General features: G+C 55.3%; 5 protein-coding genes across 15 annotated transcripts; 4 read left to right on the top strand and 1 right to left on the bottom strand.

The window, feature by feature from the left end:
• Window positions 1-10,121: 10,121 nt before the first annotated feature.
• On the bottom strand, window positions 10,122-21,949 carry NSMCE4A (NSE4 homolog A, SMC5-SMC6 complex component). Its single transcript, XM_081158354.1, has 11 exons — window positions 21,606-21,949; window positions 21,215-21,292; window positions 19,228-19,358; window positions 17,566-17,717; window positions 15,453-15,552; window positions 14,629-14,719; window positions 13,428-13,522; window positions 12,129-12,177; window positions 11,335-11,429; window positions 11,127-11,236; window positions 10,122-10,285 (listed from the first exon to the last, which is right to left on the bottom strand). Exons 1-10 carry the CDS (start codon window positions 21,889-21,891, stop codon window positions 11,153-11,155), a joined length of 1,161 nt encoding a protein of 386 aa, XP_081014480.1. The 5' UTR covers window positions 21,892-21,949; the 3' UTR covers window positions 10,122-10,285; window positions 11,127-11,152.
• Window positions 21,950-29,559: 7,610 nt separating this feature from the next.
• TACC2 (transforming acidic coiled-coil containing protein 2) lies at window positions 29,560-136,994 on the top strand. Of its 9 annotated transcripts, XM_081158304.1 has the most exons (24): window positions 29,590-29,665; window positions 38,997-39,074; window positions 44,908-44,967; window positions 50,327-50,439; window positions 56,856-61,448; window positions 61,993-62,106; window positions 88,266-88,400; window positions 105,898-106,040; window positions 109,667-110,686; window positions 110,876-110,972; window positions 115,387-115,447; window positions 116,560-116,761; window positions 119,180-119,241; window positions 120,279-120,394; window positions 121,568-121,739; window positions 122,923-123,063; window positions 123,906-123,995; window positions 129,434-129,577; window positions 129,728-129,804; window positions 131,476-131,519; window positions 135,191-135,351; window positions 135,547-135,653; window positions 135,986-136,106; window positions 136,448-136,994. In XM_081158304.1, exons 2-24 carry the CDS (start codon window positions 39,042-39,044, stop codon window positions 136,511-136,513), a joined length of 7,872 nt encoding a protein of 2,623 aa, XP_081014430.1. In that variant the 5' UTR covers window positions 29,590-29,665; window positions 38,997-39,041; the 3' UTR covers window positions 136,514-136,994. The 9 variants fall into 9 exon arrangements, with proteins under 9 accessions (XP_081014428.1, XP_081014427.1, XP_081014430.1 ...); XM_081158300.1 differs by having other exon boundaries at window positions 109,667-110,972; XM_081158302.1 differs by lacking the exon at window positions 44,908-44,967 and having other exon boundaries at window positions 29,560-29,665; window positions 109,667-110,972.
• A 4,107-nt stretch (window positions 136,995-141,101) lies between these two features.
• BTBD16 (BTB domain containing 16) lies at window positions 141,102-163,693 on the top strand (the record flags this gene model as incomplete). Its single annotated transcript, XM_081157917.1, has 15 exons — window positions 141,102-141,281; window positions 142,274-142,425; window positions 145,849-145,922; window positions 147,408-147,551; window positions 148,466-148,555; window positions 149,487-149,601; window positions 150,472-150,541; window positions 151,932-152,062; window positions 155,978-156,097; window positions 156,912-157,003; window positions 157,824-157,906; window positions 159,695-159,772; window positions 160,847-160,945; window positions 162,418-162,606; window positions 163,625-163,693. 15 exons carry the CDS (start codon window positions 141,102-141,104, stop codon window positions 163,691-163,693), a joined length of 1,686 nt encoding a protein of 561 aa, XP_081014043.1.
• A 16,898-nt stretch (window positions 163,694-180,591) lies between these two features.
• Window positions 180,592-214,687, top strand: PLEKHA1 (pleckstrin homology domain containing A1). 2 transcript variants are annotated; one of them, XM_081158353.1, is made up of 13 exons: window positions 180,592-180,792; window positions 189,461-189,621; window positions 193,557-193,613; window positions 195,878-195,923; window positions 197,535-197,632; window positions 201,524-201,649; window positions 202,670-202,813; window positions 204,177-204,245; window positions 208,135-208,199; window positions 208,793-208,856; window positions 210,238-210,327; window positions 211,415-211,455; window positions 212,601-214,687. In XM_081158353.1, exons 2-13 carry the CDS (start codon window positions 189,481-189,483, stop codon window positions 212,800-212,802), a joined length of 1,143 nt encoding a protein of 380 aa, XP_081014479.1. In that variant the 5' UTR covers window positions 180,592-180,792; window positions 189,461-189,480; the 3' UTR covers window positions 212,803-214,687. The 2 variants fall into 2 exon arrangements, with proteins under 2 accessions (XP_081014479.1, XP_081014478.1); XM_081158352.1 differs by lacking the exon at window positions 211,415-211,455.
• A 9,803-nt stretch (window positions 214,688-224,490) lies between these two features.
• HTRA1 (HtrA serine peptidase 1) lies at window positions 224,491-268,201 on the top strand (the record flags this gene model as incomplete). 2 transcript variants are annotated; one of them, XM_081158330.1, is made up of 9 exons in its annotated part: window positions 224,491-224,968; window positions 243,055-243,154; window positions 243,821-244,025; window positions 260,739-260,933; window positions 261,857-261,889; window positions 263,165-263,279; window positions 264,468-264,525; window positions 266,175-266,270; window positions 267,507-268,201. In XM_081158330.1, the coding sequence occupies 9 exons, from the start codon at window positions 224,491-224,493 to the stop codon at window positions 267,673-267,675; spliced, it is 1,449 nt and encodes a 482-aa protein (XP_081014456.1). In that variant the 3' UTR covers window positions 267,676-268,201. The 2 variants fall into 2 exon arrangements, with proteins under 2 accessions (XP_081014456.1, XP_081014455.1); XM_081158329.1 differs by having other exon boundaries at window positions 266,172-266,270.
• Between the last annotated feature and the right edge of the window lie 1,942 nt (window positions 268,202-270,143).

Below are 270,143 nucleotides of genomic sequence, written 5' to 3'. Positions count from 1 at the left end.
GATCCATGTTCATTGACAGGAAGATGAATATTGTTAAGATGTCATTTCTTCCCAACTGGATCTGTAGAGTCAATATAATTCTAATCAAAATCTCAGCAAGTTCTTTGTGGGTCTCAACAAATGGATCCTAAAGTTTATCTGGAGAGGCAAAAGACCCAATGACCAGAACCGTGTTAGAGGAGAACAGACCAAAGGACTGACTACAGACTTAACTTACTGTAAAGCTAGAGTAGTCAAACTGGGGAAAGAGCACACAGATCAAGGGGACAGCAGAAAACCCAGAAGTAGGTCTGTACAAATAAGTCAAACGATCTTGGACAAAAGAGCAAAAGCAATTCACTGGAGAAAGGGTAGTCTTCAACACATGATGCAGAAACAACTGGGCATCCACATGCAAAATAAATCCAGAGTTAATACGTTTCACAAAAATTAACTCAAAATAGATCATAAGCAAAAAATAAAATTCTCAACAATAACACAAAAATGGGCAAAAGATCTGTGTAATTATAATAACCAACTTGTCATAAATTTGTCAAATCTCATGGAATGTACAACACAGAGTGAATCTTAATGTAAACTATAGACTTTGGTGAATAATGTATTAATATTGGTTCTTCAGTTACAACAAATGTACCACACTAATGCAAGATACAAATAATAGGGGAACTTGGAGGGAAAGTACTTTTTGGTCTATATTTCTGTAAACCTGTAGCTGCTCTAAGAAGTAAAAAGTTTATTAATACAGAAAAAGAACAGTGATTTAAAATTTTTTAATTACATGTTAAAGTAATATTTTGTATATCCTGGATATATTTTTAAATTAATATCCCCTGTGTTTTTCCTTTTGCAAATGTAGCTTCTAGAAGAACTTAAGTTATGTCTGTGACCCACATTCTCTGTGGAACAGTGCTAGTCTAGAGCCCAGTTCTTGCAGCTCCACTGGGCCTACTCATTCTCTATTTGTGCTTCTAGCCCTACAGTCTCAGTGTCTTTCCTGTAGTGCCACTTCTTTTAATCACTTTCCATTAACATTCATAGTTCCCTCTTTGTTTTGGGACATCATCAGGACTCCTCTACATCATGCTCTGGTTCCAGTGTCCCTCCCCACACTGCATTCCAGCCTCCAGCATCCCTTCCCCCCAGACAGTACTTGGCTTGTGCTCCTTCCTCTAGTTAACAGCCACCTAGATTGAGGCACGTCTTGCTTGGTGGGTCTCGGGAGTTACTCCCACATTCCTGCCTCTCTGCTCAGAATGTGCTCCCCCAGAAGTCCCTGTTCAGTCCCGCCTCACAGACTCCTGCCTTTGCTCCCCCTCTGTGTTTAAGCATCCCCTTTGCACCGCTCTCGCAGGTGTGCACTTGCATGCATTTGTTTCCTGCCGTCTGCAAAGGTAAGGACTATTCCCACTTCTCCAGTACGCCAAGTTTGGTGGATGGCATGTGCTTAACATCACAGCTTTGCTGGTTTGATATCCGTGTTCAGGTTTCAGTCTCACTTGGCAGGTGTGTGGCCTTGAACACATCGCGTACCTCTCTAAGCTGCCATTTCCTCACAGGGACAAGGGGGAGAATGTTGCCATGTCGGGTGGCTGGAGCGTCAGTGTTTCATGTTCAGATTCTGTCTGAGGCACTTTCATGTTTTAATTTTGTTTTTAAACTCTTGCAAAAAGGAGACAGCAGGCAAGGTGCTGTTTCCAATGCCAGAAATTAATCTGCAGTTACACTGTGAAATTTATTTCAAGTTCTGTGACATAAGAAGTGGTTAACAATCATTTCAGTTCAGGAACCATCACCTTCCCCAGGCAGGACTTATCATAACTAAACATGCTTCATGATTTTCGACAAAGGATTAAAATTTAGGTATATAATAGGATGCTGTTAGCAGTCTTTTTCTTTCATATTCATCATAGAATAACATAACTCAGGCCGTCTTTTCCTCACATTAGGGCAGAGTCTAGTCTTGCTCATAGTTTGTTTCAGCCTCACTTGCTTATCAAAAGTGTTCTTTGTTTATCTCCCTGGCTTATAAACATTCTTTACCCTCCCAGTGTCTCTTATCGGGAAAGAGAAACAACTTACAACATAGTACTTAAATTACAAGTACTTTTAGATCCATGTGATTCTCTTTACATAACTTTTATTTTAACTAAGCTGATTCCGTAAAGAGGGGCTCACATTAAGAATTGCCTGTTTTTTTGCCCAGCCGGGCATGTCTCAGCAGTTGAGCATCGACCTAGGACCCAGGAGATCAAGGTTCAATTCCAGCCAGGGAACATGCCCGGGTTGCGGGCTCGATCCCCAATAGTGACTCATCATTGATGTTTCTGTCTTTCTCTCTCCTTCACTCTCTGAAATCAATAAAGATATTAAAAAAAACACCTATTTTTCTTTACAAACAAGACCTATTCTGTTTTCACAGGAGGGTAAATGAGGTATTGCCTTTTAGCACTTCCCACAGTGCCTGGCTCATAGTCCATGAACACAGGCAGACATACCTTGGACACATGGCAGGTTAGGTTCCAGACAACCACAATAAAGCAAGTTGTAATCTTTTGCTAGTGGAAGGTCTTGCTTTCAATTTGTTTAAAAAAAATCTGAAGTGCAATAAAACGAGGTATGCCTATGTTGGGAACTTGTTACCGGCTATGGTGCCGCCACATCTCAGGCATTTTGACTGAATATCATGAGTTTGACATCTGAGTGGCATGACTCAAAGTGATATCTTGTTTGGTGTAGGAGACAATTAAAATGTAAATTGAAATTTTAATTCAGTGCTTTCTATGAAATAGAAACCATTATCATGATGATGTTTGAAATTCATTTAAGCATAAAGTACTCATACTACTGTTTTTTATTTCTTTAAATTTTTAATTGATTTTTTTTCTAGAGAGAGAGGAAGGAAGAGGGGGAGAGAGAAACATTAACCTGAGAGCGAAACATAGATCAGCTGCCTCCTGCACAAGCCCTAACTGGGGACCAAACCTGCAACCCGGGCATGTACCCTGGCCAGGAATTGAACCGGCGACTTTCCGGTGCACGGGATGACACCGAACTGAGCCACACCGACCAAGCTAACTTTTATTTGCGAATATGAGCTGGGGCTTCAGTGTCAGGCGTGTTTAGGGCAGTATGGCCATACACACTGGGACTGGGGCTACAGTTTCAAGTATTGTGTACAAATAGTCCATCTTGGAAGGCATAGGTTTTAGTCCTAATAAATGAGAAGCCAGGTTGTGATTAATTACTAGTCTCCTTTTCACATTTTTTAAAGAACTAGAGAGAACTTAATGAGCTGCATGAAGACTGGACAGTGGCAGCTTCCACGTAGGATGGAGTATCGTGCGACTGCAGGATCATTTTCATTCACTTGTACTTCAGTGCTGGTGTATTTTCTGCTTTGTTTTCAATGAGTGACCAGTTATGAACATAATTAAATAATGTAACTAAAAGTGTATTAAATAATATGAAAGCTGGAAACCAAAGCAGCAGCTAAGTGAAGATGAGACCATGTGACGGGCCATCCGCACACTCGTCTGACTTCCAACTACTCTTGTGTGCACAGGAGCCGCTCCAGGGTTTCCCAGTGACCCCATCGCCATTGGACATAGACAGTATATCCAAAAAGGAAGGAAAGGATGCTTTCGCTGCCTTGAAAGGCGCTTCCCTAACTGCACGAGGGGGGATGCCCGTGTCTGAAACAGCCCAGCTCACACTGAAACGCTCCTGGACAACTAGGCGATGTCTTCACCTGCCAGCTCAGTAGTCTCAACCTAGGGCAGCGGCGACGTGTAAGAAAGCTTGTGGCTGCCCCTGAAATCAGCCCAAAGCATCCCGTAGATGCCTGAAAGTCTGACGGGCAGAAACTTTAATGGCTGAAAAGAAAATGAGAGATTAGAGTGGGGCCAGCAGTTTAGGAGAACAGATGCTGAGGGGGACACAGTGAGAGGCAAAGACGCTCCTAAAGCTGGTGGTCACTAGGGCAATGGCTGAAACAAAAGGCCCCCGAGGAAACGGCAGGAGGCTGCAAGGACAGAGAGTGACCAGCAGTCTGGGAGGACGGTGCAGTGGGGGGCCCAGCAGCATGCAGACCCCACCCTCGCACCCTCTCTGGCGGCAGGCCCGGTGGTGGGATCCGAGTGCAGAAGGGCAGCAGGCACTTGCCTTCCGTTCTGAGCACAGGCAGGAGGAGGCTCGTCTGGGAGCGCGTGTCGTGCAGGCACAGTTCTGCTTCTGAAGCCAACCCTGGGGCCCCTCGGCCTCAGTCCGCTTTGCCGCGACCGGGGTAACGAGCACCTGCCCCACCTGGTGGTTTGAAAGATTCGGTAAAAGAATCCGTTGAAGTTCTTAGCGCAGTGCCTAGTGTGCAGTCAGCTCCACAGGTGCTGCTTGGGAAACAGCCTCTTAGGAAAGCAGAATGTGAAAGCGAAATGAGCTTCACTTAAAAGGCAAATGCGGTTTTGGTTTTTTCCCAGTTCTGCGTTGTAAAATCCTCTCTGCTGCTGAGAAGTCAGAGAAGCAAAGTTTATAGCCCAGATTGGTAAAGCCGGTTAGGAATACCAGGTCTGGAGGACGTGTGAGAGGCCCGTGCTCGCACTCGTGACTTTTTCTGCATTCGATTTTAAAAAATCACTTTCTTGCTGTGAAATTGTTTTATTAACTAAAATGTAAACCTTTGACAAGAATCCTAAAGCCTTTATCGTTGGGTAGTTGTTGGTGGGAATTACTGATAGCTTATAAATTATATTTATTGTTAATAACTTAATGCCTGACAACTTAAAGTGTGGACTTAACCAACTTTGACCACTTATTTTCCCATCCAAGGCAAGTTCTTTGTTCTGCCAACAATTACAAACAGTGGTTTGTGGAATTTGAAATAGTAACCTGGCCTCCCCTCTCCAGGGTTAAAACAAAGGTCCTTCTGACAGTCTCGAGCGCAAACGAGGTGGCTCTTTGCTTACTCTATTGGACAGCAGTCCGTCCTTGCTCCCAGGAAAAAGACATTGAACGTATCGCACCGTCCTGCCGACTGGCACAGAAAAGTGCCTTTCACTACATAATGAACAGTCCGTCCCAAATCGACTCCCAAGCACTTCCTACTCGCGCGTGTTTCCTGAGACCCTTTCCAGATCCCAGCATAATTTCTCTCTTTGATCTTCTAGATTGGCCTGGGCCAAAAACACTCAAGACCCTCGAATTGCAGTAGGTTCCCAGGCCCCACTAGAAAAGAAGATTAAGGTGAGGAAATATTTACCATGAATTTTGGAGCCAGCAATACAATACGTTTATCACCAGGATGGAGAGGGCCTGAGGGCTCTGCCTGTCGTGTTTGGTTCACTGAATCCCAGTGCCAGCTGGACAGCACTGACCACAGTGCACAGCCTGGGTCCTCACTGGGCTGTCCGGTGAGGGACGGTGACCTTGAGCTGATTGCTACCACAGGTTGTGCCACTGTGATGAAAGGGTGGGGTCTTACTTGAGCACGGGGAAGGTCTGAGGAAGTGACATTTAAGCTGAAGCCTGCGAGTTGCAAGTGCCCTGGCCAGAGCTGTGGAGGACCCGTGAAGCTGCTGGGGGACAGAACACGGCCTCTGAGGCGCCGGAAGCCGAGGCTGCGGCAGGTGAGCGAGCAGTCTGGCCGAGAGGCTTGGAGAGGCGGTCAGGAGCCAGATCAGGAGGCCACACTGGGCTGTCCGGCAGGAACGGGATGGGATTGATCTGTGGGGCGCAGCGGGCACTGCCGCCGTGTGCCGGGGCTGGGGGCAGAGGGAGAGGAGTGGGTTCAGGGAAGCCAGTCGGGCTACAACCCCAGGGAGGGTGCGTTTTGAAGTTAGATGTGACGGGGTTGAGGGGGAAACCGACGAACACGCTGCAGGGAGTCGAGGAAACAGCATCTGGGCCTGACGCTGAGAGGCAGGCACAGGGCAGCCCTGTCCACCCTTCCCCCTAGAGCAGTGGGTCACCTGGCTGAGTGACTGAGACTGTCCCTGTCCAAGGAGGCCTAAATGTGACTGTGCTCTATCAAGTGACAATTTTGCTGTCCTTTCCTGCATTACATTTAAATGACAGGAGCAGCAAAGCAGGTGAAAGGAGTGGCCTGGAGGAGGCGAGGAGGGCTTGTCAGTCCCTGGAGGACATTCAGCCCACGGCTGGACAGCCCAGGGGTCCGAGCTAGCCTGTCACAGGCCCTTGTCCACAGGGCCTGGAAGCCCAAAGGAAATAAATATTTCAAGGAGTGCAGTGGTCACCTCCCCTCCACAGAAGGCTGCCGAGAGGTCAGGTGTGACGGGGACAGAGGTGGGAGCACCGGCGGGCAACGTGGCGATGCCTCAGGACCGAGGTGGGCGCATCTTGGAGAAGGGCGAGGACAGGAGCCCAGTGGAAGGAGGGGGGAGCGCGGGGTGAGAGAGTAGAGGGGCTCTTCAGGTGACGCCGTGACGTGGGCAAGAGGCAGCAGAAGCTGGGAGGGCCCCGCGTCTGCCTGAGGACACGGTGGAGCAGCTCTGTGCTGAAGGGGCTCCAGGAGCGGGGAAGGGGACCTGGACACGGCGCATGCAGGCCTGGGAGCTCAGTGGGCACAGGGGGGGACTGGCTCCTGACGAAGGGGCGGTGTTTCCGCTGGGAAGGCAGGTCCCGGAGGGACGCGTGGGGTGGTCCCGATGGGGGGGCTCCCGAGGGACTGCTTGTTTCCTCGAAGTCTGAGGCCAAGTCCTCAGCGAGGAGGGGACCCTCGGAGGGGAGCGAAGAGAGCGTGGGGCAGTGAAGGGACGCCGGCTGGGACATGGTGCGGCACTGGCAGGGCCGGGCGGGCTGACGGCCGCCCGAGGCCGCACCATGGGCTAGCGCAGCAGGTTCCGACGCCGCCCTCTGACGAGCGGCTGGGTCCGTTCTGCAGAGGTGAGGAAGCTGAGTCTCCAAGTTCCGGCAGGAGAACAGGACGCTGGGTAAGCCTAAGGCCCTGTCCTCTGACTTCTGGTTTGCCAGAGCAGAGCGCTGCGGTCAGGGAGACCGAGGCGCTGGAAGGGGCACGGAAACACGATGGTTCCAGAAGGGGAAGCCAGCGTGACGGAGGAGGAGAGACCGCGGAGCGCAAAGACGGGCAGTGCCGAACAGTGGGCCTACCTAGTGTCGGCGAGGGAGCTGAGCCAGATCAAGAAACACGTCTTCCGAGCGGAGCGCGCCAGAGGCCTCAGAGACCACAAGTACCGGCTCTTTCCTCAGAGGATCCCCAGTGAGAAACTGCCCCCCAGAACGCTCACCCCGCAGAAGGACGAGAGGGCTCGCAATGTCCAGAAAACACCCAGAGCCACGCCCCAGAAGCACCAGGCAGCATGGGCGCAGGAGCAGATGCAGAAACACCAAGACCGCATGGCTCGGGGGCGGGAGCGTGCGGAGCAAAGGCGCCCTAAGCCGGGGGCCCAGAAGCCCCCCGCCCAGCCGCCTCCCCTCCTGAAGGCTCGGGGGAGGCCCCAGGGAGTGAGAGACCTGGAGCGGGTCACGGCCTACCCCATTGCCCAGCCTCGCCGGGAAGCACCCATGGAAGTGACTGTTCTGATGGAAAAGCCTACAGGAGAGCGTGAGGTTGAAAAACCACTGGGAAGAGAGCTCCTGGCTGTACCACCGTTTCTGAAAAGTCGACTAGAAAATAAAGTTAAAATTTCCTAGATGATTGTATTTCTTTTTTAGGCTAGCGTACTTTCATAGTGCAGGAAAATCCCACGCCCTAATTTTGTTTCTAAGTGCATCAAACGGGGGTAAACTATAAACACAAAACTTAGACTTAAAACCACCGTTTTATTATAGCTCATAATTCTGTATTAAGAATTCAGGCAGAGCTCAGCTGGGCACGTTTCTGCCCCATGGGGCACCACTGGAGCCACTTGGGGACACTCGGGACAGCTGCTCTGGTCTGGAGGGTCCAAGACGGCTTCCCCTACGTGCCCTTGGCCGGAACAGCTAGAGGCTGGGCTTAGCTTGGCCGTTTCCTCCCCTCTCCCCACGTAGTTTCACTCGGGCTCTGCGAGGCCTGTCAGGCCCCCCAAGGCTGCTTACGGCCTGGCCTCAGGAACCCAGAACGTCACTCCTGCCATATTCTAGAGCTCGAACGAGTCCCCGAGGCTGCCCCACTTCACGCAGAGAGGAGACAGACTCTTCCTCTCAAAAAAGTTTGCAGCCATTTTTCAATCTCCCCCTGAACTCTGAAGCGTCTATCACACCACAGAAGAAACAAAGCAGAGCAGGTCCTTCTGTAGAACAAGCCCTGTGGTGAGGGTGCGGCCTGGGAATGCCCCGGGGGGTCCGCAGGCAGGCAGGCAGGCAGTGGGGAGGAAAGCAGGCCTGCCTGCAGCACCCAACGCCCGCCCCCAGCCAGCACCATCCGCCGAGTCAGGCGCAACCCTGGCCCCAGGGGACCCCATGGGAAGGGTTTGCAAAGAAGGCCAGGGGCACAAGCAGGGTGACTGAGCAAGAACGGGCTCCTCAAACTCAGGTGCGGGAGGAAGGGCTTTGTGGGTACTACACAAACTTGATTTTACAAGAATAATTTCCATCAGCTGTGTTTCTGATTCAGAAGCTGAAAACAAGTGGCCCCTACTCAGCCCATCTGGGTAACTCCCACAGATTTTTAAAAACAATGAAAATGTACACGGTTAGGAAACGGTAGTTTCAGAACGTACAGGATGCAAAGTGCCGGCTTCTCCACCTGGGTTTGGAAAAAGTAACCACGCAGGTTTCTTAGCGAGGACTGTCTGAAACACGCAGAAAGCCAGCGAAGGAGCGAGGAAGCCCAGGCCACACACGTGCTTGAAAAATCACAGCATGAAACGTCCAGCACAGGCCACTATTTGGAGACAGAAAAGGGGCATTTCTAGACGGGAAGCCGGTCAGCAGTTGGTAGGCTTCCCGTCGGGTGAGCAGGGTGGGGAGAAGGCCGGGTGACTGCTGATGGGTGTGGGTGGGGGGCAAGTATGTCCTGCACCGGACTGTGGTGACGCTGGGGTGACTCCCCCGTGAACAGACTGTTGATGTTACATGTTAACGGTGCGGCACGTGAATTCATCTCAACGAGGCCGTTTAACACAAATCAAAGAGCCGGCTCGAGTCTGGAGCCTGGCAGCGTAGGCAGAGGGCCCGACGGGGCGAGGCTTGGAGCTCCGCTGGGCTCAGCTGTCTCAACCCTGCAGGCGGTGGGGAGCCCTGAGAAACTGACATGTGGCTTTAAAGGGGGAGGAATCTGAAGGACAGACAGGAAGCAGGAGACAATGGCCACGGTTTACCGACTGGAGCGGTTCTCACTTCAAGAGGAGATAGGACAGTAACTTAGGGGTCACGACAGCTTTGTGGAGATGAGCATGGCTGAAGGGAAGGCACCAGACACGGAGTGGGGATGACGCGGAGTGGGGATGACACGGAGTGGGGATGACGCGGAGTGGGGATGACACGGAGTGGGGATGACGCGGAGTGGGGATGACACGGAGTGGGGATGACACGGAGTGGGGATGAGGCCGGGTGGGGATGAGGCCGGGTGGGGATGAGGCCGGGTGGGGATGAGGCCGGGTGGGGATGACGCGGAGTGGGGATGATGCCGGGTGGGGATGAGGCCGGGTGGGGATGACGCGGAGTGGGGATGAGGCCGGGTGGGGATGACGCGGAGTGGGGATGATGCCGGGTGGGGATGATGCCGGGTGGGGACCTGCGGGCGCAGGAGGAGCTAGAATCCAGAGCCTCCCAGAGACACCTCTACCTCTGACATGAGCGGGGGGAGGAAAGGGGGGGGTGCAGAGAGCCGAGGACAAGGAACCCACCAGGGACCGAGAACACCAAGGGCAGACCCCAAGGCCCAGCAGAGATCAGATGTGTGGCTTCCCTCTGGCGGCCAAGGACGGAGGAGCTTCTTGTGTGTAAATCACAGGCTGAGCCACGTGACACTGCTGATACTTGACCATGTTTTAACTATAAAAACTATCTCATATGGTACAACCTAACGTGTTGACGTGATAGCCAGCTTTACAGCTAAAGGATACAAAGAGAACCCAACAATGTGTAGGCCATTAACAACCTATCTCAAACTGTCAGGACAGGACAGCCTCCCGATAACAGGAAATGAAGAGTAACTACAATTATTGTGAATATGGCAGTGAATTTCCTTTAATCAAAGACAACCATGACAAATTCATAAACTATCAAAAGCTACATTTTACTAAAAACAATCTGTCTTTAAAAATGTTCAATCATACAATATATACAATACATGCTGCTTTCCTTTTGGATTTCACTTTCCACCTGAGTCCTAAAAAAGGGAGGGGAAACAGCTGGTTAACAGTTTATAAATCAGAAGCTGACTTAACGTGCATCAGTGAAACCCAAGAGCCAGCCCCTCAGTAAGTGGGGCCCAGGCTAACCCTTACACTACATCTGCGCCAACACTCCCCTCCCCGCAGTCATCCCAGAACAAAAGGAGCTCAATTGACTGAGGCTCGTACAAAGAGTTTACAGTAAGTACTAAAAGGCTAATTTTAACTCAAAATCATAAAAAATTTGAGCTGGGGGGGGAAAAACAGACCACCTTAGCAATTATCAAATTCAAAACCCTCCGCATTTTATAGCTGAGTGAGCTGAGGAAAGTGACGCTGAGCGAGAGAGTGACCAGCCCAACGCTCCAAAGGGCAGAGCCAGCAGAGCCCAGCTCCTGACGCCCGCAGCAGCGGGCAGTGCACAATGCCAGGTCCTCACCGAGCTTTCCCTCCGCAACGGTCCCCGTCGTGAACGTGGGGAACCGCTTCACAGCCGCTCAGGTCTGAGAAACGGCCCTTACTCACCTTCCCAGGGAACCCTCCTTTGCTGCCTTGTACCCACAAAGTGAGCAAATCTAACGGGACACTGAGCAAAACTGATGGGAGGATTCAATATTCACTCATCTCACTGACCAGCTTGTTAGGGGTTAAAAAAGCCAAACCAAAAACAAACTCCCGCTCTGCCTCCGCTGCCGGCACCCACCAGGTCCCGCCAGCTGGCCTTCGTCACCAGCACACAGCTCTAACCACGGGGCACTAGAGGGAGGCAGGACCCAAGCTTCCCCAGACTGTGACAGAACAGGGTGGTCCGGAGGCCAGGGGCAGTTTAACGATCACCTGCAGTCGTCCCACAAGAAGGCGCCTCAGCTGGCGTCAGCACTCAGGCTCTGCCGGCTCTGGCCAGAAACGATCACGGGCTCAGAGATCTCAAAGGTCTTCACGATCTCCTGCGGGAAACACAGAGCACGTGGGCACCGAGGACAAGGCACCCAGGGGCCACCGAGGTCGGGGACAGGACCACCTGGGGTGCCGAGCGGAGCTTTACCTCCCAGTCACGGTAACTCAGGGCTATAATCCCCTGATTCCTGATCTGGGTGTTGTGGTCAATGCCTTCACTCTCCTCATTAATATTAACAGGCTCTGTGTGAAAAACAAGTTTCCAAAGGTTATCAAATCAGAAGAGGTCATCTAAACAGAAGCTGACCAACAACGGGAATGAAACCTGTGCTGAGAGGACTGGAGCATCACATACGTATGAGGCTTTGTGCATCGCTGAGCGGTAATATTATTACAGCAGCAGGGAGTCCACTGCTTCCATTAAAAAAAGTAATCGAGTGACCCACTCCCACCGCTTGAAAACCTCTTCATACCCACGTACCAGCCGCAGAGCTGAGCCCAAGTGGGTCCACCGTGAACTGATACGTACAAATGCAATGGAAGTGCTTCCTTTCCTACTGGAGATCTTAGCGTGAAGGAGGGTGTGGCATTATCCGACTAAGAATTAAAGGTTCTCTCGGGGAGAAGGGACTGGCACACCAGGGAAATAGAGAAAGGGAAACTACAAAAATAACTGCAATTACAAACTCTCTAAATTAAAATTTGAGGGAAATTGTATCATTTCTTGTCAATCTTGACAACAGATGTTGAATCAATGACACAGGAATCCATCAGTTTTAAACTATGGCTGTGTTTTCAGTATTTTCAGTTAGTTGAGCAAGATCTAGCATAAAAGTGTGTTATCTAAAATGAGACTTTTACGTTTAGTAAAATACATTTCATAAACTCTAGTACTAAATATTTTTCTCTAAAACTAATTTTTCTGAACATAGGATCATTTACCTATTATTGGCAATCGGTCTTGGTCAAGTTTTATTCTTGCAAAACCATCCTAAAACACAAAAAATTGTTTTAGAAGACTAAAATTTAAATCCAAAACCTACAACCATTGGATAAAAAATTACTCCATTAGAAAGTCTGTATCTCAGACAGTGAAAACATAACGAGGCGATTCCACGGGCAAGACTTGAGCACCTTTCCTTACACTCCACAGGCTCCACCCTGAGGACCTGAAACAAAACTGTCCTGCTCCTCAGCTGATGCACACGTACTTTTGCGTATTCACACTTTCTTACGCATACTTCCGTCATTTACCACAGTCAGATACGCCTTCATTGTTCTGGGGAAACATGGGTCAATACGAGATTCTTGTCTCAGGTTAAGATCAAGTTCCTCTTACGTGTGCAGGAAAGCAACCTGACGGGACTGAAGAGTCTAAAGCACATTGCCACAGCACTTTTTTTTTTACCTACTTTGAAGCAATTTCAAACATAAAGAGGTACAAGATCCTCCGTATCCTTTACTCAGCCTCACGGTTTGCGTTGCCCACACTGGCCCTCCCTATGCAGGGAGGCAGAGGAGGCTTACAGCCGTTCGCATGGAAAACAATACGACAAACAACGTATGAGAACAGGCGGTTTCGAGTACTCACAGCTGTAAACCTACGTCTGCCCACCCGTCACTACCAACTTTTGTGAGCGTGATGGACAACCTGACCCCTCCCCTAACGCTCCGGTGTGCGCTGCTTCAGAAGGACATTCCCTGACACGACGTGACTACATCACATTTGGGGAACTTAACACTGACACCAGAGTGTTAGCTAAGCTACAGTTCCGTGTTCGAGTCTTCCCAATTCTTCCACTAAATAATTTTTTTTTTCTATTCTCACCTGAGGATATTTTTTCCATTGCTTTTCAGAGAGTGGAGGGGGGAGAGAGAGACATCGATTGGTTGCCTCCCGAATGTGCCCCGACCAGGGCTGGGGATCAAGCCTACAACCCATGTATGTGCCCTTGGCCAGAATCGAACCCGGGACCCTTCAATCCATGGACAACGCTCTAACAACTGAGCCAAACCGGCCAGGGCTTTCACTAAATAATTTCTAAACAGAAAAGCAAGCACCCAAACTTAGAACTTGTTTCTTGTTTTAACCAGTTTTCCCGCTTCCAGGTCAGTTAGTATTTTGCTACAATTGGTCTAACCCATACTGGTTAGTACAACACCTCTGCTGGCTCCCATCTACCACTGTTATTAGTTACCTCGTTAAAAGCACATAAAAACAACCGAAGGAATGAATCTTACCCTCACAATGAAGGAAACGTGAAAGATGTTCTCCACCGTGCGAGGGAAAGAACGTGGGTCGATCACAAAGTCAAAGAAGGACATAGGAGTGTCAGCTACGGACAAGAGGGAAGCAGTTCTTCAGGAAAACAGCTGTTATGCAGCAGTAAGCCAATACTCTAGCGTCAGCCCCGGGAAGGGATGGGCACCCTGCTGTGGCGACCCTTCTGAGGGTCACTTGGCACATCTGTTAAAACCTGGTATGGCCCCTGGACCTGACATCGACCTCCCCACCAAAAGGCTGTCCTTCAGAAATAGCTCACATGCACAATCAGGCCAGATTCCATCAGAAATATCAGCTCACGTGAACAATCAGGCCAGATTCCTACAGAAATATCAGCTCACGTGCAAAATCAGGCCAGATACCTACAGAAATATCAGCTCACGTGCATAGTCAGGCCAGATTCCTACAGAAATATCAGTTCACGTGCATAGTCAGGCCAGATTCCTACAGAAATATCAGCTCACATGCACAATCAGGCCAGATTCCATCAGAAATATCAGCTCACGTGAACAATCAGGCCAGATTCCTACAGAAATATCAGCTCACGTGCACAGTCAGGCCGGATCCTGCACTTCCAAGGTTTATAAGGGAGTAAAGTGCTACTAGGAACGCGCTCGTCCGCTAGCAGAGGGACTAGTAAGTGCATTTATGCCACAGCCACACAATGGGAACCGCTGAGAGAATGAGGGAAGCTACAAGCACCAGGAAGGAAAACGTCCACAGGGAAAAGTCACGTGCAGAACGTGTGTATTACGATCAGCTTTGGGGGAAAAACAAAAAACAAAATCCTAACTGCTCGTGTGCATATTTATACGACTGACATAAACATAATCTGAAAACCTCCCACCACGTTTTACAGGCGGCTACCTCGGGAGAGGAGAGGTGGAACAGGTACTTTTTACTTTGCTCACCTCTACATGATGTTTATTTTTTTAACAAAAAAACACCCCATTGTTTAAAAATAAAAGGTACTTCCCCAACCTTCCCCCATGGGAGCTCTAAAGGGGAGAGGCCGCATTAAGTACGTGGGCCAAAGGAATCAGATGACTCGAGCATCACACGTAACTGAAAATGCCACTGAATAAAAACAGCTTCTCCTGAAAGTGACATGTCTAAAGAATGCAGATCGCTCCATCTGGAACTTGGTGTCATACTTACGATCTTCTCGAAAGTATGTTTGCAACAATCCTAAGATTCTTTCTACTTCCTTTTCTGTGGCTTCCTGCTGAGATTCTTCCATTCTTTTTAACTGAAAATACAAAGTCGTCAGCAAGCCGCCTGGCCTCCTGCCTGTCAGGCTCCTCTGCCCTTACCATCCACACTAATGCCTTTCACTGGGGGTTGCCAGCAGTGTTTATCCCGTCTTAAAACTTTGTGAAAAGAAAACATTTCAGTAGCATTTCTATATTAACTTTTTCAATAGAGGAGTAACATTACCAAACCAACAGTTTTCAGGTTGAACATAACAGCAAAATACAAAGGGTACTTTATAACAGCAGTTCTCAACTGCGAGTGATCTGGGCCCCGGGGACACGGCCAGTATTTGGCTGTCACAGCTGCAGTGGGAAGGAAAGATGCTACTGGCATCTAGCAGGAAGAGGCCAAGGATGCTGCTAAACATCCTACAGGGCATCAGACAGACCCTCAAAACAAAGAATGATCCAGCCCCAAATGCTGGCAGTGCTGAGGTTGAGAAACCCTGGTTTAGGAGAACTGACCTGAAGTACAGAAATGAGTTAACACTAAAACAAGTGGTCAATTCAATAAAAAGTTTAGAGGCTCAAATAAAATGATTACTTAAATGAGTTAAAACTAAAACAGTCAACCCAATAAAAAAATGTAAAGGCTTAATTAAATACAATGATTATTTAAGTGACTCTAGACCCTACAGCTTAGAAAAGATAGCCATCAATAGAATGTGCATGCAATCTGGCCATTTTCATTTTAGGTGTTTTTAAAATGCAAGACGTAGAAAAACAAACCTGGACAGGCATCTCCCGCTCCTTTTCTGTGGTACAAATTCTCCTTGGACGTTCGGGTCGTGGCTTCGGCACAGGGCATTCTCCTTGTATTGAACCCAACCTAGTGAAAAATACGAGCTCATGTGTTTTGGTTGTTTTCTAAACACACTAACTTCACTCACCGAAGCAGCTCCCACGTGGTCAAGTTCAGACCAGGCATTAAGGACACACGAGCTGACACGACACTGGACTTGTCAGGCCTCTGACCCCCTTCTGCTTCCTTGTTTCTAAACGAGCTCCCAGGAGTTTACCTGACCTTGGAAACCACCTCAAACACCTCCACGCTTTGCTCTGAGCAGCAATCAGGGAACAAGCCTCTTGCAGATGGCTGCTGTCTGTTTTGCAGCCAACTTCAGAGGTCGGGAAGGGTGGGCATGTGGGGAAGGGGGCAAACAGCTCCTGCTGTTGAAAGCCTTAGAACCAGGGTGGAGGCTCACAGCCCGACTCCAGAACACACCTATCTTAGGATAACAGGAGTCCACCTGAACTCCTCCACCTCCCAAAAAGGGCCTAATGCAGGCTTAAGGTACAGCAATAGATGTACCATGTAGAGGCCAAGGCCTCAAGACTTTAGACCCATGTGGCCCCTACACCCGAAGAGATCTAGGTATAGTGTAGACAAACGTGTCCTCGTGCACAGACTTCAACATAACCTGGCAGAGCCCCCAGTGCTGCACTGGAGCACTGCTCAGGTGCTCCAACAGCGTCGGGCAGAGCCGCCCACCCAGAGCAGGAGAAACCTGAAACCTGTCGGGAAGTCTGACCCTGTGCTCACAGCTCTGCTGGAGGAGTTGCTGGAGGTTCCCAAGTTGGGGCCTGCGGGGTAAGCAAACCTCAGCAGTTGGAAAGGCCCAGGGAAGAGCAAGTGCAGGGCACAGAGTTGTAGGTAACTCACTGTAGCTGGAAGCTGGGCGACCCAGGTGATGAACAAAGTGTCAGTGACACCACAGAGGGCCAGCCCTGCACCCTAGGGTTTGTGACAGACCCGAGCTCAGCAGCAAAACAAAGACCTGGATTTTATCCTATGATAAAGAGGTCTGACCTTTATGCTATAATATAGAAAGTGCTCTGGGCACCTGAGTTCCCCAAAGGCTTGTTAAAAACACGCCTGTCCCCACAACACAGGCCTAGTACATACTCATCCCCAAAGCCTTCTACCTGAGACACCACCAGTCTCAAGAGGTCCTGAGAGTGAATGAGAACAGACAAAGGCCCAGGAGCTACACTCCTTATGGAAGAAAACGTGGGTGGTGACCCTAGAGAAAGTGTCTACTGGGGGACAAGATCTGCATATTTGAAGGCTGACTCAGAAAAGAACCATGAAGAGCTGTGCTGCCCGGCCGAGAGGCTCAGCGGCTGAGCGTCGACCTAGGATCCAGGAAATAGCGGTTCGATTCCCGGTCAGGGCACAGGCCCGGGTTGCAGGCTGGATCCCCAGTCGGGGCTGAGCAGGAGGCAGCCGATCAATGACTCTCATCACTGATGTTTCTCTCTCTCTCCCTCTCCCTTCCTCTCTCTGAAATCAATGAAAACATATATATTTTTTTAAAAGGCTGTGCTTAGTTTCCCCAGAGGGCTAAGCTAGGAAATTAAGACAGGAACGAATTTCATTTGGGTATAAAGGAAACTTTTCAAAACTAGAGTTGCATCCAAAAATGAACTGGGCAGTTCACATGACAATGCTCAGTAGTCTTCAAACACAGGCTAGTAGCCACCCAGCTGGGAAGCGTGATGAACACACTTTACAGTGTCAGAGTCGGCGAGGCCCTTTAGAGGGTCCGCCTGCACCACAAGGAGCTGAAAGGTGGTAAAACAAAGCCAGACATGACACCAGGCACCCAAAGGCTCCCACGCCCTCGTCAGGAGGCTCTGGCCCTCAGCTCTTCCTGCTTCAATTAAACAGGATGAGTTTCCACCCACATCAAGATCTTATGGGGTTTTAAACCAGTTTATTGTCTCTAGACAATGGCATCATGACCGTCACGTCTACAGTATCAGGTAACTTGTCCCTACAATCAAAAACAATTTAAGGTTTTACAATGGCTGGTCTGTTGGATTTTTAAAAGAATCTTACAGGAAATGGAATGTGTGGGTTTTGTTAAAGGTGTTTTCTGCTGTTTTCCCCGATATCCTCCAGGAGTCATAGACTATGAATTCAAAATCAGGACCGTCTTCATCACGGACGAGTTCTTCGGCTTCTAGCGGATTTACACCCATGTGTGTCAGCTACAAAAATGAAGGGAAACAAAAACCCCAGTTCAGCCACGAGCAGTCACTCACCACATCCAACTACCTGGCCTAGACCAGGGAGAGGACCGTCCATCTGAAAACTGCCCCCCTGGGAAGAGTTGGCAGAAGTCTAACAATCCTCTTATCTCAGACTATCTTACAGAAAGTCATTACGTTAAATTTGCCTTTAGGGAAGTGCACTGTTATAACATTATGTAAGATTATAAAATGTCTAGACGTTATCAAATTAAAACGGTAGCATCCCACAGAAACAATAGCCAAAGCCCCCGCGAGCTGAACCCTGTGAAGGAAAGAGCTTCGGAATCGGGCAGGGAGCTGCGGTCAGCCCCTCCGTCTCCTGCCCCCTCCGTCTCCTGCCCCCGCCCACCGCCGCCCAGTGGTAGGCGGATGTTTCCACTCCTGTCTGGTCAAATCCACCCATCTCTTCTTTGTCGTCTCTGTATCTGTGTCAAATCTGGAAAGTCTTCCCCTCGCGGACACCAGGCAGCTAGTGACTTAGGGCTCTGGATGGAACGCTTTACGACTTCTGGAATTTACTGATAGGTTGTTTGAAGTACAGAGCTTATCCTGATAAGTAAAAGTAACTTAAAAAAGATGACCCAACATCAGGTCACTTTACTGAGCTGTACATGTGCACTTTAAAAAATGCTGTATACTTCAAATAAAAAGGGTTTTAAACGGACAGAAATGTAAGGTTTAAAATTTAAGTTAAATTCAAATTTAAAAAAAATTAAGGTTTTAAAAGCAACAAACTCCTCATACCTTTACAAAATGATAATGAATTTATCTGGTCAGCTCTCATGGTACTAAGTCACTTAATAATATTTGACAGACATCCAGTGGGAAGGTCAACGTCCCAGCAGAAACGTTGGGAGGTGGCTCAGAGCAGAACCAGGAAAAAACAACAGATTGAGAGGAAAGGTCAGTCTCACTGTGCGTCTGGGGGTTAATTGATGGAGGGAAAGTTTCAAAATTCCAGGTTAACCACCATTCAAACTTATTAAGAGGCAAAGAAAAATAAAACAGGAAAAACCACCAAAAAAACCCCCAGTCACATTCCTACGGTTCTGAAATATCCTCAGACAGACTACAAGCAGCCCGTCCACCAGACTGGACTCGTTCCAGCTGAGCCTGCCATCTGCAGTGTGGGCTCTGGCCACCCCTGGGCAAAGGTCCCAGGTCACTAAGAATAAACTAGAGCACGTAATGAGCTGATAGGTGACTGAGGAGAAAACACGACCACTTGTCATTAAACACAGCACCCAGAGTCCCAGGAACCTGGTGATTTTAAAACCGCTCTAAGCTCCGACCCAGAGCCCACCACGCAGCTCTTCTGTCCTCTATTCAGTTTGGTGAGGCGTCTGTGAAGAAATCTGAGACCCCCCAAAAGGAACACTGAAGAGAAAGCTATTGGCATGTGGATATAAGCAAAGTCGGTAATTACACAAACCAAATATTTTTTTAAAGTCTGTAGTTTTGAACTTACTAGAGTTTCAACGTATCTTAACATATCGAACGAGTTCAGATCAGAACGCAGCTGCTTGGCTTTCTCTTTGCCCAAATCCGAAGCCAAAACAAGAAAGTGGGCGTCCAGGACCGCTTCTCTGGCTCGGGACACTGTTCGAGAGAGAAGAAAAACACATTGTCCACAGGTGTTTCCCATGCATTTCCCACTGGACCAAATATAAATCTCAAACGTACCTATCTCACTCTATACAGCGGCCCCCCACCCAGCCCACCAAAATCTGGACCCGGACTTGAAGCTGAGCAGTCTCCCTGAAAGCCAGCTGCCCCCGTTCCTACTCCTGGGGACTGAACCACGATCTCTTCACAACCAGGGTTTGACTGAACCCCACCATCCCTATCACAGGGCTCGACCCTGGACTCCAATGACCAGCCTGGTCACCCTCATCACGTGGGCTGGGGTAACTGCACGCCCACCGTGTGTTGACCGGCCATCGGCAGTTGTCAAGGAGCCTCAGCTGAAAAGTGTCAGAGCCGGGCGGGCACTGGGAGGCTCCCAGCCTCACCTGGCATCCGAGGCACCACCCCACAGGCGGCCAGGAGGCGACCTCTGAGGATGGATGACCCAAAAGGATGGGACAGAGGACATGGGGTTTAAGATAAGCTAGAGCGAGAAAAGACATAAGAGGAGACAAGAAGGGAATGGGCGGGGGACGGCGGATGAAGGCTGGGCGATGAGGGGAGGGTCTGCCTGAGGGGCCAGCAGGGCTGAGCGGCTGGGTTCCTTGGACCCTACAGGGAACAGGAAGCGTGAAAGGTGCCCTGGGAGCCCCCGCGAGATGCACACGGCCAGGTTCAAACACAGACGCCCGCCTGGCCCGCTCCTCAAGGCCGTGACCTTTGAATCACCCAATTTGTGGACACTCCTCAGGCTGGCAGCTCACTGACCCCAGCTTTTGCTTTTGTAAGTCACTTTCTGGTCGCATTTCAATGCAAAGGGGACCTGAGCGAGACGCGGGAGATGGGGCCCGGGCCCGGGCCTGCCCCTCGGCTCGGGAAGCGCCAAGCTCTGCCCTGGGGGCCGCTGGGGCTCCACGGGGCTGAGACTGAGACCCTCACGTCCACCAGCGAGGACCACAGTTCCTGTGGCTGACCCACCCCGTGGGCCGGCTGAGGGGGCTATTCTGCCGAAAAGAGGGGACCCAGTGAGCAGAGGGGACGCGGCTGAGGGGCGGTGACCCCTGGACCCAGGACAAGGTGCCAGCAGCCTCGCGGCCCGCCGGGTGCAGGCCTGGGGGGCAAAGGGGCAGCGCGAGGGGCTGGTCTGACCAGCGGGCACGGAGGCGGGTCCCGGCCGTGGTCCTGGTTCCCGAGGGGCAGCGCCCCGGGGTCCCCCCCTTCCCGCTCCCCAGGGTGTCGGGGGCCTGTCCTCGGGCGGTGACCGTGCCCACGGCGGGGCTGCGGGCGGCGGCGCTTCTCCCTCCGCCACGGTCGTATTTTAAAGGCCCTCGCCCCGCGGCCCAGAGCTGGGCGCTGGCATCTGTCAGTCTGTCTGTCTGTCTGTCTGTCTCACAGCCACGCACACGCCCCGAGTGGAGACGCGGCCACCGCGCCGGGTCGCAGGTGGACCGACAGCCGGAGCCGGGGGCTGGGGCCGGGCCGGGAGCAGAACCGGCGCCGCTCCTGCGGCCCCGCGGACACGGCGGACACGCGGCAGCGGCGGGAAACGGGCGGCGCGAAGGCGACCGCGGGCCCCGCACGGGCCGCGCCGCACAAACGCGGGGTCGCCGCCCGACCCGGAAAGCGCCGCCGCAGGTGCGGGCCTCAGGTGCGGGCCCCACGCAGGGGGCTCAGGTGCGGGCCCCACGCAGGGGGCTCAGGTGCGGGCCCCACGCAGGGGCCACAGGTGCGGGCCTCAGGTGCGGGCCACAGGTAGGGGCCCCACGCAGGGGCCACAGGTAGGGGCCCGCGAGCCGCCCGCCCTCCCGCCGACGCCCCGACGCCCGCACCTCCGTTGAAGAGCGAGTTGGCCTCCTCCAGCACCTCCGTCAGCCGGTCGCTGGCGTTCAGGATGTCCTCCCGGTTCTCTGCGCGCAACACACGGGCCTCGGGACCGCGCTCCCGGGGCCAGGCCCCCCCGACCCCCGGGGCCCACCTTCCCGACGGGGCGCCGCGTCCCCCTCCGAGGGGCCCACAGGCTGCCCCCAAACTTCCCGGCCACGCGAGTCCCGGCCCACGGCGGACGGGCCGCCGAGCCCGGGCGGGGCCGCGTCCAGCCTCCCTCCCGGCGGGTCCCTCCCGGCGCCGCCCCGCCCGAGGGGACCCGCGCCCCGCCCAGGTCGCGCGGCCCCGGGACCGGGGGGGCGGGAGCCCCGGAGCCGCGCCCGCCGCCCGCCTTACGCTGCACCGAGTTGATGAGCGCCCGGTACTGGTGGCGGATCTGGCGGCACAGGCCGTGGTCCGTCTCCGCCTCCAGGCTCGCGGGGTCCACCATCTCGTCCCCCGAGTCCGACGGCTCCCCCTCCTCCAGGCTCGGGCGCTCCGGGGCCTCCCTGCGCTCGGGCGCGGCGCCGCGGCGGGACGACAGCGGGGAGCGCGAGCGGGAGCGGGAGCGGGTGCGTTCCCGGTGCGGCTCGCGGGCCCGGCCCCGGCCCTCGGGCCGCCGGCCGCTGCTGTCCCCCGACATCGCGCCGGGCCGCCCGCAACTTCGGGCGGCGGAAGTTCGCGCCAGAAACTGAAACCCCGCGCGGCGCGAGCGCCCGTCCCCGCGGCGCGCGGCTCGGGAGCTTCTCAGCACAGCGCCGCCTGTGGCCGGAGGTCGGAGACGCAGGGCCCGCGGCGCGCGGCGCGGGAGCCGCTCAGCACAGCGCCGCCTGTGGCCGGAGGCCGCGCGCTCAGGGCCCACAGCGCCGGGGCCACAGCGGCGCGCGGCTCAGGAACCGCTCAGCATAGCGCCGCCTGTGGCCGGAGGCCGGGCGCGCAGGGCCCACGGCGCCCGGGCCACCGCGGCCCCCCGCGGCGCTGCAGGAACCCCGGGTCCCGCGAAGCCCTCCACCCCGTTCGCTCACGCTGTGGGGTAGAATCCCGCGGACAGCCCCATGCCCGCCCCACCAGACCTTGGTCTCCCCGGGTCTCCGGCGCCCCGGCACAGCCGCGGCGCGCAGCGCAGCTGAACTCCGATCGCCGTCCCTTCTACCTACCTGTCTGCACCGCTGCAGTTTACGTTCGTGATGGGCTCTCAAACTAAAAAATTCAAAAATACCTTCAAACGAGTCCAGGAGAATGGGGTTACATTTAGTATAGTTTTAAAGGTAAAGGTATGAATTCAGTTCCCTGTATTTTGGCTTTTATTGCAAATGCTGTTTTCCCAAAGCTCTGTGGTGCTGAGGACACGTTTCCTCACCTCCTGCATTATGTATTCTCTTCACTGCTGCCAGCGGCATACCTGCTCCACCCCACTCACCTGGGTCTCAGGAAGGTTATACTCCAGCGCCTGCTTCCATTGGCCCAAATGAGTCGTGGTGATGTCATCCCCTTCCCCAGTGACCCTGCCAGGGGCAGGCATGCGACTGGTCCCAGGCAGTGAGGTGTGGGGGCGCTTCCCATCTGGATGAGACACAATCCTCCGGAAAAGAAAGTCTCTGTCCCCACCCCTACTCCTTTGACACGCTGTCCTGAGGACATGGTGCTGGGCATGGCCGCGCCTACACTGAGGCAGTGACACGCAGGAGGAAAGACCAGCGTGCCAGGGACAGCAAAGGCCGCAGTGGAAGAACTGAGTGAACTGCCTCCCTCAGACTCCTCCCCCTAAGTAAGCCATAAACATCCTGTGCCTGAAGCCACTTAGTTGCTCTGTAGTTGCCACTTGCAGCTCAAGGCATTGGAACTGAAACAAATCCTTAGCACCCATCCAGGTTCACCTGGTGCAGCTACTCAGCTGTCTTTCTCTTTCATCTCCTTCACCTGGAACAGTTTCCCAGTTTCTCCTCATCGTTCGTGACCTTGACAGTTGTAAAGGGTACATTTTGTAGGTTCTCCCTCAACCTGGGCCTGTCCCGTGTTTTCTCAGGTGCGGACCCAGGCCGAGCATCCCTGGGAGGAATATCGTTGAAATGAGGCGACGTTCTCGGTGCTTCACACAGGGGCCCGTGACGTCCGCCCGCCCCACTCGTGATGTGAATCCTGATCACCTGGTCATGCTGGCGTCTGCCAGTTTCTCTGCCATAAAGAATCCTCGTGTCCTTTGTTGGTGGTAAGGAGCAGAGGAAGACACTCAGGGACCAAGCCAATATCGTCTGCTTTCTAGAGTTGTCACTCACCAGCCTTAGCGTTTATGATTGATTCTCACCTGGATTAACAGCCACTATGAGGTTTGCTGAGTGGTGTTTTCTATTTCCATTTTCAGCCATTCTCCATACACTTACTGTTTCACATTGTGCTGTCAAAAAAAAGCTTTTCCTTATTCATTCATGTCTTCACGTAAGTATGGTCTGGGCTGTATCTGTTACCATCACTATTTGCTTTGATGCTTAAGTTGTCCCAGACTTGGAAACTGGGAGCCCTGTGTACTCTGCCCTGTGACACACACTTTTCATTCTTTGAACACTTCCTGACTTTTCTGGCACAGCAAGACCTGCAGGCTCACCTTCTACTTTTCTTGAATCAGTCATTGTTCCAAGGAGTGCAGGTCATTTTTCGAGGACAGTGGTATTTAGAAACCAAGATCTGGTGCCCGGTATGCTCATTGCTGCTGGGGCATCATTGCTTCTAGACCCTCTCAGGAAGCAGAGCTATGAAATATATGTATGTATTTACATACTTACATATAACAAATACATCCATCCATATTTTTCTTATATCTTTATCTAAACCTAGATAGATAGATGATAGATAGATGATAGATAGATGATAGATAGATATAGATAGATAGATGATAGATAGATAGATAGATAGATAGATAGATGATAGATGATAGAGATAGATGATAGATAGATGGAGAGACAAAGACCTGAGTTCACACCAATACCTGTCATCTCAATGCAGCACCTCTGGGGTTTTTTCTAGCTTTCCCTCTTTCCATCTTTATAATTCCCTCAACAGTGAGAAACCTGGTTACCATTATTGTGAATATATTTCCTTACTTGCCTATCCTGTTGGAAACCAAGCCCTGGACATGCTGGCTGCAGGCCTGCGCCTCTGGCTTTCACACCTAGCTGTCATTGCTGGTGAATAGCTCCTGCCTGTTTGTTATGTTTATCCAGAGCGGCCATCAAGCTTAGCCCATAGTTCCTATTTCTTTCATGTCCCTAATACCTGATACATTGCACCAGCAAATACATTTCCTTCACTCAGCTACCACCTGAGCTCACCACCAGCAAAAATTTTAACAATAGCACTGCCACCCTAACCCTGTGCCAGGGACAACCTGTGTGCTACCTGCCACCAGTGATGGTGTGCTCCTCCTTGTCAGCCAGGTGGCAGGTGACCCAGCTCCAAAATCCCATCCTGATCCTGCCTGGTTTTTTGGACCACCCCACTTCTGGTACCAACTGTCACAGGCTGGCTTCTCCAGGAAGCAGGCGATGAGACAGACCAGCACCCAGGAGCACTGTGGGGGGAATGCTGTTGCAAAAGGGAAGGCCGCAGATTGGGCAGAGGGAGAACTGAATTTCCCATCGTGCATCTCTTCAGCTGCAGCCATGTCCACAGGGACAGACAGCCATGCCCACAGAGACAGACGGCCAGGCCAGTCTGTCAGCAGCACTTCGCAGCAGGGGGTAAACACATTCTTCTTCCTGGAGGACATGCATGGTGCAGCATGGGGTTCACCACAGCATCGTCACGGCTGCTCTAGTACCTCAAGGGAACCCCCTGTGCTTCCTCCGTAGGTCAGCTCTCAAATGTGAAAACCAATGTTTTCATTATTGGATTTCCGTGAATATAGTTTAATGCAGAGCTAATGATTAATGTGATTGCTGATTACATTTTCTTTATACGTTCCCCCCCCCCCCCCTCCAGTTTCTGATGGCTTTGATCGCACTATTTGAAGAAATACCTTGTTGACTCTTCCCAGCCCCTTCATCAACTATCCTATTGAGATTCCCCTTGAGTTCTGGAAATCTCCATTCTGAGGTCCCCGTCTGCCGATGTCAATTTGAAGGAGCTGTAATTCCACAGGGCTCCCCCCTGTTAAATCCATTGCTCTCTGGGTTCCAGGTTTAAAGCCTCTCTTAGCTTATGCCCTGGCTTTGTGGACGCACTTTCTTAGAAGAGAGACACAAAGGAGGCAAGTTTTATGAGCCTCAAAATGTCCATTTTGTACCTTGCCATTTGGTTGATGATTTGGCCAAATATAGAATTTTAAGCAGAAAATAATTTTTCCATCAGGAATTTAAAAGCGTTGTTCCATTGTCTGCTTGAAATGGATTCAGGTTCAACACTCAGCCAACGTTGCAGGTACTGCTGTGCCTGGAAACACAACACAGAACAAGGCAAAGTCCCCGCTGTCTCAGGGGAGGCAGGTAATAAACTAAAACAAACACGAGGGTGAGACTTGGTTACCATAAGTGCTGTGAAGACGTAAGTAAGGCCAAGGGTAGACACGCTGACTGGGGGCTGCTGTTTCAGATGTGATGGGCAGGGACACCTCTGAGGAGGTGACATTTGAGACGAGACTTGGATCCTGAGAAGTAAGAGCCACGCTAGGAGACGGGGAAACCGTATTCTGGGCAGAGGCAAGGGCACAGGAAAGTCCTGAGGATAGAATGAGTCTGGCGCGTCCAGGAAACCTCAGGCAGGCACCTGCATACTTTGCAAGTGACCCGTTTTGTCATTGAGGATTGGTGGCGGACCGAAGATGACCGTGAATTCTGTGACACTCCTCCTGCTGAAAGGGTGGGGGGGGGGTTCTGTGTCCCCTCCCTTTAATCTCGGCCCGGTGACTGTCTGACCCTTAGAACACAGCAGACGGCATACTGTCAGTTTCCGGACCCAGGCCTGGAGACACTGGCGTATTCCGCTTCCAGTCTGATGAGCATTCGCTCTTAGAACCCATCCCCTGTGCTGCCAGGAGCTCCGAGCCACGCGGAGAGGCCAGGTGTTGGCCACAGGTGAGCTCCCCGCCAAGCCTGTGTCACCTGCCAGCCATTGTGAGCCCAGCCCCCCTGAGGCTTCAGAGGACTCGGGTTCTAGCTGGTCTGACCGCGGCCCTTCCCCCAACACGAGAACCGCCCAGCCGAGCCCAGCCACCCACAGAGCTGTGAGTGACACTAAGTGACTGTGCAGGGTGCAGCCTGGGCCCTTTGGGCCTGGAGATTCACCTCCTTCAACTCCGGGAAACATCCTCATGTTGCTTCTCCAATCATTTCTTTCCTCCACTGTTCTGTGACAGGCCTGTGTCTCCTGTTAACCAGGGGTGGGACCTCACGGATTGAGTTTCTAAGCCTCTAACGTTTTTCCACATTTTAAATCCTTTAATTCTATTTTTTTTGAGACATTTTATTGTTAGCCTTCAACCTTCTATTGAATTTTTAATTTCAAACTATACAGGAGGTTTGGTGTTTGTGATTTTTGCGTTGGTCTGGTTGGTAGCGCCAGGAGCAGGTGAGACAAGGCGAAGGGGCAGGCTCCGCCGACACCTGTGTTTACTCTTCACCCCAGTTCGGCTCTTGGTGTTTCAGAGCCCCTCCCGGGTCTGCAGGGCAGGCGGGGTGTGGTCTGTGCTGGAGCCCCTCCGCCCCTGCCACCCCGGCTGGAGGCCGGGGCTCCTGGGCCTTGAGTCCTCTGCTGTTTCACTTCCACCCACAAGCCTGGAGCGACCTTCTGTCGACTCATGTGCCCTCCGAGTTTGCTTTGTTATTGTCACAACAAACCTAAAAGATTTTTCTTTGCCGTCATTTCAATGACGTCTGTGGAAGGAAAGGAGTTGAATTTGCGTGTTCTTTTGGCTTCATTAACAGGATCTCTTTCTCACTGTGTCTGGAGATCACGGGCCGTGAACGTTACCGTTTTACTTTTACAAATCTCCCTGTCGACTGTCATACGAAACATCACTTTGAATTTATTTCCCTCTCGGAACTTGTAAATAACCATCAGGTCTAAGTGTGCCCTGGGAAATGATCGGTTTTCGTGTGTTCTCTGCCACGTGCTGGTAATTTTCAGCAAGGCTGCGTTTATGCGAACGTGACCTGGGAAAATATGAAATAAAGATACTAATAAAATCTCACACGAGCAAATTTTGAAATGTTTCAAATCTCCCCAAGTAAAAAAAAAAAAAACTTGCTTCTGTTAATTAATGAATTCGCGTTTTGGTCAAGAATCATCTCCAGGCTGACGAATGATGAAACTACACTTACGGCTGCCACACGGTGGCGCCACCTCAGCTGGTCAGCAGACGCCGGACTGTGGGGACCACGCTGCTCAGAAGCACCGAGACTCTGACCTGCGATTTTAGTGTGAAAAGAAAGATTTTTATATCTCAAGGCAATTGCACCCAAGCCTTATGCGTTGGAACTAATATTTTAGTGGCACTAAAAATATGCTTCTGGGTTAATAAACTGGGAACAGGCGTCGGATGTGACAGGAAACCATGAGGGAGGCCAGGCGAGCCTGCCGTGATGTGCCCGGTGGTTATTTAGAAGTAGACGCTCTGCATAATATGCGAGGGGATGCTGAGAAAACAGAAAGCAGCACTAGGGCAGAAATAAGCCACAATGACTGTAGATCCGGGCCCCTGAAAGCACCCCCTCGATGCCTGTTCCTGCGGGGCAACTGGACTTGCATTGTCCCAGTGTCGAATGACACAGGACCTTCAGGAAAACATCATAACATGTGATCGCCTTGCACAATTCTATACTTGCATAAGGGCTTTCTGTTTTTAAAGGGTTTTTATGTACATCGCCTTGTCCCAGCCCGGCTGGGCCTGTGGAGAAGGTGGGGCTGGGGCCACTTTACACCTGATGAAATCGAGGCGGTGACCCGATAGAGTCGCTTCTAGAGAGGAGACGAATCACGACGTAAAACCCAGGCTCGCTCCTTTGAAACTCGCTGGGGTTTTAGTTATTGCAGACTTCTGTCCTTTTTAAAGAAAATTTTATTTTATTTTTTGTTTTTTAAGTCTATTTTTTATTGTTAATAGTGTTACAAATGTCCCCTATTTTAAAACTCTGTCTTCTTAAGGAACCTTCTCCCAACCCAACCACAAATTTTAACTGCATGAAAAGATGAGTTATGGTCAATTGAATTCAGTGCTCTCAATAGGAATTTTGAAAATTAAACATTTCTAGTGAAAATTAGAATTTTTTTGAAAAATTACTATTCACATGAGATAAAATTCCTAGGACAGAAAAGGAAATATGTGAGAAGACAATCTTCCTTTTTCCCAACCCCCACTCACCACCCCTCTGTGGAGGTGGCCACCGTCACTCATTTATTGTGCGAATTTCCAGAAAGAGTAATTTACATATTATAATATAGTATGATTTTTATTTTTTAAAAAACTTTATTGACTGATTTGAGAGAGAAACATCAATGTGTCGTTCCACTTACTTACGCATTCATCAGTTGATTCTTGTATGCGCCCTGCCTGGGGATCGAACCCACAGCCTTGGCGTATCAGGAGGACTCTCTAACCAACCGAGCTACCGGCCAGGGCTCACCTCGCAGGGCTTTTTAGAGCATAGGATTTACCTATTACACACAACGTACTACACACATTTGTAGCATATTATATACTGTTCTGCACCTTAGTTTTTTTCACTTAATGATGCATCTGGGAGAGTTTTCGGTGTTGCTGCATAGAGACCTCCCCATCCTTCCAAACAGCTGGGAGTTTTCCATCCTGTGGCTGCCCATATAATTCACTGAACGCCGGTGGAATTCTAGGCAGCGCTGCCGTTCAGAATCGGCCTCGCAGTCATTGCTCGCTCTCCCCCTCTCAAGGGAGCATATTGACATTTTCAAAACGGACGACTTGATTTCGTGAGGTTGGGAGAAGCCGACAATGATCTGTCCCTGTTCACCAGAAGTACTTCTAATTTTATAGTCTTTTTTTTTTTTTTTAAATAAGGCTGCTTTGTTTTGAAAAGTGGCCAGCCCTAGCCAAAATTCAGTACTGCCCCGAGCAAATTAAATTGCAACTGAAGGCAGTTGAAACTGGCTTCGGTTCCCAAATAAACTTAGAAACAGGGCCGCAGGCTCTCCCGTACCTGCGAGCTCCCTGCCCCCTGGAACCCTCCCTCCGGGTGCAGAGTCTTCTGGAAAGCAGCCGCCAGGCCGGGGTCAGGTTGCTCACACGCGGCTGCCTCCCAGGCCAGCGTTCCCGACCTTAAGCCAACGCACATTTATAGCGCACGTCCATGTGATCCTGGGGAAGAAGGCCGGCGGAGGGCAGTGCCGAGAGGTCCGGGCGTCAGGAAAGGGGCCTCTCCCCCTCTCTGCTCCTCATGCTGAGAGGATACTGGGTAAGTCAGGCTCAGAGGGACGGCTTTTTCCCTTCGAGCAGCGTGTGGCTTTAACCTGGTTTGGCTACTGAGATTAGAGGGATAAATGCCTTTCTGTCTGTCTGTCTTTCTTTCTCTGTATGAAGGGGAATTAAAGGCACCTCTGAGCTTCTTAAGCTCCCCCCACCTTCTGATTGTCTTCTAAACACATAAACTGTATTTTTTTCTCTCCAATAAGGTAGGAAATGACCCCACTGATCTAGACCTCAGTCTCTGCATTTGTAAAATAGGGTTGAGCGGTTTCTCTGGCCTCTGTTAGGGATCTGCCCACTGCAAATACAATTTTCAGGCACCGTGACTATGGACTGATGAGTTAAGGGAGCCCCTAAGGCCCTGATACACCAGGACTTTGTGGCAAACAGTTATTTTTAGATCCTGAGGGTGTTGACTTTGGCAGTTTGCACAGTGTCTCTTCAGACTCACACAAGGACCTCTCCCGACCCGATGCTGACGCCGGGGCTGCCGACCGGAGCTCCCGTGTGATCGCAGCAGAAACTGTTTCTGAGCCTGACCTGGTGTCAGTTATGACTGAGTCACGGGCTCGCAGTGAGGCAGGGCCGGGCCCTGAGCCTCGGAGAATCCTGAGGCCGGTGCAGTTCAACACAGGGGAGTGCAGAGTGAGTGAGTGTGTGTGTGTGAGTGTGAGAGTGTGAGTGTGTGTGTCAGTGTGTGAGTGTGAGAGTGTCTGTGTGAGTGTGTCAGTGTGAGTGTGTGTGTGTGAGAGTGAGTGTGTCAGTGTGTGAGTGTGTCAGTGTGTGTGTGAGTGTGTCAGTGTGAGTGTGTCAGTGTGAGTGTGTGTGAGTGAGTGTGTCAGTGTGTGTGTGACTATGTGTGAGTGTGTGTGTGAATGTGTCAGTGTGTGTGTGTCAGTGTGTGTCAGTGTGAGTGTCAGTGTGTGAGTGTGAGAGTGAGTGTGTGTCAGTGTGTGACTGTCAGTGTGAGTGTGTGTGGGAGTGTCTGTGAGAGTGTGTGAGTGTGTCAGTGTGAGTGTGTGAGTGTGTGTGAGAGTGAGTGTGTCAGTGTGTGTGTGAGTGACTATGTGAGAGTGAGTGTGTGTGAATGTGTCAGTGTGTGAGTGTGTCAGTGTGTGTGTCTGTGAGTGTGTGTGTGTGTGAGAGTGAGTGTGTGTGTGAGTGTTAGTGTGTGAGTGTGAGAGTGAGTGTGTGTGTCAGTGTGTGACTGTGTCAGTGTGAGTGTGTGTGTGAGTGTGTGTGAGTGTGAGTGTCAGTGTGTGAGTGTGTGTGTGAGTGTGTGGGTGTGTGTGTGCAGGCCGTTTTGCAGCGGGCTCCACGAAACAGAAATGCAGGCTGGGATTCCTGATCCCACGCGCAGCCCTCACCGCCCAGCGTGACATCTGCATACGTGTGTGCAAGGGGCACAGCTCCACCCAGTTTTCGCGGCTGCCTCCCAGCGGCCCCGCGTCCTTCCTGCGGACATCTGGCGGCTACTTGGGGTTTTCCTGCCCTCGGGCCGCCGGGCAGGGCCTGGCTGCTTCCCTCTGCTTCCTCCTGCACCAGGTGGATTTCGTGGCTGTCGGTGGCTGAGGTTCAGGGAAACCTTATCACAGGACATTTATTTTGCTGTAAATGGGCTTGGGCTTTTGTGGTGCTGTTTTTTAAATTTTGTTGTTCCTGTTTATAGGAGGGGATTTGGGCGGATGAGAGAGCTCTGCTGTCGTTTCCCAGAAGTCCGCGTGTCGGGTTTTTAATTTCGGTCGGGAAACCGGCTTGATGTGCCGCAGCTTCCGTGGGTGGTGATCAGGGTCCGAGTGTGTTGGACGGACAAGAGGAGTGGGACAGAGAGAAATGTAAGGTGGCCCGTCCGTCAGTCCTTCGTTCACTGCAGCAGACTTTGAGTGTCCGTGTACCAGACCCTGGGGGCGAGGTCACAGTTCACCACACTCACCAATCCAGGCCCTCGGGGAGCTTCTGGGCCAGTGGGGAGGCAGATGCTGACCGGGCAGGGGCCGTGGGGCGCAGAGTTACCACGAGGGGTCCGGGGGTGCGGCTGAACCAACACGCTCCTCGGTGGAACCGGGCAAGTCCGGAGAAGGGCTGGCTGGAGGGAAAAAGAGCAGATTCCAGTCTAGAGGGTGGGTGACTGTGAGTCACCCGAGTGGAGATAAGCATCGGGCGTAACGTGCAGGTGGGGAGAGGTCAGGGCTGGCGTCCGGACCTGGAGCCTCGTGCCCGACTCCATAGGGGACGCTCTGGGCACCGATGGAATCTTCCGGGGACAGGACCAGGCTGAAGACCGAACCCGGGTCTCATGACGCGGCTGCAGGGAGGGGGCGGGAGGAGCGGCCGCAGGAGGACAGCGGGGTCTGGTTTAGCGCCTTGTGAAGGGAGAGAGGCTGGCACGACCAGGGGACTGAGGAAAGGCCAGAGCCCAGGGCAACTCTGGAGGGTGTTTCCAATCAGGAGGCGTTTGCTTCCAGGAGACGGAAACCCACTCAAGACGGGGAGTCAGTGGAGGAGACACAGCTCTGGCTGCGGCCACTCCCCACGCCTGGTCCTGCGCCGCCTCCTGCCCCGATCTGGTCTGAGGGTGGGCCGTCCCGTCCCGTCCCCCCTGCTGGGCTCCGGGTGCTGGTCCTCCCTGGGGTGGGTGCACAGGCCCCGGCCCTCGTTCCCCTTCGCCTTGTGACTTGTGGCCTTGGAGTGACTCCTGGGGCCCCTATCAGATGTCCAGAGAGAGAATCTGATGGGCCCGGCTTAAGCCAGAATCAACCCCTCGTCCACTTCACCGTGTCCAGGAGGTGGGCTGGTGCGCTGAGCCGGGACGGCTCCTGGGGGGGAGTAAAGTGAGCCGTTTTCACAGCAAAGGACAAAGGCTGGTCCCCGAAAGCTACCTGCTCGAGGGTGTGGTTTCACGGGATCGGGAAGCGAAAGCTGGTGGCAACCACAGGTGCTACCAGCCGCCTGCAGGGTGTGTGTTTAATGAGCCACTGGCGTCCTGGGGGGTGGGGGACACACCGGGTGGCTCACCGGGAAGGGGGAGCCAGGACGAGCGCAAGGGACCGGACTGTGGCCTGGCCAGCAGGAAACCGTGATGCCGACCTGGCCAATGCTCTGATTTCCTTTTTAACATGTTTTTATTGATTTTAGAGAGTGAGGAGGGGAGAGGGAGAGATAAAAACATCAATGGAGCAACAGCGATCGGCTGCCTCCTGCACGCCCCCTACTGGGGATCGAGCCCAAAACCCGGGGATGTGCCCTGACCGGGAATCGAACCTGAGACCTCTTGGTGCACCAGGCAGTGCCCAACCTTGAGCCACACCGGCTGGGCAATGCCCTGGTTTTCAAGGAGACCACAAGCCCAGGTGAGATTTGTCCGTCTCACCACAGGAGGTCCCAGCCCAGCCCCAGGTGCTGGGAAAAGACGGTGTCGGTCGGATTCCCACTCTTTGGTGAGGTCTGCACATCCCAACAGACCAACACGGGGGGACCGGCATTTGCTGGACTGTCTGTAGCCTTTGACAGTCACTGGATCATCCCCAGCCCCTGGCCCAGGGCTCTTCCTTCGGCTGCGTTGGAAGAGGAGCGTTTGGGAGTTTTATAGCCCTGGCCTGCTGCGGCAGGCTGGCGCGTGTTTCAGTCTTGGGGCGCTCCGTGCAGGGCAGGGGCCGCGGAAGAGAGCGGCCACCTTGCCAAGGTTTCGTGGATGTTGTTAGTGGGGGCGTTTGAAATTACACGGCGAGAGTCACTGTGAGGAGTGAGCGCTCCGAGTCTGTGACCTAAAAAGGGGAAATTTTGCTCCACATGCAGTCGGGGAGCGGCCTCAGCAGAGCCCGTGTCAGAGTCGGTGCCAAAGAATTATAAAGAGATTAGACCCAGCGACACGGCCGATGCTGTTCCAGCAGAGAGAGCCGGCGGGCTGTGCGGCCACACGCCTACGTCCCAGCGAGCTCGGGGGTGGCGAGACCTGGTTGTGTCCCAGCGTTCGGGGCTCCAGGGGGGTGTCCACGTCCTACCAAAGACGGGCCCTCCTCAGAGCAGCAGCTGCCGGTGATGGCTGGCAAGCCCTGAGCTGCAGGACGTAGCTCAGGACAGAGCCTTTCTTTCTGGCTCTGCTCATTGTGAGAGGACCCCGAAGGGAGTGGGTGTGGGTGACGCTGGAGTGACCATTGCTAAGTGGGGCCAAGTTTTTCATTTAGAGAGGACTTAATTTTGTAGGCAACTCTGTGAGATTAAAATCATGGTCCCGCATCACCCTGGCTGGTGGTTGGAGCACCATCCCGTGCACCTAAAGGTCATGGGTCGGGTTCCCACTCAGGGCACATGCCTACGTTGTGGGTTTGATCCCGAGCACATATGGGTGGCAACCTCTCTCTCTCTCCCCCCACCCCAGCTCTAAAATTTAAAAAAATATATCCTCTAGTGAGAATTAAAACAAAAGCAAAAACGGCACATGGTTCTGTATTTCCTCCTGGTCATGCAGAGTCCAATTCCTGTGAATATCCTTCTGCGAGACCGATAAAGGTACAAGTCAGGATCTGTCAAAGCTATTTTGCGTCTCGTGTTTCATAGCAAACAGATGAGACAACCAGCCCTTGAATCCAGGTCAGTCACAAGACCATCCACTGCTGATCCAGTTCTCTCAGGAGCGTTTGGCGATGCCGTTTGCTTTGCCTGGTGGGCATCTCACTTCCGGCCTTGGTTGGGTATACGTCCCTCTCGGCCAACACCAGCCTGCTCTCCTGCCCCAGGACTGTTGATATTTTTTTTGCCAATGACTCCTCCTCTTCGTTTAGCATAAAGAAAAAGATTCAGGTTGGCATGTTGGTCAACAGGGGCGGAGGGAAGCGATCCAGCTACAGACTCCAACCTTGGAGAAGCAACGAGGCAGAGAAGGAACAATGCCCACGGGCAACCGGTCATTAGTACCAGAGCTTCTCGTCGGGGCAGATCCTAGAAGTAGGGAGCTCATGAGGTTATCCTTCGGGAGATGTCTTCATACCTGGTGAGACAAGTCCTCAGGCCCACTTTCTGGAAGCCAGGTAGTAGGAGCCAGACACTCAGTATTAGGAATGAAAACCGACATGGGTGGGAGAGAAGACTGAACTGGGACTTGGGAAGCAACCCTTGCCCTTAGAGGTCTACTGGAGGCACTGGTTTCCCCACCTGAAGTTCAAGAATGAAGTTTGGTTTGGCAAATGCAGATCAAAAGTAGCTGAAATACTGGCAGGCCACTTGCTTGGGAAGGGAAGACCTAATTCCAAAACTCACCCTTGACGGGCAGAGAGTGGCTCAGCCAGGATTGGCTCAGGAACTGGAGAGGACCCGAGTGAGAAACAAAAAAGGAAGCATTTCTTTCTCTCCTTCCCACCCAACCTCTTTTTCTTTCTTAATTTTTTATTACGGGCTTTTCAAGCATTCACAGAGGTAGGGAGACTCTTATAAGAATCCTCATATACCCATCGCTGGTTTCAATCATTATCTACATACAGTCAATCTAATTTCATCTATTACTCCACTTTCCATTAATGTCTGTCCCTTCCCCCACCTTCCATATTGTTTTAAAGCAAATCATCCCATCATTCAATCGGTAATATCGAAGTATATGTATCTCTAAAACATGAGGGCTCTTTTTCTGTATGTGTATAATCATAATATTACGATCACACCTTTAAAAACCACAATAATCCCTTAATAGTAAAAATTCTCTTAGTGTTCAAATAGATCCCTGATTGTCTCATTTGTTTTGTTTCGCTTTTACAGTTGGTTTATTTCAATCGGGATCCAAGCAAGAACCACAAAAGGCCTTGCCCACCACCCTCCCTCAAGTTCCCACATCTCCCCTGTCATCTCCATCACATACATCCTCCAGGAGTTCCCTACATCTTCCCCCATCATAGCCATCTTTTCCTGTGAATTCTTTTGTCATGGTTATAAGAGTAACTTTTAAGTCCTTGTTTGCTGATTCAAACTTCTGGGCTATCTGGGCGCCTGCTTATGTTGATGGTTCTCGCTCTTGATTATGGGTCATGTTTTCCTGCTTCTTCACCTGCTGGTTACAGTATCTTGGCTATTGCAGTGATACATTGTAGATGTGGGTTCTGTTCTCGACCTCTGAATACTATTGTGTTTTCTTCTACCAGGTAGTTAAGTGACTGGCAACTGTGGAAGCTTAGTTTCAGGCCTTGTTGAGGTAGGTCTGTTTTGACTGAGCTCTATTTCTAGGGCATACTCCTTAGTCCTGGGATATAGTCCTTATTCCTAAAGCTTGGTTCTTCAGCAATTTCAAACATCTTATGCAGAACCCAAGTTGTGAAAATCACACACATAAAAATTGAGACAGAATTCATATAACATAAAATTAATTATTTTAACATGAGCAATTCAGTGACATTTTAAAAATTCACAGTGTGGTGCAGCCGCCACTTCTGTCTGGTTCCAAAATCTTCCTCATGCCAGAGTAAAAGCCCAAGCCCATCCAGAAGTTTGCTCCCCATTTCCCAGCCCTTGGTGACCGTCGCTCTGGCTTCTGTCTCCCTGGACCTGCCTGTCCTGACATTTCACATCAGCGAAATCACACGATATGTGACCTCTGTGTATGGTTTGCTTCACTTAGCATAACGTTCTTGAGGTTCTTTGGAGCTGTAGCCTGTGTCAGCGCTTCATTCCTTTTTAGGGATGCATAATATTCCATTGTGCGGTGAGACCACAATCTGCTTAACCATTCATCTGCAGACACATACACACTTCTGCTCTGCTTGACCCAGAAGTGGGCGCTGAGCTCCCCTCCACATCCAGGCTTCTCCTTCGAGGAGCTCCTGACACTCGGAGCCGTTGATGAAATGCTGGTTTATTCCCTGGGGGGGGGGGGGTCGTACCTGTGGCAAGGGCGGGCTTCTGCAGAAGCTCCCGTTCGAAGGAAATGCTCTACCTCTACAGAAACAAACCTAGGCCAGCTGCATTCACGCAAGAGTGCCTGGTTGGTAACGAGTGGAGCAATCCTGGGAGGTGGGAGGCTGCCGGGCAAAGGGTCTTTGGGTGGCTGCCCTTGGGTCCTGCCCGAGGGTGCCGGGGCCTCCTCCCACCAGGGTGGCAGGTCTGACGAGCAGCCATCCGGGCAAGCCTGCTGCTTTCGTGAGTTCACTCGTTAAACTCTGGCCACGCCTGGTAAGTACATTCTGCACACCCCACACCTGAGCAGGTGCCAGGCTGCAGGCACCACCCTTTCCACAGGTTTCCTTTGTCTTTCCACACTATTTATGGAATTTTCCCAGATGCACACAGGCGCCCAGTGAGCATTTCCTCCTTTCTAGAAAGAAAGATTTGTCCCCCGCTCCACTGTGCCCCGTGCCCAGTGGGGGACAGTCCTGCTCCCTTAGGTGCAGCCAGTTGGTCACGGGGCCAGTTTTAGTTTGGGTCTGAGAGGAGCCCCCTCAGCAACAGTGTCCCCTGTGTGAGAGGCCCCGGCGCAGTGCCCGCGGCAGGTTTGCGCAATCTCAGTGGCCCACGTGGCGGCCGCCCAGGTATGAGGCACAGCTGGGCGGTGTCCGTGTGGAGGTGGAGGTGGAGACGGGCTGTTTGCCCAGCTGGCAGGGGTGGGTCTGCTTAGACCTCGCTCGCCTCTGGTGGAGAGAAAGTCCGGTTGCTGAAGCGCGGACTTCCCAAAGCTCAGACCTTCCCGAAGGTAAGTAGCTGGCAGGGCCGCGCTCTGCTCTCCGACAGCCTGAGGGTGGCGGCCCTGGAGGGGCCGACACAGCGGGGCCCCCCGGTGGCAGCTCCGGAATCTACACGGAGCTGACGTTTTGCCATTTTCTTTAGCCTACGGACGCATTTCGAAAAGCTCGTTCGGATGTTCTGATTTTTAGTACAAAGGTTGGAATTAATTTGGTGAAGGAGGAGTTTCAGAAATCAGTGCTACCTTGGACCGCGTGAAATTCCAGCTGGTTGGTACAAGAAAGGTGCAGTAATTGGCAGGGGCGTGATGATTGTGACGACCGGAACACGACCTTATTTTCTAACGAGGCATCACTTTCCAACTGAGCGTAAAAAATAACCTGACGTGATCAATTTTAAATAAAGGAACATTTTTACATTCTATAGGCGAGCATATGATTTTGGGGGGGGTTCATTTTATAAACAGCAAATGGCAGGAAGGGATTAGGGAATTGTACCCTTTTAATTCAAGGGGTAGTAGGAGCGAGAGAATCGATCGCTACAGTGACGTCACTCACGATTTTCTCAGTTTGGAGCATTTTAATTGCTCAAAATACTTAAGTTGTATTTTCCCGGGACTGTTCACATAGGGGAGAGAGCGCCCGGTAGCTGCCCGGTCAGCGCCCAGTGGATAAGCAAACCCATGGACAGACTGTAAGCGAGCCCGTCCCAAGGTCCCCTGAGGGAGGCTGTGGGGTCAGCTGCACTGCCCAGGTGGAGACCTTGAACCCGAAGGAAGGAGACTGAGCTCTAGTTCAGCTTGGTCTCCCCAAAACCGGGACCGGGCCGGCCCCTGCCTTCTGCAGCCGGCTTCCCCCGACAAGGCTGTGAGCCCCGAAGGTCTGAGAGCCTGTGGTTCGCGAAGTTCTCCGTAACTTGTGTGGTGGGGTCTCCTGAAAGTTGGCGGACCCGTGTCCGCAGAGGTCCCATGCGTCTTGTGGGCTGGGCAGGGAGCACCCTCGTGGGGACGCTGATTAATAAACAGCGTCACCGAGCAACCCCTCACGGCCCCCGAAGCACCCCCCCCCCGTGGCATCTTCATCGTCTGGCCCCGGGAGACCCATTTTCCTCAGCAAGGAAACCACTCTGCCCTCACAAAAACGTGCAGAAGTGACACGGATTCGATGACACAAGTGTTTAGAGAGAAAAATGCAAGAGCCGGGCGCTGTTGGGGAGCCGAGGGTTTCACGCCTCCGGGCGCTCCACCCAAGCTCGCTGTCACCGACCGGGGAAGCCGCGCTCCGGTCCCAAACGCCCACGATCAGAAACACGCCCCACAGCGCACTCCTCGGGCTCCCCCTGGCAACAGGCCCCTGTCACAACGTTTGCACGTAGACAGATGTGTGTGCGCACTGGCGGTAACTCAGAGACGCGGCCGCAAACCCGTTTTTCAGAAGTGTCTGCCAACCCCGGGGTGGGGAGTCAAAACACCATCCCGTCCTGGGAAAGAGCCTGGGTGGCACGGCGCTGAAGAAAACCCTCCTGAAAGCAAGTTTCCGCGCTGGGGCTGCAGAGATAAACATTCCCAGCGTCGGACTTCGGAGTCTGGGAGACAAGCAGACAGAAAACGCCTCCCGTCGTGTTCGGTTTTACGGACGCGAATGTCCTTCTGTCTTTTCCAGGAGCCTCTGATTAAGTCCTGAGGGACGCTGGGCACCCGACTGGCCATGGGCAACGAGCACAGCACCTCGGAGAACCAGGTGGGTGGCGGGGAGCCTCTCCCCGGCCTGCGCCTCTCCGCTGCCCCGGGCTTTCCTCTCCAGCATCTTCTCTCTGCCAGGAAGGAGCGAGCTAAAGCCCGGGCTGTGTGCGGATTCGGGCACGTACGGATCCGCGGAGGCGTTGTTCTCATTTCACTTTCAGAATTCCCGTTTTGAGGCTACCCTAATTTATAAGCCATAAAAACTAGTGTTTCTTTTGTTTCTTTTTTATTCTGCACTTTTATTGTGAGAGTTTGGCACATTTTTTTCCTGGGTTGTGCCCCACGCCCATCAACCTACATGGGTGGGGCAGAGGAGTTTAAAATAAAACTTTCTGCACAGCACACTCCTCCCCCAAACTAAGTTATGGCCCTAAAACAGTGATTTAAAACCTGCCAATGGCGAGCAGATTAAACGTGAGCTATTGTTTGCAGGTTAGGCAAGGTGTTCGTGATAGCGGAGTGGACTCTAACTGCTTAAGTGTGCATATGGCCGGGGTATTAAAATATATTCGGATTTCATAGTTATCCATGTTAAGTTTTACATTTTTAATTCAATGCCCCGGTGAACAAAATCAAGGAGACACTTTCCGTGTGTCTCTCACACAGTGGAAACTTTGGATTAATGGGACTGAGCTTTTTGAATTAGAAAACTGGGTGTAAGAGCCAGCACAAGAGAATGTTTTCCCTCTTTCACATAATCTTCTTAATCGGGAAAACAAGGGCTGTTCAGAGAAGAAGGACAGTCACCAGGCGTTAGGGGCAGGACAGGAACAGTAACCGTGTTAAATGACCGGGTGTGAGACAATAGGGAGAGGTGGGGACCATGGCTAACAGGGGGTTCCTGCCCTGTTGTCTACAGGAGACGGCCGCCACCCTCTCAGCTGTGGGAATGGGGGCCCCTGTGCCAAGACCTTCCCAGCTCTTCAAGGGAAGTCAGGAACCCACATTTTTCTCTATGAAATCTTTAAGTTTTTACAGTTAAACTTTTTATTTTGAGGTAATAGTAGAGGTATGTGCTGTTGTAAGAAATGACGCTGAGAAATTTCATGGGCCCTCTACCGACTTTCCTTTTAAACCCGCTTCACCTCGAAACATTGGAGGGTAACATCTTGTAAAACTGCAGGATCACAACCCAGACACTGGCATCGATAAAGTCCAGCTATAGAGCATTCCCGTCAGCCGAGGGTTCCCGCTGTTGCCCTGAGACCCCCCGCCCTTGTGCCCCATTTCTAACCCCCGGCCACTTCTCGTTTGTCCACCGTCTCTTCCATTTTAACGTTCTGAGAATAACGCTGTGCAGGTGGACGGGATCGTATGGGACCTTGGGGAACCGGCTGTGTTCCCTCCACGTCACCTCCTCGAGTCCGGCAGGTTGTTGCGCGCGTCCATAGCCCGTCGCCGTTTACTGCCGCGTGGTGTTCAGGGCACAGAGGGAGGGCAGCCCACTCACCGGAGGACATCCGGGTTGTCTCCGGTTTGGGGCTGTTGCAAATAAAGCTGCCATGAAAATTTGTGCACAGGGTATTTTGTGAACATATGTTTTCATTTCTCGGAGATGAATGCCCAAGGGCGCAGTCACTGGGCCTTAAGGTGGTCACGTGCTTAGCGCCGGAGCAGCTGCCACAATGTTGCATTCCCGCCAGCAGGGCCGAGCGATGCAGTCGATACAGTTTCTCCGCATCCCTCGGGGATGTTACTATTTGGCGTTGCCATTCTGACAAGTGCGTGTTGGGATAGCTCCTCGTGTGCGGTTTTAATTTGCGTTTCCCTGGGAGGCGATGATGTCGAACGTCTTTAAGGTGCTCGTTGCCATCTGTATGTTCTCTGTGGTGAAATGTCTGTTCGTGTTTTTGCCCATTTTCTAGCTGAACATTTTTTTTTCTACTGCTGAGAGTTCTTTCTATAGTCTAGATACCACCCTCCGTCAGACTGTGGTTCGCAAATATTTCTCCCACTCTTGCTTGTCTTTTCACCCTTTTGACCTGGTCTCTTACAGAACGGCAGCTTTTCTGAGGTGCAGTTGACCAGTTTTTCCTTCTGTGGACAGTGCTTTTGGTTTCAAACCTAAGAATTCATTGTCGAGCTCCCCATCCCGAAAATTCTCTTTTATGTTTTATTCTAAAATTTTTATAGTTTTACATTTTATATTTAAACCCATGATGCATTTTGAGCTAATTTGTGTAAGGTGTGAGATTTAGGTTGAGGTTCATTTTTTGTGTTTCTGTTTTGTTTTGCTTATGAATGTCCACCTCTCAAGTACCATGTGTTGAAAATACTCTCCTTTCTCTGTTGAAAATACTCTTTTTTCTCCATTGAACTTTCATCAAAAAATTAGTTGGTTCACCCGGACGGCGTGGCTCAGCGGTTGAGCGTCGACCTATGAACCTGGAGATCTTGGTTTCATTCCCGGTCAGGGCACATGCCTGGGTTGTGGGCTCCATCCCCAGTGGGGCGTGTGCAGGAGGCAGCGGATAAATGACTCTCATCATCAATGTTTCTATCTCTCTCTTTCCCTCTCCCTTCCTCTCTCTGAAATCAATAAAAGCATAATTTTAAAAAAATTAGTTGGTATATTTGTGTGGGTCTATTTCTGTGTTCTCTCTTTTATTTCATTGACCTGGTGCCTCCCCTTCTTGCAGCCTTCATTCTGCTGATGTGTGGTCTTAAAATCAGGCCGAGTGATTCCCTCCACTTAATTATTTTTCGGAATTGCTTGAGCCATCCTAAGACCTATGGCTGTTCATATAAATTTTAGGATAAGCTTGTCTACGTCTATGAAATTCTTTGCTGGGATCCTGATAGGAATGACATTAAACCTGTAGATCAGTCTGGGGAGAACTGACATCTTCACTGTGTTCAGTCTTCTGGCCCACGGACACATAGTATCTCTGTATTTATTTGGGTCGTCTTTGATTTATTTCATCACCACTGCATAATTGTCAGCATAGAGATTCTGCATATGTTTTAAGTTTGTGCCTAAGTATTTTATTTTCTCTGCAGTGACTGTAAATGGTATCGTGTGTTTTCAATGTTGGTTCCCACATGGTCATCGTCAGGATGCTGATTGTTGTGTGTTGATCTTGTATCCTGTGACTTTGCCAAACTCGCTCGTTAGGACTAAAAAGTTTTTTTATAGATTCCTTGGGATTCTCTTCGTAGACAAATACGGTATTTGCAAATAGGGAGAGTGGTATTTCTTCTTTTCAATTCTGTGTACTTTTTTTTTTCTTGCCTAATGACAATGGCTAGGAATTCTAAAACTGTGTTAATTAAGAAGAGTCGGAGTGGATATCCCTGCCCTGTTTCCGGTCTCGGGGGTAAGGATTCAGCCTTTCACTGTTAATGAGATATTGGCTGTGGGTTTCTTGTAAATTCTCTTTATCGAGTTAAGGAAATTCCCTTCCAGCCCTAGTTTGCTGAGGATTTTTATTGTGCCTGGGTGTCGGGTATTTCCTTTTCTCGATCGGTTGACGTCACCATCTGCTTTTTCTTCTGGCCTGTTGGCGTGTTAGACTCACTGGTTAATTCCTGAGTGTCGAACCAGCCTTGCACGCCTGGAAGAAACCCACTTGGTCGTGGTGTATAATTATTTTTAAACATTGTTTGATGTGACTTGGTAACATTTTGTTGAGAATTTTCGCATTTAAATTCACGAGGAACGTTGCTCTGTAGTTTTCTTTTATTGCCTGGTTTAGTATCCGGGGGGTACTTGTCTCATGCAATGAGTTGGGAAATGCTTCCCTTCTTCTGTTAAACCCTCTGTGTGTTGGGGGGGGTGGGGAATAATGTTCCTCTGGCTGGATTAGGTTCACGTCCTGGTCTTTGTCATCTCTACTTAAAGAAGGTCCCGCCCTGTGTTTTAGGGCGGAGATGGCATTCCCGTGGGTTGAATGCTGTCCGTGTGCAGACACAGTCCAGGGCACTAGACCTATATTCTGGCTTCAGTCCTGCCCACTAACCAACCAAGCCGCTCAAGGTCAACACTCCATAAGGTCGTCTAGATCTGCTTGGGCCCCAAACCCTCTGCAGGCCCCACCCAAACCCGTGGGCGGCACCCAGGATGGAGCAGAGAGTCTCACGGGGGGATTCTCCCCACCAGGGGACATTGTCTGCAGACATCTCTGGTGTCTCAGCTCCAGGGTGGAGATGCTGCTGGTACCTAGCAGGTAGAGACCAGGGATGCTGCTGAATGTTCTCACACCACAGGCAGCCCCTGCAACAAAGAATGACCCACCCCAAAATGTCAAAGGTGCCCTGGCTGGTTGGCTCAGTGTTTAGAGCACCAGCCGTGGACTGGAGGGTCCCAGGTTCAATTCTGGCCAAGGGCACACAGCTCGATTGCAGGTTCGATTCCCGGGCCTGGTCCGAGCATGTGCAGGAGACAACCAATCGATGTCGCTCTCCCTCTCTCTCCCTCTCTCCCTTCCACTCCCTCTGAAAAGCAATGGAAAAAATATCCTCGAGTGAGAATTAAAAAAAACGTCAAAGGTGCTGAGGTCAAGAAACCCTAGACTAGAGGGCGCTTGGCCTACCTGTTTTAGGAGACTTCCCAGGGGCAGGGGGCAGACCCTCTAACCGAAGCTGACCTTCTGCCTGAAAGCAGACAAGGCTCAAACCAGCTCCCGTTTTGCTCCCTGTTATCTGTACGAAATCTCGCCGTCCAGGACCGAAGGCCGGTTTGTTTGGGGTGGACTCGTAGGAATGGAATTGCTGCGTCATGTGAAGGATAGTATGTCTCGCTCTCCGTCTCCACCTGTGTCTCTGTCTCTGTTTCTACGTCTCAGTCCACATCAGCAGCCGAATGCTTTTCGGGAAGGCCACCCTGATTTATGCCTCTCTCATCGGGGCGCGAGGGCCCCCTCACTATCTCCGTGCAAACGATGGATATCTTAGCCTTTGGGGATTAGAAAGACGCTGGGCAGTTTGAGAACTCTCACCCCTCTGAAGTCCAGAGAGGGGCTGGGCTGCCATAGCCGCCGACTCCGAGGTTCAGAGGGTGACGCTGGACCTGTCTCCCCCTGGGTCTTGTCCTGCTTAGTGCTCGGAGAGGAGCCCTCAGCCCCCGGCCGCTCCCGGTCTCATGCTTCCTCCAGCAGGTGGCCCAGCCTCCCGACCAGCCCTCTAAGGAACCCGAGTGGCTGGGACTGGCATGTGCCTCCTCTGGGCTCCCTCACTGTGCCCTTGAACATGGGCCACAGAGTGAACCAGGCCGAGTCAGGGCCCACCCGGCCGGGAGAGGGGGGCCCAGGTTGATGATGGCCCCTCGATATCGCCTACAACAGACTCTCGAAAGACAAAACTGTGGCCATTCATTACGCTGTTTCCTAGCAGTCTTCCCCTCTCCATCCCCACACAACCCTGTCACCTCACACCTGGGTCACTGCGAACACTCCAAACCAGTTTCTCTGCCTCCACACCTCTCCTCCCACCCCGCCCCGTCCCGTCCTTGCCCCAGCCCTCTCTCTGAGGCTCTCTCTGTGACGACGCCCTGGGGCTCCCTGCACGCTGCTCCCACGGGAACTCCTGGGAGGAGGGATGGGGTCTGGAGGAACCTTCTGTTCACAGACTAAGGCCCAGGCACTGAGGACCAGCCCCGTCACCAGGGCAAAAGATGAGAACAGGCCTGCCCAGTCCTGGCTCTGGCCTCCTCATGCCCCTCAGGCTGCAGGCTCCTCTCCTGCGGTTGTCTGGTTTCCCCAGTCGCCGTGGGCAGGGTGGGAGCTCACCCAGCAGGTGAGACCTGGGAACAGAAACCGGCAAGGTTGTCACTCGGGTCCTGCGGGGATGCTGTTCATGTGCCCATCCTAACGGCGAGACCCCTTTGCTTTCAGAGAGAGGACCCCAGCCTGCACCACGCTGTCCTGTGGCCTCCAAACCCTGGGCCTCCGCAGGTACTGGGACGTGTGCTCTGCATGGACTGCTGCTCAGCCCTCCTAACAGCTAGATGGCGCTTTGCGTTTTTTAAAAATAAGCTTTTATTGATTTTTTTAGAGAGAGAGGAAAGGAGAGGGAGAGAGAGAAACATGGATGAGAGAGTCATTGGTCTGCTGCCTCCTGCAGGCCCCCTCCTGGGGTTTGAGCCCACAACCCGGGCATGTGCCCTGACCTCCTGGTGCACAGATGACGCTCAGCCTCTGAGCCACGCCAGCCGGGCTAGACCGTGTTTTGAGGTTTCCTCCTCTCCTTTCCTCCGCCCACCCACCTTAAATAACTTATAAAACACAGTCAGACCTGCAATATTCGTTTAGGTTTTTAAAGATAACACTGTAAGTATCTACCCAAGAGCTGGCTCAGTGGATTTGCTGTGGATGCTGAGTGAGGCCCATGTTCTCACCATAACGCAGACGCCGGGAGCCAACACTAACCCTTCCAACCCTTCTACTTGGATTCCTCGGTCCAGGGGTGAGGCTGGGGGTGGGGTGGTGGCCCCATTGTTGCTGTGGGCAGGAGGGTGTGTCGTCAAAAAGACTGAGGTCCTGATCAGTGTCTGTGTCCTGCAATCATGGGCTGGTTGAGCCCGTAGTTCAGCTGCCCCAGGTGTTTGCTGTTGACGGGGGAGGAGGTGACCCTGGGAGCCATGCGTCCATTTCGCCCAGGAGAGGGTGTCGAGGTCAGGGTGCACCTGTGGGTGGTCAGGTGCAGCCTCCTGCCCTGAAATCCTGTCACACTCAGGGGCCTGAGCATTAGTCCCCCGGGTGACGTGTTCTTCTCTTTAAGAAAAGTGCCGCTTCACCCCAGGGTGGCTGCCAGGCGGGTCTGCCAGGTGCTGTGTCTCTGCGTGTCCCACGGAGCAGACACATGGGAGGCGGTGAGATGACTGTCGTGCAGAGCCTGGCGAAACCGTTTGCACGTGTGATCTCACCTGATTCTGGTCACGCTCCCGGGAGGTGGGCAGGCCCACAGGCATGGCTCCTGTTTTCTAGAGGAGACTCAGGCTCAGAAAGCGAGTCACCCTGTCGTCTGGGCAAGTGGAGGAGGGAGCAGGAGACCCCTGGTCTCCAGAGGGCCTCAGGGGTGGCGGGGCCGGGTTTTTGTCCGGCTGGGGGCTCCCACAGCACTTAGCCACAGAACTCAGGGTCTCAGTGACAGACTTGCGTGTCCGGAGGGGGGTGCAGTTTGTCACTCCCTTGGAGCCCTCGGGGGCAGCAGGCACTGGCTTGGGTGCTGTGGGCCCAGAACAGGACCAACAGCCCAGGGTCCTGTTGTGTGGGCCTCACATCCCAGGGGAGTGGGAAAGCGAACGAGTGAGCAGCCGGCCATCAGTGCGCTACAGGCGTTCACTGGGCTGGAAACGCTCTCTGGGTACCAGCCCTATCCTGGCACTTGTGAGGCCCAGCAGCCGATAATTCAGCCACAATCTGCTCGAGGCAGCTTCCCTCCCATTTGGAGGAGCGGACAGTGAGCTGGGGACAAATACTCGCAGGCTGCCATCTCCAGCAGTAACGGGGACGATTTTTTCTTTTATTGTAATAAAATAAACACAACATAAAATCTCCTTATCTTGACCATTTCTAAGTGCACAGCAGCATTAAGCACATTCACACTGTAGAATCAGCAGTGATTCCCTCTGGGACATTTCATCACCCAGCCTGAGACCCAGTACCCGCCAAAAACAGGTCCCCATCGTCCCATCTCCCCAGCCCCTGGCGACCACCGTTCCGCTCCCTGACCCTGCGAGTTTGGCTGCTGTGGGTGCCTCACGTAAGTGGACGCACAGTAGAGCATTTGCCCGTTGTGGGGAATCGTGAATGATGCTGCTACGAACCTTGGTGCATACACACCTCTTCATATCTCTGCTTTTAATTCTTTGGGGCATATTCCTAGAGATGGAATTGCCGGATCGCATGGTAATTCAAGTTTAAGTTATATATATGATCTTAAAAATAACTTTTTAAAAGCAATTCCATTGTCAAGATATTTGTAGATAGAGTCCAGAAAACAAAACAAAACAAAAAACCAACAATTCTCAGCTAAAAAAACCGTGGCCAATGCTCTAAAGCAACAAGACAGGTGCCGAGACACCTGACCGGCCCTGGGCTCCCCAGGAGTTTCTGTTTGAGCTCCGAGCGGAAGGATGAGTGAGAAGTGGGACCGGGGTGGGGTGGGGTGGAGAACAGGCGGCTGTGCACCCCCACCCAGGCCTCACGGGGCAGATCTCCCTGATCCTGGCTCCGTGTCCGCGAGGCAGCCTGGGCCTGAGGTTCAGTCCTGAAGGCGCCCTCGGCACAGCGGCCTCGGGTCATGGGATTCACGGACATCCAAGGACCAGAGGGCCAGGAGGACAGGGGCACAGGCTTGTGAGCCGTCCTGGGACCCGGATCACCCAGAAGCGTGACTGAGCACGTCTCTGCAGGCCGAGGCTCGGGCGCCACGTGATCATGATTTTGCTTGGGAATATTTTCGGATTTACAGAAAAGCCGCTGAGGTAGCACAGAAAGCTCCCACTTACTCTAACCCGGGCACCCTCCACCAGGTCTTTTAAAATCTCCATCGTCTGCCTAGAACCTGGAACCAGCCCTTCCCAGGGTGGCAGGATGAACGAATCTCACTGAAACGCGGCTCTGTTAGCGTCTCCACCCTGAAGGGAGCAGTGGGGACTCGAACCCGCTCTCTCTGGCTCCAAAGTGCGTTCATCTTTCCACCACATCCTGTGAGAAAATATTCCGCTGGGGGAAGCCTAAAATTCCGCCCTGGGGGCCTCCTCCGTCTGGGCGGGACACTCGAGGCTGGGTGGCCCCCGCCGCCGCGGCGGGTGAGCTGCGGGATCTCTCTCCACCTGGGAGGTGAGGACATGTTGGGCCCACCCAGCGGGACGGTCTGAACGTTTGCCTTCCGACGGGACGAGGGGCCCCCACAGAGCCGTGTCCCTGCTCCCTGCTCCCGTCGGGTGGCCGCAGCTGCGCCTGAAACCTGATTCCCGCGCCACGGGGATGCCCTTTGCCCCACTTCCCAGCGTTCACCTGAAGCCGCGAGAAGCTCAGCGGAGGGCGGCCGGCGGGGAGACACGGCCCTGATCAACCGCGTCCACGAGCCCTCTGCGGGGACCACAGTGAGCAGGGTCTAGGGAGATGGCCGCTCTCAAGGGGCAAGGTCAGGAACCACCTCGGCTCTTGGGAAAGTGTTTTTCAGGCCTGGAAGGTCGCCGTGGCTGCCGGAGGGCTGCCGGGACGTAGACGCAGGGCTGGGAGTGCTCCGGAGCCAGAGGGAGGCCGCGTTTACTGAGCAACGGCAGCGAAGGGGGGAGCTGCAGACCCAGCCTGGCCGGTCCCTGCTCACAGGGGCCGTTGCCAAGATTTCCCGGCCTGCTGCTGGGAAGTGTAAGGGGAGACGTCAGGAACGCACGTGGTTTTGCAGAGCCGCCTGTTGACACAACAGATCCCTTGGAATCCTCTTAGCAACAGGGCCGGTGCTGTTGCTAGGGATGGGAAAGTGGATGGGGGGACGCAAGGACGCCGGCCGGTGTGGCAGAAGCCAGGGCTCCGAGGGCCGCGTGCTTCTCCCGACCTGCAGAAGTGTCCACCGGACGGAAAGGGAATAATCTACTTTTCATACATTTGACAAATATTTATGAAGCGCCTCTCTGTGCCAGGTGCTATTCTGGGCATGGACTCTGGGCCCCAGGACCACATTACTCATAAACGTCCGGTTGTTTTAGCTCCTTGGCGTGTGGCAGGAAGGTGGCAGGGGCCACGGGCAGCTGCTTCCACTGTCTGGTGAGGCCGCATAAGGGAGGGGTCAGAGCACAGGCTCCGGACCCAAACCATCTGGGTTCAAGTCCTGGCTCTGCCACTTCCAAGCTGTGTGACCCTGGACAAGTGGCTTAACCTCTCTGTGCTAAGTGACCTTGCCTGTGAAATAGGGTTGTTGTAAGATTGAGTTTAAAGCGGAAAGCACTGTAAAGAAGAGTACTTGGCACAAGGAAATGGTTTATAGTTACAAGTTTGCCATTATTGTTACAGCGGAAACAGTGCTATGCGGTGTTGGGTGTAACTATTACTGTGGAGAGAGCACTGGCTTCAGGGCAGAAGACCTGGCCAAGCAACTTTACAACTTTGTTTCTCATTTGGAAAATGGAAAACATGATTTTACGCCAGTTTAGCCCACAGCGATTTTGTTCTAAACTGAAAAGTGCAATGTGCCATTCCCTTGGATAATACTATTGCTTTCTTTCTTTTTTAAAAAAAATGTCTTCATTGAGTTCAGAGAGAGGAAGGGAGAGGGAGAGAGAGGTAGAAACATCAATGACGAGAGAGTCATTGATCGGCCGCCTCCTGCACGCCCCCCACTGGGGATCGAGCCTGAAACCCGGGCCTGTGCCCTGACCGGGAATCGAACCCTGACCTCCTGGTTCATAGGTCGGTGCTCAAACGCTGGTTCGCACCAGCGGCCTATTGCTCTCTTCTAACGCACCCAGATAGGCTTGTGCTGGGGGAGCTGCTGTTTTTGCAGATCAGCTTTCTATTGGGAGGCGGGTGGGGCTGAAAAGGGAGAGAGGCCCACCCTTTTTCTTCTTCAAAGACAAATCTGAGCCCATGTACCTCCTTTGACAAGGAAATTTGGTGTGTGGTCCCTTCCCCCCCTTTAGAGCAAAAAGATCTTTCTCTGTTATTGGCATCTGTCTGGGCTGTGAGACATGTCAGTGTCTTTTCGGAATTACTTTAAAGTCACCTCGATCATGGAATAGAGGGCAGGAGATTTATCTGTTAAATTATTTGCAGAATAATCCACTGCAGGTAATGTGACGGGAAGGGAGGCCTGGCTGCAGAAGTGTTCGGAGCCGAGGCCTGCATGACATTTGCCACGTAGGAACGGGGCTACGAGTCTAAAAATCCAGGGCCCTGATGCAAAAATGCCGCTCACTCTGAGCTGTGGTTCTTGGGTTACGATAGTGAACATTTTCAATCATGCATCCAAGGAGTAGATTTTATAGATGAAGAGCCTTCAGCAGAAGAGTCGGGAACACCCGGGAGTTTGAATTCATGGTGATTTAAAGTGTGTGCCGTCTCACCCTGGCCAGTGTGGCTCACTGGTTGGGGCACTGGCCCGACCACCGAAGTGTCGCAAGTTCGATTCCCGGTTGGGAGCGTGTGCCTGGGTTTCAGGTTCGATCCTGCTGCGTGCAGGAGGCGGCCGGTCGAACCAACAGACTGGCCCTTGAACGTTGTGGTCAGTGGCCCGTTGAGAAATGTTTTTGTGTTTTCAGAGATTCCTGTTTGATTTCCTCTCCAATCTCTCTCTCTCCTGGCTCAGAGGACTTCGTCAGCTCCGAGTCCGGGATCCCTACAACCACCAGGGAACAGTCAGAACGTAAAGAGGAAGCCGGAGGAGAAGCCGAGAAGCTCCGGCCTCGGAGATTCGCCCAGGTAGGAGCCAGGCTCAGGGGACTGACTCGGCCCGCGCAAGGCCAGCTTGCTGCCTGCTCAGTGTTTGCTTTGAAAATTTACCCTAAAACCCAGGGCATGTCCCTTGTGGTAAGACGTCCGACACAGGGGTTCACAGGCCTTTTGTGACAGCCCAGACCTGCGTGATTGGAAAATTAGTACTTTTCTGCCCAGAGATGAAATGAGTCATTACAGGCTCCATTCCAGCAACGCTCTAGGGTGCTATGTTCATTGTCGGACTTAAAATTAAAAAGAGGGAGGCCACCGAGGAACTGATCGGGGGCATCTGGTCTGGGGCTAAGCCGGGGTCTGTGTGGGGGAGGAAACTTTCCTCCACCCTCCTAAGGTTCTCCCGGCTGGTCTCACATCTAAGTCAACATGAGACAGACTCACAGAGAAAGTAACCGAATTTAATTACACACATACCTATGGGAATGCCCCCCACACGAGAGAGTCAGAGACACCCCCCCCCATACATGAGAGGTTCGCGCCCTGAGCTGAGGAAGCGGTGAGAGCCCTGGGGCTTCGGGGAGGAAGGCCCTTTGCAGGATGGAAGAGCAGGAGCTCAGTAATTACATTTACCGTCCATGCAGAAAGGCTACAAATGTCATCTCTGGCAATAACTCTTATCATGGGTAAAGCCCTTAATTTAAATTCTTCTAGGTTGTTACGCCAGGTGAGGGGGCAGAAGTTTCTCCGGAGCCTGCAGGGTCTTGATTGCCTTTAGCTCAAAAAATCCGGATGCCGAGTGGCTCGTCTTGGGGAGGCTGCTCTGAGCCCCTCGCTGTGGGCACCAGCGGGTGACACGGGGTTCACAGAGGGTTCGCTGAGGTGACTGGTGCCCTCATCCCAGGGAGGCTGGAGAATTCCAGAAATCACCACGGCCGCCCAGTTGCAGTGGGACGTGGCCAGTGAAGGGGTGGCCCATCGGTCAGCGGCTCTTCACGGACCCACAGTCGGGTCCTGGTTTCCCTGCCCAGGGCTGTTGGGAAAAAGTCCAATGGACGGTGCCCATGCCGTGTCCAGCACCCACAGCTTCGGGGCCTTCAGACAGGGCCAGCAGACAGGAACACTCAGTCCCCAGAAGGGACAGGGACAGGGACACTGGAGGCAATTAATAACTACCAGTGGGCTGAGCACATGATCTGATTAGAAAAACCCTCCTGAACAACTGAACCCAGCTTCCGGAGGCTACAATTACAGGCCTCGGAGGAACAACTGAACGGGACCCCCCCCCGAAGGAACAAAAGTGAAAAACCAACTGACAGGTCCCCGCCCTCGTTATAAATATCAGACAGTGAAACTTGGGGCCTGAGAACCTTGTGTAGCTTTTTACCTTAAGACTGAGCGCCGCTTGCTGCTTGGGCTTTAAACGTGACGGTCGCGGGTGAGTGAGAGTGACCCCTGGTGGCAGGATCTTGGGGCCCGGCTCGCATTTTCTGGGTGGTGTTTCCAGAGCAGGCGCTTGGAGCCTGTTGGTGAGAACGTTTGATTTCTTTAGGGGACTGGCGGTCAGGTGGGGCCGAATCACGGAATATGCCTCACACAGCACCTGTTCCATGTTCACCAACTTTTTGTCGGGGTAACTGGACAGAGGTTTTAATATTTGGTTCTAAGGAGACCAGACAGCTGGTCCAAATGGGCTCTGGTGATCATGAAACTAATGGACGGCTTCATCTTTCCTGGAATTCTGCATGAGGGGAGTCGCCACTGGCCGTCTCTGTGAGGCTCCGGGGCCTCTTCAGAGGCGTGGAAACCGTTTGGGCCTGTGTCGCAGCTGGACTGAGACTACGGGCAGCTCAGGGTCCTTTGTTTCCTGTTACTTGGCTTTAGTCAATTGTTTTTCCTTGAAGAATTGCCTCCCACTGGTGTCCAAGTTGAGCATAAAAGAGGTGCCTTCTAAGAGCAAACCCGAAGAAGCGGCCTCCTGTCCACAATTAAAAACACAATGCTCCTCCATAAATGGGAGAATGTCTGTCGCGCAGGCCCTGGGCTCACTCGCTCAGAGACTATGAAGAGGTGACCGGCTCCGGGTCCCCAGGTTCTAGGTTCGCTGGGAGTCAGGATGTTTATAGAAAGAGAGAATGACCAGCGCCCCTGGGTGCTGTTTAAGTGGGCCGGCCACCCAGCATCCACAGCAATGATCAAAATAGCACCTGACCTTCATTTCCCAGATGGGCACCAGATATGATGCCAAATGGTCTATACGCACAAAATAAAAACCTCTGTTCATTGAATCAATTCCTCTCTGATGAGTCCTGACTCAGCCAGGCGGGTGGGAATGCCCTGCTAGCTGTCCTGAGACTCCCTCTCCTGCCCTGGTGAACTGGGGCCATCACTTGTCTCCTCCGCACCCCACCACCCCTGAGATGCCCACTGGTCCAGGCCACACTGTCTGTTGGGCCCACGGCTGTGCTGCTTTTGTGCGGCATTTGGCACGTGGGACTCTGGCGAGGCTGGGAGCCCCATGGCCACTCCCTGCCCGTGGCGATTCCTCAGGCCCTCGGTGCTCATCCACCCCTCACCCCCGTGAGCCTGCAGACTCGGCCAGACGCCCGCTTCTGAGACCTTTTCCCTGCTCTCTCCTCACTGTGCTCAGATGGGTTCGCTCATCCCTTTGCCTCATCAGACAACCAGCGTTTTCTCTCCAAAGGATATACAGGGTGTCCCAAAAAAGTGCACACACACTTTGAATAATTATTCATTCCAAAGGGTTAAATCTGAAATGAAAGAAACATCAACTGAGCTATCGGCTGTTGAGTGTGCATTCATTTTTGGGAGGGACACCCTGTATTATCAGTTTTAACGAAAGACGGGAGGAGCCATTGAACTCAAACTGTTTCTGTTTCCTACTTGTAAAAACTTCAGAGAGAAAATGCAGAAAGGCCTGCGGTGGCTCCTGCTGGGCTGGAGCCGAGGAAAGAATATAGGGAGAAAGGCGCATGTCGATATTGCCAAGGACGGTCCCTCTGCCCAGGTGTGATCTCCCCTCTGAGGATGGAGCACTGAGGCCTGGGGCCCTGTCACCTGTGCCTGCGGCAGACAGTCCAGTTTCCCCCGGAGGTTCCGTGTCCCTCTGAACTACGCAGGAGCCTTATGCACCCCCCAACGGGGTAAATTCTCCATCTGATTAGGGAGTCCCACCCGGTCAGCTGTCTTGCCTCCTAGTTGCCACGTGGTGTCGCTGTTGTGACTCAGCCCTGCGTTGGCCAAACCCCAGCAGGGGCTGGGCGGTGCCTCCCTGATGCCCATCCTTCCAAGGATGACCCCGCCCTCCCAGGACGAGGCTTAACCCCAGGTTGCACCTCCTGGTGCTCAGCAGCGTCCACCCCTGAGCATAGCAGCCCTGGGTACCTGCGTCCAGGCTGGTTCCGGGTCCACCGCCCACCGTCCCATGGAGACTCCCTTTCCCTCCAAGGTTACCACCAACCAGGGATGGGCAGCCCTTTCCTCTTAACCCCTCAAAACACAGCGGGCCTCACCATGCAGCCTTTCCCCGGATAACAGAGCCGTTAGGCGGCCCCGGAGGAAATTAAGTAAAGAGTTGTGGGCTCGTAGCCATTCCTGCCCTTCAACACTGTGCCCGCTCATTCGTCCGAGGAAAGCCCCAGCTGTTATCTCAGAGACGGTGGACTCTGAATTCCTGGCACCCTTGTCAGGGGAGGAGGAGTGGAGCCTCAGCAGCCTAGAGTCTTCGCTGTCGTCCCCGGTTCTCAAGAGTGAGCCAGCACCAGGGTCACCTGCCAGGCTGGTTAAAGCACAGACTGCGGGCCCCTCCTCCAGAGATTCTGCTTCTGTGGGTCTGGGCGAGGCCTGAGAACCGGCATTTCTAACAAGGTCTCAGGGACACAGGTGCCCCTGACCCAGGGACCAGGCTCGAGAACAGCTGCACTGTGTCCTTCGGCTGCGTGAGGGACACAGGGACATCGGTGGTCAGCAGAAGGAGGCTTCTGCGAGGGCTGGGCTGGACCAGGAGAGTCTCGTGGCGGGTGTGGGGGAGCCTGAACAGAAGGGGGCGGCCCCAGGGGCCAGCGCAGGCAGGGGCAGGATTCCTGGACTGGAGCTCTGTGTGGGCGGGAGGCCAGCCGACCACAGTGCTGGGTGTTTCCTTACCTCACACACAGTGGGAGAAGCGAGCCAGGTGGAGGAGCACCTGGCGGGCGGCTGGGAGGCTGAGGTGCATCCTGCCGGCAACGGGAAGCGGGGCAGCGCTTTGGGGTGGCTGGTTTGTGCTTAAACGAGGGGTCCAGCATGCCAGGGGAGCATTCAGGAGATGGATTTAGGGCCTGCAGTTGGGGCCCTGAAGGGGAGGCTGGGAGGGCAGTGAGGATGGTGGCCGGGAGACATCCCCAGGTACCCACAGAACCCGCAGACAGTCCCCAGGTAGAACCCTCAGGGCTTCAGGGACAGCTCAGTTCCTGCCCACACCCAGCACCCTCAGCGCCCGACCAGGCCTCATCCTCTCGGTGGGGGGCAGGTTTCTTAGTCCATGTAACAAACACGGACCCACGGCCCAGCACCGGCCGAGGTCTGGGCCCGAGGCCAGAGGCGCGGAGATGAGCAGGACGTGTGGTCCAGTTGTGGAGAGAGGCGTATAAACCAATAATTCTGGAATAAGCGGGATGCTATGGGCCGTCCGTGGGGGCTCCGGGGCCGGAGAGGGGCTGGCTCTGCCGAGGGAGGAAAGTTCGGAACTGAGCGGAGTCAGGGCCTGCGGGGGAAAGAGACAGTTCCCGGCAGGGGCGGCAGCTCTGATCGTTACCCGTCCGCAGGAAACAGAGCAGGAAGGACTAGATGTCCTGGCCTCTCGAGCAGGACACCTCAGAGCTTTATATTTGGGAAACAGGTGATGTAGCGTATTTATTAAGCTCAACCTGTTGGCTTTTTTTTTAAACCCTCAGCCGAGGATATGTTTATTGATTTTAGAGACAGAGGAAGGGAGGGAAAAAGAGAGAGAAACCTTGATCGGTTGCCTCCTGTACCCGTCCGGACCGGGGACTGAACTTATAACCTGGGTATGTGCCCTGACTGGGAATCGAACCCGAAGCCTCCTGGTGTAGGGACGACACTGCAGCCAACCGAGCCACCCGGCCAGGGCAACCTCTTGGTCTTTTTAAAGATATGAATTCAGGACAAAAAATCCACAGTGTAGCAGCAGATTGGGGAAGGAAGAAAGATGGTTTGAAAAAAATAAAAAGTGGGCTGCCTACCCCCCACCCCCAGTCATCTGTGGACGAAATCTGCCCAATGCTGGGTACCGACCCAGGGCTGAAGCCCGCCACCTCACCCAGCAGCTGGTGTCGATGAACGTAGATGACCGGAGGGGCTATATGAGGAAACTCAGGATCAGGGAGGTTGAGGAACCTGCCGCAGGTCACACAGCCTAGAATCAGCTTGGTTGGAGGCCACTCAAAGCCCAGGCTGTGGCCATCCTGCTGCTCAGGTATCTGAAAATACTTGTGTTGTGGTCTCATCATGAGAAAGCCAACCCCAGTCTGTCCTTAACATTTAATTTCCCTCTAAACAAGGTCAGTTCTCAGGCCCAGAAAAAAGAAAAATTGAAAAGATGTGATGTGTTTCATGAGCAGCGGTGGCCCAGCTCCGAGTGACCGAGCCATGCGTGTCCTAAGCCGCAGCATCGGTTCCTTCCAGAGAAACCTCTGGGAAGTTTCTATTCACAGGCTCTGCCCAGGCCGGTGTGTCCGGCGGAGCCGGGTCCCGCTCCCGCCTCCGGCCGGCTTCTGACTCACTGTTCCCCTGGCAGGAAGTAAACACCAGGAGAGGGAGGCGAGGACTCCGGACAGGGGCAGAAAAGCAGGTCAGGGGCTGAACTGGGTGCGAGTCCGCTCTCCGCTCCTCCGGTTTCAACAGCGTTGAAGAAGAGGGAGTAGTCTTCCTCTCCGAGATAATGCCCATTTATTGTAACAGAATCGACCTTGGACGGTGCCTCTCACAGCAACACCTGCTGAATGAGAGGAATGAAGTTAACTTACCTTTATTCCGAAGCACAGCTGGGCCCACTTGTGCCTTTTCCCAAGCATCTCAGGGTCCCAGGAGCGTTTGGAACCTACAGTGTTAGCAAACCAGGCAGAACTGCTTCGAACCCTCTACCATTATATCAAACTTATTTTAAAACTTACTGAGCTTCCCTCATTTTGAGCTATCGTGAGTTAGTTTCCATGCTCCCCGGCTCGGCATGGACCAGACTGTTTGCGATTCCCCGTGTTGATTTTCGGGGAAAGTGGTGCCGTGTGTAATGGTCATGGGAGGGATGGGGGGGGTCTCTTCATGGGAGGAATGAGCTGCATGGGGTTTAGTGGGGTGACTCTGCCTGTGACCTGTCTGCCCTTGGCATCCGTGGGATCTGATGAAACATGAAATGTTTTCCTTGTTGACAGCGTCGCGCCCGGAGGCTCTGGCACCACGTCTGAGGGTGCTACCGGCCTGGACCCATGCATGGCGTCCCCAGAAGTGACCAAGCCGAGGAAGCAGACACGTAAAGCCGGGGGCCCGAAAGGTTCTGCACTGCCCAGCCCGCCAGCGTCCTGGGAGCCGGAGAGCCCCTTGGGCTCCCTGCCCTTTGCTGAGGGCCCCCCCGAAGCTTACTCCACAAGCCCAGCAGCGGCACCTGAAGACTGGCCCCTCATTCAGCCCCTCGCTCAGCGCCCCAGGAGGGACCCTTCTCTGAATGCTCAGGAAGACCCCAGGGCAGCGTTGGCCCCTCCAGGGGACAGACCTGCTCAGCACAGTGTGGCTGCCACTGTCCCCAGGGCTGGGAAAGAGAAAGGCCTAAAGGAAGGAGGGAGGGAGTCAGCTTCCTTCAGATCCATGGACCAGCTGCCAGGAGTCTCACCAGTGCCTCCCAGAGAGTTGACAGAGGAACAGCAGGGCGAAGAGGATGGCCGGCCCGGTGGCTCCGAGTCCCAGGGGAAAGAGGCTTCAGGTGGCCTCCCTCCACCAGGGTCCAAGCAGGGCGAGGCTCCTGTGCAGGTGGTCCCCACGAGCCCCCCTGCAGCCCCATCAGGCGAGAGCTCGGCTGGCCTGCAGGAGAGCCCCCCGATGCCCGAGCCCCTGGGCCCACAGGAGCCAGCCCCCCAAGCCTCAGACAGAGGGAACTGCCAAGCGGAAATGCCACTTCAGGATTTGGTCGCCGACTCGGGCGTCTGTCATCCCTCTGGGAGCAATCCCGGGGCTGCCCCAGAAGCTAAGGTGATTGCTGCTCCCCAGGAAAGCTGCCAGGATCTGCCGTGTCCTGCCCAGGCCCTGGGGGCCGGGGGTTCTCGGACAGAGACTCTGGATGCCAGTAATGCTCAACACCCCCTGAAGACTCAGGTGCAAGGAGCTGAGCCCAGGAAGGCTGTCTGCATGGCAGCAGGTGACCAGCCCAAGGGGGCTCAGCTTGTGGGTACCCAGGACCCACATCTGGCTTCAAACCTTGCTGCTCAGACCACAGAAGAACCCAGCTGGGGGCCCAGGGAGTTGGTGTCCAGCCCCAAGATGCCCCTTCTTACAGCTCCTGCCGAACAGCTGGCAGGTGCAGGGTTGGCGGGACAGGAGAAGCAGGCCTCAGACCTCGGGTCCCGCCAGGATCCCACCAGGCCCCCCGAGCCGGACGGAGCCAGTGAGCATGCTGCTCCCCCAGGAGCTGCCCGGGAGGGGCCAGGGTTGCAGCCCGACCATCCTGACCTCCTGCAGGACATGGGGGGCCGGGGGAGAATGGACTCTCTTCCTGCTTTAGAATCTGAGAAATCAGGCTTCCTGTCGACTTCTGCTGCCGAGGTTGTCCCGGAGGCCCCGGAGGTGGAGAGCTCATCTGCAATAAAGACCAGGAGCCCCCCGTCGGCGCCGGAGCCTGGCAGCCAGGATGGGGAGGGCTCACTGACGTCCTTCCAACCCCCTGGGCTGGGGCATGATGCAGCTGGACAGGAAGTCCAAGCCGATGGGCCACATCCCCCCAATGGGGAGGGCTGGGCAGGGGGCTGTGGGCTCACGACGCTCATTCAGGAGCCAGATCAGCAGGGAAACCCGTCCTGTCCGGGGCACCAAATACAAGCAGCTGCCCCTGAGAGACCCTCGGGGTCTCCTGAGGACCATCTCCAGCCATCCCAGCCGGACCCAGAAGCTTCGGTCTCTGATGTGCTTGTGGAGAAGGCTCAGCCGTGTGACAGTGAGCGCAAGACTTCGCCAGGTGATCCAGGCCCTCGGAACCCACTTGTGGAGTCTCCCCAAATCCTTGTACCCGGGGAGCCTCGGGAGGAGGTGAGCTTGTCCCCTCGCGGAGGCGGGGAGCAGACTTCCAGACCAGAACTTCAAGGTGAGCTTCCCAGAGGCAGCCTGCCCCATGCTCCAAGTTCAGCTCCTGGTGCCACCATCGCGGAGAGCCCTGTGACCGCACGGCCGGAGCCGCCCGCACTTGGGGAGAGTGGGCGAGAGCCAGTACCAAGTGAGCGCCAGCCCTCTGGGGTCCTGCTGCCTGCAGCTGACACCTCAGGAGACTCTCCCCTCCCAGGCAGCCTGAGCACAAAGGACAGCTGTGCTGGGCAGGGGCCGAGCGAGTCCCAGCAGGAGCTGGTTGGTGCACTGACAGCCAGCAGCCAGTGGGAAGCAGCAAGTCTCGGGAACACAGGTGTGTCTGAAGCAGCTGGCGCCTGGCCCCCGGTCCCGGGCGTGGGCAGGACAGAGATGGCAGGTGGGAACACAGCAGGGGCCCCGCCCTGTCCATCTGACTCAGGAGCTCTCCGGGATGCAGCTCACGGCCTGCCCGCCCCAGCGCCTGCCAGCCCCAGCCTCACCCTCACTCAGGGTACTCAGGGTGCCCAGGAGAGGGAGGCCTGTGATGACACCCAGGAAGGCGAGCAGCAGCCAGTGCCGGCCCTGCAGGAGATGGAGCACCCGGCTGCCTCGGACGCAGAGGCCCAGGAGCTCCTTGGAAGTCTCCCATCCACCCAGGAGCCAGGTGTGGAAGGTGGGGCTGCTGAGGCCTGTGGGGACATTGACAGAGGAGACCTGGGGGTGCATCGGGCTCCAGAGGAGCCGGCAGGAGGTACTCTGAGTGGTAGCTTCCTTCAGACAGAGCAGTGCCCTGCCCTTGGGAAGCAGGCTTCCGCCCCTGCCCCAGGTGAGGCCGGCCACGCCGAGCAGCCCTCGGCCGGCTGCCAGGATGCCTCGCTGTCAGCGGGAGATCCGGGTGGGATCCCCAGGAGCGCAGTGGGCATTCCTGCAGCCCTGACTCTCCCTGACCCAGAGAGGCTCCTGCCACCTGGGCCACCGGGAGAGGCTGCTCCTGACACTCCTTACCTGCACATTGATAGTGCTGCCAGGAGAGGGGCAGAAGAGGGGCCCAGAGGCCTCGGTGAAAACTCTGGTCCCATAGGGGAGCCCCCACTCTCCTTGGAAAATGTTGCCTCTGGGAAGCTGGCTGCTGGCCCCCTCGCCTCCTTCTTGCAACCAGGAGCCGCAGGGGGGGACACCTCTGTGGTGCCAACCAGCAGCGGAAGCCCCAAAGCCAGGACCTCTGAAGGGCCTGTGGACTCTGTGCCCTACCTGGACAGGACGCCGCTTCCGGCCAGCGGCAAGCAGACTACAGGGGAGAAGAGAGCAGCCAAGGCTCCTGGAGCCGGCCCCCAGCCCCTCGAGAGTCCTGAACCCCCTTCTGGTGCGAGGGGCACAGGCAGCAATGGGGAGAGGATGGTGGAGCCTCCCCAGGACCCGCGGAAGGGCGCATCGGGCGGTGCGGACACGGGCCCCAAGCAGTCAGGCATCGTCGCCGGGTTCCCCGACTTCAGGGAGCACATCACCAAGATCTTCGAGAAGTCGGCGCTCGGAGCCCTGGCCGCTGACCGGCCCCAGCGAGCACCTGGAGAAAAGGCAGGAGCCGGCAGGAGTGGGGGGGGCAAGGACCCCGAGGCGCCACTGAGCCCAGAGAAGCTTCCAGATGGGACTCAAGCAGTGGGAGTAGCCCCTGTCCCCGCCCCTCCTGCTGGACTCCGGGTGGATTCAGAGAAGGAGCAGGTGGTGGCTGTTGAGGCTGAGACATCCCACCCGGTTCCCCGGGATCCAGGACCGGAGACGCTGCTGGGGCCAGCAGGGCCGAGGGTGGAGCAGGACCCACCAAGTGCCAGTGAGGGGAAGGAAGTGGCTGGTGACCTACAGGCGCTGAAGGAAAGCGAGAAGCCAGCGGGGGCCAGAGAGGCCAGGCAGGGGCTTGGCAGCCAGGCCCCCTCAGGGCGGGGAAGCGGCCTGCAGGAGTCAGCTTCCCCTCCTTCCTCACAGGCCGCGTCTCCTGTGGGCAAAGCTGCTGACGGGCAGGTGGCCACCCAGAGCCACAGGGAAGGGGACTCTGCTCAAGATGAGAGACTTCCTCCCGGAGAGCCGCATGGGGAAGCACCCACCGGTGACAGTCAGCCCGAAGGTGCCCGGGGCTCTGCCCACCCAGGAGCATCCACCTCTGCCCTGGAGGCACCTTCTCTCCGCGGGGATGCGCCTACTGTGGCCGAGGCCGTCCCTGAGCCCTGGACCCCCGGCACAGCGGGTGAGAGGAGGCCTGGAGGTGCTGCGGGGATCTCAGAGAAACAAAGTGCCCTGGGCCACCCGAGCGCCCATGAGCCAGCAGCAGTGGCAGACACTCCCCCGGAGCCGGGCTTGGTGGCAGGAGTTGCTGGGGAAGATGAGGGTGACGTCAGCCTGAGCACAGCTGAGACCCAGGCACGTGGGCCTGGTGACCTGCTGGGAACAGGAGCTCCGAGGATGTTCTCAGGAGTGGCTCCTGCCTCCGAACCACCAGGGGGCTTTGGGGACCCCGGCTGCTCCGAGGGGGCCCGGGGGACTGAGACTCCAGCCGCCCTGTGTGGGGACAGCCCAGCTGGGCACCAGCAGTCCCTGCCCGAGGTTCCCACTCCTGTAGGAGATGGGAAGGCAGGTGCATCTTCACCTCCAGAACCTGAAGAAGCTGGGGACCCTAAGCTGGCCCCAGAGGCAGCCCACGCAGAGAGGTACGTAACCGAACGAGTTGCTGGGGAGGCAGGGTCAGCTCCCAGAGTGGTCCTCTCCCGCTTCCTGTGATCGAATAGATGGGGGGTATTAAGAAGCTAAGCTTTCCGTGTCCAGTTGCTTATGTTTACCTGCTCCAGTCCCAGGATGTGCTGAGGCTGGGAAACGTGGGCACTGGGCGGAGGCCCGGGCGCCGGTCCACGTGCCCGGGCCTTTGCTTGAACTTGCACTCATCCGACTTAACCTGTTTCACAAGCATGAGCTGCTGGCAGCCGGCGGCTGGTGGCGCACACTGGGGTCAGAGGTTATGGTCAATCATGCTTTTCTGGAGCCCAGGTACCTCTGCTTTGGAACCTAGATTTGTTCTTGCAGAGAGGCCTCAGTGATCCCAACGCCTCTCAGACCATTGACGGCCTGAGGCTATTTCCCCCCCAGGAATTTTTGCGTCGCAGTCACTGAAAGCTTTACATGGGATGCGGGCTTTTCGCTAGGGCCTGAAGAGAGGTGCCCGTCTCACCATCTATCACTTTCTTAACATTGTCCCAGCAAGAGCCCGGGGCCTGGCCTGGCACCCTCACCTTCGGTTCCTGAGAAGGACGCTGCAGAGGTCACGGGCGGGGTCATTTCCTGTGAGGCCAGACCTGCAGGAGGAGAGCAAAGGTGGGTGAGAGGTACCAGCCTCGGGGGAGCCGGGGACGCCCAGGTGCTGCGTGTCTTGTAAGGGAGGGTTCTGCTCACACTTGTCCCTGTACCCCTTACACACCACACCTCAACTCTCCGCCCCTGAGCCCTGGACAACACTAACCTAGTCTATTACCTTGAGGCAAATGGGCTCAACAGTGATCTAGTCTCTGAAGCAGGAATCTCTGATCACCCATAGCTGTCACACTCCACAGAGGCCTGGAGAGTGAGGGTCACAAATGACAGACGTAACAGAGCCCCAGACCTCCCGCTTGCAGGGCGCCTGCCGCTTCTTTCCGCGCAGAGCGAATCGCCGCCTCTGTGCGGGCAAATGCTGCCCCTCGACGTTTCATCCTTAGAGGGAAATGGAGACGCTGTGGACAGACACTGTGAACAGGCTTTACGGTGTCCTTAGAACTCTGGCGCCGTGTGTGTGTGCGTGCGCACATGTGTGCGTGTCTGTGCATGTGTGCACTCGAGCATGTGTGAGCACATGTGTATACGTGTGTGCATGTGGCGTGTGTGGGTGTCTGTGTGCATGTCTGTGTGTGCATGCGCGCACATGTGTGCCTGTGTGCGAACATGTGTGTGCAAGCGTGTCCATGCACGTGGTGTGTGCACAGGCAGGGCGGGGTTGGACTTTAATAGTACCTGCGGCTGCCAGCCTGTCCTCCGAAGCAGCTGCGGGCATTTCACAAGTGGTTCGGCTCAGGTTTCGCACAGGCCTGGAGAGCGCACGGTCACCTGCTTCTCACATCTGAGCACTTCCACCAACACCAGCTGCCTTTGCTGCCACAGGGCAGCTCTTGTCACAGCTCTGGGCCGAGACAGATGCAGGTCTGATCTGCGTCGCACACTCGACTCTGCGGCTGCCGTGGCCCGTCGTCCCTGCAGCCCTTGCTGGCTGGCTCTTGACATCCTAGTTAAGGTGCAGGAAACCATCTAACCAGGAGAGCCCCTCTCCCCAAAAACGACACATTAGGTCCTTCTTCCATGTCCCTGGGTGTCTATCACCTTCCTGGAGACCACTCTAACCACCGAGCAACCCAGCCAGGGCCTGGCCACCTTTCTTGTCCAGCACAGAGTTCTGCATCTGCTGAAACAGCTGACTGGCTGAGGGGAGTGAATTCTTTCGTCCTGTGTAGCCCACAGGGACCTACTTCAAGTTCAAAGGTTTAGAGATTGTGTTTTATGGTGAAACCTTACGTATGTCTTTTATTGTGTGCCGTAGTGGACGGAATTTCAACAGAAAAATAATACTTGAGTTGCCATGCGGGGAGCAGAGCAAGTCAAAAGCAGATTTTCCCTCTTGCTGGTTATCGGGGGACATGCTCCTGTTGGCTCTGGGATTCTGAAGTTTCTGCAGACTCGACCAGAACTGACACCATAGAGCAGACTCAGAATCTAGCCCATGTGTTTTCTGTCTCAGTGATGGGGTCGTTTGGTAACTTGGTCTCACACACGTGTGGGTGCAGGGAGCACAGACATGTTTACTGTTTATTTCCCAACGTCGGACGTGAAATTGGCCCAGCTGGGGGATGGGCCATGGGTGTTCCGTGGCTTTGCTCACCTCAAGCCGCCACCCCACACGTGAGGGGCACGTGGGCACCAGCTCTGGGAAGCAGGATGTGGATTTCTGCACACGGTGGAAGCCTGGGGCCCACCGACAGCCTCGCTTGGTTTTTAAGACTCTTCTACAGAAGGTGCTTGGATGGTTTTTGACTTAGGTCCGCATGACTCTTCCATGTAGATGGAAAGTTTAGGATTTGGCATTTTGTTCCCACCCCACTGATGGTCAGATGTGTAGTTCTCGATCCACCTTGGGCATCGCCAAGCTGTTTTTTGCTGAATATTTTAAAAGGGGTTTTTCTTTCCCACTTGGGAAAATGGTTGGAAAAGTATCCTTTTCTATTATCAGTGCATTTTTGAGAAGACGGAATGATTCCCAGATGCGTAGGGTCTTTGTGTGGACCTGGGCTGGCTCGTGTGGGGCAGTGGGTTGAAAAGTTGACGGAGGGGAGGGAGGGGGAGCAGGGAGCGGCCGCTGGCGCCCCGCCGAGGGGGCCGAGCGGGACCTGAGGCCACCCGCCTGCTCTAGCCCTTCCGTCCCGCTCCGTCTCTGCTGCTTGTCATTCCTCCTCCTCCTAAAATTACCGGCTGTGACGCCACGTTTTCAGGTTTAGGGACAAGGTTTTGAGGATGGCTGCAGCTGCATAGATTAAAGAAAATAAAAAAAAGCAGCAGGTAAAGCCCGGACAGCAGATGCCCCGCCTCCTCGAGGGCCCTCGGGGTTTGATTTTATGTTACGTAGCTTCTATTATTTTAAACTTCCTTTTGAGAAATCTCGGGCTGTCACAGGGCAGCGGCTCTGACGCCCTTTTCACCTGGAGCGGTTTCTCCCCACACGGGAGGCAGTGGAGCCGGGACAGGCCTGTCCATATCCCAGAGGCTTCTTGCTGGCTGTGCTACCCTGGGCGAGCCAGTTTACCTTCCAGTCCTCAGTTTCCATGCCTGTAAAATGGGAAAACAACTAGGGCTGGAGTCAGAATAAAATCGGAAAGTTTCCGAAGCATCTAGTCTAATCCCTGGTGTATGGTACGTGCATAATAAAAACAGTAACTACTATTATTTTAAATGCATTGAATCACCCTGGCCAGTTTGGCTCAGTGGTTAGAGCATCGGCCGGCAGACTGTAGGGTCTGGGATTGGATTCCAGCCAAGGACACGCTCAATCCCTTGCCCCAGTCCGGTCATGTGTGGGAAGCAACCAGTCAATGTCAATGTGTTTCTCACATTGATGTTTCTCTCCCTCTCCCCCCCCCCCATCTCTCTCCCCACCTCCCTCTCTTCCTTCCACTCTCTCTGAAAAGCAATGGGGGAAAAAATATCCTCAGTGAGGATTTAAAAATAAATAAGTGTATTGAATCAAAATCACCCTGGCAATTAAGCAAAGGAGGAGATGCCAAGGCCCCAAAGAAAGCGGTCACAGACCCTGTGGGAACAGGGAGACTCGAGCCTGGCTCAGAGCCATTTCCAGGGCTCGGCCTCTCTGTGCGGGTTTGTCCGTCGCTGGGGTTTTCCTAACACCCCTGGGCTCCCGAGGAGCTTGTGACGTGACTCAAAAGTGCCTTGGAACTAAGACTCTGCACATGACTCAGGTGTGCCTTATTATCAACAGCTCCAGGCACGATGAACCATAAAGGTCAGAGGAGCTTTGTAAACGAAGCTTTTATGCTTGGAAGCTTTGTGCTCCATCATGAAACCAGTTTCCCAGAGGTGAACCCGGGCTTTGGGAAAGTGCCCGGCCGCGTCAGAGAGTGGCCAAGGTGGCACCCACACCGACAGGGCAGCGCCCCCGAGGGAGGCAGGGCTGATCCTCTGCACCCTGCGCCCGCGGCGGGAGGAAATGGCCTTGGCTCCAGCTCTTCTGGGCTTCTGAGCGCTCTGCCCATGGCCTCTGTCCTGTTGCATCTGGACCCAAGGGTCAGCTCCGGGGCAAGGTGGTGATTTTCCAAATGAGTGTGTCCGAACTGACCAGGCCTCTCTCCCTGGACCCTCTCATTACTGCCACTGCGGGAGCCGCCGTGCGAGACCTGGCTCCAGGTTGGTTTCAGGGGCAACGTTTGAGAAATGGAGATTTCCGACCTGAGCTGAAGGAAATGGCATTCTTGTTGAGGCTCAGAACAGGGATGAGACGGGGGAACTGACAGGCCCCTGCTGACTGCACTGAGGACCCCGTCAACAGGTAGGGGGCTGTTCTTCCAGCAACGTCAGCCACCCCAAACCCCCCTCTAGGCCTTTGAGAGAAGACCACAGACTTCTGAGTTCTACTGAGGGGCAAGCACGGGCCTCACAGTTGACAGACCTCAAGTTCCAGCTCTGTGACCTTCTGCACCTGCTGACTCGCCTGTAAATGGTACCTGGGATTGAAGGAGCACTTTCTTTTGAGCGCCGGACACAGAATAAGGACTCGTCCTTCGCCCCCATCTACTTGCTCCTTCTGGGCCCAGCGTCTCAGGTCCTTCTCATCTCTTAGGAGGTGCTGTTTGCAGGGAGGGAGACAGGGGCTCGGACAGGAGATGTGTCTCCCTCAAGGTCAGAGCACTAACAAGAGTGAGTGCTGGCACTAGAACCGTCCGCAACGTTTTCCAGACATCAGCTCCATGTTTAGATCCCTGATAATTAACTGATTAGTGGGAGGTTACTCACTAAGACAACACTGCTCACCAGAACTTTCTACAGTGATGGAACGAGCCTGTTTCCCTGCAGCCACGAGCCACAGGTGGCTACTGAGCACCTGGAATGAGGCACCTGAAAAGCCACGGTCAGTTTCAGGGCCATTGAGGAGCTGAACTGTGAATTTTACTTAACTTTGATTAATTGCAATTGAAATGGCCACGTGGGGCTAGTGGCTTCTGCATGGGACAGCCCAACTGGAGGACAGTTTCCTGAGAAACAAGCACTGTGGGAAGGGGAGTCCCATGGGGTGTGCGGTGTCAGTGGGCCCCAGCTCACTGCACCTCGGTCTCCCTTCTTCTCAGGGTCTGGTAAGTCCTTGGGCAGTAAATATTTTAGCAGCCTTCTGATTCAGGTTAGACTGTGAGAGTGTCTGTTTCCAGGGAAGGCGCTGGGACAGGTCTGGTTACTGATACCTGTAACGCCCTCTCTTTCTGCAAGGCGTCCAGAGAGACTCTCAGGGGAGCCAGCAGGGTGGGCAGTGCAGCAGTGAGAGGCGACAGGGGTCAGCGCTGAATTCTCAGCTGCCCAGGTGAGAGAGGAGCGGGAAGAGGAGGGGCGGGAGGAGAGGCTGGAATCCAGCTGGAGGGAGAGGCTTGTTAGGAGTTCTAATTCCGACCCGGCTCCCGGGGCAGGGCAGGTGGTCATCCAGCTGCTCCCAGCTGCAGCTTCTTTGCAGATAAATGGGGCCACTAGTGTCTCCTGGGCTTTAAAGGGAGATGAGAGGAGGCGACACACAGCGTCCTCCATGGAAAGCCCGCGTCTAGTAGCCGGAGCTGTGACCATTACAGAGCCAGGCCTGTCAGCTCTTAGCCCAGGGACAGGTTCTCCAGCTGCAACACCTCCCAGCAGTCACCCAGCAAATGTCCACCAGGCTGGGCGCTGAGGAGGGAAGCCAAGGTGTCTCCCTTTAGAGAGGGGCCGAGATGGGCATTTGGGGCACTCTGAGCACAGACTTTTCCACTGGAAGGAGGGCAGGGTAAATTGGTAGGTGGGTAGGCAGGTGGGTTGACACCCTGCAGGAGTAAGGAAGGTGGTTAATTGACCCCCAGCCCGGTGCTCACACACTCCCGAGGGACCAGGTGGCTCACTGGTTTTGTCCACGCACTACAGGGTATCCCCCAAAAATGCATACACACTTTGAATGATTATAAAGTCAGTGGTTATTAACATACAGTTCATTTTCAAAATTGAGTAATCAGCTGTTAAAATGTGTATACATTTGGGGAAGCACCCTATATATGTCTTCTCCAAGGGTTGGACTTCCCTCCCTCCCTGGACCACAGCGTCCTTAAGCTCAGGACCAGGAGTTGGGTGTCATGATTCTAATTCTCTGTTTAGAAACGTTTGCTCAGACGTGTGTTGGTGGTCATTTCAACAGAGGGTGGGTCTCGCTGGGCCTCTGGCTAAGAGAACTCCACGATCCTGTTCCTTCGGGAGCATTAGGCTTGCAGACAGGGCACCCGATACCCCGCGTGGCGCCCAGTGGGCCCTCCATACTCGCTCGCTGAATAATTCAGCCCACCTCGCTCTCAGGTGAACGGGAGGCTTCCTGTCCTGGAAAACCAGGTCAGACAGGACTTTGAAGCAGGTGGCCTGGTCTAATTTCTGGTTCTGCCATGACTCTCGAGAGGAGAGCTCCAGCCTCAGTTTCCTTGCCTGTGTAATGCTAGGGTCCACGTGGAGTTATTATGGAGAGTACAGAAAAATAATACCCGTGACCCTGGCTGGTGGGCTCAGTGGTTAGAGCATCGGCCCATGCACCGAGGGGTCGTGGGTTCGATTTCAGGTCAAGGGCACGTGCCTCCGTTGCAGGTTCGATCCCCGGCCCTGGTTGGGGCTCGTGCGGGAGGCCACCAATCAATGGATCTCTCTCACATCCATGTTTCTCTCTCTTGGTCTCTCTCTCCCTCTCTCCCTCTCTCTCCCCCTTCCCTTCTACTCTCTCTAAAAAATCAATGGAAAAAATATCCTCAGGCAAGGATTAAAAATGATAATAAAATACCTGTAGAAGCTCAGTTTCCTGTCTACCTGGCACGCAGTAAGCACTTAAATGCCAGGAGTCACTGTTTTACTATTGCTGTTTTCATCATCGCCGGAAGGGTGCTCGGCCGGTCACTGGTACACGCTGTGCTCGGCAGGGCCTGCTGAGGTCGCTGCGGTTCCCTCGCGTCTGCCCGGCCGGCTCTGGCCTGAGTCACTGCCCTCCAGGCTGCCTCCCGCCCTGGCCACCAGCCCCGGGTGGCTCAGTGTTGCAACATTGTATCTGATGCGAGGCCGAGCGCTCGGGGAGAAACCAGGGCTTTGGGGTTAACCTCTTGCCGAGAGTGGCCACAGAGAGGCTGAAACCAAGCATTTGTGGGAGAAGGAACGACCCTGTGGGTGAGCCCAGCCAGTGTGGGTGAGCCCAGCCCGGCCGCACCAGTGGAAGGCAGGCTCTGAGCGCATCTTGTGGGACAAATTGCCCCGAGTGTCTTGGCATGACGTTCTGAGCTGCGAGGCCATCCCGAAACTCGACCCTAGAGGGAGGGGCCGTGTTGGAAGTCATCTGTCCCCGGCCGGCGGCCAGACACCACAGCACAGCAGCCGGAGGAGGGGACCCTTCCTGGCAAGTGACTGGGCAGCTGGTATCTAATCGTGCCTGGCCAGAGCTGGCCGAAGGAGAGAAGAATCTTGGGGAGAGGAGAGCGCAGGGCCTGGGCTGGACGGCTCAGCGTAGGCCAGACGGCCTTTCTGGGCCACCTATGAGGGACGTCTGGGGCAGCGGCCCCTCTGGCTCCCGAGGCCTGGTAACGGGTGCCTACCCTTCGAGGAGGTGCCCCACCTCCTCCCTGGCTCATGAAATATCAGAATGAGAAGGACCACGAGGATCGCCAGCATTCCCATTTTACAGACGAGAAACCTGAGACCAAAGAGGATGTTCAGCTTCCTTAAGGCCACACGGCTCGTGGGGGGACACTGGTCTGAGTCACACTGAATGCATTTCTTCTGGCCTGGAGGCCGGTGTCCTTTCCAGCAAACCCGCCGGCACCCCCGTGAGTGAACGAGCCTCACCTTGGCTGTGCCCAGCGAGCACCCAGGTAAGCCTGGCGGAAACCGATGCTGCAGGTCGTTTTCGGGGGTGCTGGCCCTGGTTTAAGTAACCTGGTCCTCGGGTCGTGTCTGAGGAAGCTGCCCGCGCAGGCCGCTCCCGCTGGTTTCGAAAAGCGAGTTAAACTGCAGCCTCTGGGCCTGCAGGCCCCGCTCTCCTCTGCTTGTGGCTCAGATTCCCCACGATTTGGGGAGTGTGTGGATGCTGACGGGGAGGGTGGGGGTGCTGACGGGGGAGGGCAGTCTCAGATGAGAGTCAAGGCCAGAGAAAGTTCCTGAAACTTGAGTTTCAGCATCTGGCTGAGGGAGTCTGTGAGCGATTTATTGGGGAAACTCTCAGAGGAGACAACAGCCCGCGTTGAGTTTCTCTTCCAACAGCTGGGCCACGAATAAGGGAGATAAAATGCCCTTAATGATCATCGCAGGGCTTAGTTTTGGTGTTTTGGGTTTTTTTTTCCTTGAATATGGGAAGTTCATCTGTTAGAAACCACAGGCCCCCTGTTGAATGGATGCTTTTGGTTCATATTTTATCTTCAGTGGAGAGTAATTTTTCTGTAGAAATGGCCCCACACTGGCGCGGGAGGTCTTTTCTTTTCAGAAGCTCCACTTGCACTTGCGTTTGGGGACCATGACTGGCCGGAGCAGGCGGGTGGTTACGCTTCCCGGCTCCTTCCCGTTGTCCTGAGAATCCAGGGACTCTCCGTGTCTAATAAAGGTCATTCTGCGGCTTCACCTCCAAGTCCCTCCCTTTGATGTAAAAGGTGGAGACAGTGTGAGAGCAGAGCCAGGGCCAGGCTCTGAAGGCATCAGAGGCAGAAGCTTCGGTGTGACCGAGATGCCGCCACTCCCACGCTCTGCTCCCTGGCTGAACCTCCACCGTCCCCTCCTCACATTTGTGGGCCCCTCAGGGACCACATTCTAGTTCAAGAGACCGAACAGCCTCAGGCAAATGTGCGCCTGTGAAGCCCTCTCAACCCCGCACCCCCCAAGCAGCCAGTGTCCCTTCAGTAAACTGTCCACCACGTTAAGACAGAGGCTGGTGTGTTACTGTTTGTCATGCAGGGCGGCTTCATCTTCCGCTGAAGAGTTTGGGTGTTTTGAGCTGGATAAATCTGGGTTCACGTCCGTTCACATTCGCTGTGGGTCCTCCATCAAGTTACTTAATTGCTTGGGGCCTCAGTTTCCTCATCTGTAAAATGGGTATAAAATTAGTGCCTACCTGGTGAGGATTCAGTGCGATCGTGTGGGGGATGTGCCTGCCCAGGGCTGGCAGGGCAAGTGCTCAAAGCCTGCCTGTCACCGTTGGAGAGGGAGCCCTCTGTGGGCAGCACAATGGGCTGCACATAGTAGGGCCTCAACAAGTGTCTGCAGAATGATTGTGTCTCGTCCTGTGGATATAGGGTGTGTCTGTTTGGTATATGCCTCAAAAGAGAAATAGGAGTCTGTTGTGCAGGTTAGTTCCACACACAACAAAACCATTCTGGTTACGAATCATTCGTCCACTCCCTCCCTCGTGCTGAGGGTGTAGCATCCAAAGGTTGAGTTTTTGTTTATCTGCTTCTGCGTCCCTTAGACCAGTGGTTCTCAAACTTTGCTACAGGGGAAGGCAGGCAGAACTTTGCTTCCGATAGAGCCAGAGACTTCCTCAGAAGTAGGATTCAGGCCCTGGCCCGTCAGCCCCAGGGACTGAAGTTCAGTTATGGCCAAGGGCACGCACCTCAGTTGTAGGCTCGATCCCCAGCCCTGGTTGGGGTGTGTGCAGGAGGTGACCGATCGTAGGACTGGGCCAAGTTCAAATGCAGCCCAGCAGAGCCCAGGTTCGAGGGATGCGGGCCTTGGGTGAAGTGGGCCTGCGTGCACTCAGGGACGATCCAAGGCCACATCGGGGAATCCTGGGTGAGGCTGCGCAGTCGTGTGAAAGCTGCCCCCACACATTTCCTGCGTGTATTTTGGGTTCAAGCTGACATTTGATTTGAGCAAGGGCGGAGGTGATGGCTGGATTTTTTGGAGTCCTGAATCCCGCCTACACATTTCTCTCTGCCCTTACAACTGAGTTGTAGCTCAGGAATGCACCTCGAAGCATGGACAACCCTCCATGGAATGTGACTCGGAAGCCCAAAGCGGATTCCTTCTAGAAAAAAACAACAACTCTCTCAGACTTCACTCGTGAGGTGTGTCTTGTGTTGTTAGTGTGAGGGCTGAACTCACCGGTGGGGGCGGGCGCCCATCCTGGGCTCCCTGTGGTACCTTTTTCACTGATATGTTCACAGTAAATAAAAACGCCCCGAAGTTCAGCCCCTGGCCACGCGCACTGGTCAGGAGTGTGGCTCGCAGACGCAGCCTGTGTGTGAACCCGGCTCCCCATAGTGTGACCCTGGATAAAAGACACCATCTTCCAAGTCGGTTCCCTCCTCTGTCAGCTGAGGACAATGCCGTGCCCAGCACACAGGCTCAGGTGGTGATCAGGTGAGAGAGGAGGCGGGAGCCGCTCAGCAGAGTGCCCGCTGGGTGTGAGTGCTCACAGGTGTTCACTGTTAGAGCCGTCATTTAAAAATGTTTTTCTTTTTTTAAAAATATGTTCTTATTGACTTTGAGAGAGAGGGAGGGGAAGAGAGAGGGACAGAGATAAAAGCATGGTTCAGCTGCCCCCTGAACACCCTCTGTCCTTCCGCATCAACACAGCCTTGCGTGTTCCCGGTCCTGGCCTTGTTCCCCGGATTTCTCCATGTATCACATTGTGGCGTTGGCCGTCCAGGGACGGGCCCTCGGTCCACTGGGGCGGAGAAGGTCAAATAGGCAGAATGGATAGAATTGGATAGAACGGGGCTTCCTTTCAGTCTCCTGAGATAACTTCTAACACACATGCCCTACTCTCCGCTTGTTTTTGCTGCAAACGCCGACTGCGCCTGGCGTCTGCTGTGTCCTTGGTTCTGTCTTCCTGCCTCTTGCCTCTCCAGCATGGGTCCGTCTTTCCAGGCAGGGTCCTGTCCTACACATTTTCATACCCCCACGGGCACCTGGAATAGTGCCCGCAGGTGCTGTGTGTGCCTCCACGGCAGCCTCGAAGAGGACTTTGGAAACCCTAGGACCCTGGAGAAGACAGTTTAACAGCTACTGCCCTGGGGCGTTGCTGAAAACACTCACCTAGACTCCATTTCTGCAGAGACCCTGGCCTTCCTTGTACTCAGACCCGAGAAATCCTTAACACGTCACGATGCAGCCACGGATGCAACTGCCGAGGTGCATCCTTCCTGCCTGTGATTCAATCATTTTCTCGGTGGGTTCTAGGTATCCCCAGAGGGAGTGCACGCGTGTGCATCTGATGTCTTCCTCTCTGCCAGCATTCTGTCGTTACCTGGACCTGGAGCTGGAGAGAAGGGCAGTGCGAGTTTACGGGAGCTTCAGGGTTACTGTCTGGGCAGCACTTCTGGCTCTGGCTGGGACCAGGGCCCTGTGGGTTGCCTAGGAGTTTCCAGGGTGGATGCATCTCTGTCCTATTGTGAGATTTGAGAGGTCTGGACTTGGTCTATCTTCTTTTAAAGAATGTGCCCGTATTGATCTCAGAGAGGAAGGGAGAGGGAGAGAGAGCAACATCAAGGATGAGAGAGTCACTGATGGGCTGCCTCCTGCACGCCCCCGCTGGGGATGGATGTGCCCTGGCGGGGAATCAACCACAACCTCCTGGTACATAGGTCGATGCTCAACCACTGAGCCACACCCCCAGGCAGAAGCATGGTGTTTTTAAAAAATAACACTTTGCTGGAAGGCAGTAAGGGCCTACTTCTTTATTCCGCAGGGAATTCCTTCGCGTGGGGCTCGGCCATCTGTTTCTTTAAGGGCGGAAAGGAAGCGCTGAGTCATCCTGCGCCTCCCGCCCTTTGGCCCCCAAGTGTATAAAATGTAGCAAAGTTTTCTAGACGCAGCAGAAGAAGGAAGCGGCCCAGGAGCCGCGGCCCCTCCCAGGGGCCCAGCCGCCCGCACAGGCCCCGAGGAAGGTGCAGTCGCAGGGTGCGGGGAGGGCGGCGTGGCTCTGGGAGTGCGGTCTGTCTGTCAGCAGAGGAGTCGGTCCGGGGCCGCGTGAGGGAAAAAGCAAAACCCACAACTCACAGCAGAAACACGCGGCCCAGGTGGTTTGCCTTCAGCTCCGCCCACTTCGGAGGGTGCGGCAGCCGGGAAGGCGCGTCAACAGGTTGGGGGACCAGCGCACAGTGCGCTCCAAGCATCTGCGGTTAAGCAGCATTAAGTCTCCGCAGGTGAACAGTTTGGTTCCAGGAACATGCGAGGCATCAGTTTCATCCCCACCTTCTTTACGGGAGCCAGCCCCCCCCCCGACCCCCTCCCGTGGTCCGCAGAGTTGGGGCGCCCGGCCTCCTGGGGATTTCCCACGCCTGCACCTTCCCCGCGCTGCCATGCGTAGTGGGAAGCGCCGTGGAAAAAGTGGGGACGGTGACAAGTGGTCGTGACTCAGAGGCTCCTGGAAGGAGTCCGCGGCCCGTCCGCCCGCCCGCCCGCCCGCGCCCCGCTCGCTCCGCGCCGCGCGGGCCCCTGGGTGCGCCCGGAGCCCGGCCGAGCGCGCATTCCTGGGCCGGGAGGAGCGCGGCGCCCGCGGGAGCAGCTGGCTGCGGGCGAGGACCGGCGGGGGGAGGAGCCTGGCGGCCGCGCTCCCACTCGCCGGCCTTTGTGCTGCGACTTTGCCCGCGCCCGTCGGGGCGCCGCTCCCCCGGCCGCCGCCCCGCGCCGCGCCTTCGCCCCGGGAAAGTTTGCCGCCCGCTTCTGCCGCCGTGGGGACGGCGTGCGCCGCGGCCCCGCTCGGAAAACTCGGTCTCTCCGGACTCGTCGGCAGCCGCGTCCTGCAGCCAGGCGGCTCCGTGCCGGCCATGCCCGGTCGCCCCGGGCCGGTGAGTGCGTTGCGGCCGCGCGCGGGAGGGGGCCGGGCACCCAGGGCTGGGGGGGGCGGGGGAACCAGCGCCCCGGGACCTTGGCCGTCAGAGGCGTGCTAGAGGTGGAAGCCAGAGCTCGTCTCGCCTTTTCCGCAACTGGGGCTAGTTGAGGGGAGGAAAGTGGCTGGACGCGCAGCGGTGTCTCCTGCTGGCGGAAGCGGGAGTCTGCGGGGAGTCTGCGGGGAGCCGGCGGCCCGCCTTCTGCGCGGGACGCTCCTTCTGTCGCGCGCTGTCTGTGGTCAGGGTCCGCGCCCTTGGTCTTGGCGCCCGCCCGCGGCTGAGGTCCCCGCACGTGGTGGGGGTGCGTGCGGTGGCCGGGGTCCCCGCCCGTGATTGGGGTACGTGTCCGTGGACTCGCCCCGCTGGGCTCCTTCCGAGTCCGTGTGGTCCCACCCGACACCCCGGGTGGGCCACGGCGGCGCGTGGGTTGGCCGTAAAACTGCGCTGGATTTCCTCCGAGTTTGGGACTTTTAAATTCTCGAGTAGTTACGTCATGGGCCGGGCGCACTTCAGGGCGCAGCACGTGACCGGCGGCCGAGCTCCCCGGGCTCCGGGGCTCCCTCTGCCTTCGGACCTCCTGGAAATGGGGCGCGCGCTCGGCCCGAGCCGGCTGCAGAGGCCGCCCCGGGGCTCCTGGGCGACTGCGTCCCTCAGAGGGCATCGCCCTCACGCTTCTGCCGTCCGCCGCCTCTGTCCAGTGTTAGGACAGAAAAATGCGCAGCAGGTTAAATACGGCCGAAAAGGGAAACTGTCTTCCAGGCCCCGGGGCGACTGGGAAGGGCAGCCAGGGCCCAGCTAGTGCGTGCACCCCTACATCCAGCCGGCAGGTGTACCCAGGCCTGCTCAAGCCCCCGGTCAGAGTGCCTGGGAAGTAGAGGGTCCCGGTGCAGTTCCCTGTCTGTTCAATGCCAGAGGAAGGTGAGCTCTGTTCGAAGGCGGAGCTCTGTTCCAGTTTCCCTGGGATTCCCTGTTGAGGCCACATTTTGAAAGCTGTTTTCATTGTACTTGGAAATGACTTTGGAAGTGTCTGGGCCTATGTCCTGAGGGCGGGTTTTGTCAGCGGGTTACATCCAATCAGGTCCTCTGTGTATTTCAAAGGGGCCGTTTTGACAGTTGAGGAACTTGGAGGAAGGACTTGTGGGCATCATGGAATGAGTTGCCTCCCAGAGCTCTTGGCTTTCCCACTCCCAGGTCAGGCTGGCTGCTCCTGCAGAGAATGGGGCCAGTTGTGCTGGGCAGGTGAGTGGAAGGGAGTGGAGTCCCACGGGGCTCCTTCTCACAGGCTGTGCCTGGGCGTGGGCAGCCTGGGAGCGCGAAATAGGTCAGGGGCGGGCCTCCAGTGCGGACACCACAGCCACCTCTCAGCTCCTCAGGGCCTCTGCCCCTTCATTGTCGCTAGTCACTCATCAGAGTTACCTGCATGCGAGCTGCAGGTAGGCCAGGCACCGTGGGGCCCACACATACCAGGGCCTTCCTGCCTGTAATCCATGGAGCAAATGTGCCCCCTCTGAAAACCCCATCAGAATTAGCCTCTGGGCCCTCTGTTCCCTCCATCCCTTCGTCCCCTAGGCTGGAGTGCTTGGAATGTTTTAGTGGAAAGGAAACTTGAAGATCAGGGCTTTGAGACTCAGGAGTCCAGGGCTTGGCCAGGGTCACACATGAAGGTGGGACTCCAGCCCAGGACCCAGACACCTGGCCCGTGTGCTCTCAGCTAAGTCCTGAGACTAGGGGGCCTCTTTGGTTCCATCCTGCTTTGTATGAGTATTTATGTTTGTCGTTTCTATGGAGACAGACACTGGAGGACTTGTCTGGTTTTCAGTACTACTCACAGGAGTGACCTGGGGGCTGGTGATTGAAGTAAATAAGACACAGCTCCTGCTTTCAAGGGGGTGTGAGTGTGTGTATGTATATGTGTGTGAGTGTGTAAGAGTGTGTGTGTGTGTGAGCGTGTGTATGTGTGCACATGTGTATATGTGAGTGTGAATGTGAGAGTGTGTATGTGAGGGTTGTGTGACTGTGAGTGTGTGACTGTGAATGTGTGTGTGAGTGTGATACAACTGGGCATGCACACCTTGGGCAGTCTTCATGGTGAGGACAACGCCCCCAGAGGGGACATCTGGAATGTTCGAGGGTGTTTGGTTGTCCCAGGGACTGGAGAGAGCACCACTGACATCTAGCTGGAGAGACCCAGGAGTGCTGAGTAAGGGACAGTCCTGCACAACCAAGAATTGCCTCACCCCAAATACAATAGCGATCCCTATAGAGGACACTGCGAGGGTTTGACCAGTTCTAACTGGAAGATGAGAGACGGGGTCTATGGGCTTGCTGGTTCCAGGCTGCAGCGGGTGTAGGTGAGGCTGGGGAAGACGGAGCTGGGTCAAAAGCCAGTGCGTGTGTACCTGTATGTGTGTGCGTGTGTTTGTTCTGCTGGGACTCAGTTGTCTAGCCAATAGCAAACAGTCTCGGTTAACTGTGGCTTGGGTTTGGCAGACCCTGGCACCTTTTGCACAGTCAATCAGGAGGACGTTTAGGAAGCTGGTGATGGAGTCTCCGTGAGTCCCGATGAGGGGAGCAAACCTAGGAAGGAGAGGCCCGGTGCCCTGCTGTCTCCTGCCGTGACCTGTGACCGAGACGTGTGGAATCCGTCCTGGTGCCTGGGTTTTGTCTGCCTCTCCCTCACTGAAGACACAGTCCTTTGTTTATAACCTCAGCATTTCCACAGCAACTCCCTGTGATGGCAGAACAGCTCAGGGATTATGAAATCATGTGGGGGAAACGCAAGGCATGGTGGGAAAGAAGACCCTGGAAACACGATTTCGTAGGGAAGTGCCTGCAAGTAGAGGGCAGAGGAGTTCCCCAGGGACGGCCCAGCACTTATCTGTAATGGAGCTTTCATCTCAGATACCCGAGCATCGGCTGCACCCCCCCCTTCCCTCTGGTCCACTCTGGTCCGTGGTTCCAGCCTGTCCTTTAGCAAATGTTGCCAATTAAGAGCAAGCTCGGTTCCTCAGGGAGAAGCAGTATAGAAGCTCTGGATTTAGAGACGGAGATCCTGTATTAGCATCCCTGCCCCGCCCTTCCCACCCGTGTAACCCGGAGCAAGTCACGAACCATCTCTGAGTCAGGACTTACCGCTCGTTCAAGGTGGGGACACCTATCCCTGCCGCCTGGCTCGCCAAGCTTCGGGGGGGGGGGTGAGCATGTGATGGAAACACTTGGCAAACTGTGCGAATGGGAAATCGTGTCAATTTTGTCTCCACGTTATGATTAAAGGGATGTATTTACTGGAGGTAGATTTCCTAACACCCCCTAGAGCTTATTCCTAATTTTTGTTATTTTTAACTGGAAATGAGGTGTGCTGGTCAACTTCTCTCTTATTTAGAAGTGGCCACTTGGGCTCACTTTATGGCCATCCCTTCTTGTTTTATCGCCTCCCTTTTCATTGGTCATTTACACTTTCCCCAGAAAACAAGTAAACACTGAAAAATGGGACACTTGTGGCAGTTCTGCTCACCGAGAACAGATCTGGGGCAAAATGGGACGAGAGAGCGTTTCTGGGCCGGCTCCTGTACAACCTCGGTGCTCACAGCCCCTCTCATCCCGCTCACTGCGGGGCTGTGTCCGTGAGGGTCCTCCGAGGCCCGGGGGCTGCCTGGGGCCAGGGCACTTCTAGAGTATACGGCTCCTGGCCAGCGTCCTCGGTTGAGCTCCCGAGGGCACAGTGTTGGTTTCACAGTTACGGGGGCGGAAGAAGCTGGGTCATGTTGAGTCCAGCATGACCTCCAACTCTGGGGCTGCCCACGGCTGCCTGCTCCACACCAAACAGGGAAGGGTCCCGTGTTCTCTTACACACCTTGACCGAAGCCCGTTCATCTGTGAGGCACCCGGCCTGGAACCTGCATCCGACAGCTCCGGGGTCATCTGTGGTCGGCCACGTGCCAGGTCCTATCCTTGGGGGCCGACGAGACTCTATCCTTTCTCCCTGCGTCCTCATGCCCAGTGCCAGGCCTGGCCAGACACGTTTCCAGCTGCCCTTTCCAGGGTCAGTAACTGACCGTCTACACTGGCTCCCTCTGGAACTGGGTTGGAGCCTTTGCTCCTTGTGTGAGGTCTAAAGAATGTGGCTCCAGACAGGCTGGTGTGGCTGAGTGGTTGGACACCGACCCACGCACCAAGAAGTCACCGGTTCGATTCCCGGTCAGGGCATGTGCCTGAGCTGCAGGCTCGATCCCCAGTAGGAGGCGTGCAGGAAGCAGCCAATCATGTTTCTCTCTCATCGATATTTCTCTCCCTCTCTCTCTCTAAAAATCAATTTTAAAAAACATTTTTTAAAAAAGAATTTCACCTGCAAATATGAACAGCATAGCTCATAATTGAAAGAGACAAACTTTCCATTTTAAGTGTCTATGAAACATGACATGCCAACCTCCTTGTTGGAACTTGGCCACCTCGCTGACGCCTGCAGCTTGCTTCCCTGTGGCTTTACCCCCTCTAGGCCATCCGTCCCTGTAAGTGTTTGCCTCGCTGACTGCAAGCTGGGACTGTATCAGGGAACAGGTGGAGGGTTCTCCTTGTGGGGGTCACAGTTCCCCGCTGGCCCTGTGTCTCTTCCTGCCCCCCACCCCAGGGCCTCTTCTACCTCCATGCCCCTCAGGGCTGACCCGGGGATATTTCAGCTGAAAGAAAGGCTCCGGGGGGTTGAGGGGGAGTGTGGGCTCCTGTAATGAAGACGAGGTCTGTGGCTGAGGTCTGGTTCTTGCCGCTGTGTTTCTTTGCCAAGTTTCTTAATTCCTCGAGTCTCAGTCTCCTGTTTCATAGAATCGGTTGTCTGCTGTCTACGTGGGGTGACGGAGAACCTTAAAAGGCAGCATTTGGCAAAGCTCTAAGATATTGTACAAATATAAGTAGTTATATATTTCTCACTACTTTTTTTTTTTTTAACTGAAGACTAAATCTTTAAGCTGTGGGCTTTTTAATCTAGGAGTGGAAAATCTCTCTGTTCTCCAACACGGATCTCTCAGACAAGCTGCTTTCCCTGGTCCTGAGGGAGCCGTCTTCCCACGCTTAGCTCGAGCCAGGCCCGGGGCACACACACCATGGGATTGTCTGGAGCCCGTGCTCTTGGATCTAAATTAAAATTCCACCACCCTTCCCCCCTCTGTAGGGTACGCAAAGCTCTCCACGGTGCCTGGCAGACGCGAGCACCCAGCGATGTTATCTGCTCTTGTACCATCACCAATAAAGCCTGCATGCAAGCCCCTCCACACGCTGTGTGGTTTTCCTGCTAATCTCCCTGTAGGTAATGATTTCCGTAAGACACCGCCTCTTTGGTGCCACTGCGTCCCTGTCCCTTCTCCTGTGCTCCTTCCTGCCATGTGGGAGGGAAGGAGGAGGCAGCCTAGTAGGCTTCCCACCCGAACCACTGGGGACAGAGGGAGGGAGAGGCTGCTTTTCTTTCTGGAAGGCCCTGGCACACATCTGTCCACTGCAGCACTTGGCTTGCTCCCGTCCCCCTGGGGCCTTCCCAGCTCCCCCCAGCCTTAAAGAAGCCGCTTTCCTTCGGTTCTTCTATTACCACCCTTCACAGTCTCCTCGCTTTAGACTTTGAAGTTGCCTTGCTTTCAGTCAGCTCTGGAATGTGAGATCCTTTTTTTTTAAAATCTCATTGAGGTATGATTGACATATAAAAAGTTGTACATATTTAATTTTTATAACTTAATGACTGAGGGTAAGTGTATACCTGTGAAACTATTACCACCATTAAGGCCGTAATATATCCATCACCTCCCGAAGTTTCCTCCTGCCCATTTATTATTATTATTATTATTGTTATTATTACTTTCGATCCCATTTGATTCATCCTGGTGCTGGCTAGGAGCTCTTCCTATGGTCCAGGTCCCTTATGTAGAACTGGAGGTGTTGGCTTTTTAGACTAGAGTGTGAATGACTTCCTCTTAGAGACAGAACCCTCTCTGCCTCCCTCCCTCAGGGGTGACTCATGGCCTTTGGGGAAGCACTTGTTGATACAAGCTTCCCACCTTGACATTCCAGTGGAAAATCAATCCTTCGCTGGCCTGCCGAAATTTATAGTGGGCCGGCCCAGCAGCTGGCGGCAGCAGCTGGTGGCTAAAATCTCTGGCAGATTTTTTTTCCCCTCTGAAAAGCATTTCAGCCCCTCTTGTCCCAGCACCACCACTGGTAGCATTTAGAAGCCATTTACGGCCTCTTTCAGTTGGTCCGAGGAGAGCAGTTTCGTGAATCCCTCCATGTAACAGAAGTCGGCTCCCTCTAGTCTTCACCCAGGAGCAAAACCAGATCTCTGGGAAGTAAGAGGGAAAGGCCCCGCTCTGACAGTGCAGTGTGCATTTCACACTGTTTTCTTAGCAATTTCATGCGGTTTGATACAATGTATCTGTGTATACACATACATACTGTGTTTACTTCAAAGTGAATGTAGCTGTGCTGTATGGGAGGTTTATAAACTTTATCAGAGCTCATTAATTCTCGACTTACACGTGTTCTGACACCCTCGGCCCTGCTAGTCTGCAGCACATTAGCAGCAGAGAACTGGAAACATGGTCACAGACAGACGGGCTGGTGAGCAGAAGCGCTGGCTGGCCGCCCACGTGGAGGGACGAGCCTGATTCTGGAGAGTCCTCGACGATCACAAGCCCAGTGCCCCCACTTGTACAGATGGCAGAGCTAGCGCTGGGGAAGTCACCTGGCCAGATCCCACGCCGGAGCCCCGGCCTTTTGACTTTACATGTGATTGATGTTTAGGGCCACAGGGGACTTATATCACAGTCACTCAGGATGCTGGCCACATGCCACTGAGAACATTTTAATTATGTTCAAAGATTCTCTTTTCAGAAAATCAAGGCAATGTCTAATATGCTTAGAAAAATAACTCCATCCCAAAGAGTTAAAATAAAAATGCCGTCCTGTGGAATATGCGGGCAGATATCTGTCACCAGAAAATTCTCCCTGGGACCATCACGGTCCCCGGGGGTGCCTGGTGAATGAGGGGGGCTACGTCTCTGAGGCCGACGAGCCTAGGTCCCCACAGCAGAAAGTCGAAACACAGAAGTGGGGGGCAGATGGCATTTCTCTTGGCTGTCCTCTCTTAAAGTTCACTCAGTTATGAACGGAAGTTGTCCCTGACACTCAGATTTTCCTTAAATATGTTTTCTTATTTATTTTGCTCATAAAACAGTATGTGTTCAGCATAGAACTAGAAAATAGAGGTAAATTCAACGAAGAAGAAAAAACACTTGTCATTTCGCTCCCTGGACACCTTGGCGTGTGTCCTTCCGTGTTGCTCGGGGGTCTTCCCGCTGTTGCCCTCCTCAGCGGAGAGTCCTGAACCCGAACTCACGTTAGGTGGTTGAGCTCCTGTTTTGCTTTTGTCATCCGCAGATGGCACAGAAAGCCAGGCCAGACCCTCTAGAACATTCCACAGACGACACATCGCCCATGGGCACTTGTACTCACATCTGTTCAATATTTTCAGTTTTTTTTTAAAGCCTCAGAATTGTTTTCCAAGTGAAGCCTTCCAGCTATATCGCCATTTATGAAACCAAAACAGGGCACACTGGTTACATCCTGAGCTGCCTCTGCTCTCCCACAGTTGGGGATCCAAACAGAGGGGTGTCTTTAGAGCTGGGGGACTTCCGTGGACTCGCCTGACTCCTGTCTGTGGGGGTCAGACTGGAACAAACATCAGAATAACTGGGTTACAGCTCAGATGGCTGCCCCGTCCCCCGTGTCTGCTCCGGGACTGCTGGGGAGGGACCGAGACTGCATCTCTAACTAGTTCCCTGCTGCCGCCTGGGGCCCCGTCAGAACCGCTGGGCGAGGCAGTCGTCGACGCTTTTCTCCTCGCCTGCCTGGCCCGGCCTGGCCCGGCCGATACAGCTCCTCGGGACCGGGGACACTGTGCCGGCAGCCGGGGCTGAGTTACTGATCTCTGCCAGCAGACGGGTGGCTCCTGCTCAGCGTCACAGTCTCGCCAGAGAGTTTCAGAAAGCTCCAGAGTCGAAAGCACAGCTTCTGTCCCCCGTCGTCCAGATCATGTGGTTTCCTCTGGCTTCCTGTGTGTTCACCGAGGATTTTTCTGTCTTTCAGCTGTGGGTACTTGTGGTGCGTCCAGCTGCCTCACAGAGGTCAGCCGGGCCTTTATTTGAGCAAGTGCCTGTTAAAAATGCATCATAATGTGGATGTATTATTTCCTTAACTTAGAAAGTGGTCACCCCCAACTCCTCTCCAAAGAACAGAATTCCTTCGAGCCTTTTAAAAGACGGATTTATGTACCCGGCACCCAGTGCGCTGAGCAAGTCGGGTGCCCCTACGAGTTTGCTCAGAGCCCCTGCGTGTCCGGTGCCCGGCTGCCTGCTGTCGGCTTGAGGAGCAAGGCTCACCGTGTTGGCAGTTGTCCAGCAGCGACAATGTCACGTGGTTCACAGGGACACAGGACTTCGTTGTTGTTTTTCATGGTTCTTGAACTACTTTATCTGTGAAGGTAGATTTTGACTGTCTGAGTTAATACAGGGTGTCCAAAAAATATATATACACACTTTGAATGGTTATAAAGTCAGTGTTTATGAACATACAGTTCATTTTCAAAACTTAAAGCCATCTACAGAAATGAATAAATTTTTTGTCAACGCCAGTTTTCAAACTGATGACAGTTCTGGTCCAGGCGCTGCTGGTGCCGCGAAGCAATGGGACCTCCAACATCAAGGATCATTTCGTGTGGCGTCTGTGCGCCCTTGATGCGTCAACTGTTGCCAAGTTTTGTACCCTAAACTTTATCTTTTATGTGTCCCCATAAAAAAAGTCTAGTGGCGCTTTAGGGTAAATTTTCTCTGTTCAGAGCTTAGTCTGGCTTCACCCATTATTTCAAATCAGTTAAACCTGAAAAGGAGTGAAGATTAAGTGAGTCATCGGTCGCTGAAGTGCGTACACATTTTTTGGAACACTCTGTAGTTCAATCTTGTCTGTCTGAGACCAGTGTCCTTGCTCACCTGTCTCCCCGTCTCCACATTTCCTATAATCGGGGCACGTCGGGACGCACAAGGAGTCTTGCCCCTGGAAGGAGGACCCGGGGTGCTGCCGGTGGTGGGAGTGAGCGACCTGGATCGCCCGACCTGGATCGGAACCTCTCGGACAGTGTGGAATGGCGTTCGTGACTTTTCCTTTAGTCCCTGTTTTCCTTCCTGATTACGTTTCCCTGGAGCCAAGCCTCGAAGTATTTCCTGTCTCCTGAGCACAGACGGGCTCTGGGAGGGGCAAGAGGACAAGAGACGTGGGAAGGAACCGCCGGGCCAGTGCAGGGTTAACCGTGCGGGGCCGCCCCCGGCTGGCCGTCTGAGGGTCAGCGGTGTTTGGGGGCTGGTCACGTTCTCAGGTCAGCTGGTTTATGTCACTGACGACTCGAAATAGCCCGATGAGTCCGCCTTGGAGTTTCCAGCCAATTTGCGGGCCTCTCTGGGCACCTTCTGGTTTTGGCTTTGTTGCTGGTCGGCGGCCCTGTCCGGGCGGCTTGGGCTCTATCTGCCATCACTAGACCGGCTTTATCCAACCCCGGGCCTCGGCTGGGCTGGCTGTCCAGGGCTCCGATCCACCAGGCTCCGCTAACCAACAATGTCAAAGCCCTTTCCTTTCTGTAGCCCGCATCTCACTCTCCACCCGAGCTGTCCCTGGCCTCAGCTCTCGCCCCATTACGTGATCGTGTGCACTTGGGAAATTCAAGACGAAAAAATCAAGAGGCCTGCGGGGGAGGCCGTTGCGCTAATATCTTCCAGATGGTGATGTGAAATGGGAGATAAGACTGTCGCCCATCTGGCCGACAGGACTGATCTGCTCGGCCTCCATCTCGGGGGCCATTATCACCCTTCCCTGACAGCCGGGGTCACTTCGGTGCTTGTCCTCGGACAAGGGCTTCATTTGGCAGCTCTAGCCGATCTCTGAGATGAAATTCGCCGTCAGTTCAGTGGGGGATCTGCCAAGAAGGACTTGAAGCTCTGAACAGGGAATCGGAAGACAGCGGTTGCTGACAGCAGCAGCTGGACCTGGCTGTCGGGCTGACTGCTGGCCAAGGGGACAGTCCCTGAGGTCCCCAGGTCCCGTGTGGGTGGACACTGCACCCGAACGGTTGGTGGGACCAGCTGTTTGCGAGGACCTGGCGAGGTCCTGCATCGGGATGGCAATGACGACCCGTTAGAAGTGGTCCCCCAGGGATCTGTGTTGAGAAGGATTCTGGGGTCTCATCCAGCTGGGCCCAGCCAGAAAGAACGCCTGATCCAGAATCCTGTGTGTCTGCGCAGTGCGGTGGCTCATGTGCCTTCTTCGTCAACTCTTAAAAAAATAACAGGTTTAAATTAAATCATCTCCTTCATCTTCCAGAAAATACGGGTACCCTACGTGAATTTGAATTCAGCTCTTTGTTGTTCCAATAAGACGTGGGAAACACTGATTAACTCCTTAAATGGGAAGGGGATCTGGACTTTTACAGCTGGAAAGTCACGCTGAGCAGACGGGCTCTGGGAGCCCTACCCTGGCCCACTTCCCTGAGGTCCAGGGAGAGAACAGAAGTGCCTTGAGGGGTCCAGGGCGGGAAGGTGCACAGGCCCCGTCTCGGAGCTGCTCCTGCCTCTGGGGGGGTTGGCAGCTGCCGGGAGCTGGGGGCGGGGGCTGGGTGTTGGAAAGGGCCCGACTCCCTCCCTGAAAATAACGTCTTTAAGACGAGCCACTGCTGCTCACGGGAGGCTTGGGTGGAGACGGGTGTTGCAAAGAGAAGCTGAACTGTCCCTCCCCGAGTCTCATCTCTGCTCCAGCAGCACTGCCCTCTGGCAGCTCAGGGGCTTTAGAGGGACCTGCGTCAGCTCCTCCTCGGGGTCTGAACCAGGGCTGGGCTGGCTTCCTGGGTGTGGGACCCCGGGACCCTGAGCTCAGTCCAGTGCCCTGATGTGGCTGTTTTGAGCCTGAACCCTTTCGGAGTGGGGAGCTCTGCGTTTTCACTCGAATGCACTAGCGTTGATTTGCCTCCCGGTTATGTTGTTGGCCCTGCCTCAGAGGGTTGGACTCTGGGATTCCAAAAGGACAGGACAGCTGTCCCACTGTCGGCGGCCTGTTGGTGGCATGTTTGGGAAGCCAGGGGTGGGCGGGAGGGGCTGCCGTGGGCTGAGCACTTTCCCTGTGCTGGGCTCTGTGCTGGGGGCTGGAGGGACCACGATGGCGGAGGCTTCAATAGGAGAAAGGACACGTTAGCGGAAAATGGGATGCTCAGGTCCTGCCCAAGCCCCACCTGGCCGTGGAGGGTGGGCATGGTTACCTGCACTGGGTGGGGGCCTCCTTGTTTGGGTGACACCTCAGGACGATTATGGGGTGGGCTAGGAGGGGGTCTGAGAGAGGTAGATGGCCGTTCAGGGAAAGGTCTGCTTGAGCAAAGATACAGGCAGGAAACTGCCAGGAGCACTGGGGGGGCTGGCTCGGTGGGTTAGAACAGGGAGAGGAGGGAGAGGACAAACCCAGGAGGGGACAGAGGTGGGTTGTGGGGCCCGGAGGCTGGGGAGTTTCACCTGCATTCTGAAGGCAGGGAGGTTCGGGGGGGGGGGGGGAGGCAAGGAAAGGGCCTGATCAGAACTTGAGTTGGGTCATTCTGGTGTCTGGGGGGGATGTGTGGGGACATAAGGGGAGGCAGGGTGTGTGGGAGTCCTGCTCTGAGGGGTTCAGGCCTGGACCCGCAGAGGTGGCTGGAACAGAGAGTGTTCCAGGGAAGGGAGGTGACTCAGCAGAAAGAGGAGCTGAGGATGGGGCGCAAGGGCGAGAGAACCGGCGGAGTCAGGACAATCCTGCCTTCGGGTGCCAGGGTCTGGCTGGCAGGTGGTGCCCCTAACTACGCTGGGGAGTCCCAGGCAGGAGGAGGGTCAGGAGGGCAGAGAAGGAGTCCAGTGGGACTAGAAGGTGTCGGGGGGAGGGGGGAAGGACCTGTGTGTCAGAGCTTTGGGGTGAGTCACTGAGTGTTTCCCTGTTGGTGCCTGACCTCCTGGGCCAGCAGCCGGCTGGAGGCCAGGGGGGGAGGGAAGATGCCATTCTTACAAGAGAGGTTGAGTCATTTGTTTGGTGCCTTTGGCTGATGGGAGTGGGAAGGGTGTGTGGCCCTGGTGGTCCGGCCAGCAGAGGGAGGGGAAGGGGGCAGGCTCCAGGATCTGCAGGCTGGAAGGGGCTGCAGAGCTCAGGGGAGCCCCAGGGCATCTGCTAGATGTTGGGGTGCTGGGATGAACGGAACAGATGCAACCCTGTCCTCATGGAGCTCACGGTCCCGGCCCCCCTAGTGGTCTTCAAGTCCTCTGTGATCTGAGTCACCAGGAGGATTGGGGGCCTCCAGATGTACGTCAAAGGAGCCTGTTAGAAAGTGGACTTGGAGGTGAAGGATGGGTGCCTGGATTCATTTCTGGACTCCACCACCTGCCAGCTGCATGACCTTGGCTACATGACCTCACCTCTCAGAGCCTCAGCTCCCTCTGTTAAGGAGATGACAGCTGCCTCCGAGCATTGTCTTGAGGGTTACCTGAGGTCACCTCTGTGAAGCACTTAGTGCAGGACTGGGCACCCAGCATACAGGACAAGGCTCCCAGGACAGGGCATACAGGACTGGGCACCCAGGGCAACGCCCCCAGTGAGGATGAGCTGCTGTTTTTGTAGCTGTTGACTAGTCATGCCCAAGCTGAGGTGCGGAAGCTGAAGGAGGCCCAGCCAGTTGGGGCAGAGCAGGGGAGGGAAGGGGCGGTGGAACCCGGGCCCTGCAAAGCTAGGCTGTGTCAGGGGCTTGGGGCAAGACTGAGAATTCTTTTAGTGTGCTGGGTGTGGGGTGCCCTTGGCAGCTGTCCTCCAGGCCAGGAAGCCAGCCAACCGAGTAGGTGGAGATGGAAATTAGCAGGACATTGTTGGCCCAGAAACCCAGGTCTTGCAGTTCTGCAATTTGGGGGCCTCCTGCAGGTGCTCACGCCCGGAGGGAAGGAATGAGCCTCTACCACCAGGGCTGTGAAGCCTCCAGCTCTGGCTCTGACCTCAGGCTGGGCTTCAGGCCTCAGTGCTGAGTCATGTAATTCCAGCTTGGCCACTGCAGCCTTGCAGCTCCTCTGTGACACTGGACTATGGGAGAGAAGCTGGAGGCCAACCCTCCCCCCCACCCCCCCGAAAATTGCTCCTAGGAGTTAGTCTGTGGCTGGTATTGCTGGCCTTGCTTTTTGCCAAAGCGGAAAATCAACCTGTTGTGAGCTCTCAGTCTTGTGCCTTTGGGCTTCTGAGGGTGTGTTTGCAGGTGGCTGTCCTTCCACCTTCTGTCCCCAGGGTGTCTTCCTGCACTGCGGGCGGTTCCCTGGCGGCCCAGCAGGGGGCACTCACCCACTGAACGAGGGACAGGCTCTGCTATAGAAATCGTGCACCAGAGAGGAGGTTCCATCGGCCTTTTGGCCTCTGCTTTTCTTACCCTTGGATTTGGGGGCAAGTCTCCGGGAGTTTACCAAGTTGTATTTTAGTTCCCAATGCAAAGTTTCATTACATATAAAAGAAATATTAGAAATGATCATATAAAAGTCCCCTCCCCAAACAAAAAATCAGACAAGACAACTCACAGAGCATGTCCCGAGCAGCCACCGAGCTGCCTCTGTCCAAGAAGCCCCAGGCTCTGCCGGAGCCTCAGGAGAGAGGAATTCACCCCGGGCCTGGGGGCTGCTGCACTGCAGGGTGTGCCCTTGGGTCTGTAAATAGCCCATCCCTGTGGGTGGGGAGGGTGGGGTGTGGAGCCTGATGAATGTGCCATTAAGGAGCTGAGTTTCATTGGGAATAATTCTCCCTTTGTGTGCCTAGCACCCCCCCAGCTGCTGCGCCTGTGGATCTCCCTCCCCCGGCCTCAGAACCCTCGCCTCTGCCTTCCGCCTCGGCCTGTGATGGAGCCGAAGCTTCCACTGCCTCCTGCCAGGGCGCGGCCCAGGGCGTGAGCAGGTATGGTACAGAGCGCTCTCCCGGCACAGCCCCGCCCGTGGTGGTCTCCCCCAGGCCTGGGGTGAGCTGAACTGGGGGTGGCGCCCACAAGGTGTGGTCAGCTGGGACCATGATGCCGTTCGTGTCTGTGACTGTGGGCTGTAGCTGATCTGAAGTTTCCCTTGATAGCGAGCTTTCCATGTGACAGTGGCAGGCAGGAGTGGTTTCAGCCCTAACCAGGGCTGCCCTGAAGCTCTGTGGCCTGGCCTGGTGGCAGGGGACAGGACAGGGATGAGACAGGGACAGGGACAGCTGTGGTTCCATCATCTCAAGTACACCCCCCCCCCCCTGCACCTCCCAGTGTTGCCAACTCCACTCTCTTCATGGCCTGGATCCAGGGATCCAAATAAGCCTCGTCTTTTCCCCTCTGGTGTCTCCCTGGAGGTTTTCAGAGCAAGTTTCAAACAGGCACAGATGACAGTTTCATTTTGCTGAGATGGAATTCCTGTCACCAGGCCTGGGCCGCACCTGAGGTCCCTGCTGGTCTCGGGATTTGGAGACACATCCTCCGTCCGTCCCCATCTGCAGCCACGTGTCTGTCGTTGGGGCTGGCGCCCCTTCCGTGTGTGTCCGCCATGCACATGCGGCTTAGTCCCCCGTATCTGGGGCCTTGTCATCCCCTCTGTCCTGGGAGGGAAGCAGCAGGGCAGTGGGGTGGGGTGTCCTGATAGAGAAGCCAGGGCAGCGTCTCCTTAGGGTGGACAGATGTTCTGCTCTTGCAACAAGCTGGCCGGCTTCCTGCCGCCTCCTGCTCTAGTGGCCACTGTGACACAGTCCCCGTTTCCCAGGCAAATTGCTTTTCTCCTGGAGATTTCCCGCCCACCCCTCCCCCAGGCCCCTCGGTAGGCATCAGCCGTGGGGAGAACAGATGTGGCTGGGGGAGGCCATGGGGAGCAGGGAGAGCTTCCTTTCCCTGCTTCCCAACCCTGCCCAGAGCAGAGAGCTGCTCCCAGGAGGGACACTGTCCACCACAGCGGCCAAGCTTCCCACAGGCCTCCATCCCTGCGGCCCCCAGCTCCTCCCTGGCCTGCTGGAGCCGAAGCATCGTGCAGGGATTAACTGGGCTCAGATGCTGAAGCAGGCAAGGGATCTGATGAGAAAGAATTTCCAGGAACTCAAGCCCAAAGCCCTCGCTCAGGCCAAGGCAGCCATAGCTGACCACGGGGTTTGGATGGTGGGCGGAAGGGGGGGGTGTGCGTTGTGGCAAAGAGCCTGGTGTGGTGGCCCGAGGGCCAGGTAGGGTGTGGACCTGAGCTGACATGTCCCTGTTCGGAGCCCACCTCCCACTCTGCCTGTTGAGGACGGTGTCCCTGAGGAACTGGTAACCTGGAAACTGGGCCAAGGGCTGCCTGGACAGATGGGAAAAAGTGAGACGGAGAAGATGCAGCCGAGTTTCTGCCGGGAGAATGCTGGTTCCATGGCGCTGATGCAGGAGGCCGGGGACAGCCCCCCTCACCCCTCGAAATGTGCCTTGAACTGCACCCTGGGGGGTGGAGGCAGGTGGCCTTGGCTCCCCAGGGGTTCTGGTGAGCGTCCCAGCCCCTCCCGCTGTGGGCAGCCCAGGAGGTGGGGGGAGGGGCCTTAGGTCAGAAAGTGCTGGCTCAGGCCCCTCCCTGCCCAGGGCCGATGCCATTGTTGTGAGTCAGTTTCTATGATGTTTGTTGAGCTCATGGGGTGAAATCACAGGCCCAACGCTGTCAGCAGCAGGAGGTGAGTGGGTCGTGCAGTGAGGTCTTCTGCTTGTATAATCAGTCCGTCCATCCATTCAGCCATCTGTCTGTTTGCTCGGCAGACACGTCCCGGGTCGGTTCTGTACCACATCCCATGTGTGATGTGGTGCAGGGGAAGGAACATAAAGCTGGAGAGACATGCCCTGGCCCATTCACAAGCTGTGTGACTTTGGACAGGTTGCTTGACCACTCTGAGCCATCTGGTTCACTGACCATCTTTAAAATGAGGCTGGTAGGTGACTGAAGGAAACTGAGGTGTGGGTTAAGTAGATGAACGTAGCTCAGGCACTTGATCAGCAGAGCATTTAGTTGATACTGGCTCCCCCTAATGGCCAGCAGCCCTGAGGGTGCAGGGGGAATGGAAACAGCGTAATAGGACATCACAGACTTCCCAGAGGGGCTGAGAGCAGAAGACCCAGGAGGAGAGAGCGTGTAAGTCTGCCTAGACAAGTTGGGGGGCTTCCTGGGGGACATAGTGTTTCCACTGAGTTTCCCAGCATGAGCAGGTGTTTGCTGAGGCTGAAGAAGGCAAAGGCACTTCCGGGAGGGGCTGCAGGGGCCCAGCAGGTGCAGATAGCAGGCGAGAGAGGCCAGGCGGGAGGACCCGGGCACTCTTGGGCTGAGCGGTGGTGTTGGCAGCCAGAGTGGCAGGTGGTGGTCAGGTTGGGAGGGGCCTGAAGCCAGACTGTGGAGTTGCTGGCACCCACACAGTGAAAGCAAGCTCTCCTTTTCAGCAGGGAGAGTCAGGACTCAGCTGAGTTTTGGAGAATATCTCTGGTGGCCAAGGGGAGGGTAGATGGAGAGGGAGGCCGAGGGTCAGGGGCCATTGGAGGTTGTTGCTGTGGTCCAGGTGGAAGGCGGTGGCGGCCTGAACTAGGGCAGAGGCTGTGGGGATGGAACAGATCCAAGTTTGTCTTTCTGGCTGGCATTCATTTGCTCATGACGTTTGTTGAGCTTGGGCTTGGGGCAGTCTTGAAATGTTCTGGGGGTACAGTGATGACCCCCACAGATGTGGGCCACGCTCTTCTGAGGGGATTTTACACATGCATGTGCATCCGCACACACCTACACATGCACATACACATGCCTACACATACACACGCACACACACACACTCATTCACTGCTTCTGTGCGGGGCTATGAGTCTGGGCAGGGGCTCCTGGGACAAGTCACCCAGGACCTCGGGCTCAGGGTGAAAGGGATGAGGCAGGAACTGAGTCAGTCTGTTGTCATGAAAGATTGTCTTCATGGGACAAATCAATTCCTAAAAGTCCCTTTTCCTCAGACACAGTTATGAGCTCAGTGCACCCAGTATGAGAAGGCAAGGAGCAGAGGGAATCCAGAGACTGGCCCTGGGGATGGTCATGAAAAGGCAATATTTTTAGGGCTTGGTGCACACACACGCCTACACACACACACATGCCTACACATACACATGCACACTCATTCACTCCCTCTGCCCTCCCCTTATGCTAATTACACCCTCAGTAGATGCTCAGGGACGCTGTTTCTGACCCAGCCATTCCGGATTTCCGTTCGGTCCCGGAGCCTTGAGTCAGCAGTCTGGTCCTCAGCTCCCAGTTCTCACTGCTCCTGGTTCTCACTGCCCTGCTCGCAAGTAGGGCAGCCAGGTGTCAGGCTCCATGTCCCTGCTAATTAAGCATGGGAAGTAATTCACTCCAGACAGCTGACAACCGGCCTGCCTGGAACAGGCTGCTGCTCCCGGGCACCCCCTCTCTCTGCCTAGGATGCAGGAACGACCTAGAGGTTTGGAGCTTCTGAGGGAGCTTGTTAGCGTTTTCTTCTTGGACGCAGTTCCACCCTGAACAGCCTCTGGGCCGAGGGGAACCCTCTTCCACTCCAGGTGGGCGGGTCCTACATTCCCAACCTGTTTCTCCAGAAACCAGCTTCCCAGTCAGTTTTGGCAGCTGGGAGACCTCATCTCTGTTTACAGCTGAGTGTTTTCCTTGAGAGGCCTCTTACTCCTCCTGCAAAGTAGCCTCCAAAACCAGTCAGCCTAAGCTCCAGAGGAACTCGACAGATTAACACATCACCATTCAGACCACATACAATACTTACGTGCTTTTCACAGAGACGGCAGCATTTTTATGGTGTCTGGGATTTTCTCTTCTTCTTGGAAATTGTTTTCCAGGAAGAAAGCTGAATAACATTGGGTATGTGTTTGAGCCCAAACAGAAGCGGTCACCTGGCCCAGGCAGGCCAGTCAGTTCCCTCCTCCCGGTTTTGAGGGAAACTTGACTTTATTCCTAGGTACGAGCTTCAGCTTTAGAGGTCAGAGTTTCATTTGGCCACACGCCTACCTTGGGCCCCCTGTTTGTTTTTACCTATGATCTTAAACCCAGTTTATAAGGGTAGTTACAGGAGAGGGTCTGGCTTATCTAAAGAAATTTGTTACACATGAGAAAGGCCATTTAAAATGAATCCACTTAATGGATCAAAATTTTGTGGCCATAGTGGGGGAAATGTTTAACTGGAACTTTACCTTAAAAAAAAAAAAAAAAAAGAAAATTGCCAGGCCCGTGTGGCTCAGTGGTTGAGCATCGACCTAGGATCCAGAAGATCGCGGTTGGATCCCCGGTCAGGGCACATGCTGGGGTTGTGCGCTCGATCCCCAGCAGGGGGCGTGCGGGAGGCAGCCGCTCAGTGACTCTCATCATTGATGTTTCTCTCACTCCCCCCCTTTCTCTCTATGAAATCAATAAAAAATATTTTTTAAAATAAAAATTATGAAGAGGAGTTGCTTTCTATTTAACGAAACGTAGACTTTAACGATAACCATATGTTAATGTTTCGAAGGAGCAAAGAATTCCGGCTGCCTTTTTCTGCCAGATTCTCGGTTGCATATTTATCGCTTCACATTTGACCCTTGTGGCCCGAATAGCCCCTCTGTGGCGCGTCCCGGAGCCGCCTGTCCCGTGCGCCTTCCTCCTAGCACTGGGGCCTGACCTGGGCTCTGGGGCCTGACCTGGGCACTGGGGCCTGACCTGGGCTCTGGGGCCTGACCTGGGCTCTGGAGTCTGACCTGGGCTCTGGGGCCTGACCTGGGCTCTGGGGCCTGACCTGGGCACTGGGGCCTGACCTGGGCTCTGGGGCCTGACCTGGGCACTGGGGCCTGACCTGGGCTCTGGGGCCTGACCTGGGCTCTGGAGTCTGACCTGGGCACTGGGGCCTGACCTGGGCTCTGGGGCCTGACCTGGGCACTGGGGCCTGACCTGGGCTCTGGGGCCTGACCTGGGCTCTGGGCCCCCCCCCTCTGCGTGGAGAACTCACCTGGTGCCCAGGGCCGGGCTGCAGACCCTGAATGGCGCCCGGTGCCCCTTTCTCCCCCTTGCCAGCCCCCCGCCCCCCCACTGTGTGGGCCCAGGTGTCCCTGGAGGCCCGCGGGGAGGGGAGCCCGGCGCTGGCCTGGGTCTGGTTCAGGCCTCAGCGGCCGGCCTGGCCCAGCAGGGAAGGGGCAGCGGCCGCCTGTTTACCTGCCCGCCAGCCGCCCTCCAGCCGGCGGGAGAGTCCATTTCCTCGCTCCTGGAGGGACGAGCCGGCCGGCGGACGCCCGCGCCGCGCCGTGGTCAGCGCTGCTGACCACCACGCCCCCGCCCGGGCCGGCTCGGGCCTGCGCGGCGTTTGCATTTCAAAGCCACACAATGGGGGCGCCGGGTGGGGGGGTAGGTGCCGGGGGAGGGTCTTCGCCCCGCCCTCCGCTGGCCCCGTTTCCGGAGGAGCCCGCGATGGAGCTTTGTGAAGATGCTGGAGTCGGGGCGGCTGGGGGCTGATGACATCACCGTGTCACACGCGGGAGCCCGGCCGCCGGGGGCTGTAGAGCAGAGCCGCCCGGACCGCACGCGCTCGCGCCGCCCCGGCCCCGGCCCCGGACCCGCTCCGCGGGGCAGAGCCGCGCGCCCGGCCCCGCGCACCCCGGCGCGCCCGCCCCGCGCCCTCCGCGGGGTCGCCCCAGGCTCCGGCCGGCCGAGCCCCGCTCCCGCCGCCTCCGGATGCCCGCGGCCGCGCCCCTCTGCAGTGCAGCAGCCCCGGCCCCGGCCGGCCCGCCCCGGGCTCCCGGCTGCAGGACGCGCGCCAGGACGCTGGCCCTGCTCGCCGCTAGCCTGCTCGCCCGGGCGCAGCGAGGATGGGAGGGTCGCAGTCCCTGCAGCCAGTCCCAGCCTGCGACCTGAACCTGGAGGCTTCCGAGGCGATGTAAGTGCTTCCCCCGGCCGCCCGGAGCCCCCTCCCCCGGGAGCGGCTGCCTGGCTTTGTTACCGTGGCCTCTCCGGATGCCCCTGCAGCCCGAGCTGGGGCTGGCCCTCCGTTCTCGGCGGCCCTGCATGGCTTTACCTGGTGGCTGCTCCTAGCGTTTTGGTGCCTGCTCTGGAATGAGCATTGGGCAGCTCCAGGATACTGCCCCCGGGTGCAGAAGTGACCCCTGGAATTCAGTTTTTGTTATTCAGCCGCAGGGTGGGGGCTCCTCCTGCCATCGGCATCTTAACTCTGCACCCCCAGCACAGTGGTATTTCCTGCAGGGGAGCAGCCGGGATCAGCAGGAGCTTGTGTGGCCGCTCGGTGCCCACAAGTCAAACCAGTTTAGGGGCATCCACCCGCATGGCCAGGCAGATGGTGGGGGCATCTCCATGGACATGTGGTCAGGTAGCCTGAGTGTCCACATGCTCTCTGTGGTGGACACTGTCGAGGACAAGGCCTCTTGCTATTCTTAGGAAAGCCAGCGAACAGTCTTGTCATTGGTCCACAGGTTGAGGCAGGGTTTGACTAGATCCGTCCAGGAATCCGATCTTTTCTCCAAACCACAGAGCAAATGTGCTGTGAAGTGGCCTTTATCCGGAATGGGTGTTTATGGGAATTGCCGTTGCTATACGGTCGTCTCCATTACCTACCCGGGCTTGCATGGAGGTTGGGGCTGCTTGAATGGATCGATCTGGCTTCCCGGGCGTATTTCAGCAGGTCAGACCTGTGTGCACAGCGAGCCTCAGCTTTCCAGCCCTACCGGCTCTCCCTTCCCAAAGAGAAGAATGAGCTTAAGAGAAGAGAATTTCCTGGGGGTTCAGGGTGGGGAGGTAAAGTGATTGTTTCTCGAGAGCTCTTGTGTGGATGAAACGATAGCGGGATGGGGCCGTGGGCTGTAGGAGTGACAGGCTGCCATGTGGGGCTGCCTCACTGGTCCCCACGCTTGGGCTGCCGTGGGGAGCTGGCTCAGCGCAGTGATGTCACACTGAGCTGGGCCTCATGGATCTCAGCGAGCCGCACTTCGGAGCAGGTGTGCGCTGGTCGTTTGTCTTCATCCCTGTATCTCGAGAGAGCATCATCTTACAATGGAGGCAGATCGTGTTGGAGGATTTTTCTTTTTTCTTTTTTTTAGTGCTGTGAGCCTATCCTTGCCCTGGTTTTGTCCACGTGTAGTATTGTTAGATGCATGGAAATACGGACTACCATGGAGGATTTGAGCCTGTGCAGAAAAGGACAATTTCAACCTATTTTTTAAAGTCTCTAAACTGGAAATCAGTTAATTAGGCACTAGTTAGCTATCAGGGCTCAGACCAAAGAGCATAAGAGACTTGGGAAAAACTGATTATTGGTTTGAGAAAATAGGCTTCTCAACCATTAGAAATTCATCTCACCGGACCCCAACCTTCCTGCCCTCTTTCCCAGTTGAGTTAATAACTAACCAATATTCTGTTGGGTGGGTTCTGAATTTGGGGAGATTCTGTTAGATACACTGCCTTTTTGGATAAAGCCCCCTAAGGTTCTGCCTCTTGGGGATAGTGTTATTTAAATAAAACCGCAGGTTGATTGTTTAAATAAAACTGCAGGTTGGTTGGCTACATTGTAATAGAAGGTGCTAAGCAAATGTTACAATGTTGCCTGGCTGAGTTGGTCCTTATGCACCAGGCTGAGGCTTCTCTCCCCAGAGCTGCTACTTTGTCTCTAAACACAGATGTCTACTTAGTACATTTACTCATTGACAAAGTCCACCTTCTCTCCCCTAACCTTTTCTGTTTTTTAAATGGAGAGAAAGGAAATGTTTGGGGCTGGCACCCTTCCTAGCAACCATTCTTCTCTAAATTTTTGTCCCCTGCTCTCTGAATGACCGGGGCTTGCTATTCTACTACAGACTTGCTCATTTCCAGGCTAGAGGTTTAAAACGTATTGAGAGAGGACCCCTTTCTGCACAGGCTCAAGCCTTCCGTCGTGTGTGTTTCCATGCGCGTGAATAATACACCAGGCAGCGTAGCACGTGGTCTGCGGCCGGGAAGAAGCTCCCACTATAAGATGATGCTGTCAGGGTAGCAGGGATGGAGACGAACTTGGGGCGCACACCTGCTGTGAGGCACAACTGGAATCTAGAGTGAATGTTTCTCTTTTTTGGGGGTGGCTGCCTGTAAATGATTGGCTTACGCATCATGCCTTAGAGAGAAACCAAAGGAAGATGTCAGTGATTTGGCAATGCCTACAGGACTTGGTGGTTGTTCTAGGATTTCTGTTCTATGGCTTTCAGGTTTGGGGTACCTTTGGGGCAGCTTCGCATCCTGCGTAGTAGGATAAGGAGAGTGGGCAGTTGGGAGTCCAGTGTCTCTCCTTTGGGGAGGAGCAGCAGGAAGGCTGTGGGATGGGAGTTGGGCAGGGGCTTGGAGGTTCAAGCATTTTGGTCAGTCCCTGCAACTCCCAGGGTGGTCCTTGGCTTTCCCTGGGTGCTAGTTAGAAATGCAGAATCTCAGGCCCCAACCCAGACCAGCTGATATGTAAAGATGCCCATGTGACTCATAGGCAAGAAAGTTTGAGAAGCCCTGAGCTAGGTAAGTCTCTCTGTCTTGGTCCATGAGAAACCTGTGGCCACTTCTCTAGCTGCTCTTTCCCGCCTGGGAGGGACGTTCTGGTAGCCACAGTCCCCCTTATTTCCACATAGAAGGGGGGCAGCGGGCAAGGAGAATCCGCTGCAGAAACACTGCTTGGCCTGGGCGGGTGGGAGACACAGGAAAGGGACAGTAAGTACTCAAGCGAACGTGGTCCGAGCCTATCGATTACACCCGCTGCTCGAGCCTTCCTTCCGCCGAGGCCCCTTGTGGCTCAGCTTCTGCTGAGAGAAGCAGCGTTGGGTACTTTGTCCTTTGTGGAGCTGGAGACCCTCGTTCCAGGGGCTCCCTCAGCTTTCTGCAAATTCTCACACCTTGTCCTCAGAGTACTAGGGGTTGTTTTTGTTTTTAAATATGTTTTTATTGATCTTAGAGAGAGAAGAAGGGAGAGGGAGTGAGAGATAGAAACATCGATGAGAGAGAAACATCAATTGGTTGCCTCCTGCACGCCCCCTACTGGGGATTGAGCCTGCAACCCGGGCATGTGCCCTGGTCAGGAATCAAACCATCGACCTCCTGGTGCACGGGAGGATGCTCAGCCACTGAGCCACACTGGCTGGACCCCTGTTCTTTTAACAAGCTCAGCCTGCTTCGACTGTGATACCACTTATGTCCTGGTCTCTGCAAAACCCATCGCAGATAGGAAACCCATGGCTATGAGGATCGAGATGGAAGGGCCAGGATGGAGGGAGGGATGTGAGGAAGGTTAAAGGCAGTGGTTTTACCCTCAGATGACTAAGACCAGGATGTGGCGTTTGCCAAGACGAGAAAGCTGGATTGGAGCATGTCTGGGGGAAGTTGATGAGTTTGGGCTGGGATCCAAGAAGCAGGTGAGTCAGGATTGTCGCTGAGAGACCAGCCAGGACCAGGGAGAGATCTTGGGTCCCACCTCACTAGGCTGGAGCTCCGCCCATCTGTGGTCACCTACGAGAAAGTAGAGATTTGGTCCCTGTCATCCTGCTGTGGCTCCTGACCCATTGCTCAGCCTGGGAGCTACAGAGAGGCTCCAGCGACTGATCTTGTTCCACTCGCCTCCTGGGGTTTCTCAGAGGTGGGGTGGCACATCTGTGAAGACTGAGAAGACCTAAGTTCCAGACAGCAGCGAAAGTGGGGACACTCTGGGCCGGAAAACTGCCAGTATTTAAGTAACTGAGAGGCCAGAAGTGGCCGCCGGGGCTCCTGGCAGGAATCTGTCTTTGTGCCTCATTGGATCTCTTTCGAAGCTTCTTTCTGGAGGTGACCCCTGGCTGAGTCATTTGGCTTGAATGGCAGCGGTCCCAGTGTGGTCTGTGGACAGCGGCCCTGTGCCTGAGGCAGAGTCCACTCCGGACATTATCATTGGACAACATTAGTGGGATTTTCCCCCTAAAGCTGAATACGCTGCACAGCTGTCTGTGGACCGGGAGGGGGCTGAGACCCAGAGGACCCTCCAGGGGCCGTATTAGTTCAAGTTGCTGTTACACAAAGTCCGGAGCTTCAATGTGGCTTAAACGGCAGACATTTATTTCTCGTAGTTCTGGAGGCCGGGAGACCCTAGATCAGTGTGTCAGGGGTTGGTGTCTGGGGAGGGCCACCGCCTGGCTTACGGATGACCCTTTTCTTACATCTGCACAAGTCAGAGAAGGGGGAGGGGAGGGAGAGCAAACTCTCCGGGGTCTCTTCTTGTTAGGGCACTAATCCCATCATAGGGGCTCCACCCTCATGGTCTAATTACTCGGGGGTTAGAGTTTCAATAGGCAGATTTCAGGGGACACAAGCATTGAGTTCGTAGCAGGTGCTTTTCCTTGGCTTTCATTCCTAGATATGTCAGCACGACCCCCGTGGCCAGGTGCCCGTGGGTGGGGGTTCCCAGCCCTGCACCCCCTTCTCTGTGGGACTTACCTGCAGGTTTTCTATAAAATCTGATGGCAAGAACATTCCGAGGCCCTCAAGGCGGCTGTCATTGGCCCAAGGAATCCCGCCATCGCTCTCTGCTGGGCGCTGAGATGGGGCACCTGCTGATTGTGGGGCAGGCAGCTAGGACAGGGTGCTGATTGAGTGACTGGACAAGTGGGACATCCAGGTCGTTGGATTCTGGGCCAGTCTCCCCCCATGGACCCTTCTGCCCCCATCCCCATGTTTCTTTGTCTAGGGCCTATTTCTGTGGCTATCGTTCTGGTTGCCTAGGAACCACTTTAGCTTGAAATATGATGGGCTGTTCTTGACAGATGGATTGCCTGAGCTGGGGCAGTGTACCGGGCAGGGTAAGCAAAAACCGTGGAACAATTCCGTCCTGTCCCCCTCAGATTAACAATGAGGACTTGGGCACTGTAAACAGTTGTTCCGGGAAAACCGATTGTTCGTGGACTGGTGCTCCTGTTTTGGGCCGGACGGAGTCTGGGGACGACGGCAGGGCCACAAAGAACCCAGTCAGCCAGAACTGCTCAGACACATCCACCCGTGTTGGAAGCAGTAGCTGGATGACACTGGTCCTGTTTATATTTACACGTTCACGTTGGCAGCTGTTTCTGGAGAGCGGCGTGTGATTTGCATCCCCAAACCTGGCAGCAGCCGGATGCTGCTGAGCGCAGAGCTCTGCCTCTCAGCCTTGCTGAGTCGGCTCAGGTGTTTTCCATTACAGACACCGTCCCCATCCATCCTGTGAAGCAGGCACTTCTGCGCCCATTTTATAGATGGAAACTGAGGCCTCTGGGTGGCTTAAATCAAGAGGTCAGCAGACTTTTCTGTAAAGGGCTTGGCAGGAAATATTTTAGACTCTGGAGGCCGTGTAGTCTTGGTCACAACAATTTAACTGCTGTCAGAGGGCGAAAGCAGCCACAGACGTTAGTAAACCGACGTTCCCGGAAAACTTTATTCACAGAAACGGGAGGTGGGCTGTCGTCTGCTGAGCCCTGGTCCTACAGCTGGCTGGTGCGGACCCGTGTCCCTTCCCTCATGACCTCATGGCTGTTTGTCTGTACACAGGTCCTCAGTCTTCGCCCTGGGCCACCTTCTTTGTCTGTCTGTCCTGTTCCTCTGAGACCTCTCACCTGTGCTCGTGGACTTTACGCTGTTGTGTACCATGCACAGCATCCCCGCCAGTACCCATCCCTTTCGCCCGAGCGGTGTGCTTAACTCAGCTGCTCACTTCCTCTCCTTGGGTTTCTAATGGGAGCTCGGGCTTCACGCGTCCAGAATAGAACCAGCGGCCTCCCTCCTCTCAAAAACAAAACCACATACGTACAAATCAAGTCAGTTCCCACCTCAGCACACGGCGCTTCATCCAGCCAGCTGCTCCGATCAGAAACCTGGTCGTCAAGTCTCCTCCTTTTCCCTCGCCTCCCTTCTTCCCAAAATCATGCTCCTTCCCCATATCTGCTTCCGCTGCTGCGAGTGTAAAATCCATCCCCTAGGGCCCCACCCGCCCCTTGCGTGCTCTTGGCCGCACTGGCCGCTTGTCCGCGCTTTGAATGGGCATCGGGCGGCCTAAACACCTTGTGAGTGCCGGAGCCTGAATCTCACAGCTGGACCCGCCGGGGCCTCAGGCAGCGCAGAGGGTGTTGTTTCCTTACATCCCACAAGCACTCAGCCTTTCCCTCGGGTCCTTCCTCAGAGTGAGTCAGGTCGTTGTTTTATCTTGCTTGAACTTCCAATTTGCTAAAAAGTTTATTTTTAGACGGACTGTGCCATTAGGTAAGCTAAAAATCAAGAAATAGCTTAGACTGCAGATTCTCTCTCTCCTGAGGAGACGTAATGGACAGTCCATTTGAAGAAAAAAGTGACCCGCGTGGGTCCTCGGTCCAGGCCTCCCCTGAGTCAGAGGCCGGGGGAGGCGCCCAACCTGTTGTGGCCGCCCGCCCCAGGGGACCGTGCAGTCTGCAGCTCTCCCTGCAGGCTCCGGCTTCCCTGGGGTCAGACCTGGAGCTCTCTGGGACTTCAGAGGCAGTCAGCCCCACTTTTGCTTAGTTACCCAGGGTCCCTTCCTGTTTCTTGCAGTCACAGTGTGCACCTGGCTGTCACCTGGTCCTTAGCACCTCGATCGGTGTGTCTTTCACCTTCACCTCCCTGCCTCTCTCACTGGGTCGCAGCCTGACCTAGCGGCGGCCAGTGGCCCCGTGGCCATGGTCCCTCTGCGCCCTGCTGACGTTTCCCCGTAGCCACCAGGTGACAGCTTCTGAATCTGAAAGTGGGACCTGCCTCGTAAACCTGACAGATGCGAGGAACCTTGTGACAGTGTGACATCATCTGCTTGGATTGTCCCTAGGGTGTCGGCCTGGAAAATTCTAGCAGCCCAGCCTGCCAGGGCTAGCGTGATGTTTATGGAAGACGGCGCCTGACCCAGGGCTTCGCAGTCGCCTGACGGTCCAGGGAGGCGCTCGGCCTTTGGTGGTGTTGAGTTCACGCTCTCTCTTCGCCTCAATACTGAGGAGCAATATTGCAGAGGAAAGTCCTTGTCTTTGTGCAGGACAGGCAAGAGAAAGCGAGACCCTTTGCAGTGAGCCCGGAAAATTTACCTGTCTGATCAGTTTTTGATTTAGGCAGGAGGTGCGTGTCTGTGTGTGTGCATGTCTGCGTGTCTGTGCGTGTGCATGTCTGCGTGTCTGTGTGTGTGTGTCTGTACATGTGCGCGCAGTTTTTGATTTAGGCAGGAGGTGCGTGTCTGTGTGTGCGTGTCTGTGTGTGTGTGCGTGTCTGTGCATGTGCGTGTCTGCGTGTGTGTCTGTGCGTGTGCATGTCTGCGTGTCTCTGTGTGTGTCTGCATGTGCGTGCATGTCTGCGTGTGTGTGCACGTGTGTGCGTGTGTGCGCGTGTCTGCATGTGTCTGCATGTGTGTGCATTGTGTGTGCGTGTCTGTGCATGTGTATGTGCATGTCTGTGCGTGTGGGTGGGGGCAGCAAGGACAGGTTTGTTTGACGGGGCTTTCTGAGGTGCACTGTTTTGATGAATAGAATTCAGTGCACAGCAGTTTCAAAAATATCTGCTCCCTCGCAAACCCATCGAACCCTTTCTCACGTGAGCTGGAGGGACACACGCGACAGTGTGATTCTCTGAGAGCTCAGCTCCCTTTCTGGACAGTCTCCTTCTCTCTCCAGGGACAGCGGGTGGTCTTGGGCCTGACGCAGGGCTCTGGGTCAGCACCCTCACCTTTCCCTTGGCTGCATCCTGGGGGAGGGAGGCGGAAGGAGGCCTCCATTCTGATTGGCAGCTCGCTTGCTCTTCTCGCTCGGGCGGTACCCTCCCCCTGGAGGAGCTCGGAGGGTGGGGCTTATGTCATGGGAAGCCCCCCCCCAAGAGGGTCTGCGCTGTGTCTTCCCTCTTGGTGGGTGGTCTCGAGACCCTCCATCCCCAGACCACTCTCGCGCTGGGAGCTGCCAACTGCAGTTCTGAGGAGTGGATGTAGAAATAGATACACATGTGAAAATATCCCCACCCTTTTTAAAAATAGGTGTGTTTTTATTTTAGAGAGATAGGAAGGGAGAGGGAGGGAGAGAGAGAGAAACATTGATGAGAAACGTTGATCGGCTGCCTCCTGCACACCCCCTACTGGGGATCGAACCCATAACCTGGGCATGTACCCTGACTGGGAATCGAACCGTGACCTCCTGGTGCAGGGGACACCGCTCAACCACTGAGCCATGCCGGCCAGGCGGGCAGGATATGTTTGAAGCTCATAGAGAAGTGGACAAATAGGCCTAACCCAGTGTCAGCACATAATAGCTACTATAATGCTTGTCAGCTGGGAATTGAAGTCATTCAATTCGTGTCTGGCCATTAAGAGCAGTCTCTTTACACTGTATTTATATACAGGTATCCCCCAAAAAAGTATGCACACTTCCACAGCTGAGAGCTCAATTTTGAAAATGAAATGTATTTTAATAAACACTGCCTTTATAGTTATCCAAAGTGTGTGTATACATTTTTTGGGACACCCTATATATATTTACACATCTATCTCATTGTATTTGTATATTTACTTACACAGAGAACGTAGTGTATGCATATGGTGGTAAATATATTTTCTTATAATTCAGAAACATCTTAGCAGGCTGCAGTGGCACGTTTCTCTGTCTGATGCATCTTCATGGCAAATTAATTTCCTTTCATTTTGAAAGCGTGTGAAGCCGTAACAGAATAATTTCTGGTACCTTAGTTTTCCGTCGTAGAAAAACAATCGGGCAGCTGCTGGAAACTGCCTTTATACTTCGGGACTGTGAAATGCTGCCTTATTTTTATGTACCGGCTCTTTGTGGGTGGACTGCAGAAATCCCTGCTCCTGGAAATGTTTCTGAGCCCCCTGGGAAACTGGGGAGGGAAAACGGAGCTAATTAAAAAAGCTGCCACCCGCCTCCTCTCATTAACTTGCCCTCCGCTCCTGGGAGAGGGTGTGGAAATACGAAAACGCGGGCAGTGTCGGAGGCGAATGCCGCCCTAGGGGTCCACGGTGGCCCCTCGTGTTTGGATGCAGAATAAATAGTTCATAGCAAAGAGGCAACGAGCCACAGGGGCGCTGGTGTGCCCGCTCCCGCCTCCCCTCTGCCTCCCACGCAGGGCGGGGCGAATGGTGGTCCCTTCGAGCAGGTGCGTGGCCGGGCAGCTGCAGCCGGGGACCTCATTGGAATTCAGCAGCTTGAACCCCAGAGCATCCGGCCCTCCCTGCCGCTTGGTCTGCTGCTGGGAAAGAGCAGGGCCCCTTTGTGTTCGAAAGCCACGCGTCGCCAGGGCCCGGGGATGCAGGGGCACGGGAGTCTCCCTCGGACCTCTGCTGGACGCCGGAGAAGCTCACGGCATCCTCACAGCGGACTTCTCGTGACATCTTGAGGAGGTTTAGATCCTGGAGATCCCAGCTGGGGAATTCAGAGGGCAGTTTGGGGAGCAGAGATGGCTGTGTCCTTCTGGAGGCTGTGGCCCCCCGTGGAGTGGGCCCGGTGCGTGTGGATGGCGGTGACCAGCAGTGGGGACTCCCGGCTGCTGGTCCTTCAAGAAAGCCCTGGAAGGAGGCAAGTTACTCTGTGCACTTTGTCAGCGTTTCCCCTGATGATTGCAGTGCTCCCCAGGGGCCAGGGCGACACCCAGGGCCCACCGGGCAGGTTCGGACGCTTGATCTCTTAGATGCTCGGTTCTGTAACTTTCTCATGGTTTTCATACCTGTAAGTGGACTCTGCAAACCTTGGGCACCTGGATCTGTGGTTGTCGAGTGTGGATTTAAATTCTGCCTGAGACGGAAGCTGAGCCCTTTCATGTTCATGTCCGTCTGTAAGAAGCCAATGTGGCCCCTGTGGGGTTTACATGAATCAGGTCTTTGCTTGTGAAATTGGATAGTTCGCAGGCTTTGGCTCTTGGGACCCCATCAGAAGCAGCTGTGATGTTTCTCTTCATCTTTGGGGTCCCTGGAGGGGTTTGTGGCTAGTTGGAGGAGCCAGGGTCCTTGGAGGGGAGGGGTGGGGGGGCCTTTGGCATCGATAAAGTGTAAAAACAACACTGATGTAGAGTTTCTGAAGGCGACCTCACCAGATGGCCCCTTTTTTCAGGCCCGGCTGATGCGGAGATGGCTGGGCTGGTTCCTAGTCTCTGTGCAGCTGGCAGGTGGTCTTTAGAAGATGCTGACCTCGGCCCAGGTCACTGGCCCTTTGACCCTGCTAGGAGCTGGGCAGCCTGAGCAGTTCATGCCCAGGCTCACCTGACGTGTCACCCTGATTACCCATCTTCACCAGGATTGCCCTCCGGGCCACCTGTGCCAGCAGCAGTCCTAAGTGCCCGCCCTCTTGATAATTGCGTCCCTTGCTGCCAATGAGTAAATGGCATTTTGGTTTATTTAAAGTATCCTGAGAGGTGGGAATCAGCCAGGTGGTGCTTCTCGTGCTCTGGCGTCCTCAGAGCGAGGTGGGGCCAGGACCATGGACGCTGGGGCTCTTCGGCGAGTGAGGAGCTGCCTTTAGCCGGAGGACACTCGCCTGGCATGGCGATTGGGGAGGCATTCATCTGGCTTAAAATTGAGTCCCCGGCAGAGGGAGGGTGATGGAGAAGGGCGGCCTGCTCTAGGTTTTCTTGAGTCCAGGACAAGGCTTTAGTTTGGATTCGTGGCTTCCCCATGTCACCAGGCGGGGCGTCCTCTGGGTGGAATTTTGGTCCATTTTTCTAAGTGAAGGATTTTCTTGGAGAGCAGACTTTCCTGCAGAGCAGCGAGGGCCGTTCCACATGGTGGGGTCACTGCCTCGGGTCTCGGTGGGGCTCGTCCTCCAGCTGACTGGCTGCGGGCTCCATTTGTTCACTCGCTCGCTCACACGTTTATTCTCTGCCTCCTGGCTCAGTCTTGGCGATGCTGCGATTCCCAGCTGCCCTCCTGACCTTTCAGCTCAGTGGAGAAGAAAGATCATAAATGCGATGAGAGAGAATAAGTCCGTAGTAAACGAGGCTGAGAAGCACTGGGGGGGGGGGGGGGAGGGCTGAGTGACAGGGAGTCGGGGTCCTGGGGTGTTCTGGAGCCACAGCATCGAACGTGTTCCTGGGACCCCTCCTTATCAGTGTGGACCAACCCCAGGCAACACATGCCAACAGGGATCGAAAGATGCCACTGCGTTTGGATTTGCCACGAAGGCCAGAAATGTGTATTTCGAGTAGAGCTGAATTCAGAGAACGTTTCACTTGGGCACAAAGCAAATGATAGTGAGATTCGCGCCCTTGGGACTCATGCTGTGCAATGACGTTCCTCAGGCCTGTCCTCAAACAGTGTAGTTGGGCAGTGAGCCTAGTTCCCCCTGGGGGTCAGGAGGCCAAGTGCAGCTCAGCAGCTCTGGCCCCTGGCCCCTGGCCCCCGGGAGCAAGCGCAGCCCTGGCTCTGCCTAACCTGTGTCTCTTCCTCTCTCCATCAGGAGTTCTGACTCTGAAGAAGCATTTGAGACCCCAGAGTCGACGACCCCTGTCAAAGCCCCACCGGCCCCACCCCCGCCACCCCCGGAGGTCACTCCAGAGCCTGAGGTCAGCGTGCCAGTGCCACCTTCCCCGGAAAAAACAGGTAACCAAGGGCCAGTGCCCTCTGGGGAGACAAAGCGACTGCTGCTCCTGGGGCGGGGCTGGAGGAGGGCACCCACCCCCGGGGCTGTCGCTGGGGCCTCTCTCTGAGCTGTGTTTTTGGGAGTGAAGCTGAGGGAGAGCTGGTACAGCAGGTGGGTCTGTGTTTACTTTGCAGGTGTTTGGGGGAGGCTTCTGGGAAGACCGCTCCTTTAGCCCTGGATGCCTCCACCTGCACCCAGATTGGGTCTGAGTGGGGCAGGTGGGTCTTGGGCGTTTTTGGCGCCACCTTGGGGTCCACTCTCTGGCCCTTTGCTCCCGTGAGAACACTGGTCTGGGCGGCCCATAGAATCTGCAGTTTTATTAGAGGACACGGCCCCATGGACGTGGGGAAGGAAGATGTTTAGTAAACAGGCGAGAAGAGAAAGGGATAGGTCTCCGCATCCACGCAGGGATGGCCCGTTTATTTCTCATTAGCCTCGAGTTACCTGGTTTCCTACCCCTTTCCCACATTCTTTCTCCCCTCGTGTGGCTTAAAATACAGGCGTTTCTAAAGTAGCTTTGAGATGGGTGGTCTCGAGGGGATGGGACGGATCTCATTTCCCGGCCGCCACCTGCCCGCCTGGCTGGTGCTCTCTGCCCTTGCCCTGCAGGTGCCCAGCAGGGACGGGCCCGCCTCTGGCCTGGAAGGAGATGGGACTGTGAGAAATGGCCCCGCAGGCGGGTCAGGGCCCGGGCGGTACCATCCTTAGACCCGGCCAGCCTGGGCCCCGCACCGTAGAGGGCCCCCCTTCCTCAGGACACAGCCCCCACTGTGGGAGGAGTCTGGGGGCTGCACCCCTTCCGGACATGCTGTGATACCCAGGAGCGGCCCCGTCCTGGGCCCACCCAGCCCCCTTCTCCTGGCCCATCCCCCCAGGGCTGACTGTGCCCATGTTTGCACCCCTCAGCCAAGGAATAACCAAGGGTGGGGCTGGGCCCTACGGCCTCCACACACCTGTGCTCGAGGCCGCCCCAGGTGAGGGATGGAGCTTGGGCGGGAGAAGGAACGGGCTGAGGGCGGGGCCTGCGCTTGTGATCCCGCCCTGTTGGGGAGCCAGGGGGGTCTGTAAAATAAAATAACATTTTGACTTTAATGTTGGTTCTGGAAAGAAATGGGTACAATTCTTTTTTCCTGCCCTGGGTCCAAGCAGGCTGTTGTTGCAGAAAGGGTGGAGACGCCTGGGCTTGTTGCTGGGGAAGGAGGGCGAGGACCGTTGTCAGGGAGACAGGTGTCTGTGCTGGCGTCCGATGAGCGCAGTTGTCCCATCTCCCCCTTTAGACAGCCCGTTAGCAGGGCGTCTGACCCTGCATGGCCAGTCGCGGCTGAGCTCGGAGGGCGCAGTTATTGGAATTATTTGATTCTTCTGGGAAAGAAACCAGGAGGGCAGCTTACATTTCCCAGAGCATTTTATATACTAAAGTGTATAAAACATTAATTTTCTTTTTTTTTTCTTTTTAAATATATCTTTATTGATTTCAGAGAGAGGAAAGGAGAGGGAGAGAGAGAGATAGAAACGTCAGTGATGAGAGAGTCACTGATCGGCTGCAGCCCGCAACCCGGGCATGTGCCCTGACCGGGAATCGAACCCTGATCGCCTGGATCCTAGGTTGACGCTTAACCACTGAGCCACGCCCGGCCGGGCACATTCATTTTCTATGATATTATTTAAAAACTCACCCTTAAGTGTAGTGGACAGAGAATGACAGATGGTAACCGCCAGGTTAAATGTGTGATTGAGAATAAACTGTCCTCTTTGGCAGGTGTCGCAGTGCAGGGGTGCTTTAGAAAAGAATTAGAATTAGAAGAAAAAGGGAAACGGCGGTGTGTTGTGGCGTGTGGTCCATCCCCAAGCGCCGGGGCACGTGCAGAGGGAGGCCACTGCCGTGAGCGCGAGTGGCCGCTGGGGTCTCCAGCCGCGCACCCTGGCCGCCTCCCGGGATGCTCGGCCCCTCTGCTCCGTCCTCCGGCCCGTCCTCGCTCCCTCCGCCTCGCTTCCTTTTCGACAAAGCAAAACAATGCCCATTCTTAGAAAGAAACACTCGCAGGACACCCGCCTCTTTCTTGGATGGCAGTTTCCGAAAGAGTAAGCGTTACCGAGGCCCCCCGGAAGGGGTGGGAGCCCTTAATCCCTCGGAACTTTTTACTGGAACTTTAATTACACCGGTTGGAGTCTGACCACGGACCTGACGCTTCTCCTTGGGAAACTGCAGCGAGGCGAGATGTCTGCAGGTTATTTGGCGAGAACGCTTCGGCCGGGACTGTGTCTGCTAAAGCCCCCGGCTCGGGCTGTACGAAGATCCGTGTGATGTGCAGAAAAGTCCGCTGGTCCTTCTGTGGGCAGCGTGGGGCGTCGCCCGGGCGTGAGGAGTGGCGTCTGCTTGCCAGGGGCTGGAGGAGGCAGCGTCCTGAGAACCTGGGGAAGAAAGGGCCAGGGAGGAGAGGCTGCTGTTCGGTCTCCTCCGCAGAGTGCCCAGGACGTTGCCAAAGGGACCAAAACACCACGTGAAACAATAGGCGAGACCTTTGGCGCTGAATAAAGACCCGACTTTTCCTCCTGGAAACTTACATTTTACAGAACCAATCACCTTATCTTGGGTCTTGCCGGCACGTTTGTGCTTCACCGGACAAGGACGGGAGTCGCTGGGCTCACCTTGCATCTCTCCGCCCTGGTCGGGGCCGGGCCAGGGTGCAGCTCATCCCAGCCGTTTTCTTTTCTTATCTGTGAAATGAAGAGGCCAACCGGCGAGTCCCCTGAGGTCCTCCCCCTCGGACGTCCATGGTCCCGGGGATGGAGCACTTCGCCGCCGCACAGCCCCCGTGTAGTTAGAGCCCAGCCTGGGCACCGAGGGATGTAATTAAATGTCCCACAATTAAATAATAGCTCCCATTTAGCACCCGCCGCATGCTGGGTCTGTCCTAGGTCTCTCCTGCTGCATCTCCCGCTCGGATAAAGGGATAAACATCACGAATTACAGTAGTTACTGTTGATGCACTTGGGTGAACGCTGTGCGCCCTGCATAGGAGACCAGTTACCTTTGATACATGCCCCCGGTGCCCCCTGGTTCATGCCTTTACCTGGTTTCCCATCTTTGTTTAAACGTCTCCCCCTTGGAGGGCTCTGCCCAGCGACCTTATTTTGACATTGCGGGGCCCCTCCCCGGCTTCGTTGTCTCCACGGCGCGTGTCTGAGGGTCCATGTGTTTTCCTGGCTTATTTGTTCCTTGACTGTCTTCTCCCTGAAGAACATGACTCCCCAGAGCACAAGGATTTTGTTGGTTTTGTTCATTGTTGGGTCCCCGGCACCCAGAACGGTGCCTGGTCCCAGTCAGGCGCTTGGTAAATGTTTCTGACGACAGAATGATCTGGGCTGTTCTGTAAACGGCCCTGTCGCTCCTGCTTACAGAGGAGGGGCCTGCGGGTAAGCCTGTCCCGGCCGGGAGCTGATATGGGTGAGGGCGGGACTGATGCCCGCGGGATGGGCCGGGTTGGCCGGGGGCTCTGCTGAGAGGGTGATAGTCTGGCACGAGATGAGAAATGCTCCCAAGTGTCCTGTGTCCTTACGTGACTGCCTTGTCTGGTGTCCTCAGGATGCGGCGCTGAGACGGTCCCGGTCCCCGATGGCCCGCGCTGCACGTCGGCGGAAGGCAGTCCTTTCCGGCCCCCCGCCCACCCCTTCTCCACCGTCTTCGACGAAGACAAGCCGATAGCCAGCAGTGGGACCTACAACCTGGACTTTGACAACATCGAGCTGGTCGATCATTTCCAGACCTCGGAGCCCCGCCCCCCAGACTCTAAGAATCAGGAATGCAAAGCAAGCACGCGGAGGAAGTCCACGGACTCCGTCCCCCCCTCCAAGTCCACGCTGTCCCGCTCTCTCAGCCTGCAGGCCAGCGACTTTGACGGTGCTTCCTGCTCAGGCAACACCGAGGCCCCGGCGCCGGAGGCCAACAGCACAGGCCCGGGCAGCGATTCCAGCACCCTTAAGAGAACTAAGAAACCGAGGCCTCCTTCCTTAAAGAAGAAACCGGCCGCGAAGAAACCCTCGGAGACACCCCCAGTGAGAGAGACCCAGCAAGAGCCAGCTGAGGAGAGTCCCGTCCCCAGTGAGGAGAGTCACGCACCCGAGACAAAGACAGAACCGGCCCCGCCGGAAGGTTCTGGACCCGCCCTCACCGAGGAGGCACCCCTGGAACCTGCCGCTGTGCCCAAGGCCGCCTGCCCTCTGGACTCGGAGGGCGCAGAAGGGGCTGTCCCCCCAGCTCCCGGAGGCGGCAGAGTGCAGAACTCGCCCCCCGTCGGAAGGAAAACGGTGCCTCCTGCCTCGGCCCCGGAGGCAGAGGAGGTGACCCCGGCAGACGGCCTGGGGCAGGAGGGCTCCCCCGCCAAAGGGCTCCCGGTGAGGCTGGAGTTTGACTATTCCGAGGACAAGGGTAGTTGGGACAGCCAGCAGGAAAACCCCCCTCCTACCAAAAAGACAGGCAAAAAGCCAGTTGCCAAAATGCCCCTAAGGAGGCCAAAGATGAAAAAAGCCCCCGAGAAACTGGACAGCACTCCTGCCTCGCCCACCAGGTCCCCCGCGGACCCCAGTGACATCCCGATTGCCAAAGGTACCTACACCTTTGATATTGACAAGTGGGATGACCCCAATTTTGACCCCTTTTCTTCCACCTCAAAAATGCAGGAGTCTCCCACCCTGCCCCAGCCGTCGTATGGCTCTGACCCGGGCGCCTGTGGCGAGTCCGTCGGCCCCTGTAAGGCCTCCTCTAAGACCCCCAGCTCACCCTCTAAATCCCCAGCCTCCTTCGAGATCCCGGCCAGTGCCACGGAGGCCAACGGAGTAGACGGAGACGGGCTGAGCAAACCCGCCAAGAAAAAGAAGACTCCGCTGAAGACGTAAGTCCAGGGGGCCCGGCGGGGCCGGGCGGCGGCTGGACGCTTGGTCACCTGCCTGGGTAAACTGGAGCCGCCCGCACCCCCCCCACGTCGGCCATGGTGGCGCCACGTTTGGGGCGGGACACCACCGTGGCATTTCCCGACCCACGTGTCCCTTTGGGTCTCGAGTCCTTGACCTTTTGCCTTAGTGAGTCTGTGGTCTGCTGAGCCCTGACCTCCGACCCCAGGGGAGTGCTGGGGAGCCCGCAGAAAGGGAACAGTCCAGCAGAGACCTGCTCAGCCTCCCTGTGGTCTTTCCCATTTAGCCTGTGAATTATATTTTTTTGGAGCTCCTCCTAGCAGCTTGGGAGATAGGCTGTTTAAAATGTTGTTTAAATGTATAGTATTTATTTCTGCCCATTAATGAGATGAGTCCAGGAGGCAAATGCAGTTGGCTCCGGGCAGCCTGGGCGTCTCCCTGTCCCCCAGCCAGCCCGTGAGAAATACCCGCTGGTCTCCATTCCTCTCTGTAGCATCTTTTGCAGATGAGTCCACAGGCCCTATAGACCCAGAAGAGGTCAGTGGGGCCTGAAAGGGAAAAGCCATCCCCTCAGTCCCGGAGGCCGTTAATAACTGGGCCATTGTTCACAAACACTCCCCAGGTAGATTACCTTACGTCCCTGCCTCCAGAACTCGTCCCGGGCCCCAGCCCTAACTCGGGTGGCTGCAGGTCCATTCTCAGGACTTTGGTCCAAGCGTGGTGTGGCTTGGTAGCAGGGGCCTTTCTCCTTGCTCTCGTGTGAAGCATTGTCAATAATTTAACAAGGCTGCAGAGACCAGCAGAACAGCCCACAGCTGCTGGCCCTGTGAATCCCGCTGAGCCTGCCTGGCGCTAACCGATCGAGGCGGGTGCCCTGTTTACCTCCATCCTGGGCTCTCTCGAGCGAGCATCTCACATTTGAGAAGAGCCCGGGGCTTCCTGAACAGAGGTTCCCTAAGCGGGCTTTGGCCTTGGGTGACCCTGCAGCTGTCTGGTGGGAGGTGGGAGGCACTCCTGGCCAAAAATGTGGACTTTTCTTAGATCAGTTACCCAAACAGTCTTCTGTGAGAGGCTCCATAGATCTGTGTTAGAAGCTTTATTTTAAGCCTCAAGCGAGAGAAGTTGGAAATGCTCAGACTGCAAAGTCATGTTCTGTCATCTTGAACTAGAGCCAGCTTGTGGGCACCGCCTTCTGCTTGGGCTCCTCAGGCCCCCCCGCCCCCCCATAGCTGGCCTGGCTACCCTGTTCTAGCCTCAGAGCCGCCAGAGGTCTGGGAAGCCAGCCCACCTTGCACTCTCACCTCTGGGGCAGATGGCTTGGGATCCTACGCTGGGACAAGGCTCTTTTGAATTGAATTTAATTTTTTTCATTAATCGTAACCCGAGGATATTTTTTCCATTGGATTTTTTTTTTTTTTTAGAGAGAGTGGAAGGGAAGGGGAGAGACAGAGAGAGAGGAACGTCCGTGTAAGAGAGAAACATTGACAGGTTGCCTCCCACACATGCCCCGACCGGGGATGGAGCCCGCACCTGAGGTACGTGCCCTTGATCGGGAATCGAACCCGAGACCCTTCAGTGCTCGGGCCGACGCTCTAACCACGGAGCCACACCGGCCAGCGCTGGGGACGAGGCTCGTAGGCACCGGGGCTTTATGGGATCCCTGGAACCATCACAGGAGGCATCTCCCAGGAGGCCCTCTCCAGAAAGTGTCCACGCTCCCCGGCGGACCGTAGCGGGCGGCTGCTGTGTCCTGACCGGTTAATAACCAGCCAGCTGCAGATCTATCTTTTTGTCAGTTCCTTCTGTCTGTCTCTCTCTCTCTTTGTCTTCTTGTCTCAGGATGGTTGAAGATGTGATGTCTGTGTGTTCTCTGTTGTAAGTAAATTTAACGGAACCCGCCTCCTTCGCTGAATGTGCTTTGTCCTGCCTTGTCTTCGCCACCAAGCCCTTTTCCATTCCACGCCGCGGCTGCTCCCTGCACATCCCTGGGGCGGGCTGGGGATGGCGGGCGCGGGCTTCCCGGGGGCAGGGGTCATTTTCTGTCTCATAGTGATTCGCGTCGGTGAAGCTGCTTGGCTGTGAAAACATGATCATCCAGCGTCTGCTTGCTTGTCGGGAATGGAACTTTCCCCCTTGCACATCGGATAAGACATGTTCATCTGAAACCCATGCTTTTTTTTTTTTAAACTCTCATTTCTTTCATTTTAAGTCGATCTAGGCCAGGGGTGGGAACCTCTTTTCTGCCCAGGGCTATTTGGATACTTGTAACATCCTTCGAGGGCGATACAAAATGACCGGCTTAAAAATTAGCCTGCTCTATGTGGTCAAACATTTAATTAACTCATCAAATGGGCCAGACAGAATCATTTCACAGGCCTTATACGGCCTGCGGGCCGGACGTTCCCCACCCCTGATCTAGGCGGGCGATCGCTTTCAAAGTACCTTGGCTTCATGGGAGCATGGCCATCCTGCCCGGCCACGGGTGGCAAGTGACAGCTGTGGCTTGTTCTCGCTGACACGTGAAGCAGAAACGCTCGGGCTGTTTCCAAATTGAGACCCGTGGAAGCCCCTGAAGTCGGGGTTGGCTCTGAGCGGGGCTCACGGCTGTGAGAACCATCGCCCAACAGCTCGGGGCCTGCGTCCTCAGTCACCCAGGACCAGGCTGGGCATCGGCGTGCCACCTGTGGGGTGTGGTCCTGCTGGGCATCGGGGAAACAGAGCAGACCACCCCTGTGTCTCTGCTGCTTTGCCTCCCGGCCAGGAGGGGTCTGTGGGCAGCTCCCAGGGGCCCAAGGACAAGCACCCTCTCTGCCACCCTGTTCTCCAGGGGAAGCTGGCCTGGTCCCAGGCGTCCCACAGCCCCGGCAGAGGGTTGAGTCTCTCAGGTTCTCTTCTGCCCAAGGGAGTTTAGTATTTGAGAGCCATTAAGCTACTTAAAAAACACACAGCCGATATATTTATATGCATGGATAAATATATGCTTCGAGCTACGATTGCACTGTTCGTATGGCAGATGCCGCAAGTGCTGTAAATAACCGTTCGTAGTATTTTTCGTGAGTGAGTGCCATGGCTGGAGCGTTTATTTGAGAGAACACAGGAAGGAACTTGGTCACCAAGTTGCCCGACCACCAGTTGACGTGTGGAGCAGGGGAGGGGGAGGGATCTGAGGATAAGGGGCTCCCCCGCCCCAGACCCTTGTTTTGCTGGGGGCAGGACGTGACCATGAGACCAGGGGGTGGGGGCCAGTCTGCAGGTGGAGAAGCCTCCATTCTGACCACGGAAATGGTCCCTGACCTCCCAGTGGACTTAGTGGAACCATCTAGGCTGCAAGTCCCTTCCTCTGGCCCCTTCGGGAGTCTTTGTCTGATGTTTCCTTGGCCTCACACCCTCGCTGCCTCCAGTTATTTTTATGAAGGAGAAAGAAAGGAAAAAAAGACCAGAATCTTGTCTGTTCACTATGGTTAGGAAAAGTCATTTAAAAAAAATCATTTATCCCTGAAAAGAGTTCCAGGGATTGATGGTCAACGGTGTGAATGTGCTTAACGCTACTGAACTGTACAGTTAAAAATACTTAAGATGGTAAATGTTATGTTCTGTGTATTTTTTACCAAAGTTTAAAAGAATGATCCCACCTCCAGCCCTGCCTGTAGTCAGACACCCCCCCCAGGGCACTTCCTGGGAGTAGGCAGGAGTCTGCCGGGTCTCCCCGAGCACCCGGACCTTCTCCCCGTCTCTTCAGCCCCAGCGTCGTCCATTAAGTGACGTGTCGACCTCTCGGCTGTGAATCTGATCCTGTCCGTTGGTGTCAGGAACCTGTATCCCTCCCTCCACAGTCGTGGGTTCAGACATTCCTAGATGAATCCCAGGATATGTTATTAATCTGCTCACTCAAAATTTGCTTTTTAAAATATATATATTATTGATTTTAGAGAGAGGAAGGGAGAGGGAGAGAGAGAAACATCCATGAGAGATAAACATCCATCAAGCAATTGCCTCCTCCAGGCCCCCTACTGGGGATCGAGCCTGCAACCCGGGCATGTGCCCTGACCGGGAATCGAACCTGGGACCTCTTGGTTCCTGGGCCGACGCTGAGCCACACTGGCCAGGCCGAAATTTGCTTTGTAAAATAAGGGAAGTAAGCACATCGGGTTAAACTTGGCTTGATGTTCCGGGTCAGCCCTCCAACATGGCATCTCTGTAAAGATTCCCAGCTCTACGAACCTTTCCTCGGGGCAGCAGTGACACCTGTTACAGGCTCAGAAGGAGCCGGCGGGTGGGCGCGGCCGGCAGGGTGGCCTGGGCAGATGCGCAGCAGAGGCGGTGGCTTCGGTCTGCTCTGTGTGCTCTGGAATGTTCTGTGCCTGTTTGTGCTCACATTTCCCATTTTGTTTCCAGTGACACGTTTAGGGTGAAAAAGTCGCCAAAACGGTCTCCCCTCTCTGATCCACCCTCTCAGGTACGATGTTGCCTTGGTGTTTACGACTCTACTGCTCGCTGGGGGTTAAGGCGGGTGATTTTTATTCCCCACCGGTCAGCAGAGCTTCTGCTCACCCGGCCATGTTCCCAGCGCCCTCTCCTTGCCTCCTACGTGGAGCGTTTCTCAGTGTTCGCGAGACACCGTTCTGGTCCCTTCACTTTGAGGGGAGGTCAGGGTGTGTCCTGGGAGTAGAAAGATATTCAGGAGAATGTCGGTGGGACTTTTTAGAGGAACCTGTAGGAATCGTGCCGGTCCACTCGGACCAGTTAATTGCTGAAAATGTATATGAATAAATATGAGGTTGGGGAAGTCTGTTGAGATAAGTGAATATAAAGTGAGAAAAAAATGAACGTAAGAAGAGCACCGGACTTTGTAACCAGAGCGGGGAGATAAAGGAGCCCGTCTCTCCTCATGCGAGTCCCAGCCCCTGCCAGATGTGAACCATGTCTTCTCCGGGGTCACAGACCAAGGAAGGTTATCCTGTGGCGAGTGTCCAGGCCACTCGAGGTCCAAACACACTCCCACTCCCAGTCTGAGCCAGCGAAGCCCCAGCAGCCAACCCCGGGCAGGGCAGGAGCTGCGGGGAGAGGCCCTCGGTCCCAGCACAGGGGTCTCAGGTCCCAGTCCCATCCCAGCTCTGCTCTGACATCCCTGGGCCCCCGCCCTGCCCTGCCCGCCCCCTGTGGGGATGGAGACGAGCCCCCTTTCTCTGTCCCCAATGGCGGGTGAGGCTGTCAGGTGCTAGTGAGCGAGTGACATGTGGGCACAGCACCGTGGCCGCAGTGATAAAATCGCCGGAAGTAAAAACTTCCTGGTCTTTCTCGACATGAAAAAGCCAGAACATCTTAAGTAACCAAGACCCCAAATCCCAGTTCTTTTTAAACCCGTGGTCACCCCCTGAAACGAGCCACCAGAAAAGGAAATTCGTAGAGTACAGAACTGATGTCCTCGGGACCACTTTGAGCAGAGCCCAGGGACACGGGGCATTTCGACAGGGACCTGTCCTAGTGCGCGGGCCCTGGACGCCTGGGTGGGGGGTTTCGGACACAGAGGCGGGACCAGAGGAGAGACTGCTCCCCTTTTCCTCGCAGGAGCCCACTCCGGCGGCGACCCCCGAAGCGCCGCCGGTGATCTCCGCGGTGGTCCACGCGACCGACGAGGAGAAGCTGGCGGTCACCAACCAGAAGTGGACGTGCATGACTGTGGACCTGGAGGCAGACAAACAGGACTACCCGCAGCCCTCGGACCTGTCCACCTTCGTCAACGAGACCAAGTTCAGTTCACCCACAGAGGGTAAGCAGCTTGGCGGCCGGCCGGACCCCCACCCCGCCTTGGAGACCACTGCCCCCAGGGAACAGAAGGCCGGGAAAGGACCTTCTAAGCCGGGTAACTGCCGTGGCTGCAGCGCCCAGTGCACGCCGGGCTGAGGCTGCGTTTCAACTAGCCCGAGGCCCGAAACCGGCCGTGTGTGACCCAGGACCCCCTCAGGGCCCGCACGCTCCCCTCTAACTCCCCACCCTGAGCGCCCAGGCTTTGTTCCTCCTCGGCTGTGTCACATGTCGCCTGGCGGAGCATCACTCGAGGCAAAGGGTCAGTGTAGGTCAGCTTTCCCGAGCCTTCTTGGTGCCAGGACTGTGCATCGGCCGCACGGATGCCCCCCACGTGGCCACGCCTTCTACCCACACCCCAAACCAGAGGTCCCCCCGGGCTGGCCAGCCGAGGAGGGTCCTCCGAGCCGGCCCGGGCGCCTGCGTGCCTGACTCGTCTCCCTCTCGCTTCCGTGTGAGTTCACGTTCAGCCTCCTGCCTGATTCTTTGGCTTGAAAATTCATAGATCTTAAGTCAGCGCAAAGTGACTGGGTGAACCTTTTTTTTTTTAATTACTTTTTCCACTAACACTGATTTTCCTGAAAAAGTATATTGGCTCCCACAGTTCCTTTCTTTTTTTATAATGCTCACCCAAGGAAAGTTTTTTCCATTTTTTTTTTTTTTTTTTTTTAGTGTAAGGGAGGGATGGAGAGAGAGAGACAGTGACATGAGAGAAACACATCGATTGGCTGCCTCCCCCACATGTCCCAGCTGGGACCCGGGATCGAACCTGCAACCAAGGTACATGCCCTGGACCAGAAACAGAACCCGAGACCCTTCAGTCTGCAGGCCGATGCTCTAACCAAAGGGACACACTTTCTTTCTTGTTAGGAAAGCGGATGGGGGATCAACTAGAGCCTTTCACCCGGGGGTTAATCGTCTCCCGATTTGGTGGTGTCCTGGTCCCAGTCCTCCGCCCCCTACTGTGTGAGCCTGCGGGCCGGTCCTGGGCCCTCCTTCCAGCCCTGAGCCGTCGTGGTAGCTCCGAGTTTCCCTTTCCGAGATGTTGATTCTAACAAGTTTAAAAAACTGAGTAGACGTCTATATGAGGATGAACCAAACACGAAAACCTTACCTCTGCTTCTTAGCTGCTAACCAGGAGCCGGGGGGGTGCAGGTGAATTTAACTGTAACGCGGACGCCTCCTCGAGACTCTCCCGCGCTCAGGCCTCTCGGTGGTTGGCTTTGTGCCTGTGAGGTCTCCAGATGGTACCAGGGAGATGCCTGTCTTCTCCCTGCACTGCCTTTCTACAGATGAAAGGATGATCCAGTTAGGTGTCCTCACCTTGTTTGGCCCTGTGTTTTCTGCAGACTGGGGCCTTTTGGTTGGCGACCTGATTGGCCCTCTGGCTTAGGGCTTGGGAGGCTTAACAGTGACCACGTCACTCTGACCTGACCCCAGAGACTGGGGCGCAGGGCAGCTGACTCCACCTCTCTTCAGTCCTGGTTTTCCTCTGCACACACACCGGAGCCATGAGCCCCAATACTTTCCCCAGGGACACCCCTGTCAGCTGCCTGTGGCCTGTGCCGTTGGCCCCCTTCCCTGTGTCCCACGCTTGTCCGGCCCCCTCCCAGCTTCTCCCTGGACACCTCCTCTGCTCTGCCTGCCCGAGTGTGGCATGAGCACCCTGGGGTCCCTTAACACCATGCTGCTGCTGCGGGCGCCTCCCCTGCCTCCTGACCGGACTGCCTGTCTCCCGAAGGCAGGTGCCCCGTCTGATCGTTTTTGCAGCCTGAAGTCTCGTCAACTTGAAATAGGTCATCTCTCTACCAAATTGGACTGTAAAAGTCTCTGGACCTGAACACTTGATCTGGACCAGCCCTGCAGGCACCGGCAGGACTTGGGGAGATGGTCTAGGTGACTTGCAGAGCTTCTCTCACAAGCAGCACCGAAGGGACAGTATCTGTCTCCCCCCCTTGCTCCAGGGCCTGGCTGGAGCTGACTTCTCAGGGAGGGACGACCAGGGGGTCCAGGTCCAGAGTGTCACTGGGATGTGGGAACAGCCCACGTGTTGCATATGAGACTTTCGGAGAAAACCAGCACCCAAACGGTGTGCACCCTCTGATGGAAAACTGGGTGCTCAGTGCTCGGATCCGTCCCCATCAAACCTGTGTGGTCGTGACGTTTAATTCCCCAGGATGCTCTCAGGCTCCTACGTGGCAGGGGCCCTGTAGCCAGAGGTTGACCAGTTGTCTGAAATCAGCCGAGCCGAGTCTCCAGCTGCTTTGGGCGTCTCTGGCCTGAGGACCTCAGAAAGCTTAGACTCTCGCTCCCACCCAGCCCAGCCCAGCCCCTCCCGTGTTTTCCTCTGGCACTGACACCTCTCCTTTTGTTTGCTCTGCAGAGCTGGATTACAGACACTCCTATGAAATTGAATATATGGAGAAAATTGGCTGCTCCTTACCTGTAAGTCTTCCTCCCTCCCCCAGCCGGTCAGGGCACTTGCTTTCCCAGCCTGTCCTTTGTCGGGACAACACAGCAAAGCATCCGGGGAACTCGGATCTCAAATCAAGGCCCTGGGTGTCCACAGCGCCCTGGGTGCCCGGGAAGGGTGAGCCGGGCTCGGGTCTGAGGCGTGTACTCCATCCGCTTCAGGTGGCCTTTATTTTTTTAAATTCTTGCCCGAGGATAGTCTTTCCATTGCTTTTTTAGCGAGAGTGGAAGGGGGAGAGAGAGAGAAACATCGATGCAAGAGAGACCCATCGATTGGTCGCCTCCCACACGCGCCCCGACTGGGCCTGGGGATCGAACCTGCAGCCGAGGTACGTGCCCTTGACGGGAACCGAACCCGGGACCCTTCAGTCTACGGGCTGATGCTCTCTCCTTGAGCCAGACCAGCCAGTGACTTCCCCGGGCTGAGGGGGAACTAGTCAGGTTTCCTTTAAAAAGCGGGGGAGCGGTTTTGTTGTTTCTCGGGGGCACTGTTTTCTGTCGTCTTTAGACCAGCTGCCCCGTCACTGAAGAGTGTCGCCCCCACGCGTTGAGGGGTTACGACGGGCAGCTGTCTCCGTGGCTGCCTATCTGTGGCCTCGGAGCACCTGGCCCTGGGCGCTGGCGTCCAGCGGGGCCCTGAGCCCAGTGGCCGGCGCCGGGCACTCCCATCGCCGCCTTTCTCCGCGTTGCTGCTTCTCCGCGGCGGCTTTAAGCCAGCCGGTCTCGACAGGGCTGCGCAGTGTGCTGGGTCCTCATGCGCGTCCCCCGTTTGGCTGCGGGCAGCACCCCGAGTGGGCTCCTCTCTGCCCCTGCGTATCCCCAGTGGCCGGCACCGCTGCCCACCGGCGCTCGGGCCGACGATGCAGCTGGGCCCCCCCCCCCGTCCACCCCCCTCTGTCCTGACGGCGCCCGTCCGCTCCTCTGCTGGTGGCCTGAGAACAGGGAGGCTCCTCCCGGTGACGGTGCTCTCGTGTCTGCGGCCGGGCTGACGTGCGGCTTTGCTCCCACAGCCGGACGACGCCGCCCCGAAGAAGCAGGCCCTGTACCTGATGTTCGACACGTCTCAGGAGAGCCCGGTCAAGTCTCCCCCCGTCCGGATGTCGGAGTCCCCGACGCCGTGTTCCGGGTACGAGTTCCGCCACGAGAGGCTCACAGAGCAGGCCAGAGGGTTACGGGGCCCCCGCGCGGGTTGGCGCCCCCGTCCCGGCTCCGTTCGTTTGTGACTATTCAGGCGGCTGACGTTTCCGTCTCTCGGTGCCCACGCGGACGCGTGCGGGGGGTTCGTCACCGGCTGCCCTCAGGGCGGAGGCGAAAGCCCGTAACAGCTGCACGGGAGCCTCCCAGTCGCCCCAGTGCTCACACAGCTTTGTAATTTGTCCCCCGGGAAGGCAGCGTGCTCAGGACTCCTGTCCCGCGCCCGACCTCTCTGGCTGTGTTCCCTCGTGCAAGTCCCTTCACCCCCGGTGCTGTCCTTTCCTCGTGTGTCACGCGAGAGTGACAATGACACTGACCCTGTAGGGGTTTGAGGGAGATAAAACGGGGCTCTCGGTCTTGCAGGCGTCCCCAGCTGTGCCATGGGGGTGGGGTGCTGTCCTCCAAGCCTTCGGGAGGAGTGAACAGATGCCCCGAAGAAGCACTGTCACGGGCCGGCAGGCGTGGAGTGCCCGGCCAGCGTTTATTACGCCCGTCGGTGCGAATGTCAGCCTCCGTCAGGGCTGTGTGCTGAGCTGGGTGCTGCTGTATTGGGCAGGTGGGGGCCTCACCCTAAGACTGGGACCTTCCTGTCATCTCCTGCCTGCCCCTTCCAGTGGGCGGGAGTGAAAGCTCAGCTTTGACCTCAAAACTCGGGAACCTTCTGCGAGCGAAAGAAGGGTAATAATGGTGATGTCATTCCCGCAATGATGGTGCCAGGTGACAGGCCCTGTGTCAGGTGTTTTACCTGCAGGAGGCCCCTCCCTGGACCTTCACAGAGACATACACTGTCTCTGTCTTGCAGAACAGGAGACACGGGACCCAGTCACCTCCCCTGGGGTACACAGCCAGGCGACTGGCGGTCAGCCCACCTCCACAGCATGCCTCTTAGCCAGTGGATCTGTGCTTCCAACCCTCGCGTCAGCAGGCCCTGGCTTGGGGCTGAACCACCCTTTCCTGAGGCTGCCCAGCCTGCAGGCCCCGTGGCCGCCCTCTGGGAACACAGCCCTACAGGTCCAGGATCCCTCAGAATGTTGACTGAGGAGGGCGTCCAGGCCAATTTCAGTGGCATTTCCAATGAGACTAAAGGTGCCCTTTGCGTCCTCAGGTCAAGTTTTGAGGAGACCGAAGCCCTTGTGAATGCCGGGGCGAAGATCCTCCATCCGGTCGCAAGAGGGCTGGCCCCCAACCAAGAGCCACACTTGCAGATGCCAGAGAAATCCACCCAGAAAGAGCTGGAGGCCATGGCCTTGGGCGCCACCTCAGATGCGATTGAAATTGTAAGTGGGGTCAGAGGGGCCTGAGGTCACTGGGGCTGAGGTCACTGCCAACTGGGTCCCATCACCAAGGGGGCCAGGCCTTCAGAGCAACACTCACCTGGCACCTGGTGTAGGCCCCACCCATCGCCCCAACCACAGAAACCCGCCGAGGAGACCCCACCGGAAGTTGTGGAATCACCTACAGGCTTTATTTGCCTTCAGGGTTACTTACTTCCCACCTTTAGCCCCTTCGGGCTGGGCAGTTGCTTTGGGATTGTCATCCGTGGGTACCTGCTTCTCAGGGGACACTCTCCTTGGTGGGACAGTGGCTTTCCTGGTGGTGGGAAGTCCCTCCTGTCTATAGACCAGGACATAGCTCTTTCCTCAGGGCACATGGACCTGGGCTGAAGGCCTCACACACACACATACACACACACCCTGCCTCAACCCCTGTACACTTAAAATAGACCATCCTTCTAGGTGAATTTTATTTTTATTTCTTTTACCTCCCTCCTAGCAACCCCCAGAGGGGTTTAAGGCCATTGATTTAGTTTATTTTTTGTTCCATAATAGTAAACCATGTATCGCATGCATTGAATATTTACTGAGCACCTACTATGTGTCTTGCGGTTGGCTACTGGGAAAATAAGATCAAACAAAAAGAGAGTCTGGACGTGATTCAGACAATCTCGCAAAAATATCCTGACGCCTGGTTTGCCTTCTACAAAGCTGGCTTCTGATTGTGAAGTCTTTCTGATCCATCAGGAGACGCTTTCTCCTTTGAAATCATCTTTCTATGACCTTTGCCAAAACCTTATTTTCTTTGATATCTATCCTGGGAAGAATTTTCTTGATGAGTTATGTTATGTTTGGAAAACCCATCAAATGGCTTATCTCCCACCCACCGAGATATTCAAATAAATAATTTCCCTCCCACCGACTGGTTAGGGAATGAGGGTGGCTTGGGGGTGGGGAGGGTGCCTAAGGCTGCTTTTGGGGTGGGGACTGGGCCTGCCACTCTCGAGACTCCGATTGTCAGCACGTGGGACTCAGCCCAGAGGAACGGGACAGCGTCAGCCCCCGGCTGACACTCTCTTTAGCCTTAAGGCAGAAATGTCCCCAGATGGATGTGCGGTTCTTGCTTGGAATCGATGTCACTCTGCTCTGCTCTGTTTTTCCTCTGTCCCCCGCTGCCGGCCTGCAGACAGCTCCCGAGGGCTCCTTCGCCTCTGCCGATGCCCTGCTCAGCAGGCTGGCTCACCCGGCCTCCCTCTGTGGCGCACTTGACTACCTGGAACCCGACTTAGCAGAAAAGAACCCCCCAGTGTTTGCTCAGAAACTGCAGGTTTGTAGCCCACGTGTGACCTTTGGGGAGTTTGTCAAAACCTCAGTAGCGAATGAACCTCTGAACCCCAGACGCAGTGAGGAAAGGTTTAATAAAGAGTTGTGGAGAATGTTCCAAACAAAACATCTGCCCCTCAGGGACTGATGTATGTGGCGTCCTTTACCCAAGTCGCCCAAATGGTCAAGATTGTGCGATTGCGTAGGGAGCAGACCATTTGTACTGCAATTTAGAAACCGGGCCCGGTTGCTTTTCAGACGTTTTGAAAGCCCCCGGTGCAGCGCCTGTGATTCATTCACAGAACCACGGGTATTAGATCACCGTGGAACCCGGCTATTTATATGCACGAGGCTCTTAGACTCCCATCGAGATAACATCTGGACTCGGTCTTGCATCTGGAGCCGAGACAATGACCTCGTCTGTGCTTTAAATTTGACGACTTAATTTGATATCCTCTCGAACCCGGCCATTCAGAGCAAACCTAGAGAGACTGTTAACAGTCGTCTGGGAGATACAAATCCAGCTGAGGGAATTGTTAGCCGACTTTACATTAAACGAACAGAAGGAAAGAAACCAAAGAAACAGTGCAGTAGAATTTTTTATTTTGTTTTTTCATATTCTAATGCATAATATTCCTGATAGACATCCCAAAGGGCGATTTTAAAAAAAAAGGAAATTAAACACTTATTTCATGATCTGCTGAGGTGTTAACTGTGACAGAGATCTGAGCGTGTTTCCCCGAGTGCCTGTCGTGACACGTCCCCTGGCGCTTTCCTTCCTCCGTTGCGCGCACGTTTACACCCCGTGGGGTGCGCTCCCCTGGCTCACGCCCGCCCCTCTGGCAGGAGGAGCTAGAGTTTGCCGTCATGCGGATAGAAGCCCTGAAGCTGGCCAGGCAGATCGCCCTGGCTTCCCGCAGCCGCCAGGACGCCAAGGTACTGGTTTGCCGCTGCCTCTTGAGAGTGGTGTGTGGTCCCGACGCTTCTTTGCTAACCATCGGCCAGGCGGGCATTGCTGATGTTCCACAAAGTATAATTTTCCAGAAGGCTACAGCGTAACTCGTGTGGATCCACACTGAGCACTGTCTGAGGCCTGACTCGGTAGCGAGGGCGGAGCCGGCTGAGAGGAGGAAGTTGGGAGAAACAATGTATCAGGAGGGCTGGGCTGCAGTGGCGTCAGGTGTCAGGCGCTTGATACTAGCTAACCAGTCATCGCCTTGGAGGTGTTTCATTGTTTCTAAAATTTGCTTCTCTGCTGAACAAAAATAATTGGCAGCTTTTTTGTTTTCTACAAGTTCGTATCTGTGCTGAGACTGGACCCTAATCAATGGTAAAAATAATAAGCAAAACTGAGACCTTCCTGAGACGCCCGGTGACCCCTAGACCAGGGTCACAGGATCACAGAAAAGCAACCCTTTTCTGTAAAGGGCGGACAATAAATATTTCAGGCTGTAGGGGCCATCTGGTCTCTGTAAGTGCCGCTCAGTTCTGCCACCTTCTCTCAGAAGCAGCCACGGACAATAAATACATTGATGAATGGGTGTGGCCGTGTCCCAGTAAAACCCTTTGTACAAAGAAGGGCAGCCAGCCGTTGGCCCGCACTCTGCAGTTTGCCAAGCCCTGCTCTGGAGTGGTGCATGATACTGGCAGGACATGCAGGAATCTTTGCCTGGCTTCTAAGTTTGGCATATTTTTTTCTAACACTTCGAATGAGTTGCTGATGACACGTGAAAGGGTGTGTGGCCCTGTGAGGTGCAGCCCACCCTGAGCTGGGCAGCCCCATAAACCTTGTGTGTGAGACCAGGGTTGGACCCCAGAGTGCTCAGTGGCCCTGAACAACTGGGTGAGCCTCTCTGAGCCTCAGTTTCTCCACCTGTGAGATGAGGCTAACAACAGTGAGTTTGCAGATTGCTGTGAGGACTGCAGAGGACATGTGGAGAGAGCACTGTGCCCGCACACAGTAGGTGTGTAGTAAATGAATGTTGCTGTTAGCTAACCTTCACTGTGCTTCTGCTACCTTGTGAGACGCCCATAGCATCTCCTCGGTAGGCGGGTCCAGGCCCCATGTTACAGATGGGGAGATGGGGCCACGGAACCAGCCAAGGCCTGACTGGCTCATTGGCCTGGTGGGACCTAGAGCTTGAATCTCCAGGTGGAGCCCTGGCACATCCGGCTCCAGTAACAGCTCCCCTGGCAGAGGAGCCAGTGGGCCAGGGGTTTTTCCTGCCCCTCATCCTTGGCACAGGATCAGGAGTTCATCTGCTGCTCCTGCCCTGAGCCCCCACACGTGGTTTCCCTGGATCTAGGGTAAGGGGGCACAGAGACGCCTCAGTGAATGAAGGTGGTCACACAAGGGGTCCCAGACTGGGCACGTTGGGATGTAGGGCAGAGGCAAGAATATAAATATAGATTGCTGATGTTCTTTTTCTTACTGGCAACCCATAAACTTGGTTGGTTTCCATGACAATGCAATCTTTAGAAAGCAGTAAGGATTTTTTCCCCATTAGGTTTATTTCCTGATATCCTCGGGTAGCGGCTTACAGGCAGGATGAATGTTTCAAGTCTGCCCACTGCAAATATGGTATATTCTTATCCCAAAGTTTGAGGCAGAGTTGGGATGTTCTAATAAGTAGTTCAGATTGAGCGACAAATGTTCAGGGTGCCTGGTATCCCCCTCCTTCCTCTGAGACCACATCAGAGATGGCGGCCGACAAACCTTAGCCAGCAGCTGACTTCCATCCATCAGAGCCTGTTCTCAGACTGTGTTATCATGTGAATGTCGTGCTTGTGGGTGGGCGGGGCAGCCCAGCTGCCTCCTGTTTCAGAGGCACACGCCGAGAGACGCAGCCACGGGTGGGATGTCTGGAGGGGAAGGAACGTTTTTTCTGCCGTAGTAACTGGTACCGCTTTTGTAGGATGTGTATTATCTAGGGACCTTGCCCAGGTGCCACTCCCTATAGCTGACCCACCCACTGGTGCTCCCTTTGTCTTCATGCACGTACATTCCCGGGGGTTGCTGTTCGTGGATGCTCCGTGGCCCTTCTGCATGGGGAGCTGCTGACGTGGGAAGAGAATGGTGGCCGTGGGTCTAGTTTGCTCTTTCCTCTGCCTGAGTATTTCAGCTGCAGGTGGCCTCACCCATCTTTTTGGCAGGATGGCCTTAGACTGTGGCTACCATAAAGATGAAACCACTTGGAATGAAAAAGATCCTATTGAGGGGACGACAGGCAACAGGGTGGGGTCTTTTCTGGGAGCGCCTTCCTCATGTTTGCCATTTAGAGTTCGACAGCTGCCCATTATCAGATTCAGATGGGGCAGCACTGGGTGAGGCCACTCTCCCACCCAGTCTGGTGCCATGTGGCCAGGACAGTGCCCAGCCTGTGTCCACACTCCACACCCTTGGCCTAGCTCATGCGGTCTCCCTATCTGATCTGGACTCCTGGTCCCCACCCCAGTGCTCCACCCAGCCCGGCTCCTGGGGACAGAGCTTCTGCCCTGGTCCCAGAGTGGCAGCTTCCCCTGAGGCTTGGTGCCCGGGAATTGGCCACAGGAGGACCTCAAGTTCCAGTGAGTGACAGGCCCCCAGCCCCCAACTCCCAGCTGCAAGGCCCAAAGGGCCCCAGGCATGAGGTCTGCAGGTCTGACCAGGTGACAGGGCCCCAGGGACTGAGACTTGAGAGCATGACTGAGGGGTTTGGACATCGGTTCTGCAGGCTCAGGCCCTCGGAGTCGTGGTCATTTCACGTTTTAATTTGTGATTCTAGCAGCTTTTTGGCTCCTGTGAAGCAGGAAGTGGAGGGTTATGTAAGAGAAACAAAGTTTTCTCTAACTGGGATCTTAAAACATCAGTGAGACAAACCTATTAATTTCAAACAGTTCTCGGTTGTAAGAGGAAAGTGGGGGGTGTGCCTTGGATTTCATTACCCTGCAGACACTCTGGTGGTAACCCAAGTGCGATTCTGAGCTCATCTGTCCTTCATTGAAAACACCAGGCGGCCGAGACGAAAAGTGATACTGAGTCGCTGTAGATGTGGAAACCTTGTGCGTTTACTTAGAAAGCTCATTTTATGCATTTTTCATTCCCTCTTTTGTTTCACAAAGGACTTTAGACAGCTCCCAGATCATTAATTCCTGCGATGGTCTTACTCAGTTTCCGCCCAGTGTGATAGAGTGAGTTTTAATTCATTTTCTCTTGCACCACAGAGAGCTGGTTTATTTGGGGTCAGAATTGAATCCCAGTCTGGGAAACCTTTGCCAAGTGGCTCAGCTCCCCAATGTCTTTCATCTCTAGAAGGACCAGGATGAGTTACATGGTCTCTAATGTTCCTTCCATTTTGAAATTTCATTGTTTTATTTTTTCAAAGAATACATTCTTTTACTTAAAAAGTGATAGGAACAGTTTAAAAAAATTTTTTTTTTTTTTAATTTTAATTTTAGAGGGAGAGGGAGAGAGAGAGAGAGAGAAACATCGATGGGAAACATCATCGATCGGCTGCCTCCTGCATGCCCCCTCCTGGGGACTGAGCTGCAGCCCCGGCATGTGCCCTGACCGGAGTCGAACCAGTGACCTTTCAGTGTCCCTGATGACGCCCAACCACCTGAGCCACGCCAGCCAGGCAGAAACCGTTTTAACCCTCTTCAGAATTTTGTGCTTGTGAACTTTTTGTGTCTATAAACACAGACACTGTGTCTGGGTATAATTTCCCATTTGGTTCCTGAGAAGTTTCTCTTATAACAAGTAGAACCTTGAGAACAAACAGCAGAGATTAACCCACTGGGGGAAGCTCTGTCCGTGTCCGGCGGCTCTTTCCCGAGAGGTCAGCCTGCTCCTGGGGGCTGTTAACTTGTATTCTGGCCAGACATCCTATGTCAGCTTCTCTAGGGCCGGAGGCTGCAAAGCTCAGGGCGCCCATCTGAGACGGGAGCGCGTCTCTAGGGTCTGGTGGACGGGCCGTGGGCTCCCCATTCTGACCAGCAGTTGTCATTTGCGTCCCAGATGCTCAAGGCCGGGCAGGGGCAGTGAGACCCAAGCAGCAGAAGCTTGCTTCTGGGACAGCCTGAACCGTTTGGTTCCTCGTGCATGTGTACAACTAACAGGCCCTCACTCGGGGACCTCCAGTCCTATCCATTAAACTCCGCCCGAGTTTTCCCGGCTCTCAAGTTCATTTTCCAGGAGACTGTGGCAGGGTAAGCAAGCCCATTCTGGTGACTGAGAGAAATTCTGCTCAGGGACCTTCAAGGGCACCCCTTCCCGGTGACTGCTGGCTCTTGACCCCATCCGCTGCCATTTGCGGATGAGCCCTGGTCATTCCTTTCCCAGATCTCTGTCTTTCCGCCGCACCGTGGTGGCCTGTTCACTGCTCAGTTTCTTCTCATAAATTTCCTGAGGAAGGGGCAGCCCACGTGCCTGCCAGACTGCAGGGAATGAGACTCTGGTAACCACGGTGGAGGTCGGCCTGGCGACCGCGGCGGCGCCAGGAGGTTGATGAATAGGCCTGAGAGCAATGGGTTGGGGTTCCTCGGGCAGTGGAGCTAGACTGACACCCTGGCTGCGCTGGTTGGATGTGCTCCTAACACCGCATTTCACGTGTGTTGGAAATCGCTGAGCATCTTGTGCACAGGGGGGGAGAGGAACCCCAGACCGCTCCTCCCTCTGTCGCAGGAGGCTAGCGACTGTCATCTACAGTCAAACCGGGGTCCGTGTGGCGGTTTGGGAACCACACCACTTGCTGAGGGTCTATCAGCAAATGCGGATACTATCACTGATCCTGTTTTCAGTTTTCTCGTTGACACAAGGGACTGATGGCAGCAAACTCCAACGTGACTCTTACCTCCAACTAGCTTGTGGCCGGTGACGTGGTTTCACAGCCATAGCACCACAGTAGACCTTAAGCTTGGTGTGAATTGTGTCCTTGCAAACGGAGCTAAAAAAAAAAAAAAAAAAAAGCCCCCCGCAGACTGAAGTGGGGACAGTCTTACAGACATGCTCAGATCCACCCTGACCCTGGACCAGGCTGGGACTCAGCACCGTTCCCGCTGGATTTATTGGATGTGGGGCCGGCTGGAGAAGGACCGATGTGCACACGCTGCACCCAGGTGCCCTGGCGTCTGATGAATGGCCGTGACGGCCCCACGCCGCAGGCCGGGAGTGGGGAAGGCCTCCGCCACTCGCCCCTTTGTCTGCCAGTACCCTGCAACGTGATCGATTTCCATAGATTGTGTCCGCCATCCCCCACTCACCCGCCTTAGCGTTTTCTCAAGCTCTGGACGTTCTCTGTTTCAAAACTACACAACCCATTCACGAGAGAACGAATGCTTTCCTCTGTCATACGATCGATGTTAACTTTTTTTTTTAATTAAAAACCAATCCGCAGAGAGAAGCTGCTCACCCAGCAGATGTCTCCATCTCCAAAACAGCCCTGTACTCCCGCATCGGGACGGCTGAGGTGGAGAAGCCCTCGGGCCTCCTGTTCCAGCAGCCGGACTTGGACTCCGCCCTGCAGGTTGCCCGAGCTGAGGTACCAGCTTCCTTCTGTCTCAGGCTCGGGGAAATTCTCTGACGTAGGAAATTTTAACTCTCCGTCTATTCAGTACCTTCTTGTCCCGGCCTGTGAGCTGCTGGGACCTGAGTTCTCTCACTGGGGGCTAACCCTTCTCTCTGGCTCTAGATCATAACCAAGGAGAGAGAGGTCTCCGAGTGGAAGGAGAAATACGAGGAGAGCCGGCGGGAGGTGATGGAAATGAGGTCAGTGTGGCGCTCGGGCTCCCGGCACCTGTGGCTCGGTACCGCTGGCAGCTGGTGTGGCCCACAAACGGGGTCTTCCATACAAGCGATCTGTGTCTTTCCTGAGGTTCATATTTTCACAAAAGTGTTTTTACTAGTTTACTGTGGTTAAAATATCACGTGCGTGAGTTAAAGGATGCAATAAATACGTGGACAGTGAAAACCCTCCTTCCCTCCCGGCCCCCATTCCACGCCCCTTGGGTGTCCGCTCTGCACCCTTTCTGGTGAATCCTTCTGAGAATCTCCCGTTTCTGATGGCACATGTTCACGTCAGCCAGAGAGGCTCCTTTTTTCTCCAGAAGGGAGAGTGGAAATGTCCAGTGCACTTTTGTAGCTTAGCATTTATTGGATAATTTTTCTATGTCTCCACCTCGTTGTTTATGGCTTAATAGTCCTCATATGGTTATAATGTAATTTCACGAGTCTCCGTGGATAGACATGTAGGCTGTCTCCCGAATTTCCCTTGAATGATTTATTTTCAGTGGCTGCATTTGTAATGGACATGTGGTAGCTATCGTGTTAACACGCATGTCAATACCGTGTCCATAGTGCCCACCACCTGCCAAGGCTGTGCTTTTGGCCTGAGGCCCACGGCCTCTGTGTCTCCCCCCGGCCCTCAGAAGGGGTGGGCAGCTCTGTTGGACAGCAGGAGGCTAAGGGAGACAAGGTGACTTTCCCCAGGTCCCGGAGCTTCTAGTTAGAAGAACGTGAACTTCAGTCCACCTTCCCTTTCCTTTCTCCGTTTCTCATCTTCTTAGAGACTAAGAAACCATCTCTGGGGCCAGAACTTACCCCTGGGCAGTGGTTTTTGCAGCTACTTTGGACAGTGTAGGTGAAACCCCAAGTCTTTTTCCAGAGGTTCCTTCTGAAGGTTGACTTGCGGGGCGGGGCTCCTACCCTCCTGGGCCCTCCCACTGGGGGCAGCAGGGCGGCATCTTCCAAGCACGGCTCTTAGTGCGTCTTTGTAGCTTCTGTTGATCGTGGCTCCAAGAAGTGCTGCTTCCCTCCCCCCCCCACGCGTGAGTTAGAAGTGGCCGTGGGCCTCCAGGAGCTTCCAGTCGTGCACTGTGAGATGCTGGAAGAAGATTCAGATAAAATGACATGGAGTTCCAAGGAGAAATCAGGGAAGGCTTTCTGGAAGAGGAAGCATTTGCATTGGGCCTTGAGGAACAGACAGACAGGGAGAGGTGGAAGGAGAGAGGGGACGTGAACAGCACAGGCAAGGGCATGGAGGCGGGAAAGCCCAGAGCAAACAGGAAACCATTCGTTCTCGTTGAGCCACGGTGTTCATGGGGTGGCGAGGGAGGAGGGGAGAGTGACGTGGGAGACCGGGCCCAGGCTGCAGACGGCTGTGATTGTCGGGCTAAAGGTTTGGCCGTGTGTTTTTTCTTCGTGGGGAGTGGGGAGGCCTTGAAGGTTTTGCACAGCGTCATGCCTGAGGAAAGTGAGCCCGTGTGGGTGTGCGAGGAGAAGGCCGAGGGCGGAGGCCGCCCTGGGCATGTGAGCCAGCGGTGACAAACGAGACGCGTCCACCATACCCTGGTCAGGCTGCCAACGTCCAGCACGTGGCCCTGGGTGAAATTACAAACCATTTGTTGTCATGGTTCTGACACGTTTTCACTTCTCTTACAGGAAAATAGTGGCCGAGTATGAGAAGACCATCGCTCAGATGATAGGTGGGTGTCCTGCCCAGGAGGGGCTCAGGCCCACCCGGAGGTTTCCACATTACTGGGGGGGGGGCGGTTGAAGACAGAGACTCAGGTGTGCTCCTCTCACACGCCTCCTAGAGCCCGAGGTCCTCCAGGAAGGGCTCAGGGTCCCTGGCTGTGCCCCGGGGCAGAGTCCGGGGGCCTCCTGGAAACTCCTGCTAGAATGTCCTTCACTGCTACGCATGCCTGTGGGGAACCATGGCGGTCACCGCAGTGGCCGTTGTTTGACCCAGCCAGGACTGCCCACCTACCGGGGAAACAGATGTGGGTTGGCTCCTGGGATGCTTAGGGGCATTTTGCTCACGGGAGAGGCTGGGATTCAAATCCCTAAACCCTGACGTAGTTTAGGCTCAAGTGACAGAATAGGCCACTCAGCCTTCACGCACTGCCTAGGGCAGGAGGGCTGAGCTGTGGCCGCCCCGCTTCCCTGGTGACGTGGCAGGACACTGTCATCCGATCACAGCGCTTTCTCACGGGGCGTGGGCACTGCCCCAGAATCCATCTCAACACAGCCTCCCGCAGGCGGTGCTGACAGGTCGCTGCGGCTGGGAGAAAACGGCCTCGGGCTACCCATTTTCCACAGCTAGGCCTTTTTTCAGTTAATGGATAAACCTCTTGCAGAAGTTCCGAGCCCAAGGTTTTACCCTAATGATCACTTTTCAAAAATGATGTTATGACCCTAGGGGGGTAGTTTTTTGTTTATCTATTTATTTGTTTGCTTAGGTCCATGATACCAGTTTTTAAAAAATCTTTTCCTCCTACGCTGGCCAGTGTGGCTCAGTGGTTAAGAGGGTCGGGCCCGTGCACCGAAGGGTCACAGGTTTGATTCACCGTCCAGGGCACGTACCTGGGTTGGACGTTCATTCCCTGGCCCTGGTCGGGGTGTGTGTGGAAAGCAACCAGTCGATGTGTCTCTCTCACATGGACGTTTCGCTCTCTCTCCCCTCCCTCTCTCCCTTCCACACTCTCTCAAAATCGATGGAAAAAATATCAATATCCTCAGGTGTGAACTAACAAAATAGTAATAATAACAATTTAAAAAAATCTTTTCCTCCTAAGCACATATGGGGTAAAAGCCCCAGCTCTCCGCAGACCACAGCCTCTGCGCCCGAGCGGGACTCTGAGCTGGCGATGAGCCCCTCTCCCAAACGTTTGGGTACGTGTCACGTGACACCTCCCGCTGCCCCGGGGTAACTGTGAGAGTGGCCTTGGGGATGACAAAGAGGCTGACAGTGGAGCGCTTTCCCTTCAAAGGGGCTTTACTTTTGATTGATTATGATAAAGGCCGTTCCTCCCAGAGCTCGGGGGCAGCCCGTTGGTGTGGTTCTGAACATCAGCCCCCGGGTGTCTGCTTTCTATCAGATGAAGCCTCTTTATTAAACTGGTAGAAGGAGTCATGGATACGTATGGATGGGATAAAAGACAAGACTCTTGGCACTGAAACTGCTGCTGAAAGCTCCAGGATGAAGGATTTATGTTCCAATATCCAGCGGTTGGCCAGCGGAGCACAGCCTCCAGGCCTCCGGGAGTCTCGGGATGTGAAAACGCCACTCAGCCCGACGTTGGCTCATCTGGAAACATCCTTCTGTGTCCCAGAGTCGTACATTTTTATTTTCGCTCTTGGTGGTGACGTTGAGGCCAATGTTGAGATGGGGGTGAAAGGCCAGGAGCCTTGGCTTCTGGGAGCAGGCCGCCCAGAGCCACCTTTTATTGCTCGGCTGGCGATTTTTTTTTTAAAGAATGTTTTATCGATTTTAGAGAGAGGGAAAGGGAGAGAAACATTGATATGAGAGAGAAACGTCAATTGGCTGCCTCCTGCACCCCCCTACCGGGGACCGAGCCTGCAGCCCAGGTACGCGCCCTTGACTGCACCGGCTGACGCTCTAACCACGGAGCCTGCGGCCAGGGCTTGGCTGGCAATTTATTTTGTTTTTTGTTTTTTAATATATCTTTATTGATTTCAGAGAGAGGAAGGGAGAGGGAGAGAGAGAGATAGAAACATCAATGATGAGAGAGTCATTGATCTGCTGCAGCCCGCAGCCCGGGCATGTGCCCTGACCGGGAATCGAACCCTGATTCCCTGGATCCTAGGCCGATGCTCAACCGCTGAGCCACGCCCGGCTGGGCGGCTGGCAATTTAAATTCAAGACAGTCCCTACTGAAAACCAAAAGAGCGAGAGCCTGTCTAGTGGTGTCCGTAGCCTCTTGAAGCTAAGGCCAGTTTCCACGGCCTGCACTTCCCTTCCTGGCTCCGGCCTGGCTCCGGGGCTCGGTGTGGCCATCCAATCCTGCACGTCGCGTGATCCCTGCCCTGCCAGCGTTGCCCCTTCTCATCACATGTTCCCAAGAGAGTGCCCTAGGTTCAGAGATGGAGCTTTCAGACCTCAGAACAGAGGGACCCCTGCTTTCTGCATCGCGGGTCGTGGCAATCTTTTTTTTTTCTGCTTTCCTAACAACTGCCCTGATGATCTGTTTTGCTTCCGTTTTCCGTTGCTTCTTGCCCTTTGCTTGCAAAACAAACAGGCAAGCCCGGTAAGTAAACGCTGTTCACCTAACTTGACACCTTGCCTGTTGCAACCCTTGTTTGTTAGTTTGCTTTGCTGTTTGTGTGACTTTTGCTTTTGTGTATTAGCTGCGCCCCCCCCCCCTCCATGGTTTAATAATGTTCCGCCTGAAAAAGCCAGAAAATTTCCAGGGACATCATTCTGTTGTTGAGTCTCTTGGGTTTGGGGCTGTGCTGTGGCTGTCACCATTTCCAGATGCCAGCCCCCCGATGGCAGCTGCCCTTGGAGGCCGCCCCTGACAGCAGGCAGCCCCTCCCAGGTGACCTGGGCTTGGGGACAGGTCTGCACAGCTCCCTCCCCCAGGAGCTCTAAGCGGGGGCTTCTCTCTTCCCCGCTCTCTGCTGTCACCCAAGTAGACAGGTCCCAGCATGGTCCCTCCCCCACCCGGACCAGTCCTGGGTCAGCACACAGGAGGGAGGGCACCCTGCCGCCAGGGGCTGTGTTATGTCTGTGGTCAGGAAGCCGTTCCCATAAGTGGGAAGCAGGTGGTTTTCTAGGTGTTCAGGCGAATGTTAGTTTGTGACGCCCAGAGACGCTGGGCCGAGAACGGAGCGGTCCTCTCGCCAGCATCAGCCGCTCTAAACTGGGCCAGAATTTCATTCTTTGGTGCCTAACTGAGAAACTCATGCAGAAAGAAATAGCTCCGAGGGATGTTTCAAGGGTGAAGATGCCCTTTTCCTCACCGGCGACCATCTCCCTGTCCTGACCATGCTCAGGAGGGCCTGTCCCTCACAGCCCAGGCTGCGGGGCCGTTACTCTTGCCCAACGCAGAATCCAGTAGCGGCGTTTTCTTCTTTACCTGTGGGTCTGTTTGCCGTCAACAACCTGGGGTCTCCACTGTAGACTTTTCCCGTCAGGTCAAAGAACGGTGGCTAACGGCCACCCCATCTGATACTGCAGACGTCCCGGCCTGGGATGCAGGGGCCCTGCGGCTAGTTCCTTAGGGCCTGGGTGGGCCCAGGGGACGGTCTCTGCAGAGTGGGAGCTGCCCACAGGTTAGGCTGCGGCCTCGCTGCCCGAGCCCAGGCCCAGGCTCCGTGGGCTCCATGGTTCTGTGCCCGTCTCTCCTGCCAGAGGACGAGCAGAGGGAGAAGTCCGTCTCCCACCAGACGGTCCAGCAGCTGGTCCTGGAGAAGGAACAGGCCCTGGCCGACCTGAACTCCGTGGAGAAGTCTCTGGCCGACCTCTTCCGGAGATACGAGAAAATGAAGGAGGTGCTGGAGGGCTTCCGGAAGGTGCGTTTGCGCTCGGGGACGTGCGGGGTGGGGGGGGGGAGGCGGCGGGGCCCGGGGGCTTGCGGAAGGCCGTCCTCGCAGGCTGGGGCGTCAGGCTTGGCCGTCCGAGGCTCCACCCTCATCGGGGGGTCCCTGGGGTTCCCAGAGCCCTCGGCATTTCCTCTGCGGGCTCGACCCCGTTCTCTGTCGTGTCAGAATGAAGACGTGCTGAAGAAGTGCGCACAGGAGTACCTGTCCCGCGTGAAGAAGGAAGAGCAGAGGTACCAGGCCCTGAAGGTGCACGCGGAGGAGAAGCTGGACAGGTAACGGCCGGGCTGCCCCGGGCTGGGTGGCAGCTGCGGTGGCGTCCCTGACGCGGGCCGGCCAGCGGGCGCCCCTTCAGCACGGCTCGGTGTGGTTCGTGACGCCATCGCCCTCAGCGAGCGTTGTGAGGGGTGTGTGCTGCGATGTTCCGGACGCCCACTCAGAGCCCCCGGCATCCTGGGAGTGGGGTTCGGGATGGGGGTGCTCGTGGGCGCCTGCGCTGGGCCTCCGCTGGTGGGAGCTGGAGCCGGACAGGTCCCCCTGCCCAGAGTTGGGAGACGCCTACGGGGAGGGTGATCATTTCTGAGCGCCACGTCCCCCGTCCCCACAGGGCCAATGCTGAGATCGCCCAGGTCCGGGGCAAGGCCCAGCAGGAGCAGGCCGCCTACCAGGCCAGCCTGCGGAAGGAGCAGCTGCGGGTGGACGCCCTGGAGAGGACGCTGGAGCAGAAGGTAACGGGCCAGGCGCGGCGGCCTTCAGGCAGGCAGGGCTGGCAGGCCCCTCGGGTCCCGGTGCTGGGGACCTTTCCATTTCTGATCTCATTTAATTCTCGGAGACGGATGTTATTCACATTTTAGAGAGAAGGAAACCGAGGCTCAGAGAGGTCATGTAACTTGCCCAAGGTCACACAGCGAGAGCTGGGATGTAGTAGATTATTTGGCACCACGTCATTTCTCAGGGGGACCAAGAGGCCTGAAGGACCCCGTGCCCCTAAAATGCCAGTGGCCGTTCTGCTCGGCCGTTCAGACCCCCGAGAGATTTCAGCAGCCGTGTTTTTCGTCTTCACTTGCAGAATAAAGAAATAGAAGAGCTCACCAAGATTTGCGACGAACTGATTGCCAAAATGGGGAAAAGCTAACTCGGAGCCAGACGCCTGGCCTTGACCGTTGCGTGCAATATGAGCGTCGGCACACTGCTGTCCGCCCGCCCAGGCCCCACGGGCTCTGTTCTCTCTTCCGTATGCACTACTGTGTTCCCCTCACACGTAACGTTGATCTGATTGTATGCAGTGCTAAGGAGACTATCAGAACTGCTTGCTATCGGTTTGTGTTTTTCCTAGTTTGATTCGTAGCAAGTTGACCTCAGAGTTCCTGTATCAGGGAGACTGTCTCATTCTCTAATAAAAGACACATCGCTGACCTTGGCCTTGCCCTTGTCCCTGAGTTCCCAGGGAGCGGCTTTTGGATTTAATACGAACATGTACAGCTTGCACAGGGACTCTTGCCTTAAGGAGTGTACACTTGATCTGCGTTTGCTGATTTGTTTAAAAAAAACAATGCATGTTTCAAATAAAATTCTCTATTGTAAATAAATTTTTTTTCCTTTGGATCTTGGCAATACGAGTGAGTGGTTGTGATTTATTTTTCTGGGGAGGGTTGAGCCTTTCCTTTCCTTTGTTCAGTGCTATCAGATTTGGCCTCTCACTCCTCTCTGGGCTCATTTCTTTGTGGGTTTAAGTAACATTTGTGGCTGTGTTGGTAAGTAGAGACTAATGAGAAATACTGACTTGCTATTAAATAATTCAGTGAATGTATGGAATTAACTTGGGTTCTCTTTTTACAAAGTCTGGCTTTAGGGGGCAAAACTATTTCCCTCTATCGGCTGGAGGGAGCAGCAGGCCGTCACTCTGTCTGTCCCCTCTGTGTGTGCAGGTCAACCCCGAGTGTCCTTTCCCCTCTAAAGGGCGAGGAAAGGGGATCGGTTTCTGGTGGGAGGTCATTTTCGGCCACTCTGGAGAGTAAACTAAGTAAACAAGCTTGCCATTAGATTCCTTAGTTGCTGCTGACCCTGCTGGAGACGCCAGGTTGAAGGGTGGGTGGGTGTGGGGGTGCAAAGGTGCCTTTATTTCCCAGGGTGCTGTTAACAAATCGAACTTGCCAGCCTCAAGCCTCGGAGAGGGACCTTCTCCCACTCCTGCTGCAGTGAGAGAGGCGACCACCAGGGGGAGCTGTGGGCAGCTCGGTAAGAGGCGTTCCGGGGGCGCCTCTGGGAAGCAGGGCTTCTCACCCAGGAGGAGAGAACTCGACAGGGAAAGGTAAAGCGGCGGCAGTCGCTCACCTGTGAGGACCGAGGGAGACTTGGGCCTTTTGGGACCTGGGTAATGTTCGTGTCTTGCCCGCTTTCGGACGTGATTACGGGGTCGTCGTTCTCTGACCCGTCGCAGGCTGGCTGGTGGACAGCAGTGCTCTGTGGCTCATTTGTGTTCAAAGGAAAGCGGCCGAGGGGAGCCAGGCGAGCTCCCAGGCTCCTGGCCGCCTTCCTCCTCGAAGGTCGTTCCATTTTTAAAGTGTGGGGAATTCATTGCCGATAGTCTTCCTTTAAGGTTGTACCAAAATATAACCCACCCCCCACACACACCTCTGGGGCATAAGATCTGGTCCAGGGTCACACAGTCAAGACCAGAGTGGAGACCGGGTGTTTCTTTACTGTGCCCACCGCCTCTCTGTCTGTGTGACAGGCTGGCATGGGCCGGTTGGGGCAGCCTGGTAAGGCAGTGAGCTCGTCCCTGGAGCATCCAAGAAGCCGCCCGATGTCCCACTGGAACCCCCTGTGACTGTGGCCCCAGAGATTTTCAAGGTGGTTCCAGCTGGGAGCCATGCTCTGTGAGGCTTGGTGCCTGAGCCGCCGAGGCCTTTGCTGAGATCCTATAGGGAGGGGTGGACCCAGCCAAGGCCAGCAGGGAGTGTGGCACCCTGGGCACTTCCCAAAAGTGGCCACTAGACGGCGCCCAAAGGGCCTGCTCTGGGCTGTGAGGGATCCCAGCTGGCCCATCACAGACCTAACAGTGTGTTTCAAACCCTTTCATTAAAATCTCACGGGGGGGGCCTACGTTCTAGGGGCAGGTAGCTGGGGAAAGTTGGGGTGGAGGGGAGGGAGTGAATCTGTCCATTTGTGCAAAGACATCTGCTGAGATGTGACCGGGACCCACACAGAAACAGACACACACGTTCAAGTGTGAGCATGTGCCTGCATACACACACACACACACACACACACACATGCACACACACACACACTCACATGCACACTCACACACACGCACACACACACACACTCACACATACACACACTCACACACACTCACACATACACACATACACACACATACACACACTCACACACACTCATACACATACACACATACACATACACACTCACACACACACACACACACTCACACACACTCAGTGCTCATCCTTGTGCCAGAGCAGAGCACAGGGTGGGGAGGTCGGTACACCCAGTTCTCCAGGCTGAGACGTCCGTTGAGCATTCCTTGGGGCCGTGGTTAGTGGCTGGGCCCTGTGGGGACTCGGGGTGGGGGAGCTGCTGTGCAACACCCCCTAGTAACCACCTCTGCAGAGTGTGGGTGTCAGGAGAGTTGAACCCCAGGTCTGAGGGGGAGGCATGTTCAGAGGCGCCTCCCAGTTCTCTCGAGTATTTGCATTTCTGGAGGACAGTCACAGGCGGAGCAGCTGCTTTCCAGTCTCACTTCATCATTCACATGCGAGGCCGCCCGGGAAGGCCCTGGAGGAAGCTGCCCTGACCCCAGGCTCCTGTTACTGTAGCTGGGATGGCAGTGAGCCCTGGGGTGGGGGCCCAGAACCTCCGATGGACAGAGGTTCCCAGGTGTAACAGATGCGGCCCCCTCCCCACCCCCTACTCCAGGGCGTGGGCTTTGCAGACCAAGTCCCTGAGGACCCTGCAGGATTCCACATTGGTCCCCAGGCCTTGTCCCCGACTTAGAGGCAGGTCTTAGTTCCTGGGGACAGCAGCTTAAAAATCACCTACCAAGAAACTAAATCAGCCCAGCTGGCATGGCTCAGTGGTTGAATGTCAACCTATGAACCAGGAGGTCAGGGTTCGATTCCCGGTCAGGGCACATGCCTGGGTTGTGGGCTCAAACCCCAGGGGGTCGTGCTGGAGGCAGCCGATCAATGACTCATCATTGATGTTTCTCTCTCTCCCTCTCCCTTCCTCTCTCTGATATCAATAAATAATTTTTTTAAAAAAGAAAATAAATCAGCAGGTATTGATTTCAATAATGTAAAACTCTCCAATTTTATGTAAATATTTTAGTCAAACCACATCTGGACACTAGAGGTAGAAATAGAAAACCCAGATGCCAGAGCTGGGAGGGATCCAAGAACCTTCTAGTCCAGGCTCCTCACTTTACAGATGAGGCCTGAGGAATAGGGGGTTGACGCTCACTGCGGCCGTTTTCCAGACTCTTCCGAGTTCCCCCAGTGCTGTAAGAAGCCGAGCGCTGCAGGAGACAGGAATAGAGGGGCTGCGGAGGAAGTGCGTGCCCCCCAGGTGCGTGGCGCCGGGTGGTTGGTCTCTGAGATGCCACCAGTCCCGCAGCCCAGCTGTGCGGGGACCAGGCCCGGAACAGGAACTGCTCGGAACCCTCCTCGATGTTGCCGCGGTGCCCACAGCAACCCGAGACCGAGGGCAGCAACCCGAGACCGGCCAGGGCGCCTTGGCCCATACGAAGAAACGGTGACCCCAGATGTCATGAGCGCTCTGGGGTCTGAGCCTCAGGAGGTGGACAGCCCACAGTGGTCCTGTGATTCGGGCGCCGATGCAATGAGAGCGCCTCCGATTGACCGGCTCCTGTAAACGCACCCGTGGCGGGCAGGGCCCTCAGGGCAGTAAGTCCGGCTGGTGGGCTCCATGGCTTGGGAAAACCTCCATCCCTGCGGCGGGTGCTGTTGGCCCTGGCAGGGCGGGGCTGCGGGGCTCCGGGCCGGAGGCAGGAGGGGGGAGCCTGGGGGCCACAGCAAGTTGCAGATCCCGTCATCAGCCTCCTGAGAGCCCTCGTCTGGCTCCCGTCCCTTGGGAAAGGGTCGAGAATCGTGGGCTGTCTCCCGTTTTGCTCTATCGGGGCCACTTCCCCAGCTCCACAGCAGAGAATTGTCAGTCTACTGATGCACTTTAAAAAATCGCATGTGCTCTTGATCTGATAAATAGCTTTACTCTTTTTACTTTTGCGGGAAAATGTAGCTCCTTTAGGCCAGTTTCCTCCATGACAACGGGGAGGGGCCCTTTGGAAGTTTTGTGAAAGTATGAACTTCACCTGTTTTGTCTTCCAGGTGCCTCCCCCCTCTGCCCCCTCTCCGCGGGATCCCCACTGTCATTCATGAAAATGTTGAATCAGGTGAGTGCCCAGCGTCCCTGAGGCAGGCGGGGAGCAGGCGCCGGTTACAGCCGTAGCTGAGTTTCCCCCAGGCACGGCCCTGTGCCCGGGACCTCGAGCTTCGCCAGCTGACTCTGCTGGGGGAGGGGGTCAGGGTGCCGGCGTCTGAGCCGCGGTCACCACGTGGGCCTCACGCCACATCGGGATCCAGGGTCCGCGTTTCCGACCACCCGCCGCATCCAGGCTCCGTCCCGGGGCGTGGTTCTCCCCTCCCGGGTGTAAAGGCCGAGGCCCAGGGACCCGGCTGCACATGAAGGCCGGTGGCAACGCCACTCGCAGTGGCCGGAAGGCGGAGGGAGCCGTGTCCACCTCTGAGGAACAGCTGAAGAAAACGTGGCCCATCCACACGGTGGAACAGTGTTCGGCCACGGGGAGGAGCGACGTTGCGACGCCTGCTGGGACGCGGGCAAACTTGAAAACGTTCTGCCGAGTGAAGGAAGCCAGACGTAGAAGCCCACACGTCGTAGGAAGTGTCCAGGACGGCCCTGGCCGGTTTGCTCAGTGGTTAGAGCGTCGGCCCGCGGACTGAAGGGCCCCGGGTTTGATTCCGGCCCAGGGCACGTACCTGGGCTCAGGCTCGATCCCTGGCCCTGGGTGGGGCCCGTGCAGGAGGCAACAATCGATGTCTCTCTCTCCCTCTCTCCCTTCCACTCTGGGAAGCAATGGAAGAAATATCCCCAGGTGAGGATTGAAAATATAAAAAATAAAAACAGAAACTGTTCCGAACTGGGCAGTGCCGATGGCCGTCCAGCATTGTAATGTCCTAACTGCCGCTGGATTTACACTGGAAAGTGGGTAAAACGGGGAATTTTCTGTTTTGTGTCTTTTCTCTCCTCGTTTGGCATCTCCCTGAATCACACGTGAGGGGAAGGACTTAAAAGACAGTTTCCTGAAGCGAAACCCTCGCCCTGCTCGTCGGTTCTTCCAAGTCACAGGAAAAGAAACCCCCCTCTCCCCTGGCATTTTGCCTCGGGCACCTCCCATCCTAGACCCTAAATTCCTGAAGCCGTCTGCCCACTGAATAGATGCGCCTTGGGACTATGGCTCGTGAGAAATGTCGGCCACGATGGAAAATCAACCAGCTTTTTTTTAAAAAAATAAAAAATAAAAAAATATATATATATCTTTATTGATTTCAGAGAGTGGAAGGGAGAGAGAGAAACATCAATGATGAGAGTCATTGATCAGCCGCCTCCCGCACGCCCCCGGCCTGGGGATCGCCCCGAAACCCCTGCATGGGCCCTGACCAGGAATCGAACCCTGACCTCTAGGACCCTAGGTCGATGCTCAACCACTGAGCCACGCCCGGCCGGGCAACAGGCCTTTAAAATGTGTCTTGGCTTTCTTTCCGCTGTACTATTCAGAAGGTCAGGCATTTACGTGAGGCTAAAAAAATGTTTTTCCCTTTTCTTGTTTCCCAAGAAGCACAGAGCTCGGCTGGAACGCCAGACAGTTGGCTCAACCAACCGGTGGCGCTTCCCCAGGGAGCCCTTCTCTCCGGACCTGCTGGCGCTGTCCCAGATGTGCAAGGCCATGAGCATAGACCTGGATGACAGCCTGAAGGACCCGGATAGGTAGGGAGGTCAGAGCCCGCGGAGGGAACACCCCGCCAGGACTTAGCCTGCGGAGCCCCTGAGCTAAGCCGGGGAGGGGTGGCCTGGGGGTCAGACACAGAAACCTGAGGACGAGGGCAGTTGTGCTGGTCTTTACAACTAATTTTTTTAAAAAAATATGACTTTATTGATTTCAGAGAGAGGAAGGGAGAGGGAGAGAGATAGAAACGTCAATGATGAGAGAGTCATTGAACGGCTGCCTCCTGCACGCCCCCTGCTTGGGATCGAGCCTGCAACTGGGCCTGTGCCCTGACCGGGAATCGAACCCTGATTGCCTGGACCCTAGGTCAGTGTTCAACCGCTGAGCCACGCTGGGAGGGGCTTTTTTTTTTTTTTGGTCTTTACAACTATTGAAAGCCGTCTGTTGGACAGGGTTAGAATTCCTTCTGCTCCGTTTACTAGCTCTGTGACCTTTAGCCAGTGGCTTAACCTCTCTGAGCCTCAGTTCCACGTCTGTGAAGTGGTGATAACAGCATCTCCCTTGAGGAGTTATCTTGAGGATTAAATTAGACAGCACATCGAAAACGCTTAGCACTGTTTCTGGCAAATAGCAGGTGCTCAATAAATAGACCTATCGTCCTTCTGGCCTGTGCAGTAGTTTTAGTGACTGGTCCTGGTGATTTCGTCCCGGTGTGTCAGCCCTGGGCTCTGCCAGCCAGCAGCCCCACATATCACTTTGCCTCTTAGCTGCATCCCCAGATCGAAGCACCTTGCGTGCAGCAGAGCGAATCCGCCTGTCTGCTCCGTGATGCCGGGGGCTGTGTGCCCGGAGGTGCCCTGGGCAAGCTGCTCAGTCACAGACCTGGCGGTCAGCAGATCCGGGCTCAGCTAGCGCCACGAGCCTCCCACCCTCCTCCTGAGACAGGGGCCAGCCTGGCGTGTGCTTGTCCTGGCAACAGCAGAGGACGAGTGGGCAGGAGGGCCTGACCGCTTACACAAGTGCCCTTCAGACCTCCAGCCAAATCGCATCCCTCACATCCCACTGGCCAAGGCAAGTCCCATGGCCGCGCTCAAGTCAAGGTCAGGGAACCAGTGGAGCTTGGCAGGTGTCAAGCCAGCAGCCCTCCGGGTGATTTGCTGCGGGAGGTCCGTGTGTCCAGACAAAACAGGGAGAAATGTCCCTCTTTCCCCTCTCATCTCTCCACCGTGGGTCATGACCAGAGGGGACCGAGCCCCAGCCTCACAGCACATCCCCAGCGTCCCCCGTGCCCACCTCACCCGACCACTTAGTCTCGATAGGCCAGGAGGACAGGTCGCAGACACCGCCTGTTCCGTCGCTTTCCCGTCGGTCCTGAGATGAACCCTGGAAGCTGCAGGCCTGCGTGATGAATGGTCCCTGGGCACGCGGCCACGACGCCCGGCAATGTCATTACTTCTGCCGTCTGGAATCTCCCCCGTGGCCGACGACGGGATGGTGATGTCTGAGAGGGCGGCTGAGCTCATGGGCATCGCCCAGAGTTTCCAAAGCCCGTGGCTCCGTTTCGAGATCACGGTCTGAACTCCTGACCTTGGCCAGCTCTTCCCGGACGGATGTGTGTGACCCGAGCCTGTGAGGGGACTGAGGCCGGTGTGGGCCCGACCCACGGCTCCTGTTGGGTAAACAGCTCGGGCTCTCGCTGCCTCCCTGGGGCTGAGTCACCTGGCGCCACCCTCTCCGCGTGGAAAGGGCAGCAGGTGTCCGACAGTGTCCCGGACGCGGGTTCCCGCTCCCAAGCCCTCCTGCGGCACCCTGGCCGTGAGGTTCCTGGGATCACTGAGGACAGCATGGCAGCCCTGGCCAGCGTGGCTCCCGGGGTCCGAAGGGTCACGGGTTCGATTTCTGGCCAAGGACATGTACCCGGGTTGCAGGTTCGATCCCCGAGCCCAGTCGGGGCATGTGCGGGAGGCAACCAATCGATGTGTCTCCCTCACATCGATGTTTCTCTCTCTTTCTCTACCCCCTCCCCCTCCCTACCCCTTCTCTAAAAATCAATGGAAAAACATATATATGTATTATATATACACATATAATATATATATATAGAAACACACACACACACGTCCTCCAGTGAGGATTTACAACCACAAAAAAGAAAACGGAAACCAGCATGGCGGAGGCGACGCCGACCCGGTGTGGTCATCGGTGACGCTTGGCTGGCTTTCCGGGCTTGACTGTCTTCACTCTGTGACTATGTGACTCAGACTTTGTCTCATTCCCTTGCTCGGTGGGCAGAACACAGTGTTTATGGAAAATCATCTTATATCTGCGAGTCATCCGACCATTGAACAGTGTTTTCTGAGCACGTACATGAACCGGGCATCTGTCTTGCAGGGGCAGAGCCCGGTGCAGAGGCTGTGTGGGTGAGACGGGGGCCCCGAGGCACATGGAAGGGGCTCGAGAGGGGGAGCCGGGGGGGCAGCGGGGAGGCCGTTAGCCCGGCCGCCCAGAGGAAGCAGCACCTCGGCTCCTCTGGGAGGAACAGAGGGAGCGGGTCGTGTGCGAAGGCCGGTGAGCGAGCTGAGCGCGCAGGGGAACAAAGCGAGGGGGCGTCGGGCTGAGACAGCGGCCAGGCTGGGGCGGGTCAGGCTGCTGAGAGGGGCTGGAGCGGGGTGGGAGGGTGGAGGCCACAGGGACAGCAAGAGCTCCCGGCCGTGCTGAAGGGCACTGGGGTGGACACTGAAGGGCAAGACCAGGTTTGCACTGCAGGCCGGTGTGGGGCCTGCGGCGCGGGATGTGCCGCAGAGGAAGGGGCTGGAGGCTGGACACCTGCCTGATGGAAGGGAAATGACCGCGACTCGGGTCAGAGCAATGAGGGCAAAGCGAGGCGAGTGAATTAAAAGGTCCTGTTGTCACAACTCGGCAGGTGATCAGAGGTGCCAGCTCCCAGCCTGCGGGCCTGGGCGACGGGGCTGCTGGCAGGGGACCCTGAGAGGGCGCGGGGTTGGGTTCGGGGGGATTCTGGGTTCAGGTTTGGACACATTAGGGGAGTGTTAGCCCCTAAACTGAAGTGCTCATGAGAGAAATTCCAAGAAATGCCCCGAACCTTCTCTTCCTCATGCTGATAGGGGTTTATTGAGCACCTACTATGCGCTAGACACTGTGTTAGACTCTCATGAAAAGAGGCGTCACTCAGGCAGCCCCGTGTAGCTTCGACTACCTGCTCGCTGAGGCCCCCCACAAACTAAAGACGGGAATTCATGTTTGATGGAGCCATCAGGCCGAGCTCACGGTTTATCAAATCTGCAGAGAGGGGGAGAGCTGAGGACACTCTCCCCCAGGGCGGGACATGGTCGGGTGGGCGAGTGGGTGCCTGAGGGGCGCTTGCCCTGCAGTGATACAGGTAACAGCTGGAGAAAACTATCGGTATTAACTCCCGGGTTTTTTCTTTCTATTTTTCCCTTGAGGTTATGCATTCCCAAAATTCAGAAATATTTCTCTGAGAACTTGAAGAACAAGGTCGTCCCAAGCGGGGATGCAGGTGAGTTTCTTGCTGCCAGGGACTCGGTCAGCGTGTTGCTGACCTCGGGCGCCTGCGGTCTCGTGGAAGGAAACCGGGCCCAAGGCTGCGTGACCTGTCTGAACGTTTCCCTTCCTGCCCCTGCACAGGGTAGAACACAGAACAGGGGCCCGTAAGTATTGGTCAGATGTGTGGTGAGTGAAGCCAAGCTGGGCAAGCGCATTTCCACAGCCAGGGGTCACAATAAGGATACGCGTAGGCCCGGCCAGCGTGGCTCAGCGGTTAGAGCGTCGGCCCCTCGTGCCGAAGGGTCTGGAGTTTGATTCCCTGTCAAGGGCATGCACCTGGGCTGCCGGTTTGATTCCCAGGCCCGGTCTGGGCACATGCAGGAGGCAACGAATCGATGTGTGTCTCTCACATCGAAGTTTCTCTCTCTCTCTCTCTCCTCCTGACTTCCTTCCACTCTCTCTAAAAATCAATGAAAAAAATAAAATAATAATAATAATAATAAAAAAACAGGTACCCAAGGTCATGCGGTTAAATCACAGCAAGGTCAAGAAATGTCGATAGGACTAGTAGATGTCAGGATCCTATCTGCCGCCGAGATTTGGGGTTTCGGGGGCCACCCCCGCCCCCCAGCTCTGTGCTAACAGGGGTCCACCTGCAGAGCCCTGTTACCTGCAGCTTCTGAGCCTCACCTGGCCTGGCGTCCTTGGACCCCCGCCTGCCCCCCACAGCCTCTCCCCTCTTACTCGTTCTGATTGGCCACGGCGAGGTCCCCCGAATAGAGACCTTTCTCACACGTGACCTCATCTCACACCCTCTCTGGTGGCCCCTGTGCCCTCGAGGGAAGTGGGGCCCCTGAGAGGCCTGCTGCCCGGCGATGGCCTTTTACTGTCCTGCACTGGCTACTGCCTTTCAGGTGAGTAATAATTAGGCACCGAGAGCCCGGTAGTTTTCAAAAGGGACTGGGCACTGCTTGCCCTGGGACACGAGGCAGTTTCTGGAGATGTTTTCGGTTGTCACACCGCGGGCACCCGGTGGGTAGAGTCCGGGGTTACAGCTGAGCATCCTGCAGTGCCCAGGACAGCCCACCACAGAGAGTGAGATGAGGCTGAGAAGCGCTGTCATGGGGATGGCAAGGTGAGGCCCCCAAAGGGCCCACCCGGCGTCCCTGCCCCACGAAGCCGTTTCCAGTTCCCCCAGCTGGAGGGCAGCCGTGAACCTCCGGCGTCCTTCAGCTGCGGGTCAGTCGCTCCCCTTCACGCTTGTGGCTTCGTCCCTTCCCGGTGGGCCTGCCTGTCGTATCCCCCGGGGGCCAGTGAGCTCCCTGAGGCCCCGACTGTCCGCTATCTGTGCACCTTCGCTCCTGAGGGGCCTAGCAAGGCCACCTGCCTGCTCGGCTACTGGATGGCCGTGGTCGACCGGAAGAGCCAGTGGGTGGAGCAGACACCTCCCCGGTGGGCCGGCGGTGAATCGTTTGCCCGCGTTGTGTTCTCTCCTCAGTCGTGATCCTCGAATGCCTGGGCTTCACCTGGGAGCTGCACCTGCCCCAGCTCTTTCAGTCCGAGACCTTGACCAAGCTGTACGTCATGGCCCTGGACAGACACACCACGTGCCCCAAGAAGGAAGTGGAGAAGCTCCTGCCAGGTACTTTCTCACTGGCACCAGCGCAGAGTCCCAGACGCCACCTGGTCTGAGAGATCCCGGCGTGGTGTTGGGGTGTCTGTTTTAGGACCGTGGTCACTCTGGCAGTAAGAGCGAGGCCCAGGGGCAATCTCACCAGATGGGGATTTAACCTCAATCTGTTGTCACTCAAATTTTAGAATGACCTGAGGGGAGGGGGCGGCTGGCAGTGAATTGCACTGTCCTTTCCCCTCCTGGGAGCTTCTGGTGACGGGTCCTCTGTCTGGAGACCTGTGGGGTGAAGTTTCAGGAGCCCCTGGGTGGACTCCGCAGCCCCACACCTGTCCTCCAGCAGCTCTCAGCCTAAGGAGAGATACGGGGAGGAGGGGGAGAGAAAAGGGGGAGGGCTAGTAGTACATATTTAAAATGCAGCGCGAGCATTTATTTCCCGGTGGTGCTCCCTGGGGAAGCTGGCCGAGGAGCACACAGGGCTCTGCACTGTGTTTGCAGCTTCTTGTGAGTCTTCAGCTATTTCCAAATAAGTAATCACTTCAAAAATGCACCCACGAGTGCGGCTGGTGTGTCTCAGCGGCTGAGCGTCCACCTATGATCCAGGAGATCACGGTTTGATTCCGGGTCGGGGCCCATGCAAGGTTGTGGGCTCGATCCCCAGCAGGGGGCGTGCAGGAGGCAGCCGATCAGTGACTCTCATCATTGATGTTTCTCTCTCTCTCCCTCTCCCTTCCTCTCTCTGAAATCAATAAAGATAAAGTTTCTTTAAAAAAATACATCCACGAAACAAACAAGCAAACAAAAAATGAACAAACTACAGTGCAGTGCAGGCCAAGGTCAAGGCCGTGCCAAGGGCGGTGGGTGGACCCGAGACAGTATCTCGAGCGGTTCACAGCCGAGCATCTTCATTCCGCTTCCTTTTCCAGAGCCTTCACCGGGGAAAACGAAAGAAGCACCTCCCATAAAGAGGATGACCATTTGCCTGAAGGTCAACGACCCCCTAGTCACCAAACTCGGTAATGTACCCCCGTCTCCATTTCCCGAGGTGCCGTTGAAAAAACTGCCCCCTTGGGCTTCAAAACCTAACAAACAAACAACAAACGAGCCAGGAGTCAGCACCGGTGCCTCCTCAGGGCCTCCTCCTTGCAGCCCAGCAGTGGGGCAGGGGGAGGAAGGCGGGGCAGCCTGGGCAGAGGGAAGAAGGTAAATGCCCCTAGGGTGGGGGAGGGGAGGAGAGGAGGGAGGATCGGGCTCCTCAGCAGCCGCAGGGGAAATGTAAGTGCCCTTCAGGTGCACACGCCGCTCAGGCCCACCCCTGACCCTCCAAGGCCCGTCTCCGCCGGCTTCCAGCAGCAGAGGCCTCCCTCAGGCCTCCCCTTGGCTCAGCCCTCCCCATCCCACCCCCAGCACTAGAAACAGACTTCTGTTCACGTGACGTGTCCTGTACAGTCAAGGTCAGGAGACCATCCCTTAGGCCCTGGCCCTGCTCCCCAGTCAGGAGCTCGGCTCCTAAACTCCCGATTATCCCGGCTCCTCCGGGGAGTCCGTCACCTGTCTGGAGGCCCCAAACTGCAGGGAAGACCTGCGGCAAGCTACCTGTCGCCCCAGAGAAGAGCCACACCCACTCGCACACAGCGCTCTGCACGTTTGGGCATCGCCTCCCCCACGGGCCACGGCCCCCGGGGAGGGCAGCACCGCCGGGGCCCAGGCTCCGCGGACTCCGAGCATTTCTCAGCAGAGGCTGTTTTCTTCAGCTTCAGCTTCAGTCTCTGCTGGGAGGCTGGGACCCGCGGTTCCCTGCCCAGGTCCCCGCAGCTGCATCTTCTCTGAAAGCAGCTCTGGCCGCCCAGCGGGTGGACGGGGGAGCGGCCGGCAGAGAGGGCGCCGTGGGCGGGCGGTGGGGGTGCAGAGCCCCACGCTGACGGCTCTTGGGCGCTGTCTCCCCAGCCTTCGCCAAGGCCCTGAAGAACCTCTACACCAGCCAGGTGGACATGAGCTTGGACGAGGTGCTGGGGGTGCTGGCCTCGGCCCACGCTCTCCAGTTCAGCAGCCTGTTTCAGAAGTAAGGGGGCGTGGAGAGGCGCGGCCAGGGCCAGCCCGGGGAGGGACGGCAGGGGGCCTCAGGACCCAGCTCATGGCCCATTCCTCTTCCCTGGGCTACGGCACCCAGAGTTTCTCTTCCCAGGAACATACTCATTCTTAAAAATACGTTTTTATTGATTTTAGAGAGAGGGAGGGGCAGGGAGAAAGAGAAACATCGACCGGCTGCCCCCGCTGGGGATCGAGCCCACAATCCGCCTGAGCCCTGACCGGGAATCGAACCGGTGACCTTTTGGTGCCTGGCTGATGCGCAACCACTGAGCCACACTGGCCGGGCCACACTCGTTTTAATTAACGACGCTGGCTCACGGGAATGACATGCACCGGAGGGATTTCTCGGGTGTGCAAAGCGACTCCCAGGAGCACTCGGCCACGCTTGTCATTTTCACCCGTGTTCCTCTTTGGCTAAAAAAAGTCTCTCCATTTAGTCACAGGCACAAAAGCTGGTCATTTGAAGACAAGGTGACTTTCCGCATCACTGTCAGGCTCGTTTTTCCACTCATTTCCGACAGAGCCTTGTGTTTTCTTGTCAATAACAATATTATTTTTGCAAGTGTTACATGTGCTCATTCGGGAAGAGAAAAATTCAAAGATCAGAGTCCAAATTGCCCCTCAGTCCAACTGCCTATTTGGGACACACCCTTTCTCCTGGGCTTTCAGATCCCACTGGCCCACCCAAGGGTCTTCTGGCCAAATGTCCATACCCCTCAAACGAGGCCCCTTCCTCGGGGAGGGCTCTGCCGCCGTCCTGGAGCCGAGTGAGACCCTCCAGGGCTGCCTAGGGTCTGAAGGCAGCCCAGGGGCTTCGGGAACAGCAGTTCTGTCTCTGCAGGTGCGTGGTCATGATGGTGAAGGGACTCGCGCCCAGGAATGTCACTAACTTCTACCTGGCCGGCTGCAAGGTGAGAACAACCTGGGCAGGGCATGTAGCACCCGGGGGACCTGCAGAAGCACCCGATTCTGGGTCTTGCACAGGGTCCCACTCCAAAACATATCCATCCTAAGGCAGCGATTCAAGGGTGCCAATATTTTATTTTGCCAAGTGAACAATTTTTTAAAAAATATATCTTTATTGATTCAGAGAGAGGATGGGAAGGGGAGAGAGAGAGAGAGAAACATCAGTGATGAGAGAGCCATTGATCGGCTGCCTCCTGCACGCCCCCTGCTGGGGATGGAGCCTGCAACCCGGGCCTGTGCCCTGACCGGGAAACGAATCGCAACCTCCTGGATCCCAGGTCGATGCTCAACCGCTAAACCATCCCCAGCTGGGCGAAAAAACATTTTATTTTTAAAAGGATATTTTAACACCTAAAAGATAGAAAAACTTTGATCTTGGTGGGCAGGAGGGGGGACAGCACAGCCTTTCTCCCCAAAACTTCAAACAGCCTTCCAGGATATTCTTGCTGGTGTGGAGTGAAATTTGTCCCACCTGGGCCCCGTCAGCATCAGCAAGAAAGGGAGTTATCCTTAACTCTCCAGAAAACGGAGGCCCAAGGAGGGAGCACCCTGGACAAAGTGTCTTGGTGGCCGTGCTGGGTTTGAGCCCCAGGCGGTCCGACTCCAGCCTCCCCCCACGAGGCCACTCTCACTGAAACAGACACATTTGACAGTGACATTCAGTTCAGGCACAGTCAGCATGTCACAAGCTGTTACCATAGCACCTAAGGATGCTTTAAACGCCTGTTTTGTCAAAGATAAGGTGCTGTCCTCACTCCATCGGTCATTAGAAGTCCCTCGGGGGGTGGCATCTCTGCATCCCTGTCAGCACCGTGGCCCTGAGGAAGTGCAAGGTGCACTAAGAGCCTGCCAGGGTCCCTGGTCCCCGGAGACCTTAGCCACGGTCCCTGCACTTTCCCTTTAGGACATGTGCTCACCACTGGCCCTAGAACTCCACACTGGGGGGACCCCGTGGGACCTCGGTCACCAGTCACTGACTTAGTCCGGAGATTTCAGCGTGTAAGCCCTGTGGTGGGACCCCTGGGGTTTGCACCCGGCTCTGGGGTGTGACCCCAGGCAAGAGCGGGAATCTTGGAGCCTCGGTTTCTCCATCAGTAAATTAGGGATCACAATGAACTGACCTCACGGGGCTGTAGATTTACATCGACCCCATGCAGTGCCTGAGCCCGGCAAACACTCAGAAAACGTTACCCCCCGCAGTTTATCTGTTTTGAAGACAAGGTCTGAGCTGGTCTGGGCAGGACCCTCCTGGCTGCACGCGTTCGCCTCGGCGCTGCCCAGCAGAGGGCGCCGGGGGTCAGCGCTTCCTGCACCCACTGGCTTTTCTGGCCTCAGTACAGGGAAGAGCCGCTCACCTCCGCCTGCGAGAAGTGGCTGGAAATGAACTTGGTCCCCGAGATGGGGAAGCAGATCCACCTCCGGAAAATCCCAAAGGAGCTGCTCCACAGAGTGCTGAAGTCCCCCAGGTCAGAACCGGCTGCAGGGCGAGCGAGTGTGTGTGGGGAGCAGGGCCGGGCGGGGGAGGGAGGGGCTCCAGCCGGCAGCACCCCCACCCCTGCTGGACACACCGTGTGCAGCCCCTGCTCCATCCCAAGCCTCTCGCCTCCTGCACAGCCAGGGGGCTGAGGCCTGGGGGCTGCGCAGGGCAGGGGCGGGGGTCAGGACCCGCCACGTGCCCACTGTCTCATTACCCACCTGGTAATTAATTAATTGCCTACGTAATTAAAAAAAAATCCCGCCAACATTAATATGCATTCATTGTGGAAAATTTGGAAGACAGGGAAAAACAGAAAAAGGAAACTAAATGCTCTGGCCCTAAATCAGTTTCTATCCCCGGCCCTGACTCCCCTGGGCCCAGACGGTCACCCTTGTGACAAGGCTAAAACCCAGCTCCGTGCCCAATGCTTAGCCTTTTAGGCAATTTCCAATGGTTTGCAATATACGTAGCACCTGGGCAACATTCAATTAAATTCCTGGAAGTGGAATTCCTCAGCTGAAAGGAATTTCTATTTCTTTTTATTGGTATTAAAAAATATATATTTTATTTGAAAATAATTTCAAACAAGTAAAAATTACAGGACTAGTACAAAGAACACCTGTGTGCCTGTCACCTGTTAACCTCTCCCTGTTCACACACACACGTTTTTCCCTGAGCCCTTTGGGGGCCGGTAGCTTCCACCGTGTTCCCTTACCCTCGATGCCCGTGTTCATTTCCTAATAAAAAGAATGTTTTAAAATAGAGTCACAAAGCAGTTATCAACTCCAGGAAGTTTAACAGTGGTGTAATCGATGCCTTAACATCGCGACCAGTACTGTCCTTTATGGCATGGTCCTCCGGCAGCTGCCGTTGGGCCCACACGTTGCCTTTCTGGCCGCGCCTCGTTGGGTCTGTTTAAAAGGGTTTTGATACCACTGCCAGGCGCCAAGACTGTGTTCCCTTTGGGTGGGCTTCACAGGTGAGCGCTAAGTTCTACTAAAAATGTTCGTGGTGCACGAGAAAATAAATGTCTGCTTCTGCGGCGCTGGCCCGTGTGGCTCGGTTGGTAGGAGCCTCGTCCTGCACACCGAAGGGCCTTGGGCTCAATTCCTGGTCAAGGGCACGTACCTGGGGGCAGGTTCGATCCCTGGCCCCAGTCGAGGTGCGTGCGGGAGGCAACCGATTGATGTCTCCCTCTCACATGGACGCTTCTCTCTCTCCCTTCCTCTCTCTAAAGATCAGGTTTAAAATATCTTTTTAAAAATGTTTACATACGTGGTGGAAAGCATCCTAGTTTCAGGATTAGACCTGGAAAGACTTACTGCCCTGTTGGTTCATGTTTACTTAGCGTATGGAGAAGTGAGGTGGGTAGAGCAGCTTTTGGTGTTGAAGGAAACCCTGGTATCTAAGGAGACGCTGGAAGCTGGGGTCCCAGCAGCAGCTGCAGGGCACCCGAGGGCTCCCCGGGGCCACCATTCTGCCTGCCCCCCTGCTTTCCCCACAGTGCCCTCTCCCGCCCTCCAGGGGAGCTGGCGAGGGGAAGATAAACAGGGCACCCTTGGACTTCTCATAACTGCCCCGCCCTCGGAAAGACTGAGCTGTGCCCCCCCCCCCCCCCGCGGCAGCATTTAAGGGAGAAAGGGGAGAAGAGTCTGACCACAGCCAGAATGTCAGCAATGGCACAGGGACTAGAAAACACATGCTGGGCAGGAAAAAACATCAAGACATTGTGTGTCCAGTGTCTAGACTCACACGTGTGGGGAAACATGACCGATGTCGAAACTGGGTCCTGCTCCGCAGCCCTCCCCAGGCACTGTCTGCCCAGACTGCCCAGGGCACTCCTGGTACCAGGAGGGAGGAGCCCGCGTGGATCGGGCACAACACCGGCCCGCAGGCCTGGAGTGACCGGGCCAGCAGCTCCCTGACTCACGTCTTCCAAAGTAAACTCTCCTCGCCCAGTTGATATCCAAGGCCACCTGCTTTAACATTGGAGGGAGGGAAGGCTCAGAGGGCGCAGGAAGGGGGGCTCGGGCCACACCCAGTGCCCAGTGAGAGAGTCAGGAATTTACCTCGGCTTGGGCTCCACGGACTGCACGTGATTAACAACAAACTCTTGGGTGTGTGCTGTGCACTGTCCCTTCAGTCCCCAGAACCCCTCGCAGTGGGTGAAATTATTGTCCACAGATAACAGGGACTATAAAGGACGGCCGGGCTCCAGACAAGGCTCCAAAGTCCAGGCTCCCCCCCCCCGGTCACTGTACCATTGCCTCGTCTGTTACAGAGGCCGGGCTTTCCAGCACCCAGCTCAGCCAGGCCTGGGGGTCCCGGGCAGTCCAGCGGCCCCAAGTTGGCTGTGCGGAAATCCCACCCCTGCCCCAGGTCAGGACGGAGCGGCCCTCGGCCCGGGTCCCTGGCTGTGGTCCCGGCGTCTGGGGTCTCTGGGAGTTCTGGCCTGATTTAGGCCATCAGAGCTCCTGGGCGGGTGGAAGCGTGTTTGGGTGTCCTCCGCATGGTCGCTGCCTGCAGGAGCTCAGGCCTTAGGGCGCCGACATTCAGCATAAAGGCAGAGGGCAGGGGCTTGGTTTCAACAATGACCCTTCCTAATAAAAACAAAACCAGGATCCTGCCTGCCCGCACGGCTCGGTGGTTGGGCGTCGACCCATGAACCAGGAGGTCGCGGGTTCGATTCCCAGTCAGGGGGCGAGCAGGAGGCAGCCCAAGGACAATGTTTCTCTCTCATCACCGTTGCTATTTCTCCCTCTCCCTTCCTCTTTCTTAAAAAAGTCAATAAAAACATATTTTTAAAAAAATAAAAAATAAAACCAGGGTCCTGATTCACGGAGCTCTCAATCCCCCCCCCCCCCCCCCCCCCGGGCTGCTGCGAGTCCCTTCCATAGCGGCTCAAAGAAACTCTGGGCTTGGGGGTTTCAAATGTGGATTCTGCTTGCCGGTCGGGTGGCGGTGGGGCCCTGGCACAGCTCTCCGTGGGGACATCACGCCGAGCGGCTCTATGACGTCTCCCCTCCTGCCTCACCGCTATTGCCCAGACGGTGACACATTGGTCCTGTCTGGCCAGGGTCGGAGCCCGCGCATCTGTAGGTGGCCTAAAAACAAACAAGAGGAGAGAGACAGTTCCACGGTGTCCAGAAATAGCGTGAGAGGTGGGCGGGTGATGTTTCCATTGCCTTTTAGACTCACAAGTTAGCTTGGGTTCCACCCACATGACCTCTTTAGTGGTGGGTGAGACGGTTGCAATATGTTTTTTTCTTTTTATTTATTGATTTTGGGGAGAGAGAGAGAAGCATCGATTTGTTGCTGCGTGTATTTATGCAACGTTGGTTGATTCTTGCATGTGCCCTGACAGGGGCATCCGACCCACAACCTCCCGACCTCGGTGTGTGTGGACGACTCTCCAACCAACCGCGGGCAGGCTGTGATATATATATATATATATTTATTTTCTTAAGTACATTCTTATTGATTTTTAGAGAGAGTAGAAGGAAGAGGGAGAGAGATAGAAACATCAATGAGAAAGAAACATCGCGTAGCAGCTGCGTCCTGCACGCCCCCTGCCAGGAACGGAGCCCACACCCCAGGCATGTGCCCTGACCCGGAATTGAACCTCGATTGCCTGGATCATAGGTTGATGCTCAACAGCTGAGCCGCACCAGCCCGGCTGTTACTCGTTTCCTGACGAGGCCTCAGGCTGCTGCAGGCCAGGTGTGGGCCCTGGAGCCAGGACGGCCCTGCCGCCCGCTGAGCACGGTCCCACTTCGCCTGAGGCCACCTGCAGACTCGGGAGGTGCCGCCTCACCCCTGAGCTCACTTATAACCTTTCATTTTCTTGCAAACTGTGGGTCTTGACCATTCCTAAAATGTCCTCTCGATCTCTTACTTTGGCCAGGTTGTTCACTTTTAGCGAGTTTCACCTTCTGAAAACACTCATTTTGTGGGTCTACCTGCAACTGAACCTGAGAATCCAGACGATTCCGACCTACGAGACCGTGCTGACGTTTTTTAGCAGGTAATTTAACTTGTGCTGATTGATGACGTACACACACGGGGGTTTTTTGCTCATAATATCGGGGGAAGCATCCGTGATATCATCTTTCATAGCGTCATTCTGAGTGCGTAGAACGCACCTCTCTCTAGGGGGCCTGAGATCATGGGGCCCTTTGGGCCCCCTGGATTCCTTGAGAAAGTGAATGACCCGTAGGTGTTGGAACATTGAGATAACCTTGTGCTTCCGAGAACTTGTTCTGGGCCCCGTAAAAGACGCGATGCGCAAGGTACTCCTTCATTCGGGAGAATTCATACTACGCTGGCCCCAAACGTCCCTCTCACAGCGAGCCCACACCGGGCCGAGCCATTCCCGTCGGCATTTCACTAGGCAGCATATAAAATTCAGAACGTTCTGGACAAGTGAAAAAGCGTTTGAATGTTCAAGGTTATCATAGACTTAATCAGCTTCTTACACTCTCTAAATGTATCCGTTCTACTCTCTAAATGTATCTGTTCTACGGGTTGTATGTCTCAGCATTTAAGCGAAAAGTAACAGTTACAGCATCATACTGAGCTCGGCTGGACTGTGCTGCTAAGTGCAGTGATCCTGATGAACATCCCTCTGTAACCTCATTTAATCGGCGCGATGCTCGGGGCCAGTCTTACTAGTCCCGTTCTCCACCACTCCCTGCCCCGTAGGCTCCCCCGCCCGGGGGAGCGGGGCACCGTCCACGCCCCAGCTGGTGAAGCCACTGGTCCCTTTGATGTGGCTTTCGCTCGCCCGAGCAAGAGGAGTTTTCTGAAGGCCTTTTGTTCCTCTCTGTGCCTCTGCCAAGCTTCTCCAAGAAGTGTTGCTTCCTGGACCAAGATGCAGAGCAGAGCCTGATGCCTCTGTTCCTCGGCCTGCGTCTGCACGGCATCACCAAAGGTAAGCCCGGCCCGGCCCACGTGAGCGTGTCCGTGGACGGCTGCTAGGAACCTGCCCCACCAGGTGTTTCCTAAGGTGCCAGCTGAGATCTGACACTGCCACTTCCGAGTTGTGCGAGACTTTGGGAAAGTCACTGCCTGGGCTCAGTTTATTTGTCTGTGAAATGGTTGTAAGCAGAGTTTCCAAGAAATTTGACGCTGGATAGAAGGGGCTGATCCACGGTGAAGGCACCCAGCTGCCAAAGGCCACGTGGCTGCCATCTCCCCTGGGCCCCGCCTCCTGGAGCAGCGGCCCCTTTAGGTGCCCGATTCAGGGTTTGGGAGAAAACTCTGGGGCTGTGCTCCAGACTTGAGCTCCCCCAACCTCAGGCTCCGGGCCCAGGGGAAGGCAGCTGGGACTTGGACCCAGGAGGGAAATACTGGGGAGTGTGTTTGAGGCAGCCCAACAGGCCACCCAGTGAGATCTTTGTGTCTGAAAGGACGTTTGAGAACTTTTCAAAGCCATTTCCAGTTATCTGGGTAAAATGCGCAGCTCTAACACCCAGGGCCAGGTGATGGAGCCCAGGCAGTTTAGTCCATGTTGCTCCTGGATGCTCGGAAGACACTGACTGTGGGATCTCAACCCTCCCTTGTTGCGGGGGGGGGCTGAGGGGAGAGCTCTGTAGGGTCCCATTTGGGTTCTGCACCCCTCTGATTCCTGGGCCCTGGAGAGGACCTCCGATCCCCGGCTCCTGACTGTCTCCTTTCCTCTCTGTAAGCGAGACCTTGGCGATTCCCTTGTGAGAAAATCCATTAAAATGCTCCCTCTGTGCTTCTTCCAGGCCAGGATCTGGACGTGTTGAGGCACATTAACTTCCTCCCCGAGGCCTGGCTGGTCCGGGTCACCGCCAACCACTACTACTCGGTGAGTCGCCCGCAGCCAGAGAACAGTGATCGAAAGTCACTGCCTTTCCAACTTGGCTTTTTCTGGAGCTGTGTCCTGCATCTGAGATCTCTGGGCCTTTGAGGTCGGGATACCTGGGTCCTGCGCCAGGGGAAGTGGGGAGAGCCAAGCCCGGAAGGGGCGGAGGGAGGAGCTTGGAGCCCAGGTGCTTAGGGCATCTCTCCTGTTGACCTAAAGAGTCCGATGGGGTGGAGGAGCACTGGCCACACCTGACAGACACCAACGTCACTGCGCTTGTTACTGAACGTTCTCAAAATGCGGAGAAATTGAAAGAAAGGAAATACATAGCAGATATATATCCTCGGACCCACCACCCACAGACAACCATTGCTAATATCTTACTGCATTTTTTTAATTTCAGAGAGAGGAAGGGAGAGGGAGAGAGAGAAATACCCATGATGAGAAAGTCATTAATAGGCTGCGTCCTGCAGGCCCCCGACTGGGGATCCACCTGCAACCTGGGCCTGTGCCCTGACCCGGAATCGAACCGTGACCTCCTGGTTCCTGGGTGACGCTTAACCACTGAGCCACGCGGCCTGGGCCAAACACCATTTTTAATGGCTGCAAACTCTTCCACCAGGAGGATATTCTACAGCCAATGCTGCTTTGCCAATTCCTTTACCGCAGAAAATTTGTAGCGTTTCTAATTATTAGTTAACTGTTGTACATTACTCTCCCTGGAGTTATTTTCTCATCGGAGGTTCTCAAGGGTGGAAAATATGGGCCCCCAAAGGAATGTGCATCTTTGTTTTTGTTTCATATTAACAAGTTTGAGACCAAATTACCCCTCCACATACACAGTAATAAATGAATGCACCTCCCTTTGTGCGTGCCCAGCAACATAAGGCACGTGCGTTTCAGACCCTGTTTGTTCATTCAGAAGCAAACAATGGCATCTCATTTTTTAATACGCGTTTCCTTTCTTGCTGGTGAATGTGAATATCTTTCCACGTGGTGTTTCCCCCCTTGTGAATGGTCGATGTGAAAGGTTGTACTTCCTGTGTGTCCCCAGTCTTGCATTCTTAGGATGAAGTGGGGCAGTGTTTGAGTTCTGAAGACGTATGAGTCACTAGTTAAAATTCAATTCAGCTCAACAAATACCTATTGTAATGTGCAAACCACAGAGCTCAGGGCCTCTGCCCAGTAGGCCAGGGCTCCGTGGAGCCGTGCTTCTCGGAGACGTAGTTCGGAACTGAGCTCTGCCCGGCCGGTGTGGCTCAGTGGTTGAACCGCGAGGTCACCAGTTCAATCCCCAGTCAGGGCACATGCCCGGGTTGCAGGCTTGATCCCCAGTAGGGAACATGCAGGTGGCAGCTGATCGATGTTTTACCCTCAGGTTGGTGTTTCTCTCTCTCCCTCTCCCTTCCTCTCTCTCTAAAATCAATAAAAACATTTTAAAAAAACCCCACATATGGGTAATTTTAAAAAAGGAGCTGAGCTCTAACAGAGCTATTGATGGATTGATTTTAGAGAGAAGGGGGAGAGAGAGGAACATCTACTTGTTGTTCCACTTGTTTATGCACCATTGGTAGGTCCTTGTACGTGCCTAACCGGGATTGAATCCCTGCTCTTGTCTGTGTTTTCTAAAAGCAGCCAGCCGGCACCTGGGTTTTCAGGGAACCCTGAGGACTGGCTGGATGGCTGCACGTAGGATCTGAGACAGGGCTCTCGGGCGCAGTGGGGCTGCGAGGAAGGAGCTGACTCGACTATGACGTCAGGGACCAGGCTGCCTGAGCCGTTTCCTTTCAGATGGAGAATGGGGGTGACATGGCCCATGTGAAGGACTTCACCTCCCAGGCGGTGAGATTCGGGCTGCTCTTCCACCAGGTACCACCGCTGGGCCCGCGCTGGGGGAGAACCACCCCTCTGTGCTTGGTTAGGGACCTTTGTGGGGTCGCTTCTTTCCTCTGGGAGGAAGGCAAGGGCAGAAGAGGGAGTTGTAGGTGTCTCCTCCGCATACTCACAGCCCCTGGGGAAATAAAATTGTCACGACAGGGGCCTGGGACAGGCCATTCCGGAACCTGATGTGCGTGTCCGAGGTTTCCCCCCGAGGGTGACCCACTGTTGCGGTTTTCAGGGATGCAGGAGTTTCCCTGGGATGCAAGACTTTTCATTCTCAAACCAGGAAAGGCCTGGGCAGACTGGCGTGTGGGGGTCGTCTTTGTCCCTCACACATAGATGCCGCTGCTCCATGAGGGAAACCACTCCGAGCCGGGTCTACGGCTTCAAGGGTGAGCCTGTTCTGAGCAGTTATTTTGATGGTCCCAAAGTAACAGAGGGTCGGGGAGCTCGGCAGCAAGGCGTCTGGGTGCTCGGTCACCAGGGGAGCGACAGGCCTAGAGGCTGCATCCGGGGTCCCTCTGATGGGCCCAATTCACCGAGAAGCGGCTCCTCCCCTCCAGCTCCTCTGAAGCCACCCTGGGGGTGAGCTGAAGAGAACCCACACGTCACGGACTCACTCGGGGCCCTGAATCTATCGTCAGGGACTCTGCTCTGGGTCAGGCCTGGTGGGTTGGGTTCGCCCCCTTGCGTTCAGAGACCTGCCCACGTGGACGGACTGCAGACCACCAGGGCCAGGACGCCTGGCCATACCATGGGTCCCTTAGGCCCCTCATTGAAGCAAAATGCTTGTTTCAAAGGTCTGCAGACCCTCGGTCATCTAAGATCAGGCCCAAGTCACCCTTCTCCTCACTACGAAGGTCGCAGTGCTATCCCGTAGGGTTTGCGAAGTCACCACAATTTGCCTTTTCCTATGTTTCCGACACTAAAATTGCTCTTTTGTTCTAAATCAGTTGTCAGATTAGTCACTTAGGTTGTAGCTGGACTTTCTTGCTCTGTCCCCTTGCCTTTGAATGCAGACGCCTTTTTCCCTGTCGCTTTGTCGTCTCTTTCCCAATTTAGGAATATACAACTTATTCAGAAACAATTGCTATATATGGATTCTTCTTTGAGATAAAGGGAATCAAGAACGATGCTACCTCCTACAGCTTTTACATGCAGGTAAGAGGCACAGAGCACAGGGAAGGCGAGCCTCTGAGGCGGCCTTTGAGGGTCAGAGTTGATCCATACCCAATAATAACAACTGATTAATTGTTATTGAATAAATAACGTGGAGTGTGTTGGGAGCCTGGTGCTAACCGCACTCGTAGACGTTTTGCAACAGTTTCGGGAGGTTGCTACTGTTGCAGTTTAACAGGTCTCAAGGCTGAGTGCCTTTGTGGTCACCTGGCCTCTGTCGGCAAAGCCGGGGTTATATTCTAGGCTCTGACTCCACATTTGGGGCTAATTCACCTTCAGTTCCTACAGGATGGGTGGTGGTTGCCGATGGAGGCGAGGGGAAGTGCCCGCAGGCGAGAGGGAGTGGCCTTGTTTAGAGCGGCAGAGCCGGCGGGAGGACAGGGAGGGAGGACAGGGAGGGAGGACAGGACACCAGAGACTAGGAGGGGGGAAGGCTTCCCCTGGAGGCTCCTGCTGGGCTTTTGGGGCAGGCGGGAGGGTGCTGCGCTCCGGAGCTGAGAGCCCAACGCCTGGTGTGACCTCGTCAAGCCCGTAACTCCCCTCCTCGTGTTCAGGACCATGCTCACTGGGCTCTCGGGAGTATTCATGTGTTAATTTGCGCAAAGGGCTTAGAACACGGCCTGACCCATAGAGCACCCTACAGTGACAGTGACAGCTATGATGAGGCCACTGTGTTCCACTTAGGGTCTGCTTCTTAAGTCCCTAAGGCCGCAGGCTCCTCAAGAAACCGCATCTTATCAATCTTTTTACCGTCGCCACCAGTCATAGCACCTGGGTCCGAGGGTAGGCGTGTTCGTATCCTGAATGGATAAATGAATAAATGCTGAGTGAAGAGGCCTGAATTTCAGTCCGGGCTTCGCCGCTCCCTCATTGGGTCCCCTTCAGCAAGTCATGTCTGTTCCTTGGATCAGTCCTTGGTCTTCAGGGACTCGGGCATTTCCCTACATAAGGGATGTGACTGGATGGAAGAGATGAGTTATGTATCGACACCAGTCTAAATGCTCAGATGAATACGATGTTGGTCCTTTTAAAATATGTTTTTATTGATTTTAGAGAGAGAAGAAGGGAGAGGGAGAGAAACATCAATGATGAGAGTCATCGATCGGCTGCCTCCCGCAGGCCCCCGACTGGGGATCGAGCCCGAAACCTGGGCCTGTGCCCTCACCGAGAATCAAACCCGTGACCTCCTGGTTCCTGGGTCGATGCTCAATCACTGAGCCCCACTGGCCAGGTTACGTTGGTTTTTAAATTCTGGCAAAACGCTATGAAGACCTTCCAATTCAATGGGCTTGACCTAATGACCGGCCAAGCCCAGTCCGCCGGCCGGTGGTTTGCACGTGGTCAGGGCTCAAATCGCCGCCGATTTGGCAGCTGCGGCGCTCAGGAAGCGGGATCCTGGGACACGCTGGGTCTCCCCGTGTGAGCTCCACTTCAGGGGGTCACCCTCTCTGCAGAGACTGAGGCCCAGAGACGTGGGGTTCCCCTCCTCCGTCTGCGAGCACGGCCTCGTGAGCCTGAGGGCCGAGCGCCTGGTCAAGTACAGGATCAGCGCCCAGACGCTGGTGGACGGCAGCTGGGAGGAGTTCGGGACGAAGCCGACCATGCAGAAGTTTCGGTTCATCAGGCCGTCCTGCAAAAGCCAGGCGAGTGGCTGTCTTTCCTCTTCTCCTTTTTATTTTTTGCTCTTTCTTTCCTGCACCCCTTTTGGGGGGTCACTGGCTTCCCATCTCCTGGGATAAGCTCGCTCAGTTTCTTAGGGGTTGTCACAGCTCCAGACAACACTAAAGAGAACCCTCCCGGCCCGGAAAGCTGGGGGTGTGGGAAAATGTAGCTGAGATCACACTGTACACGCCTGATCACTTTGTACATGTCAAAGGGTCTTTCTGGGAGGAGGAGAGGGGAGGTGGGGTGTGTTTGCCGCCACCTTCTTCGCTCTCGGCTGGACCTCACCTGTCACGGCTGCTGAGCTCCCCGGCCCAGCCCACCTGCCTCCATGGGCCAGCCCAGCGCCCAGGCGGATTCAGTACCTGGCCTGGCTCCTGAGGGCTGCACCCCAGAAGTGCCCCAAGACTTTGTCTGTGGTCCTTGGAGGAGCTCTGGATGAATCCTGGGAGGCCAGGGCCTCCCGTGCTGCCCTGTGGGGAGCGGGACTTGGCCTTCACCCGGAGAGTAATTCTCGGTCCTGGCTGCTCATCAGAATCACCTGGCCCTTTGCAGAGCCTCCCCCCCCTCCCCCCGCCTGCGTGCCGTCCAGGTGAGATCAGGTACTTCGTGGTGGGGCCCAGGGATCAGTACCTTTTAAAGCTTCCCAAGTTATTCTCTGTGATGTTAGAAATCAGAATGGCAGTTTCCTTTGCGGAGGGGGGGACAGGGACGGCCGGGACATTGGGATTTCTGGAAGGGACTCTGAGAGCCCTGAAATGCTCTTGGTCATGAGCACGTGGTGGTCACACAGGAGCACTTCCCTGCGAAGATTCGTCAAGTGGTCCCCTTAAGATCTGTGCGCTTTACTGTATCTAAGTTACATGTAAATGTTTTAAGTGTATTTTAAAGACCTCGTCTATGTGATTAGAATTTGCAGTGAGAGCTGAGAACGAACGGCCTTGTCTCCCTCATGTTCACTGTTAAAAGCCCAACTGGCTTTGCTGTTTCGTCTTTCAGGTCTTGCAAATCCAAACTGTGGGCAACCCCATCTATGTAAGTTTTCTCTTCACCTTCCCAGCATCTTGACAATTTCCAGAAGAATCTATGGAATCTTTCTCTTCCACCGCTCTGCATGAAAGAAAATAAAATGACACCCAATGTTAAGCTGACTCTCCCCGTGAGCAATGGCCTCAGTAGAACTTTTGCCTGTTTTCGTGGACTTGGGGCTAAGCAACTGGGTGGCTTATAAGCAACAGAAATGTGTTATTTACAGTTCTGGAGTCTGGAAGCCCAAGATCAAGGCCCTGGCTGAGTCAGCATGACGTCTGGGGAGGGCCCAGCAGTGGGAGGCACATGGGGCAGGAGGACTTGGGGTGTCCGGGAGAAGGGCCCTTTAACATCGTTTCCACCTCCTTGTAGAGGGGGGTTGGGGAAACTGAGGCCCAGCGAGGTGAAGTGGCAGTTCTGGTCCGAAGATGCTTACTGAGCACCTCTGACCCCTTGGGCACTTGACATGTCCCAGGAGGAAAGTGCAGTATCCTGAGCCCCAGAGAGTAAGGCTCCTCAAAGCGGCAGAGCTGGGCCCACCGAACAGAGAAGGAATGTTTAATTGCTTAAGTGCTTGTTTAAGTGCTTAATTCGAGTGTGTTGAATACCTACCACGCGCCTGACAGAACTGTGCGCTGAGCACCTGGGGTGCCCGGGTCATACTAGGCCAGGGCTGTCCCGGGTGAAATCACATTGGAATCTGTTGGGAGGGGGTGAGGGTGGGCTCGCTGAGCGTGTGCACATACACAGGCCATGGAGGATGGGCCGTGTCCTTGCAGGTGGACAGCTGGTGGGAACTGGTACACAGGTGAAGTTCGAGCAGCTGAGAGCAGGCTTGTCTCTTGCCCCAGGCTCTGGGACTGTGCCCATCGGGATCACGGGGGAGCTGGTGCAAAGCAGACCCCGGGGCCCTGTCTTCTCGAGGCTGGTTTGCAGTCTGGGATACCCCAGGAATCTGAGGCAGGAGGTCCATGATCGCACCCAGAAAGGATTCCAGTATGAAAATGTCATTTCCATAGCGGGGTTCCCCACAGCACCCCACAGACTGGATTGTCTTCCTTACCCAGTGTGTGTGGGGGGAAATCCAACAAAAAACCTGTGAATCTTTCTCACCCCTTTGGCTGATTTTATTTTTGAGACCAATTTCCTGGAATAGGAGATGGCCTTCCTGAGGCGCCCTCCCATGGGTGAACCTTCCACTGTAACCCAGGAGGGCCAGCCCTTTCCGCTAGGGGGCGAGCTCTGCCTCAAAAATGGGAGCCAGACCTCCGGCCGCAGGAATTGGCCGCCTAGAAGCCTGTCTTGCAGCACCAGGTCCTCCCTGCTCCGCGGCTGAGTGTGAGATTTGTACATTCCAGGCGAGGCTGAGCCACTTGAACATCCACAGTGTTGATGTCACAAATATCTCTGAACTTGGGAAGTATAAGTTATGAGACAAAAATTCTTAAGATGACCTTACATGCTCTTCTTAGATGTGAAAATGTCTTCAACTAGAATTTCAAACCTACAGTCACAATACCCAAAGCAGTGACCGTGAGTGCTAGTCAGCATAGCATCTTAGGTGCCGTGCCCGCGACCCTCTCTCTGTGCGCTTCTCCCATCACCCACCGTCTGGCCCACCTCCCGGGTCCTCCCCTCCACCGGAGAAGGCCCAGGGCCACTCTGTGCACAGCGGCTCTCCTGGGTCCTGAATGCAGGTGTTCAAGGGTTTGAGTCCTAGCTTTGCTCCTTACCAGCTGTGTGGTCTTGGGCAAGTCACCTAACCTCTTGAGCCTCAGGGCCTAACCTGAGGTTGGCCATAAAACCTGTGGTATGTGTTAAATAAGTTGATGTGTGAATTTAAAGCAGCCCAGACTAGCCTTCTGGAGGCTGAGAAAAATCAAGGGCCACGGCTGAGTGTCAGCGATGTGAGTCAGGCCACCGGAACCTTCGGCCCAGTGGACCCTCCGGCTTCAGAAGGGGGTCACCCTGCAGAGGATTTCTCCAGCCAACCCTTAGACTCACAAGACATAATTAATTGTTATTTTAAGCCACTCATTTTGGGGGCAGTGTATCTCCCAGCAATAGATACTGAAATACATGCCCTTTTAATTAAACCCACTTCAGGTATTTATACCAATAAGAACAGAATCCAGAGGATAGCCGACAATTTAGCTCCAAAGGTGTTCTTCGCAGCATTGTCTATGATACAAAACATCCACATGGTCTTAGGTGTCCAACAGCAGGAGTTAGAATGCGGTTCATCCTTACACTGTGCAATTATTGGGATGTTTTTGGCGAAGCATTCTAGTGGCAAGGTTTCCAGAATATACTAGCAATTTGGAAAACAAAGCAACAACTCAAAGTATATATGATCCCATTAAAATATGCATATTTTAAATATATTTTAATATGAAATAGATGGGTCCAAAGACATATGCAACTTCCATTAGATGTTAAGTTGCTCTCTAAACATGATGATACAATGTATCTTTCCACCTGCTTCTCCATGGCCCAGGCCCTTCCCCCAGCCAGCGGCTGACCCATGTGAGAGGCAGGTCCGTCCACTCAGTGCTGATGTGAGTCGCAGCAAAGACACTTCCCCCTTGTCTTCACTGGACAGGCTCTCCTGGTTTCTTGGCCACCCAGAGACATCGTCCTCTGTCCCATTTGTCACCCAAACAAAGGGAGCTGGCTTACTCCTGGACCCGGAGCCCAGAGGGAAGGGCCGGGTGCAGCACTGAGAACAGTCAGCAGGAAGCCAGGCGTCACACACGGGGCTGCAGCTGGCAGCAGGGAGTGGTCCTGTGTCCGCCTGGCACACCCAAAAGGGCTCAGTGACTCGAACACAGTGATTAACTTCTCTTTAATCTCCGCCTCACTGAGCAGCGAGGCCAGCTGCTCGGCTTCCCCAGCAAGCTCTGCGTGAGTCACTGGGCGCCCCGCGGGGCCCGAGCACGTTTCATCGCAGGCAGGTGCAACTTTGAGACACCCAGGGTGTCCCCCTCCGACACCGACTAAACATTGAACCGACAAGGCCTTATTTAAAACAAATAATATGGCTCTAGAGTCTTTCTTCTCCTGGTTAAAAATCAAAGAGACAAGTCCCGTTTGTTTCCCTTTTCCCCAGCTGTTGAATCGAGGCTGAAGGTCCCTGGGACATGGGGCATCTCCTTAAGTAAGAGGAAGTTTGTTAACTCGGGGCTTGATTGGGAAAATCATTTACCAAACCACACGGGTGCGCGCTGGGCGGGCAATCTCTGAAGTGCCGCAGAGACGGGGGCCCGGCTCTGGCCTGCTCGGCGCTTTCTTCTAATGTGGGTCACTCCTTGAACTAGGACAGCCTGCAGGTGTCCCTTTGTGTGCAGACGGACACTCAGCTCTTACCCCTTGAAAGAAAGAAGAGAAACAAAGGGCTGCCGGGGCGTGTGGAGGACCGACATCACGGACAGGAAGGCAGACCTCTCCACACGGCACACGCCTGGGCCTCCTACTCGGCTCTGTAGTCTATTCAATTCAGTTACAATCACCCAGACCTGGACTCCCCGCCCCTTCCCTACGGCGTCCTCGCTGCGTGACTTCCAGCAGGTCATCTAACCGCCCGGAGCCTCGGTTTCTCATCCTCACGGAGCCATTGTGACCATGAAACGAGGGGATGAAGTCCCCACGTTTACTCTGGGCGACAGAGTAATGGCCCAGAGAGACCCACATCCGTGTTCCCGGAACCCGTGAGGATGTCTTCACCCGGCAAAGGGAGTTTGCGCTTGTGATCAGCTGAAGGATTTCAAGGTGGGGAGGGGACGCTGGGTTATCCAGGTGGGCCTGGTGGAATCACAGGCGTCGGTGCGAGAGAGGCAGCTGGTGTGAGAGGCAGGCGGTGAGACTGTGGAAGCGGAGATCGGGTGGCGTGGCCATGAGCCCGGGAATGCCAGCCATCGCTAGAAGGTAGAGGAGGCAAGAAACGGAGTCTCTCCTAGAGGCCTCAGGAGGAACCGGCCCCGCCCACGCCTTGGCTTCAGCCCAGTGGGACGGATTTTGGACTTCTGGCCTCCAGACGGTAAGGCGATGCATGTGTATTATTTTAGGCCTCTCAGTTTGTGGTAATTGGCTACAGCAGGCACAGGAAATGAATACAGGGTGAGAGGCAAAGAACACAGGGTGACAGGTAAAGACAAGGTCCCGCACAAATGGAGGGGTTTGCTGTCATGGAGCCGGAGCCAGGTGAGGCCCCACGCAGTGGGTGTGCCTGGTGAGCCAGCAAGGTGTTGGCCTACAGGCGTCTATTGGCATGAGCTTGTTTTCGGCGAGGGAAGGTGCCTCCATGGAGGGCTGTGGGTGGCTGTGTGCCTGGTCACCCAGATTCGAGCCTCAGTCCAGTGGGGAGAGGCTGGGACAGAGCTGGAGGGACTGTTTCCCAGGGACTGACGGCCTGCGGGTGTGAGCTGTGCTGCTCCGGGGCCTGGTGTCACGGCAGGACAGGGCAGGGGACCGGGAGGATTTGCCCCATTCTGCACGTAGCCCAGCCTGGCTGCAGCTCAGCGACACTGCCTGGCAGGTTCTGGCACCCAAAGGCTGCATCTCAGGACCAGCGGCCACCTCAACCTTGACCTGGGTTAGGGCCCAGGTGGCAGAAGAGAAGGTGTCACCAAGAGGTTAGGGCCAAAGACCCAACGTTTTCCCTGAAACTCCCCCAAAGAAATAATGCAACGAGCCATTGTGTGTAGGGGGTGGGCGTGGGGAGGGGCAGACGCAAGCCACTGGCATTTGGACTAATACATGCTGGTGCCAGCTCTCCGACGAGGCCTTGCCCTGGGGCCACTGCAGGGCCTGCCTGTGGGGATCCACCAACATTTCTCCCCAGGACAGTGTTCCCTAGGAGACCACAGACCCGGTCCAAGCCACCCTACGCTCCCTGTTGCTTAAACACATTAATACCACCCCGACCCTGCGCCGAGGCCTTGCGCTTTCTGTCCCTCTGCCTGGAGCAGTCCCCGGACCCTCACACAGGTGGCTTATCGCTCAGGCCCCTGCCCCACGTCACCCCCTCGGGTGGCTTCCCCCAGCCCTGCAGGCGCTCACTGCCCCACCGCTCTCGTATTTTCTTCCTGCTCCACAAATACTGCATATCTAAGGCCTCTGCTCGCTGGCTGGAAAGTCTCAGAAACCAGCCAAGTGGAGAAGGGACGGGAGCCCGTGAAGTGATTTTCCATCGGGACGGCCTGTGTGAGGGTCAGCGGAAAGTTCTGGAACAGCCGACCCGCTTCTCCTGCCACATTTCCGGCTGCTCTTCTCTGAGATGCTGGAGAGACTGGGGGTGGGGGGCAGGAAGAAGGGGTGCTTCTCCTCGGGGCCTCTCGGCCTGGTTCCTGGAGGTCACTCGGGATCGAGTCGGCCCTCACCCCTGCCCTGCCCGGCCTCCCTCCTTGAGCTTGGCTGCTCTGGTCAAGTGTGAAGGATGCTTTGGAAAGTTCCTCCTGGTCCCCCGGGTGTTTAGGAAAATTTCACAGCAGGGTCTTAGCACTGTCATGTCCCTCTGGGAACAGGTGCCCTGAGTCATTCTAGAATTTCAAAATGGGTGGTCTGGGGGGGCGGCGGGGGGACAGGGAACCTCTTTACTTTGTAAGTCATCCGCTTCTGGAAGTTAATAGCCAGCCCTCAAAATCCCAACCGTTTTTGGTTTTGTTTTAATTTTTAGAGAGAGAGGAAGGGGGAGGGAGAAACAGAAGCGTCTATGTGAGAGCGAGACATCGGTCAGTTGCCTCCAGCACGCACTGTGCCGGGGATCAAACCCTCCACCCCGACCGGGAGCCCAACCGGTGACACCTTGGGTCACAGGGCGACACTCCACCAACTGAGCCCCACCGGCCAGGGCTGGTGTTTCGCTCTCGAAACCTGGGCAAGTGAGTCTTTGAGGGTCGACGGAGGCCTGACCGCTGCCCAGCTGGTCCGGGATGGTGATAAGAGACCAGCCTGCGAGCGCCCCTGAGGCCGGGCGCCTCTGCCGATGGGCGGAGTTTCCGCCCTGCGGACGCTGCTGTAGCGGACCCGGCCGCCTCCTGACCCACAGGCTCACCATCAGCGTCTGGGGCCACCTGCCTCCAGATGCCCTCTTCTGGGGGTTGGTTCCGACCCACTTTCCTGGCTTGCTCATGCCAGTTCGTATCTTCTCTAATAAAGCAAGTGACACCCCCTGTTCCCTAATAGGACGTCAGTGGCTGCCAGGGACACTGTCCCACCCCAGGCTTGGAGGGCACCTGGCCTGAGCTTGCCCACTGACCGCTCAGAGCGGCACGTTCCCAAGTCTGCGTAGCCCCAGAATGTTCACCCTCGTAGCCAAGATAGGCCCGGATGCACTTTCCAAGGAGCCAAGGGCGGCTTCTCTTCAGGAATCTGGTTGCCCGGGTCACCTGGCAGGGACATCGTCTGCCGCTACAGAGGCCCTTCCAGGTAACTGGTGCTCACGGCACTCACGGCACCAAGGCGGGGGGGCGGCCTCCGGGCCTCCGTCGCCTTGTCCCCGCTCCTGTCTCTCATTTAGTGACGCGCTGGCTCCGTTGGCTGCCCATCTGCCCAGGCCTTCACTGGCTCCTTGATTTTATTCAGCTACCAGGCCCGTTGTCCACTCATGGGTTCATCTCTTTATTCAGTCAGACATTCATCCTCCCGCCGGTCGACCCCCGACCCACTCCCTGCCCATACACCTATGCGTCCATCCCTTTATTCGGTGGGTCAGTAACTAAGTTAGCCAGGCAGCCCTGGCAGGCATGGCCCGGTGGTTAGAGCTTCAGCCCTGCACACGGAGGGGTCACAGGTTCGATTCCCAGTCAAGGGCAGGTACCTGGGTTGTAGGTTCCATCCGAGACCCCGGTCAGGGCACGTGCAGGCGGCTACCAATCAACGAGTCTCTCTCACATCAATGTTTCTCTCTCTCCCTCCCTCCATCTCTTCCACTCTCTCTAAAAATCAATGGAAAAAATATCCTCAGGTGAAGATTAACAACAACAACAGACATTAGCCAGGCAATCAACAGACACACATGTACTCCCGTGTCCAAAGCACGGTCGTTTGGCAATGAGGAGGGCAGGGCACTAACACCCATCACCTGGCGACTCTGTGCCAGGCACGGTGCCCAGCTCTTAACAGGCTTGATCTTCACATTAACCTCAGAGGCAGGTTCTAAGGGCCACACCCACAGCAGAGGAGAGTCGGTCCAGGGAGCCTGGGTGACCTGTCTGGAGTAGTCAACAAGTAGGAGTCAGAGCCAGGGTCCCACCCAGCTCTCTGGGCTCTGCAGACTGTGCCTTTCCCCGCCCTTTCGCTCCACATCACGTTTGCAGGGTGCTTTTACATTCCCGATACTTATGCGGTCCTGGGAGATGTGTCATCCTGCCCTGCTGTGCGGTGTGTGGGTCAGAGGGTTCGAGTGAGCTGCTGAAGACCACAGTTGCTAAGGACAGAATCTGAACTTGAACTCGGGCCTTCTGATCACAAAGGTGTTGTTCTGCGCACAGCATTGTGTGCTCTGAGAATCAGCCACACAGGGCAGCGAGTTCCGGGAGGCTCTGGCCAGGGGGCGAGTGGGCAAGCGCCCTGGGCCCTGGGAAGGGAGCAATGAACATGTACTGGGGGCCAGGAGGGATTTCTGGAGGAGAGAGAACCGAGCCCGGCCTTGAAGGACAGGTGCTGCTGTGGGGCAGAGGCCCAGGGAGTCCGTTCAAGGGTTTGGCCAGAGCAGGACACCTGTGCTGGGCAAAGGAAGAGAGGCTGCTGGAATATAGTGGGCCTCCCCTTCCAGAAAGACTCACCGAAGAGTCCAGAAAGACTTTTCTAAACCTCCCATCTGACTGTGTTCCTTTCTTACTGAAAACCCTTCACTCGCCCTGGCCGGGTGTTAAGTGGTTAGAGCGTCCCGCTGTGCCCAGGTTGCTGTTCACTCCCCAGTCGGGCACACACAAGGATCAACCGATGCCTGTCTCAGTAAGTGGAACAACAGATCGCTGTTTCTCTCCCGCCCCCCCTCTTTCTCTCTCCTCTCTGTCTTTTTCAAATCAATAAATTAAAAAAAAAAAAAAAATTAAGTAAAACAAACAAAAAAACCCTTCACTGCCCCCTCTCTGTTTCCCAAGGACAGAGCCCATATCTTGTGCCTGGCTTAGGGGCCCTGTCCCCTGTCACTCTTCCTGTGCACCCCCCCTCCCCCCGGCAGTCCTGCCCACGGGCGAGCCCCGTTGACGTGTCTGTGTAGGTGCTGGATGTGCCGGCTTCTCCAGCAGTGAGTCAGGGAGCAGCTTCTGCTGTGAGGAGCCGCAGGGGCAGGCCCGCGGCTGCCTGGCTGGCCTCCCGCGGCCAAAACAAACAGTCTGGCGGGTGGCATGTGGGCCCCGGAGTGAAGTGAGGAGGGCATTTCGGGACAAGCAGAGAGCGTCCTGGGAAGAGCCTGCTTGTTGTTGGGAAGGAAGGGTGATGAACCCGGGAAGGAGGTTGGGCGGGGAAGGGCCTCTGCCTCCGCCGATGGCCGGTGGACACCGTCGTGACAGCACCTACTGTGCGCTAAGCCCTCTCCTCACAACCTCTGTGCAGCACAGGGATCACCTGGCCAGTGAGGAAACTGCAGCTCAGAGCTCGGGGATGAGTGGCTCTAAGGTGCCCGGCTGGCACCCGGTGCATTGGAGCTCAGGTCTCGGGCGCCAGTGGCGTCCCCCTTGCAACGGCGTCACGGGCCAGAGCTTAGGGCTCGCAGGCGTGTGACCATTTAGCTCTTTGCAAAAGCAGACTTTCTAAACAAAATGACCATCTCTCTACAACTAACAGCATGAACTGGTGAAGAGCTGTTGACCCTGGGGTTGGGCTCGCTGAGCACTGCTCTCGGGTGGCCACAGTGGATTTGGGACCACATGGATGGCCTTACTTAAGGGACTTGTGTGAAGGACAAGAGAGAAATCAGAGAAATGCGATGATCCCGCTGGACTTCTCTGAGCTAGGGGGCTGAGAAAGCAACAAGAAAAAAGACACAGGGAGCCCAGCTGGTGTGGCTCAGCGGCTGAGCATCGATGCATAAACCAGGAGATCAGGGTTCGATTCCCGGTCGGGGCACAGGCCCAGGCTGCGGGCTCCATCCCCAGTGGGGGCGTGTAGGAGGCGGCTGATCAATGACTCTCTCAGCATTGATGTGTCTCTCTCTCCCTCTCGCTTCCTCTCTCTGAAATCAATAAAAAACAAAGAAAAAAAACAGGGACACCCCCAAAATGTCCATCAACAGGAAAATAGATAAATTACACATTACTCGTGAAATGAAATATTACACAGCCATAGGAAAGAACAAACTATTACAGCACAAGGCGTAGATAAACCTCACAGATACAGGGCCGAGCGAAAGAAGATCCACCCCAAGGAGAACCGAGTGGGGACACAGCTGCATTTGCAGGAGGCCCGAGAACAGGCGACACTAGAATCCAAACAGCGGCTCCCGGGGCTGGGGCAGGAAGCCCTCTGGAGGGTTAAAAATGTGTCTTGAGCTGGGTGGTCCCACACCCTACCGGGCTTCCTACTTCGGCGCCGTAGACTTTCCTGGGTGCCTTCGTCCACTTGGGCTGCTAGAGCAAAACGCCAATGCTGCGTAGCTCAGACGGAAACCTATTGCTCACAGTTCTGGAGGCTGGGAAGCCCGAGATCGAGGTGCTGGCTGTTCCTGGTGAGCGCTCGCTCTTGGCTCGCAGACAGCTGCCTCGGGCTAAGTCTTCACCTTGTTTTGGGGGGAAGGAGGAGAGCGAGCTCTCTGGCATCTCTTCTTAGAAGGACACTAATCCTATCGGATTAGGGACGCACCCTTATGACCTCGTGTAACCTTAATTACCTCCATAAAGGCCCGTTCTCCAAATACTGTTACGTTTGGTGGTGGGAGCTTCAACATCTGAGTTTTGGGTAGGACACAAACACTCAGCCCACGACACTAGGTTGCAGTCACACTCCAAAACAAACAGAAACTAAAAAAAAAACCCAAAACCCAACAATTCCTTGTTGCCAGAGATGCTGTCGATTGGCCTGGGGTGGGCGATTGGGCTAAGAATTTTTTTTAAAGAGCTCCCAATGATTCCAGCACGCAGCAGGGCTTGAGGTCCCCTGGAGCGGTCCTTCTTAAAGACTGTGTCCCTCCGAGGCTCTAGGACGGGGACCCGGCAGGAGAGGCCGGCTGCCGGGCTCAGCCTGGAGCGGACTGCAGAGCCGGGTGAGGAAATCGGGGAAGCTCTGCTTTATCTGCAGGAAGTCTTGCAGCAGCCTCCGGCCCGGGCCCTCTGCTCCGTCGCCCCCGGCGTGTGGGCCGCGGGGGCCGGGCCCTGCGCACCTGCAGGGCTGCTCCTGGCAGGGGTCCGGCCTGGCATCCTCTTCAGCCCCCGAAAGCCCCGCGGAGGAGGCAGGAAGGCCTCCCTCGGAACGAGCTGAGGTGGGGCCGGCGCGTGATTGTGAATGGAATTCGGGCTGGAGACTTCTGGTTCTCACAGCTGCGCGGGGCGGGGGTCGCCTGGGAATTCTGAGGATTGTTGGGGCGGCTGCCGCTTCCATTGTCGGGCTCTGATTACAGCTTTTGTTTCGGCATAAAGTGCAGTTATTAAATGCCAGCCGGGAACAAAGCTGTATTTACGCGCCGGGGGGTCGGTGGAGGCCGGCTATTTTTAGGGCTGCCCTGCTGTTCGTCCCCTGGATGGGGGGTGGGGTGGGGGTGGAGAGAACCTCCCAGCTTTTAGGTGGAAGTAACTTGTTTCTAAAGGAGCCAGAGGTGATTGAAAATAGCAGCTATCACAGTCCTGTTCTAGTTTCCCAAAGTCGATTTATTTAGTTTTGTGGCCAGGAGAAGAGGGGGGGCGGTATTTGGGGAGGGGGGGTTGTTACAGAGCAGAGAGAGTCCGTCTACCCAACACCAACGGAGCCAAACACCGGACACTGAGAACTGCAGAAGAGAAATGTTGGCTATTTTATCATGAATGGTGCCGACCAGGAAAACGGGAAGCTAATGCTAAAGAGCCCGAACTCCCCCACGGATTGTATAGGACAAAGAAAGTGTGGGGTCGGGGTTTGGGGTCCTGCTGGAAGCTGGCTTGTCAGAGGCGAGGTCAGGGCAATGAACCATTTCTTCAGGCCTCAAGGACGGCGCTGAGCTCTCTTTCCGCCCCTCTGCCGGGTGTCTCGGGGAAGCAGCAGGTGGTCTTCCCACCTTAGGGCTCAGGAGCTGGACCATGACTGAGGTCGGGATGGTCCCGGCCAAGTAGCTCCGTTGGCGAGAGCATCATCCCGATGGGCCAAGGCTTCAGGATCCCCCTCTGGTCAGGGCACGTGCAAGAAGCAACCAAGGATGCCTAAGTCAGTGGAAAAACAAAACAATCTCTCCTTTCCTCTCTCTCTCAAATAAAATGTTTTAAAAAGATAGTGATAAAAAAAACTTAGGTCAGGTCCGGACTGTGTGACCGTTAGGTCCCGGCTACTCTAGTGTCTTCTGCTGCCTTGGGGGTTGCTGATTATCGGGGGAGAGGCCAGGTCTCTGCGGGGTGTAGGGTGAGAGAGAGATGGTCTCCAGAGCGAGGCTTTAAAGCTAAAGTTGACCAAAGTCCTAATGACCCTCCATTTCTGGTGCACTTGGGAAAATGAACTGAAGTCCCCCTGTATTAGTCAGGGTTCTCCAGAGAGTAGGATGTATGTATAAAGATAGATATAGGCATAGATGGGAGGGGGTTTATTATAGCAATTGTTTCACACAGTTGTGGGGCTGAGAGGTCCCGAGATCTGCCGTCTGCAAGCTGGGGACCCAAGAGAGTTGGGCGTGAGATTCAGTTTGAGTCTGAAGGCCCGAGACCAGGAGTCCCCAAGTCTGAGGACCGAAGACGATCTCCCAGCTCGAGCAGAGAGAGGTGAATTCTCCCTGCCCCCCTGTTGTTCTATTCAGGGGGGGGGGGCCTAGAAGGATTGGATGATTCCCACCCACAGATTCACATGTTAATCTCTTCCAGCGACACCCTCACACACACACAGCTGCCTGGGTGTCCTGTTCGCCACCCCATTAGCCATCGCATCCCCCTTACTGACATCCGGGTCCTCCCCCAGCTTTGTCTGGAAAGAGCCCTCCCTCCTCTAGAATGTTCTCACTTGAGTGCCGCAGTTGGCAACCCAGCTGTGATCCGGGACGAGCACCTTGGCTTCAGAAAATCTTCCTTTTCGAGTTTTCGGGCCCACGTGCTCGGACGACAGTGGGCATCTGCGCTCTACAATTTCGGGTTTTGCCAGCACCCCAGACCTGCCACACGCAGTCGGCACAGTTACCCCACAACCGGGCTGGGGTGTCTGTTGGGGCGGGAACCTCGCCGGACCCCAGAGGTCACAGGGGCGGTGGGGACCCTGTAGGGCTCCTGTGGCATTGGGCGACACTCAGTGTCAGGTCCCTTCCTTGCTGCCTCACGATCCGACGCAGGAAATACCTGGTCTGCTCTATGATAATCTTGGGGGCGGTCATCTCCCCTCACCACCATTTCTTTTCCTCTGTGAGTCTGGAATTTGGGGTGTCTGCTGACCTGCTCGGAAACCCTGTTCCTGTGCCTCAGAAAGAGTGACATGTGGACAGCCCCTCCTAGTTCCTCCCTGGACTGTGCTCCAGCCCTGGGACAGGACAGTTCAGGACAATCCAGTCACCTGACCCTGTACCCTGGGCGGGTCACTCGGCCCCACTCCGCCTGGGGCGTTACTGAGAACCATCCTTACTCTCCTCGGGCCGAAGCTGGGTGTGTGGGAGGCCGGGAGTCAGTCTTCTAACTGCTCGGCCACCAAGCCAACCCCACCCAGCCCCTTCCCAGGTGTCATTTTTGACTCTGAAAAATAGGAAAGAGCTGTTTTTAATTCTCGGGTACCTAGTTCCTGGAGGGGACATAACAGGAAAAAAGCTGGGTTCAGAGAGTGTTCGGTTCCAGTGAAATTCATCTATATGAATTCATATATGTGCGTGTCTATCCCTGTGGGTGTGTTGGCGTGTGGCAGGCTACCCGGGAGGTAGAATTCATGACTTTGCTTAGATTAGCCTGTAAACCCACTTAGTTCACCCTAATTGTGATGAGCTGTGCTAACAGCGTCCGGTGGTTTGCTGAGTTAACGGAAGGGCTGTGACGTAACCAGTCGGGCTTTTTCGCTCCCCTGTGCCACCCTTCACGGCAACAACGGCCACACCCGCCTTTCCAGGTGGACACGGGGCCGATCTGTAGAACCAGGGGCCTGATGCGGCTGAAACCCCCCAGGGCCGGTCTACGTGGCCTGGAGGCCCCTCTACTGACCTCCTCACGAACTTTTCTCCCTGTACCCTCGTAATTATACTAAAATCCTCTCCTTTTTGAGTGTGTGATGTACGTGTGGGCCCGTCTGCAGGCACAGGGACGTCTCCACCCATCCAGGCGATGAGGCAGCTCCTAGCTGACGTTTATGGGTGGATTTCCCCGAATAAAGGCAAATCCAGCCCCTGGGTGACCCTCGGTGGGCTGCTTGCTTACTGGCTCGGAGTAAATTCCTTCCCATAAGATCACCTCGGGGGCGTCTGCTGGCTGAGTGATCGGACCCGGCTCGTTCTGGTCGTAGGAACAGGGAGGCAGGCGGGTGGTCACTTCTGGGGCCGCTCCTTCCCTTGACTTCTGACTCTGACTCTGCCCACGAAGGGGGCTGTTGGCATCCGTCACTGAGCAGGTATTTCTGTCCTGGGCACTGAGCATAAAGTGAGGAACAAAACAGACACAGCCCCTCTGCGTGCGGGTGTTACACCGGAGGGAGGCGTGCAGAAAATAAACACGACGCATACAGAGCGCGTGAGAAAGTGCTCGCAGCCGGGGAGAGAGAAGTCAAGCGGGGAAGGGAGCCGCGATGTGTCCAGGGGGGGAGGCCAAACGTTAGAGGGGCAGCGAGTGCTCAGTAGCTTTGTGCGGCTTTGGACCAGTCACATGACCTCTCCACACTTCACGCAGAAAGGGCTCAATAAATACATATTTATAAATGTTTTTATCGAGAAGGGGCTCAATAAATATTTTTAAAATATGTTTTTATTGATTTCAGAGGGAGGAAGGGAGAGGGCGAGAGATAAAAACATCAATGATGGGAGCCATTGATCGGCCGCCTCCCGCACGCCCCCCAATACTGGGGATCGAGCCCGCAAGCCGGGCCTGTGCCCTGACGGGGAACTGAACCCACCCCTCCTGGTTCCTGGGTGGATGCTCAACCGCGGAGCCTCGCCGGCCGGGCTCAATAAACATTTCTGAACAAAACTTCAAGCGCTTTACACCGCAAGGCATGACGGGATGGCGGGGGTGGTTTAAAGGAAATCGGCCGATTCTGGACGGCAGACCCTCCCCTCCCCTCCCTTCAGATGACCAGCATCTGTGGAACACGCCAGCACCCCTCAGTGCCGCCTGTGGGCCCGAATGTCCCTGGTCGGCTCCCAGACTGTAACTTCAACAAGGGAATATTCCACGTACTTAAAATAAAAACACACAACACTGTAATAAGCACTGTTATGTAATAAACCTCTCCATCCAAAAAAAGGCTGGAGCAGAAGCAGGAGTATTATTAGCACTGTCCCTGCGTTTCCTGGCAAACCCTGAGTCTTCCTCGGAAGCCTGTCGCCAGGTTCTGTCCACACTGCAGGCCCACTCAGGTCGCATCTCCGGCTCCCCTCGTTGTCTGCGAGTGAGGCTCTCAACGTCCAGCAGCTTTCGGGCTTGTTGGGCGAGAAGAGCAAAGGAACGATTTAAAAGCACTCAGCTGACAACGTCAAAGGGGAGCAACGATGGAGACTAAGGCCCCGGAGGGAACGAGAGACCCTCTGCCTCCGTGGTCTCACGTCTAAGCGAGGTTTTCGGATCGAACACGAGCCACTACATTTGAACTTCAAGTAAACAAGAGATGGTGGTGGTTGTTTTATTTCAGTTTAAGTATGTCCCAAATATCCCATCTAGAATCTCCTAGAATCCCTGAGTCGGAGACCCCCTTCCAGGCCTTCTCGGCAGGAAAGGCAGGTGACAGCTGGGTTTTTATGTGAAACCTCCCTACATTTATTTATTGAAATCTTCCCCTGAGGATATTTTTTCCATTGCTTTTCAGAAAGACTGGGGGGGGGGGGGAGAGAGAGAAACATCATGTGAGAGAGACACATGGATCGGCTGCCTCCTGCACGCACCGGACCGTGCCCGGGATCAAGCCCGCCACCGAGGTGCGTGCCCTGGGCCACAATCGAACCCGGGACCCTCCAGTCCGCAGGCCAGCACTCTAACCACCGGGCCACACCGGCCAGGGCAGAAGTCTCCCTACTTTTAAATGTCAGCCACACATTCAGTTTAAAAAAAGAAAACCCCGCTGTGGACCAGAGGAAACAGGGCTCCAGCGGGATCACAGACGGCGATGAAGCGGAACACTGTCCACTACAGTCCTGTGTGGAGGAGACACGAGGCCTGGAGAAGGCGGGGTCCGCGGCTGCACCCCTAAGGTCAATCCAAGGGTAACAGGCGATGGTCTAGGGCCTGTGGAGGGGGAGCCGCCTGAGCAAGCAGGAGGGGCGCCTTCCAGGAGGCCTGCGAGGCCTTTCACCTCCATGGGGTGGGACCCCGAGAACAGGTAAGGCAGCAGCTGTGGTCCCTGGGGCCAGTTCGGCCACGTGTCCGTGCTGCCTGAGGTCGCACAGGGAGGTCTGGGCAGGTCAGCCTAAGGCTGTCCCCCCTTCCCAGTGGTTCAGACGCGATCTTGCCGAAGCTGCCTTTGGGACCCTAATAAAGACAAAGTCCAGACCCATACACAGAATCGAGCCGGGCGGCCAGGCTGGGGGCCCCCACTTTTACCCAGCTCACAGGTAAAGAAGAGGCCGAGCGGGGGGTGCCCGCCGAGTCGCCAGGCTCACCCGCCTTTACCCCGCGGCCCCCGTCCCCGCAGCTGCTTCCCGCACACCTCGCTTAGGAAGGAAGCTCTGAACCGCGTCGCCGGGGTTTGCAAGAGGCAGGGGTGCGAGCTGAGGCTGTGCGGGGCAAGGCAGGACGGACACGGGACAGACAGCCAGTGCGGGGCGCGCCCTGCCCGGGAAAGGCGCCGCAGGATTCTCTCCCGGCTCTTTGCGTGTCTCAGTCAGTCCCGTTTTTCAGGTTTCAGCTCCAATGTCACCTCCCCAGAGCGCCCTCCCTGACCGCCCCCTCCCCGCTCTCTCCCCAAACAGCTCAGTTTCTCCACTGCACTAAAATCTGTAATTATCTGCAGGACTAGCTCCCCTTGGAGGCCGCGGCTCCGCGGGGCGCGCCGGTTCTCAGGGCCACGCCCAGAGCCTGCCACGGCGCCTGGCCCACGGCAGGGGCTCCACGGCTGTGCTCAGTGGCATAAGGATCCGCGAAAACACGCAGCTTTCGCCGTCCTTCCTGAAGAATCTCGGCGGCCCTGCGCGTTCCCCGCGCCCCGTCCCATTGCGCCGGAGGCGGAGCTACGGGTCCGGGAGAGAGGCCGGGAGCGGAGACCTGGCGCGCGGGGCTGCGCAGGGCTCTTCCCGGGCGCCCCGCAGCGGGCGCGGGCGCCTCCCGGGCGGGTAACGGGACGGCGCGCACACGGGTCCTCTGCAGGCGAACGAAGCCCGTTTTTACGGATCGTGCGCCCCCAGCTCCAGGCGATGACATCACAGGCTCCGGAGCGCCCCCCCCCCTGCCCCGCCACGCCCCGAGCCAGGCCCGGTGCCCTCGGAAACTACGAGTCCCAGCATGCCCCGCGGCGCAGGGGCCCCGAGCTCCGCGCGCGCCCCGCCCCGACGTGCCCGAGGCCGCCTCCCGGGAACCAGGACGACGCCGGATACCCGGCGCGCCGAGAGCCGCGGGCCGCGCGGGGCCTGCCGGGACTTGTAGTCTCGCGGGCCGGGAGGGCCCGCCCCAGAATCTCGGCCGCCGTCTGGGGGCAGAGCGGCAGAGCGCGCGTGCGCAGTGCGCGAGCGGGCCGTCGTGGGCGCCGCCGGCCAGTTGCGCGCCTGCGGGAGCCGCGGCCGAGGCGGTGCGGAGGTTGCGAGCCGAGCGGCGCGGGGAAGCTGTGCCCCGGGAGCGCGGCGGCGGCTCCGAGCGGTGGGCGGGGCCGGCGGAGGGAGCGGGAGGCGTCCGCGCGTCCGCCGAGGGCCGGCGGCGCTGGTGAGTGCGGGGCGGGGCGGGGCGGGCGAGGGGTCCCGGGGCCCCCGGCCTCTCCCCGCGCGTGCGGGGCGCGGCGCCCCGGGGCGAGGCCGCGGCCGCTCACCTGCGCGGCGGGCGGGAGGGGCGGCGCCGGCCCGGCGCCCATTGTTTCCTGACCTCGGCGGCGCCCGCGCGGGGGCGGTGCGGGGCGGGGCGGGGGCCGCTCTGGCGCCGCCGCTCGGGACGGTCGGGGCGGCCCGCCCTCCGCCTGGCCGCCCGCGCGGTGCGGGGATCCCCGCGGCCACGCCCGGCGGCGGCCGGTCCAGCGCCGCGCCCTCGCGCTCCCCGCCGGGCGGGCTGTTCCGGGGCCCCCGCGCCCCGCCCCGGTCAGAGCCCCGCGGGGCGAGCGCGTTGCCTTCGCCCCGAGCAGGGCGGGCGGCCGGGCGGCGGCTGAGGGCGACTCGCCCAAGGGCGCGCAGGTGGGACCCGGGCCGTGGGCTCTGCGACGCGCGGCGCCGCCCTGAGCGCCCGGGGCCTCCTGGACGGACCAGCCGTCGGGGGAGGAGCGTGGTCCCCGCGGGGCGGGTTGGCGGCCTCGGTGGGGTCCCGTGAGGCTGCGCCCCAGAGCATCCCCCGCCCGAAAGGGGGAACCTCGGTGCTGGGGGGGCGGGTCCGCGCGCGCGGCTGGTGCACTCCCCTCTCCTCCCGGCCCTCGGCCCCGGTCTCCTTTCGTTAGGGTCCCTGCCTCGGTGCCGCCCCTGCTCTTGGTGAGGTAGTTTTCTAACCAGAAAGCCCCGTTTCCTGCGTGTTTAAGGGCGGGAGCGCGCGGCGCGAGGCTTGCACCGTCGGTTTGCTCGGCGCCGGGCTTTCCCGGGGTGTTTCATGACCCTGGAACACTTTTCAGCAGCAGCTGGGGAAGCTTCGTAAGATCCAGGAAAAAAGTTTAAAAGTCATTTTGTAGAACTGCTTTTCTTCACCGTTTCAAGAACTCGACCTGTTATTTCAAAAGATAGTGCGATTCATTCGGACTAAAGTGCCCGATACGTTCCACGCGCTAATTTTCATGTGCGCGCTGTGGCGAAAGATGTTGCCCCAAATAGAGTTTGTTTAATTCTCTCCCTCTTGGCCAAATCTTCCCCAGGGAAATTACACTTTAGAATACTGATGTATTTAAACAAGCATATTTAAACGTAGCAGAATTTGAGTTAATAGTTTACCTTATAGTGCTGCAAACCCCGCAGTGTATCCATTGGCACGTTTCTGCCCAGTGTGCCTGCGTGGAGGGAGATGGCTGGATGTGTCCTTTTTGGTAGGCAGTGGGTAACTTTCTGAGGTTATGATGTGGTATGTATTGAAACTGCTTCGTATCTCATTTTATCTTGGTGATTAGTACTTTTATTGTTGCGAGGAGGGGCAAGTAGCAGGTTTGTATCTTTTTATTTTCTAGTTTTAGCAACTGTAGCAAAAAGGAAAGGGGGTGCGTAATCCAGTTTGTCATAGTCTAGGAGAGACAGTAAAACAGGATAAGTATACAATTGTTAGGAAACTGCCCGAGTTCCTAAGCAGGAAGGACCTTCTTAGACGTGTTTAAGCGCATTAAGAATAGTAGGCGGTTATTTTGTTTGAAAAGTAGCCGTGGGTAATTCCCTCGTGTTGTTAATGTGTAGGATACAATGATATGGAAGACTCCTAGGTAAATACTTGAGAAAGATAGAAATATTTTATATTTTTATAGGGTCTTTTTCTCCAGAAACAGTTAATGCAGCTTAAAAAAAAACAAAAAACGACTTAAGCCTGGAAGTTCTTAGAGCCACACTGCAAAACCCACATTTATTTTGACTCCATGGTAATTTGTAACCCAGAATGAAGTCTGTGAAGTCATTTATTAGAATAACTTAAGTCCGACTTTGCCACTGAAATATTATTGCTCGATGTAAAATAGTTATTCTTGTTCTTATTTAATGAACTCTGCCATTTAAGAGTGGGGAAGATAAATGGTTTTCCGCGTAGAATGTGATGATTCAGGTGTGACAGCAGTTACATCTGCTTTGGTTAGATAGTAAGTTTCAGGTGTTACCGCAGCGACTGCTCAGCTGCTCAGCTGTGAGCCGAGGGGCCCCCAGCCGCTCCGCCTGCCTGAGCACCCTACTTTCAGTAACGTTAAAACTCGATACTACGTTTCAGGGTGATTCTTCTGTCACTTCAGGTCTGCAGCGAGACAATAAAGTGGCTTCATTAGGAGATAAATTGTTAAAGTTTAGTTTTAATTTTTTAATTTTTGTTGATTGATCTTTGAGCAAGAGGAAAGGAGAAAGAAAGCGAAACCTCCGTTTGTGGTTCCACTTGTTAATGGGTTCGTTGGTTGACTCCTGTATGTGCCCCGACTGGGGATGGAACCCGTAACCTTGGCATATTGGGAGGATGCTCTAACCAACGGAGCTATCCAGCCAGGGCCAATTTTAATTCTTTTGACCATTTGTAAGTACACACTGTTTGGAGATTTATTGAAGTGGAATCAGAAATGTGTTTTTCAGGCAGAAACTTTTGGTAGCTTTAGGTGCTTGTCTATAATGCTTAATTATTTTTAGAAACATAAAAATAGGGTGCGTTTTTATTTAAAACTCAAAATTCCTGTTGGTCGTTGTTACAGCCATAGGACCCTGTTACGCTTTAAGGAGCAACACGTTAAACCGTTTGAACTCTTAAGTAATATTTTTCCTAGTAGCTCCTGCGTGACAAAGCACATGAGTTTATAATTCCTAGAAGATATTTCAGCGAGCATGTCTGCTCTTTATTTTGATAAGCCCTTTGATTAGACAAAGTGCTTAGATTCAGGAAGATTGTGTTTTGGGGATTTTATAGCACAGACTTTTTTGAACTGGAATTTCTGTCGAATGTAAAAGAAAATCAGTTATTTAGGATGTTTTTAAATATGTGAATAAGTCTGAGAGTCTTAAATATTTTTAAATTCTTAAGTCCTATTTTTTTCCGACATGGAATCCCTATCAGACTTCTCCATCTGATGGTTTTATCCCGTCATGTGGCTTAGATGTTTATGAGTTTTAACTGCTGAACTCAATTCTGTCCTCAGCCTGCCCTCTTGTGAAAGGACAGTCGGGGGCCCTTAGGGTAGGACTGACCTCAGCGTCATACCCCGGACAGTGAAATCCCCTGGGACTTTCCATGTCGGGTGCCCCTCTCTTGGCCGTGGGGTCCGCGGTGCTGTTCCTTAGGCCGTCAGGTTAGGGAGCAGCCCAAGCTGGGGGAGAATAAACATAAAACAGGTTTATTTCAACATTTGCTGCTTTTGACAACGATCTGTAGGATGTTCCTCTTGCCCCTCTCCCCTGCTTCATGACATCATGGCAAACGGTCGCTCTTCTGCATTTACAGCTATTAAAAGCTCCAGTTTAACCTATTTCAGTTTAAACCTTCAGCCTTCTGTTCAGCTTACAGCTCCTCTCGTCCCTCACCCAGGGTCAGGCCACTAACTGCTGGGGCACTGGGGGCGGGAGGGATTGGGGTGTGGCGTGCCCCCAGGGCACCGCTTTCCCTTCCCTCTCCTGGGATGTCTGGGACCCGGACTGGTCAGAAGAAAAACGGAAAGGGCCGTATTTCTTGCCTGGTGGCATTAGAGCTCTCTTTTCATCAACAGTGACAAGCTACTGATGTCCACGGGTAGGAGTCCAGGCTGGGATTTTGGTGAGATTTTGCAGGGAAACTGCCCTGCACAGGGTCCCTGAATATGACATTTGCTCTCCTACACCCCCACCTCTTCGGTCCGTCCTGTCAGCCCCCCCTTGGTCCCTGTGAGCGTGTGGGGCGAGGTGGGCCGGGGACCTTTTCTTCTGATGCCGGCAGGATCCTCAAGTCCAGCCGCCTTGTGTAGGTCCCACCTCAGCCCTGGGACCTCGCTTCCTAGTGATGCCAGCTGGCGGCCTGCGGGCTGCTGGAGCCCCCTCTGTGCCCTGACAGCTCACAAGCAGACACTGAGCTGAGAACGGGGTGCACTTTGTATCTTGGGTGTCCCCTGCCCTTGGGTGAATGTCCCGTTCCTTTCCCTGGGCTCTCCCCGAAGACTTGGGAGACTCCTGATTTTTTCCTCTCTCTTCTGTCAGCTGCTTGTACAGGGTGAGGTGACGGTTAGGCGTTGGTTAGGGTGCCAGGGCCCTGAGGGGTGCGTGGGGGTCAGCGCTGGCGTCCACGCCGGCTCAGCTCCGTGCGTCCTGCTCTCGCTCAGCAGCTAGCGACTGGGGAGCCCTGGGGCCCAGTCAGGCCCCACTGTGCAGAATTTAACTTTCCTAGATTTTTCTCTTCTGTCTCTCTTTGGTTTTTGTTTTCACTTTTTGGCTTCCTGGTTCCCACCTGGTGAAGCATGAGCTGGGAGTTTGTTAATGTGCGGCTGACTGTAAGGATGAGTATTGGGGGGCCTCAGTCGTACAGTGTGACCCGTTCCTGCCTCACACAACCTTGCTGAAAAGATAACCCATGGAAAACAGCGTTGCCCCCTTTCCTCCATCGTCTCAACAGAACGTCCGTCTGCTGAGTGAGGTCTTGTCTGATGAGGAAACAGCAGCTGTGCGTTTAGAAAGTTGAGTGGAGACCGGCTGCAGCAGTCGGGCTTCTTGACACTTCACTCAGCGGTCCCTGAGGCCCCCTGCGCCAGCCCCTCTGCGGGCCTGGGGCGGCGACAGCCAGCGGAGGAAATCCCTGCCCAAGCCCACCGTCCAGCCTGCAGCCCGCGGGTCCGGCCGTGAGTGAGGGACATCGTGTGTGAGCGGGAAGTGCCGGGGAGATGCTGGGAGATGCGGGGACGGAGCGGGACGCGCGGGACAGTTCGGAGCAGCTTAGAGAAGGTGCCTCGAGGCTTCGCGCAGGAAAGGACGTTCCGGTGAACAGGCCTCGATGGGAGCGTGTGACGTAGTCGAGTGCCGCGGCCCGATGGTGGGGGGGACGGGGGGGGTGGAGGCGTGAAAGTCTGGTTTCTACTTTGAGTGAGATGGTTGCACTGACGCAGCGGCTTTACCTCGTCTGGACACTGGGATTACCTGGGAGCTTTGGAAAGGCGCTGGTGCCCAGGTCTCATCTTCAGAGCTTCTGAATGAATTTGTCTGGGCGTCCAGCCCGGCATCAGGGTTTTCAGAAGCTCCCAGGTGATTCTAATGAGCAGCCAGAGTTGAAGGTTTGAGTGGAGGGGCGTCACGTCCTGGCACTGAGGGGCCGGCTCCCCTCGTTTGAATCCTGGCGCTGCCAGTTCCTGGCCACGTGTCCTTGGGACAAGGGATTTTTAAAATCTGTCTTTTTTTCTCATCTGTAAAATTGTTGTTATAAGGACTAAACGAACTAATATTCAGAACAGTGCCGGGGCCCGGCCGGCGCGGCTCAGCAGTTGAGCATCGACGTAGGAGCCAGGAGGTCAGGGTTCGATTCTCGGTCAGGGCACAGGCCTGGGTCGTGGGCTTGACCCCCAGCAGGGGCCGTGCAGGAGGCAGCCGGTCAGTGACTCTCATCATCGATGCTTCTCTCTGAAATCAATAAAGATATGTTAAAACATATATATTTAAACAAACAAAAAAACAACAGTGCTTGGCAGGTAGTAATATGTGTCAGTGTTTGTTGAACCGCTTGAGTGTGTATTTTAATGGGGTGGCTCTGACTGCAGAGAACAGAGGCACGGGGCAGAGGCGAGGACGTCCCGCAGTAAGTCACCCAGCTGAGCGTGACGGGGCCCGAGCCGGAGCGGCTGCGGTGGGCTGCGGTGACGGTGCAGCGGCAGGATTTGCTGGAGGACGGGACTTGGAATGAGGGAGAAAGGAGACTCCATAGAGGTGACTCCCAGGGTGTTTTGCCTGAACAGCTGGAAGAAGGGGGTGGCTGTTTACCGAGGGACAGACGGGAGCCAGTTTCTGAGGGGAATCGAGGTGTCTGTTAGGTAAGGGGGCAGATCCGCAGAGCGGGCGGTTGTAGATCTGGGCCTGGGGTCAGTGTCCCGGCCCGGGGATGGCAGATTGGAAGGGATTCGCGTTCGGAGCTGTGGGAACGCGTGAGCTCACCACGACTGAGCATCTGTAGGGAAGAGGTCTGACCACCCCCCGGGACACGTAAAAAGATGGTCGTCGTTACTCAGGAAGATACCACAAAGGAAAACCATAGGATCCGCTGCACACCTACTGGAATGGCTCGGACAGACGAAACAACAAGAAAAGCCGTGGCAACACCGGACGCTGACCAGCAGGGAACAGGTGGGCTCTCGCGTGTTGCGGGGGGACTGCAGAGTGGTGCAGCCGCGGGGGCAGCTTGGCAGGTCCTTGCAAAGTTGAACTTACCCCCCAGCAGCCCAGCAGCCCCACCTCGGTACGCGCGTGAACTGAAAGCCCGTGTTCGCACCAGACACCTGGGGGCAGTGTGGACAGCAGAAGCAGCCCAGAGGCCGTTTGCGATGGTAAATGAATAAGCTGCGGTCGCCCGACTGCCCCGCGACACGAAGAACAGCTGTTGATGGACGTGGCTCGGACGCATCTCAGATGCGTTTGCTAAGTGAGAGCAGCCGGCCCAGAACAGGCCACTGGGGCAGATAACAGTTCAGCAGGGGGGGAGGGTGGCCTCCAAGGGTGGTTTTTGGAGGGATGCCCCTGTCCTGTGTCCTGGTGGTGGTGGGATACAGGACTGTGCTCTTATCAGAGCTCTCGGGCCCGAGCGCCACAAAGAGCCTTTTAGGACGGCGTACAGATTAAAAACACACCACAAAACTTCGTGCTAAAACGTCTCAGAGTTGCCAGTGCTTAGAATAGGAGCTGAGCACAAAGGTGCACGCGGGCAGTTTTTTGGTGACGTTAACTGTTGTGTATTTTGATTGCGGTGGAGTTTACACAAGTATATGCATACGTCAGGACTTACGGAACTGCACACTGAAACAGGTAAATTTTACTATGTGTAAGTTATGCCTCAACAATCCTGAATTTTTTAATAAAGATACACTCTCACCAGAATGGCTGAAATGAAACAGACCGACAACACCAAGTGTTTCCAAAGACGAGGTGCGTCCAGAACTTAGGGTTCTCGGTTCTTGTTCCTTTGGTCTGTCTCTACCTTCTGGCAGCACCGTACAAGTGGATAGTTTTTACCTGCAGTGTGCATTAGTATGTAGTTTAAGTTTTCTAGTTTTGATTGCATTTTATAAATTTTAAACTTTGGGTAAGTTCTTTAACAAAGTTCTGTACATACCAGATTTATAATAACTCACATACAAACTTGATGGGTAGTTTTGTTTGGAACTTTTTGGTACGTTTCACCGTTTCTCCGGCTGCGTATAGCCGGGTGCGTACTAACTGAGCTTCCACGGTGAGTTAAACTTTCCTTGAGCCTCTACGAAAATCTAGTTGCATAATAAATTCAACTTGCCGAAGATGTTGGCGCTTTGGCACTGGCTCTGCAAGTGCCGGAGCAGGAGCAGCCTGCGTGTCAGAAGGGGATCGCATACTAGTTTCTAGAGAAAGTGACTAAACGCTGCTTTCCAATCCAAGTCATGGTTTTTAACTTGAACCAGTACAATAAAAATTTCAGTCTTTCAGAATCACAGTGGGACATGCCTCTGGTCTTGTAATCTACACCCCCCTCATTTCCCCCGTGGTAGTTGATTTGCAGGGGAAACTGGCCCTTTGTCCTGCCATTTCCCAGTTTGGCTTTTGCTGTGTGAACCCCTCTGGTTCCTCTGATGTGCTGGCCCTGTGCTTTATGTCCTGTGAAGTGGTGGGACGCAGGGAGGTGTAGAGATGGGCAGATTCAGGAAAAAAGGTTTTGTTGCGGCTGCAGTGTGTTCACTTCGTTGGTGACGTTTGTTCTTCCTTCAGGAGGCACGAAGTACCCGCTTCGCTCTCCCCTCGTGTTAACTTTGATTTGGTTCACTTTGGTTTTAAGACAGGATGGTGTAGAGATTAAGATACACGCTTCAGAGTCCAGGAATCTGGCCCCCTGCCTGGAAGGCCGCCTCCCCTCCTCAGGGCTGTTTCTCGGCTGGGAGTGGGAGGCATGGTGCCTGCGCGGAGGGGCGTCCTGAGGGCTAAGCGAGGGCGCCTGGGAAAGAGTCACGGAGCCCGGCACGTAGGAAGCAGCCAACTGTCATCGATTTGCAAATTTAAAAATATTCTAAAACAGTCTGAAAGGTAGATACCTTGATTTGTAAGTGAGGAAATGAAGGTTTGGGTAGCTAGTTTTTTTGGTTCACTTGGATTTGTTTACGGAAAAGTAAGTAAATCATTCAAGTGGCGCGTCATAACCACTCATAATAAGCTTAATTTTAAAGTGGTTTCGCCCTTGCCTTGTGTGTAATCACCTTGACCTGCTCCCACCTTGTGTCGGCAGGTGGGCTCCTTATGAACAAGTCTCGCCACAGCCCACTTCACGGTGGAAGCCCCCTGCCCCTGCTCACTGCTGCTGTTGTCTCAGTGTGATGTGCTCACTGTTGCTATTTTGTTTCACAGTGTGATGTGCTCACTGTTGCTATTTTGTTTCACAGTGTGATGTGCTCACTGTTGCTATTTTGTTTCACAGTGTGATGTGCTCACTGTTGATATTTTGTTTCACAGTGTGCTGTGCTCACTGTTGCTATTTTTGTCGGAGTGTGATGTGCTCACTGTTGCTGTTGTGTCCCACAGAGTGATGTGCTCACTGTTGATACTTTGTTTCACAGTGTAATGTTCAGGCTCAGAGATGCCTTATGTGGATCGTCAGAATCGCATTTGTGGTTTCCTAGACATTGAAGAAAATGAGAACAGCGGGAAGTTTCTTCGGAGGTACTTCATATTGGATACCAGAGAAGACAGCTTTGTGTGGTACATGGATAATCCACAGGTTTGTAAGACCCACAGGGTTCCCTTTCTCAAAAGCATGTAAGTTCTCACTGTTAAAGTATTTGACATACTACTGATGTGTCGTCCTAAACAGGGTATACTTAGATTTATTTCTACTGGCAGCACTCTCCCTGCCCTGCACCCCAGCTCCTACTGTCTTATTTCAGTTTCAGGAGATGAAACTAAATTTATTTGATAAAAGCTTATGTGTCATATATGCTTTTCCTCCCTTGGGAGAGAAACACTATTTCTGGTAGAAATTTTTTAACTTGTTTAGGTTTAAGATGCTGTCTCGAAGGCAGACACTACTGTCTTTTGGAAATAAGCTACGTGAACTAGGGGACACTCTTGCACGTATGTAGTCCTTTCACCTTACAGTGTGGAAACGAGTGTCAGCCAGTGCTGTGCCGTTCCTGAGTTGAAATCCACTGTTTTATTGTTGCCTTGCACGTCACTGGGGGTAAGTGTTGTAAATTAAAAATGAGAATCCTGGTTTTAAGATCGGTGAGAGACCTTGGATTAGAGGTCATCTGTCAAGCTTTTTGTTTTCTCTGCCTGTGACTCCTTAGTCACATTGAGATGTATGTTGCAGGGAAGCGCGTGTGAAGCAAGAGGGGGGTCCCTGGCGAACTTCTCAGCCTCGTGGGCTTCTGTGCAGGGAGCAGGTGCCGCTCTGTTGCGCAGGGCGGGAACTAGAGCCCCAGACAACTCGCCCAGTATTTACTACCCCGTACAGACTAGATTAGATAAAATACATACATGCTCACGCATTTATAGTCGTTCACACAGAATTTGAGTTGTCATGGACCTTGGTATTAATTCAGCCTCCTTAATGCAAGGAACCCATTTACCCCAGTCTTCACCTTCCCTGTTTGAGCTGCACGTGCTAAAAAGCATGTGTTGTATTTGAGACAGCCCCAGTTATTGCTCGTTCTGGAAGCCATAATCTAGTGCCTTGGGTCCCCTACCCAGTAACCCTGCTTTTGCCCTTCGATTCTCCGTAAAGTGGGCCTAGACCTCTGTCCTCATGCAGCCTTTCAGATTCTGGAGGGTAATGGGAATTTAATTCAGCTTATTTTATTTGAGTGCTGACTTTGGATGAGACTGTGTTTGCTGGGAGCTGCCTTTTCTCTGCCCTTGTTCTTAGAGCTTACTGATGCCCAGCTTTACTCCCTCACCTCTGGGTGTAACCAGCCCTCTCGGGTGGGAGGAACCTGGCTGTGCAACTACACGATTAATACCTTTATTTACTTGACCAGAGTCTGTGGTATAATTAGCACATTGTGATTTTTTAAATGTGCAGAATTTTAAATCTGTCCTTCTGTTCGGTTTGTTCTCAGTAATTTTATCTCTTTATTCCACTGACGAGAATCTATCACAGTCTTGATTCTGCCAACCATTGTGTTAGCCGTCCTGCCAGCTGTGTCACTGTGAAATGTCCCAATAAAGGCTTAACCTTCCACGAAAACTTGGGTGAGATGTCCCGCCGGGAGTGCTGCGTCAGGTGGGCCGCAGGAAGCTGCCCCTGCGCCACGTTCTGAACCGAAGCGGCAGCTTCCTGCGCCTCGGTCTGGTTGCTGCGGTTACCGGGCTGTTTTCAGATCCTCAGGGCCCTGAGGACGACCTTCGTCTGGCTCACCTGTGCTCAGGGAGCCCCTCTTCCTCCGCTTTCTTTCTTCATCACTCACCATTGATTTAAAAAGTGCGCTCTGTGTTCTGGGGGTCAGCCGGGGCGCTCTGTGTTGTTCGAGGGCGCGGATGGTGGTCAGGATCCCGCCGTTGAGTAGCCGTATTAGGAAGTGAATGGGAAGAAACCTGGAAAAGTCTCTTGGCAGAAAGACAGCAGGAACGCGTAAGGACAGATGGCTTGTTTCCCTTTTTATCTTAAATGTCACACTAGTTTATTATTCTCTGTTCACCGTCCAGGGACACATTTTGAAACCCACTTTTTTCTAGTTGGACTTGGCAGCGGTCCTGCTGGTCCGTAGCACAAGGTGTTTTGCGTGTTGTTTATCCCCAGCTGCTCATGTGTCCTGTACGGTGCCGCTGGTTAAGCTGTGACGCTTTCTTGAGGTCACGTAGCCGTGACGCGGCTGCTCATTTCTCCTCCCCACACGGAGGCCGAGGGCCAGGCTCACGGAGGACTTACAGGCGAGTCACAGTTTCGAAGGGAAGGGAGCAGGGCTTGAAAAGCCACTTTGGTGGTGAGGGGGTCGTGAAGACAAGTTCACTTTTCCTTTCTTTATCCAAAATTTAGAAAAATAAGACCCTCTAAATGTAAAACATTTTGTGTAAGAACATAACCATTCAGAGTTACACGTAAAAATTATGATTTTGTACCCACATTTCTCTGTGGTTTGTACCTGGAAGCTCGTCTGTTGTACACAGTTTACAGCAGAACACAGCGCGGCCTTCCTGTGCCGGGGAGTGGGGTGTGAAAGCGCCCGTCCCTGTTGGCAGTGACAAGCTCCTGTTTGGAGCCCTTAAATCTGTGAAATGATGTAGCTTCCACATAAGTAACTGTGTCCGGGAAGCTTATACGGGTCTGGGAAACGTACTTCAAATCAGTCATGAGAACTAGCCCCGAGATTTTTTAAAAAATGTACATTATTATAAAGTCTGTTAAAAAGTTGATCTTGCTTAATCTACAGCAGAGGAAACTTTCAAAGTCAAGATTATTTTAATTTTACTTTTGAAATCTATCAGTCTTTCATACTTTTAATTTTTTTCCAGATTCCTTTATCTGGGTTTCTTACCTCTCTCTTTCTCTATACTCCACCCAATGTATTGTATTACAAGGTATATTAATTAAAGCACAGTGTTGATTACAGAGCTGCTCACAAGCTTTCTTTAATGGTTTCAAATTCTTGATAGTGTCAGCTCCTTAAATCTTTGCGTTTTTATTTGGGTCCTTTAAGTAGGTTCTTCACCCAGGTTCTGCAGCCCGGGTGACCCTGCATCACAGCGGCTTCTCCCCTCAGTGCGGAGCGTCCGAGAGTCCCCCTCACCCGCCTGCTGTCGCTCTTTTCTCCCTGGGGGATCCTCACTCTCACTCCTGTTTCAGATTTTTCCTTTAAATGCCGTGTATTCCTCCACAGAGTCTTTCCTGGTGGCCTTAGCCAGAAATGATTCTCTCTCTTTCAAGACACAAGCCACATTCCAAACTTAAGGGAGGAATAGAAATACTTTGTATGACGTGTCAGTATATACATTCATTCCCTGGTATGGTTTAAAGAGTGTCAATATATATATATTTTAAATGGTATCGATATAAAGTTTTTAAATGGGGAAAATTCTGTTTTTTAAAACAGATATACTTGATTTAAAAATTTTAATAGAACAAAGTAATATGTATAGTCTTTTGAAATTTCTTACAGTTGTTTTACGTCTCTAAGTATTTTTTTCCGTTGCTTTCAGGAACAAAATCTGATCTTGTTTATGGATTTTTTAAAATTATTTTATACATATGTTTTATTGATTTCTAGAGAGTGAGAGAGAGAGAGAAACATTGATGAGAGAGAAACATCCGTCGGCTGCCTCCTGCACGCCCCCTGCTGGAGGCTGAGCCTGCAACCCGGGCATGTGCCCTGACGGGAATCTAGCTGGCGACCTTTCAGCTCTGGGGTGACAACCAACTGAGCCACGCCGGCCAGGGCTTGTTTATGGATTTTTAAGCTCATGAAAAAGAAATTAAGTTTGGCTGCAATGATGAAAATAGCTTTTTAGTTACAGAATCTATTCAGGTGGAACAGAGTAGGCTTCAATTTTGTTACCCATATTGTCAACTTGATTTCAGACCCCGTATGTACTTGAACTGAAAAAATTGATATATAAAATGTGATATTAAAAAAACGATTAACTTTTTAAATGTGTAGGAAATTATAACATAAAGTCATAATGTTGGGTATTAACTACATATTGATAATTTTTTTCTAGAACCTCCCTTCGGGATCATCACGTGTTGGAGCCATTAAACTTACCTACATCTCAAAGGTAACCTGTCTGTACTGAATTTCACTTATACCCCAGTTAAAACCTCTCAGAGCGGGCGCGTGAGTAAAAGGAATAGTTTCCTTCCTGTGCCTTTAATGGTGACGTTCAGGCTTGCATCGCGCTGAAAATAGTGCCTGACGACTATATTTAGGGTGCTCTTTGGTAAAATTAAGGAGATGTGGAATTAACCTACCGACTGGAGCACGCTGCCGATGTTAGCATTTAGCATTAGCGTACATGGTGAGGTGTGTGCACATCGGGAGGAATCAGGCAGCGTTAGGTTCTATCTCTGGAAAACGGGAAGGTTTTTCTAAGTCTGTTGTATTTATTTGAACTGCTTTTAATTTTTAATTCCATTACTTTTACTTTTTGTTTCTTTATGTTTTATTTTGAGGAAAATATGGACCATCTTTATGATGAAAGAATGATTTTTCCCCTCATTTCACTTTCTACTGATGTCTGTTTTTTGGTTTGCTGACTTTTCCGGCATTGTTTCAGTACTTGTGTTTCTTTTCAAAAATTTAGATTTGGTAACGTCAGGTAGGTTTTACCCTGTGCGTTTTCTTGTGTTTTACACAAAGTAATGCTTTTGCTGGTGACTTAAGATGTGGGATGTGAAAAGTAGCAACAGAATGATTAAGAAATATGCTTATGGAACTATTACGCATGCATGGGATTGTTGGCGGAGATCTCCAACAGGGGACCAGTTTACAAGTGTGTCTCTGTTTAAAAGACATTTTATGTTTTAACAATAGAGCTGTTCATTCTCATTGACAAAAGAATTAGCCCTTGGACACTAAAGATTACATATTTATAGGGAAACATTTTATGTTAAAGCTATATAATGTAAATTTATGAGACAGATATTGTTTAAATTTATACCTCAGGTGTCCCTGTAAATGAAGACATTTAATAAATGCTTCAGGGTAGCTTGCAGCTTAAACTCCATACCGACTATATAATTAGGAAGCATGGAATTGCATGGTGAAGTAAGTTCTGGACCCCAGTTCGCTTGACGGCCTATGTCACGTGCCCTGTGACCTGTGCTGCGGCGTAAATGTGCCGCCGGCACCTGTGACCCTCGGTGACGTGGGTGGAGAGGCCTGTTTCACTGCAACGGGCAGAGGTTGCCCTTCGGCTTGTGCCCTTACAGCTGCTTATTGCCTGGTCTTTTTAAAAATGGGCGCCCTTTATTTTTTTTCTGAGGTAAAATGTGCTTTTGTTTTTTTCTTTATATTGGCACTTTATTTGTGCTTTATTTTAATCAAGGATTGCTTTCCTTTTTAAAATTTTTATTTTTTTCAGTTACAGTTTACAGTCAGTACTATTTCGTGGTTTCAGGTAGAAAAACGGGAGCTCTTTTTACAAATAAACTATTAACTAAGCAAGGAGGCTGCCTGGCAGCTGCTGTCCCTTTCTCCATTGCTTCCCTTTTAAAATGGGACCTTCCCTGTGTAGTTCTGCTGACTTTCATCCCTGTCCCGCAGCGTACGGAAGTTTGGACGGTACAGTTTGTGCTCACTTTAGACCTGCCGCTTTTTCCCGGATTTATTCCTGGAACAAACGCTAGTGTGACTCACGGCTGGGAGGTGATAGTTGAGATCAGTCAGGAGCCCAGACTTGGAGTTCTTCTTGGACGTGCAAACAGTGCCGCAGTTTTAAGTTGACTCTGGGCAGCAGCCTGGCAGCGGCCGTGACGGGGCCTCCGGGAGAGCTGCTCACGGAAGGGCCGGCGGCCGGCAGGTGCGGCTCCTGCTGCACCTTCCAGAAGGAATAACGGGACCCTGTTGTCCCAGGGTGTCCTCAGGCCTCACGGCCGGGCACTGCCGTCTGGATTTTGGTCTTTCCGAAGTGTACCATCTCCCCTGTGCCCACCATCACCTTCTCTCGCTGTTCACAGCTAATTTAGAAATACACGGCTTGGGAAGAATTCATAGTAGTGTAGAGGTACTTTTCAAAATACGTTAAACTAAAAATATTTATATGTGTGGCATAAAACTTAGTCATTTACTTTCAACTTTGCATTTCCTTTGGGAGAAGACATGTTTGTCCCGAGAGAACGTGGAAGCACCGCTTGTCGCCAACACTCAGCGTCGGGACCCAGGGCCCGAGTGACTTGCGGTTCTTTTCCAGCCCCTCGGGCGGGACTCCAGTTTCAGATCCGTGGCTGGGTGCGCGGTCACTGGGAGAGCGTCCGCAGTGCTCAAGGCTGGTGTGGTGCCAGGAGCGAGTGACCATCTCTCTCTCTCTCTCTCTGTCGTTAGGTTAGCGATGCCACCAAGCTACGGCCAAAGGCGGAGTTCTGCTTTGGTAAGTGGCTGTGTTTTATATGTTGGTTATTTTAAGTTAGACTAATATAATTACTTCATCTTGTAAAAGGAAACAGTCGCCAAAAACCGCACAACACAAACCCGAGGGCTAACGGGTTATTCTGAGGCAGGTTCCCCCGAAACCGCCATCAGGTGAGGGAATAAAACGGCTGCCCCCTGACCCCTGTCACAGCCCCCCCCCCCCCCCCCCCGGCCAGTGTGTGGTCATCATCTGGGTCTCCATCGTGACCACTCTCCAGCGAGACTTCAGGACATTATTTACTTCGTGCCGTGTTAAATGTATAAGGAATGAAAGGGTTTGGTCTCCAGCTTGTGGGTGATGAAAGGTTTACAGAATCTGGTTAACTCTTCGTGGACGCTCAGTGAGCGTCTGACACACCCCCACCCCAGGCAGACGCAGGCACCGGACAGCGTTGGGGAAGCAGCAGCGACGAGGCACCAAAACCAGGGATGCACGGCCTTTAGTCCCAACTTGCATGTGGCTGAGCCTGGCAGCCACCCTTCCCCATCCCAGCAAGAAACGGCATTTGTAGCATCCCCAGAAATTCTGTGCGTGGGGACACTTGTCCCAGAGAAGCGGGGAGATGAGGCCTGGAACTGAAAATGGGATGAAATGAGTCTGCACACAGAGTGCCGCCCTTTCCTGTGTCCAGCCCCCGGGCGCCGGCACTGGCTGGAGAGTCCGGCGGGAAGACACCGCACCGGCCATTCCCAGCCCTGGAGGTTTGCCGCAGGGAATTGCGTATTCACGTGGGGGAAGCTGAGAGCACAAAGGGAGTGCAGAAGGGACCCACAGTCTAGAAACTGCCCGAAGCAGCTGCCACCCCGGGGCTGGGGGCAGTGGGAGAGGTGGTGTCACCGCCGGGGAGGGGCACCGTGGAGCCAGTGAGGGACACCTGCTGGGTGCCAGGCCCTGTAGGGAGCAGACCAGCTGGTTGTGTGCTGCTGCTGCTGCGAGAGTCCCCACTCCTCCTCTGTCCCACCCACCCCCCTCCCATCGGTACGTCCTGTTGGCGGACGCGACCTGAGCGCGCAGGGGAGTCTCGGAAACGCCGTTGCCGACTCCCAGCCCCTGCGCCCCGGAGCCTTGGAGTGAGAACAGGGGACTTGGCCCCACAGGTGCTGGTGGGCAGTGCTGGTGAGGAGCGCAAAGGAACCCAACCTCTGGGAAGACAGTGCGCCAGGATCTGTGAAAATACTATGAATTCCCTTTGATCCAGCAAGTCTGTGTTCAGAAACTTACCCTATAGAAATATCCTGGCCCAGGTGTGGAGAAATGTACGTGTATGGTGTTTCATTGGGATGTTTTATATAATGTCAACAGTTGGAAATGGCCTAAATGTCCGTCATTTGGGGATGGGCTGAATATATTGTGGTGGTTTTGTTGACTGAAAGACCTGACCATTGAAAGAAGAACTTCACCCTCGTTACTGAGTGATAACAGCAGCACCTGTGCTGTATGTGGGGTAACATTTGTCAAATCCCAGAGTCACAGAATTGAACCTAGCATGGTTTTTCAGCGGCTACAAACATAAACTTAGAGGTAAAAAGTGCAGAATTTCACGTGTTGCGATTTATTTTCTCTCAACAGTCATGAACGCGGGCATGCGGAAGTACTTCCTGCAAGCTAACGACCAGCAGGACCTGGTAGAGTGGGTGAATGTGTTGAACAAAGCTATAAAAATTACAGTAAGTGTTTGTATTTTAAGGGAATCTTGACGTTTTGAAACACACCTGCTGAGTGATAACTGAATCACCAATAGTCTGCATGCTCCAAGTTGATTCAATAAACAGGTTTATAGCGTGAGCACATTTTCTTGTACGTGGTGACTGTGGCCCCTAAAGTCAGCCCATAAGTGGTTTTCCGCCCTTTCTGTGTTGCTGTATTTGAGCCACTGCTTACAGCAGGGTTTCTGGGGGGCGTGCACGGTGGGGCTCCACCGTGAGGATGTGTCGTTTTCTCCGAGTAGCAGGCTTCCTGCCGGCCGCCCGGGTGACAGGAGCAGGTTTGCCTGGGACTGCCCTTGGGTGGGGGGTGAAGGGCTCAGAGCTGAGGCCCAGGGTTAGGGACTGACCTGAGCAGCTGCTGCAGCCAGGGCGTGCTCACGGGGCCTTAGGGAGTTTGTCTCGGGCTCTGAACTTCTCCCCTTGCACTCACTTGTCCCCTTGCACCCACGTCTCCCCTTGCACCCACGTCTCCCCTTGCACCCACGTCTCCCCTTCATCCCCTCTGCCCCCCAGAGCTTGCTGCCCTCTCATCGTTGTCTGTGCTGTAACATCTTCTCCCACCCAGCTCCTCTGTCTGGTTTTCTGAGGAACATGGGTGCGTGTTGATTGTTTACCGTGCTCCAGGCCTGCGCTCAGGTTTTACCTGAGTCGTGGAAACACCAGGCTTAGAAGGATTCGTGTTTACAGGTTTCACAGCTGGTGAGTGGCGCTGCGAGCTGGGCCCAGCCTGCTGGGTGGCGGAGCCGCACTGAGCTCGGCTCCTGGCCGCTGCCTCTCTGCCCCTCACTCAAAAGCCGACTTTTCTCAGAGGGCGGACAGCTGGTGGTGGGAGCAGGGAAGCAGGTTCTGACCCCTGGTTGTGCTGCTTACCTTTTCCTCTTTAAACGCTGGCAAAGGGGCCCGTAGGAGGCCACATGCAAAGGGGCAGGGAGGAGTCCTGTGTGAGCCGGTGGGGTCCCTAAAGTGCAGTTATCTTACCCCAGAGAACTCTCTCAAAACACACGCCCGGAAAGTCAAGTGTGTTGGAGCCTTTGCGCCACAGCACAGTGAGGAGTTAATGCAGCGGAGGCTGGTCCCCGAGTTGGTGGGCGTTCCGTCCTGCGCCAGGCAGCCTGTCACCACGTGACAAACGCCCACGCCCGGCCGCCGAGCCGCAGGCAGCAGAAGTTATTTTAGGTTCATGCGCTTTCAAGAAAGCGATTTTTAAACTGATTCAGCAGCATGTTCCTGAAAGGTCTCCACTGGTTGTTTTCAACCCTCCTAGTTAACATTCCCTACGTGGAAAATTCCCTCGGAAAGACGGCTAGTGACCGCCAGTTAACGCGTGGGTTACAGTTGCCTGATGCGCAGCACAGGCTCCTTTCGCTTTAAGGGAAGAGCCGTGGGAGGTCTCGGGGCTCCCTCCGGAACTGAGGGGCTGAGCCCCTGAAGCCAGCCTGTCTTTGACACTCGCTATCTGCCTAGTGAGTCACTTTTCTGATTCTCATTGGTCGGCTGGCTATTTTTTTTCTTCTTGGTCCTAAAACTGTTCATTTTAATGGCTGAATTTAGACTAATTTTTATTAGAATTTTTAAGGGAGTTATATTCCTGGATAATCTGCTTATGTTTTTCTTGTTCTTAGGGAAAAGGTGATTATAATTTATCTAATTTTTATTATAAAATGCAGTTCTGAGTTAACTCTTGAATTCCAACATGGGACTTATGCTATATTTAGCATTTTATTTTATTATAAGGACAAATTAGAAGTAGTGGGCTTAATAGTTAAGCTTAGGCAAGGGTTTTTAATATACTGTCATCTCTGGAAGGAAAAATGGAGAGACCAGTGTAAGTTCCAGTGTGTTTTTAGGGTGATGTTAAAGGTTCTCCGTAGGCGGTTCTCATGCGTGACTGAGCCCTCAGCCTCGGGAAGGGAGCGACTGCTCCTCCGTGGGCCCCGTTTAGCGCACGTTTCAGCTGATACAGTGACTGGGTCATTTTCTCTCTGGTTTCAGATTCTCTTGGTGCTATTTTCTGTTTTTAAAGGGATAACTTGTTCACATTTTCTCAGTCAAAATAATCTAAATACGAGATGCTGCTCATGAGGAAACACCGTGGGCTTCCCGAGGGAATTGTTTCCCAGGGTCTGTCCTTGGAGCCCTTTCACTCTTAAGCGTCTGTGTGAATCTTGTCAAGTAAAGTTTGTCCCCTGTTGTTCTGCTCAGAAAGCCTCCCAAAGCCTCTAGAAACCCTCAGGAGAACCCCAGGGGCATCCCCTTCAGGAGCATCTCTCTCCCTTCCTCTCCTGTGTCTGTCTCTGTCTCTCTCTCTCTCTCGATTCTTCCCAGAGGAGAGAGGAGGGAGTCTCAGAAGTCACCCAAGAGACCAGTTATTATGCCCGTAAATTACATGTGTGTGGATTGGGTCCACTACAGCTCGGCGCAGAAGCCATGCTCAGCCTGTATTTTGCAAAAAGCTGCCTCGTCGAGCCTGGTCCGCAGGCCCCACTGAGCACCCCTTCTCCCCACGCCTGGTCGAGTGGCCTCACGAAGGAGCCCAGGCTGGGAGCACTGATCCTTGGTGTGGCTCATGAGACGCCCACCTCGAAGTGTCTGTGTCCTGCTTAAAGCGCGCTTTCGTAGGCGGCTCTGTGGATTTACTGATCTGAGCTGCTGGGTGTGGAGCCTGGGAGTCGGCGTTTTTAGTAGTGTTCCTGGTGGTGCTTCACACACGCTGAGAAAGCTCTGCTGCTTTGGAATCCTGGTAAAAGGTTTGGGTCTTGAGTGCAGCGTGAGTGGTGCCCCCTGCATCTGTGCCAGGACCTGGGAGCAGAATTAACTGACAGAAGAGACATTTAATTTTAAATTAGATGTCTTTACACCAAGACTCCTGTGCTTGTCCGTAGTGTTTGTCACAATGTTTCTGGTAGATCCTCAGTGCCCTTTAAGTCATTGGAGAGATTAAATATCATGTGCAACATCGTAATTGGTGCTGGGCATGTTTTATTACATTTTATTCAGACCTTAAAAAGTTACTATTCAAATACTGACAACATGGAGCAGTCCACTGACGGAAATAGTGATTAACCGGCGCCTTGCTCCCGGGCCAGGCCGCGTGAGAACTAAAGTGTGTGTTGAACGTCGGCAGTGCCTCCAGGTCCGCCGTAGCGAGGTGTCCTACACGAAATCCCTGCATTGACAGTCACTGTTTTTTCTTGTGAGTGCTTTATCACTGATGCAGGTATTGGAATTGCTTTTTAAAATTCCTAATACGTGTTTTAAGTTATTTGAACATTTAGACTTATAATTTATGTTCAGTATTTTATTATTTCCCCCTGCTGATTTTAGATTCATCCATTGAGTCAGTCTTCTGACATTTATTGAATACTCGTATGTTTTCAGTGGTAGACTCTGTCCTAAAGCCAGTAGTGAAGAATATGTCACCACCCCTGTCCTCAGGGACGTGGCAGGGACGGGGTAGGAACAGAGGGAAGGAGAAGGTTCAGCGTGGAGCCGCGGGACAGTTAGGGCTCTCCGTGAGCAGGGGTGTGGTACAGCGGTTGAGCGTGGGCGGCGGGTACAGACTTGGCTGGAAGGCAGTGCGCCCCCGGCGCCTCCGAGCCTGTCGCTGCTGCAGCGAAGACCCTCCTGTGCAGAGGGCTGGGGGGGTGGAGTCGTACCTGCCCAAGTACGTAAACGATGTCTGCGTTATGAAGATGACTGGGATGGAAGAGTGCTGTGAGAACTTAAAGCGTCACATACAGGGTATTTATACGTGTTTTATGTAAATAGACGATTTAAGCTGGAAATTCTGTGATAAAAGAGGGTGTCATGTAATGCTGGCTCTGAAGCCATTCATTTCACTTACTGTCTTAGGTACCAAAGCAGGCAGACGCACAGCCTCACCCTGAGAACCCGGGTCGCCTCGGTGACTGCGGAAAGAAGCAGGTGTCCTACAGGACTGACATTGTCGGGGGGGTCCCCATCATCACCCCCACCCAGGTAATGAGCTCATTCTTCGTTGTGTGTGTGGGTTTCAGTATCGTTATCAAAACCAGGACGGCGCATCTTCTGAATTAGCACAGTAGTCAGTTAACACAGAAAACTTATATATTTGTTTCTTGTTTCAAAAGTGTGTTTAGTGTAAAAAAAAAAATTAGAAATCACAGATCAACAGAACTTCACTTTTCATGTTTTTCTGAGTCTGTCTTCGTGTGCTTTGGCCGCCAGAAGTGGAGATCTGACCAGACCCGCGCAGCACAGGCTTGAACTGCGTGGTCCGTTGACGCGCAGGTTCTTTTCAGTAAATGCCTGTTCCGTGTCCGCGGGTGCCGAGGGCTGGCCGTCGGCCTGCTGTGGGCCCTTTCGGGGCTTGAGCGCCTGTGGGCTGGGTGTCTGCAGGGCGGGGGGACCATCCTCTGCAGATACTGAGGGACAGCTGAGTTTTGGGGCGTCCCTGACCCCGTGCTGCTCAGGGTCCGCTGTCCGCTGTAAACAGCTTTCCTCGCTCACAGCTCAGACATTTTTCATGTCAGAAATTATTCTCCACCCTGCTTAATGCCTGGAGCAGTTTTGGTGCTGGTGCTGTAAGAAAGGACTTTCAGAGGGCACGTGCCTGGGGGAAGTGTGAGCGGAGGACAGGCACCCTCGGGTGCAGGGACATGGCTCCCCGGGTGCAGGGACATGGCTCCCCGGGTGCAGGGACATGGATCCCTCGGGTGCAGGGACATGGATCCCTTGGGTGCAGGGTTGGTGGGCTCAGCAGCTGCCCCCGGAGCTGGGCGACCCTCTGACACTCCTGGCTGTTGGAGGAGCAGCTGTCACTCAAAGTACCGGGCTCTGTGCCCGTATCCAATCAGATTCCTGTCCCGGGTCAGTCGTGCACTTTAGGGAGCGGTCCCTGCCGCTCCAGGGCCCACCGCTCGCGGTTACTAGGACTTATCGCCTGTGTTTCCTGTGCTGGCGAGAGTGTGCTTCGAGGCTGAACACACAAGAAGGAATTTCTCTTTTGCTTCATTTCAGAAAGAAGAAGTCGGCGACTGTGCTGAAGGAGTGGACAGGAGTCACCTGAAGCGGTCCCAGAGCCACCTCCCTTACTTCTCTCCCAAGCCGCCCGCTGACAGCGCCGTCATCAAGGCCGGGTATTGTGTCAAACAGGGCGCCGTGGTGAGTGCTCAGCGACACGTGCAGCAGTGAGGACGCGCGTGGGTCAGCAGGCTCAGCGTCAAGTGCTCGTTGGTGAAAGACCCAAGTGAGAGGAGCACGCTGAGGACTCGGGGGGTGGGGTCAGGGTTACTCTGTGCTCCTGACGCAGGGCTGACGTTTACTTAGTCTGGTAGCAGCTGGTTAAATTAATACTTATTACCAATGACCTTCCGTTTTATTTATTCCAGGAACTTTTTCTATTGATCTCCTCCCCCATCCCACCTCCTTGGGAGTGGGTCAGGGAAAGAGCAGGGAGGAGGGGCAGGGAATGTGATGTGGGGCGGACCACAGTTGCAGCCCCGTGACCTTGGGCTACTCAACCTCTCAGCCTCGCAGTTTCTTTTGAAGGAAAGTCATATTATAAAACCTTCCGCCCAGAGGTTTTTTGAAAGGTGTAGGTGCGAGCCCTGGGCGCAGCGCCTGGCCCTGGGGAGGCGCTCGTGCCATTCGCCCAGGCGGCCTCCACGGCCAGGGCCGGGGCAGAGAGTGGCAGGAAGAGCAGGTCAGCTCACCAGCGTTTCCAAGGTCCCGAAGGACCTTCCTGATGCGGGAGTCACTCTGTCTGTGAGAACTGAACCTTCAGAGTTTCATAAGAAATAAACGAAGCTTTCAAGTAAAATGCTGAAACTCCTGGCAGTTTCTTTGCCATCACCTCTGATTAGCTTAGTCGGTCAGCCAGGGGACGGTTCTTTCGGTCCCAGCACCTGACTCCTTAGGGCGAAGGGAGCGAGCGGAGGGCTGGAGGCTTCTCGCTCTGTCCTGGCCGCAGGTGAGGCCCGTCCGCAGGCCGTGACTCACCTGCGTGTTCGGGCTTTTACCAGACGGTCCTTTCTTTTTGTTTTACTCTGAAGTCTGAAATACCAACCCTTAGAAATACTGGTGTGCTCCCACAAAAACTGTGTTTCAGGGGCAAAAACGTTTGCACAGAGTAGGTCCACTCTGTTAAATACGTGCTGTTTTACTACTAAGTGTAAAGCACCTGGAGCGGGGTCCGCTGTGGTTTAGTAGCATTTCCTGTCTCGCTCTTGAACTCTTGAGAGCATCTGTTCTGTGGGGCTGGGGGTGGGGTCGACGGGGAAGAGCTTTTTTTTTAACTTTTAGAGCATCAGAGACTCGATACTTTGTTACACTAGCGCGTTACAGGCCGGGAGCCGCTGCTGCTGCGTTAGGAGCTGGAGGCGGTTCCACGTCTCCTGGGGGGGGGGGGGGCAGCTGCCTCCTTGGGGTCCAGGGGTCAGCTGGGCCCCTGGAGATTCGTTAAATGCTTATTGACGTTGGACATCCTTAGAAACAGCAGCCTCACATCTGTGTTCGTCTCTGGCAGATGAAAAACTGGAAGAGAAGATATTTTCAGCTGGATGAAAACACAATAGGCTACTTCAAGTCCGAGCTGGTACGTGGCTTTGTCGTGAACGCTGCTTTTCAGTGTCTGGGAAATATCACGGGGGCTTTCATATTCATAGATACCTGGTTTCTTGTCCCGTTTTCTGTTCTTAAAATAATGAAAATCTGGTTTGAGAGCGTCACACAGTTCAGATTTTGCTGTGATGCTTCTGGGGAGTGGTGTTTTGTTAAATATAGTCTGAGATAAAAAGATCACGCTTTCCAGGGCGGTTCACCTTGAGAGAATTAAAAATGCCAGAGCCCCTCCGTCGACGCGTTTCCTGGAGGGCCCTGGGGGCGGGAGGGAGGAGCGGCCCCGGAGGTCAGCGTTCAGCCCCGGCACGTCTGCCTTTCCTCCCTCCCCTCTCCGCTGCTCTTTTCCTGCCAGATGTTTTTGTTCTTTCTGGAGGTAGAATCAGAGATGGAAATTCTCTCTGTCGTTGGTTCGAGTAACACCTTTATTTAAACCACGCTCGTCCCGTGGCCTGAGCCGTGCAGTCGGCGGCTGGGAGAGGGGGGTGCCGTTCACACACCCGCCAGCCTCCCCTTGTTTTGGGGGACTCTGAGGGGACCGTGCTCTCTGTTCGAGTGAAGGCACCGGGACAGCGCTGCCCGGGGGGAATGTTTTGTGTGCGGCCGCCAGGCCTGCTGAGCCCCGGGAACGTGGCTAGTGGGACTGAGGAACCCGACCGACTTAATTGTAAAACTAAAACTGATTGTATTTAAATAGCTACACGTGGCTAGTGGCTGCCGTATTGGACGACAGAGCCCTAGAGAAGAGGAGGGGACTCTTCTGAGACCCCGCTCAGGCGTCTGTCCTAGAAGCTCTGACGTGGACCTGCTGCCCCTCACGCCCGCGGTGCCCGGTTCCCACTGTCCCGGTGCCCCGCTCGGTCGTGCCATGGTGTGTGAGCCCGTTTATCGGGCCATGACACGAGCCGCTTTGGCGCTCACTTCCTTTTACCCTTTTATGAACGCAGCTCTGGTACTTGGTAGGTCATCAGTCGGTGCTTTTGAAGGAGTGAGAAATGACAGAGCATAGCAGGAAGAGCCGCGTTCGCGGACCTTCCCCAGGCTTCAGGTCCTGGGAGCCTCGACTGGGAGGACTGGTTACTTGGCTCAGAGCCCGGCCTTGGTCTCTCACTTGCGAGGCTGCACGTGCGTTTGGTTGGCAGGTCGGTTCCTTGCTTTTAGTTAAAGCCAGTTCTCTTGGGGAGAGTCACGCATGCAGCCCATGGTCATCGAGCTCCATCCCCCGGACACTGTCCTAGGAACTGGGAATAACAGTCAGCGACATGCCTCGGCAGTTCCGTTTTGCCAGAGAAGTTGACATGTCCCTGACACTCACAGTAATTGTAGTAATTATTAGAGAAATATTTACTAAGTTTTGAAAACCTGCACATGGATGTTATGCTATAAAATCTGAGACAAAGAACACTGAACTGTCACAGGAGGTAGGGAAATACATGTGTTTAGGAATACGATAATTAGTTAGAAAACAGATAAAGCTAAAACACTAAACAGAATGACTGCCCTTTACCAGTTCTCTGGTGCACCCCTGGGCTTTCCTGAAGTCTCAGGGAGCCCTAGAGCTGCTGTGGGCGAGGGGCAGTCAGGAGGCAGCTGTGCTGGGGTTGCCGTGGTTGCAGGCACACAGCATCCTGGGTTCGGTCCAGGGGACACCAGCCTCCAAACCTCCAGGAAGGGGGCTGCCGCCTGCGAGAGAGTCTCAGGGACCCGTGAGAGAGGCTTAAGAGATGGCCTGGAGTGGACAGCGGCGGTGCTGATGGCGCCTGATCAGAAAGCGACTCGGGAGAGCTGGAACCTGGCCATGAGTTTTAAGAAACCGTAACCAATCTATTTTGCTCATGTATTTTTACATATGCTCAAGAATGAGATACGGTAAAATGGATGTTTAAAGTATAAAAGGCTCTTTGACAAACTGTGGGGAAACTATCTGGTAGAAAATGAGGAAAAGACATGAAGAGACAATTAATTTACAAAGAAATTAAAATGGTCCTTAAACATAAAAAGATATTTTATAACATCACTTGTAATTAGAGAAGCGCCAATTTTAAAAAAAACCACAGAAATATTATGTCTTGTCTCTCATGAGAAAGCCGTGGCTGAGTGAACAGATGGGCATCTCCGCTCTAAGCAGGGCCCCCGGGGACGTGGCGGGTTTCAGAGCTGGGGCGGGGACCGTGCGAGCTGAGCCCATGCAGAACATCTGGCTCTGATGGAAAACAAGGAAGTGGCTCAGAAGTAATGGGGACGCGTCAAAAGGACACTGGAGCCAGCTTGAATCTCAGACAGTTTGAGCAAGAAAAATAAATGATGATAACGGGGTATAGCTCAGAGCTCAGTGAGTCGTTAATAAACAAACAGGGAAGGAGAAGCATTCTCTTCGAGTAGAATTCCAGCTCACCTATGTAGGTGAGCTCACTGGCTAGAAAAGTCACCACTTGGCAGCCACTGGAGTAATGGTGATTTTAGACGAGAATCCTCAATGTTGGGTGAATCTAGAGGGCAAAACTAGGGTGGGACTCTGGGTGCCACAGAGGCTCCAAGAGTCTCCCCACAGGCCTCTAACAGTGACAGGGAGGCAAGAGCAATTTTACAGTTACTGGCAGGCGTGACCTTAGCAGGAGATCGGGGTTAGCGCACGAGCGATGGGACCGACCACTGTCGTGCACCCGAGTCGTGCACCGAGAGGGACGCGGCTTCCTGCCCAAACCGCACAACCTGAGTCTGAGCACGTCAACATCAGACAGACCCAGCGAGGGGCATACACAATAGCTGGCCTGGCTTTTCAAAATTTAAGGGTCAAGGAAGGCTGGAGAGCTGTTCCCCAGTAAAGGAGCCTCAGACATGACAGCTAAGTAGAACCCTAGACGGAAAGGACACGGTGTTCCTCTTGCTGGAAAGTGCTGGCGGGGCAGCGAGTGAACCCCGAGGGTGGTGTGTATTCGGGAGCAGTGTGGCACCATGTGGAGTGTGGCACCATGTGGAGTGTCTGGGCTTCCCGACCGTACTGTGGTTGTGCAATCGGAGAACATTCTTGTTTCATGAAATAGCACTGAAGTCTTTAGTAGTAAAAATGTATCCCATCCACAGCTGCCTTCAAATGACTGCACCATAGTCACTCACACACACACAGTGATTCAGCGAATGCAACATAGTAACACAGTGTACAGAAATTTTTAGTCTGAAATTATTTAAAAATGGGCTGTTCTGTAAAACTTTAGAGAAAGATTTGTGATTTTAAAAAGCGTTCAGCGCGGTTTCCTTTTTTCCTTAGTGTTCATAAAATAACGGCGGGCCAGCCCCGTGATGCCACAGTCAGTGAAGTGCAGCATGTAGTCTTTATGGAGCGTAGAGCACAAGGATTGTGCTGTCGGGAGCTAGTTATGTCCTGTCTGTGTGTCTTCAGCCCGGTTTTGTAACCTCAGGTCAGGTACTTGACGTGTTTACCCCTCAGTGTCCTTGGGGGAGTAATAGTGCGTGTTGTAGGGTTGTGGGAAGTTTGAGATAACACTTAAAATCTAGCAGATGTCCTGGCACTCGGTAAATGTTCAGTAAACTGTGCTTGTTGAAATAATGTGTTCATATAAAAATGTTACTCTTAAAATAGGCATGTAACTCAGAGGAGCTGGGCACTCACTGCTCAGCGCCTCCTCTATCCCCAGGGGAAGCTCTGCACTTACTGGCACAGAGGGTTGATCAGGGTCCGATGGTTGATGGCGTCATAGGCCACATTGTCACCGGGCCAGAAACAGCAGGAAAATGTGTCATGCGCCATGTCCTTGTTCAGGCCGCAGATCTCCAGACGAGACAACCAACCCTTGAGAGGATTTCAGGAATATGCTTCATGCATCTGTTTGCTTTTTTTTTTCTAGGAAAAGGAGCCTCTCCGCGTGATACCCCTGAAAGAGGTTCATAAAGTGCAGGAGTGCAAGCAGAGGTGAGCGCCGCTCCCATGGTGTTTTCTTGTTATTTATACACAGCAGTGCTTTAGTTTGGTTGATGTGCTTGCAGGTGATAGTTTTCTAGTCCTGTTTTCAGCTGCTTAGAGTTGGGAGATACTAGAACTTTCAAAACCCTCGGATTAAAGTACTGAGATTTTTTTTGTTTGAAAACTAAAAATTGGGAAACAATCCTTAAGCTTATTAATGGAAAGAAAAAAACTTCAATGTGAACGGCTTCTATGGTCTTGGACGGATTGGTGTGCTAGGATTTTAGCTTTTTGAGGCTGGTGCAGAAAGAGCCTTGTAAGAAACATGGTAACTGGGCAGCGTTTCTGTGAACAGACTCCCTTCTTCATGTTCAAAACCCTGACTTTTAAAGTAGTTTTATGTACCTGGTCTGGGATACACATACAATGTGTAAAGTTTAATACAAAAATAAGTTGAAAAAGTTGATAACTTGGTTTTGTTAAATCAGTGTGTTCCTCTAGGACTTACTTTCTTATTGGTGCATATTTGGTGTTGGGTAAATAAGTGAAAAAAGCCTATCAAGCAACTGCTGTTGAAGTCCCGTGGAAATTTTTTGTTACAGTGACATAATGCTGAGGGACAACCTCTTTGAAATCGTAACATCATCGCGAACCTTCTATGTGCAGGTGAGATACTTCCTTGAAGGTTATAGATCCTCTTACGGAAAGTAGTAATTTTAGAGGGGAAGTGAGCTTCTCGCTTATGAGAGTAAGTAAAAAATACGACAACTGCAATTCACCAAACAATGTTACATACGACTATTGGTCGGTCGCACGCTCAGCACACGCGGGATCTTCGCTGAGTTAGTCGAATAGAACTGAGTCGCGCTTGGAGGAAGGGAAATGCCACCTGAACTTGTGGGCTGAGTGTGTGCTTTCCACTTGGATTCTCTTGGCACCTATTCTGGAGTTTGATTATTCCATTTGGGTAATTTTATAGAAGGGGGGCTCAGATACTAGACAGCAGGGCTTAGGGTCCCCCTGATGGTAGGTACATCCTGCATTGGAGTTTAAAACGAACTCTTTACTCACCACATTAATTAATTTGTAATTTTTCTTTAAAGAACATTTGCTTATGTTTTATAAAACTTACATATGCTTATTGCAGGAAGGGTGGTTTATAAAATACACAGAGTCCCGCATTCAGCAGCCGTCCTCACCTCTCGCTGCCTTTCTTGGGGCATCTGTTTTATAACAAGTGGAGTCACGTGGAATGTCGATTGTGTGCCTGGCCCGGAGGCTCCGCGGAGCCTGGGCCTTCTTCCTCCGTCGTTAGACTTGCTCTGTGCTGTCACGTGGATGTTCCACAGTTACGCTGCGTGTCTGCCCCTTAGTTGCTGATCGCTCATTTACATGGTTTTCTTACACTGACTGTGATAAGTCACGTGCTGGTGAACATTTTTGTGCATAAATTTGCCTGAATTTCTTACTTCAGGATGAGTTTCTAGATCGAGAGTAGCTGTTAGACCAGGGACCTTCGAAACCTTTATTTTGCCCAGCTGGTTTCTAGACGTGCCCTCCTATTGCAGTGAGTGAAGGTATATGTTTTACTTTTGCCTACGTTGAGTTTTTTTCTTTGAAAAATTATTCGTTATTATTATCGGTTCATAAATACTATCTTGTATCTTTAAAATTTTAAACTTGCCGATTGCAGAATCTAGAAGTTAAGGGCAGTGTCTCTGCGCCCCTCTGAGGGCCTGGTCCCATGGGGTTAAAGTCACAGGGAGGTTTGTGATTCACATGGGAAGCTAAGGTCCTGCTGAGGAATGGTCTGTGCACCGTGACCACCGGTACTTCTTTAGGGTTATGGAACTACGAGGAGTGAGTTCTAGAAAAATAATTTACTCAGCAAAACCTGGTTTAAAAGGGTGATTTCTAAAAGTTTTTTTAAATCATTGCCTTGGAATGATTTTGTCGTTGACACTTTATTGCTGAAGCGTGCGTGTTGGGTCTGTGGGTGCAGGAACTGATTTGAGGGGAAGGACTGACCGGCCCTTTCTCCCCTCAGGCCGACAGCCCTGAAGAGATGCACAGCTGGATCAAGGCCGTCTCGGGGGCCATCGTGGCGCAGCGGGGGCCCGGCCGGTCAGCGCCTTCCGTATGTTTCCTGTTCTCGGGGTGGTCCTCCCTCCGGCTCCCCCATTCTTTCAAGCTATTTTCCTTCCTCTCCCCGTAATCCTCTGGTTTCTTTCTGAACTGAGGTGTATTTGCATGGTGACTTTCATACCCATTGGACTTGGGAAAAAGTGATGCATTTCTAATTCAGCGCTTCCCGGTAGCCGTAGGTGTCCGTGACTCCCGTGCGCTGCGCTGGGCAGGTGCCCCGGCAGGGCCGCTGGAGGACGGGCTCGCCGGGAGTCGGGGTGTGGTGCAGCGACCAGGTGGTTCTCAGTGTAGCGTGTGCCCTGTCGTCTGCGGATGCCCTGGCTTCCTCTTTGCTCCCTGTAGTTTCACTCGGGGTCTCTCTGGCTTAATAGCCGTAGGACCATGGAGCAGCTGGAGCCCGAACTACAGCTGACCCTCCCGTCAGCGCCTCCCCTTCACGGTGTCTCCTCATTTCCTAGGACGTTGATTTAAAGGCTGCTTTTGTTTACAGTCTTAACTGTCTTCGTGGTGGTGTCACAGGGAGACAAACAGCTAAACATTCTCAGAAGTAGTGAGAGAGATGTTTTTCATGTTTAATTTCCACATTCGTGGACATCACAGGGTAAGATTTGCCTTTAGAATACCCGGGGCGCCGGTCCCCGACGCAGAACCACGAGTTCTGAGGAGTGAAAGGCTGCTCAGCCTGCGCAGTGTGGCGCCACCTGCAGCGAGACGGCCTTTGTTCCATCGCGATGCTGCGTTTTCCGCACCTGCCGTATTTTCCTGGTGGTAACATAGTAACCACAGACCAGTAAACACAAGTCCATCTCTCTCGTTTCCTAATCCAGTCCTCCTCCTGTCCTTTCGTGGCACGAGCAGCTCCTTTCCTAGCGTGGGCCCGGTAGCTGCCTGTGTTTTGTGTGACCTTCGGCGTCGAGTATGAGACCCGCCCGCCCTGTCTGTCGGGAAGAGGGAGCTGAGAGGGCGCTGTGTGTGGTGCTTGTGGTGGGCAGGCGGGCTGTCCGGCTGTGACTCAGCACAGCTCTCCCTCCCTCTCCCAGGTAGGTCAACGCTAACCTCAGCTTTGCCCTGTGTTCCAGATGCGGCAGGCCAGAAGGCTGTCGAACCCTTGTATACAGAGGTACACCCCACGGACTGGTGCATGCGGCACGTATGTGGGCCCCGCTAGCGTGCCTTCTTACTAGAGGGCCGGACTCACTCACTGCTTACCACTCCCCTAGAAAGTTGAGTTAACGAGCTCCTCCCGCAGTTACGTAGCCTTGTCAGCACTAACACGGCCGTCCCAGTCCCTTCATCGGGCTGGAGACGCGGTTAGAAAAAACTAATGAAAAGAAATTGAACTTTACTAACTACAAAAAGTCATCTTCTAAAAATTAATCCACTGAGTTGCCACAAGAGTTTAATCGCTGTGTTCTGTGTGCTTCCACGTTTTCCGTGCTACACCGCGGGACACGCGCCCCGGTTCCGATACGTGCGGGCCCCCGCCTGCCAGTGCGTTGGACACACTGCTGTGGTTTGCATGGCGTTAACCCTCGGTGACACTCCCACCTGGCGGGACTCGGTCGTGCTCACAGTTTGCAGCACTTGGTCTTCAGAGCCACTGCGGGTGGGTGAGCGCCGTGTGCCAGGAGCCACACAGTGGTGCCTGCGGGACGGTCACGTTCAAGGTGTCTGCAGATTGGACGAGTTAGAGGTACATGGAAATTGACACCCCCAGCTGGTCGTTACTTCACCACAGCGACAGTAGGTGCTTAAATCCGCACTCTGTTACCTCACGGCCTTAGGCCATCTGGATGGATGACGTTCAGAACCGAACATGCAGTTAAGTCAAAAACAAAGAGACCGTGCTTGTGGCCGCAGTGAAATTCGGGGCTTGTATGACACGTAAAGTACGTGGCTTAAACCCTCGTGCTGATGAAAACACATTAAATCAAGGGGTGAAGCTGCCGCCCCGTTAGGCCAGCTCAGCTGCAGGTGGCACTGCGCCCGCCCCAGGGTGCCCAGGTCCAGGCAGAGCCCCCGGCCGGCCTCGCCGACAGGACTGGCTCCCGGCGCAGGGGCTTGGCCGTCTGCTGTGCCCTCAGTCCCGCGGGGCGCTGCTCTGGGGGGACCTGCACACGTTTGCTGCATGGCTCCTGCTCCTGTGTGTGTGTGTTTTCTGCCTGTTTTTCAGAGAATAGTCTCGCACTGACTCACTAACCCTGTCCCGCCCCTGCCCGCCCCTGCCCGCGTCTGCCCGCGTCTGACCGCCCCTCCTCTCCGCAGGAGCGTCCCACCTGTCCCGAGCCCAGGCCCGCGCTCCGCTCTGCCAGTGCCGCCGCCTCACGCCCCCCAGCCGCTCGCAGCCACTCTCTGGTCTCCAGCTCTGCCCTGGAGAAGCGAGGATTTTGCGAGTCTCTTGCCAAGGTCAAGCCAGGGAACCTCCAGGTCCAGACTGTCTCTGCAAGAGACCCAGCTCCCAAAGTGACTGGAAAAGCCCTGCCACAGCCTCCGAGTGAAAACGGCCCTCAGGAGAGCGACCGCGGCCCCGTGGACCTGGACGACGCGAGCCTCCCGGTCAGTGACGTGTGAGGCGGGAGCACCGGGGGCCCGCCCGCCTTGCCAGCCCCTCGGCTTCCTCCCGGAGGCTTCCAGCCAAAGATGAGAGAACGGTGACTTCATTTTAGCGCCTCCGCGGCGCGGCCTCGAGGATGTGCTCGTCCTAAGCTGGCGCAGCAGGGGTCCGGGGAGAGGCCAGGGAAGAAAGAAATCTGAGTGTCTACCTGTCTGAAGTGAATGAATACGTGTGTGTGATGTTTTTTCCTGGTGAATTTGACAATTTAAATGTTTATCAATTTAAAACATTGAAAATGCTTATTAATTATCCTGGTCATTTTAAAAATGCTACTATGACTTCCTTTTAGATGGTCGATACTTACAGTCCTACCGGTTAATGTTATTGAATGAAATGCTACCAGACGGACACCTGAGCCCACAGTGTGGTTTTGTCCTGTCTGTACCACGGTGGGCTGTTCTGACAGGGGACCCTGCCCGACGCCCTGGTCTGCAGGCGAGTGGTGAGCTTGGTGTAGAGGATATTGTTGGACTGACGGTGGTGGGGGTTGGGGGTTGTACTGGGTGGAGAAAAGGGGGAAAGTAAATTTTAAACAACTGCATCTTGGACATTTGCTTGGAAAGGTTGACGAGACTGGCAGTCATTGCTCTTTTCAGCGGACACGGGTGCAGAGTTTCTGGGAGCCCTGATTTGCTTGTGACAGTTTTCTACACTGTACAGTTCTTATTTCTGTATTGGGGTCTGTGAGAGGCCCCGAGTCTATATATAGACACTTCCCTCATCCTGCGACGTGGCCTCAGCCTGTCACCAACAGCCTCTGTTCAAGTGCCTGTGTCTCGTCTCGTCACTGTGCTCGTCCTAGTGACTGGCTTCCACCATCAGGGTAAAACCGGGAGCCCGGTTCAGGGTGTCGAACAAGGTGCATCCTTCCATGGCAGAGATACCGAGGCTGGGCTCACTGCCTGTGCAGCGTGCTTGCTTTGAAACAGGTCTGAGCGCACGCTGAGTTGTGGGGACGGATAGCGACAAGCTCCTCTGGAAGTCCTAGCTCGAGCGGCTGGGCAACGGACCGGTTTGAGCGATGCCCTGCGGCCCCGTCCTAAACGCCTGCTTTAAAAATAGTCTTGAATGTCACATGCTGCTATTTTTATGACATTTTACCATTTTGTTTTGAATTCACACATGTCCTGTCTCCCCTGTTCATTTTCTAAGACGAGTTCTTGTCTGAGAGAGAGAGAGACAGACAGACAGACGCTTCCTGCTGCTGTGGTGGGTCCGGAGGCCACTGCATCACACTGGCTGCCCCAGCATCAGCCTCAAACCCAGAGGCGTCGAGTCTGCACCGCCGCCTCCTCCTCATAAGCTAATGGTTTTAAGGCTGCATTCAGAGTTTCCCGTCCGCAGCTGCATGTGGAAGCGATAGACCGAAAGGCTGCGAGCGGCTCTCGGTCTCCCCATCGTAGCCTCTCCCAGATTCAGAGCCCCGGGAGCGCCCGTGTGGACCGTGTGACGTTCAGGAGCCTCAGGCCGAGCTCTCGCAGCAGCTTCCACATCGCATGTCTGTTTGGTGTATTTTGGTAATTTGGTATATTTCATAGCGGCAAAGTACTTTCTCTATTTTGGGACTTTCTATGGAACTACCCTTGTACTCAGTAGCATAGGAAAATGTTCTTGTGATTTCTGGGGTCCTCTGATATTTATCTCAATACTTTTATAATTCTATGAAAATTATTTAATATTTTAAAACTTACACTTTTCTTGTAAATATATCACATCTGAGTTGTCAAATTACTTTGAACACCCTCCTGTTTGCTGCATTTTTTCTCTACCTGTAAACGTGTCTTCAGAGCGGGACCCTGTGTGCTCCCGTGTTTACTTCACCTGCCGCCTTGCCGTGTCCCGTGGTGGAGTCGAAACGACCCACGAACAAACTGCTCAGAATTAACTCTAAGGTTTCCTGTTGGTCTGGCTGTGCCCTTGTGTGAACAGGTAAATGGAACCAGTACAAACGCCTTTGGTTAATTGACTTGAATGTATCTCCTTGAGGATGGGCTACTTGGTAACCTTCGAAACACACGGCCTGACGTGAAATTGCACAAGAAAAACCCAATCTAACCTGCTGGTGGCAGGAGGTCGCCGTTCGGTTCCCGGGTTGTGGGCTCCCATCCCCAGTGGAGGGGCTGGGGGGCGCGCAGGAGGCAGCCAATCAGTGACTCTCATCGTTGATGTTTCTCTCTCTCCCTCTCCCTTCATCTCTCTGAAATCAATAAAAAATAAATAAAAAACGAATCTGGGGAAGAAAGCTTGATTACTTTGCTTAAGTGAAACATGTTCTCCAAAGCACAATTACGCGTCGGCTTCCGAGCCGTGTGAGTGGCCCGGGCTGCGGGCCGGGGGGTTGGTGCCGAGACTGGATGTGACGGGGGCTGAGTGCAGAGGGCGTTGGTCCCCGGTGGGCTGTGGACAGACTCTCACCACACTCCTCCCTGCCCGTCACCGGAGGCGGCTGCTGTGTAGTCAGCGTCTGCTAATGGACCCCGTGTGGGTGCTTTTCCTTACCTGGTGCAACTTAATTTTCTTTCCCTGAAAAGTATTTTAAATGTTTTTAGTTTTTAAAAAAATGAAAGTTCTAAATTTTGCCACTTTTACAAAAACAGAGATCCCTTCCTCAGCTGTCCTTTTGCTTCTGGTTGCTGTTCAGGAATTTTCCGTAAGTGGTGCTCAGACCTCTATCAGCCCTGGGGCAGTCGGTGAGGTGGGAGTGTTTGTATAGAAAGTGCAGACGTGTCGCGGCCGAGTTCCAGGCCTGGCGGGAGGCTTCCTTGTCGGCAGAAGGGTTTGCCTGTCCGCACAGCCGTGAACACACGTTACAGGGTTTGTATTTTCTAAATTCGACTGTTAATGCAGATCCAAAAGGATGTCATTTTTTAGTGATTTTTTGAAAATTGTATTTTCCCAGCCTCACATGGGACATGTGTTGGAAATGCTGCCGAATCGGGGTTAGCATTTAATCTCAGTGCTAAAGTCCTAGTTTTCCATTGTGACATTTACAGGGATGAGTGTCCTTACGGTGGCGTCCCGGGGCGATGGCGCCACCTGCTGGCGGTCTCCCTGCTGAAGTTAAAGCAGTTTGGAGTCCAGTTCACTTTATTTTAATCATAGAAAATTAGAGGAGGTCTGCAAATGACTTAGTTAAGCCCTTTTTGGAGGCAATTGTAGGTTCAACTCAATAGTTACGAGAGAGCGACAGGGCTGTCGTATACCCTTACTCCGTTTTCCCCAATGACAGCACTGAGAGACCAGTAAAATAACCAGGACATCGACCCTGATCCAGGCAGGACACCCGGCATCTGTCGTCACGAGGATCCCCCACGGCCGCCCTTTTATGTCCTACCCACCTCCCATTCTACAGGCTTGGAAATAAACGGAGTCACTTGCCCAAAATCTCGTTAGGTTTTATTTATTTTTAATTTTTATTTATTATTCGTTAGGTTTTAAATCCTATCTTCTTGATAAAGAGTTTTGGCTCCGAACCATAATGGGGTTGCTGCCTCAGTAGGTCTTGAAAACTACCCCGTTTATATTGTACTATCCCCAGGTTACTAAATGAGTTGAATTTTCATTCAATCTATTTTCAGCACTTTCCAGACGATAGATTTCTTTATACGTCTGTTTAAATTTAACATTTGAGAATCAGTAGTAAATGTGACCGTAACTTCCCTGAGAGATTTTACGCTCTGACATCTGACGTGGAGAGAGGTGTGTGACCTTTTCTGAGCAAGAGGCCTTTTGTTACCGAGTGTCCTGAAGATTTTACCAGGTAGCTTCTGCGAGGGACAGCAAATGGCCGTGGGACCACTGTCCCTGACAGCCCTGTTGGTAGAAACTGGAAAACTCTCCGAGTGGCTTTGTAGGTTCACCCTGAGAACCAACAGCCGCCTGATTAGCGCACTTCGGGGGAAACGAGCGCCCTCCGCCTCCCACCCTCCCCGTTCGTTTATTTGGAAATTCCCTGCTGCCTCCTGGGACTCAGTGCGTCCGTCCCATCTCCCCGAAGCCCTCCCCAACTTCCCCGCTGGTGCTTTGGTCTCTACGCTCCCGGAGAAGTTTTTTTTTCTTTTGTCAATATCAGTAGTTTAAAATTTCTGAGAAAATGTCTCTTCCATCCTGTTTCTCCCTACAATGTATTTTCACATCTGAGTGGAAACCTTGGACAGTTTTCCATTGTCCTTCAAACAGTAGCTGTCCCGTGGTCTCGGAGGCCTGGGGCCCGGCGCCCCCGGGGCCGCCTCCCTCCTGTTCTGGGCACCGGGCCGAGGAGCCAGGATCCGGGGCCAGCCCCACTGCAGCTCTGAGCCGCTGGGATTTGTGCTGACAGCGGGCTCCCGGTGATGGATTCTGGCCTTGGGCTGAGAGGTGCAACAGCCGCATGTGAAGTGGTTGCACCCAACGGGTGCTTCATCCAGAAGAAATGCTTGAGTAGGTGCAGCCAGTAGTGTCAAGGGCTTCCTGTGGACACCCAGCTTTGCTGGACTTGTAACTGCGCAGAAACCTCGTTTCTTGACTGTAACCTTCCCTCGTTTCTTTTTGACTCAAACTGGCCTCGCCCAGCACCTGACTCACCCACCCTCTCCCTTCGGCACTGAGTCCTCAGGACAGTGAGGTTCTGATGCGAATCAAATAATCTTAGGAACGTAGCCTCAGTCTGTTGACTCAGACATTCTCGGTCAAACTGGAGATAACATCAGGCCTCAGTTGTGTTTCAGCGCCAGGCCCAGGGACCCTGGCAGGACGTGAGTCACCGATCAGCTCCCCCTACCCTCCTACCGACCAGTTAGTAGCGGCCACGACCCTGACCAGACCCTGAGTCCCTTAGTCACCACGATAATGATTTTCCCCATATAACCCCCCAGGAGCCAGGTGTTCAGCGTGAGCTCCCCTGTCTCGGGGCTGGGCCACTTCCTGAAAAGAAACCCTTCCTTCCTTCCTTTGCTGCTGACTCCTGCTCCTGCCTTATTGGGCTTTGATTCGTGCAGGCAAACGGACCCTTTCATCCCGTAGCAGACGCTGGAGAATAAGAAATGAGTGGGGCGGGCACCCAGAAGTTACTTCCATGACAAGGCAGACGAACGCCCGCCTGGCAGAATGTGCCAGCTTATGGTGCAATAACCAAAGCTCGGCGGTGAGCAGCCGTGAGGCCTGTTGGTCAGTTATGCTCTGTGTCCACTGTGATGTCCACAGCTCTGCCCTTCACCCTGGGGCCCAGCAGCAAGGTGGCCATTCCCCAAACTAAAGCTCAGAAGACATCTACAGTGTAAGAGGTTTTCCTTTAAATTCAGATGGGGGTAAACAGAAAATTTTAACTCGCAAGCAAACCCCGCATTTCACTTGAGAGACACACAATCAACACTTCCTTCCACGTCTCAGTGGTTCAAACCTGGCCCGGTTCTGCCAGGTGTGGGCTCTGGCCGGGTGCTGGGAGGGGCGGTGACCCAGGTGCTGGTCCTCAGGGCACTACCTTCCGGCCCCGGCCCCTCCCTGAGGCCCGAGGACAGACGGGAGGCAAAGGGGTCAGGTGGGGAGCTCGGGCTCCTCTTCGGAGCTCCCGTGGTGTTGGCGCTCGGGCTTTGTTCCGTCCAGGTTTGCGTCTGAGGCTCGCTTTCCTCAACAACCAGGAGCAAACAGCACAGTTTTGCAGTTTTTAAATAATTGTTTTTATTTTATTATTTTTAATTCTTACCCAAGGGGTGAAGATATTTTTTCCATTGATTTTTAGAGTTGAAGGAGGGGAGAGAGACAGACACACGCAGCGAGGAGAGACAAATGGACTGGCTGCCTCCTGCTCTCACCCTGACCCAGGGTGGAGATGGAACCTGCAACGGAGGTACATGCCCTTGAGTGGGAATAGAACCCGCAACCCTCCGGTGTACAGGCCGACGCCCTAACCGCTGAGCACACTGGCCGGGCCTAAACAGCACAGTTTTGCATCCTGCATGTCTTGCTCAGCTATCAGTATCCCCCCGGGGTGTTATTTTGCTTCCTCTGGAATCACAAACCAGGGGCGCTGGGCCACGAGAGACGGTCTCCGAGCCGCCCTTGAGATGAGAAGGGCTGGGCTTCGGCCCCCATCAAGCGGCAGGTCTCAGTGACAGGAGCCTGGTGCAAAGGCAAGAGCTTGGCTTGCGGGCTGGTTTGTAAAAGGGAGAATTATTCTTTTTTAAAGGACTAGCAAGTTAATAACTGGGTGTCAGGCACTGGACTAGGCTTGCGGACCGAGAAACGGCACCGAGAAGGGGAGCCCGCTGGGGAGCAAGACTGACCTCCGCGACGTGAGGCGATGGGGCCCCGAGGACGTGTGGAGAAGGCCGTGGCCGCCCGCCCAGTGGAAAAGTACCTGGGCTGCGATTGTGATTCATCGGCGAGAAGGCCCGGCTGGGGCCACGCCATCGCCGCCGAGTGCCGGCAGCTGGAGGTCACATCAGCAATGGAACCAATTTAAGGGAAGAAAGTAAATGAAAATCAAGATACAAGTGGATTAACTTCCACGCTGGGCCTGGCTCCTGCTGTGAGCTGAGCTGCTAACTGGACCACGAGGAGGCCAGTGCCCACCGCGTGGCTGGCGGTGGCTGGCGGTGGCTGGCACAATGGGCGAGTCAGGCTCCGGGTTCCGGGCACCTCCCAGCCCCTGGGGAGGGCGATGTGGAGCCCATCTGGACCCAGACTGGCTGGTTAAATCAGGGCTGTGAGCAGACAGATGGAATTCCCAGCCACGAGTCCCGGTCTCTCCGGAGTCGCCCTGGCATAGAGCTGCGGGGTGGTGTGAACGAGCATCCGCGGGCCTCAGTCCTCGGCAGCGGCCTGTCGGGGCCTCCGCCCGGCTGCTCCGGGCACCCCGGGCTCTTGACACAGGTGCTCAGTCACACCCCCTAGAGGTGGTTTTGTTTTTTAAAGCAGCTTTATTGAGAGAGACCTCAAACACCATGCAATTTACTCTGAAAAAAGTACAAACTGGATGGTTTTTAGTGTATTCACAGGTGTGCGAAACCATCACCACAATCAATTTTAAAACATTTTCATCACCTCAGAAAGCAGCCCCTGCCCGTCAGCGATCACCTCTCTGTGCCCGCAGCCCCCAGCCCTAAGCAGCCACCAACCTACGTCTCTGCCTGTGAATCTCCCGGTTCCAGACATTTCACGTGAAAGGGATCACAGGATACGCGGCCTTTGGCGCCGGCTTCTTTCAGGAGGGCGCTGCTCTCGAGGGCCCCCCGCTGCGGCGTTTTCGGGCACCTCCCCCTTTCTTCTGGCTAATACTCCACCGCAGGGCGAGGGCGCATCGGCTGGGCTCGGGGCTCTTTCTGCCTTTGGGGACGGTGCCGCTTTGGCCTTCGGAGCGAGTTTCCGTGCGGGATGTGCTTTGCTTCTCCCGGGGATGCACCTGGGAGGGGGACCGCTGGGTGGCTCTAATTATGTGAGGCCGGGCCCGGCCGTGTTTCAAAGCAGCCGCACCGTGTCCCGCTCTCTCCTCACCGTGTGAGGCCCCCACTGCTCACGTTCGTGTCCTCTCGGGTTATCACCGGGCCTTCGGTTCCAGCCAGTCTGGCGCGTGTGAAGCTGGGTCTCATGTGGACTTGCTGACGACCAGTGAGGTGAGCATCTCCTCCCGATTCCTGGCTCCTCTGAGCTCTTGATTCACTCATGGGGGACTTATTTTTTCCTGTTTTGTTTTTAAATACAAATCTTTTTTTATATACTTTTTAAATTTTATTGATTTTTTTTTTTTTGAGAGAGAGGGGAAGGGAGAGGGAGAGAGAAAAACATCACAGTGAGAGAGAAACATCAATCGGTTGCCTCCCGCACGAGCCCCAACGGGGACTCGAACCATAAACCTTTTGGTACACGGGGGTGACGCTCAACCAAATAAGCCACACCAGCCAGGGCTATTTTTTCCATTTAAAAAAGTTTTTTTTTTAATTTTGAAATCATTTTACGCTTGGAGAAAAGTTGCAAAACCAGTACCAGACTCTCAGATTCCCCAAATCTCAACCACACTGGCTCACGCTCACTCTCCGTCTCTGAAACGGTAAAGAAAACGTTGAAACACGAGGGCCCTTCACTAGCATTTCTAACATCACATCACAAAACATTCGAGTGTCTGTTCATTAGAGAACGACCCTGACAGCCAGCCCCGGGCCTGGCTGCTCTTCCGTGTTCCCTTCCAGTCTTTCAAGAGCCATCGCTCAGATCTTCCATTACTTTAGACTAACCTTTCCCCATACCAAATGCAGAAAACCAGCAGTCCACATTGGCATTAATTGGCTCCTTCCAACATATTTCCTTTAGGAAAATTAAAATTGCTTCAGGAGGTCTCAGAACTATTTCCAGCGCCCAGCCGGGCGTGGCTCAGCAGTTGAGCGTCGACCCAGGATCCAGGCGATCGGGGTTCGATTCCCGGTCAGGGCACAGGCCTGGGTTGCCGGCTCGATCCCCAGTCGGGGGCCTGCAGGAGGCAGCCGATCAATGACTCTCTCATCATTGATGTTTCTCTCTCTCTCCCCCTCTCCTTTCCTCTCTCTGAAATCAATAAAGATATATTTAAAAAAAAACACAAAAAAACAAAGAACTATCTCCAGCACCCTGGCCACCTGCAGCATTTTGAAAGAGGGGTTTGCACGGCGGAGGTTGTGCTGACGGAGTTATTGTTACAAAGCTGATGGAGATGTTTTTACTTTTCTCTTGGGTTCCACTATCTGCACCTTCAGTGTAATTCAAAGTGCTCCTTATGCTAACATCTAGTCATGTGCCTCTATTTAAAAATGTATGTTACTGAACACCCCCCTTTTTAAAAAACCTACCATCAGATTGCAGCAAGGGGATTCTGCCAACGCATCTCCTGAAGGCCCGCCGGGGCTTCCTCTCAGCCCTCAGCCCGCAGGCGGCAGCCGGAGCCCCTCCCAGCCTGGCCCTCCCTCTCTGCCTCTCCAGCGGCAGCCACGGGGCAGCTTTAACTCCCCCACGGGGAGGACCCTGGACGCCAGGCCGAGAAATTTAGACTTCATGCTACGGGGATTGAGGGGTCCTGAAAGTCACTGGGGATGGGGGTGACACGTTTGTAGGAAGGGTTGACACTATTACTCTAGCTCCTTAAGTTTTTGGGACGTGGGGAGTCCCCAACCCTCTGGGTCCTTCATGCGTCTGTGGGGGGAGGCGGGCCCAGGGGGAGAGCTTTCTCCTCTGGGCAGCACAGACGTGGCTGCTCCGTCCTAGCTCGGGAGCCCCGTGTCTTCCTCTAGGCTTTGGCGGCCACAGTGTTTCATTGCTCATTACTCATGAGTCGACCTGACCCTGTTCACAATTAAAGCTTAAATGCTGATCGTCCGGGGCAGTGGCGCCATCTCCAAACCCTGGCACAACAGCCCCGTGGCCCCCGTGGCCCGCACTGGCTGACCGGCCCCGTCACACACACCTCTTCCCGGCTGTGAACTATCACAGGGGTGGTTCCAGTGCCACAGACGCCCTTAGGTTGGTCCCTCCAGGCAAAAGTGAGTCATTGCCATTTTCCTGCTGAAGGTCCCTGAGGCTCTTAAACAATGTGCCCAGAGTCAGAGTCAGGGCCAGAGGTGAGATTTTGAATCCAAGGCCATGAGAGGACAGGGCTCCGGCCTGCTCCCTGGGTCACGCTAACCCACCCCGAGGGGACGAAAAGGGCTTTTCAGGAGAGGGGAAGAGTGTAAACAAAGACAGAGACTTTAAACAGGAGGGTTTGTTCCAGAAACTGACGGGCACTCAGCACTGGGGGAGCAAAGTGTGTGAGACTGAGGGTGGGGGAGAGGGAAGGGGCTCAGTGGGACCCTCAGGGACTTGGATGGGGGAGAGGGAGGGGGCTCAGTGGGACCCTCAGGGACTTACTGTCTCACCGGGAAGGAGCTTGGAGAGCCACCCAGCAAACACTGGGGAAGCTGTGGCCGCATTTTGTGTCTTTGCTTATCTGCACCTGAGGATATTTTTTCCACTGATTTTTTTATTTTGAGGGAGGAGAGCGAGGGAGAGACGGACGTGAGAGGGACACATTGTTGGCTGCCTCCCACTCGCGCCCCTGTTGAGCCTGCAACCCAAGTACGGGTTCAACCCTTGACCAGGACTGAACCCTTGACCCTCTGGTCTGCAGGCCGAAGCTCTAACCACGGCGACAAACAGGCCGGGGCACATTTTTGTTTTTAACCAGCTAGTCCACTCTGCAGTCTGGCCGGGGACTGGTCGGCAGGCGGAGACCACGTAGAGGGTGTCCTGGCTCCGGCCCTCGGGGCTGGCGCTGGCCTGTGAGGCTGGGGAAGCCACATCCTTTCTGCCGTCTGTTTTTAAGAGTGTTGGACAAGAGTTTTTCACCATCTCATCGCCACTTATCTTACCTCCCGCTGGACTGCAGTGGGGAGTTTTTATTTGCCGATCGGCTTCGCTAATTATTCCCCTCAGCCCCCCACCCCCCCAGCCTTCGGATTAATCACAACCAGTGGGCACTCGGGACCCTAATCAGCAGAGGTGCCGTCCCCTCCCCGTGTCCAGGGCTGAATGATCCCCCGTCAAGGCCTCTTTCCCACAAGGCTGAGGCCTGGTTTTAGGAAATGTCGCCCTGGGGCTGGGGACCCCAACGTCTTTTGCCCCAGGCTGCTGGCCCTCCAGCTTTCTGGCTCTTGGTCCCAGGACCCGGGACCCTAACGTGGGGGGTATAAAAATATTTGAATTTTACTTTTAAACCACTGTACCTTTGCTGGGAAAGCGTTGTGCGCAGGAGGGAGCCGGAGGGGTCCTGCAAACCCGGCCTCCAAGCCTCCGCCCCGGCGCGCTCAGCCCCGGGCTCCGCTGGCTGGACCCTCCCCCGGGCGCGTCTGGCCCAGAACGTGCCCCAAGTACTCGAGTGGACCAGGGACGGAGCCGTTTTCTTTGAAAACCGCGATGCTCGACAGCATGAGGCTCGCGGGGGCCCCGCCGCCCCGCCCGCGCCCCGTCTCCGCGGCGCATCCCGCCCAACTGCGCAAAGCGACCGGGCTCCCGCATCCGCTCCGGTCGCTCTCCACGCGGGTTCCCGCCAGCCCCGCGGCCGCCCCCTCCGCGTTCGGGGCCCACGGTCACGGTCGCGTGTGCGGGGCACGCGGGTCGGCTCCGAGAGGGGCTCGCCCTCGGGCGCCGGTCCGGGCAGCGCCGCCTCCCGCAGCGGGCGCGTCCCCGCCCCGCACTTGGCGGGAACCTCCCAGGCTCGCGGCGGGGCCCCGCGCGCCCCCCCCCCCCGCGCCCCCTTTTCGTCCCAGGCGGCGAGTCGCGCGGAGCGGCCGGGAGGGGACGAGCCGGGCCGGGCCCGGGAGGCGCGCCCGCCCCGCCCCGCACGCCCCGCCCCCCCGCCCCGCAGCGCCCGCGCGGGCGGTCCGGGCCCAGCCTCCCGCCGCCCCCCCGCGCGGCCCCCTCCCGGCGCCGGCCCGTCCCCAGGCGGCTCGTCAGCGCCGCGAGGCCAATGGGCTGGGCCGCGGCCGCGCGCTCGCACCGCTCCGGCCCCGCGCTCCCGCCGCGCCGCAGCCGCGTCCCGCCCGCCGCCCCGTCGGAGCCGCCATGCAGCCCGCGCGCGCCCCGCCGTCCCCGCCGCTGCTGCTGCTGCTGCTGCTGCTGCTCGCGGCGCGCGTCTCGGCGCAGCCGCCCCGGGCCGGCCGCGCGCCCCCCGCCGGGTGCCCCGAGCGCTGCGAGCCCGCGCGCTGCGCCCCGCCGCCCGCACACTGCGAGGGGGGCCGCGTCCGCGACGCCTGCGGCTGCTGCGAGGTGTGCGGCGCGCCCGAGGGCGCCGAGTGCGGCCTGCTCGAGGGCCCCTGCGGCGAGGGGCTGCAGTGCGTGGTGCCCTTCGGGGTGCCCGCCTCGGCCACCGTGCGGCGGCGCGCGCAGGCCGGCCTGTGCGTGTGCGCCAGCAGCGAGCCCGTGTGCGGCAGCGACGCCAGCACCTACGCCAACCTGTGCCAGCTGCGCGCCGCCAGCCGCCGCTCCGAGAGGCTGCGCCAGCCGCCGGTCATCCTCCTGCAGCGCGGCGCCTGCGGCCAAGGTACCTGCGGCGGCCGGGCCCGGGGTCGCCCGCCCGGGCACAGACGGGCACGCCGAGGGGCGGGGGGCGCGGCGGGGCGGGCGCCCCCTTGCCGGCGGGGAAAGGCCCCGCTGCTGGGCGGCAGCGTCCCGCGCGCGGGCTCCCGCGGAACCGGCTTTGCGCGCAGCCCCGGGCAGGCTTGGCGCCCGCGGGTGCCCCGGCGCGCTCTGTCCCGCAGTCGGGGTGGCTGCTGGCCGCCCTGCGGGGAGCCCCGCAACCCAGGGACCCCGGGACGGACAGACGGGACTGTGGGCATGAGGGAGGGGAGCCGGGCGCGAGTGGGAAAGGCAGGCGCCTTGTGTGCAGCAGGCAGGCGGGAGGGAGGCGCTGGGGCCCAAGGACGCGTTTCTGTCCCTTCCCTTCCACGTCTCTGCATCCTCCCCCCTCCGCCTTTAAAATTAACCGCACACTCACTTTATTCGGGATTCTGCCTGCGACAACTTCATCTGACTTTTTATTAGAAAGGAGCGGTGCGCCCGTCCCGCCGGTGCCCCCGGCGACCTCCCGGCGGGCGCGGGCTTCCTGCCGCAGGCCCGCTCCCCTGCTCGGAGCCAACCCTGCAAAAATGAAAGTGGCTCTTTCTGAGTAAGCTGACCGGCCTTGGCTCAGGAAGTCTGAGGAGGCGGAGATGTGTGTGCGGCGGGTTGGAGATGGAAGGAGTGGGCCCCTTCGCCGGACTCGATGGACGAGCCGGGCCCTGGGGTGGTGCTGGGGCCAAGGGTGGGGAAACCCTCTCTCTCCAGGGACCCTCCGGGAGCTTCTCCTCTCTGGGCAGAGAGACCGTGTGGGAAAACAATTCGAGTTCAGCTGCGGCCAGTCCAGCCTTGTAGGGATGGGACAGCAGGCTGGGCAGGTCCCTGGCTGTGGCCACTCTGCCTCCCGGTCGCGCCAGCACATGGAGAGGGGGCCGGGGATCCCAGCGGAGGGGCTGGTCTGGGTTTTCTCTGTGGGAATATGACTGACGGGGAGCTGGCACAGTTTGGCTCACACTGACGGGAGAACTTGGGGAGTGTGTGTTCCACCAGCACAGGGGCAGGGAGCCTAGTACCCACCCTGAGAAACAGCCTTGCTGGGGTGAGGGAGAGCTTTCCCTGAGAGGGTAACCTGCAGAGACTGGGCGTGGGCATGAAAACGCACGCCTTTGGGTGCCCACTCTGCCTCCGTCCTCGTGGGACTTCACTGGGTCTTCACAGCCTCTCGCGGAGGGAACCTCAGCAGTCGTTCCCATTTTGCAGATGGGAAGAACTAAGGTTCAGTTACTCCCCCGAGGCCACTCAGCCAGAACTCGAACCCAGACAGCCTTCCCCAGAGCCAGCGCAGGGCTCAGCGCCAGGGCTGAGCAGGAGAGGTCAGGCAGGGTGGAGGAAGCTTCCAGAAGGCTGGGAAGTGCATCCCAGCTGGAGCGGGGAACAGCCTGAGCAAAGCCTTGTCGGTGAAGCGACGGAACGTTTAGGGAGGGCGGCGGGGAGCGACCCAGGCTGGTGGCCCAGAGTCTAGAACCAGAGCCGCTCGCAGAAAGCCTGGCACAGGGCGTGCCCGGCGGGGGCGGGGTGCAGAACACACCAGGCACGGGGCTGGGGCTGCTGCAGAAGTGCGGGTGTGAGGTGATGACGTAGAAAAGTCGTGTTTTTTGTCAACAACCAGCCAGCTGTTACTGCTTGGGGTCCTGAGCCGCTGGCACCATTCGAACACCTAATTTATTGCCAGCGAGGCGGAGTCCCTAGCAGCTTTGGAATTGGCAGCCAGGACAGTCGCCTGTGGAGGGAAGCGGGTCCTCTCCCATCGGGCCTCAGCCCCGCAGCAGACTCCCGGGGAGCAGGGGGCCGCCAGCCGCGGAAGGGGCCTGCAGTGGCCCCGAAAAGGGGGAGACAGAGGGTGCGGCTCTGTTCCCATTCTTCCCTCGTTCTTTCTGCAAGTGTGTGTTGCGCTTTGCAGTGTGCCTGGCGCTCGTGTGTGTGTGTCTGCCTGGCCTGGAGGAGCACCTGATCGGTACGTGGGTGGGCGACCAATGAATGAATGAATGAGGAACACAAGAGGTGCTTGAGAGGCAGCCATGCAGTCCTCCCTTAATTCAGGGCTGTGCTTTTCCCACCCCCCTCTGCCCCCATCTGACACTCAGCCCTGGACCTCCCGGAGGTGCCCCTGAGGACAGGAGCTCGGCAGCCAAGACCTCATTCAGTTGCAGCCCTGCCCACGAGCAGGTCACTTGACGTCATTGTTGAATGAGGTGAATTGGCCGCCTGCTCCGGCTGGGAGGGTTGGCAGGGGTGCTGTTTTAGTTTGGGGGGGGTGGACATGGGAGGCTTTTGGAGGAGGTGCTTGGAGTAGAGGCCTGGAGTTGGGGGGGCCATGCGAGGGTGTGAGGAAGGAGCCTCCGAGACCGAGCAGGCCCAGGGTTTCCACCATCCTCAGGAGGGGTTGTCTGGAGCAGAGCGCGGGCAAGGGAGGCAGGAAATGCCGGCAGACGGGAGGCCCCTGGGCTGCGAGCTTGGGAGGTGTGCTGGGTCTTTGGATGGTGGAATGTGTCGCCTTCAAAAAAGAGCACGTTTATCTGGAAGCTGTTTAACAAAGACTCCGGTTCTGCAGTTGGTTGAAGGCAGGTCGTTTGTTTCAGAAATCCACTGAAATCCACTGCTGTCGGGGTTTGGGTGGGACTGGGTCCGATGATGCTAGAGAACAAAGGTGTCATCAGCAGTTCGATGAGTTTAAAGCAAAAGCTCCCTACTGGTCAGCAGATTACAGAAAAGAAAGGAACCGTAGTTAACAATAGCGTGATAATAAGGGCTGACACGTGGCGCCTGTTCTGGGCCAGGATTCTCTGAGCCCACTGAGCCTCCTCGACACCTTGTGGGGGAGCAGGGTAGCTCCCCCCACCCACCCCCGCCAGGGTCACAGCTGGGGGCCAGGCCAGGCAGCAGGACTTGACCCCCTGCGTTTGGTCCAGAGCCCACTCCTGCTCACCATGCCGTGCTGGCCGCAGCGAAACGGAGACCACGCCAACCCCGCTAAGCCGCAGCGAACAGCTGGAGCACACAGTGCACTAGGCGGCCGTGGCCTTGAGATGACACTTGGGACACATCACGGCTCTCACGCCGCAGGCACGGGAGTCAGAGGACAGGGCAGCCCGGTGGCCAGCAGTGCAGCCCTTGCTGAAGGAGAGCGAAAGAACAAGGGGCTGTAATAAAGATGGTCCCAGACCGGAGCCCCAGGCCCCAGATTGTTCGTGGGGAGAGTGCCCAACACTGCATAAGGCCAGCCTGGAGGTGCAGCTTTGCAGACTCTGCTGAGAAACGGACATGAAGCCGGGAAAGAGGCCCAAAAAAGACTCCCAGGCGTCAGAGGCCATGCCCATGGGTCCTCCTAGTGCACAGTCTAGGGGAGTCCACCCGACCCCAAGCAGCGGTGTCTCCAAGCCCAGGGACTCCTTGTCCTGGTCCCACCGGCCCTGCTGAGAGGAGGCCCCTGGAGGCCGACGCCGGCCACGCATCCCAGGGGAAGGACCACGGGCTTAGGTGTCCTTTGCACAGTTTCTGAGGCACTGCTCACTTCCACTGGTGATCTTCTTCATTCTGTGTTGGTTTTGCTAAAGAGTTAAAGTGAGAAAGTTTTGTAACATTAGGAAGTTAACAATGAGAGCCAACTGTCTGAGTAACTCCTTCCTACCCAGGGAGCTGGAACTAGGCCTCATCAGAACTGAAAATAACCACCTTCGGTGCGCAGCAGTGGTGGAGCGGGCGGCGAGCGAACTGTGGTCAGACGCCCGACGGCTCAGGCCTGTGGGGCGGGACTCTGAGCCCATTTGGAGTGTGTGATCTGGACACCGTTCGTGTCTTGGATTGAGAAATCAGACTTTCCATGAGCTTATATTTTAAGTGAATAAATAGCTCTGGTCGGGCTTAATTTGAAGAAGAAATCAGGCTTGGCAGGGGCTGAGGGTTCCTTGGAAGGCCAGCTGGGGCAGAGGGGTGGCAGGCTGGCGGCTGGCTCTGGCCCTGGCCCTTCCTGGGCTGTTACCTGACCAGGTGACCGGCCCCCGACCTCTCAGGGCCTCCGCTGTGATGGGGGTGGACCAGATGATCTCCCAGGCCCCTTCCAGCTGGCCTGGCCTATGATGCTTGTAAGAGAACCAGTCTCTGAAGAATTGTGGTCACCTCCCTGTTTTAAAGCCTGGGCTGGCTTCTTTAAAAGTTAATTTCTTTTTGAAAGATTACTGACAGTTGAAGCCAAGGTTGCCACTGGATGCATGTGGCTCGTCGTGGGCCTGGTGGCCTTGTGCTTTGCTGAGCTTCGTGCTGGCTGCTGGGAGTCCCTGGAGGAGCACAGCGGTGACATGCCCACCCCCGAGAGGAGCTCCAGGGAGCCCGGTGCCCCTCGCTGCCGCCCAGGGGCCTGAGGCTGGGCGGCTGGGGTCCGTGGAGTGAGACCCCTCCTGAACCATTACATGTCCCCTCTCCCACTTTCCCTGCCGTTAACAAGAAGGGAAGGAGCCCGGCTGGTGTGGCTCAGTTGGTTGGATGTCATCCTGTGCACCCAGAGGTCACAGGTTCTGTTCCCGGTCAGGGCGGATCCCGGGTTTCGGGCTCTATCCCCAGTTGGGGGTGTGCAGGGCCAGCTGATGAGTTTCTCTCTCATCACTGATGTTTTTCTCTCTCTCCCTCTCCCTGCCTCTCTCTAAAATCAATAAAAGCCTATTTTTATTAATTATAAAAAAGGGAGGGAAGGAAGGACCAACTAATGAGCCATGTAGGCATTCCAACCGCTTTTCCAAAAGGGCTCCCTGAGGTGGCAGGAGAGCCAGTGGTGCTGGGTGGTGTGTCCAGTGGACAGCAGCCAGGACGGCAGGACCGGCAGAGATGAGTGGACAGTAAAGGGGCAGGTCTGTGGCTGCCAGAAGGGGCAGAGCTCAGCCTTTGGGATCAGTGACGCGAGACCCGTTTCTAAGTTCATTTGCAGCACTTACGGAGCACCTAGTGTGTCCTCAGAAGTGTCCAGACATGAGGAGTCGGAGGCGAGCGAGGCCGGGTGGCCCTCACCTCGCGTGTGTGACGCTCAGGAGGCAGTGTGGACGCCCCGAGACCTCGGACGATGCCTGTTTGGTTTCCTTGCTTTGCAGATTCCTCACGAGGAAAGATTCGCCGCATCTTAGGGAGAAAACAACACAATGTGGGTGTCCACGGGTGCTCTGGGAGGCGAGATTCCCAGGACAAATTGTCAAATAAGCATATTTCGTAAAAACGGTCCTCTCAGCATCCTGTGGCAGCAGCTGGTCCCTCCCAGGAGACGGTCACGTCTCCCGGGCACGTGATGGTCTTGGAGGGTGTATTGTGGCTGGAGTCCTGAGAGTTTCAAATCTGAATAAGCCCCGTCTGAGTCAGAGCCTTGTGCAACATTTGCGAGGCTCGGAGCTTGTTTTAATGAGTTGTGCAATCAGATCTCGGGGAGACGGCGGGCCTGCCGTGTGCGGAGCTGTTTCTGCTCAGGGTTTGGCGGGATCTGACTCGAGTTCCCTTTCACATGGTCTCAGGACACATTCAGCGGATCATCCCGCAGTTGAGTCATCTGGCCCCCGAGACTAGAAAGGCCCTCTCTTCGGTGCCAGTATTCCAAGTGACAGTCGCCGCTCGGTGGGGATGGATGGACACGGAGGGTTCTGCCAGGCGAGGCTGCCCAGGCGGGTGGCTGCCTACTGGGTACAGAGGAGGGAGGGCTCAGCCTTCAGCAGTCACAGGCCTTTCTCTGGCGCAGGCTGAGCTCGCCTGGAGGGCGGGGGACAGTGTTCTTTCTCCAGAGCAGAACAATGGCCTGAAGAGCTGCCACCTCGGGGTGCCTTCTGGGAGGCGGGCCCTGTGCCCGCCCCCTTGTTCTTTCCCCAGCACCATCCTGGAGGTGGGGCCCGTATCCCCGTTTCCCAGCTGAGGAAACAGATGCAGCTCCAAAAAGTGAATGAATCGTCCGAGGAGGAGGCAGAGCCAGGATGGGCCCCGAGCCCGTCTCGCTCTCACACTGTTCCTGAAGCTTCTTTGACTCGAGTGTTACTTGGAGGCCTGCGGTTTAATCTCCAAATATTTGGGGGCTTTCCAGATAGCTCTCTGCTGTTGATTCTAGTTCAGCCCCGTTGTGGCCTGAGAACACCCTTGGTATGGTTTCTGTTCTTTGAAACTTTGGAGGCTGTGTTTTCTGGCCTAGGGTGTGGTCTCTTGGTGAGCATTCTGTGTGAGCAGCAGAAAGTTCTGCTGGGTTCGGGGGAGTGTTCTGCTAACGCCGACGAGGTCCAGTGGCTTCAGCGTGCTCTTCGGGTACACTCTGTCCTCACTGGTTTTCGGCCTGCGTGGCCTGTCAGCTCCTGGAGGGGTGCTGAGGTCCCCACGTCTGTTAGGAAGCCCCGAGCTGCCGTCCCCTTTATGGCTCATGGTGTTAGGAACCCTGGTCCTAGCCACCCTCCAGCCTCAGTTTCCTCACGTGCAGCATGGGGATAGTGATGCTGCCCAGAAGGCCTGGGAAGGACACTGGGAGGGTCAGAGGGGGTGGAAGTGCCTGGTCAGCCAGGAGCGTTGCGGCTGTAAGGAGTACGGCTCTCCAGTTGCCAATCCCAGATTCTCCCAGGACCCCTGGTAGAAGCAGCACAGAGACGTGGACCCGGAGGGTGGAAAAGCAGTGTGCCTCCCGGGGACCAGGACACGGGTCTCCTCTGGCCGTGTCCCCTTGTCCCACTGAGACATCGTAGCTCTTGCCCAGGTCACGGAATTGTCCTTGAGCTCTGACCCTCTGTTTCAGGGGAGCCAAAGGCAGGGTTCACCACCATCATCTCCCAGGGCAGACGTTTTGGTTCCAGGAAGAAGGTAGAACTTGAGAGCGTCCAGAAAGGACCCACCTGCAATGATCCCTCTCTGGGTGGGGTCCTGGACTCTCGGCCACGGTCAGTCCCCTCCTTTGGCCAGCCGTATAATCTTCCATCCTCTGAAAACTACCTCTGTGCTCTCCCCGTCCACAGCCCACCTCTGACCACATCAGCTCCCCGAGTCCCTGTTTTCTGGGATCTCTGGACAATGACACCTCCTTCCCTGTGGAGACACTGGTGCTGGCCAAGGCCACCGCTGGCCTGTAGAGAGAATCCTGGAGCAGAAGCCTGAGTGTGGAAGGTCCTTGCAGGTCCTATAGCCTCAGCCTTCGCATTATAGATGGGGAAACTGAGGCACTCCAGGGAAGAGGCCAGGGTCCACCCACGTGATTTTCCCACGAGGCTGAGGTGCTTTTACTTAGATTCCCATAATAAAATGAGGCTAAAGAAAACCTCCCGGCACAGTGATCTCCTTGGGTTGGAAAGTGACCTGAAGGCCGTCCCTGTACCTCTCCTCTCAAGGGTTCTAAGCTCGTGTTAATGCCCTTGAGCCGTGATTTGCAGGGATGTTGCTGGGGGTGGGGTGGGGAGCCATTAGTCATTGTAAATAGCGTGGCGGACACACCAGACAAATCAGGGCTGAGATGCCTCAGCGTCTTTGCAGCTGTGGTTGGATTTTCTCTGGGAGGAGCCCACCGAGTTTTTCCTCTCTTGTCTCAAAGGCGCTTTTACGTCATTTTTTTCACCGTTCCGCTCAGACAGCCTGGGAAATGCGTTCACACATTTGATGACATAGTGTCCTGAATCGGGTTTTTAGAGTTATAAATAGAGTCTGATGACATCAAGAATAAAGGGAAGGAAAAAGATCTGTGATTCCACCATCATTCGGCAGCTTCACCGTTTCCGGCCCGAGCCTTACACCACCGTGTGGTTGACCCGCCTCCTCGTGTCCACCTGGGCCGTGGGCCTGTGTCCTATTGCAGACAGTCCTGAAATGAACATTCCCGTATTCGTGGTTCTTTTTTTTTTTTTTTAATATATTTAATTGATTTCAAAATGAGAGAGGAAGGGAGAGAGAGAGAGAAACATCAGTGATGAGGGAGTCATTGAGCAGCTGCCTCCTGCAGGCCCCTGACTAGGGATCGAGCCGGCAACCCGGGCCTGTGCCCTGACCGGGAATCGAACCGCGACCTCCTGGATCCTAGGTCGGTGCTCAACCGCTGAGCCACCCCGGCCAAGCCTGTGGTTATTTCTGTATCTAGGCCTATTCCCCCAACACAGACACAAGAGCGGTGACTAACGGAAGGCTATGGGTTTTTTATGGCTCTTGGTGTATTTTGCCCAATTATTTTCCAGGAGTTTAGGACCCATGTTATTGCCATCAGCTTAGAATGATCACCCTCTGAGTTTCTGGAAGCCGGGGCAGCCAAAAGAGAAATCTCTCCAAAGAAATCCATCAGAATAAATGGGCTGGGATGGCACCAAACCAGCCCTTCTGCTTGGTCAGTGAGTTACCTGGTCTGCGTCTAAGTCGGCTTCATTCTCATGTTGGTTGCTCCTAGGGCGTAAGCGATGTTCAGGGTAGAATGAGCAGTTTCAAATTTTAGTTTTCCCTGGGGATGGAGTTGTGATCACCGGCTGTCTAACCTGGAAGGATCGTGTGGCTGGCAAGGAGCTGGGACACGTGAGGGGCTGTGCGGGCCCGAGGGCCCCAGCCAGGCTGTGACAGAGAAGCCAGGTTCCTGGGCGCCCAGCCCAGGGCTCCCTGCCCCCCCCCCCCCCCCCGATGCCCCTCTGCCCAGGATGCGGGGGGAGGGGGGGAGGGGGGGAGGCCTGTTTTCGTTTGTTTTGAAAAGTGAAGAATATGTTTATTAAAATGTTTTGAACACAGACAGAAATAGAACATGAGCTGCGTACGTAAGATCCAGTTTTCTAGCAGCCACGTTAAAAACGTCAACAAGAAGCAGCGACATTAAATTTTTCCTGTTGTTAGTTCAGTTTTATTGAGATGTAATCCACATACCGTAAAACGAACCCCTTTGAAGTGTAGAGTTTAGCGTTTGTATATACGCGCGGGGCTGTGTGCCTGCCGTGGCTCCCCGATTCCAGAGCCTCTGAGAGGAAACCCACCCGTGCCCATCAGCAGTGCCCCCCCCCCCCCCCCCCCCCCCCCGCTGCCAGCCCCGGGCAGCCACTGGTCTGCCGCCCGTCTCGCGGGGCCGCCCTGTGTCCAGACACTTCCAGAGTCGAATAGCACGTGGCCCTTCGTGACGGGCGTCGCTCGCTGGGCACGATGTTCTCCAGGCTCATCGGGCTGTCCCGGTGTCAGTGCCTCCGGCTACTTGACAACCAGATACTATCTGTCGTGGGACACGGGGAGGCCGGGCTTTTCTTGTCTCCCTCCCGACGGGGAATCGGGGAATCGCAGCCTCAGCCACTTTGCGAGGCTTAACCCTGAGGCGACTCGGGCGTGTTGTGCGGGGAGAAGCCGAGCGCGTTGCGCAGGAAGCCAGCGTCCTGCACTGGTGGGGATCCCACGCTGGGAGGAAGAGATCAGGAAACCCGCTTTTCAGATTTGTGAGCTCGCAGAGCCTTGGGGGAGCTGGAAAGGATGTCGGAAACGGGGGAGCCTCCCCCCTCTCGCTGGTGAGGGACCGGCCGGGAGGGGAAGTGGCGCGTCTTGGGTCTCAGGGCTCTCTTTTCACTCCTTCCTGCGCCGGATTTTTTCTGGCTTTCTCAGTTTTGCACGTTCCCTCACCATCTCCTCCTGTCTCAGGCCCGGTACTCATCCGCAGGGGGGCACAGGGTGCTTCTGGGAAGGGCTGCCCCCTTTCTGGACAGGGGTCTGGCTTCTCTGTCCCCTCCCTCCCTCCTCCGGGTCCCCTTTCTGCCGAGCCCCAGGCTGTCCCTGCTGCAGGAGGGGCTGGGGGGAGGGCGGGTGATAGCAGGGGAGCCCGTCCCCGACCTTTCATCAGCCGAACCCTGGCTCCTGCTGGAGCCTCGGGAGCCTGGACCACCTGGGCCCCTCCAGACATAACAACCGGGAGCAGCCGCAGCCGGAGAACCAGCTGAGAGATCTGGGAAGGTCAGGACGGAGCCAGATGCTTATCAGGAGACAAGTTAATGGTGTTTTTGTGAACGGAGCAGTCAGCTGTTTCCCTGCAGATAATAATAGACACATGCAGGGCATTCAGGAGCCTTCTGGAAAAAAAAAAAAAAAGTCCCACAGTGGAATCGATTGAAGCTTTTCCTCACGTCCCCACGAGGGAGCGAGCCCCAGCCCCGGGTGGCTGTGCCGGCAGGGGCTTCTGCTTATTCCCGGCCGACAGTACTGAGAAAGGGTGACGGGCACCTTCAGACGCGGGCACGTGGTCCTGGAAAAGGCACCGTTGCCAGCGGAGCTGAGGCCGCGGAACTGGGCCGCGCTCGTGACTGACAGCTCGCCCCGGGCTCCGCGGCCAGCTGGCCGGCCCCAGACGCTTGCTGCCAGTCGGTGAGACTGCCTTAGACTTGTTTGGTCGGTCTCTCTGCCTGTTCACTTCACCTGCCCCGGCCGTTCCGCGCCGTCCCCCGCAGCCTTGCCCGGCCCCTGCAAACAGTTACTTGCTCAGGACACACGGCGGGAGGGGGGGCTGAGCCGCAGCCTGAGGTCTGGCGTCGGGAGAGCTTTTCCCACTCGGAGCGTCTGGGAGGCTGCTCCGGAAAGAGGGGCTGCCAGGCCGGGAAGTGCCCGTGTGGGCTGGAGATCCAGGCCAGGGCCGGCCCGCCTCCCCCCCCCCCGTTCCCAGAGAGGAGAGAAATGGGTCACACGCAACTCTCCCCGGTGCTGTTTATTTCTGCGCGGAAGGCGGACAGGATAGTGGTCCCGTTCAGTTCAATTTTGAGCCTTAAAAAAATAATAACGGTTGGTACTTGTGAATTCAGTTTATTTGAACAAGAATCGGTCCCGGAGCCTTTGGGGGAGGGAAGTTTCACAACAACCCGGTGTCTTTCCTGTCTCCTTCCCCAGACCTGCGGAGGGTCCTCAGGTTGATGTCACACCTCCTCTGCCACCTGGGCCACAGCCAGGTGCCGCCTCTGTCCTGTGCCCTCTCCCTGCAGGCCTCAGGGAGACCCAGCTGCCCAGGCCCCCTGTGCCCAGGCCCCCGATGGCCCGGCATCTGCAGCCGCATCACGGGTCGGAGCGGGGGCCTGGTTTTCCGGAATGTGCAGAGTCTCGCTCCTGTGTCTGCTGCCTCCACGCCCCAGGCCGGCCTGGGCCAGCCCCTGGCTTGGAGCTGTGGCCGACCAGTTTCCTGGGATCTGACGGAGCAGGACAGACAGACAGAACGCAGTCGCTCACACCGAGGACGTTTCTTCCTCCCCCGGGCAGCCCCTCTTGCAGACAGGAGGCCCCGTTACCTGTTAGGAACCTGTTCAGTTTGCTTTCTCTCCTGCCGCTCAGGGAGAAAGGGGTCCGGGCTCACCGGCTGGGGAGGAAGCCTGGTTCCCTGCCACCCTGGCTCCCAAAGAGGCAGCCGCCTGCCTTTCCTCCGCCCGCCCCCCGGCCTGGCCTCCCCTGCGCCTCTCAGGGCTGTTCTCGAATTCGGCATGCAGCCCCACAAAGAGAGCTTTTCTTGGCGAAAAGTCACCCGCCGGCCCGCCTGAGTGTGGACCGGCCCCAACCCGGCTGCTCAGCGTCAGGTCAGTTAACCACCTGTCTGCTGATCCGGCCTCCACGCTTCTGCACACCTGGGACAGGTGTCCTCGCGGGCCCTAGGTGCTCGGCCGGAGTCACGGGGCCCGCATTCCAGTTCTGAGGTCAAAGCCCCGGCGTGGCGGGCGGCGTGGCGGGCGGCGTGGCGGGGCCCCATCCTCCGCCTGAAGCTCAGCGGTCGGGTGTTCCCCTCCCGCCCCCCCGCGCCGTTGGCCTTGGCGGTGTAGCACCCCCGGGCCCTGCGCTTGCTTCTCTGCTGACCGTCTCGGAATTCTTAATGATTTTGGAACAAGGGCCCCACATTGCGTTTTGCGCTGGGCTCGCGAATTGGGACAGCGCATCAAAATGCCACTGGTTTGACCAGTCTGCCTGCGACGCTGATTTGAATTTTGGGAACATGCTGTTTCCTCTGAATACAGGAGGGTTCATTTCCTTCCCCTCGAACGCACTGCGTCCCGCTTTCCAAATTCATTCTATTTACCAGCTCTGGCGAGAAAGTGGGCCGTGTGCTGGTTCCTGCCGTCGGCGAGGGCCGGGCGGTCGATCCCGAGTCCTGGCCCTGCTGCGTTCTCCGGCGCGAAGCCGTCCCCTCCTTGTGGTTTCCATTTTCACTGCTGCGTATTGTCTTCGATGTGATCGTGTATGTCAAGCACTTAACCTGGTGCCTGGCTCGTCTCAGGAAACACTTAATGGTGGAGGTGCCTCTGACTCTGATTTTGACAATACAGTCATTATGAAAACTTACCCACGCTGTGTGTGTCTCTTTCCTCCCGTAAGGAGTCGTCGAAGGTCCCTGAGGGGTGTTTTCTGTGAAACTCCAGGGACGGGGGGCTCCAAGGAGGCAGCGTGTGTGGAGTTGGTGCTGGACTCGAGGTTTACAAGGAGGAAAAGTGAATCATTCATCACCCTCGGCTGGAATCCTGCCAGTTTAACAATTCGTGAAATTATAGGAAATGTTGGCTCCTCTTAATGGGTCATTTGTTGTGTTTAAAACCAGTGATGATAAATATTTATTAGGTAAGTGGAAAGCCCTGTCTTTAAAATGCTGTGAGTCATTACTGGTTCCAGTTATTCAGACTTCTTTCTGTTTAAAATAAAATCACATACTCTCTCATTCAGTTTTCTCTTTCTGAGAATTGTTTCGGGTGCCCCAGGTTCTTTGCTTTCCACATAAATTTTACAAACAGCTTATCAGGTTTCTATAAAAAGTCCTGCTGAGCTCTTCATTGGGAGTATATTGAATCCGTAGGTCAATTTGGGAGGAATCGATAGCTTAACAATAGGGAGACTTCGGACTCATGAGTACGGTATCTCTCTCCATTTATTTAGCTCTTTAATTTATTTCAGCAGTTTTGTAGCTTTCGGTATATACCAGTCTTGCACATATTTTGATAAACGGCTCCCTAAGTAATATTTTTGGTGCTGTTATAATTGGTATTTTTACAATTTTAGTTTTCAATTTTTTATTGCTAATACATAGAAATCCAGTCGGTTGTGTGTATTGATCTGCTTTCCTGTGGCATTGATCAACGCGTTTATTCTAAGTGGTATATTTATAGATTCCAAAGCTTTTTCTGATGGACCCTTATGTTCTCGGCAAATAAAGAGAGTTTTATACCCTCCTTCCCAATCTCTAAGCCTTTCATTTCCTTTCCTGGCCAAGTTGTTCTGTGTAGGGTGCTGGACAGACCTGGAAGAGTGGGCGTCCCTGCCTCGGTCCTGCCGGGAGAGGGAAGGCGTCCAGCCCCTCCCCGCGAAGGCTGGCGTTAGTTTTAGGGTTTTTGTTGATCCCTTTTATCAGGCTGAGAAAATTCTCCTCTATTTCTAGTTTGCCGACTGTTTGTTTGTTTGTTTGTTTTTTTACCACGAATGCGTGTTCAACTTTGTCAGATCTTTTTTTTTTTCCATCTTTTGAGACGATCACAGGTTTTCTCTTCTAATCCCAGGTGGGGCAAAGTAGGTTTGCAGTTTTTTGTGCGGAAAATAATACAGTAATTAATAAATCAACATACAAGAATAAACTCTCTGTCTCACGTACTTGCAACTGCAGACCCACCTTCGCCGCACCTTGTGTGTTAATATGTAAGTTACACTGTTTGCTTTTCAAATGTTAAACCAACATTCTCTACCCTTCCCTGGGCAAGCCCCACCTGGTCATGATATGTGACCCCTTTTATTGTACTTGCTGAATTCTGTTTTCTAAAATATTTAAGGCTATTTGGCCGATATTTACGTTGGACGTTAGTCTGCAGTTTTCTTACGTCTTTTGTCTGGCTTTTTAGGGTCATGCCGAGTTCCTCTAAGTTGGTCAGGTCAGTGTTTCCTCTCTTTCTTTTCTCTTTTTTTGGTGAATCAGGAGCGTAGACGATGCCTCCCTTTTGCTTCTCTGCATTCTTGATCGCCAGTGTCCCGCAGACGGCAGGCCATCCTCAGCGCTGGCCCATCCCAGCTTTCTGCGCACCCGTGGCGCCGTTGGGAGGGCCAGGCCTTGACCCTGCGCAGGGGTTTGCGTCCCCGTGGCCTCCGCCACCTCGGTTCTGGCCTAAGGAACAGGCCGCCTGCCCACAGGGAAATAGGTTCTCTTCTTCTGGGGCGGGCTGGTTGCCCCCTGGGAGGCTGAAGGTGCCGCGGGGCTTTGGTTCCGACCGTTCTGCTCACCTAGCTCCTTGCCCTCCTTCTGCGCTGGCTGCGGGGGGCTCGCTCTCTCGTAAGCTGGGGAACAGAGGTGCACGTCAGAGCCGAACATCCGGCCTGCCCTACAGCTTCCCCTTGGCCTCTGCCTCTGCCCCGGGGCCAGGATGCTCCATGAGGAGGGGCCTCCTGGCTCTGCATGATCTGCATGGAGAGAGTGGTCCTCTCGACGGCTTTCCCTGTCCCCTTACCGCTCTGCGGGACCACTGAGGTGGTGCTCCCGCCGGTCCAGAGCTGCCTGCTGAGCAGCACCTGGACCCATTCTTTATTTTTATTTTCTTCATTTTAAACTATATGGTATGACTTGGCCAAGCTCTTCATATACAGCAGCCCATAAACTCCGCATCCAGAACACATTGGGGGAGGTGTTATTTTATGCGGAAGACTTAGGTGATATCCCCCAGTTCACACAACAGGTAAGTGCCGTGTTCTGAGACCAGAGCTTGTGGTCTTACCGTCCTCCCCAGGCTGAGTGGCCGGGGACCCCCCCCCCCCCCGGGCCCCATCCGTCGGCGTCACTCAGAGGGTGGGTGTGGCAGAGCCGGCCTCGTACCATCTCTGGGAGTGCTTCACCCAGGCTGACCTCTCTGGCCAGTAGCGACGGGGTCAGCCGGGGTTTCTAAAGACCATGAGACTTCCGCTAGTTTGCTGGACAACGTTTTCAAGTCCTGCAGCAGGACTCACCCCGAGCCAGGCTGCGCTGAGAGACACCTTTGCTCCTATTCTGAAATTGCATTTGGGGAAGACAAACACTTCCTCTTCGGTTGACAGTTTGGCCACCTGTGAACAGTCGGTCGATGTCCCTTATGTTGCCTTGTTTGTGTTCTGTGTAACTTTCCCGCTGACGCTGGTCCACCCAGCGAGGGCAGCGGAGGTCACGGGTGCTCGCTCCTCTAAGCTGCGCAATGACGGCCTGTCGGCCGGGCTTCTCCGTGTGGTCTGTGCTCCCACTGCTGCTCCTCTGTTTATTTATCGGCAGCATCTGGAGAGTCCTGTGCCCCATCTCGAACTCCGCACGCTCGTATCTCGCTGTAGCAGGTTGGAGTCGGGGTTGGAGCTGGGATAGACTTTGCGGCCCCTGCTGGAGGCAGTTGGTCCCATTTTACAGACGGGGAAATGGAGGCCACCCGGCAGACCGAGGATGGAAACGGGCTCCCGGCGCCCAGGCCGCTCTCCTCCCTGCTCTCCCATGTGGCTGCCCCAGGTGGACAGACCCTGGGGCCACCTTCTCTAGTTTATGGGAGAAAGCAGCTAGTTCCCGTTTTTTAGCTGGAAAAACCCATGTTTATTTTCAAGCCCAATGTGAGCAAATTCCCCCACGCTTGTTTGGAAGTCAGCAAGAGGAAGTGAGTTAATGGCCCTTAGTGGCAAGACTAATAATTGTCTTTCTCATGAGGATCTCAGATCCGCTTCCCTGGGGGTTGCTGGCCTGGTCGGACTGAGACCTGCCTTGGCCTCGCCCAGGAGGCGGAGCTGAGGACGCCCAGAGGGCTGTTTACAGCGGCGTCTGGGCATGTTCCCGGTTCTGGGATGGGAAGGAATGTTCCTCTCCCCTTATTTGTATCTCCCGTTGGAGTAACTTGGGAGACACACCAGTTAACCGCAGCCACCTGGAGACCTGGGCGGGCGGCAGACACACGTGGGCCAGTATTAAGTAAACAGAGTTGCGGCTTTGCTCAGATTTCCCTGTTATTTATACTCTCTATTAAGAAAACTTGGTGTCTATGGAGAAGCCATTTAAAGTCAGTGAGCCTTGGTTTCCCTAAATATAACCCGGGGCCAGTGTCTGATTTTCCATTTCCACAGGAAGAAGGAAAAGTAAAAACAAGGTCGCGTGTGAGAGGGTTTGAGACAAAGGTGGTAAAACGGGGCCACGTGAACTCGCTGAATGAGTTTTTCTTGCCTAGAAGTTGCAGATGTTTTCCTGCACCTTAGAAAGTCTCGCTCTGTAAAGGACGGCAGCTTCCAACCCTGAGATAAACACGGGTCTTTCCAGCTAAAACGGGAACTAGCTGCTTTCTCCAAGTGGCCGGGAGGGCAGCTTCCAACCCTGAGATAAAGGGGCTCAGAGCCAGTGTCTGGGACAAGAGGGGCCCTTTGTTCGAGGTCTGTCGCTCCAGGAGGAAAGCTCGAGAGAGGCAGGCTGGCCCCCAGGGCCCCTGTGCCCCGTGGCATTGAGTTGGGTTACTGAGCTCCCTGGTGGGGACACAGCCATGGGGGGGCCAAGGGCACAGCCTACAGACGCTGTGGTGCCCACGGAAGGCCTGTGGATGTGCCGCCCTGAGAGCCACAGTGTGACAGTGTCACAGCTGTCCCCGCGGCCTGGCCTGGGGAGCAGCAGCCCCCTCGCAGGGAGGAGGCACACGAGTGAGTGTGAGTGTGTGCGCCCGTGTGTGCACATGTGCTGGGGCGCTCAGGCCCTGGGGTAAGTGGGGGGCGGTGTCGCAGGCCAGAGCTGTGCTCTAACCCCTGGGCTCGTGTTGCGAATCCTGAGGGCGCCTGTCACAGGGCGTGTGAGTGTGAGGGGGACCCATCGGTGCTTCTCAGACCATCCGTGGTGACAGGTTTCTTTTCTTTGTGTTTCTTCTCCATCACGAGTGGATTCTTTTGTACAATGTGCTAAAAAGGAATCATTACCAAAATGCAATAAAAAGACAGAGTTCCAGTCCTAATTTAAAGTTTTCCGATGCACCAGGCATCACATCCCTCCATGAAGGTTTTTGAGAGCTTCCTGCCAGGTTCTGCGAGCGGCCGGCAGAGTCTGCGGTCCCCCCAGCGAGCTTCGTGCAGCGCCGAGCCGGGCCCACGGCCAGGCAGAGACGAGAGAGAAAGGAAGGGGTGTGGGTCCCGGCGGCAGACCAGCCTCAGGGCCCTCCAGCCTGCCTGGGCCAAGAGGGGCTGGTTGGGGAACATCAGCAGGTGGCAGGGATTAGGGTCTAGAGTCACAGGCTCAGGATGTACTGCTGGGTCCACACTGCCTCTGCCACCTCCTGTGCCAGCAAAACGGGTGTCCTGGGACCCTGGGTCTCTGGGAGCTCCTGTCTGAATAAGGTGCCCTGGGCCCGTGCATCTGTGGGTTGGAAACTAACCCTTTGCTGGGAGCCCCACGTGGCTGTGTGGCAGCTTTGTCTGAAGGTAGCTTCAAAAATGCCCACCATGTGGGGCTCGCTAATTACAGTGTGTATTTTTATATAGGAAATTATGGTCGTTTGACCCCCCCCCATATCAAGGTCCCTCTTGTGCCTTTGGCAGGGGTGTCCAGGTTGGAATGAATGGTCAGGTGTGGTGGAACACTGCTGTGGGGACAGACCGTGGCCTCTCGTGGCCTGTGGTAGCCGTGGGGTCCGTGCCTTTGCCTTAATGCCTTTTCACAATATCTTCTAAATCGGTAACATCTGATGGGCGTCTCGTCAGGAGCAGCCTCAGCCCTGCCCTCGAAGGCGGCGTTTCGGGAAGGGGTGCTTCTCTGTGCCGCGGGGACGCCGGGGAGGGGACCTGGCGGAGAGGGGTGCAGGCCAAGGCGTCCTCGGCAGCCGGGGCCCAGGTGCTTGCTGGTGCCTCCGGCTGGACATCTTCCCGGTGAGCCTGTGAAGGAGGACAGCCGAGCAGGGGTCGCCCGCGGTGGACGTGCGTCGTATCTGGGCCGGTGTCCGTGCAACGGCCAGAGGCGTCTTTGCCGCGGAGCCCGGGTCTGAGATGTCCCCACCCCCCTTCAGGCTTCCAAAGACCTCGGACGCCCTCGCACCCACACCTCCTGCGGGTGACCGCGCCGGGGGCAGAGAGGAGTGTTTTTAAGCGCCTGCCCTTTGCTTTTGTCCCCAGGGCAGGAAGATCCCAACAGTCTGCGCCATAAATACAACTTCATCGCCGACGTGGTGGAGAAGATCGCCCCTGCCGTGGTCCACATCGAGCTGTTCCGCAAGTAAGGAGGGTTCCCCTTGCCCTGCAGCCCCCAGAGCCCCGACCGGTGCCTGCTGCGGTCAGCAGCCCGTCAGGGTCACGAATGTCCCAGGGAAGAGAGCGTTTCTCCCTTAGGATGTTTCCCTGTTTGACTACTTATTTATTCATTTATTTATTATTATTACCTTTAAGTGAATGTCTTTTTAAAAAAGTTTTTTTAAAAACATGGTTTTATTGATTTTTTTTTTTTTTTTAGAGAGAGAGGAAGGGAGAGGGAGAGAGAGAGAAACATCCGCGATGAGAGCGAAACATCGCCGATCGGCTGCCTCCCGCACGCCTCCTGCTGGGGATCGAGGCCGCAACCCGGGCATGTGCCCTGGCCTCTTGGTTCACAGGTCGATGTTCAGCCACTGAGCCACAGTGGCCGGGTTCCGGTTTAATAACTATTTAAATCTGACCCTTCTAGACGTTTGAAGAACCTCTGGCTCTGAGGAGATTCCCAGAGAGTCTTTTCTACGTGGCATTGTTTGGATGCACATGAAAGTCGGCCTCACGTCCCCTTTTCTGATGTTCAGCGAACCCCGAATGTGCAGCAGCAACGGCTAGATGCGTCTTGCCCCCTCGCCAGCGCGGTGAAGGGTGGCGTTTCGGGGTTTCAGGCTTACCTGGGCGCTCTTTTGGGTTCCAGGCTCCCTTTTTCTAAGAGGGAGGTGCCGGTGGCCAGCGGGTCTGGGTTTATTGTGTCCGAAGACGGACTGATTGTGACCAACGCCCACGTGGTGACCAACAAGCACCGGGTCAAAGTCGAGCTCAAGAACGGCGCCACCTACGAAGCCAAAATCAAAGACGTAGACGAGAAGGCAGACATCGCCCTCATCAAGATCGACCATGAGGTGAGCGAGCGTGTCCCTGCCTGTCGGCCCGAGCGCTCAGGTGCCCTGGCTCAGACCCGCTCAGACCCGGAGAGGCCAAGGCAGGTGCTCCGGGGAGAGCGCCAAAGCTGGATGGAACCATCACGCCTGGACCAAGGGGCGGGTGCAGGAGACGCTGAGTGAGGCCCGGGTGGGGAGCGGGAGGGGCCCGTGGCCGCGTCTGTAATAAGCAGCCGTGAGATCAGAGAGTTGAAAAAATAGCATTTTACGTTTTTATAAACAAAAGCCGTAGGTTTATAAAGAAATTACAGGTGAGCAGTGAACATCGTCTCCCATTTGGAGGCAGCTACTGTTACGGATTTTTCTTCACTTGTATATTCTAAGTTCGAAGACAAACCGGGTCTCCCAAGTCAGGTTTTTGCAGGATTTAAAACAATACTCTGTACTTTAAAAAATTTTGGAAACTTGAATTAACCAAGCCAATGGAGGTCTCCCTTCCAGAACTTCCCCGAGCGTTCAGTGCACTAACGTGCGTGTGACTCACCTGCAGAAGGTGTTCACGCGAATGGTAACTACCTGAGAAGAGAGCCTCTCTCCCCCCCTTTTCCAAACGGAAACAGTGAACTCGATTCGGGCGGCGCTGGGTCCGAACGTGGGTGGCTTCCTACTGAAATGTCCTACTTGCTGCCGTCACATTTGCTCTGTTGAGTCGCTGAGCAGCGTCCTCACGCCTGACACTAACTCCAGATCTCATTAGACGTCGGCACTTCCCGCGTGTCGGTGGGTTGACTGTGGAGCTTTGGTTCGCTGTGTGCCACGTGCGCAGGGCGAGCGCGTTTGCTGGTTTCTCCGCACCCGTGTCGTTTTCCAGACTTCGTGAGGAGGGAAGCTCGGGGTAGGGTGGAATCTTGTCGCTGGCCCAGGGGGAGGTCAGAGCGAGCACCAGGGAGGAGTCTCCTTTTCCAGGTCTCTGCAAACCACCTGGAGGTGGGCTGGCCGGGCCCCGCTGCTCGTCGGGGCAGACCAGGCTCTGTGCCCGGCGTAGGTAACTGGCCTTAGCAAGGTTGCAGTTGTCCGTTATTTATATCAGGTTACTGTGGACTTGCTGGTAACAACCAGTCTTTCATGGTGTTTGTTGGTCCAATAGAATCACAATAACTTCTATTCGATAAGCTCTAATGCTGGGCCAGCCTCTGCTTTCATTTGTTACTTCCACCTTAGCTGCAACATAGCTGTAGTATCCCCATTGGATGGAGGAAGAAACAGGCTCAGAGAGGTTAAGTAACTTGCCCAAGGCCACACAGCGATGCTGCAGTGAAGTTATACCTTCTAGGTCAGCAGGGCCGCTGCACCCCAATTGCCCAAGCCCATGGCCATTCATTCGTGAAGGGGCAGAGCCTGGCCTTTCGTTGCGAAGGGATGGCTGGATTTTATTTTTTTATTTTATTATTTTTAAAATATATTTTTATTGATTTCAGAGAGAGAGGAAGGGAGAGGGAAACAGAGAGCTAGAAACATCCATGAGAGTCATTGATCGGCGGCCTCCTGCACGCCCCCGACTGGGGATGGAACCCGCAACCCGGGCATGTGCCCTGACCGGGAATCGAATCACAATCTCCTGGATCCTAGGTTGATGCTCAATTGCTGAGCCATGCCGGCCGGGCAGGACGGCTGGATTTTAAATGCCCACAGGAGGCTGGCGCGTCCCTGTTTAGCAGCACTGCTAGGAAGGTGTCCAGGATGTGGCAGCCTTACCGGAAGGAGGCAGCCAGAATAGCTCATCCCTCAGCCCCGCTCCCCCCCGGGACTTTCAGCTCCACCGGGCCCTCGGGAGCAGCCAGCAGGGGGGCTCTTGGCAGGCAGGGCGCTGGCCCGGGTGCTGTGCGAGCCGCCCCCACAGAGCCGGTCGGGTTTGGAGGGCGTGGGTGCAGACCGTGCCTCTGTTCTGGCTGGGGGGATATCCTCTTCGGAGTTTGAGCCAAGGTGGAGCGTGTGCTCGTGTCGTCCTGGCATGTCCAGGCAGGATGTGGGAGATCTCGACAGACCAGCCTCGCAGAGCGATTATGACCTGGCTCCTCCGGGCCCTGGAGCCGCCCCTCCGCCAGCAGCTCGCTCCTTGAGATGTGTTTCTAGCCCGGGAAGAAGGGGGTTGACAGCGGAGAGGTGGACGAACGTGGCTTTTCGAAGTGGGATCGGACATGGAAGGGTATTAAATTGCAGATGCCCACGAGACTGGTTTCCACAGACTGAACAACTTTTCTTTGCGGATAGTAGTTGGAAGCGGGGAAAATGTAGACATGCCTTCCAGCCCCCCCCCCCCCCCCCCCCGGGCTTTGAGGGTTGATGATTTATGTCGGAGGGCGTGGACCGGCTTGGAATGAGGCCTCACTTTGGCGAATGCAGGATTTAATAGCGCACAGGCCGGGGCGGGGCGGGAGCTTTGCTGTGTCACCCTCCGGAGCAGCAGGAAGGAAGCAGGACAGGAAACTCAAGAGGAGGCAGAACAGAACCAGCACAAACTGGGCTTGAGGGTTTCACCTGGTTCCAAACCGAGTGGCCACGTGAGGCCACGGCCCAGCCTCCAGGCCCTTTGCTAACAGCCCCGTGGACCCGTGTGACCGCGCCTCCCACAGGGCCCAGGGGCTGAGTTGTTGGCTCCTCACCTGGGCCCGTCTCTTCCCTCCAGCGTCGTGATTCCACCTGAAGGTTCCCCGTTACTTGAAGGGGTGCTCTTGCCACCTTCGGTGAATGGAAATTGCCACCGACATCTGTTGTCCTTGCCACTTGTCACCAGCCGCCCTCTGGGAGCAGCAGCCAGCGTTTCCTTTGGGGCCTACTCCTCCCCAACTGACGCCCATGACCCAGTAGACCAAGCAGATCCCCCCCTTGGGGCTGGAGCGGGCCGTCACCCACGGCTTGAGACCCCGGCACTGTCCGAGTCTCAGCTCTCTGTGAGCCCCGTTTGCCCGCCTTTCCTTCCATTCCTGGAGCTCCCCTCATATCTCCAGTAACCACCCCCTCCCTCCACCCGTGGCTTGAGGTTGCCGAGACATTCTGGGCTCGCGACCAAAGAACTCTCTTTTGGCTTCTCGCTGCCGAGCAGACACATGTGCGCCCGCTGTCCCTGCCGGGTTTAGAGCCTCTTTTTGGAAGGAGGCTCACGGAGCCAGCAGGCCCCTCTCACCTGGTCTGCCGCACCCCCAGGCCGGAGGAGGCGGTGTCCCCTGCAGGCCTTCCCCTCTGTCCTGGGTTTGTGGGTCCCCTTCCCTCGGGGGGGGCCTCGAGGGGCCCCACGCTCGCCCTGAGTGGGAAGGCGGCTGCAGGAAGGAAGGACAGAGCCTGCAAACATTTTAATAGGAAGCAGCTTTGAGGGCAAACCAGTTCAGCTCCAGAGGCGAACCGTTTCCAAATGTGTTTAACAGGACACTGACCATGTTCGCAGGACATCGTAAGTTCTGATCCAAAGGCAGCCTTTTGTCTGTGCCGTCCCCCGGTCCCCCGTCCCCGACACCCCCACCCCCGTGTAGGGGAGAGAGAGAGAAAGGGGGGGAGGGAAGAGCGATTTGCTTGCTTTGGGCCCGAGTCCGAGGCAGAAGTCCTGGGGATGTTCTGGGGAAGACGAGAGGGGAGAGTGGCTGTGTTACCGCTGCTCCTCCAGCTGCGTTGATCGGCAAACACACCTGGAGAAAGCATCTCTCTCCACCCCCACCCCACCCTGTGCCCCTTGATGTCCTGTGGGTCTGCACACAACCCTTCACACGTTTCCCCAGAGAGACCTTAACTCCTACAGGGCCCGAAGGGTCTGGCCCGACGGGGTGCCCCCTCCCTCCACCCCTCTGCCGAGCACCCCCTCCTCTATTGCCTCCCCACCCCCGTGCCACTCTGGGGACACATAACCCCTGAGACCATCACATTGACTTTATTTATCCCTCTCATCTTACCCTAACTTACAATTGACTGATTTATTTGCCGATTTCAGTTCCTCTTTGCTGCTAGAGTCAGGGACCCCCTTGTCAGGCAGGTGGCCCCAGTATGCAGGGTCCCGGGTGCGAGTGTGGGAGACCCCGCTCGGCTCAGACGGAAGCGAGGCCCAGGGCTCGTTGGGGGCAGGGTGGGGAGGCACCTGGCCGGGCTCCTGCCTCCGATTCTCAGATGAGATGATGATGCACCAGGCAGGTTGCAGAAGCCACCCCCCGCTGCCCCCTGCTGCCCCCCACTTTCCTCCCGACTCCTCAGCCAGTGCTCCCTGCTCCCAGGGTGCCTGGGTTTGGATGACACCTGGCTTTGCTGGGGCTCCGGGAGCTTGTGGCCTCAGGTAACTCAAGGCGCTGGGAGGTGGGGAGGCTTCCTGTGGGCACAGTTCCCTGACGCCGGCAGCCGGGGGAATATTTAGAAGCAGCCTGTGGAGGCTTGTCGGGTGGTTTCCTCCCCTCACCCCCAGGCCTGCGCCTGTCCCTGGCCACCTTTTGGGCCAGACGCCACCTAAAGATCTGTTTGAAGTGGCTGAGGAGTGAGACCTGGGGGTGGGGGTGGCTTGTGTTCAGAGGCCCTTTTACTGCTGAGCTGGATGCAGGCCCCAGGGGCACAGGGACGGGCTCTGGTCCTCTCCAGGCCCCAGGGCCACGGGGACGGGCTCTGGTCCTCTCCAGGCCCCAGCGGCACGGGGATGGGCTCTGGTCCTCTCCAGGCCCCAGGGGCACGGGGACCGGCTCTGGTCCTCTCCAGGCCCCAGGGCCACGGGGACGGGCTCTGGTCCTCTGCAGGCCCCAGGGCCACGGGGATGGGCTGTGGTCGTCTGCAGGCCCCAGGGCCACGGGGACGGGCTCTGGTCCTCTCCAGGCCCCAGGGGCATGGGGACGGGCTCTGGTCCTCTGCAGGCCTGTCTCCCAGAGTCTGGCCCTGGGTGTGGAGACTCTGCCCTGGGTTCTCTGAGGGAGGAGGGTCCCGGGGAGGATGCCGAGGGAGGGAGAGAGCAGCATGACTCACGCCCGCCCCGCAGCCGGCTCTCCTCAGGCAACCTGACTGTCAGAGGCGCTGACTCAGCCGCTGCTGGTCCAGAGCGAGTCAGGTAACGCAGAGCCTGCCTGGCCCGCGCCTGTCTCTCCCTGGTCGGGCCCCGGGGCCTGGCGTGCGGATTGCGTGGCCGGCCGCCCCTCACCGTTTCCTCCTCTGCGCCCCTCCCCTCCCTCTGCGCCCGTCTCCTGTGGCCTCTCTCCTTTCTGCCCCCGACCTCACAGAGCTGCCGTTGCATTTGCTAAAGATGCCACAGACCCTGTCGATGTTCCGGTGCCCGTTAGCCTGTGGACTTTTACCATCTTTAGGGGCTGGGATCCATGTTTCATTAGGCACCTCAGCGCCGACGCGGAGGGGCGGCCTCGCCGGGGCCTTTGTCCTGGGCCCGGGAGGCGCTCCTCCTCCGGGTGGCGGTGCCCTTTGGAATGTGAAACGTTTCAGTTCCCCAAACCACCGAGCCAGGGCCCTTGTGTGTTCTCTGGCCCCGGTTCAGGAACTTAAGTTGATTGAAGGGAATTCTTTGGCTGCTTTTTTCTCTTAATATGGTCATGCCTTTTTTCAGTTGGCACTCTCTCCCCGGGGCATCGGACAAACGCTCTTATTTATGGTTCTGGCAAAGCAGTTGCCAGGTCGCCGGCTCCGAATTTGTAGGTGGCCCATTGGGAGTGTCTCCTGTCGTCCTCACTGAGGGGGGACATGCATTGGTGCCACTGGACAGTTTAGGGAGCGTGTAACCACGTGTTGGAGTCCAGGGGGTATTTGCAGCCCATATCCCGCCTTCCGTCTGTTTTTGTAAATAAAGTTTTATTGAAACAGAGGCATAGAGCAGAGTTGAGTAGTTAGGATGGAGACCACATGGCCCGGGACAGAAGCTGATGTCACTCGTCTTTCCCTCGCAGGGACTGTGCTGTTTTGCTGCAGGTGCTGCGTCAGTTTTTCTGGGTCCAGCAGAGAGAGGTCTTAATTTTACCCATTTCTCTGTCATAATGTGAATTTAAAGATGTTTTGCAAAGTATTATCCGGTTTTGTTTTCTTTAACCCTCACCTGAGGATATTTTTTTCTGTTGCTTTTCAGAGAGAGTGGAAGGTGGAGAGAGAGACAGAGAGAGGGGACCATGGATGTGAGAGGGACACTGATTGGCTGCCTCCCGCACTCACCCCAGCTGGGGCCGGGGATCGAGCCTGCAACCCAGGTGCGTGCCCTTGGCCGGAATCGAACCTGGGACCCTTCGGTCTGCGGGCTGACATTCTAACCACTGAGCCGAACTGGCCAGGGCAAATTATTATCCAGTTTCAAATCTTAATGATCGTTTACAGCCTGGTCTGTTCACTCTTTCCCTTATCACTTATTTATTCAAGGATTTTCTCTGTATTAATTGAGCATCTGTTTCGGTCAAACACTGTTAAGTGCTGAGGTTGTATCAGCTGTGAGGCTGCGACCTAGCCAGGGAGGCCGGAGATCGCAGTAAGGGCCGCGGTGAGTACAAGGCAGGAGCGTGCGGAGAGGCCGCAGGCCGGGCGGGGACACCTCTGTAGGCCGTGTGGGCAGGAAGGCTTATCCGAGGAGGGGACCTCGAGCTGAGAGCCCGGCGAGGGAAAGGGAAAGGGAAAGGGGGGGCACTTGAGCGGCTTAGCTGACCTTTTCTGCCCGGCCTGGAGGACCTGGACCTTGGACCAGGTGCTCACGTATTTCCCAGGAGTCTGCAAGAGCTGGTTCCTCGGGGTATTGTCTGCTCTGCTTGTTGGCCTTGGGCCTCTGGGATCCCTGGTCAGACTCCGGAAAGCTCCAGTTTCTCAGGCAGTCAACCTCCTGAGGGTCTGAATGTGTGACGTGTTCACAAGGGACCGGTCACCTCTCATTCATGGCAGGGTCGAGTCAGCTTCCCAAAGCTGTGGCAAGGGAGAAATAGGACATTCTGGCCAACTGAGGACTGGTTATTCTAATAAAAGTGTTAATTAACAAGTTACTTTTGTTAATGAAGGCACCAGAGTCTGATGAGAACACAGGACTCACTCTCTCTTTGCTGTGGCTACCGGGCGGCTCATAGAAACCACTGCCCTGTGGTAAGAATATTCTCTATGTCCCCATTTTTAAAAAATATTTTAAAAATTTTTTTAAAAATTGATTTTTAGAGAGATAAGAAAGGAGAGGGAGAGAGAGAAAAAAACATCAATGTGAGAGCGGAGCATCCAATCCAGCGCAGGCCCCCTACTGGGGATGGACCCCAAAACCCGGGCATGTGTCCTGCCTGGGAATCAAACCGGTGGCCTTTCAGTGCACAAGACGATGCCCCGCCACCTGAGCCACACCGGCCAGGGCTCTATGTCCCTATTGTATGTCATGAATCTATATTAAGTAACTTCTTTTAATAGGCCCTATGTCACTGACCATCTCAAATTATTTTTATCTAGCGGAGGGCATATATATTTACAATTTTTTTAAAATAAATGTGAAAGGAATTATATATTCTGGGCGATTTCTCTGCATATGGCACAAGCTCTGAGTGGTCGCAGGACGCGAGGAGCCAGTGCGCCTTCAGTCCATGGGGCGCCGAGGGCCGGAGACCGGGCTGCATCCAGAGCCAGTCACCCAGACTGGAGTACCCGGCGCGGCTCACCCCGCTTTGAGATCCTGGCGGACCTTTCAGGACCCGGCCTGTTCATTCTTTCATTTAGTCGCCTCCCCATTCACTGGTTTTTATAAATATTTATTGGCCAAACACGGCTGTAGCAGCAGCAGCCAAGATGAAGTCAGCGGGTGCAAGTGGGGGTCAAAGGCGCGACGTACGGAGAAGACGAGAGTCGCAGCCCGCGGGGACAGCGTTTTCCTCCTGGATGCCGCGGAATAGAAACACCCCTGGCCACTGGCGTTGACGTTTTGTGGTTTGAACAACAAGACGTGGGCACACGAGGAAAGCTGGCGCGTCCTGCTGCAGCTTAGAGGAGACTGAATATTATGGGGCCGTCCGTTGGCAGCGGGGGGGGGGGGGGTTCCGTGTGGTGTTCGCCTTTTCCCGCTTCTTTATTTCTGCATAGCCTGTTCCTTCTCTCTCTCTGCCTCCAGCTCTCCCGCTTCTCTCATCTCTCCCACCTGAACCCCTTGCACACCTGCCACCGTCCCCTCCTTCCCCCGTCCCACGCCTCCCATCTCTGTTCGGTGACAATATGTCCACTGGGGAAGTGGACGGTGGCAGCTCGGTTCCACCGTCTTCGGGGTTTGTGTGCTGGTGATTCTCAGCCCGCAGAGCAGGCCCTTCCCGCTCCCGCCTCTGGGCTCCTGGGCCACGACCTCCGCTCACCGGCTCCCTCGGTCGCACCCGACTATCACTGAGGCTCCCCACCCCCTCTAACCTGCGTCCCCGCATCTGCCTCTTGGCCCACCACCTCCGCCTCTGGCAAGGACACCTTATGGGTGGGTGACCCCTGGACTCACAGGCGCTGTGCTCAGGAGGGCCCCCCGCTTGGTGGTTTAATGCTCTGAGGTCACTGTCTTAATTTTATCTTTGAATTTGTGTTTTGTCACTGACGTCTCCTGAGACAGTGGAGCGTGTGGTGGGTGTTCCTCGCCCTGTGGCCCTCTCACCCCCCCAGGGCGGGTTCTCTGCCTCCCAGCTCCCGGACCCCTGGGACTGCTGGCCCTGAACAATAGTCACCACCAGCCTCCTTTCCGCAGGGGAGTTGGGTTAGGGCGAGCACACCCCATGGCGTCTTGGGGCAGCGGATGGAAGCAGGGCTTGGGCGGATGATGCCACGGGCGTTCTGCCCGCGACCAGGCAGGGCCTAGCCTCTCCCATCCCATCCAGGTACCAAGTACATCCTGATGAGGAAGGAAGTAGCAGTACCCTTGAGGTGGTCTGTCCTCTGGGGGTCAAGGCAGTGGGCCCTTGGGATGGGGAGGTGCCCCACTCGACTTTCCCATCCCTGGTGGGGCACCGTGCACGGCTCTGTCTGGTAGCTGGTGGGCAGAGCACTGAGTCCCAAGGCCCCTGGGTCTGCACTCACCCCATGAGTATCTTTGTGCCCCAGGGAGCGGGACACTAAATAGCAAAAAAATAAATAAAAATCCAGACAGCTTGAGAGAGAACAGCAAGGAAGAAAGGAAAAGCTTAATACTTTAGACCTTTATTGGCACTTTAAAGGTCTAAAACAAGGCATCCACGTTTTTATTTTGCCCTGAGCCCCACAAACTATGTACCTGGTCTTGCCCAGTAGCTCAAATCCAGCCCATCTGCTCACCTGGGTCCACAGCCCACGGACCTGCCCACCTCCCCGGCCCTCGTGGGCCACCTGCCCGCTTCCCAGCGGGACCACGGGCCCTCTGATGTCTCAGGTGCCCACGTCCCCTCAGCCCCTCCGCGGCCCACTCTGCTTTTCCTCTGCAGCCAGGCGGGTCCTGCAGCACTGCCTCCTGCTGGGAACGGGTGGGCGACGTGCTGTTTTCGCCACTGCCTATTTTTTCAGGAAAATGAAAGGTTAGCGTAACTGTTTCCAGGAGGCGCGTTGACTCACCCGGTTGAGCCGGAGCCAGTCGCCGAGCATTAGCCTTTGAAGCAACCTCAGCCTCAGGCCGGGCCCGGAAGCGCGTGTGCTGGGCAGCTGGCCGCTGCGGCGGCTTCTGCAGATTCAGCAGCAAAAATATTTTTGTAACAGGAGCACTTTATACTTTTCAAAGAAGAGAAAGAAGCATTGACCTGCCTCATTTGGTTAAAAAAAAAAAGCTGCCGGTGTTTAGTTTCGTTGGTTTGTTTTATTGCTCTTGTCTTGGCGCTCAGGGGACAGGGTCATGATGAGATGAGCTCTCAGGCCGCTAGGCAGAGCCCAGGTGGCCAGCGCTGAAGCAGGGGTGGGCCGTCGCGTTAGGCCCTCTCTGGACGGTTGCCGGCTGAGCCGGCGTTGGGAGCGGCCCGGGAGGCTGTGGGAGCTCCTGTGGTCACCTGACCCGCTGGGGAGTCGGATGAAAGATTTACAGAGGACCCTGGCGCCTGTTTGGATCTTACCAACTTAACTGCTGTCTGCTGATAGGTGTTTTTGGAAATCAACCAGGTCTTCTGGGAAGAACCCTAATTATCAGAGCGGGGGTGCCCTTGGGAGTCACCAGGCTCAGCTCCTGTATTTTAGAAGTGGAGAGACCGAGACCCAGAGAGGTCCAAGTGGCCCAGCGTTTTGGAGTGAGTTAATGTGAGATCAAGACCAGATCCAGATGTCCTGCTGCCCGGGACAGTGTGCTCCCAGGATACGCAGAGGCCGAGGGGTATGCGCACACGTGCACGTGTGTGTGGGCCTGTGTTCGCGCGCGTGTGTGTGTGAGTGGTGTGTGCGTGTGAGTGTGTGCGTGTGTGTGACGGGGGTGTGCGTGGTGTGTATGTGTATGCGTTTCTGTGTTCGCGAGTGTGTGTGTGAGAGTGGTGTGTGCATGTGAGCGTGTGCGTGTGTGTGACGGGGGTGTGCATGGTGTGTATGTGTATGCGTTTCTGTGTTCGTGTGTGTGTGCGCACGCGTGCACACATGCGGGGGGGTGAGTGCCTGTGTGTATGTGTGCATTTTGCCTAAGCCTTCAGTCTGCAGCGCCCCGGGTGGATCTGGAGAGCAGCCAGAAGCACGCCATCAGCCTGGCCCTTGCTCAGCTCAGCCCCAGCGTCTCTTCCCCGGGGGATCCCGGCAGTCGTGACTCACTTCAGCGAGAGCCCAGGCCACGCGGAGCCCTGAGGGCAGGGGTGTCGCACAGGCCTGCCCCACTCCCAGCCCGGGCCTGTCTGAGGATGGTGGGAGCTCCACGCTGGAAGAACAGCGTGGCCCCGGGAGGCAGGAACTCAGCTTCCTCCGCCCAGCCTCCCTTCTGATTTTCCTTCCAGTCCCCCGTTACCCTGTTGTATGACGTCTCCTCCCCCATCACCTGCCCCTGTGGACAAGTCCGGGCCCACAGCAGCTCTGTCTTACTCGCCAGCTGTGCTCTGAGCATCTGGCAGTGGGCAGAGTGGGCTGGTGACAGGAGCACCTAGGATCTCAAGGGCACAGAGGATTCTGGTCCCGGTAATGCCACCACTGAACTGTGGGACCCTCGGTCCCTTGGTGAGGGGAATGGGCACAGTGTCCATGGAGTGGCTGATTGTAAAGGCCAAGGGAATGCCAGAGCCCGAGGCAGGTAGGGGATGCTTGCCAGGCCTGGGCTTGCCTATGGCTCTGCGCGGATCACTGTCTTGCTGACCGCTGCAGAAATTCAGAGGCCACTGCTTTCCTCTGAAGCAGACCTCTTCTCTTGCCCCCTCCCCATCCCCCCAAAAACCTGCACAAAAGAGCACACTCACTAGAGCCCTTTCTGAGCATCGTTAGGTACTAGGATCTCCACTTTCATGAGCTGTTTCCCCCGAAGTTCCTCTCCCTGCTGGCAGAGCCCTGGGGTGGTTTTAGGTTCACTCCGTCCACCCCTTTCCTGATGTGGGCACCTCCCGAGTCTGCTAGGCAATCACGGGCCACGATCCCCTCCCCAGTGGGTGGCCGAGGGCAACCTTATGCCCTGTTGCTGGCCAGTGACCCACAAGGAGGAATGTGCTGGGCCCCTCGGGTTCTCTGCTCTTACGAAGGGACACACGGGAGAAAATGTCTTTCCTTCCACGGGGCATTATCATCTTTGCATGACGCCTGGCGTGACGATCGCCGTCTCGTGGCCACGGGAACAGGCTGACCAGACAAGAGGAAGGAAGGAGCCTCCCCTTCTCTTGTCCTTGAGCCTTTGGGGTGATCAGCCCTGGCCCCACCTGCCCTTGAACAGGTGGATATTCATTCCATTTCTGGTTGGGTTTTGTTACTTGCAGCTGAAAACACCCTTATGATACGCCCCGGTCATCTTTAGTGTTGATCTGTGTTTAGCCCGTCCGGAAGATCCTGGGCCGAGCGGGCCGTGGAGGTGGTCATTGGGACTTGGTCTCTCTTCAGTGCCGTGTGCCCTGGTGGCTGTGTGGCTCTCCACCCATCAGATGTTAAGCCTGGAGGGCACAGTGGCTTTCATCCGCCTTCGTGGTCACGGTGCCAGCTCTCCTGAGACGCCTGGTGAATGCCAGTTGAGAAAGCTCTGTGTTGGCAGCGGTCTGTGGGAACAGTGCCGCTGGGCCCACGGGTTGTTGAGAGAATCTTCAGTCATAGCAGGCACCAGCCTCCCCCAAGCTTTAGCATTAAACCGACCACACAATTAGCATCCTGCCTACGGCTAGTATGAGTGTGAGTCTGGAGTCCACACCCAGGACTTCTGACACCCCCCCGGCCCTTCCTCCATCGACCTGGGCGGCAGTGGGCTGACAGCTCAGGTAGTGGGGGGTTCGTGTGTTCTCAGACTCACTCTCGTTGGCTCTGTCGTGAGGATGTCATTTAGCATCACTGAGCTTGCAGGCTGCGGGCAGGTGTGCATTTCAACCCAGGTGACCCTTTTCCCTCCAGCTTCCCAGGCTTCCCCACTCACGAGCAAAAGCACGACCTTGAGGACTGGGATGTCCCTCGTCCTGGAAGGACTTGGGCCAGTCTTGAGCTGGGTGGGGCCGAGGGCTCCCTCTCGGCTCTGACGTGGAGCCTGGGAGCTTTGTTTTGGCCCCTGAGGAGCTCTCCCGCCTTCCTCCTTTGGTGCAGGAACTTGCGAGCTTGCGTCTCAACCCCCTTAGTGTTTGGAGCAGCTGACGCAAGACACAGAGCCCAGCCTCATGCTCCCCCTCGGGGCTCTGCTGTCTTCATCTGCCCGGTGGGGGAGGCTGTCTGCCTCTACTTCATAGGCCTGCCCCAGGCCCCGAGGCTGCGAGGCTCCAGCGAGATGGCGAGACGAGACGAGACGAGACGTGGGAAGTGGCTGTTAGGAGAAGGGCTGGCATCTCCAAGACGGCTGTGGCTGGGGCCGCTTCAGAGACCAGTCGGTGTCTGCAGCCGGAGCCTTGGGACGCCTTGATGTGGGCGGTGGGGAGCCAGCCGTGGAGAGCAGCACAGGGTGAGACCGGGCACCGGCGGCTGGCGTTTCCCGTCTGCAGGTCACGGCCGGGCGTGGCTGTGCACTTCCAGCCCTATCTGCCTTTCATCTGCCCGAGTCCCCCCGTGGAGCGTCTGTCTAGACAGCTGTGGAAGAAAATGTTCAGTCACTGCGCAGGAATGTGGCCAAAACGTATGGCCGCTCTGGACAGATGGCCCCGAGGGGAGGGGAGGCTGAGCGTCAGCTCCACTTGGACATGGAACTGACTGGGAGCCTGGTGCTGTGGGGCCAGCTGCCTCCCTAAAACCAGCCCCGCAAAGGCACTTCCACGGAGGGCCGTAAGCTGGCCGGGCCACCTCTCTGTCCCCGTCCCTCTGTGGCAAAGGTCCCCGCCTGCAGTTAGAACCCTGGGTCGACACGCCCCAGGAGTGCAGGTCTCAGAGCTGGGATGCCCGTGTTGTTCCACCAAGCTGCTCGTCAGTGTGAGAAGTCATTCCTCTGAGCCTCAGCTTCGACGTCTGTAAAATGGGGGGAACATGCTCTAACTCCTCAGGTGGTTATGAAAGTGCTTTGTCACCTGGGACGTCAGGTTCGTTCCCTTTGTATCAGTTCAGGCTTCCTGTTGCATCGGCTCCCCTGGTTGTGCGTCTACCTGCTTTTTTCTAATGCGGGTCCTTCACCGTCTGAAACGTTTGAGTGAACAAAAGCTTGCGCAGCCCGGCCAGCGTGGCTCAGCGGTTGAGCACCGATCTCTGAGCCAGGAGGTCACGGTTCGATTCCCGGTCAGGGCACATGCAGGGTTGTGGGCTCGATCCCCAGTCGGGCGCGTGCACGAGGCAGCCGATCAATGACTCTCATCATTGATGTTTCTCTCTCTGTCTTTGCCTCTCCCTTCCTCTCTGAAATCAATAAAGACATGTTAAAAAAAAAAAAAAAAAAAAAGCTTGCACAGGTGGGAATCAGTGCTGCCCTGTGACCTGTGTTTCCTCCTGTTTGCTCAGGACTGGTCTTTGGGAGTCTCTGGGCTGGATCACTGGTGTCCCCTTGTCCAAGCCTGTGTGGTCACCTGAGTGTGGGTGACCTTTGCTGCACTGGGGCCACACTTGCCCACAGGGTTCTCTGGGCATCCCCTGGAGGCCTGGCCCTATCCAGCAGGGGTGGCTGAGCAGCGCGCAGGCCCTCGGGGTCTCTCCCCTGTGCCTTCGCAGCTCTGCACCCCCTCCCTCTCAGTGGTCGCCTCTTCCCCTCGCTCTAGGCCTGAGCTCAGGCTGGAGAAGGGGAGTTATAGAGACACTGTCTTGACCCCCCTCTGCCTCCTAGGTACCCTGAGTCCCGGGAGCCCTGGGGACGGGGGGGGGGGTGGCGGTGGAGTTGCTCGGAGCTTTCTGATGGGATTCCCACCTTGTGGCTGAGCTGACGTGGGCCAAGCCCACCCTTCTGCATTTGAACTTGGTTGCATGCACGAAAATTGGTGAGAAGCAGCTGTTATCTTGGGCAGCCAGGCAGACCCGGCCCAGGACCCTTCACCACGGTGTCCCCTTGCTCACCCCTCAAATTAACCCCAAAGGCTGTTCCCAGGCCCTGAAGGAGGAGTCATGTCCCCCGGGGGCCTCCCCCATCACGGACCCTAACTCCTGTCCCCGCCCGCCGGCTGCACTGTGACTGCTGGATGAGGTCATTGCTGGCAGGGGCAGCTGGCCTGGCCCCAGGGTAAACAGGCCACAGGCCGTGCTGAGCTGGCTGGAGTGCCTGGACGCTGGGGAGTGGCAGGGGTGGTGGTGGGGAATGTGAGGCTGCAGGCCTGCCCCCTCCAGAGCAGCACCGGGCACTCTGGCCTCACATGACCCCGAGGTCAAAGAGTCACTGTCCGGGCAGACCTGTGCCACCAGCCTTCTCCTGGGTGAACAACTGGGTGGCCCGGACTGGCTTGTGGGATTTTCGTTGGTGAGGTTTCCCCATTGGGTCTGCACAGGTCCCAGTACTTATATGATGCTTACCTGGCCCACTCCCATGATGCTTAAAATGAGCCGGGGGCCCGGCCGGCATGACTCAGTGGTTGAGCCTCGTCCTATGATCAAGGAGGTCACAGTTTGATTCCCAGTCAGGACACATGCCCAGGTTGTGGGCTCGATCCCAGTAGGGGGCTTGCAGGAGGCAGCTGATCAATTAATGTTTCTGTCTCTCTCTCTCCTCCTTCCTCTCTCTGAAATCAATTAAAACATTAAAAAAAAAAACACCAAAAAAACCCCACAAGCCAGGCGCTGCTCAGATCTTAAGTCACTTAATTCTCACAACTAACTGATGAAATGGACGTGTGACATGACCCCATTTTCCAGATGAGAACACCGAGGCCCCAGTGGTTGTGAGCTCAGGCCAGGATCTCATCGGCAGCCTGGCCAGAGGTCTGTGCTCTCGACCACAGTGCTCTACCAGGCGCCCCGGTAACTGGCCTGAGGGGCGTCCCTCCTCACGCGTCTCTCTCGGAGTCAGTTTCAGGTCTCAGGTCCCGCCTCCAACGTCCCTTTCTTCCTCCGTGACCTGCTGGGCCGCAGCTTCCTGGGCAGCCCCTTCCTGATTGGGGTGGAGAGGGGTCTTCGTGGAGAGGAGCTGTGTGTGGTGGGTGAGAGAGCCTGGGGCCCGGGTCACAGCCCCAGGGTTAGGTCCCTTCTCTGTCTCAAGTCATTCAGTTGCTCAGAGCCTCAGTTTCTTCATCTGTTAAACGTCCCCCATTAGCTGGTGTCAGCTCTGTCCTTGGCAGAGGACATGCTGAAGTCACCGCTGGTGTGCTCTTCCCAGCCCACCCGCTGGACCCCCTGGCTTCTTTCTTTTGTGAGGTGGACAGACATGAGGACTCGAACTGCAATTAGCACGAGGCCAGGGCCTGGCCCACGTTGTTTGGGGCAGCTGCTCGTGTTGACTCAGAGAACAAGGCAAGGACTCCTTGGCTCTGGGAGGAAGGGAGGTGGGGGGCCAAGGCCTCCCCTGGTGGACGCCCAGCTCTTTCCGGCCTGGTGACTCGAGCTGGCTTCATTTCATCCCGAGTGGGATTGGAGGGTTGATGGGGCTCTGGCCCTGCCCTGCCTTCATGGGACAGCCAGGATTGGGCTTGTGACTCAGCCTCACCCGGCTGGGAGCAGAGGTGGCTGACGGGGGACCTTTTCAGACAAGCAGAGAGCCCACCTCTTGGGTCTTGGTGTCTGGGGGTCCCGGACGCCTCGCTGCTCCGACCCCATCTGTCGCTGCTCCGATACCAACCTCACCGGGTTGGTATGTTCTTAGCACAGGACACATCCAACTGAGTCAGAGCCATCCCTGCCCTCAGTCTCCCGACTGCCCGGCACTCAGGAGAAAGTGCCCGTGGGAGCAGCTCCAGCCTGTCCCTGCCCCCAGGGGTGTGTGGGCTCAGGGTCCTCCCCGGGCTTTGCTCTCTAAGATAACCCCAGGCAGCTTGCCCCATGTCTGAAATGCATCTCCCTCCGTCTCCTGGGCCTGAGGTTTCATGGTGAGTCTGTGCCCGTCGCTCCAAGACGTGCGGAGACCCCAAGGTGGCCGCCAGCCACCTCCCACGTTTTCCTTGGCTCGTGGCCTCGGCGCTCACCGCAGCGCCACTGATTGTCATGGGTGGGAAGGGAAGCGCCACCCTGGGCCTGGAGGGGATGGAGGACAAGCTCGGTTTCCCCGGGCCTGGCGTCTGTGGTGCCCGCGTGGCCCTGTCGCCGCCACACCTGTGCGCACGTCCCTTCTGTGCACCGAGCGACGCCAACCTTGTGTTCCAGGGGAAGCTGCCGGTGCTGCTGCTCGGCCGCTCCTCGGAGCTGCGGCCGGGGGAGTTCGTGGTCGCCATCGGAAGCCCCTTCTCCCTTCAGAACACCGTCACCACCGGCATCGTCAGCACCACCCAGCGTGGCGGCAAGGAGCTGGGGCTCCGGAACTCGGACATGGACTACATCCAGACAGACGCCATCATCAACGTGAGCCAGGCCGCCTGCCGGGCTCCGGCAGGTCCTCGGACAGACGGGCTCAGGAACCAGGGTGGGGGCAGGTCCTCAGGTGCTGAGCCGGGAGTTAGTTCCCTTTGCAGCCCTAGAGCAGGTGAGGCCGGGCTGGCCCTTGGTCCTTAGACACCTGCAGGGACTGCAGAGAAGGGGACTTTAGATTTGCCAAGGTCTGCGGCCCGGAGGAGCCCCCCTCTCCCAGGGCAGCAGACTCTCGTGGAGCTGCCTTGGTGGCTTTGTGGCAGGAGGGATGCTCCCCTGGCGCCCAGGAGGTGTCCGCTGTGCCTTGGGGTGCAGTCTAAGCATCGCCCCCACACTGTTCAATGTCTGAGGAGTCCAGGGGTTGCTCCACACACTCTCATTAGTGGAATCTTTTCTAAGTCACATTTTTCAGTTGTCTCCCGATAGGATTGACGTTTGTAAAAAGCAATGTTGCCCCCAACACCCATCTGTTTATTAGACCCATCTGTGCATCGCTGCCTCGGATAGGTTTTATTCCCCAACTTTTCTGTGGTCTGTGCAAAGTAATGGAAACAGAGCAAATCATGCGGATTTCTAGGCCCAGCCGTGGAGCGGGGGCCACACAAATGGGGGGCTGAGCAGACGGAAATCCCGGGCTTCGGCAACAGGTGGGCAGCCGGGCTGCTGCCAAGAGAAAGTTGTGCTGGGTGTTTTAGGGAGTTCATCGGTGGCCTCTGAGCTTTGGAGAGAAAAAAATACCATTTATGGCATATCTGAAACTTTCTGAAAGTGGTGAAGGTCCCTTTTTTCCCCAGAAAAAATATTAGGGTGACAAGAACAATCCCAGGAAAGAGCCTGCACGCAGGAGCCTGCGGGCAGGGAGGTAGGTGGGAGGGAAGGACAGAAGCTCATAACTTTTCATTTCTGCTTGCTTTCAGTACGGGAACTCGGGAGGCCCGCTAGTGAACCTGGTAAGGCCTTTCTTATATGGTTCTTCCTTTGCTTTCTTTTCAGACATGAACTTGCCCAGCACATTCCTTCTTTTAAAGTGACACCTGTGAATGTTGGTCTCCTTAAGAATCACCCTCCTTTTCTTTTTGGGGGGAGTAAGGGATGTGGGAGTTGAGGCTGGAAGTTATGTCCCTGGACACGCTTGCGCTTCAGTTACAAGGAAACGCAGTGGGATCCGGGTCTGAGCGGGAGGAGCTGGAGGAGCCGGCCTGTGTTGGGAAGGTGGCAGCAGGTCTGGCCTGTCCCAGAAAGACCTCCGATGAGGCCTCCGGGCTGCGGGAGGAGCTGGCTTGGCGTGTCCATGTCTTTGTCTTGGCCGGGAGCCCTCCCTCAAGACCTGGCTGGAATGAGGAGTTCCCCACTCCCAGAGACGTCACCCAGCCTGTATTCAAAGGCGGGAGCAGCAAAGGGAAGCCTCGGAGCCGGACTGTCAGCCAGGGCACAAGGGTGCAGCTTAGGGGTCACCGGCTCAGCTCTCAGTTACAGGTGACGAAACCGAGGCCACCTCCAGCCAGGCCCGGGATGGCGCTGCCTCCCGGAGGGTCCCCTGGAGTTGGGGGCTGGATCCTCGTGCCTCGGGAAGTGTGCAGGGAGTGATTCATATGCTCTCTGGGCCGGTTTCCTGTGTCAGCCTGAGTTGAACAAGCCACTTAACAATGGCGTTCAGGATAATGGCCGAATGGCGTGAGGCGAGCCCGCTGTTCCAGGACTGTTTCCGACTGAGGAGCGTGGACCAAGCTGTGGGTTTATCTAGAATCAAAGCCCAGCCCGTGAGCTGGAATCTTCCGTGACTTAGAGCTGGTGGGGGACGAGCAGAGGAAATGAGGCCCCGAGGCTGCATTTTCTGGAAATGAGGCGGGTGGGCCCATCCTGTCGGCAGAGGAATCCTGAGATGAGTGGAGCTGGGAGGAGCGGGAGGGTGGGGGCAGCCACCTGAGGCACTCAGAGGTTTTGTTGGAAACTTTCCTCGTGAAAGAGCAGATGTGTATCTTGAAACTATGTGCCTGAGGCGGTTTTATAGCGTGGTGAGGCCCTAGGATGGCCCAGCGTGTGGGTCGCCCTAACCAAGCGTGACTCAGCCCTGCCCCGGCGAGGCCTGTCCCCTGCGGCCCGACCCCCCCGCCAGCTCCCACCGCACGCAGACGGTCCTCTGTCCTCTCTCCCTCCCCAGCTCCCAGCTCGTCTTCAGGTGAACCTTTGTGGATTCCCTGAGCCATTTCTGTCTTGCCTTTCAGGACGGGGAAGTGATTGGAATTAACACCCTGAAAGTGACAGCCGGGATCTCCTTTGCCATCCCATCTGATAAGATTAAAAAGTTCCTAACCGAGTCCCATGACCGACAGGCCAAAGGTAACGAGAGAGCCCGCCAGCCAGCCAGCCGGTGGGAGATGCAGGCCCAAGGTGGCCGCTCGGGACAGGGAAACTGGGGACTCGGGACAGGGAAACCACACGCCTGAGGGTCCCCCAGGACTTTTAATCAGGAAGGGAAAGAACGCACGTCCTGAAGCCCCCGGGATTAGGTCGTAGAGATTTGCCATTTTTGACTGATGACCGTGAACGTTTCGTACAGGTTAATACGACCCTAGGTGATTCCTATACGTCATTTCAGCTCAACACTCACCTGGGTCATTGATGCCTTTGCCCGGTCATGTGGGGTTGTTAGTCCCACGTCACTGATGAGAAAGCTGAGACTCAGGGGGACCGTTCATTCCACTGAGGTGTAGGGACCCCCCTGCTCGGGGTCAGGCTGGGGTCCTTTGCAGGCGTGATGTTTACCTCCTACCTGGGGGTGGGGGAGGCTGATAGTAAACAGACAAATGAGATGATTTCAGGTACCAAGAGTGCTTCCCAGAAAATGAGGCAGGGAAATGGGCTGGGGAAGGGCAGCCAGGGGAGACAGTGCGGCCGGAAACCCCTCCTAAGTGGAGACCTGGGGGAGAGGGAGCCAGCAGGTGAGGATGTTGGGGGAGATCGTCCACCAGAGGACCAGCGGGGTCCAGGCCTCCGCACTAGACACAGGGTGGTGCGCACAGGACCCCAGAGGGGGCCTTGCGGCTGGATGCAGTGAACGCGTGGATGTGGAAGGAAGTCAGCCAGGGTCACAATGGCCACGGGAGGGCTGGGGTTGCACTTTAACTGCATGGAGAACATGATCTGGTTGATGTCTTTGAAAGGTCCCTCTCTGGGCTGCGAGGTGGCTCTGCTAAGGGGGAGGGGTGGCAGTGGGAGACCAGTTAAGAGGCTCTTCTGGTCACCCAGACCAGGGTGGAGGGAAGGGGCCACACTCTGGACTTAGGTGACAGACGGAACCCTTATCAGATGTCAGGATGGGGGAAGAGAAACCCAGGACCCCTCCTAGGTTTTCAGCCATGACCTGAAGGGACAGGAGTTACCACGGCTCACGGCAGAATTCAGCACAGACCCTCCTGGCCCTGACTGCCCACTGCGAACGGGGGGACTGAGCCTCGTGGCTCACGGTGTCCCCGGCATAGCCACCCAATGGGGCTGACCTCTGCTGTCCTTCTGTTGCGCCCCCAGGCAAAGCCATCACCAAGAAGAAGTATATCGGCATCCGAATGATGTCGCTCACATCCAGGTGGGTAGCAGGATGTGTGTCTGTCTTACAGCTGAATGAACCTGAACTTCAGAAGGTCCCCCCTGGCGCCCCCTGCAGGAGGGGCCCCGAGCTGCCCTGAGAGATCTCAGTCTCTGGTTAAAGTTTAACATTAGGAAAGAGCGGTGGGGCCGTGATCCTTGGCCCCCGTTTTACCTTTCAGTTTTTGGGGTTTTTATTTATTTATGTGTTTTTATTGATTTTTACAGAGAGAGGAGGGGAGAGGGAGAGGGAGATAGAAACATTGATGAGAGAGAGTCATCGATCGGCCGCCTCCTACACGCCCTCTCCTGGGGTTCAAGCCCACAACCCGGGCCTGTGCCCTGACCGGGAGTTGAACTGTGACCTCCAGGAACCACTGAGCCCCACCGACCAGGCTCTTGCAGTTTGTTTTTGTGTTCTGAGCAGGTCCTTCCTTCTAGAGGACTCTGCCTTCCGTTTTGCGGGCAGGCCCGAACAGCGGGGTGTTGGTCACTCTCCCTCAGGCCTTGCTGCCACCACTTGTCCTGTTGACACCCACATTCCGGGAGTGCCCGGCCCCGCCCTGTGTCCAGAGCACCCTGCTGGTCAGTTGGGCTGCATGTGGGCTGTGGCTCTGGAATGTGGTCAGGCCCGGGGTGACTGATGGGCTTGTTTTCCCCGAGCTGGTAGAAGTCGGGCATGTGGCTGCCAGGCCCGTAACACGCTGGTGTTTTTCACCCCTGATGAAAAAACCTGATGCAATCCCATGAGTCCTGGTAACTAAGGATGTCACTGAAATTACTGTGGGTAAACTCGGCAAAGAACAGGACATCCTAATATAGATATTAATATATTATTGTTATAATTGATTCTCTGTTAACTAATGGTGAACCCATAGTATAGGTTAGGTACGTATTACGAATGCTGGTACCTTTCTTAGCCAAGACTAAATGTGCATCAGTCTGGTCTTGAACTCCGGGAGACAAAGGTGTAGCCCTGGGCTCCGGCCTCCTGGGTTCTTGTCCGAGCTCTGCGACTTGCTGGGTTGTGAGTTTGGGAACGATTTGGCCTCTGAATGCCTCCGTTTCTGGCATCTGGGATGAGGTAACGGCACAGGCGTCCGGGTGTGTGGTGAGGACTGGGTGATTCAGTGTGCCAAGGCTTGGCTTAGTGGGCGGTGGCAGTGGTCACTGGCCGCAGTGACGCCAGCCATGTTTACCACCTGCTCGCACCGCGCCAGGCACTGGGCGTCCTGCTGTAGCCAGACGACCTCATCTAATTCTCACAACAACCCTGTCATGGAGGAAACGCATTGCCCCTGTTTTGCATTTGATCAAAACCAAGGCACAGAGAGGTCAAGCAACGGCCCCAGACCACACAGTTAGGAAGCGGCAGGGCCGAGGCCCCCAGCCAGCCAGCCGCTCTGCTGTATGGGCTCCTCGGGTGGCGGCTGCTATCAGCTAATGAGTCAAAGGAGTAAGAGTAATAAGCGTGCCCCTTGCTGTTGCCCAGTCCACCTCTGGGTCTAGGAGACGGGCGATTTAGAGCAGAATCGGGGACAGGAGGAGGAGCTTTACGTTGGAATTGGGCGGGAGAAGCGGTGGGAGCCGGGTCTGCGCCGGGAGGGCGTGGGCACGGGTGCTAACAGGCGAGCCTTGGCCCTCAAGCAGCAAAGCCAAGGAGCTGAAGGACCGGCACCGAGACTTCCCGGACGTGCTATCAGGAGCGTACATCATTGAAGTCATTCCCGACACCCCCGCGGAAGCGTGAGTCAGTTATTTTCCCTTTTCCCGATTTCCTGCGGGTTCCTGGGGCCACGTCAGCTCAGGTGACTGGGGGTCCTGCACAGAATGGTCGGGCGTCCTGGGTCAGCCCTGCCCATCAGATGTTCCACCTGGTTCAGCTTAGGGCTCTCCAGCGAGAAGGGGCTTCCCGCCCTCAGGGTCGTCCAGGTGGGAAGAGCTGTCAGCTCCGTAAGAGTCTCCTGGACAGGCCTGGCTGGGAAACGGGGTGTAAGGAGCAGGGTCCCTAAGACCCCGGGCAGGGGTCCTGTCCTAGGCATCAGGACCCTCCCCCCCTGACCCCATCTGTTATCGGTCAGGCTGTCCCTGTCCACACCTCTAAAAAATAACGAGGCCACATCTAAGTCAGATGGAAAGAAGTAGCTCGACCAGCAAGTGGGTGTGTTACCTGTGCTGACCCAGTATCCAGAGGAAAGTGGTGGACCGGGGCCAGCACACTCCCGGGGCTGGGTTTGGTGGACTCGCTGCTTTTGTGCCACCCACAGGTTAAGAATAGATTTTGCATTTTTAAATGTTTGAAAAAATTTTTAAAGGAGGGTAGCAGTTTATGACACGTGAAAAATGTGTGCAAGTCAAACGTCAGCGTCCGTCCTAAAGCTTTACTGGAACCCAGCCGTCCCCGGTAGATGAGATACGGGCTAGGGTGGCTTCTGGCTGTGACAGCAGAGTTGAGTGGTTGGGACAGAAGGACAGCGAGGCCCGTGAGGACTGAGCCGTCTCCTACCTGGCCCTTTGCAGAAAAAGCTAGGTGGCCTCTGGGCTATTTTGTGCTGTTATAGGTAAGATCTAAAGTCACAGCAGCAGCAACGCAAAGGAAGTGTCCCGGGACAGGACCATCGCCCGTCCTGGTACGAACAGTTCTCTGAGTTGTGACACCTATTACAAGAAGGTTGGCCTTGGCCACGGTACGTGGTCGGGGGACTATGGCACGCCCTTGCCTCCCCTGCGGTCAGTCTGTCACGGATCACACAAGTGCTGGTAGTTATTTCCGAAAAGGACACGACTGACAGTTTGTCCGAAAGCCTCAAAAGGAAATAACCCTCTAGCGGTCTAAGTCACGTACATTATTAGCCACCGCCCACCGTTTGCTCTGGGCCCTTAGGTTCTAACCCGCGCGGCCGTCACCGCCACGTTGACCGCCTCCCGTGGCAGCTGGACGGAGGCGTGGAGGCGTGACGGGTGTTCTCCCCTGTGTTGCAGTGGGGGGCTCCAGGAGAATGACATCATCATCAGCATCAACGGGCAGTCGGTGGTCTCCGCCAGCGACGTCAGCGACGTCATCAAGAAGGAGAACACCCTGAACATGGTCGTCCGCAGGGGCAACGAAGACGTCATGGTCACCGTGGTTCCCGAGGAGGTCGACCCGTAGGCGGAGCGTGAGCTGGGCTCCTGTTTCCCTCAGAGACTCCTCAGTGACTCTGCGTGGTGTCCTGGGCTGGTGGCACGGGACGCCGGGACTTCCGGCCGCCGGGCTGCCGTTCAGCAGAAGCACCCGGCCAACAGGTTCCTCCTTTGTAGTTTGCAGGCAAAACCAGTGTAACTCGTAGAGACTCGCCCCCCCCGACCCCCCGTATCGTATGTATGAGCTTTTCCCTCCAGCTTGGACTGTTCCCGTCACACAGGCAACATCCGTCCCCTCCTTTAGCTGAATCCCGTCCTGGTCCAGGGAAGGCAGCCGATGTGACGCGTAGATAAGAGGAAGGCCCCACGGGAGCCAGGTGCCCCGGGCCTGGGTGTGCGCCCCGTGGCCTTCACCCAGCGGGGGACAGGCTAGGACCACAGGAGGGTGAACGCTGGCTCCCCAGACAGCCAAAGCCGCCTCTTTGGGGAATCTCCTCAGACCGGGAGCACAGTGACTTCGAGTTTAAGCTATTAAAATACTTCTTCATACTTGGCTTTCTGGCACGCGTGTTTTCCTTTCCTCCCAGCAGCTGGTTACAGTTCCTCGGAGGTGATTACAGTGTCAAGGGGCCCCCGTGAAACCACACTGTCCACGCGGGTCGAGCTCGAAGTCCGAGCGGTGTTTCGAAATCCCCCTGCGGGGCTCGCTGGCGTAGGAACAGCTGTGCGCGGCCCCTGGCTCCAGGCAGTTGGATGTGAGGACGGTTGCACTCGCATCTGGAGCTTCTCAAGCTACAAAGAGCCTGTCGACCTCACACACCAGGCAATCGGTCAACAGAGATTTTCCGGGCCCCTGCTCTGTGCCAGGCACAGGGCTGTGTGTACAGAGGGGGATGCAGAGCAGGATGACCTGGCCCTTCCCTCCCCAGAGGTCAGTCGAGAAACTAGATCTCTTTTTCTTTTAATTCTCACTTGATTTTTTTAAAAAAAATTTATTATTTTTTTTTAGAGTGGAAGAGAGAGGAGGGGGGAGAGAGAGAGAAACATTGATGTCAGAGGGACACAAAAATTGGTTGCCTCCGGCACACGCCCCAACCAGGGTTGGGGATCGAACCTGAGATCCTTTGGTTCTCAGGCCAATGCTCCAACCACTGAGCCACACCAGACAGGGCAAAACAGGTCTCTTTTTCAAAGGGAGACGCTGCAGGAGATTAGGATACGACCCCAAACTGCCCTGGTCTAAGTCCCCAGAAAGCACAGGCTGAAGCTGATTCCCGTGTCCTGGTCTCTGAGATAAAAAGCAGACCGTGAGCTTGACGGGTGCAGAGCGGGGCTCCCCTCCAAGTGTCCCCGAGCGGGCACAGCCCCGGGTGGCTCCAGCCACCTCCATCTCCGTGAAGGTTTCCAAAAGTTTTGGAAGCCGGACCCAAGAAGCCTGTTGTAAAACTTCAGCTTGGAAATCTGCACAGGCCTGCGTCCCCACCGAAGCCCACGCCGGAGGGGAGGCTGTTTGCGCCAAGAGCGGAGGGTAAACGGTCCTCTAGCAGTCAGCAGTCTGGGGGGGCCTTGGACTTGACGGAGGTTCAGTTCTCTGGACCGAGAGCTTAATTGTCCCTGGACCAATGGGTGGCTAAGACCTCTGAGGTCAATTCAGAGCAGGAGAGGCTGTGGAAGGCCCGGGGCCAGGTGAAACAGTTGAGATCTGATTAAGCGAAGGCCTCTCAGTTCCGACGCCAGGCAGCCGGGCAGCTGGTGTCCTTGCAACCCCGTGCGTCGGGCCGTTGCTGTCTGCTCAGACGGCCGTCAGAGTCCGGAAGGAGCCGGTAAGTCCTCTCGCGCCTGGCGTGGGGCTTGCGTTCTCTCCCTCTGCGTTAGAGGGGATGCCGACTCAGAGAGCGGCCTGTGGCATCAGGGCTCCGTCGCAGCTGTTTTTCCGTGGGCCTGCTCCTCGGGGTGGTCCCCGGGGCCGAGAGGCTGCCACAGGTGGCATGGGGTCAGAGCAGCCCCGGCCCGAGCCCATTTCTCTCCAGCCTGTCATCGCTCGGGAGGCTAGAGATGGCTGGTCTGGAAGGAATCAGCAGGGCGAGCGCCTGGCCCGGGGCCTCTGTAAACACTCGGCAGCATCTCCCGGGCGTCCGAGGACCCTGGGTGGGGCCGGAGTTCTGCCTGCTTGCGTGGTGACAAACAAGGCCACAGACATGGCCGCTGGGTGCACTGGCTGGCACACTGTGTGTTTGGTTACGTGGCTGCCCTGCCCTGTGGGGCCCGGGCCTGTGGGGCTGTGCTGGTCTGTGGGATGGTGGGTCCCGTGGGGGCTGCTCCTCCCGGCACCCTCACCCCTCCTTGCGGCTTTCACACCATCTCCCGGGATGTATGTTTCTTCCTCCTAAGAGCTTGGCTTTTGGAACTTGAGTTCAACTCTACTGTCTGCATATTATTGGCTGTGTGACCTTTGAGCCAGTTACCGAACGTCTCTTTGCCTGTCCCCCATCTGTA

The sequence above is a fragment of the Miniopterus schreibersii genome (genome assembly GCF_964146895.1).
Source record: "Miniopterus schreibersii genome assembly, chromosome: 14".
Classification (NCBI taxonomy): domain Eukaryota; kingdom Metazoa; phylum Chordata; class Mammalia; order Chiroptera; family Miniopteridae; genus Miniopterus; species Miniopterus schreibersii.
Note: the sequence above shows the minus strand (reverse complement) of the source record. Positions and strands in the feature narration are given on the sequence as shown.

Excerpts from the sequence above, each read along its gene's own strand:
- NSMCE4A (XM_081158354.1), bottom strand. The coding sequence starts at position 21,891 with ATGTCGGGGGACAGCAGCGGCCGGCGGCCCGAGGGCCGGGGCCGGGCC. Across the intron at positions 17,718-19,227 it reads TAAGATACGTTGAAACTCTA|CTGACACACATGGGTGTAAA; the intron begins GTAAGTTCAAAA and ends TCATTTTTGTAG. Across the intron at positions 15,553-17,565 it reads ACCCACACATTCCATTTCCT|GTTGGGTTCAATACAAGGAG; the intron begins GTAAGATTCTTT and ends ATTTTTCACTAG.
- TACC2 (XM_081158300.1), top strand. The coding sequence starts at position 39,042 with ATGGGCAACGAGCACAGCACCTCGGAGAACCAG. Across the intron at positions 44,968-50,326 it reads CAAACCCTGGGCCTCCGCAG|AGGACTTCGTCAGCTCCGAG; the intron begins GTACTGGGACGT and ends CTCCTGGCTCAG. Across the intron at positions 50,440-56,855 it reads GGCCTCGGAGATTCGCCCAG|CGTCGCGCCCGGAGGCTCTG; the intron begins GTAGGAGCCAGG and ends CCTTGTTGACAG.
- PLEKHA1 (XM_081158352.1), top strand. The coding sequence starts at position 189,481 with ATGCCTTATGTGGATCGTCAGAATCGCATTTGTGGTTTCCTAGACATT. Across the intron at positions 189,622-193,556 it reads GGTACATGGATAATCCACAG|AACCTCCCTTCGGGATCATC; the intron begins GTTTGTAAGACC and ends ATTTTTTTCTAG. Across the intron at positions 193,614-195,877 it reads AACTTACCTACATCTCAAAG|GTTAGCGATGCCACCAAGCT; the intron begins GTAACCTGTCTG and ends CTCTGTCGTTAG.